This window comes from Myxocyprinus asiaticus, chromosome 16 (genome assembly GCF_019703515.2).
Source record: "Myxocyprinus asiaticus isolate MX2 ecotype Aquarium Trade chromosome 16, UBuf_Myxa_2, whole genome shotgun sequence".
NCBI classification, from domain to species: Eukaryota; Metazoa; Chordata; class Actinopteri; order Cypriniformes; family Catostomidae; genus Myxocyprinus; species Myxocyprinus asiaticus.
Window position 1 is genome coordinate 26,597,454 of NC_059359.1, and position 273,347 is coordinate 26,870,800.

The 273,347-nt window shown below is 38.3% G+C and overlaps 12 protein-coding genes across 18 annotated transcripts; 9 read left to right on the forward strand and 3 right to left on the reverse strand.

Annotated features, from left to right (window-relative positions):
• The first annotated feature begins 6,150 nt into the window (after window positions 1-6,150).
• On the forward strand, window positions 6,151-28,457 carry LOC127453835 (pre-B-cell leukemia transcription factor-interacting protein 1-like). Of its 3 annotated transcripts, none has more exons than XM_051720549.1 (10): window positions 6,151-6,232; window positions 16,638-16,717; window positions 19,193-19,414; window positions 20,747-21,047; window positions 21,934-22,173; window positions 22,692-22,715; window positions 24,186-24,229; window positions 24,340-24,456; window positions 25,042-25,309; window positions 26,033-28,457. In XM_051720549.1, the coding sequence occupies exons 2-10, from the start codon at window positions 16,661-16,663 to the stop codon at window positions 27,502-27,504; spliced, it is 2,745 nt and encodes a 914-aa protein (XP_051576509.1). In that variant the 5' UTR covers window positions 6,151-6,232; window positions 16,638-16,660; the 3' UTR covers window positions 27,505-28,457. The 3 variants fall into 3 exon arrangements, with proteins under 3 accessions (XP_051576509.1, XP_051576511.1, XP_051576510.1); XM_051720550.1 differs by lacking the exon at window positions 6,151-6,232 and adding an exon at window positions 8,251-8,321; XM_051720551.1 differs by lacking the exon at window positions 22,692-22,715.
• Window positions 28,458-30,869: 2,412 nt separating this feature from the next.
• Window positions 30,870-35,239, forward strand: LOC127453862 (toll-like receptor 13). Its single transcript, XM_051720602.1, has 4 exons — window positions 30,870-30,990; window positions 34,418-34,626; window positions 34,731-34,839; window positions 35,045-35,239. The coding sequence occupies exons 1-4, from the start codon at window positions 30,937-30,939 to the stop codon at window positions 35,054-35,056; spliced, it is 384 nt and encodes a 127-aa protein (XP_051576562.1). The 5' UTR covers window positions 30,870-30,936; the 3' UTR covers window positions 35,057-35,239.
• A 4,512-nt stretch (window positions 35,240-39,751) lies between these two features.
• LOC127453863 (protein S100-A16-like) lies at window positions 39,752-53,160 on the forward strand. Its single transcript, XM_051720603.1, has 3 exons — window positions 39,752-39,898; window positions 48,160-48,287; window positions 51,928-53,160. The coding sequence occupies exons 2-3, from the start codon at window positions 48,168-48,170 to the stop codon at window positions 52,102-52,104; spliced, it is 297 nt and encodes a 98-aa protein (XP_051576563.1). The 5' UTR covers window positions 39,752-39,898; window positions 48,160-48,167; the 3' UTR covers window positions 52,105-53,160.
• An 841-nt stretch (window positions 53,161-54,001) lies between these two features.
• LOC127453861 (protein S100-A1-like) lies at window positions 54,002-57,067 on the forward strand. Its single transcript, XM_051720600.1, has 3 exons — window positions 54,002-54,996; window positions 55,946-56,108; window positions 56,529-57,067. The coding sequence occupies exons 1-3, from the start codon at window positions 54,917-54,919 to the stop codon at window positions 56,703-56,705; spliced, it is 420 nt and encodes a 139-aa protein (XP_051576560.1). The 5' UTR covers window positions 54,002-54,916; the 3' UTR covers window positions 56,706-57,067.
• Window positions 57,068-62,158: 5,091 nt separating this feature from the next.
• Window positions 62,159-100,844, reverse strand: LOC127453841 (neuronal acetylcholine receptor subunit beta-2-like). Of its 2 annotated transcripts, XM_051720566.1 has the most exons (6): window positions 100,582-100,844; window positions 79,132-79,277; window positions 77,756-77,800; window positions 76,486-76,595; window positions 74,058-75,192; window positions 62,159-62,358 (listed from the first exon to the last, which is right to left on the reverse strand). In XM_051720566.1, exons 1-6 carry the CDS (start codon window positions 100,625-100,627, stop codon window positions 62,206-62,208), a joined length of 1,635 nt encoding a protein of 544 aa, XP_051576526.1. In that variant the 5' UTR covers window positions 100,628-100,844; the 3' UTR covers window positions 62,159-62,205. The 2 variants fall into 2 exon arrangements, with proteins under 2 accessions (XP_051576526.1, XP_051576527.1); XM_051720567.1 differs by lacking the exon at window positions 77,756-77,800.
• A 4,244-nt stretch (window positions 100,845-105,088) lies between these two features.
• LOC127453846 (SH2 domain-containing adapter protein E-like) lies at window positions 105,089-119,513 on the reverse strand. The gene is made up of 6 exons (XM_051720579.1): window positions 118,495-119,513; window positions 112,461-112,584; window positions 108,899-109,117; window positions 108,490-108,685; window positions 106,732-106,851; window positions 105,089-106,601 (listed from the first exon to the last, which is right to left on the reverse strand). Exons 1-6 carry the CDS (start codon window positions 118,954-118,956, stop codon window positions 106,418-106,420), a joined length of 1,305 nt encoding a protein of 434 aa, XP_051576539.1. The 5' UTR covers window positions 118,957-119,513; the 3' UTR covers window positions 105,089-106,417.
• Window positions 119,514-124,200: 4,687 nt separating this feature from the next.
• On the forward strand, window positions 124,201-174,626 carry LOC127453832 (cingulin-like). The gene is made up of 21 exons (XM_051720545.1): window positions 124,201-124,334; window positions 145,530-145,796; window positions 146,120-146,771; window positions 148,613-148,713; window positions 149,561-149,630; window positions 153,925-154,049; window positions 156,428-156,560; window positions 156,805-157,017; window positions 157,650-157,798; window positions 158,605-158,725; window positions 158,843-159,055; window positions 159,141-159,362; window positions 160,079-160,327; window positions 161,600-161,770; window positions 161,908-162,069; window positions 163,904-163,993; window positions 164,361-164,444; window positions 164,624-164,742; window positions 165,294-165,402; window positions 168,883-169,046; window positions 172,695-174,626. Exons 2-21 carry the CDS (start codon window positions 145,531-145,533, stop codon window positions 172,837-172,839), a joined length of 3,558 nt encoding a protein of 1,185 aa, XP_051576505.1. The 5' UTR covers window positions 124,201-124,334; window position 145,530; the 3' UTR covers window positions 172,840-174,626.
• A 5,394-nt stretch (window positions 174,627-180,020) lies between these two features.
• Window positions 180,021-191,101, forward strand: LOC127453855 (uncharacterized). The gene is made up of 11 exons (XM_051720593.1): window positions 180,021-180,053; window positions 180,154-180,212; window positions 180,660-180,727; window positions 184,797-184,896; window positions 185,644-185,970; window positions 186,187-186,498; window positions 188,363-188,425; window positions 188,535-188,717; window positions 189,240-189,287; window positions 189,371-189,430; window positions 190,233-191,101. Exons 4-11 carry the CDS (start codon window positions 184,833-184,835, stop codon window positions 190,292-190,294), a joined length of 1,119 nt encoding a protein of 372 aa, XP_051576553.1. The 5' UTR covers window positions 180,021-180,053; window positions 180,154-180,212; window positions 180,660-180,727; window positions 184,797-184,832; the 3' UTR covers window positions 190,295-191,101.
• A 3,548-nt stretch (window positions 191,102-194,649) lies between these two features.
• LOC127453847 (tuftelin-like) lies at window positions 194,650-210,379 on the forward strand. Of its 2 annotated transcripts, none has more exons than XM_051720581.1 (12): window positions 194,650-194,864; window positions 202,046-202,111; window positions 203,658-203,759; window positions 204,181-204,267; window positions 204,377-204,442; window positions 204,545-204,616; window positions 205,918-206,028; window positions 206,914-207,137; window positions 207,235-207,340; window positions 208,230-208,313; window positions 208,405-208,499; window positions 208,629-210,379. In XM_051720581.1, the coding sequence occupies exons 1-12, from the start codon at window positions 194,808-194,810 to the stop codon at window positions 208,699-208,701; spliced, it is 1,143 nt and encodes a 380-aa protein (XP_051576541.1). In that variant the 5' UTR covers window positions 194,650-194,807; the 3' UTR covers window positions 208,702-210,379. The 2 variants fall into 2 exon arrangements, with proteins under 2 accessions (XP_051576541.1, XP_051576542.1); XM_051720582.1 differs by lacking the exon at window positions 194,650-194,864 and adding an exon at window positions 197,662-197,746.
• Window positions 210,380-212,383: 2,004 nt separating this feature from the next.
• LOC127453854 (protein C1orf43 homolog) lies at window positions 212,384-218,442 on the reverse strand. Its single transcript, XM_051720592.1, has 7 exons — window positions 218,221-218,442; window positions 217,710-217,811; window positions 216,020-216,128; window positions 215,874-215,927; window positions 215,364-215,530; window positions 215,166-215,224; window positions 212,384-214,822 (listed from the first exon to the last, which is right to left on the reverse strand). The coding sequence occupies exons 1-7, from the start codon at window positions 218,278-218,280 to the stop codon at window positions 214,615-214,617; spliced, it is 759 nt and encodes a 252-aa protein (XP_051576552.1). The 5' UTR covers window positions 218,281-218,442; the 3' UTR covers window positions 212,384-214,614.
• A 9,350-nt stretch (window positions 218,443-227,792) lies between these two features.
• Window positions 227,793-258,428, forward strand: LOC127453830 (uncharacterized). 3 transcript variants are annotated; one of them, XM_051720540.1, is made up of 8 exons: window positions 227,793-227,877; window positions 228,233-228,284; window positions 240,242-243,499; window positions 243,659-243,863; window positions 244,446-244,544; window positions 249,360-249,591; window positions 257,313-257,429; window positions 257,798-258,426. In XM_051720540.1, exons 3-8 carry the CDS (start codon window positions 240,657-240,659, stop codon window positions 257,953-257,955), a joined length of 3,654 nt encoding a protein of 1,217 aa, XP_051576500.1. In that variant the 5' UTR covers window positions 227,793-227,877; window positions 228,233-228,284; window positions 240,242-240,656; the 3' UTR covers window positions 257,956-258,426. The 3 variants fall into 3 exon arrangements, with proteins under 3 accessions (XP_051576500.1, XP_051576499.1, XP_051576501.1); XM_051720539.1 differs by having other exon boundaries at window positions 227,848-227,877; window positions 240,643-243,499; window positions 257,798-258,428; XM_051720541.1 differs by lacking the exons at window positions 227,793-227,877; window positions 228,233-228,284 and adding an exon at window positions 236,935-236,991.
• A 1,743-nt stretch (window positions 258,429-260,171) lies between these two features.
• On the forward strand, window positions 260,172-264,809 carry aqp10a (aquaporin 10a). The gene is made up of 6 exons (XM_051720585.1): window positions 260,172-260,420; window positions 261,308-261,434; window positions 261,752-261,889; window positions 262,010-262,128; window positions 262,939-263,156; window positions 263,550-264,809. The coding sequence occupies exons 1-6, from the start codon at window positions 260,325-260,327 to the stop codon at window positions 263,761-263,763; spliced, it is 912 nt and encodes a 303-aa protein (XP_051576545.1). The 5' UTR covers window positions 260,172-260,324; the 3' UTR covers window positions 263,764-264,809.
• The last annotated feature ends 8,538 nt before the right edge of the window (window positions 264,810-273,347 follow it).

A 273,347-nucleotide genomic window follows, 5' to 3' on the forward strand; every position in this document is an offset into this window, starting at 1 on the left:
AGATATATGAGAGATGGTGTTTGGCAGTGTAATGGCCATTGTGCAATAGGATGTAAACAGCTGGTATTTTACAGAGCTGAATAAATCCCATTTTACACTAGAGTGGGTAGAGGGGGCACTGGGGTCATGTATCCATGCATCACCTGCCGTGAGCAGGCAGAGCACAGAGGGAGAACCCAAGTGAGTCAGTTTCAGCCAGACGCTCCAGGTTTGTTCCACACTATTCATTTGAAGAGAGGTTACACTTGAACAAGAAAAAGTGGAGTCTCACAACGCACAGCAGAAAAATTGGTCCTAGCCTGCTCTTCTCCAATTCCTCTCCTCCATTATCGCTCACGCTCTCCAGTCGACTGTGGAGCGTTGGAGTGAGATGCACCCACTACCCCAGGTCATGCCCTCTTCACTGGGCCAAAACTTGAGAGATGCAGCCCTGAGAATGGGCTATGGCAAGAACCTACTGGGACGAAATGTGTCCTATGGAGTTGTCCAGTCTCTTAAAGAGTGCCTCTACTTCCTGCTCTGCTGCTAGTGCATCAAAGAGATCCTGGACTAAGAGAAAGAAAGGTAAACAAAGATATGATATTAGGAGTAAGATGAAAAATGTGTTGTCATTTTCACCCAAACATTACATCTCATGTCGTCAGACTCTAATTACTTTCTTCTGTGAAACACAAAAAGAGATATTAGGCAGAATGTAGGGGGCTGACTGCCTCAGTCACTATTCACTTTCATTGCATCTTTTTTTCCTTACAGTGACAGTGAATGATGACTAAAGATGTCAATCATCATGGGTGAACTAACCCTGTTTTTCTTTTTTCTTTTGGTTTTTTTTAATTTATTTTATTTTATTTTTTTAATTAAAACCTATTCCTTGAATCTTGATTTCTGGAATAAAACAGTTTGACTGCTTTTGGAAGTAAAAATCTAAAGTTATAGCTGAAGCTTTGCACCCTTTTGTATGTTACATATCTGCACTTGCTGATGATACTGCAGGCTACAAAGACTATTTTGACAGTTAAACATGTTCCATTCCACACTGTTGCACAGGGTTTGAAGAAATGAGATGGCATACACAGGAATATGACTTCAAACATATTTACCAAAGTGGCATCTGGCAAAAATGTTAGCTAACTTTGCAGAGTATTTTGGAAACCTTTACCACCACCATCATATTTAAAGTTACTAAATGATATTAACAAATGATTGTAGAATAGTGCATAAGTGTTCATTTATTTCGATTAAGAACCTGAAAATAAAGACCTAAACGTTTATTGTAACAAAACAAGGCACTTAAAATCATTTAGCCTTGACCTTGTTTTATTTGTCTGCAGTATACTGATGTTACCACTAGATGGAGCGCCAGGTATTAAAAACAGTTCTAGTGACTGTATAGTCCTGAGGAAAGAATACATTTCATTTCATTAAACTAGTGGATAAATTTGTAAAATCGTAGTGACATTTGTGTTGTCTCCCTTTTTTCAGAGTCTGCGCCTGTGGAGAACAATGGATCATCCCCGAAAGGTTGATGCTTTACTTGACCAACCCTCTGAGACACACATCAGCCCTCAAATTAGATTTTCACACATGCATACACATACACTATATGGCCAAAATGTGGACACCATATGTGCTTGATGAACATTTGATTTCAAAACCTTAGGCATCAATTTCCCCCTTTGCTGTAATAACAGCTTCCACTCTTTTGGGATGGCTTTCCACTATACTGTATGTAGTAACATGGCTGCAGGGATTTGCTCTCATTCAGACACAAGGCTATCAGTGAGGTCAGGAACTGATGTTGGTCGATGGGGCCTGACTTACAGTTGCTTTCAGGGCTGGGCTTTGTGCAGGCCAGTCAATTTCTTCCACGCCAGACACAGTAAACCATTTCTTTATGGACCTCACTTTGTTCACAGGGGCATTGTCATGCTGGAACAGAAAAGGGCTATCCACAAACAGTTGACATAAATTTGGAAGCACACAAAGCCCAAGCCATTACATAAAGAAACATTAAGATTTTTCTTTACTGGATTTAATGGTGTAACCAAATTTGTTAATTAGAAGGGGGTGTCCGCAAACTTTTGGCCATATAGTGTATGTCTCACAACCATTAAGACATGATACACAGAAGTTTTCAGACGCTTTCAAAGCAGTGCATCACAGACTCCGTAAATTACACACAGTCAGATCACATCTTGGGCAACACAATGGTGGTGCAAAATGTTTTAATAGACACTGTTTGAGAAAACTGTGTAATAAATTGTGATGCTGTCAAAGAAACCAGTTTGGAACCATTCTTTCTTACTTAAGGTAGGTAGATTGCAGATGTTAAAATTCCCAAGGCCTCTTAAATGTTTGAGCATTCAAAGGTCAAACAACTGTGACAGTATAATGTCACACATGGCTCGAGTTTCCTTGTCTCTCAAAATCAGGCCAGATAATACGCCATAAATATGCTGAGGGCATGCATACATTTTACACACAATTGTAGTTTTGAAGAACCTATATTTGCCTTTCAAGAGTGTAGGTTTGGTTTAAAAGTTGGTAGGGACATATTGAAAGGAGGATGATATTCAAAATGTTGGTATAAATTTATTTTTTTTATTTTATTTTTTTTGGGAGAAAATGCTATAAACTTGTTGGATATTGCAACTGCCATATGCGATGCAATAAACCTAAGATTAATGGGTCAAATTTAATCATTTTAAAACAGATCTTCATCGAGAAAATGATATCCAAGGGACATGAAGTGATATTCTGTAAAATGTATTATCCAGTATTAAATAAATGGAAACCTAAACAAAGGGTGGGCTAAATTAATGAGTGGCCTGTGCAAAATGACATCTGAAGGATAAACTAATTATTTAGAAAATGGAGCACTGACAACCCATTTTCCACAATTTCTGCTTTTAAACTACCACATAATCTTTTCTCATATTGCTTTTTTACTATATTGTTACATTTTAATCTAAAAAAAAAACTAGGCTTTTGGTTTACAGCTACTGACTATTTTGATCAAGGCCTAAATTTATTGTAAAACATGCTTTTTATATGTACTCTGATGTTCTTCTCCATTGAGCAAAAAAAATAAATATATAGTGCAGCCCATCTGACCACCACTAATACAGCTGAAGTCAGAAGTTTACATACACTTAGGTTGAAATCATTAAAACTCATTTAACCACTCCACAGATGTCATATTAGCAACGTATAGTTTTGGCAAGTCGTTTAGGACATCTACTTTGTGCATGACATGAGTAATTTTTCCAACAATTGTTTACAGACAGATTGTTTCACTTTTAATTGAGGATATCACAATCCCAGTGGGTCAGAAGTTTACATACACTTAGTTAACTGTGCCTTTAAGCAGCTTGGAAAATTCCAGAAAATGATGTCAAGTCTAATTTAGCTTCTGATAGGCTAATTGGAGGTGTACCTGTGGATGTATTTTAAGACCTACCTTCAAACTCATTGCCTCTTTGCTTGACATCATGGGAAAATCAAAGGAAATCAACCAAGACCTCAGAAAAAATATTGTGGACCTCCACAAGTCTGGTTCATCCTTGGGAGTAATTTCCAAATGCCTGAAGGTACCACGTTCATCTTTACAAACAATAGTAAGCAAGTATAAACACAATGGGACCACGCAGCCTTCATATTGCTCAGGAAGGAGATGCATTCTGTCTCCTAGAGATGAACGTATTTTGGTGCGAAAAGTGCAAATCAATCCCAGAAAAACAGCAAAGGACCTTGTGAAGATGCTGGAGGAAACGTGTAGACAAGTATCTATATCCACAGTAAAACTAGTCCATATTGACAACCTGAAAGTCTGCTCAGCAAGGAAGAAGCCACTGCTATAAAAAAGCCAGACTTCAGTTTGCAAGTGCACATGGGGTCAAAGATCTTACTTTTTGGAGAAAAGTCCTCTGGTCTAATGAAACAAAAATTGAACTGTTTGGCCATAATGACCATCGTTATGTTATGAGGAAAAAGGGTGAGGCTTGCAAGCCGAAGAACACCATCCCAACCGTGAAGCAAGGGGGTGGCAGCATCATGTTGTGGGGGTAATTTGCTGCAGGAGGGACTGGTGCAATTCATAAAATAGATGGCATCATGAGGAAGGAAAATTATGTGAATATATTGAAGCAACATCTCAAGACATCAGCCAGGGAGTTAAAGCTCGGTTGCAAATGGGTCTTCCAAATGGACAATGACCCCAAGCATACCTCCAAAGTTGTGGAAAAATGGCTTAAGGACAACAAAGCCAAGGTATTGGAGTGGCCATCACAAAGCCCTGACCTCAATCCGATAGAAAATTTGTGGGCAGAACTAAAAAGTGTGTTCGAGCAAGGAGGCCTATAAACCTGACTCAGTTACACCAGTTCTGTCTGGAGGAATGGGCCAAAATTCCAGCAACTTATTGTGAGAAGCTTGTGGAAGGCTACCCAAAACCTTTGACCCAAGTTAAACAATTTAAAGACAATGCTACCAAATACTAACAAATTGTATGTAAACTTCTGACCCACTGGGAATGTGATGAAAGAAATAAAAGCTGAAATAAATCATTCTCTCTACTATTATTCTGACATTTCACATTCTTAAAATAAAGTCATTATCCTGACTGACCTAAGACAGGGAATGTTTTCTACGATTAAATGTCAGGAATTGTGAAACATTTTAAATGTAGTTTAAATGTATTTGCTAAGGTGTATGTAAACTTCTGACTTCAACTGTATTCAACTGGCAGTTGGTCGTCTTTCTCCCATTTTCTCCCCAATTTGGAATGCCCAATTCCCTATGTGGTCTAAGTCCTCATGGTGACACAGTGACTCGCATCAATCTGGGTGGCGGAGGATGAATCTCAGTTGCCTCAATCTGAGATTCAGACCATCAATCTGCACATCTTATCATGTGGCTTGTTGAGCGCATTACCACGGAGACATAGCTCATGAGGAGGCTTCACGCCATTCTCTGCAGCATCCATGCACAACTCACCACGCGCCCCACTGAGAGCGAGAAACACATTATAGTGACCACAAGGAGGTTACCCCATGTGACTCTACCCTCCCTAGCAACCGGGCCAATTTGGTTGCTTAGGAGACCTGGCTAGAGTCACTCAGCATGCCCTGGATTCGAACTCGCGACTCCAGGGGTGGTAGTAAGTGTCTTTGCTCACTGAGCTACCCAGGCCCCCACATTATTATTTATTACATTATACTAGCATCTTAAAATCCTGCACCTCTAATCCACACCCTTATCTGACAGTCGGTCATATTAAAAGGTGTTTTCCTCAAGAAGGCACTTACTGGCCAAAGCAGAATCCTCCATTAATTGGGCTGTATGCAAAACCAAGGACGTTTATTATTATTATTATTATTATTATTATTATTATTATTATTATTATTTAGATTGGAAACATTTGTACATGAAGAATATGCTTGTTTAAATCTATTAATTTAATAATTTCCGATTTTATTTTATGATAGGAACATGTCCCTACCATCACTACCTAAATCTACGCCTTAGCTTCCCTGTTCTGTTCTCTCCTATGTGCTGATGGCACACATTTAATGTGTTCTAATACATGCTGCAACGCATTAGCATTTCCAGTGTGAAGGTGGTTGCTAATGTGTCATTGTTGGTTTAAGAGCGTTGCTACGCAGTTGCTAGGGTCGTTTTGAGTGGTTGCCCAAGAAAGAAAAAAAAAAAAAGTCTGACCTGGTCCCTGGATTAAAGATGGCTCAGGTCCTTCTTTCAGTGTAAATGTATGGAATTATGTGGGATTTTATCGTCCTTAAATCCCAAATCTTCTTTTAAAGAAAAGTACTAGGTTCATCATTCAATTACGTAGCACAAACGGTGCGGGACATAACGCGCAAAAGTTTAATACTTCGGCTAAGAGGTTTGTTCAGATAAGCACCTGTAATATTCTTAAGGTAAAGAAAACATTTAAAAACGCAAAGTAGTACAACACATGCAGCTAATCTTCATGTCACCTGTGCGTGTCAGTCATAACAAAAGTGTTACTTATGAAGGGACGATGGAAAATACTGTTGTTGATGGGAAACACAGAATATGGGCGGGATATAGATAAATGTCAAGTGGTGATTGGTGGAGAACTTCAGGCACCAGAGAGGCGTGACAACAGAACTGCTCACACTTAAGTTTGCAAGTTTGCACGAGACAAGATACAGCGGCTTTACAGGCGGAAAAGGGTTTGCAGAGTTGTCAGGTATGGTTCTGTTTGCAGCTGTACTTTTACTTTGGTTCGTATTTCATAAAACTTCCATTGCCTGTACGTGAAACTTGTGCGCTTGTTTGTTTGTGTTTCCGGCATGTGCCTTTATGTAAATTGCGACTTCGACATTATTTGCCTGCGGTTTTTGAACCGAACACTCCCCTTTTGTCAATTGTATCTGGTCGAAATGTACACAGAATTCATACAATATCATTAACATACAAACACAAGTAGATCATATGACTGCATACAGCACAGTTTTCTTGTCGCATGGAAACTATCTTTGTGCCCATGTTCTCATGACGGGAAAAGTGTTTCCTTCTTTGGGCATTTTATTTCTTCGGAGATGATGAGAGATAAGAGTGAGAATCGAACGAATGGAACTTTCCCATTACATTTCAAAACAAACTGGCTATCATCATTATTATTATTCTTAATCATAACTATGCATTTTTAAATCTGTTTTACTATTTTACTTTTATCCTAAATTATTACAGGATCTCCTTCAAACTTTGTTAGAAAACTTTCAGAGTACATTCTTATTGTTTTCTTTTTTTTCTTCTTTTTTTACAGTGCTGACGAATATCAAGTTGCCACTGTTTTATTGTAGTAGTAATGATAACTGTAGTAGCTAGTCTTTTTGCAGTATTGGTAAAATCTTTCCGTGGCAGGGAGAGCTCTCATTCGACCTGTCACCGCCACAGGCAGCTCTCACTAGAGGTCTGCAACCCGACCCGGGCCTGACGGGACCCGAGAACCCGACGGGTTTCGTGCCGGGTTCGGGTCAGTTTTTTAAGTATGACTTCGGGTCGGGTTCGGGTCTGTATGAATGAAAAAATAAACAAGTTTACCGAACTTGTTTCGCGCACGCGCTCTCACTCACAGACACACGCGAACGGACGAGTTAGGGGCCGTTCACACCGAACGTGTTTTTGCGCACCTCTGTTCTGTTTTCCCATTATTTTCCTATGTAAACACATGCTGGACGAATATCTTTGACATTTACACCGCGTCTCGCTTTTTCTTCAGAGTCTCGCGCAGGACCGGCACATTTTAAACACAATGTCAAGTTAAAAAGAACTTCAAATTGTCAAAAACGCAAGTTGAGACACCTGCGCTTTGTGTCATTTTTTGCGCTGCGTCTAGATTGTTTTCTGCGCAGTTGTCACAAAGATTCAACAATCTGAATAAGTTCAGGCTGCATAGAGGGGACAGTTGCAGTGTTTCATATTATTCCACATTGTTCTGTACCAGGTGAAGTTTCAGCGCATAAACAGTAAGTCAGTGCTTTTTTCCTCTTCTGCTAGAGTGTATAGTGTAAGGGGCTGCTGTGCCTTGTGAAAACTGTATGTTTACTGTTTCAATAGTGTTACGAATGTTGCCTATATGCTTACATAAAATACAGCATACTACAACAGTACTTAACAGGAGAAGAAATTCGATTTGTAGTGTTCGGGTTTCATTTTAAGGATCGTGCAGACCTCTAGCTCTCACTCGTAGGGCCAGCTGCGCACAGGTGACCGCATGTGGTCCTGATGTGTCTGACGAGACCCCACAAATACTTACAAGGTATATGAACAAGACACAGAATTGAAAAACATTTATGAGTAATTTCGAAACTCTCCATAATCCAATGGTTTCCAAAGCCCTTTAACGCTAGATAACATGCAACACGCGTGGTACTGATCATTTAACATACAAATCACAATAACGGTGAAAACTAAAACCATCATATTACGTATAAAATATTACAATTTTTTACGTAATATTACATATTATGTATCTGAATAATAACAAAAAGACAAATAATTGAAAGTGACAAATAAAATAACAGCAGTGTATCTAAAATAGGCAAGAAGTAAAGCTAAGCACTACACACTAATCTGCATAATTTATTCATGATGCAAATCATTGAACTAGAGCGCGGCTTCTTTTCGCAGTATTATTAGACAGGAAGCAATTCAGACACTGCCGATATAAAGACTCAAAAAAAGAAAAAAACTCACATAGAGTGAAAATATGAGCAATTAATCTGGAAAATAACCAAACCAACCTACATGCAAAGATGTCAGCTCTCTAAGAGGTATGTGCTTTTTCTTTACATTTGTTTATAAATATATATTTATAAATATATGGTGGCTCAGCGGTTAAGGCTAACTTTTATTAACTTTTGCACATATTCTGACCAACTTTTTGTTTTCATTGATTTTGTTTCTCTAAATAAACATTTCAAGCATTGTCAGCAGTGTCCTATACAATTAAAACTATTTTAAACAGCATTTTCTTATTTAATGTAACTTTAGTGGGTAACACTTATGGTTGTATTTGTTAACATTAGTTAACATGAACTAACAATGAACAATACTTAATCGTATTTAATGTTAATTTCTACATACTAGTCCATTTTTAACATTAGTTAATACAATATGAACTAACATGAACAAACAATAAACAACTGTATTTTTATAAATTGACATTAGCCAAGATTAATAAATGCTGGAAAATTGTATTATACATTGTTAATGATACCTATTGCAAACCTTATTGTCAAATGTTACCCAGTAATTATCATACTTGCAGTTTCCATGACCTCATTTAAATTGAGTTTATTTGTATGTAAGGGGGTTCTAGGGAAAGGAGGAGGCGAGAACCGGCTTGAAAATATAAATAATAGTTTAATGAACAACTTAACCAAAAACACTCAAACATAACCACACACAGGGCAGCTGCCTGTAATTCATTCATTCATTCATTCATTCATTCATCTCTCTCTCTCTCTCTCTCTCTCTCTCTCTCTCTCTCTCTCTCTCTCTCTCTCGAACTGTCATCCCCGGCCGCCTTTATCCCTCGCGCGCCCCATCAGGCTGATTGGGGCCCGGGCGTGCGTCATTCCAGCCTGGCCCCGCCCTCCTCGGCTCTACGCTGTACTTCTAGAAAAAAAGTTGAAAGGTTATCTGAATAAGGCGATAAAATGGTGACTTGTCAAAGCACCTAAAATACACATATTCCTTTATGCATGCCTGTACATTTTAACCTAACATATTCATGTTGGGGAAAAAAGCTATTTCTACTGAAAAAAAAAAAAAAGCTATTTTATATCTACTGAGCTATATACCATATAGTGCTTCTTTTTTAGTGGTTTCTATTAAAAAATAAAAACAAATCTGCTCATCACGTTTGCAGTGGTTCTATGGATGCTTTAAAATTATGACAATTTTCACACGGGGGGGCCCATTTTCATATTTTTGCCTAGGGCCCCACAAACCCACGGGCCGGCCCTGATCACTCGACCTGTCACCACCTGTGACACACGCATTCACAGTCATAAGCATCTCCCTCGTGATCCGTGTCCGTTATTTGCATCTCTCTCGCGATCTGTCACCGTTAATATATATATATACACACACACACACACACACACACACACACACACACACACACACACACACACACACACACACACACACACACACACACACACACAGTTGTGCTAAAATGTTTTCATACTCTGGCAGAAATTGTGAAATTGTGGCATTGATTTTGAAAATATTACAGATCATGCAAAAAAAACTGTCTTTTATTTAAGGATAGTGATCATATGAAGCCATTTATTATCACATAGTTGTTTGGCTCCTTTTTAAATCATAATGGTAACAGAAATCACCCAAATGGCCCTGATGAAAAGTTTACATACCCTTGAATGTTTGGCCTTGTTACAGACACACAAGGTGACACAAACAGGTTTAAATGGCAATTAAAGGTTAATTTCCCACATCTGTGGCTTTTTAAATTGCAATTAGTGTCTGTGTATAAATAGACAGAGTTTGTTAGCTCTCACGTAGATGCACTGAGCAGGCTAGATACTGAGCCATAGGGAGCAGAAAAGAAATGTCAAAAGACCTGCTTAACAAGGTAATGGAACTTTATAAAGATGGAAAAGGATATAAAAAGATATCCAAAGCCTTGAAAATGCCAGTCAGTACTGTTCAATCACTTATTAAGAAGTGGAAAATTTGGGGATCTCTTGATACCAAGCCAAGGTCAGGTAGACAAAGAAAGATTTCAGCCACAACTGCTAGAAGAATTGTTCGGGATACAAAGAAAAACCCACTGGTAACCTCAGGAGAAATACAGGCTGCTCTGGAAAAAGACAGTGTGGTTGTTTCAAGGAATATATATACCTTATATATACACACAGTACTGTGCAAAAGTTTTAGGCACTTGTGAAACATGTTGCGTAGTGAGTCTTCAAAAATAATGCCATAAATAGTTTTCATTTATCAATTAAGGTCATATATAGTCCAGTAAACATAAAAAAGCACAGTTTTTCTTGGTTGTTTGCAGACAGGATGTTCAAAGCTTCTTGGAGAATTCACCACAGTTCTACTATCTATTTTGGCTGTCTTAATTGCTTCTGTCTCTTCATTTAATCCCAGACTGACTCGATGTTCAGTGAGGGGGTCTGTGGGAGCCATGACATCTGTTGCAGGGCTCCCTGTTCTTCTATTCTATTCTGTTTGCAAATGGAACGTTTGGAATTCTAAAATTTATATTTCCTATTGACACACTAAAGCTGAAGATATAAAAAACCATCTTAAGACAAATGTTTTTGTGAAGTATCTGATGTGCCTAAGACTTTTGCAAAGTACTGTGTATGTATGTATATGTGTGTTATATATATATATATATATATATATATATATATATATATATATATATATATATATATATATATATATATAAAACATGCACTTCTCTTGCCTCTACAATCCATATGTATTCTGCCTGTTTTTTGCACAAGAGAAACCTTTTGCTGCAACCTCACAATGTAAAGCCTGCATCACTGCAATATTTGTAGATGTGCAACTTGCACAACAGTACTACTAAGAGTAAGATGTGGGTACCACTTTCCCATATGTCTGTAAATGTTCTGTATTTATTGATTGTATTTATTGTTTTTCTGTGAAGAGTTCTATTGTTATTTGTACTAATACATGGGTCTACTAGTCATGTATGTCATCTCTGCCAAGTGTTGGTTTTGTAATATGTGTCATATGTTTGTTACTTTTGGTTCAGGAGACACTGTGTTATGTTTCATTCCCTGCCATACAGGAGAGAAATAACCAGCCCCTCCAGGTTTTTGTGATCGCAAGAATTCTTGCAAATTCAACTAATCTCCACATTATTTGCGGCAGCTTCCAGTTTTTTATAATTTCCACAAATGTTCTGCAAACAATGTAAATCTGAGGGAATCCCATCACTTTCCTTCATGTTTGACAGCGGCAAAATAAATGCTTGAAAAGCCTGAAGCAGTCGCAACATATCCAGATGCACAGCTGCCATTGTATCATCTCATAGTAACAGTAAGTGTCTCCACCTCATCTCCTCCACGTTTTGGGTTCACTCAAAATCCTTGTCTAAACTTTAGCGGGACTGCAGACAGCGCACATAGGCTACATTACAGCTAGCATTTTATCTTCACCCTGCATATTGCGAACACTAACTGTGACACATTGAGAGGGAGACGCAAAGAACGGTGATGCATCGAGAGGGAGACGCAACTAAGTCTACGTTCACACTGCAGGCCTTAGTGTTCAATTCGGATTTATTGCTCAGATCTGATTTTTTTTGTTTGGCTGTTCACATAATTTTTTAAATGTGGCCAATATCAGATTCCAGTGTGAACTGACCCGCATGTGCAAAAGAACAATAACAAAGACATTACATGCAGCACGCTGTCATACGGAAGAAAGCATGGAGGCCACTGAAGTCAGCGTTTACACGTTCATTTATAAGGTGAGGTGCAGCGGAAGCCAGCGAATTCGTGAGCAGGCGATGAGGATGAGGAGAAAGAGAGCAAAATTTTCGCTATGCTCTCAAATGCAGACAGGTACGACTAGTTGAAGTCATTAAACCTCATACGACCCCTGAAGTTTTGCTTGTATAGAGCTGTCACCTCAAATACTTATGAGTTCTAAAACCTCATTGTCCCTCCACTGGCTACCTTCGCAGCTGTCTTCCATATTCACAGAGTTACCAAAGAACTACCGGTATGTAAAATCTTTAGAGTGACTTCCTTCAGCGCAGCATTGTGACGAATGTCGAGAGTGACGTGAAAGTCGCATGTTCAGACTGAGGTTGCATATCAAAAAATCAGACCTGTATCTGATTTAGGGCCATATATTGAAGTGGCCCAAATCAGAATCAAAAAGATCAGATTCCATGTGGTTTGTGCTGTTCACACTGTTATGAAAAAAGCAGATCTGAGTCACATATGAGCAAAAAAAATCTGATTTGGGCCACTTTTGCCTGCAGTCTGAACGTAGCCTATGACGCACCGCGAGGGAGACTCCACTAACGGTGACGCACGGAGAGGGAGACTCCACTAACGGTGTCGCACGGAGAGGGAGACTCCACTAACGGTGTCGCACGGAGAGGGAGACTCCACTAACGGTGACTCACGGAGAGGGAGACTCCACTAACGGTGACGCACGGAGAGGGAGACTCCACTAACGGTGACGCACGGAGAGGGAGACTCCACTAACGGTGACGCACGGAGAGGGAGACGCAACTAACGGTGACGCACGGAGAGGGAGACGCTGACGCATGGAGAGGGAGATGCAACTAACGGTGTCGCACGGAGAGGGAGACGCAACTAACGGTGATTCACAGAGAGGGAGAGGGAGACGCAACTAACGGTGACGCACGGAGAGGGAGACGCAACTAACGGTGACGCACGGAGAGGGAGACGCAACTAACGGTGTCGCACGGAGAGGGAGACGGTGACGCATGGAGAGGGAGACGCAACTAACGGTGACGCACGGAGAGGGAGACGCAACTAACGGTGACGCACGGAGAGGAGACGCAACTAACGGTGACGCACGGAGAGGAGACGCAACTAACGGTGACGCACGGAGAGGGAGACGCAACTAACGGTGACGCACAGAGAGGGAGACGCAACTAACTGTGTCGCACGGAGAGGGAGACGGTGTCGCACGGAGAGGGAGACGGTGTCGCACGGAGAGGGAGACGCAACTAATGGTGACGCACGGAGAGGGAGACGCAACTAACGGTGACGCACAGAGAGGGAGAGGGAGACGCAACTAACGGTGTCGCACGGAGAGGGAGACGGTGACGCATGGAGAGGGAGACGCAACTAACGGTGACGCACGGAGAGGGAGACGCAACTAACGGTGACGCACGGAGAGGAGACGCAACTAACGGTGACGCACGGAGAGGGAGACGCAACTAACGGTGACGCACGGAGAGGGAGACGCAACTAACGGTGACGCACGGAGAGGGAGACGCAACTAACTGTGTCGCACGGAGAGGGAGACGGTGTCGCACGGAGAGGGAGACGGTGTCGCACGGAGAGGGAGACGCAACTAATGGTGACGCACGGAGAGGGAGACGCAACTAACGGTGACGCACAGAGAGGGAGAGGGAGACGCAACTAGCGGTGACGCACGGAGAGGGAGACGGTGTCGCACGGAGAGGGAGACGCTGACGCACGGAGAGGGAGACGTAACTAACGGTGACGCACGGAGAGGGAGACGCAACTAACGGTGACGCACGGAGAGGGAGATGCAAAGAATGGTGACGCACCGAGAGGGAGACGCAAAGAACTGTGTTGAGTCGAGTGAGAGCTGCCTGTGGCAGTGACAGATCGAATAAGAGCTGCTTGTGGCAGGTGGAAAGATTTTCCACTTTTTGTGGAAACTACATGGGTAAATGTTTGTAAGGGATGCACTTGCAATGTTGTTCATTGAAGACAATATTTTAAGAAGCTTGTGGAAAGTTAAGCTCTTTTCTGTGAACGTAAAACCTGGTACCAGTGTTTTTTAAAGATCTGCATGACAAATTCATATGTAAGATGATAACTGCCTTTGCTAACTGCAAATTTATATTGCAATTCAGTATTTTCTTAATATCGGACTTCTCTCAAATAATATCAGTTCAATTAGGTGCACTTTGTGCTTCTTTCTGTGTTATTTTTAGCTATTATCTTTTTTTAGCCATTCCTCTATGTCCTCATCAACTCTCACAGCTCTTGGCTACATTAAAAAATCTCTCATGGGAGTCACATTATTAGCAGACCCAAATTACAGGGATAGGAAAAAAGATCCTTATTAAAGATTGAAGTGTGTCACAAAGTGTTACATCGTTGTTAAGGCTTCTTTGATTTGAAAAATATGCCCAAACATTTACTGTTTACATCAGATCTATTGAATATTCAGAAGTAGTAAGAATGTTTTTCCATGAATGGAAAGCGTTTAAATAATTTGCTGTAAATAATTGAGATGGCAGAAAGACTTTGACCCAGTTGGAAAAGTAGCCCACATCTGTCTTAGTTTTCTCACTGGTATTCTAGTAGTAAGCAGTTGGTCCATTGCTTTGTTTTTTCAGTGCTGTCCCCATGAATATAACTCCACCATTCTTCTCTTCCTTTTATGCCTTTAAACCTTTTTCTTTTGTGTGACTGACATCCTTAGTAACCCAGTTCTTTGCCAAATCATTTAACACTCAGGGAACAGATGGTGCAACCAATGAAACAACATGAAGATAATACTAATGAGGTGAAAACTCTTTCATCGCTCCTCTAGCTTTTGCTGGGACTTTTCCCAATCTCCAACTTCAGCTTCTTGCTTCTTTCACACATAGGGGCCTATATTAAAGTCACCCTCTTTACTGAACTCACTCATTACCCTATCCACCTTATTTTGCAACGCGGAAGTTAGCAAGTGGCTGCGTTTCCGGCAGGTGTGAGAAAGTTCTGTAATAGCCGCAATGTAAACAACCAGGAGATAATATCAATTTAGTGATGTGGGTTTCAGTAGCAGCTCGTGACCACAGATATAGGTGAGGCAGATCTTTTTTTTTTTTTTTTTTTTTAATTATTCAACTTGTTTAACTTATGCAAACATAAACGCGCTGACACAATATGAGGTGTCCTTGCATTGTTCCACCACACGGTGGCACTCTTAGAACATAATATTGATTCTAATATTCTAAATAAGAACGGTTTATCTTAAAATGTTGACATGTTGTAAATCTAAATTAAGTGTTGTTGAAAAACCCCAGGGAGGAGAGGGAGAGGAACAGAACTATGCCATTTACACCATTCCACAGTACAAAAAAAAAAAAGTTTTTTAAATCACAGTAAATTTAAAACAAAGTTTCAAGAGCCAAGGCTTTTTGACATACAATTTGTCATCATACAAAACATACAATATCTTATCACCTACACTTATCTTTTGATTGTCAAACCATTTTTTATTTCTGGCTTGTCAGGACCAAGTTGTTTGAAGGCCAATTTGTCTTGAATTGGCAGTAGAAATGAGACACTGTTACACACACATTCGATAGTGCTCACCATGTTCACAATCTGTTACACTGATGGTCTAATACTAAATTTACCTTTGGTTTGGCACTATGTTTATGGGCAGACTAATTTCTGCCCCAATGGGTCTCAATGAGGGCTTGTTGCATTACCATATTTGACCACAGATTTCCATTGGTAAAACTGAGGGGCGCTGTGGAGTTCAGGAGGGCAGCAGACTCTCTGCCCCACAAGCTTGTATATCTATAGTTGAAGTAAGAAGTTTACATACACTTATGTTGAAGTCATTAAACCTCATTTTTTTAACCACTCCACAGATTTCATATTAGCAAACTGTAGTTTTGGCAATTCGTTTAGGACATACTACTTTGTGCATGACACGAGTACGTTTTCCAACAATTGTTTAAAGACACTTTTTCATGCAGGCCCAGTTGGTATTGGATAACTTTTTTGTTTCAATAAATAGCATTATCATTTTAAAACTGTATTTTGTGTTTACTCAGATTGCCTTTTGTTTTATGTTAGATTTTGTTTGAATTTTAGAATGAGATGTAAAAAAAAAAAAAAAAAAACAGAAGAAATCAGGATGGGGCAAATACTTTTTCACAGCACTGTAAGGTATTTGAAGTGCCCACAATAACAATATTGTGCATGTTAATTACCATGATATACTGTATTACCGAATGCCATCACATGCCTACTCTGAACCAGTGTGTTTATGAAAATAATAATTAGTAAATATGATAACATATTGCCAGTCTGAACACTAACATGTTTCCCAACAGCTCCTTTTTTCTTTAATGGAAGAAAAAAGTCTGTACAGTTTCAGAACAACATTAGGGTGATCAAATGAAGACAGAATTTTCATTTTGAGTGAACTATTCCTTTTAACATTTGTGACTTGAGATCATGGTTTTCATTCAACCAAACTCATTTCAAAATTCAGATTACCCATATATACACTTGTATTTGTCTTTTGATGTAGCTGAATGTAAACAGAGTTGATGATCCTTTTTCTGAGGGCTTTGGTTAATTACTAACCCTAACTGTGTTTTTCAGTTGCTGGACAGAGCCACCAGGCGATGGCTGATAACAGCAACAGTGCCAGTGGCAACAGCTGGACTCTTCTTACCCCACAGGTAAAGGTGTTTCATTGTCATAGTATTTGTGGTAGTGTTGGGTTCAAATCCACCTTAGTCGAGTCAGAGTCCAAAAGGGGCCAAGTCGGACTCAAGACCGAGTCCATAACAGGCTAGTTGAAAACGCATTTTTGCATTATTTTGGGCATTTGCGCAGACTGACAGGACGACATCGAGTGCATGACGTCATTGCCATGGTAACCAGACACATTTCAGCTGATTTGCTGCGCTGACTGACAGGACGATATAGGGTGACCATATTGTGGTTTTCCAAAAAGAGGACACCTTTTTTTTTTTCCACCGGGGGGGTGTTAAATAATAGGGTTCAAAACAATGTTACTATGAATGCAACTTTAATACAGTGAAAAAGAAACTCTATTAGCATAACATAAATATTTATAAATAAATAAAAATTTCCAACATTCTTTTGAATGTCCATGTACTAAAATAAAATATTTGATGCCATGAGTGTATCTTCATTCACTATTACTATTATTTTGAATGGCCATGGAAAATGAAGCAATATGATAACAATTTTACCTGGTCGCAAAAAGTAGTCCGTTAATTTACCTGATGAACTTTCACCTTTTGCTGACCCTTTATGCTTCTTCTAATGTGTGCTTCTAAATCACTTGCACCTTTACTAGCAACTGACACATAAGTGCCAGATTTACATGTCATACATTCTGCTTCCCACGGATCCCGACCTGGACGCAAGCATGGGAATTTTTTGATCAGATCTTCTGTAAATTTACACTTTCGTTTGGGCATTGTTTCCACTCAGCTGTCATTTGCTGCTACTGTCAAACAACTGTTTGATGCCGAACACAACAGTGCTTCGGTGTTCACGGAGAGATTGACAGGCAGGAATTTGGCCAATAGTTGCTGCAATCCTTTTATAATTGACCAATTGGTGTGCGAGAAGGCGGGACTTACAAAGAGGGGTTAAAGCAATGCAAATATGCGCGCACACACAATTAAGTATTAGATGCATATCATAATGCAACTAAAGCCGAATCCTGGACATTTTTGCAAATGTAGAAATCCCGGCTGGATGCTTTTTTAAAGGTCCGATAAAGGAAAAAGAGGACATATGGTCACCCTAGGACGAAATAGTGCGTGACGGCATTGCCATGGTAACCAGACACATTTCAGCTGATTTGCTGAAGATTAGAATTAATGTATTGCCAAATCAATATGCGACACAACAAAATGTGTTTTCTTTTCTGCATACCATACCAGAGACAATAGCGAGAAGGACAATGAGGAGATTTAATTTAAGAAGAAAAAAATCAGTGACCTTACCATAAACCGGGACTGTCCTATGTAATAAACCGGGACGTGTGGTCACCCAATCTATAATTAAATTATAAAAAAAAAAAAAAAAAAAAAAACTTTTCGCTGTTGTATTAAACTTTGCTTAAATTCATTTTTCATTGTGCATTTTATTGTGGAAAACTGTAAAAGAACATATTTTAAGCAGCTTCATCAATGCTTTTAAAATAGAAAAACAATAAATAGGTGCTGTTTATCTGTTTTTCAGAGTTGCAGTCTGCTTTAGCAATAAAACATTTTTTCATCAAGGATCAGTTTAAGTTGACAACACTGCGTAGACCACAAGAGACTACAGAGACTACATGTGAGGATACATTACGTCTAAAAAGACTTAATAGCCCAATATTAATATTTTTCTGAATTTTTATTTTTATATGTTGTTTTAGTAAACTGTGAGAGACGTGATGTGGGTAACTTGACTCAATGAAGTTCTTAACCACGATGAAACCGTGATGCGAGCACCGTCTTGGCTGCACAAACGCTGTGTGCAATTTTACCAGTTGTCAGGTCCCGTGTCGTGCGAAACTGCCTTGTAGTTTCTAGTACATTGGCTACATACCTGTCTTTATGTGTTCGTCGTGCCAGCCACCTTGGTAATCGATGTTATACAGCAGTCTCCGTAGTAACATTCAAGCGTATTGGTTGACTGAGCGTGCCGCTCTGCAGGTGTGTTTGCTTAACACAGTGAAACAAACTCTGGCTACTTCTACGACATCAGGGGGTGCACCAACTGCTTGCAGACAGAGTGTCCATTTATTTCCATTTCGTTATTTTTATTTATTTATTTTGTTCATTGCATCACAAATCAAATGTCATGGACTCGGCTGGAAAAAAACCAGAGTCCCAAAGGCTCGAGTCCGAGTCAAGTCCGAGTAAAAATGCATCCAAGTCCGTGACAAGTCCAAGTCCATTAAAACTGGACTCATGACTCGGACTCGAATCCAAGTCCGAACTCGAGTACCCCAACTCTACTTTGTGGTTTGAAATTTATGATATATTGATATTATAGAACTAACTGATAATCCCTTTGTAATTAGTATGCAGTATGTCATAGATATCCTGATAAAAGGATGGAGGAGCTTAGATTTGAGAGCTTGACTGAGTTCAGTTAATAAAGCCATGATATATTTCCATGTGCAGGAGTCTAGAGTTGAGAATGTGGGTCCAGTAGCTGAAGGAGAGCCATCCTCTTCAACAGTACCTGAGCCCTTAACAAAGTGCCATAGTGACCTGGTGCAGCATTCCTCTGATGCAGCTGAGCTCCAGCCTCAGACAGAGCCATCAACCCAGGAGCAATCTGATCTAGCTCACACCCATGCGTCAGAGCATGCAAAGGGAACTCAGCCTCCAGAGTCACCTCAGGTGTCTTTGCTCTTTCATTTTCTGTCTCCACTCAGTCTCACTTATACCCTGGGTCAGTTCCAAAACCTAGTGAGCTGCCTCTGGAGGCGGCATTTTAAGGCATCTTTATGCGAAAGCTGTTCCAAAAGATAGGTATCTTAATTATGCTGCTCCTAAGATATCTAGTTTTGGCCAAATTCTAAGGTACCATCGTATGTACTGTATCCTTCCCCGGGTAGGTGACCCAGAATGCACCGTGATTATCTCAGTGGAAAAATAAATCTAAAACAGTGGACAAAGCGAGTGAAATTTTGATTATAAATATACTTATAATCGATTTAATACTGTAAAGTAACAAATAGTTTAAAATGATAGAAAACTGACTGTTTTGCCCAAAATGTGATTGTGCTTTTTACATTTATGCTCCTATTTGTGCTTACAGTATTGGGTCTCACATAAAATTTGATCTGAGAAAAGATTACATAAATGGTCTTATATCCCCTTCAAATGATCTATTGATATTGAAATTATATTTTTCCATAGAGTGTAAGCATGTTGTTTCCAGAGGCTGTCGAGTTCCAAAAAGGCCAAAAAAAAAAAAAAGTACCATTAAAATAGTAATTACAACTTGTGTGTCATATTGTGTAGCTGTGCACTACTGTGTGTTTGTGCGCTGTGTATTTTCCCCCTCGTGGCTTGTCGTAGGTAAGTTGCTTCATGCGCATCAGCTGCACTCATTGTCAGTGTTTAAGTTTTGTCAGCGATCTGCGTCAAATAAATGAAGAAAAAAGTCCTACAACGTGCATCCGTTCCTTTATTTGGTGTTAATGCGTGACGCGAGCCCTATGCAGAAACTTTTCACATTTTACCTGTGTTGACTTAGCGCTGTTTGGGCAGAGCAAAGTTTACATATGTAGCTTGAACAGCATTTACACTTGACCAAGTTTCAATGGAATGAGTCTCAAACCACCTACGGAGGTGTTCACATTTATATCCATCTCGAATCTGATTACACTTGGTCTTTTCATGATTGGATAAAAATCCGTAAAAACGCACGACCAAGTGTAAATACCCCCCAAAATTCAAATGTAAACAAATCAACAAAAGAACTTTTGATCTGTTTTAAGTTGCGCTCTCTCTCTCTCTCTCTCTCTCTCTCTCTCTCTCAATCTATCTGATGGTTAATCTGACTGATATATGTGACAGTCTTTGACTATCTATCTAGCAAGTTGTATGTCTGTATAACCATCAAACTTTAAAACTAGTTTAAACTTTTAGACAAGCTAACATAAAAATTTGTCTTGAAAAATTCTTCATATCTAGTTACATTTTGATCTGCCAAATGATCTCCAGGTAGCGCCTCCAGAAACCAGTGATGATCGAGCCCAACTAAATGTCAATGAGGACTCCACATCTGTCAGCGGTACTGTTGAGGACCTCAGCTCCTGGACCCCTGACCATAAGGAACAAAGTGCCCTTACAGGTTACTCAAAGAGCCCAGTTTCTCCCAGCGGTGATGGCGATTTGTTCTCTGACTCGTACACGCACATAAGTCCTAACTCTGGATCAAACACACTTCCTGCCTCAGTTTGTCAGGGAGGAGAGGAATTTAAAATAGAGGAGGAGTCTTATCTTAGAAAGACCATAACAGAAGGTGAGAAGTATAAAAAAAAATCATACAAAAGTGTTGCATAATTTAGTGTATCTAGTTCTGTTTACTTTTTTTTCCCCATTTGATTTAAAAGAGTTAAAATATGTTTAATACTTTGATTTTTTATGTCTTTCAATGTTTTGCATATGTACTGTATATATTTTTAAAGCATTGTTGGTGGTCAAAATGGAGACTAACTGCAGTTGACAGGTCTGATATGGAATGAGGATGGACTTGCATGATGATTGGTGGCAGCTTGACAGCTTGATTTCTGTTTAATATTGTATTTTAGATACAGCGAGTCGGTTCTGATTACATTTTGGCCGCATCATTCTCTAAGCTGATTGTTCCCTGCTTCAGTAAACATTTGCTTGTTCCTGCATCCTCAGGACATTGTAGACTTGTGGTTTTTGTGCTCATTCTGTCTATATTTCTACTCTCTTTATTATATCTCTTTAAACAGTAAATGTACACTCGCAATGATGAGTCACCTCACAAACACATGTATGTACAACACAATTTAAACAAGTAAATGTTATTTGATGAACCTTTTTTTTGGTCCTGGAACTACATTCCTATCAGCCAATCATGGCCCTAACTCTTCCCCTACAATTAAAGGAAATAAGAATTGTTCCAGGACTAACAATGGATGTTCATCCAGGAACATGTCGCTACTATACCACACACATGAAGCATCGACGGCTCCAAAAGGCCCTCCTAAACTTACACAAAGAGTGATATAGCTGCTGTACTAACCAGCTGTAGCTAGCTAGCTTATGTTTTAGTTGATATGAAATGGGATTTGTTTGGATTACACACTTGTGTTCAAATCATGTTATGAATAACTAAAGAATATGCCTGAATAATCATCTGCCCTGTTTCCTACTAGAGTACAAGCCAGATGTAGAAGTGTTGGAAACAAAAGGGACGGAGGGAGGTGGTTTACGAAAGAGACCAATATCCCAAATGGGCCCTTTGGACCAGGGCAAGACTGAGGAAGAGGATGATGAAGAGGGGGATGAGGAAGAGTTTCAGCCCCCTCAAAAAGTGGAAGAAACAGTCTTTTCTTTGAACAAGTGCATCCTTGCAGCGGTCATTCTTCTTGGTCTAGGAACCATTTTCTTTTCTGGTGAGTATGAGGCATAAGCCCCCTTTTTTTTCATTTTTTTCAAACATTTGAGGCTTTTGTCCTGTAGACTGCTGTGCTTATATTCTAGACATAGCATATTCAGTCAGACTTTTTAGACTTTTAGCGTGAGTACGCTTTTAACGGTACACGTCTGCACAATAGATTTGCATTAATCAGTAATCTGTGATTGGGTTATTCTATGTTTCATACACTTATATATAGGATCATATAGTATTATAAAGATGATGCTCTTAGGCCACCATTATTAAGCTTTCAGTCTCTAGAGACTTCTACATGAACTACATATGCCGAATCTAATTTGGGAAAAATAGGTGTGTTAGACTTCACCACACATTTATAAGCCAATTTTTTTACATCTCTAAATGCTCCTGAACAAACTGGCATTGTATATTGTAAGTCTCAAAGTGTCATATGACCAAAGGTTCATTTGGAATAGCCCATATCAGAGAGTGTATTTGAATATGTTCCTGTGTCTGAGACTGAGGTGTATTCTACAGGTTTGCTTATGGACCCGGATGATGGTAGGTAAAGAGAGAGAGAGAATGTGTGTTTGGTGTTGCAAGAGTTTAGAAATGAGATGCTTTGAATACATGCATGTGCTCTTGCTTGCCTGACCATGTGCTGGAAATAAACTTCTATAATTGTGTCTTTTGGTGCTGTACTCAAAATATTTAATTAAAACAATAATCCACAAGGGGCTGTGCATTACAGTAATTTCTCCACAGATAAGGGCTGTTCTTGGGCACTGCTCCCACCTTATTGCTTTTATGAAATGGCTGCAACAGCAATATTATATTTAAAAAAAACTCCAGTGTTCAATAAAAAGTTATCTTTTATTATTAATAATAATCTGAAAAAACAATTCTTCCACTAAGTAATATAGTTAGTCATCTTAAATGCAGGCTGTTAATGGTTGCCATGCTATGTACTATAGCAAATCACAATAAGAACTATTAGTTTTATTTAAAAAGATTTTTTAATACCAACTAAATATTTACAAAACATTTGATCTTTACTTTTTTATAAAATAATTACAAGTCACAATATACTTTTAATAAGATAACATTTTCAATACCTTAAAATTTTCAGTCCTGAAACCTTAAACTTGCAGGGCCCTATTTTAAGAGCACTAGTGCTAAGTGCAGTGCTATGCAAGAACATATCAAAGTCAATGGGCATGGCCCTGAAGTTTTGGTATTTTGTGTAAGTATGCGATAAGTCTGCATTCAAGTGGGTTTGGCGAAATTAGGTGCGCAAAGCGCTAATGGGCTGGGTCAAGTAAGTACAATTTAATTCTGAGGTTCTTCTCCGGTTATTGCACTGTCTGCATCCTATTATATAGTCCAATCTCTGTCAAGCATCAGCAATATAAACAAAGACTGCACATTCATAAGACGTTGGTAGGGTAAATGGACTTGCGTTCTTTTGTGCATTAATTGTGTCCTTGTTGAATGTCGGGCGTATTTCTGTGACAGTGCAAGCTCCTTTTATTTGCATGGAAAATGTGGTTCTTGTCAGAATTGGATATGAACATTGCTCATTAAATTTAATTTCCAAACCATTGGTTTACATTTTTTATCCTTTGCACACTGTCTGTATTGAATGCTATATGTGCTATATGTCATCACATTAGCAAATTATTATTTTTTTTTAAATGGAAAAAAAATATTTACTCACCCTAGTGTATTACTTTCTTTCTCTGGGAGGAATACAAAAAGAGATGTCAAGCAGAATTTTAGCCTCCGTCACCATTCACTTTCATTGCACAAAAAAATTAATGGGGACTAACATAATAAATAATTAATGGAATGGAGTCTAACATTCCGCCTAACAACTCTTTTTTGTGTTTTACGGAAGAAATAGTGATATGGATTTGGAACAACATGAGGATAAGTAAATGATGGGAGAATTATAATTATTATTTTTTGGGGTGACTTTTCTCATTAATGATGTATGATTGAGTTGCTTTGTCTCCTGTTTCATCCTCTCAGAAGGGGACATTGATGTTAGGGAACTGAAAGATCCAACAAATCAGGTCAGATAATTTTCTCTCATTGGCAGTCTCCTTTTTATCTGCAATTTAAAGACCTAAAACACACACTGTATTCACATAGTCAGATGAATTAATGTATTTGTGTGTGATAGGAGTGGCTGAACCCTGAGGTCTCCAGAGATACACCTATAGGTTTTGAGCCTCCTGATATTTTAAGCAAACAGGCAAAGGAAGATCAACGAATATTAGTACTACAGGCACAGCTTCAGGTACTGCACAAGAATGTGCAAACCACCTTTAAACTGTTTAAAAAGTTTGAGTTTTTCATTTTAATGGGCCATATTCTACAGTTTTATAGCATTTATATATTATACAAGTCAGTTATGTTCCTAAAGGTTGTACATGACTATATTCCACCCTGAGGCCCTTAGAATTAACAGGTTGTTTTTGAGATTGTATCTTTAAAATGTATATGTAAATTACCTCTTATGGTTGACTAACCTCTTTGCATGTGAAATGATTAACAAAGTTCCTGCCAAGGTGCTAAATAGCCATTGATATGTAAACATGGTCATGTGTTATTAAACAGATAGTGACATGAACATAATGACAATTTCTTATTGAGCAGTTTTTTTCAGACTATGTGTTGTGAACGTTAGAGTATACATACATAATTACACGTACATTACGTTTAAATAAGTTAATTTAGCCGACAATTTTATACAAAGCAGCATACAAAAGAGAATAATACAAGCAGAAATCATTAATACAAGGGAGAAAACTATAATTTTTCTGTTATCATTTCTATTATATTTCTATAGTAATGTTCTTTATTTGTCTTGTTGTAAACTCAGCAACATTTAAGTGAACTAAAAGCAGCACAACTTCTGGCAGAGGAGGGAGAGAAAGAGCGTGTGAAGAGAGAAGAGCTGGAGAAAGAGTACCAGAGGATAAAAGGAGAACTAGACCGACTACCTGCTATTCAGAAAGAGCTGGAACAAGAGAACGTGAGAATGAAAGAAGAAATAGAGCGAGCTAAGAGAGATCTGGATGCCCTGCCATCACTGCACAGAGAACTGGAGCATCTAAAAGAGACCCTTTCACAGCTCACACAGAGTACAGGTGCAGTACACATTTACATGTATTGCACAGCTGTCTGGAGTACTTGATGCTGATTGGTTGGTAGCTGCATTCTGTGGCCAAAGATTTTTGTATAATGATAGCTAAATTGTGTAATTGACTGTTGTCCCTGGCAACCAATATCCAACACTGTTAGCTTTATATCTCTCGTAGCACTCCATGGTCTCTTTCTTTTCACATAATAGAGGTTTCAACATAAATCATTATTTCATGTACATTAATATATATTTTTAGAATTTATCAATTCAAATAGTGTCTCTTGTAGCACTTTTTTTCCCCCACGCATAATAAAAGATTCAACATAAATCATTATTTTATCGGTTTTATTAACTATATTTTTATCATATTTTATCAGTAAAAATACAGACACTGTTTTGATTTGATATTTTACAAAAATGCTCCGCTAGTGTCAGGGCCCCGATGACCTTCTCAGGGTTTATTATGAGATTATAACCAGCTGACTGGACATTATTCCATTATTAATCCTATTTAATAAGACGCATGAAGTCTCAGCAAAACTGTTTTACCCCTCTTTAGTCTGTATTCCCCTCTGTATGCTTTTTCTTTGGAAGAAAAATAATATCCTCACTGTCACAAAAAATGCAATACAAGCTTTAGACACACATGCACTTACCCAATTTTGCACACAAACATTAATTACAAAAGGAAACCTAATTATAAATGGTCATCTTTGCTCTGTTCCAGGACAAGCAGAACCTGTGCATCCCATTGCAGCCTCTGAGATGCCCTCTACTGGTGACATAAGAGACGTACCACCCATCGAAAGACAAGAAATGAAGATCAAGAAGCATTGGGATAAAAAGAGTAGGGAGAAAGAACAAATCAGGGGAGAAAAAGAAGAAAAAAAGAGAAAAGGTGGAAAAAAAGAAGACAAACATATGAAGAATCCGAAAGATTGGAAAAAAGATAAAAGCAACCAAGAGCAAGGCAAAGCATGGAAGAGCAAAGATGAGAGAAAAGAGTGGCAAGATGAAAAAGAGTTGAAGAAGGACAAAAAACAGGAGGATAGTAAAACAGTAAAAGAAAATGGAAAAAAGAAAGCTTTGAAAGAGTGGGAGGAGAAAAAAAATTGGAAAGAAGATAAAAAGAGGATAAAAGACAAACATGGAGGACAGAATGAAAGGAGAGTAGAGAAGAAGGAATGGAAAGAGGCTGGGTACAAGAAAGTGAAAGAGGTAAAAGAATGGAAACAAAGAGGGGAGCGAAAAAATGAGAAAGAAGAGAAAGAATGGAAGCCGAGAGGGGAGCAAAAAGATTGGAAAGAGGACAAAGAATGGAAAAACGATAAAGAGAGTGGCCGCAATGACCAAAAAGAAAGGAAAGAATGGAAAGAGAAAGATGAATGGAAAGGTGAAAAGGAGTGGGGAAAAGGAAAGGGTGAGGGAAAAGTCAATGAGAAAACAAAGAAAAAATGGAAATTAGATGGAGAATTTCCCAAAATGTATGCAGGAAAGGAAACACAGAAAAAGCATTCGGAAAAGAGAGGGAAAGAGAAGGAGTGGTCCAAAGATGGTGCGTGGAAAAGAGAGGGAATAAAAGAAGAGAAAAAGAGCAAGGCATGCTACCACAAAAATGAGGGGAAGAATTGTCACAATGAAAAGGAGGAACCACACAAGGATGAAAAGGAATTGAGCAATACGGAGAGACACAGGCATGGACCAACAGATGAGACTTCCAACCATTACCATAATGACCGTGAGATCTACTGGGGAGAACAGAGGAGGAGAATACAGCACTATCATGGGCAGAGGGAGACATGCAGTGGTGTAGCAGACTGCGCTCGAGCGGAAGGGCTTGCTCCAGTCAGCCTTCGTGACTTTGAGATGCTTCTCCAGAACTACCTGGCCAAGCTCCCAGATCCAGAGGACCAAATGTCCAAGAAAGAAGAGCTTAGTAAATTTGTGAAGGAGTTCTTTACGGATGGTGTGTTTGCTCATGATCAGATGCCATTCAGTGAGTTTGTGGAAGATGTGGGAGACATTTTGGAGGACATGGCTGAAGGAGAGGAGAGCGAGTTAGAGGACAGTGAGGAAGACAACGATGAGATGGAGGAATTTGAAAGGGACGCGATGGAGAAATTTGCACTACCAAAGGTAGTGGGGAAGGTCGAGAAGAAGGGAGAGAGGAAGAAAGAGAGTGGAAGAGTGAAAAATTGAAGGTTCCTGAGTTATTGAAACAACACCTAGACACATTATGTCCTGACATTTGGCTTTGTAACATAACAGAGCATGTTGCATATACATATTGATCATGTGTTTAATACACCAATAAGGCTGTGTTTTTGTTTTAAACAAAGCACTACTAATATAACCAATGGCTTCATAAATATTGTCCTTTCTCAAAACATAGCAGCTGTTCATGCTCTCATTTCCTTGCTTTTATTTGAAAATGTTACTTAACCTGTTAATTTGACCATTAATAAAGATGATGCATTGAGAGTCAGCTATTTTCAGTCATCTACAGATCAGAAACAGATACTCACAGAGTGAATGGAGTCAGGGGCAATATCAAATCGTTTTCTTGGAACTGATCTGCCTATGTCAACTTCGGTAGTTTTACATGCTTTGTTATGTTTAAAATGTCACCCACAAATGTAATATGTACTTGTCAGGTGTTATTTATCTGAAGAATGTTGTTCAATGTTGAGATTGAAAGTTCCAGTACAAACTTTTATGATCCAGGCTAATATGTATTGGTACTCTCATTTCTCTAATCCTAAAAATAGTCACGTAACGGTGACATGTAGAGTCTCCAGAATTAATATGGTTTAATCTTATACTTGGCTTAAACTTTGTGGACAATACTGAACAGAGTTGTTTTGAGAGACTGTGTTAAAGTTTTTATTAATGTTCATAATCTTATTGTGATAATAATCCTAAATTATTTTGTTCCTTGTCAGGGTTAGGACTCCCTGCCTAAATTGTTTGATTTTTGAGGTTCACTATTATTTGTATTTAATGGAGGATATCTTTAGTAAATAACATATATTGTTTTGACCTTTTTAATTGCTAAAAAGTGTTGCTTTAGCCAACAAAATATTCTTTAAAAATGCATTTCATCTTATTTTACATGTAATTCATTAAATTGAGTAAAGAGTATTTTAATTGTATTTTTAACGTTGTGAGTAATTGATCTTTATTCTCTTTATAAATTACGATTTTAAAAGTCTGTATATTGCACTTGACAAACTATTTTCTGTCAAGCTAAACTGCTTGTACCTCTGTAATGTAACTTCACAGCTTCTGTGCAGGGTTAAAAAGGAACTGTTAAGCATACAAATTCAAGTATTTTAATCAGTCAATCTAATATGAACTACTGACTGAAGGCAGCATGTAGAGGTTTGTCACAAACTACTTAATTGTAATTGCCATAGTTGAAAAAGTGCAACACTGATTAATGTAATAAAAGTAATTTGACTTTTATGTTAGCTGGTTAATCCCTGACAGTTGACAGTGCAACTGGAGTTCAAATGTTTGTGGATATGCTAGTTACAAAGGTTTTTTTTTTTTTTTTTTGCCATGAAACTTTTACAGAAAACAAATGTAAACAGTTATGTATGATGTATTTCTTTGTACACTAAGAGAGATCTAAGAGTTTAGATATTTCCTGACTGGAACACATGTCACTGTCAGGATTGTGATGAGGGAAGGACCCAAACGCTGGAGGCAATTCAATAAAATAAAATACAAAAACTCTCATGATGGAGAGAAAACCAAAAAAAAAAAACTAAATTTAATAACAAAACGTAACTACCTTGAAAACAGTAATAAGAACTCACAAATGGAGATAAATGAATCAAACAGAAAAAACTGGCAGCAAACAACGATGACTGACCGAATCAGGAACCAGAGTTTGACAGACCGAATGGCAAGGACCAACACACAAAACAATCTGGCACAGAACACGAGAAGAACTTAAATAGGAGAAAACGAGGAGGGGGGTAGGTGAAACAAACTAATAATCAGACAGATAAGGCAAGCGAGAGGGCGGGGTTATCACTGAAGATACACACGAATGCACAAGGGAATGAGAAAACACATACCCAAGTGCATTCACACAGCACGAGACAAAACAAGTTCCTGGACTCAGCCACAGTGTGAATAAACCAAACCAACCAAAGTGGCTGAATCCAGACACAAAACAGACAAAGAAAATGTACATGTCAGGGCTCTGCCACAAAGGGGAAAAACCCACAACTAAGGGCAGAACCCTGACAGTACCCCCTCTCAAGGGGACAAATGAGGGTACAGGTCAGGGATGAGTTCCAGCAGGGGCTCCGGGATAGGAGCAGGGTCGGACCGGACGGTGGCCGCTGGGGGAAGCATGGAGACATTAGCAGCCAAACACACAGGAGGGCGGTAGCCAGGCAAGAGATTGTAACCTCAACTGACATGTCAGCAGCGGGAATGGCCGCCACTTCCTGGCGGTAAGCCGTGAACTTCCTCCTACGTGAAGCCCGAGAAGTGCCCAAGGGGAAACAGGCGACGGGCTGAGGTGGGTTATTGGCTCTGGCGTTCCATCTCTGCAGCAGGTTTTCAACATCTGCAATTCGGAAGTCATGGTCCACCAGATCCCAAAAGGGTAAAACAAAAATCTCGCTTGACACCTCCGTGCTAAGCGGATTGTCCAAGCCCGAAAGGAAGAGCTGTTTAAACTGTGTCTCGTCAAAGCACCACCTGTAAGGCTCACTGACCAGCTTCATAGTGTGGACGCCAAAACCACGACTGTTCTGGGAGCTGGCCATGGAGGGGTTGAGCTGGGAGGTACTTTGAGAGACCGGTTCCTTTCAGGCCAGAGCAGGATAAAAAATAAAAATGCCCATTGCCTCTGCTGGGTCCATTTTGGCCAGATTGTTATGTCAGGATTGTGATGAGGGAAGGACCCAAACACAGGAGGCAATTCAATGGGCTTTGTTATAAAAAACAAAACAGAACACAAAACTCAAAATGGAGAGAAAAATCTGTTGCTGCCTTTGTGTTTTTTGGAGCTTCAAAATTTAGGTACTCATTCACTTGCATTGTATGAACCAATAAAACTGAGAAATTCTTCTAAAAATCTTCATTTTTGTTCAGTAGAAGAAAGAAAGTCATACACATCTGGGATGGCATGATGGTGAGCAAATGACGAAAGAATTTTTTTTGGGTGAACTATCCTTTAAAATAACGTCTTTTTTCAGAATCATCAAAATAAAGAGGCAAGATTTGAGTTTAGGGTTTTCAGCTCTATTAACTTTCTAAAAGGAAACCTGTGTTTTTTCAGAGTGAAAGAAGTAAGGGACAGAATAAATAAGCAAGAGGTTATAGCTGCATAGATGAAATATTTCTGCAGAGCAAAAGCATGTAAACAGATCTGAAGGACGCAAGAAGGTTTTTTGGTGTAAGAAGCACATATTTGGATCTTTTTATGCATCTTGAGTCCCTCCAAAATGGGTATGTGTATGTGTCCGACTCAACTTGTTTTTCCTTCTGGTGGAGATTTGCACTGTTTGAAAATCTGCAATGTCATCTTTGCTCTTGTAACAAAACACTGTATTACTTTGGAGGAACATCTTCTCAGGGACATGTCCAGGACTCCACACTGTCACAAGTATGGGTCTGTATGCAGACTGCAATGTTTCAGACCTGCTTTCAAATCTGTCAGAGGTAGGCCTGGAGGTTAGATCGCTTTGTATTATCGGTGATAATACAGGCATTCCTGCAAATGCCTTTTCACACTTGCATCTTTGGAGGTTCTTCAAATAGATGGCAGAAGTCTGGTGAGGGTTCATTCTGTTGCCTTTTCAGGACTCTCTAATCTAAACTATTTGTGGATGCTTTTCAGTGATGTAGATTGTAGGTCTGTTACCATGGAAGGTCATGCATTTGCTGGTTTGACTAATTTGGAGTAGTTGACACTCGCAGGTCTGGGGTTGGCTAATGTATCATGCAGCATATCTGATCAGTTGATTAAGGTAAGTCGACTAGACATTACCAAGACTTGTGAACAGGACCTTAGTAGCATTTTTTGTTATCTTATGGTTGGAATGTCCTGTCATAAGGACCTAAATGTTATTGACAGTGGAAATTCAACCATTGAGAACATTGGATGTCCAGAGCGGTCAAAGACCTGGCCTACGACTGTCCTTGTAGGGATTCAGAATCTTAATCTAATGGGGAACCATATCCAAGTTTTTCAAGCACACTCACTGACTGTGTTCCAGAACCTCTCCAGTCTTTTTCTAGAGTTCTGGGGTTGGAAAAATGAATGAGCTGAGTTTGACAGGGAATAACTTGGTCATGTACTCCACAAATTTCAGAGACTTGTGTCAGCTTGTCTCTCGTCTTCATATGCAATCACTCAGCCTCAATTTCATAGCAACAGTCAGATTGACTGCAGAGGATTTCAAGAATTGTGGGGCAGATTTGAGAAGGTTAGCCATCAGCAGATCAAAGGTAGAGCATATAGACTTTAGCTTCTGGACAGAAAAAACAGGGATACAGGCACTGCAAATGTTCCATATGATGTTGATTGAAGCTCCATTCAGTGTTGATGTTAATGGAACGGTGTCCCATAACAGCACAGAAAGCTTAATTACAGATCTCAAAGGAGACCAGTTTGCTTGTATGCCTCTTCTTGAGCAGCTCTTTCTAAGCAATAATGCCATACAAAAACTGATGCCTCATGCATTTCGTGGTTTGCCTCACTTGAAAACCTTCAATCTTGACTCAAACAAGATCTCACATCTTGGTGCAAAATATTTCAAATCACTCCAATCTTTGGAGGTCCTGCTTATAAATGATAACATTATTGAAACTATCGAGGATGGAACATTTAAGGACCAGGTTGAGCTTCGAGAACTGACATTGGGCAAATTGGAATATGTTTATGAGTTACATATAAATAGGATTTTTTATGGATTTCCACAAAATATGCAGCGGTTTAGCATTGATGCACATTATGGAACTACTCTTTACATGGGCAGCACAGCACGGCCCAAAGGAACATTTGTTCTGGAGCTAAATGGAGACCGATTGGTTTGTTCAGACTGTAATAATCCCATTTTTAAAGCTGTTCGAGAGCTGAAAGTAAAATGCATATTTTTCATATGTAAATCTGACTTCATGGCACCGTACTTCCCCAACCTAGAATCCTTTGAGTTCTCAGGAGACTCTGAAAGAGTGGCTATCAGTTACACTAAAATTAACATTCTGCACAATCTAAAGCGTCTCAAGCTCATCAACCTCAACTTCTTAAACCATACAGATGTAGGAAGAATCTTCTGGAACCTAACGCAACTCCAAACCCCTGTAGTGGTAAACTGCCATCTCAGCTTCCTGACAGAAAGTATGTTTAAAGACCTGAAGTCTCTGCAGCAGTTGCGTCTTTACAGTGACAGCCCTTTAGTCTTGACTGATGGATAAAGTGGACTTCCAGTGTGATTGTAAGAATGGCTGGATTTTTGGTTGGGCAGAAAGCACCACAAAAGTGCAGGTAATCTACATTCAGAAGCAGCAATGTGTCTGGCACTACCACAAACGCAACCTTTTGGAAACCATGGAAAAGTTGTGTCAGACTGACACACAGTTCTTGTGCTATCTAGGCACAGCTGTCAGCATTTCTCAGTGGCAATTCGATATCGCTTTTTTCGCTGGCCTTCCGTGGTCCTATTCTTCTGCCTGAGAGGATGGTTAGAGAGGAGGTTTGGTCGGCAATGGCACAGGAGGAGAAGAAGAGTTGAGGGGGTGGATGGAGAGACGGAGGAAGTTCTCAGTAGCGGTTCTAGCTTGTATGGCACCCTGGGCGAAACCCGCTTCAACGCCCCCAAAGTTATTGACCTGGGGGAGGTCTGTGTGGGTGCCTCGTGCCGCCCCCCCGCAAGATGCCGCCCTGGGCAACTGCCCATGTCGCCCATGCATAAATCCACCACTGCAAGTTCTCACAGTGCAGTAGTTGAAGCGGAACATTCAGGTTTAATGTCATATTTAGAAACATTTATCAGCTGAGAGCGCTATTTTGCTACAGTTGTGAGACAACTGTGAGAAGATGCAGTGCTGATCTACTGTTCTGTGAAGATCTCATCACTATCTTTCGAGGGCAGTGTTTTGGAAAGAGGGGCATGTCTAATTCAACTGCTCAGTCTCGTGGAAGTTCCAGCACAGCTAAAATAGCTTACAGCACCTTAGGCCACATCCACACTAATATGTTTGAAAACATACCTTTTTTCTACGTTTTGGCCTTCCATCCACACTGAGATGGTGTTTTTGAAAGTGAAACCTGAGCTTTTAGAAAATGCTCTCCCCAGTTGATAAATTTGAAAACACTGTCTTCGCATTGTAGTGTGGACAGGGCAAACGGAGATATCTGAAAATGATTATGTATTTGTTGTCATGTGAAGCAGTCAACCCAAAACAACCAAGATGGTGGCCCATGTTGTAGTGGTGTTGTTGTGCTTGCTATTCACTTTGAGAGCATTGCTGAAGATAAATGTTACTTAGTGCAAATTTTACATTGCATTCCTTCAAAGGCGAGGGGAAGTTTACTCGGAATTGCTGTCCAGCGACGGGACGAGGACAATTGCATTTCAGACCGTACATGGAACAGACATTTTTTGCATGTGCAGTAAGGGGATTTAAGAGTTTTCATACATTTTAGTGTGGACGAGCAACTTTTGGAAAACACTTGAAAAAGGCAGTGTGGATGGAGAGCATTTAGAAAAAAATCAAAAATGCTGTTAATGTGGACGTAGCTTTAAAAGGTCTAGTGTGGGGTTGTTTACATTACAAATTTTTGACAGATGGAGTTTAAATTCATGAACATTCTGTTGCCTTGTTTGAAGATTCTGTCAATATAAGTTTATAGAATTTTCCATATTTTTGACCAAATGCTGTGCAAAAACCATATGTCAGATCAGTTAGAAAATCCATAGCACACTATTCCAGAACAGTCTGAAGGTCTGTACCTGGTTTGATGGATGTATCTCGAAAACTCTAGGTGAAGTTAGTGTTAGAAATTTTGATCTCAGTTTTGGGATTTTGAAAAAAGGTTTTGTAGAACAGCCAATATTATAATTTGTTGTAAAACATCTTGTAGGTGGGGAAAGGTATAGTGGATAACATTGCAGAGAGCATCTACAGCAGCCAGTGCAGAGTTTGTTTGATAAGTCGCTGGTATCTACATAGTGACTGGTGCAGTCTGGAGATGCGATTAGCCACCCACTGGCTGCTGGAAGAGCAGACACACCGTCTCATCCTCATCTTCCTTGAACACATCTCTCCCTTTGAGCTCTCTGCTTTCCATTGGTAATTAAACCTTTTTACATATTATAGGCCTTTTTTTTTTTTAAATAAAATATATTAATTAGTTTCATAAATTGCATTTATATTTGTATCACTATTTTCTATAGTTTGGCCAGACTGGTGAGATCCCATACATATCTGGACTGGCCAGAGGACAAAGGGGACAGAGTGCACTTCTGGGATCATCTAAGAAGGAACATTGCAGAGGAAGACGAGGTGAGAAAAAGCGAGGGGGTAGGGCATTGGCAAGACTCTGAATAACACGGATATTGCATGAAATACAAACACTTAACTGAGGTTGGCACAATGCAAATTATGAATATGATATCTTTAATATGACAAGTATCTGATGCTTCAAAAAAAGAACTATGCTACAGGCATTAAACTACATTTGAAATAATGTCACTGAATTGTTTTTCAGGATGCTTCTTGAGACTACAGAGTTAAACTAAAGTGCCTACCTGCCACAACCTCTTGAATGAATAAGGACGACATCATGTTGTCAGGGTGCAGTGATAACACAAATCCATTATACATTTATAAAATGTGTATTGATACTGTACATTAACCTGTTCATTTAAAACTTATTAACTATAAGCTAATCATTTCTGTATGATTGTCATCTTCACTTAATTGTTAAATTGCTAAGATGAATAAAATATGTTATTGCTCACATCAATATCTTTTTCATCAATGATCCTGCACATCTTTTGTGCAACAGAAAACAGCTTTTTTATTTTTTATGACAGATGATTTTAACCAGAAGTTGTTTTCCTAAAGATTCTGGGCCTTGAATGTTTAGGACAAAAGACTGTCAGAAAATGGAGGGAATGAGATACTGTAGAAAGAGAAGGAGAGGTGTAGAGAGGGAGGGATAAACATTTCTGTATGTTTGACTTAAACACCCAACTGTTAAACCACATGCCTCACTTTTGGTGCTAAAATTAAATGCAGAATAAAAAGCATGTTTTCAGTTCCCATTATGAAACTGTTTGTTGTTGTGTTCTTTCAAGGGAGCAGAAAGCGATTATGTTAAAGAAACAGTGAAATATTTATTTTCACATATTCCATCTTAGATATTTGTACTTTTTTATGGTAATAACTCAGCAAGAGCCTCTCTCTGTCTTCTTCTCAGACACAGACATCTGATTAATAATAATAATAATAATAATAATAATAATAATAATAAAAATAATAACAATAGACTTTTTATTTTCTTTATAAACTCCTCCTGGACCCTTTACTCTGTCTTTGTAATGCAACATTGTGGCACTATTCCCTCTCTCTCTCTCTCTCTCTCTCTCTCTCTCTCTCTCTCTCTCTCTCTCTCTCTCTTTAGATGTAGAGGATAAAATGTAATTCTGGCAATGGCCTCTGTTAAACACTGGAGGGCAATATTAAACAGAGAGGCTTCTTTTTCCTTGCTCTGTCATAGACAGGACATGTTTTTACAGGTTAATTAAAAAGGTAGTAGGATACATCTTGATCGATTTTTCTGGGAAGATGTGCTATCCATGAAATATTTAACATAGCTCATCCTTCAAATGAAACAGATAAGCATGACAGCTTAAAGGGTTAGTTCACCCAAAAATGAAAATTCTCAAAACATTAACTCATGCCATCCCAAATGTGTATGACCTTCTTTTTTCTGCTAAACACAAACATTTTTAGAAGAATATCTCAGCTCTGAAGGTCCATACAATGCAAGTAAATTATCATAATTCAAGCTTGATTACACGTCCTATGGTGCCATCTAGCGCACTGTGGCTGTCTCTCGTTAGGAAGGCAGCGTCCTCCGGAGGTCGCATTTCTCGGCCGCATACGTCATCGAGGCGGTGTAGTTTCAGAAAAGCGAGTAGGACACTTCGAATGCAGCCTTTGAATGCGACCTTCTTTCACGGGAATTCGGAGGATGCATGAGGTGTATCCTTCGTGGGCACTCACAACCCACAATTCTTTGCTTCAACTGAAATGTCTAAAAGGAATTACGCCAATTTTCCCGTAAATGTGATGTTCAAACACAAGGAATGTTAATTCCCAAGTTGAAGTACCTCAGTAGATGGGTGCAGAGTATATAATATGTATAATTATATTAATATATCATTAAAATAAAGTATTAGACTAAAAGTACACCTGTAAAATCTATTTTCTTTTATCTTTACATAATTATAACTCTCCTAAAATGTACCTCATACATTCCCTTCTAAAGGGACTTTGTTCTCTTCACACTCAAAGCGCTCGTGCTTGTTAAAGAGTGGTGTGCTGTCAAAGCAACCATGTTATGTTCCGTTTGTCCTACGAAGGCCGTCTCGTTTAAACGAGGCTTGTTTAATGGAGGACACTCGGTATACTGCAGCCTTCAAAGGGCGCGTCCTACCTAGCATGCAGCCTTTCAAATGAGACACAGCCTGTGCATGCATCAAGCACTAGGAAGTGTAATTGAGCTTGAAATCATGATCGTGCCTCGAGACTGCAATGACAAGATGTACAGTGAAAAAGGAGTTACATTTTGGTCTGTTTTGACCCAAAACCAACTGGATTACTTCATAAGACATTGAGTAAACCACTGGAGTCTTATGGATTACTTTTATGTTGACTTTATCTCCTTTTTGGAGCTTCAAAGCCTGATCACCATTCACTATGGACCTACAGAGCTGAGATATTCTTCTAAAAATCTTTGGTTGTATTCTGCAGAAAAAAGAAAGTAACACTCACACACATCTTAGATGGCGTAATGGTGAGTAAATGATGAGAGAATTTTCATTTTTGGGTTAACTATCCCTTTAAACTACTGGCGGATCATTCTGAGCAAGTAGGTCAGAGATTTTTATAGCCAGCAAAGGGCCAACAAAATATTAACATTAAAATGATAATAGCAACCACTGGAAACTTAGCTTATAAATTTTTTATAAACATTTTTTGACCAATTTAATGTAAAAAATAAATAAATAAATAAAAATGACTGATGAAGTTGCTTTTACAACCATCTAACACATACTGTTCACATTCACTTCCTTATTATTACAATTTAATGACACTCACTGCCAGAACTATTAATACTGATAGCAAACTTTGCTTTTTCAAGGTAAACAAAACTTAATCTTGCATAGTGCCTTCCAAAACACAGATACTGTCAACTTAGTTAAGACGGTGAAGGAGAATCACTGGACTGTGAGTGTTTTGTCTTGGTAATTGGAAAGCACATGTTCCCGATAATTGTGTTTTGGTATGCTGCTGTCCACCTCTAAGCAACCGTTTCCTGTTTCACACATACATTCTTTCTCTCTCTCTCTCTCCCTCTCTTGCATATACAAAGCTATATTTTCATACAGCACAATAGGGTAAAAATGTCTTCTTAACCCCTTAAGCTTGCTGGCAGGTCCGCTGAGAAAAAAAGAATTATCAAAAAATGAATAACTACAGTCTTCACCAACACAAAATAGGTATCGTTTTAAAGCTTAGAAGCTCTCCTTTACAATGCATGTAGGCATTATGACCAAAACTGAACTGAAATTTGCAGACAAACCGTGTTCAGTTTTGATAATTTATTGATAATTTTGCAATGTGCATATTATTGTAATTGGTAAAACATCACACTAATCAAATAGACGTGTCATATGTCGTTGGAAAGCTCTCAAAGAGTAGAATACAACCAGCCTATTTGTTTTACTCAGACAAAAATATAGCGAGTAATAGCTAAGTACATGTTTTTGACAAACATGTTGCATGTAAACAGGTGTTGTTTATAAGTACCGTTTTTGCTTTTTTGAAAAAAAAAAAAAAAACAGACACAATATCACATTACATAGAGGAGGGGATTCCCGTTAAAACGAGCCCACATACAATGTAATCAGATGCGAAGACAATCAGATAATCCTCACGAAACACAATGTGCACAGAGCACATAATGCAATAGCTGGCTAAAAACACATTAGCCTGGATCAGATGACTTCATCTGAAATGATATAGTACATTGTCCAGCGTCATGGAACGCTAAACCAATCTTAATAGGATTCAGATCACTGCAACCAGTGGTGGAAGTTATCCAAGTATGGGCAGAGAGGATCGTTCACTCTAATTATATATAGCCACCAGGAGATGGCGCCAAGAACATGACACAGACTCAACAATGGCTCAAATGACACAGAATGGAACTGAATGAGATCTTGTTACTCATGCCTGCATGCTTTGGAGAGACAGCATACCTTTAGTTATTGTTGTATTTGCATGTGTAATTAGTTCTTATGTTCAATTATAGTTTTATTTTTTTCTGAGATGCTTTTGGATAAATTATTTTTGTAATGCTATAACTTTTGATTGCTTTGACACAAAATGTTGCTCAGTTACAGGTGACATGATTAGGAACAAAACAAAAGGTTTTTCAAAGGTACCTTAATTACACCCTGAGATATATAATTTCAAATCAGAAAAAAAGCAAAAAAGTACAATTTTGAATCATTTTTTTTTTTTTTTTTTTTTTTTTTTGCAGATTCTGCTGAGAGTCTCATAATTTATCATAATCTATATAATTAAAAAAATAGTAAAGTTTTCTTTAAAATGATATCAAACACTTGACCCTCTTTGTTTCTTTTCTTTCTTTTTTTTTTTTTTTTTTAGGGTTCCAAGCCTCTAACTGTGGGCATGCCACTGAAACAGGTAATCTAAAAATAATAATAATAATAAAAACACCTCCAGAGCTTAAAGGGTTAAACTTCTTTTGCTAAAAATTGCAAAGCATGTTGGCCTAATTTATCTAAATTGTATCTGGCTAAACTCTCAAGGTGTGGCTGGATGATGATCTCACTTTGTCAGTGTCTCACTAAGCCTTTTGTGCAACAACCAACTACATGCTCCTACTTGTGACAGGCACACATTTACTCAGAGGCTGTTAAGGCATGGACCATGAAGTTGACACAGAAACCCATAAATCAGAGCAATACAACATACATCAGTAAATGTTTTAGATGGTTATAGGATAATGAGCAAAGTGGTAAATATTATTTACTTTCTAAAAACTCAAAACTAACTACACAAATTTTCATGGGAGTAATGTCCACCAAACATCTCTGTTGAGTAATATCTCCTGTTTTCCCCACCCAAAAAGTTCTGGGCATACGCCCAGCGATTTGATGAAAAAAAAAAGAAGAAAAGAAAAAAAAAAAAAGGCAACTTGGGAAGATAGGAATTCACGGATGAGGCATTGTAGAGGCATTCTACTGACTTAACTTGGAAGAGGCAAGAACAAGCAGAAGAAAAGTTTGGGTCACAAAATTTGGTAAGCATTCTCGTTTGAGGCTAAGAGGTGTGTGTGGAATTTAATAGGCTATTATTATTTTGTTATTTGGTCGATTTACTCTGGAATTAGATGACTTTACGGGTATTCTAACGCAATTTTGACTATATCTGTGTTTGGGACACGCCTCATTTAACTTGTTCTATGTTCTATTGTTATGAACAAAGAACTTGGGTAGGCTATCAAGTTCCATAAAGAAACTTTCATGTCCAATGAAAATGGGTCACTTTCCGTTTTTATCAATCCTTACGAGCGACCGCAGGCTAACTTTAGACCGGGGACTACAAGCCTATCCAATTCTATGTAGATGTAATGTAGCCTAACTTAAGATGTCTATCTTTACACTGAAAGGAGAAATCAGAAACCTGCTGCTTATTAATTCAGTGCGTTTTCTCAGAGCGCAAGAGAGCGGCTTCTACGGCAAATCCTCTGGATTAGATCAGTAGAATTGTTTGTGCTCGGTAAACACTGCGGTCGACCTTAGTGGACCGTACGGGGGAAATGTGCTCGATTTTCAGTCGGACGAAGCACGACCTCAATGTGTCAGCGCCGACACGGCCAACACAATGCCGTTCATTATGAATACAGAGATAAGGCAGTGATGGTGGGAGCCATCCGATAACCGGGTGCGGCTCAGGGCAACTGGTCTATAGTTGCCTTCAAGTGGTGACAGTTCGCTGCATGCTCGGGAAATCACACCTTACGGAGAGAGAGAGAGAGAGAGAGAGAGAGAGAGAGAGAGAGAGAGAGAGAGAGAGAGAGAGAGAGACCCCATCTTGTTCAGCGTTTACAAACACTGGGAAAAAACCAACACATATAAATTCACACGAAATAACTGTTTTACATAAATATTTTCTTGACGCCGTGTCAAGTTAAAACAATAGTTCACCCCAAAATGGGTGTTTCCCAACCCTTTTTGCCGTACGTACCCCCACAGCACCACCACCAGTAAGGCTGAAGTACCCCTTCATCGACACAAAACTAAAGAAGCGTATCAAAGACTATATCATTTAACATTATCATTCATATTGATTATTATTACTGATATTAATCAATTATATTTCAGCTTTATTTTAGTAATAAAAAAAAGGTATCTTAGCTAATGCTGTTAATTACGGTACATTACGAAATATAAAATCTAAAAATGTTATTTTGTCATTAGTTTGTCATAATTTTGGTCAGATTTTACCTTTTTTTTTTTAAGTACAAATTCCATGTATTTCATCAATAAATATGATGTCTTGAAATTGTATATATTATATTGCATACATATATTTTATAACATATTTATTGTTTACATGCATAGTTTGTGCTATTTACAAGTATCTACATTGATATGTTGAACAAGAGCTAAATGGTACTGTCTCTTTAAGCCTACCGGCAGTTCGGTCAGTGAGCGCATATTAAAGAGAGTGCGCACAGTTTCTTTATCGAGTCACAGCAAAGTTTGAAGAGAATTAATGTCTCTTTTTTGTTGTTTTTGACCAAAAAACTGTAAAGAACAGAAAGGATATTAAAAGAGACAATACTGAATGACAAATGGATTGCGTGGATCACATCTTTGGACAGACATTACACCTCATGTCCTTTCAGACTCGTTTGAATTTCCTCTGTGGAAAACACTTTTTTTTTTTTTTTTTTTGGAATGATGTATAAGGTTTTTCTGTCCATACAATGTAAGTCAATGGGGTCCAAAACTTTTAAGCTCCCAAAAGTACTTAAAGGCAGCATAAAAGTAATCCATACAACTCGATTGGTGTAATCCATGTCTTCTGAAGTGAATCGCTTTTGGTGAGAATTTTAATTTACCAAAAAGCTTCACTTCCACCCAGCTCTCCTATGCACTTTCATGAGAGAAGCTTGTGCACGCCTCCCAGGCTTGACACATACACGCTTGTATGTTCACGCAAAAACGGATAGGTGCGCAATACACCTGTATGCATCAAGCGTGAGGATGGGTGAACAAGCTTCTATCATGAAGCGCATGTGAGACATGGGCAGAAGAGAAGATTTTTGGTAAATGAGGACTGAATTTGTTTATTTTTTTATTTTTTCAAAAAATCTTTGTTTGTGTTCTGCAGAAGAAAGAAAGTCATAGAGTATGATTTGAGACACCATTAGAGTGAGTAAATGATTAAAGAATTAATATTTTGGCGTGAAATCCTATAATAAAAAAAATGCTTTGGAGACACCTGCGTTCTGTGCGCAAGAACGTCTTGGTCTGAACGCCCCTCAGTCAAGTTGGGACAAGGAGCTCTGCAGATTGGAAAACTGTAACTGAATATGTGGGAACAACTTGAAGTGATTAGAACCACGCCCTGCCTGCACAAGTACAACAGCCATCCCATGAGAATTGTAAAACAATGCCTTATTGATTCAGTCAATCACGTTCTCATCCCATTCTTTACATATTCACCTAGTGACATAATCAACAGTTGGCCATTTTCAGTCAACACCAACACAGACCCACAAATGGCCTGGAGTGACATCTAGAGGACCAAGGGTGGAATGCAATTAAATAACCTTCAAAAGGTTTTTGTATACAGGGTGATAGAAACATTGGAGAATCATTGAGTTAGTGGGCCAAATTTCTGTGAAAATTATTGAATTGGGGATCCATGCAAATTCTTAGGTCATATGACTTTGTACAAAAACTTGGCCATTAGCTCGCAATCTTTATCGAAAAAGTAACATGGCAGCATTTTTTAAGAAGCCAGCTGACCTAAGATTAAATGTTTCTATCTTTTTTCAATGTTATTTTATGCTGTAAAATTTAACATAAAAGTGATATTTTGAATAAAAACACGAAAGTGTGTTATTTAGGCCATAATGTGTTAGAATATATATATATATCTGAGGTATCTTTATGTTCTTGCCGTTTTAAGAGATAAAAAGAACTTGTACAGTGTGAGAAAATCAATTACGATCATTTATTTTGCCACTGTTAGGTCTTTATTTACCCAATGAGCATAAAAACCTGTGTATCATGATTGTGGCACTACCACAAGTCTGTCAGAACAAGTCTGTCCCAGCACTTTTCAGCTCACCATTTGGCAGCTAGTATATGAATAATATTGTGTGGCCTTGGTTAATGTCTGAATTTCACAGCACCTCATTACATGATCGTTTGTTTGGGTCCTTTGGGACTAATCACTCGCAGCACCTATCAGTCATCGTGTCTGATGGTTCTGCTGTTGTCTGACCTAGTCTGAGCTTCAGTATCACACAGTATGAATCAATGACAACACTTAGGTTAAGACTTAGGTTATTTCTCTATAGCAAAGCATACACAATATTCTCTTGTTCTCTCTCTCTCTCTCTCTCTCTCTCTCTCTCTCTCTTCCTTCCTGTCTCCCTCCCTGTCTCTTTCTAATTAGGTTAATAGTGGTGCATCAGTAATTGGCAGGATGGCATTGGTGTAGTGTACTAATGTTAGTGGTGTAGTGTAAGTATTCAGGTGTGACGTCTATCAGATGGAAGATTTACCTGTTTGGCCTATAGGATTACCTCTGTGTCACACCCACATCAAAAACACACATATTTGGTGTATGTGAGTGTGTCAGCTGTGCTAGGAATTGTAAAATACTGTGTTATTATTTTATTTAAACATACTGTATGTCCAATAACTTAGGGCTTTTACATATTTTTGAATTTGCATCATTATTTTCTCATGCCATGTTAGCTATTGTGTCTGTCTCTTGTATATGTGTACAACCCCAATTCCAAAAAAGTTGGGACAGTATGAAAAATGCTAATAAAAACAAAAAGGAGTGAAATGTAAATTATATTCACCCTTTGCTATATTGAAAGCACTACAACTACACATTATATGATGTTTTACCTTGTGAATTTCATTTATTTTTAATTTTTATGTACAGTAATTTAAAATCAGATGATTGCAACATGCTCAAAAAAAGTTGAGACAGGAGCAATTTAAGACTAATAACAATTTGACGAGTTAAAATAACAAGGCAATGTGAAACAGGAGTTGTTAAACAGGTGAGGCAATCGTGTCATAGTATATAAGGAGCCATCAAAAACAGTCTAGTCCTTCAAGAGCAAGGATCATTCGTTAAGACTTTACTACGCAAAGCAGAAGCCCTACATCAACACTGAAGCGCTGCCGACTTCTCTGGGCTCGGTCTCATCTTAGATGGAAAGTAGAACAGTGGAACAGTGTTTTTTTGGTCCGATGAGTCCACATTTCAAATAGTTTCTGAAAAACACAGCCGTCATGTTCTCTGGGCCAAAGAGGAAAAGGACCATCCAAGCTGTTATCAGCATCAGGTCCAAAAGCCAGTGTCTGTATGGGCCAGGGGTGCCCATGGCATGGGTAACTCGCACATCTGTGAGGGCACCATTAATGCAGACACATTTTGGAGCAGCATATACTGCCATCCAGCACCCTCTTTTCCAGGGATGTCCAGGAATATTTTATGTTTTATGTACAGTAATTTCAAATTAGATGACAAGTGTTTAGTGTTTACCACTGTGAAACATCACCATTTCTTCTAATAACACTTAAGCATTTGGGCATTGAAGACACAAGTTTGTTAAGTTTAGAAAGTGGAATTTTCCCCCATTCATCCATTATGCTGGTCTTCAGCTGCACAGTTGTACGGGGTCTTTGTTGCCATCTAATGCGCTTCATAATGTACCACGCATTCTCAATTAGAAATTGTCAGGACTGCAGGCAGGCCAATCTAGCACCCACATTCTCTGCTTACACAGCCATGCACTTGAAATCCGGGCAGTATGTGGTTTGAAGTTGTCCTGCTGGAAAATGCAGGGATGTCCCTGGAAAAGACGGTGCTGGATGGCAGTATATGTTGCGCCAAAATTTGTACATATCTGTCTGCATTCATGGTGTTCTCACAGATGTGCGAGTTACCCATGCCATAGGCACTGACACACCCATACAGACATTGGTTTTTGGACCTGATGCTAATAACAGCTTTTCCTCTTTGGCCCGGCTAACACGACGGCTGTGTTTTTCAAAAACTATTTGAAATGTGGACTCTTCAGACCAAAAAATACAGTTCCACTGTTCTACTTTCCATCTAAGATGAGACAGAGCCAGGAGAATTCGGCAGCGCTTCTGGACAGTGTTGATGTATGGCTTCTGCTTTGCATAGTAAAGTCTTAACTTGTATCTGTGAATGCAGCAGCGAATGGTGTTGACTAACAAAGGTTACTAAAGTTATCCCAAGCCCATGTTCATGATATCCATTACAGATGAATGATGATTTTTAAGAGTTTTGAGATCACGCACATTCAGAAGTGGTTTTCGTCTTGCCCTTTATGCACCGAGATTTGACCAGATTCCTTGAAACTTTTAACTATATTGTGCACTGTAGAGGGTGAAATGTCCAATTTCCTTCCAAATTGTCTTTGAGGAACATTGTTCTCAAAGTGCTGGATTATTTGCTGAAGCGTCTATTGGCAAATTGACAAGTCTCGAATGATCCTTGCTCTTGAAGGACTAGGCTGTTTTTGGAGGCCCCCATATACTATACTATATACTATACTATAACATCTCCTGTTTCACTTTGCCTTGTTATTTCACCTCGTCAAATTGTTATTAGTCTTAAATTGCCCCTGTCTCAACTTTTTTGGAGCGTGTTGCAATCATCTGATTTGAAATGACTATGCATTTTCAAAAAACAATGAAATTCACAAGGTAAAACATCATATAATGTTTAGTTGTGGTGCTTTCAATATAGCAAAGGATGAATATAATTTACAAATAATTCCTTTTTGTTTTTATCAGCATTTTTCATACTGTCCCAACATTTTCGGGAATCGGGGTTGTAGTTCATATGAAATATTTTAATAAATCGACATGTCCCGTAGGGTGACATACTATATTCTATACTATTATATATTTTGCTAATACTTTTATTATTATTATGCATGCAGCTTTACTAACCTCATATTACAGTAATTGTAAAATTATATGGTATATTTGTATGGAAACTTGAACAAAATCCCTTTCAATTGTTCCAGAGTGAAAACTTTATTTTTAAATGTTGGTAACTGGTTAATAAATGGTTAATTTCGTTCTGGTAATTTTTTTTCAAGAAACAAAAGTCTAAATGGTTTATTACAGTACATTTTCGAAATTACACTTCCTGTTGCCTAAAATTATTATTATTATTATTATTATTATTATTATTATTATTATTATTATTATTATTATTATTATTTTGAACATGATAAGCTTGTGCTTTGATTCTGAAGGAAACTGCTGCAACACACATTTCTTTGCTTTACTGCACGTTGTGGATATAGCCTTCCGTGACATGCTGGAGACCTTTTAGACAACTATATGTAATTAATACATATACAGAACATGCACGGTTAATCCAGATACAAGGAAAATATTGAGCTGAAAAGTACAGTTCACAATTATTTTCAAGCCTTAACTGAATTATTGTTAGATATGATTCATTGATGCCGGGTTTTGACTGAGAAGCAGATCTGTAATTACAACAAGTAATTAAAATAAAATAATTTGGCCCACATAATAGTCTAAACACACCTAAGTGTGCATGCATGCATTAGAGAGAGATTTTGGATATTACTGTAAATGATTTTAGATGGCCAGATGTATTTTTTAAATATTTGAAATATTTTTAGGGATATATTTAACATTAAGAATATATTTATTGAAAATATGTTATTTTTATATAGGCTACTGTACTATGCTTGTCATGATTTCTATGCTGATAATAGATATTTTCTCCACATGGGGTAAAACATTTCATTGCTTATTATCACTTATTTTGAGCGTGTTTTTGCAGACCAGATCCATTTTTTTCTTGAGAGATCTGGTAATGCTGCAACTGGTACATTACCCACCCTTAGCACAGAATACTGTCATAAAAAAACAAACAAAAAAAAAACAAAATTTTTTTCTTTAATTCATTATAAACCGTTCTTTAATTTTGTTCTAACTGTTTACGAATTGGAGAGGCAGCAGAATGCTGGAACTGGAACAAAAAAATACAGTTTCTGCTCAAAACAAACTGAAATGAAAAACATTTTGTTTTTAGTCCCTGTTTAAAAGTTTTTTTTTTGTTGTTTTTTTTTTTTTTTTTACACGGGACTATATACAATTAACTAGCAAAGGCAAAAAGGTAATTAAAAATGGTAAACTTAAGAGTAACTAGTCGCAGTGCATTCATATTAAAAAATGTCAATGGCCAAGTTATGCGTAAACTAATAATTTGTTTTATATGCATTTTTATTTTAGAATCCTTCCAGTCATTTTTTATTTACTGTACATTTTTACTGTACCTTGTTAAGAATCCTTTCTGTGTCTTGCATGGATTAGCTTGTTAAATGTCACTGGAAGGAAACCCAAATTAGATCATGCATTATTTGACAGGGACTACAAGAATATGAAATACAGTAGGCTACACTTCATTGCTTTGTTTTGTGTGTTGGAAGGCAGGTAAAGAGGGGTATTCATCCAAGGGGAAAGGCCTGTGTGTGTGTGTGGGTGTGTGTGTGTGTGTTGGGGGGCTTTTTGGGGTGGGGGGGTTACAAACTGGTAATTACAAGGGTATTATGCTATAAATGCAGTTTATGAGGGCATTTCTAGTGTCCCCATAATTCAAATCGCTTAAAAAACATACTAAATGATGTTTTTTTGAAAATGTAAAAATGCAGAAAGTTTTTTGTGAGGGTTAGATTTAGGGGTAGGGTTAGGGTATAGAATCTATAGTTCGTACAATATAAAAATCATTATGTCTATGGAGAGTCCTCATAATGATAGCTGCACCAACGTGTGTGTGTGTGTGTGTGTGTGTGCAAGCTTCCAAGAATGTGTATGCTTGTTGTCAGAAGAGAGAGAGAGAGAGAGAGAGAGAGAGTAACAGACAGGTAACCCCAAAAGTAACATGAGTCTGTGGCCTGAGTAGATCGCATGTCTGTTAAAGATCATAGGTTCCATTGTCTTGTGGTATACACTCTGCAGCTCAACATGCTCCTGCTCTGCCTCTCTCTCTCTCTCTCTCTCTCTCTCTCTCTCTCTCTCGCCTCCCTTCTTCATGCTCTTTAATTATTCTAACATCATACCACTCCTTAGGTCACACATTTTCCAGTGCCTGCCTTTTCTTTATTCCAGTTCCTAAAATGTAATTTACCAACATTTAGACTCTGTCCTTAAAATACCTTCTTGTCACAAGAATCAGACTGTATATTTTATGTTCTCTTCTCCTCTCCTCTTCTCTGTACAGTTACAGACATGGAGAGTGCCATTAAGACGGTTGTTATGCAGTACCTGTCTTCAGCACGGGGGAAAGAGAGCCTGAGTGGGAAGAGTTTCCAAAAGTTAGTCCAGGGCCAGCTGAGCAACATTCTGGCAGTAAGCAGCTTATGTACAATTTCCTATGTACAGCTGGGTTCAACAGTCCATATTGAAAATCTGGTATTCTTATTTTAACCTAGAAGTAAACAGAAAGATTTATTTGGGAACAATGTAAACAAAGAAACACTATGTCATAAAATGAAAGAGAAATACTTCCAGCTGAAGTGTGTCAGCCTATGAATGATAGTAGAAATTATTTTCACACAAACATTTGACACAGTTCGGCTTTAAGGGATAGTTCACCCAAAATTATAATTCTGCCATTACTCACCCTATGTTGCTCCAAACCTGTATGACTTTCTTCTGTGGAACACAAAAGGATAAAATGTAAAAACCTTCACACTGCTCATATAATTATATAAAAAGTGAATAGTAACCACGTTTATATGCACACCAATACGCTGAATACTCCCAAAAATGAGCTTATTTAAAAATATCTGACAGCAAGAAAACCATGTTTACATAAGATTTGAAATAATCAATACATAAGATTTGAAGTAAATCAATTATTGTTAATTCACACATTTAATTCCGTTATTCATTTTATCTGACTCCAATTTTATATTAATCTGACTCCAATTTTAAGTTGACCTCTAATTTATATTTAAACTCTAATTAATTTCTGATCATTCTTTTAATTTAACAATTTTTGGTTATTGATTACTCTAAATCCTCTTCTATTCATTGTCCTTTTGATCTTTGGAGACTTACGCCGGCCGTTATTAAATTACGTAAACCTCCCGAAAATGGATAGCCAGTTCCGTTCTTAGTCAGCGGTTGTAGGGTTAACTAATATCGTCTGGTTTGGCTTATAACCAGACGATATTGCCGCTTAGTCACGTACATACAACTTGCTAAGAGCAGTGACAGAGTCTTTAAATGGCTTTCTCCTACCCGGTTGTCCTGAGTGGTTTCTCCTATATTAAAGCTCCAGTATGGTCTACCCTGGTCTATTGAAATTCAAATCCTACCCGGCTGTCCAAGGTGGTTGTCCTACCTGGTTGTCCTGAGTGGTTTAAATTCAAACTGAGAGTCTTTAAATGGCTTCCTCCTATATTAAAGCTCCAGTAATGATTTCAGAGGAATTCAGAATAAATCAAATAATAACAATTTATTTGTCAGGTAGGATATAAAACATTGTTGCAGAAATTCAAATCAAAGCCAATTTCACATGATCAGAATAAACAAACATTACTAAAAATAAAAGACAAGTCAAAGAAACATACCTGACAAAACTACATGCAGCGGTACAGCATGGGAGATCTGTATACAGATTTCCAGAACTTCATGCCAACTTTCCTTAAATATCCAGACAGAATAAATATTGTGTACCAAATGGTATTATCCTTTGGACAATGAGGATTTGGCGGTGAATGGGTTCTTGACTACCTGGGGTTTAACCTTGTTAACATACAGGAGATAATTTCAATTGTAGGTCAAGGAGGGGGAGACACCTCCAGAATTATGCAGTATTTGGCAAAGATGTTATAACTTTGTTACCATTAGTTTTATCAACATGGGAAAGAGACCATTATACCAGTCGCACAGAGACCTCTTAAATGATATCAAACACATACAGTTGCATTCTTTGTTTTCATGGTATTTGTTATATTTTTACATATAAATATTGTGTCTTTTGTGTTGGTCCAGAGCTGATGAAGGGGAGAAGGGGAGAGAGAAGGGGGGGCAGCAAGGTGATTTGCAATTTATCACACTGTGGTGATATTCAGGTGTAGATTTCAGCAAAAGGTGATTTGCACTTTATCACACATGGTGATATTCAGGTGTAGATTTCAGCTTTTGTGAGAGAGTTCTATGACGTTGATTCTCGCAGAGTTCTTTGACTTTTACCGGAAATGGCGCCTTTTGGTTGTAGACATTCTGGTGCCAGCCTTACACCGGTGAGAAAAGTGGTAAAGGTGTTTACATGCCACAGGAAATCGGCATAATGGGCAAAAACCTACCCGTGTCAACCGGTTTATTCTTACGCTGTTTATGACCTTTCAGCGATAAAGGAACGCTGTTTTTTGCATTTACATGACCACACGTGTTGTCGTACTGTACTGTGGTTTTTCTGTGTTTTTGTCCCTTTTGGACCTTGAAAGACTGGAGTCATTATTCAATTTCATTATATGGCAAAAAGCAGTGTGAATATTTGTCAGATTTTTCAAAAGATTTTTTTTTTAAGTATGGAAGTCATATGGGTTTGGAGCGATATTAGGGTAAGTAATAATTACATTTCCCAGCCTGATCTCATTAAAATTACGTGACTGTGGCAACAGTTTTGCAAAATGAAATTTACGTATCGAAATTTTGAGGTGAAATGTCCACTGAGGGGCACTAAAAGTTAATTAAATGTTCTCCCAAAAAGATAATGTTCTTAAGGTAAATGATCTATGGAGTTTTAAATGAAGAAAATATACCTAACCTAAACCTGTGGCGTAACTTGGATCTTATGGGCCCCAGTACAAAGAACCTGTCAGGCCCCCTCCTTGGGGGGCCTCGGCCATTTATCATCGCCCCCCTCTCACCTAGGCCCTATAGGGCAGCTGCCCACCCTGTCCTCCCTGTAGTTATGCCCCTGCCTTTAACCGAAACCTAACAAATAGTGTTTTTAAAGCAAATGTGATATGATAGAGCATTAACCTCATCTTTTTTTTTAGTCGCACAAATCTGACATCCCACTCCCACTCCCTACCCTAAATCCTACATTTTAACCTAACCGATTGTGTCGTAAAAGCAAATGTGAGATGAAAAAAGCAATAGCTGAAGCATCTACATCATTTCGTGGCACTTTTATGCCACGTGTCGACTTTTAAATAGTTGGCTATGTGATGCATACATCTTTTAAATCATGTGTTATAGTAAAAGTGTTTTGATGTCATAATATAGTATTGTGTGGGGAACAGAGCAAAAAAAAAAAAGTGTTTAATCTACTGTTTTATTCGTTATTTGTGTGAAGATAAAAAAAATAAAAATAAAAAAAACGTTGTTGTTGCGTGTTTATTTTACCAGAAAACTGCAGCGATACGTGGAACGAGGCATGTTAAACTCATTTAGCAAAAATGTAGTTATAGTAACATGATTCTATGAGACCAGGTTGAAATTTTCGGTTTTAGGTGAACTATCCTTTTACAGTAAGATTCTGCACTATTTCTAGGTCACAAAATCAAATAAGCAAATTTGTGCATTGATCATGTTAACTTCTTTGTACGCAAGGCCATATTTCCTAACGTCCATTGAAGCACACAAGATGATCTTATGGGCCATTTGTAAAGTCATGCCTTGCTAACATGGATCATCAGGTTTGGCACAAACTTGTGGAGTCCATTCCAGCTCGAGTGCATGCTGTCATTGAAATTCAAGTGAATTTTTCAATTCAACTTTTCAAATCAATCAAATTGCAAATTCAAAACATTTCTTCAAATGCAAAATAGAAGTGGATAGACTTTTGAACCACACTGTATGAACAGATGATTATTCATTCTACTGTAGTTATACAGTTCATTTTATATTCATTCAACTAATGTCTAAATGTCAAGACTAGGCCACATAATCTGTCTCCATTCCTGGTTGGACCAAATTAGTAAGCAATGCTAAATTGTTGAGGATGCCACATTCTGTCTATCTCTCTCAGGACACGGACAGTGCTTCAGCAGTGAAGGACATGATGAAAGGACTGGATGACAACCACGATGGCAAGGTCAGTTTCGAGGAGTATATGAGGCTGATGGGCTACGTGGCTAACTCACTGAGTGAACAGAGAGCACAGAACAACACGAGTGGACAACAGGCCGAAGCAAAAAAGCACTGATGACATTTGAGTTAATGACACACTGACACTACATTTGTAATGCTGGAGTCTTACACAAACATTCATGGTAAATATGCAATATAACATTTGCAATTAAACTACCCATAAACTGATCTCAAACAGTTTTAAAGTCTGATATTATGTTGACATTACAATATTGTTTACATATATTCAGCTATCATGAAATGCCTCACGTGTGGCCATGTATACGTGCTAAATCAAATTATTATTTTTTTTGTTCCACAAGTTGTTGCTAATTGTTTGCTTTTGTCTGATTTCCATGTAACATGCAGGGCTCATTTGTGCATATGATTTAGTTGATTCAAATGTTTCATGGTAAATGTTATACACATTTTGTCCAGATTTATCCATTTGTAATAGGGATGTTCCAGGTTCAATGCAAGTTAAGCTTAATCAACAGCATTTGTGGCATAATGCTGATTAAGACAAAACTCTCGACTCGCCCCTTATTTATAAAAATAAAATAAAAAATAAAAAAGAAGAAGCTAAAAAAGTGGTTTAATTAAGGCACTTACAATGAAAGTGAATGGAGCCAGTTCATAAACATTAAAATACTCACTGTACCAAAAGTATATTCATAAGACGTAAACATTACAGGCGTTAACATGATATTAGTCTGATTAAATTGCTTACTAATCTTATCTGTGTCAAATTATATCCAATATTACAACTTTGTTGTCATGACAGCGAAAACCCCCGAATCCTGGTAATCGCTTACAAACCTTATCTATGTAAAGTTATACCACACGAAAATCAGTCTAACACGTATAACGTTTACGTTTTGTGGTTGTACTTAAAACGACTTGTATTTTAGCTTTGTATTTTATTTTTGCTTTTTTTAAATGAAGGGATGAGTTGAAATACTTTTTTGTGGTAATCAACATTATACCTAAAAATGACGTTGATTGAGCTTAACTTGTATTGAACCCGGAACATTTCTTCAAATTAGAAGAAGATGTATACACTACATTTATGGAAAATGTTTTTGGTATAACCTTTCAATAAAAAACATGGCAAAAATGACAAAATCCTAAATTTAGTTGTCAAGAATCTTTTTTAAAAGAACATTTTGTAACCTGTTCTACAGAAACATATAGGCTATAGTATAAATAACAGTTAATAATGTACAAAAAGCATAATGCTTTATCACATTAGCAATGATTCTTACATGTTAAACTGTCTGACATGTAATATGGTGATGATGGTAAACACCATGATGCTCTAGGTACAACCTGTTCCCTTACATGAATACATTTGCTTTTATGTGCACACATGTTGTGTGTTTTTGTTTGTGTTTCTCGAATTTGGCCATTTGTGTGTATGCATGTGTGTCTTTCTATGTGTATGTGTTAACTGGCAGATGTGTATGGACACTGTTTGCTTAATGATGAATTAACACCTGTGCAGCAGTATCAGGTGTGACAGGACCACTTAGTCAGATGTTCACTCAACACGCATGCGCACACACACGCTCACACACACACACACCCACACACACACACACGCTCACACACACACACACACACACACACACACACACACACACACACACACACACACACACACACACCTGATAGTGAATCAGCAGCTCTAAAGACCCTCAGGCTGTAAATAACAACATTTGTGCCAAATAACCTTAGTTGGCCCGTAACATAATCAGTCTTCAGGCACCTGAGCCCATTTCATCTTATGGCATATGTGCCATCATGTTAATAACTCTAGATAGGACATCAAGGCACTTACATATGTAAATAAAGGATAAATATACTGTATATTCATATATAATAATAATAATAATAAAAGAAATATGGGCAAAGAAATATATATATATATATATATATATATATATATATATATATATATATAGTGTTATAGGGTAACTATCAACTACCAAGGATAAAGCTAAAGCTCATTTAAAAGTTGTTTGGAAAATCTAAAGATCATTTAGAATGTTGACGACAGTATTACATTTAAACAGTCCAAACTGTTATTTTGTAGCTCACATAATTAAACCATATTTTACTGTAATAATGCTAAAACTGCAGTAGTTCTGGAGCTCGATTACAGTAATTGTATGCACCCTGATGTTTGCGACTAAGTCATCAATTACAGTAAATAAATCATTTAGAACAAGGTGCTGAACTGTTCTCTCACATCTCTAAAACTTTAATGTGACATACACCAGTACATATAACTAACCTTTAGGAACAAACATATCTATTTACCAGGGGCGGGCCAGAAGGGTGTCACAGGGTGGCAGCTGCCACCCTAAAAATAAGTTTTGCCACCCCAACTCGGACCCCGCTCGCATACTGGAGACAGTGAGCAACGACTTAACCCGTTTGAGTCGCACATGGTTCCTCTCAACGTGGTTCCGGTTGCACCCCTTTTTCTATTTTCTAACATTCAATGACACAAGTGTCATACCTGTGTATTTTGCACATATATATATATATATATATTTTCACTCACACAACATGTGTATGCATTAACACACACATAAGCCAAGTTAATCAAATGATGACAATTAATAAAAACAAAACACAGCGTTTGTTTTTTAGGTTATTCAGGTTACGCTCTAAAGCAGTAAACATTCTTTTAATTCTGAGACTCAGTATCAACAAGATATTTCCTCTAATTGTATATAACACAGGTTTTGTAATAACATTGTGAATGTGTGAACATAGGGACAGGAGTAGAAATGAAAATGGAAATGGGCAGGAAAGGATGGATGGACTGAGGGAGGAGGAGTGTAAGGTATGATGGGAGGAGGACCAAGGAGGTATATAAGATGCTGCCTATCGCCTGCTCTCCTTACCAGCATTCATCCCTCCTCGAGGAACAGAAGAGCAGCAATTACCCAATAGCAAGGTAAGGAAAAGGAGTCCATCCTTGCATCTGTCCACAGATGGATGGATGGATGCAAGGATGGACTTTGGGGGAGACAGAGGGGGAAAAGGGTGGATAGATGGAGCAGAGTTGTTTCATTCTTTTTCAGACTGAGTTAAAGTAGCAAATAGTGCATTACACCAGACTGCTAAACAAAGGCCATCTTAGGACAAAGAATATAAAAATAACATGCTGTGATAAATAAACGTTTGATATAAAAATATAATAATGAAATGATATTAATACCCTGAAGATTTCCACCCTAATTTTGAGTGACTTGAAGTGTAGCTTTATAAACCTGTATATACAATATTTGTCTTAATAGAGTATCAGAGTTTGAGTTTTCATCTCCTCTGGTTACTTTTGCCATTTATACAAACACTAGTCCATGTAGATATTGCATATCTTTCAGTAAATGGACTTGGACTAAATCCAAAATGTTTATCAGTGCATCCATCGAGGCAAGGCACAGATCAAGCCAAGGGCAGTGTTTGTTCAAATGTGTGTGTGTGTGTGTATGTGTGTGTGTGTGGTGGAGTTGTGGGCACTGAGATTAGCTCAGTTTACACTTGGCTGGGTAACTTCCTCCCCAGGTACTCTGTGTTTTCTCCAGTTTAGGATTTCACCCTTATCAGGCGATTCACATTTCCACTCTGTAGTTAAGTCCTTTATAGAATGATTTGGAAGGGTGAAGTAGTGCATCTGCATGTTATGCACAGAAATATTACCCCTTCTGTTTTCATTCTCATCCTTTGCAATGATTACTTTTGTGGTCTTAAGAAAACAAGCCTGCCGTGTGCCTTTAAATATTTAACATGAGCCAGAAATACACCCCCTTAAGAAAACCTATTATGCATCCTTGAGTGCATAAAAAAAATATAAATCTAAATACAGTCATCCTCTGCATTCACCAATAACTCTTGCCTTCCAGAATGTCCGCTCTCAACTCAGAGAATGCCTCCACTTTGGAGAACGCAATGCAGCTCATGATCCAGACATTCCACAAGTATTCTGGGAATGAAGGAGACAAATACACTCTGAGTAAGGCGGAACTCAAAGAGATGCTCACGCAGGAACTAGGCAGCTACCTTGGGGTGAGGAGAAAAGACTATTTTCTCTCTCTTATTGTGAAAATCTGCAAATGCTGCTGAATAAATTTAAAAGGGTAGTTTACCCTATAATGAAAATTCTGTCATCATTTACTGTCATCTGTCAACCTCGTATGACTTTCTTCCATGGAACACAAAAGGTGATGTTAGGCAGAATGTTAGCCTCAGTCACCATTCACTTTCATTTAATGGGGGTGCTTTAGAAATCATTTTTCTAAAAACAAAATCCAATAAAAAGTGAATGGAGATTGAGACTAACATGCTGCTTAACATCTCTGTCTGTGTTCCATGAAAGAAAGAAAGTAATTTAGGTTTGGAACAACATGAGGGTGAGAAAATGGTTACAGAATGTGAATGTGAAAATGTTTGTCCCTTTAATCTGCATCCTTTCCCTTGCCCTCATAGAATGCACAGGATAGGGATGCAGTAGATAAAGTTATGGGAGACCTGGATTCGAACAATGATGGTGAGGTGGACTTCACAGAGTTCATCATCCTGGTGGGTGCCCTCACTGTCGCCTGCAATGACTTCTTCCTTGAGTATCATCAAAATGATGAAAAGAAGGGTGAAAAGAAAGAGTAGAGCTGCATTTCTTTGAACAAAAGCCAACACATGACCAGTGAATGCTGCTGGGGGAAATTAGGGGAGATTAGGGGAGAAGGGGAATATGTGTGTATATTAACCCTGCTTACTAATGTTCGCCTGCTGAAAACAGTTCATTTCTATATCCAGAGTGTGTCTTTGGGTTCACAAAATGTGCAACAACATGTTTTCAACCCCTGCATTAGAAATGAAAGTATATGGAATGAGATTTAATTCAATGATGGTCTTTGCTGAATTTGTGAATAATGTTTCTTTTCTTTCTTTTGTGTGTTTTTTCTTTCTTTCTTTTTTACAATTTGGAGTTTGTTCTTTTGAAAACAATCTCTCCTTATTACAATAAACTGCACATAAAAACAGTCATGGGGCTAGTGTGCTTTTTCCCTGCATTCATTTGTGTAATCGTGACTGTTGTAATAATGTCCTCCAATTATTTATGGACCCTTTCCATGTTTGGAACGCGGAAGTAAACTATAGCAGGGTAAACCTCTATAGTGGTAAATGGAAGACCACAGCAAATATTTTTACGTTCCCATTTGCTTCACCCGCAAAAGAAACACTAAGCCATTATGTTTCCACAACTGCCAAAAACTGCCAAAAAGAGGGAAAAAAATATAAAGAGCTGTGGATTATGGCACTCGGAAGAGAGAAAGTTGTCAAATTTACTGTGACTCCCTCAGCAGCTGTGTGAGAAACCCCATTGCAGCAGTGTTTACTATTTTTTTCTATGCCTGGGTTATAGTCCTATAACACAAAATATAAATTAACAATATATTTTAAGTAATTCAATAATTCGGAAATGCGTCATCACAGTGTGAAAATGGTCCATTGTGAGTTCAGTTTGTCCATTAGGGGGCAGTATTAAAATACAAAGCTGAGCCATGAAGTTAGAAAGGGTCTTGGGCAGGTATTTTCTCAGAATGGCAACCAAATTATTTGCGGTATGTTTGCAGACTGTAGCTTACTTATATATGACAGACAGCATGTTAATGCTTATTTATTTTATATCTTCTTGCAATCTACATGAAGCATTCACTATTTTTGTCACCGGGGATGTAGGGACACACAAAAGCAAGGTGTTGTTTCATGTGGCATAAACTAAAGTTCACATTAATATAATATGTGGATGTGCGTTTTCTTGTTGGCTTGAAAGGCTTTAATAAAGGAGGTTGCACAGCCAACTTGAAATAAGACATGCATTTATTATGTTTTCTGGATGTGAGTTTGGATATCTGTGAACCTGCACTCAAGGACAATACAAAAAACACATGCCAACATGAAAATGTCCTCTCTACCATACTGTTCACTATAAGGATAGAAAATACATTAGAACTTAAAAAGACATTGCATTCAGTAGTAAACACGTAGACTTGACCCTCAAAGAGATTCACAGATAATTTGTGATGTTTGTGAAAACACGCTCATATACTCAAAAACCAAGACCATGAATTGTCAAACACAGGGATGTTATTTTTATTTACCGTTACGAGGTTAGCCAAGGGAAAGGAGGCGGGACAGTGTCAGTATAAATAAGATGGTGCACTCTAATTGGCCAAGCTTCCACACTTGACAAAGAATAACTGTTGTCACAATTCTGTATTATTGCAATACAGACCCTGTTGTAAAGACCAGCATTTCTTGTTACCAAGCATATGTTGTGTTTCGGAAAGTTCATGCTAGTTGTCCAGCCTTTTTTCTTTTTTGCCACCATCTAAACCTGCATCAAACCAGCATGAAGCAGTCTGGAGCAGCATTTAAATTCATGCTCGCCTTTTCATCAGGGAAATGTGTTGACTTGATTGTGACAAGGCATTACATATATAGGGAGATTAAGTTCTCCTTTCCTCCATTGTTGTTTCCTCCTTCCTCCATTCCAGTTTTCCTTTGATGAATTAGAGAGACTTAAGTATTTATGAATATAAAAGCTGATTTGCTTCCTCTCTTTCATGGACAGGAGGTTTAAATAAATAGAGACACAGCCCTGTTTAGCGAATACTGCCTTACGTGCTGTTGCTGATGTCAGTGAGTGAACACAAGGGCACAGTGAGTAACTGGAGACCTTCTGCAATTGGAGCCCAAACAATACAAAATTAATTTTGTGCACTGCAAAAATAATTTTCTCAGTATTTTTGTCTTGTTTTCTGGTAAAAATATGTAGAAATCCTGAAATCAAGAAAAATTTACTTAAGGAAAATTGCATTTTAATTGCACATTAATTGTTTATAAAGTATACATATTAAATTAAGTATATTTTTCGTATCCCACTGACATTTTTTTTAATCCCAAATCTATATTTATGAGAAAATTTTTTTTTTAGTTATACTGTAGATTATGCTTATTTATGCTTAAAAGCCTGTTTTAAGCATAATGAGGTTTACACTTAAAACAAGAAAACTTTTTTAATGAGGTAAGAAAAGTTAGCTTTCAATATACATATATTCGCTGAAAAGAATCCTATTACATAATGTTGCTTTTCAAGTTAATGTATCTTGTTATAAGGAAGTTTAGATGTTTTTACTTGAAATCAAGACAATAATACTGATTTAGAATACACACACACACACACACATATATATATATATATATATATATATATATATATATATATATATATATATATATATATATATATTGCAGTGTAGCATGACTCACCCTTATACTGTTATATCTTAAAAAGCTAACAGTCAGGATATTGTAATGCACTAGGGAAGCTGTGCTATGCAGCTTTGCGGTTTATAATAGGGCTTGTTTATAATAGGGCTTTCAGATGCATCAGTGCTGGTGTGGAATTTGAGAAGATGTATGAGAAGATTGATATAACCTGAGCAAGATGACTTGGGAAGACTCAAGAAGTTGCCAACAAAGCACAACTAATGTACGAGCTAGGTCATTTATAACGCTCAGAAAAAATATTCCAGAAAATAATTTTAATCCATGGGTGAACATGTTTGTATAATCTGCTCTCTGAGACATGAGTTTTGGAAATTGCTTACTTAAAGGGATAGTACTGTCATCATTTACTCAGCCTCATGTTATTCCAAACCTTTAAGACTTTCTTCCATGGAACAAATAAGGAGATGTTTGGCAGAATGTCAGCCTCAGTCAGCATTCACTTTCACTGAATGGAAAAAAGTAAGAAAGGGAGTGTGTAGTGACTGAGACTAACATCTTGCCTATTCTGTTTCACAAAAGAAATTCATACAGGTTTGAAATAACATTGACTACATTTACATGGACACCAGAATGTGGCCTATTGCGAGAAAGTGGCATGTTAAAGAAAGTAGTGTTCCAGTTTACATGCACTGTATAAGCGGTGTACTCTTTACTCCCCCAGATATTCCAGAGTTGTTGCTGTGTTGGTAACCTTAACATTCTATCGCGACCTGCAGCAGTTGCGCTTCAATATTGGGGTTTCCCTCTAATGTAAAACTCTGGGATTCCCCCAGTGTATGAGCACATATACGCGAAAGTGAGGGACCATCAATATTTTACATTGGTGTGTATATATGGGTATAGATTATAGTGAATATGGTTTTCCCACTGTACTCACAGAAATGTTGAATTCTCTCCAATTTGTTGACTTGTGGGGCTTCATCCTAAGATGTTTGTTATCCGGTCTATTCACGCACTACACAAAAACCTGTAAGAATGCTGCTTTTGTGTTTACATGACCACATTAAGCCACATTCTCCAGGAGAAACCTGGGTGTGTTAAACCTTCTTCTTAATCCCTTAAACGGCATAAGGAAATAGGAGTTCATGATTACATGACGTTTCAGAATGCCGCTTACTGCAAAAACCCTGGAATAAACCGTTTTCTACAGTGCATGTAAATGTGGTCATCGTCATTATTTTGCAATAAAAAAAGACAATTACTTAATTTAACACACTTAATTTTACACACTTATCGTTCACAACGCAGTGCTATTTCAGCACATATGGTTCCAAATTAAACTGGATTGAGGGTGATTAGCAAATAAGACCCTGAAATATAATGTGCAAAAGTGTCACAACTGTTCAATACAGTCATCTCTCTGTGTTCATAAGTTATTTCCATTATAAAATCATGGAATCTCCAAAGTCAATGACCAAGGCAATGCCTTTACATTTTCAAAAGAAGCTATTATGTATTTCTGAGGAGGTAGTGCTGTGGTGTGAATGACCCAGGAGTGGTTTCAGAATAAAGCAAGTGGTGAATAGAGTGAAGAAAGAGTTAAGGAGAGAGTTTGATACAAATGTGGTTTAGTGTGGAAAAGCCAACTAGAATCATGAATATAGTCCTAATGCTGTATACTGTGTGCACTCACAATTACATGTGGCAACACACACAACTGCACAAAGCACATATGCATGTTTTAATGTGAGAGAGGGATGATAGAAAGAGGAGAGGTAGAAAAGGACAGAAAAGAAGAGGAGAGAAGTGAAGTGCATCAAATGAGGAAAGCAAGATTAACTTTATAGGAGGCTTAACACCAATTCAGGACTGCTCAGATTCAATTAGCTTCCTCAAAGCTTTAATAGATATACAACTGCAGACTTGCATACATTTCATCCTGACATGTCACATTCATGTCAGTTTGGCCTTTCAGTGTCTTATTTGCCAGGAGGAATTCTCTGATTGACTCTTCTGTCAATGTATTAGCTAGTCTTTCTTACCACTGCTGGACCCTGTAATATCTTCATGGGGCTAAAAGGACTCTAAAAGGCCCAATGAGTTGTCTATACCACCTTAGTGGGCCATTCCTCATCACAGGTCCCGAGACATTGTTCCTATTCTCTGCAAACCCCTCAGTCAGTTGGTAAATTGGCTTTGTCTTTTAACAAGCTCACTTTGTTTATCTCTTACCAGGCATCCTTCCTTAATGTGTGCTGTAGTAATAGAATTCACACATTGATTATATTAATAATACAATACTGCATCAAAGCCCAGTTTCAGACATTCATGTGTTCACACAAAAATTAGAATGTTGTTGCTGTATTTGTAACACATGGATTATGACAGGCTTCTAGACCATGAAAAATAAATTAGACAAATTTAGCTATGAAAGTCCACTGGAAATGAAAAAGAACAGGCATTTTAGTTTGTCCATGTCTGACATGCAGTTAACAAACAGCAGAAAGATAATTGTGGAGCTTGTGGGTGGTGGATGGCTTTCTATTTGCAGAAAAGAGTGCTGATTGGCTGCAGAGCAAAGGAAACAGGTGTCCTTTCTCCCGATTGGCTTGTGTGGTTTTTCACGTAAAAGCAGGGGAAGGTGGATTGGACGAGAGCTCTGAACGAGAATCCTGGACTCAATCCCCACTTCCATGTTTTTGTTGTGATAATCCATAAAAGGTTTGTATAAACCTAGCGTTAGTCCAGAGTAACATGTTGACAAGTTACAATTCCCCTACCCTTGGGCAGTGCCCCCCCACCCCTCCCTCCCTCCCATCGCATCTGATGTTGGGTAACGTCCATTGGTGTGGCGGGGTTTGGTGATAAGTCAGCCAGGTGTGTTGGTGATAGTTTTGACTGTGTAGTTTTGGAATAGCGGTTGAAGAAACATTCCGATTGTGCCGAAAACACACACAAAAACAAAGATCCAAAGGAAAAGGCGATCGATCACCATGGCAACATACTTCCAGTCCTCACTCACCTGTAAGACAAAGACAACAGCAGATGAATATAAGAGTGGGAAGATGGATGTGACGTGCTGTAGAACAGAGGGCAGAGAGAAAGAGAACAGCGCAAGAGGAGAGAATGAAGGGTTGAGAGGTACAACCCCAATTCCAAAAAAGTTGGGACAGTATGAAAATTAAAAACAAAATGGAGTGATTTGTAAATTATATTCATCCTTTGCTATATTGAAAGCACTACAACTACACATTATATGATGTTTTACCTTGTGAATTTCATTTATTTTTAATTTTTATGTACAGTAATTTAAAATCAGATGATTGCAACATGCTCAAAAAAAGTTGAGACAGGGGCAATTTAAGACTAATAACAATTTGACGAGTTAAAATAACAAGGCAATGTGAAACAGGAGTTGTTAAACAGGTGAGGCAATCGTGTCATAGTATATAAGGAGCCATCAAAAACAGTCTAGTCCTTCAAGAGCAAGGATCATTCGTTAAGACTTTACTACGCAAAGCAGAAGCCCTACATCAACACTGAAGCGCTGCCGACTTCTCTGGGCTCGGTCTCATCTTAGATGGAAAGTAGAACAGTGGAACAGTGTTTTTTTGGTCCGATGAGTCCACATTTCAAATAGTTTCTGAAAAACACAGCCATCATGTTCTCTGGGCCAAAGAGGAAAAGGACCATCCAAGCTGTTATCAGCATCAGGTCCAAAAGCCAGTGTCTGTATGGGCCAGGGGTGCCCATGGCATGGGTAACTCGCACATCTGTGAGGGCACCATTAATGCAGACACATTTTGGAGCAGCATATACTGCCATCCAGCACCCTCTTTTCCAGGGATGTCCAGGAATCCAATTGAGAATGTGTGGTGCATTATGAAACACACAATACGGTAAGGAAGACCCCGCACAATTGTGCAGCTGAAGAGCTGCATAATGGATGAATGGGGGAAAATTCCACTTTTTAAACTTCAGTGCTTAAATGCTTAAAAAGAGTTATTATAAGAAATGGTGATGTTTCACAGTGGTAAACACTTGACTGTCCCAACTTTTTGGGAGTGTATTGCAATCATCTGATTTGAAATTACTGTACATTAAAAAAAAAAATGTAATTCACAAGGTAAAACATCATATATTGTTTATTTGTAGTGCTTTCAATATAGCAAAGGGTGAATATAATTTACAAATCACTCCTTTTTGTTTTTATTAGCATTTTACATACTGTCCCAACATATGTGTATGCACTATATTGTTTTGACTTGTCCCAGGGTATTCACTGCTAGATTTAACATTGGTTGTCCAGTGTGTGTAAAACTATTGTGGTTTTTAGTGTCTATAAATAGTGCTTCACTTGTTTTAGAGTATTATTTATTGCTAAAGTGCAGCATAATTTATTTGCGGTGTACGGAAGTCGCGTTCGTTCCCGCGCTTGTCACCTCGCGCGACCCTTAGTTTCGGTTGACCACGTGACTAGCTTTGTTGTGCTAAGTAGCATTAAGGCGTGTCCTGCTTTTTTTCATTTAACATCTCGCTATCATCGTGTATATATTTGACTTGAATGCTGATGCGGAAGTGGCAGCGGAAGTGGTAGCCCTCGTGTAAAGCCCTCCTCATGTGAAGATCTACTTGGGTAAAGACCAGCGAGTCTACCTGTGCGAGTCCACCGAGCACGGACACCGACAAGGCGCCACTCACCATAGCACTTAAGTATCTTGTTATTGTATCTCTTTTCTTATTTTTCTTCTATATACTAACATGTCTACTTCACGAATATTATATGCCTTCAAGCACATCCCTGTTATCTGTTACAGACCATTTACATGATATCTATGCAAGTCCAAACGCAACCCACACAACCTACGGCCACTTTGCACTTCAGCACCTGCTCTGCTCTCTTTCTCAGTGGGACTCTGGAACTGCCAGTCAGCTGTGAATAAAGCTGACTTCATTCCAGCCTTTGCCATGCAGTCCACCCTCAGCATCCTGGCACTGACAGAAACATGGATATGTCCAGATGATACAGCAACACCTGCTGCTCTCTCCAACAACTTCTCCTTCTCTCACACCCCTCGACACACCGGTAGGGGTGGGAGAACAAGTTGGGACTTTTTCACCACACTCTTCACTATGTAACAATACTACTTTTGAATTCCATGCTATTACTACAATGCAACCCACAAAAATACATGTTGTTGTCATCTATCTCCCTCCAGGTCAGCTGACAAACTTTCTTGAGGAGTTGGATGTCCTGCTGTCCTCCTTGCCAGAGGATGGTAAGGCACTTGTGGTTCTTGGTGATTTCAACATACACCAAGACAAGCCCCAGGCCACTGAACTGAATACTCTCCTGGCCTAATTTGACTTGGAAAGACTACACACCACAGCAACTCACAGATCGGGCAACGAGCTGGACCTCATTTTTACACGTAACTGTACCAACTCTAATATTCTTGTTACTCCTTTACATGTCTCTGATCACTACTTTGTTCAATTCAACATGACCCTCCCATCTACATTAAAACAGTCTCCACCTTTGGTTTCCTTTTGCCGTAACCTCCGTTCTCTTTCACCCTCACGCCTTTCCACTGCTGTCTCTACCTCTCTTCCCACACTAAATGTATTTACCATGCTTAATGTAAACACTGCCACAGACACACTAAGCTCTACTTTAACAACCTGTCTAGACAACATCTGTCCTATCTCCTCTAGGCCAGCACGTGCCACACCACCCAGCCCCTGGATGTCTGACATCCTTCGTGAACATCGGACTGACCTCAGGGCAGCTGAGAGAAGATGGTGGAAATCTAAAGATCCAGCAGATCTAGGTAAATATCAGTCTCTGCTTGCAACTTTTTCAGATAACGTTAAATCTGCAAAAACCTCCTATTACCAGAACAAGATCAACTGCACCATAGAAACTCGCAGCTTGTTTAGAACATTCAACACACTTCTCTGCCCTCCCCCTCCACCACCTGACACATCACTGACAGCAGATGTCTTCACCACTCAAGTAACCCTGCTGCTGAAGAAACCCACACTTATCCCCACACAAATAGAACACTACAGACCAGTCTCTCTCATCCCATTCATGGCAAAAACACTTGAAAGGGCAGTTTTCAATCAAATATCTGCCTATCTCTCACAGAACAATCTGCTGGATGACAATCAGTCAGGCTTCAAAAGTGGACACTCCACCGAGACTGCCCTGCTGTCTGTCACTGAGTCGCTGAGACAGGCGAAATCTAAATCCAGATCATCCATCCTGATTCTGCTGGACCTTACTGCAGCCTTTGACACAGTCAACCATCAGATCTTACTCTCTACCCTCTCCTCGCTGGGCATCACAGGAACTGTGCTTGACTGGTTTAACTCCTATCTCTCAGGTAGGTCCTTCAAGGTAGCCTGGAGAGGTGAGGTATCCAAGCCACATCAGCTACTTACTGGGGTACCTCAGGGATCAGTGCTTGGGCCACTTCTCTTCTCTATATACACAACATCACTGGACCCATCATTCAGGCACATGGTTTCTCTTACCATAATAAGACACGTCTTTCCAGCCCAACGACACCACAGTGACTGCTCGAATTTCTGCCTGCCTGGGAGACATCTCGGTCTGGATGAAGAAGCACCACCTGCAACTCAACCCAGCCAAGACTGAACTCCTTGTCTTTCCAGTCATCCCTGTTGTTGAACACAACATCACCGTGCAGCTGGATGCAACTACAGTAACGGCTTCCAAATCGGTCAGAAATCTAGGGGTAACCATCGACAACAGACTACATTTCACAGACCACATCTCAAAGACCATAAGATCATGTAGATTTACACTCTAAAATATCAGGAAGATAAGACCCTTCCTCTATGAACATGTCACAAAACTGCTTGTCCAGTCACTTGTCATAACTAGACTGGACTACTGTAACGCCCTCATTGCAGGCCTCCCTGCATGTGCAATTAGACCCATGCAAATGATCCAGAATGCAGCAGCACGTCTGGTCTTTAATGAACCAAAGAGAGCACATGTTACACCACTCCTTGTCTCTCTCCACTGGCTGCCGGTTGATGCACGTAACAAATTCAAGGTTCTGATGCTGGCATACAGAACAGTCACTGGGTATGCTCCAGCATACCTAAAATAATTTATGCAGAGCTATGCGCCCACTAGAAGCCTGCGGTCAGCTAAGGAACGTCGCCTTGTTGTACCAACACAAAGAGGCACCAAAACACTTTCCCGGACTTCAGCTTCATCATACCATGTTGGTGGAACGACCTTCCCTACTCCATCCGTGAAGCTGACTCATTCTCTGTCTTCAAAAAATGACAAAAAACACATCTTTTCCATGAGCACTTAACCAGTCATTAAAAAAAAATAAAAAAAAAATAAAATAAAAAAATTCCTGTTGCACTTTATTCTGTTTTGAATACTATTCTGATGCTAGTGAAACTTTGTAATATGGCACTTTTCATACCACTGTCTCCTTAAGATGATTCGCTGATGTTTTCCTCTTTTGTAAGTTGCTTTGGATAAAAGCATCTGCCAAATGAATAAATGTAAATGTATTCGGAACTGGGGTTGGATATTTACTCGGTCAATGTTTGGGACTTACAGGTGTGACTCTCGTATAGTCCTGTTCATATAACATCTTACAGGAGTAGCTCAAATATAGTCTGTATAAACGAATAACCAAAGTCACACCAAAGTTTTTCAAGCAAGTCAGTCCACTGGTGGCCATTTTTGAAATGCTCCCGGGAAACTATTTCTAGCCATGAAAGTGCAGCTCCTATCTACTTGAATGGGGAAAGACCAAAATCTCCAAAATGGTTGGTCCAGATTATGATCAAAGAACATATTTTAAATCAGCAGTCAAATCGGCCAACACTGGTATCATAAATTGTGCTTCTTTACCTTTTTCTTTACCTCAGATTACACTAAAAACACAATTTCCCAGCTTACATGGCTAATGCGCATACCCGTTCTCGAGTTTATTGACAGGCAATGTCTGTATCTAAATCATTTAAGGCTCTTTTACCTGTAAGGTGACTTCCTTTCTACATCTACAGTCATTCCAATTTCTCCCATTCATTTTACTAGAAGTGACCTGTCTCTGCTAAATAATCTCTGGTCACGGCAATTTTCTACTCTTGCTATTGCTGTGAATTGAGCCTGATCTTATGAAAATTACACGACTGTGGTGGCATTTTTGCAAAATCAAGGCAGTTCTGAGGTGAAATGACCACTGAATGGCGCTAATAGTGAGTTACATTTTCTCCCAAACAGATGAGGTTTTTAAGGTTAATGCTTTATCAAGTTTTAAATCAATAAAACCAACCTCCCTTCTCTAAAGCTTAAACCTGAACCTAACCAATGGTGTCATAAAAAGCAAATGCGACATAAAAAACGCTTTTGCCTCACGTCAACTCGCATGCATTTCAGGACTCGTTCCCCAGTCCTTTACATCGCAAGTGCAAGTTGAGCTACCGTGCAATTTTATAGCACTTGAACAAGCATGTAAATGTAGTTGGTTATGTAATGCAAAGGTTCAAATGTACCACCTTAAAAAGTGTTTTAATGTCACAAAATAGCATTGTGTGAGGAACAGGGAAAAAAGTATGTTTTTTTAAACTGATAATTTGCCCTTTTAATCATGATTTGTGTGAAAGGAAATAAAAGTCATTGTTTTAGCACCTCAAGTGTTCATTTCACCAGGAAAATTCCGGGATATATACAAGCAGCGTTAAAATAATTTTGCATATGTCCATGAAGTCTCTATGAGATTGAGTGAATAACAAAACCTATAACATTAATAATGACTGTGAAAAAGTAAATATAAAAAATGCCAACTTCCATAACCCTGAAAAGTCTTATTGCAATGGACACAACTTTATTTATGTAATAAACTAGTCCAATCTAGGTGAGAGTTAATCTGTCAAATCTTAATTAACCGACCACAGCTTTGAAATCTTTTTATTTTTGACTGAGTGTCAATGAGTCAGTGAGTAAAATCATTAAATTTGGGCCACTGTTAGGGCACTTGACGATTGTGCAATGCAGAGTGGCTATGACACTACATGAGGAAGTAGACATAGTTGTCAAGTGCAGTTCTGTTCACACAGCACAAGTTTACCAAACTAACTCACCCTTAAAATATGGACATGACTCCTGAAAATGTAAGGGAGTCGATTACAAATGCAGTTGTCACTCTTGTTCATAACCAAACTGCATGGGATCGTAACCGGATTTAGAACTCTAAAACAGGACTGACAACCATATTTTGCTACTGTATGAATGTAGCCAAAGTTTAACCCTTGTGCGAACTTTGGGACATTTTTTCTTTTTCTTTTTCTTTTTTGTTTTTTCGATCATTTTGGCTGTGTTAATGCCAACGGCATACATTTTGCCAAAGGTGTGTATTTTTGGGGGAATTTTGATATTTCAACCTCAGTTCCTAAAATACCTCTATAATACACTGTGTACACAAAATAGCTACACTCATGACCTTCAGGCCAAATATGTCTACATTGAAACCCATTAAAACTGCAATATTTGATCCCAGTGTCATTAAAGCATAAAATCATTAATTCTATGATATTATGCTTTCATTCCAGAACAAATACATGCTTTTTTCCTATTTTCTGTATTATAGAGCACTGCAGGCCAATTGAATAAATGATGCAGCTAAAATTGTGTGGGTGTGTTGGTATTGATGTCAGAGCGTGTTTTGTATGTGTGTATTGAGAAATGTGTGTGTAAAAAAACAACAGTGGCATTATGTAAACAAACTGGCATTTAAAGGGTTAAAATCCTGAAAATGAATGAATATTTGGTAGTTATGATCAGGACTGATGTTGGTTAAAAAAGTCAGTGAAGTGGAAAATAATATTAATATATAATATTTTTATGGCAGTTTTTTGATGTGGACATTTTTGTCCTACATTTTTGTCCTTTAAGGTCCCGAGTGTGAGGGTTTTTTTTTTTTATGTGACAGCACAAAAAATAATAATGCATCAAAATCAGTGTTGTTGCTAATCATTGACATATCCCTGACTGTGATAATTCCCCTCAAAAAATTCCCTTTAGCATTTAGTATATGGAAAATAATTCATTTTTATGTTTGTTTGTTTTGTTTTTTTTTCATAAAAAACAACAGCAGCATTATATAAACAAACTGGCATTTAAAGGGTTAAAATCCTGAAAATAAATGAATATTTGGTAGTTATGATTAGGACTGATGTTGGTTAAAAACATTAACTCATTGAAAGTGGAAAATAATATTAATATATAATATTATTATGGCAGTTTTTTTTAATGTGGACATTTATGTCCTTGAAGGACCTCTGAGTAACTTTTTTTTTATTGATACAAAAGAGTTAAAAGGGGGAATTGTTAAAAAGAGAGGAAAATGTTAGAGGAAGAGGGAGACAGATGAGTCAGATCTGAAATGTTAGGGAGAGGTAAAACAGAGTGATTGGGAGATGGAAGATGGGAAATTGGGAGTGAAAGTGTGGGTGTGAGTGAGGGAGAGAGAGAGAAGGGAGAAGAGAACAGGGTGAGGGAAAAGGTTAATGTGAACAGAGACTTCATTCCACCACACTGCTCTGATGAGGTGAGACACGGGGGACTTGAACAGTAACCATGGCAAAGGCTGCAAGGGAGTTGGCATGGAGACGCCTTGTTACTAAGGGGATGAAATTATGTGCAGGTCGAGATGATTGACAGAATTACCGAACGCTGTTAATTGTATCCCATGCTGTCTGTATTCCTGCTCTTGAGAAGTAACCAATTGCTCAAGCCCACTTAAAATCTGCTTATAAAATATATGGTTGACTGTTCTTATGAAACAACATTATAATAATAATAATAATAATAATAGTAAAAAAAAGTCTGCTTTCTGTATGTTTAATTGGTAGTGAAAATAACTCACTCCTTAGGAATCTATGACTATATCTACTTTTTTATCATCAGTTTCATACTACAAAAATGGCCCATTTCAAAGATAAAATGTGCAAGATACATACAGATTGTATGAAGTAAATATAAAAATTATGCTTTCCTTGTGTATTTATAGGAAACAACAACATATTCACAGTGCCGGTCCTCCCTATACGCAAACTATGCAAGTTGAGTATGGCCCCCGATCTGCCAGGGGGCCCCCATGCTGTCAAAGAGGTTTAAAGTAGCCCAGGTAATGATACATAACGTAGAAGTAGACATGGCTATGGTTTTGAAGTAGCTTCAAATGCTTTTGACTTAACATTTGAGAATATGGACAGACTAAAACTTTTTATTTATTTATTTTATGCACATTAGTTGAAAATGAAATGCTTTTTTTTTAACAGCCTGAATAGAAATGTTCTATGCAATACTATAACGGTGCTGAATGGTTTATGTATTTATGGCATCCTCTTGTCTTTAAAATTTGAATATTAGTTCATATATATTAATATTTATATATTTATTTAATTTAAAAAAGTACAATATTTTTTCATGGTTCAGTCAGTAATGTTTTGTAATACAGTTCAGCACTATTTACTTTGAGTATTATTTTTTCATTCGGTATCAATTTTAAAAACTACCGGTTAATTAATCGGTTATCGGCAGGTACTGCCCAACTTAGTTATCGGTATTGGTAAAATCCACTATCAGTCGACCTCTATTTTGAAGCGAAGCTACCCATCTGTCAGGAGCAGAAAAAAGGAGAAAAACATGCCAGAAATGTGAAACGAGAGAGCATGAAGGTGTGTTCTATTATTAAAGCAATTTTATTTTATTTTTTTACCTTTTTCACCCAATTTGGAATGCCCAATTCCCAGTGCGCTTTTTAAGTCCTCGTGGTCGTGTAGTGATTCGCCTCAATCCGGGTGGCAGAAGATGAATCTCAGTTGCCTCCGCGTCTGAGACCATCAACCCGCGCATCTTATTACGTGGCTTGTTGAGTGCATTGCCACGGAGTTATAGCGCGTGTGGAGGCTTCACGCCATCCACTGCGGCATCTGCGCTCAAGTCACTATGCGCCCCACCGAGAACGAACCACATTATAGCGACCACAAGGAGGTTACCCCATGTGACTCTACCCTCCCTAGCAACTGGGCCAATTTGGTTGCTTAGGAGACCTGGCTTGAGTCACTCAACACGCCCTGGGATTCGAACTAGCGAACTCCAGGGGTGGTAGCCAGCGTATTTTACCACTGAGCTACCCAGGCCCCCTTATTAAAGCAATTTTAATAATTTTTAAGGCATGATTTTCAATGACATTTTTCCAGTGAATTTGCTCAATGAGTACTTTAAGACATTACAGACATCAGAGCATAATTTTCTGTAAAACTGCTTTGAAACGATGTGTAGCCTATTGTAAGCACTTTACAAATAAAAATGACCTGCCTACTATTTATCATATTTAAAATTCGTATTTAATCTTTACATTATCATTGCAAAGCTCATACCGAAAGTGATTTCTTAATTTGTACAGAGTACACATCAAAGCATGCAAAATCAAAACATAACATATTTGTTTTAGAATGTAAAGATGCACATACCTGTTTAATCATGCACGCTCTGCTAAATGTCATGTCAATGCTTCAATAAACAATATCTATTAGAACTTTAAGTCCAAAGTCTGCACATTTCGAGAAATATTGATAGTTTACTCGATATTTCTTGATTTTTTTTATTTTTTTTTATTATTTTTTTTTATAAATATATAAAACATGATCAACTATCTAGAAATAGATCACTCGGCTCCTAAAACACATATCCTTCTATAAAAATCACCTCTAGGATCACCCAGCACAACATACGTGAGTAATGCTGAGACTCAGACAGAGTTTGACAGAATGGGACTGTAAGCCATTTAAATGCCAACAGTGAATGTTGTGCTGATGGGTAGCTGTACTTTGGCTAAAGACCATATCTCTTTTTTTAATGCTTTAGAACTGCCTGTCAAAGCCTCCACATCAGAGATTTTCAAGTGTATAGCTGCATATTGAGCTGAAATTGAGCTCACAATGAATGTGAGGCTGGAGTCAGGGTTGTATAATCTAAGGCTCACTGTTACTGTTTTATTGTAATTTTTAGCTTTCTGCTTTCTTTTAGCTATAGTTTACAGTAAAACAACAAAGAGTGTGTGAGTGTGTGTGTGGGGGGGGGCATTCTCATTCTAGAGAGCATTTGATTAGTCAAAAATCTGTGTGGTGCAAGAAAAGTTATGGATATATTTTGTCAGTTTTCCCGGAAGAAAAGACTGTACATTTTAAAGGGTTAGTTCACCCAAAAATGAAAATTCTCTTATCATTTACTCACCCTAATGCCATCCAAGGTGTGTATGACTTTCGTTCTTCAGCAGAACACATTTTAAGAAAAATAGCACTGTAGGTCCTTAAAATGAAGTGAATGGTGATCAGACCTTTGAAGCTCCAAAAATCACGGACATTCAGCATAAACGTCTTCCATATGACCCCAGCAGTTAAATCAATGTCTTCTAAAGCAAAATGATCGCTTTTGGTGCGAAAAAGATCAATATTTAAGTACTTTTTAACTATAGACCATCTCTTCCAGTCAGCAGCAGTATGCATGCATGACATAATCTCGTTGGTATGTTCATGTGAGAACTGACGCACGTGTGATACACCTGGAAGAGCAGCGCTGTTTACAACGGAGTAGGAGGAATGCTGTACAGAAGCTTAGTTGGTTTAATTTAGATCTGTATTTGTATCTGTTTATTTACTCACAATGGTGCATTTGTTTGCTTATCCTGGATGTCTCATTTGAGAGAAAAACATGAGATTACATCTGTAACATGCCAACGCGAATACGTCACAAGAGAAGCCACGTGAACTCACCCCTCTCGTGACGGTAACGCGCATACTGCTGCAAACCTGAATTGGATGGAGCCTCATCAATGTTAATAAAGACATTGAGCGTGTTTCTTCTCGGGGATTTGGCATCTATTTCCTTGTGTGCACACACTGACGTCCTCACAGATCCAGGAGCAGAGTGAGGAGGGTCCAGCTGAGTTAGATGCATGCCGGACCCACACCCCCAGGACCGCATGTAAAGCGGCCGACAGGCATTGATGCCGGGCTGCCTTCCCACAATGGTGTCCTCGTAGATCCAGGAGCAGAGCAGGGAGATTTCGGCAGTATTAGATGTGCACCGGGGGATTTTGAGCACGTTTAGCAGCCGACGGGCAAGGATGCTGGGCCACCTTCCCCTCACACCTGCCGCAGTTCCAGGTAAGACAGGCCGCCAAAGGAGCCGCCATCCCTCGCGCCACGTACTATGGATTTTTATGCTGACTTTCTGTGAATTTCTTCAAAGATTCAAAGGTCTGATCACCATCCACTTGCATTTTAGGGCCCTAGTGAGCTGAGATATTTTTTTTCTGTTTTTATTCAAATGTTCTGCTGAAGAAAGAAAGTCATATACACCTGATAGCATGAGGGCAAGCAAATGATGAAATAATTAAAATTTTTGGGTGAACTATCCCTTTCCCTTACCTATTACACATTAATTTATTCAGCTTCTAGGGATACACTAGCATATAGATGGTTTCAGAGCTAATAGTGGACTAAAAGTCACAAAACAAACCTTATACAAATTATTACTGCTATCAATGATAGCATGCTAAATGTATATCTTTGCCATTGTTACTAACGTGAATACACTACTATGCACATTCAGTATGTGTAGATATGACATTATGAATGAGAATGACTCACACTACAGTCATCGTCCTCACTCTTCATGTGGTTTGCAATGAAGCGGACTCCGTCTACAGCCTCCTCAAACCCTGGGCAGGCCTGGGCCAGCAGTGCCTGGGTGAGGACAGTAGGGGGCTGCTGCTTCCCACGAGGCAGAGCAGAACTCTGCAATGGATTGGAACCTCCTTCCCTGGCCTCTCTCCCCCCTTCCCTTAACCCGTTTAGTCCATCAGTTGACCCCCCTCCTCCCCCTCCACCTCCACAAAACTCTGCCCCAAATTGTTTCACTGAGGCTCGGTTCACATAGCAAGTGCACGCCTCATTGATCTCTTTACTCCCAGACATGGAGTCTCTCAGTCCCAGCCCTGCCATAAGCCCAGCAGCCAGGCCCCCTCGCCCACCTTCCTGCTGTTCGTTAGCTCGCCGACGCTGGCGCAGTCGTTGCCGTTCGCTGCTGTTGCGTGGCTGTCGCATGAAGAGCAAAGCAGGGAGCTTGTTGAGGAACACAAGCTTCACCCATGGAGGCATGGTGTGTGTGGTGGGTGACCGATGATGCACGTTCAGCACGCAAACACTCGTCACAATGGAGAACGTCACCAGCACCATGGTGAACATCAGATACTTCCCAACCAGAGGAACGTCTAGAGATGTGGGTGGCACAATCTTGGAGATCAGCAGCAGGAACACAGTGAGGGCCAGAAGGACAGAGATACACAGAGTCATCTTCTCCCCACAGTCCGAAGGCAGGTAGAACACCAGGATGGCCAGTGAGGTGATGAGGACACAAGGAATGATGAGATTGATGGTGTAGAAGAGGGGTTTGCGACGGATGATGAAGTCGTAGGTGATGTCTACGTAGGTTGGGTCGGAGGGGTTCTCGTTCCGACGGCCAGGCAGAGCGATGATGTCCCACTCTCCACTCGGTGTGAAGTCATCCATGCTGGCCACATCCGCACGCAGAACCAGGTCTACTTCTGTGCGGTCGTATGTCCATGAGCGGAAGCTTAGCGTACAGTTCTGCTGGTCGAATGGGAAGTGCTTCACCTCGATTTTACAGGCACTCTTATAGATCGCTGGTGGCAACCAGAAGACGCTGCCATCATAAGAGACAACAGCGTTGGAGTAGAAGGATACCTCGTACATGCCATCAGCACTGATGAGGAAGAAGAATAAGGGGTTATGAACAGATTTTTACTTTAATGTACTTAAAGCAGTGTTTCCCAACCCTGTTTCTGGAGGCACACCAACAGTACATATTTTGAATGTCTCCTTGATCTGACGCATTCATTTTAGGTCTTGGAGTATCTTCCAATGAGTTAATGAGTTGAATCAGGTGTGTTAGATTAAGAAGACATCAAAAACATCATTGGTGTGCCTCCAGGAACAGGGTTGGGAAGCACTGACTTAAAGGGATAGTTCACCCAAAATGAAAATTCTGTCAAAATTTACTTACTGTGTTGTTCTAAACTTGTATGATTTTCTTTCTTCCATGGAACACAAACGGAGATGTTAGTCAGAATGAAAGCCTCAGTCACAATTCACTTTTATTGCATCTTTTTCCATTCAATGCAAGTGAATGTTGAGCAAGGCTGTCAGTCTCTAACATTCTGCATTACTTCTTTTGTATTCCATGAAAGAAACAAGTCATATAAGAAGAAATAATTAAACAATTTCCATCTTTTGGTGAACTAACCCTTTAATATATAGAAAATGTATGGTTGTGATGCTGGCTTTTAATAGTTCAGGCTTATGACACAAACACATTATTTCCAATTAATCGGCCAATAGTTTTTAAAATCAATATATTATGAAAACCTTGGATGCACAATATGTTTTAATGTTTCTTTATTTTATTAACACAATTTATTGCAAAGCAACACAATTGTGATATGAACAACCAGCCAGTATTTAGACTGACTGAAGTTGTTTAAATGCACTAAACATGATAACAGTTATTGGTTCATTTTGAGTCAGAGACAAATGACGGTTGTGTGTCAGATGATTTGCAGTTCAGTAAGTGAGTCAGATATTAATTCAGTAACTGCTCTGATGGATTCAGTGAATGATAACATTCTTAGAACATTTTCATAACCTGATTAAGGCCTGTTTGTGTGCATGTGGGTATGTCTATGCCTGGGGTTTATCAATGGTAAATAAAGACAAACACATGAGGGAGGGTGGTGTTAATTAGATTGAAGTTAGAACTTCTTCCATCCAGTGACATGACAGTGAGAGAGGTGGAACATGCTCTATTTAGAGTGAGGTCAGGTAATGTGACACAGGAACAGCGCTAATGAGACAAAGACAGATAAGCAGGGATGTTATCTACTCTCCGATGACAGGGAGAGTGGACAAGAGACGGAAAGAAACGGATTAGATATGAAATGTAGAACAGAATATCTGATCGACTGAGAAGATTAAAAGTAGGATGTTCTTTAAGACTTACTTGTTGTAAAGGACAACATCAGGTAACCAAATATGTTTGGAGGGAAGGCGGACCTTCTTCATGCCATCAAACTCATCCGGGTTCCATGTTAGCCGGTAGTCCTGCCACTCCTGAGGACAACCAATCAGAATAAAGACAGATGATAAAGGCAGTGTAACCAATCATCACATGGTGTAAAGATCATGTTCATCCGTCACACACACAACTGCTCTTAGTGTATGATTTAATGGTCTGTCACATTTCATTACTAACTGAAATGTCTTAATAAACCAGATTAGAAAATCAGAAATAATTACTTGAGCCCATAAATGCTGACTGATTAAACTGCAAATGAGAGCTGTCAAAAGTCAAAGCCTAACTAATGCTGTTCATCTTACAGTAATACATACAAAAAGAGTAATGCATTTCTAATGATGGTCATTTAACACACTTCCAGTTGGGTTTTGACTAGACAGTAACCACTAATGTAATTACACTGTACTTCTTTACTCTGACACACAAACCGCATACTGTACACACACACTCGCACACGTGTTAGATTCATAGTGGGGATTAGCTTTAACCCTTTGACTTGTTTTTATACTGAACTCATATTTTCAGTTCCCTACACCTACACCTTACTGCATTCTTATATTTGTATAAAGACATTATTTAATACTGTATATTTATTACTGTTAGCCATTTTCCTTGTGGGTACTGCTGGCTGGTTCAAAAATGTGGCCATTACACACTGATAGCAGCAATAACTCCAGCCAACTGACATTTATGGTTATAGTGACCATGAGCACATGATTCAGAGAGAGAGAGAGAGAGATGGAGAAGGACAGAAAAAAAGAAAGATATGTGCGTGAGAGAGAACTGTATCTGTACTTTGAGCTTTTGATGATAAGCAGCTTGTGGCAATCCATATAGAATCTGTATGAATACCATATTGTGCATATCCTTTCATTCACACACAGGTGCTTACACATGCTGGAGTAAAACGGGCCTGTCGATCATGCATGATTTAACTCAACACCACCTGGTGTCAGATAGGCCAAGCCACCATTCTCATACCCAAACACAAAGCTCTAAAATGACTTAAAGGGACTAAATAATGTCTTAATTAAAATAAAAAATAAAAAACAAATAAAAATTAAGAGTAAGATTTTGGGGTAGGGTTAGGGTAAATATAATTAGCTCAATATAAAAACTACACTAATATAAAATAGAGTGTTTGTGTATACAAACAGGAGTGGAGTAAGGTAAAGTAACGCAAGTATAGACTGACCTGCGTAAGCCAGACGTTAGTGGTCATGATCTGTTCTCGCTCATGCTGTGCACAAAATCAGAGAGAGAAACTACATATTCAACCCAAATGCATATTAAATGAAATTCAAAGGATTTAAGATTAATATCGCAACAAATTGTAATGTTCACAATATAACAGGATGCCGACAGTACATACTAATATATATATATATATATATATATATATATATATATATATATATATAATATATATATATATATAAAATCAATACATCTGTAACACTTTTCAGTAGGGTTCTATTTTTTTAACATTAATAAATACATTATGTATCATGATGTACTAATACAAAAAATGTATTAGTATATGTTAAAAGTAACATTTACCAATATTTATAACAAGTGCTGAAAAAGTATTGTTCATTGTTAGTGTTAACATGTTAACTAATGTAGTTTACTAATGTTAACTAATACTACCTTTTTGTAAAATGTTACCAATACATCATTATAATATAATAAAATATAGTATCATTGTTCTCTATTTAATTGTTTGAAATCTCTTGTTATAGCATAATGGTTATTTTTCTTTATTTTATGGATCAAGGATGTTAAAAAGCAGGGCGGGCCAGCCCTTCCAGAGATGAATAACACAGAAATTATGCTGCTTTTCTCAGGCTTTCAACCTGATTTACAGTGCATTACAGGCATAAAGCAAGCATGTAATTGGTTGACAGCTGAGGTGTGAGCAAAGAATGATGATTGGTCAGTAACCATGGGAAATTATCTGCACCTGTGGAAATAGAGATGGCTATTTCCTGTTGTCCATACTTGCTTCCCAGAGTGTACTGACAAACACTTTCTCTACAGTGGCAAGTGCACAAAAACATGCTAATGCAGAGGCTGAGAAATTGCCCCTGAGCCTAACTTCATCATGTCACAGCACCATTTTAAGGTTAAGTAGAATTACTCAGCAAAGATGCACAATACAACATTGAAGACTAGCCGAATTGGAAGATATTTTGAATAGACAAGAGGTTGTCATTAAATGCTTCGGCTCATCCACTGCTGACATATTTGTTTAGGCTACTCTAAAGGCTGCATGAGCAAACAGTGTCATGATGAGGTAAATTTGTGTGGGGGCTACAGTATATACTGTACTATAAGAAACATAGTAAGAGCTATGCATTAAGCTAAGTTAATGCATTATAAGATAACATGAATTACTCTTACAATGTACAATAGTATATTTAAAAATTAACTTTAACCAAGATTAATAAATACTGTAAAAAATATTGTTCATTTAGTTAATAATTCTTAATGCATGAACTAATGTTAAAACAAAGTGTTACCATTACAAACATTGTGAGCATTGTATACAGTAAGTGAATGTCCACTTACCACACTGATGAGCTGGGCCAGCGAGACCATCAGTTGTACTGTCACTAGTTCAGACCCATTGGTGGCTGGTCGGATCAGTTTATTGTAGTGAGCTGGATTAAGAAGATGCTCCACCAGTCTCTCTTCTGTATCAGCCCCATGACTGCCTGTAAGAGTGTAGATCAATATACATACCCCACACACATTTAAAAAAGATTCAAATTTTTGATGTGGTATCTGCTTAGCAGTTTAGTTCAAACCTAAGGCACTGCTACGAAACACAGAAAAACTAAAAAAAAAAGCAGAATAGTGATGGAAGACTGCTGCCTCTCTGGAGAACAGATTGCATTTATATTACAGAAAATTCAGCTTTATTATAAAACAAAATTGAGGAAGATGGGCTTCACATGGAATCCACAGAAATAAACAAACACAAAAAAACATCAAATTACTATCAAAACATTGAATGAGATGTACGTAGGTACTTCTTTTTAAATTAGGAAACATATATTTTTTTAATCTACACATATTTATATAATAAAGCTTTTAATGTCAAATGAAAAACTAATGCCAAGTGCGCTCTACAAGACTGAAGCTCATTCCTCTGTGCACACCTTTTCTGTCATGTTTTTGCACAATGTTCATGGTGTCGCACAACCCAGTCTCATGACAATAATTTCTGATAATAATTAATAATAAAATAATAATAAATAATAAGTAAATTTGATGCCTGTACATTATGTGTAATAGTGTATAATGTGAATATATGTAAACAAGTGGCATTGTGTATTGCGTATATTGTACTGCGAGTTCGTTATTTTGTCTATATTGTCTATATTACAAACTGATTACGCACCCAAGACTTTCACTCACTGTTACACTCGTGTGTATGGTAAATGACAATATACAGAGACTATTTAGCAGAGATGGGCCACTTCTATTAAAATGAATGGGATAAAATGGAATGGTTAAATGGATGTAGAAAGGAAGTCCCGCCTTACAGGTAAAAGAGACAATCATCTTTTGGATACAGACATTGCCTGTCAATCAACTCGTGAACACGCATACGCATTAGCTATACGTAATCTGAGGTAAAGAAGCACAGTTTATGATACCAGTGTTGTCAGAATTTACTGCTGATTTGAAATATGTTCTTTGATTGTAATCTTGAATAACAGTTTTGGAGATTTCGGTATTTCCCCATTCAAGTAGATAGGAGCTGCACTTTCATGACTGGAAATAGCTGCCCTTGAGTGATCCAAAGATGGCCGCCAGTGGACTGACTTGCTAGAAAGACTTTGGAATATATTATGACATATTACGGTTTTACAAATTTCCCAAGAATTACTTTGAACGTGTATACATTTGTATGGTGTTTGTGATGTTACTTATCTTTAATACAAAAGTATACTTTTATTTGGTTAAATGTTTTTACTTGTTTAAAACAAGGTGTATTTATTCATATAAAGAACCCTATTAAGCTCTTAAATATATTGAAGAATAATGGAAAAATGCTGCCAAAAGTAGTACCTTAACTGAACTTGAATCTCAAAGGATATTTTCTTAGCTGCTTTGTACCCATTACCATAGAATCAACCACCTACCACTGTAATCACATAATATCAACAACAAATGAGTGTAGTTTAGGTCCTGCAGTTTTGTAAACATAACAGCAGCTTTCAGCCTTTGGCAGGAAAGCATAAAAAACTCAAATCTACTTTATATTTGAGAGTGATAGGCGAACACTTATCAGTTCATGCTTATAAAACCCTTGTTGCATGCTTACTGCAATTAACTAATAGCACCTACCAATTAATCCAGTGGGATGGCTTTATTCATCAAATAAAGTAAAAGCTGCTTTAATTTCTACTTCAGTCTATTAGTTATAAAATGACACAAGACCTCATGTATTTGCATTACTATCTTCACTACTACCTATTAGAAGAGTGGTGGGCAACTATTTTGGTAAAGGGGCCACATCGGGCTTTAAGTGCATAGGGGGCCACATTGTATTCCTTTTGAGATATAATGTTCCACATTGATTTGGTTTTTGTATCTTTTAAGCCCAGAAATATTTGTGTACTCAATTCTCTGAAGTGTATATGTGACTAATGGGACTATTCTGCAATTGCCTAAGTACTGTATTGCTCTACAAAGGTAGATACATTTCTATCAGGCATTAAAAAACTGAATAAAGGCTGAACTTATTATAAATTATGTATTTTACCATCTCTACTTCCCTGGTAATTTATTATTAAATTTAACACTCTCTACATCAGGGGTCTGTTTTAATTTTAAAAATATATATTTTACTTTTAATGTTTGTCGCAAAGCGAGTTTACTTATTTTATTCTTAAAACATAACCCGTTTTACATACTAAAAGGGTAATGATGCAGGTTACAGAGTGGCCGTATAACACTTTTCTATATTGCACTAGAGATCGCTAAGTTTGTTCAAAGGGGAAATCGAGAGCTAGAAAAAGCGCACTTGCGTGTATGGTTACCAGATTGCTCAAAATAAGTATAACAGGTGAAATATTTCCAATTTCCGCAAGTATAAATGTCAAATTGGGGGTGTTGCGTCTCTTATCTGGCAACCCTGAGCATGTTAAATGCTTGTGGAGGCGTGTTAGGTCCCAATGCAAGATATCTGAAATATCCAATAAAAAAATAAAATATAAACAAATTTTTTAGGATAAATGAGCCGCAGGCCACATTAAACTATGTGGAGGGTCAGATCCAGCCAGATCCGGGCCGTAAGTTGCCCAGGTCTGTATTAGAATGAACATAACATTTGTGAACACACAAAAGTGACATATTGTAGCATTGGCTACATACATACAATGCAGTCACGTTATGGCTCTTACTTATAGCTCATAGCAAACATATATAATGTATATTAAAATATTATCATAATTTCCATTTGCAAGACCCCACACTGATTGTCCTCTGCGCTGACAGGGAATTTAACATACTGAGATTGTCTTGTTGATTTCTCCTTTCTCAGTGTCAGCATAATACATTCCGTCTGTCTTCCTCACTAACTACTCATCCATCCCTTTCTCTTATTGGCTTGTCCTTGCTGCTCTTGTTGTGTTCAGTGGGCAGGAATGATGGCTTCACAGAGCAGATCAATGAAGACTCTAATCACACACCATAAACTCTAGCTCCCTCTTTCTTACTCTCCTTTTTGCTCATCCTCACCTGCACACCCCTATAAATCTCTCTGTCTCTATCTAAATGCAGCATCCCTTTCTGCTCACTTTGCTTTCTTTTATTGCTCCTGTCTTACAAAAAGGCCATGAGAGAGTGTGTTGTTACATGCATTGTCTTTCTTCATTAAGTCACATTAGTAAATATGATATATTAGGTGTATTACGTACAGTGGGGTCCAAAAGTCAGAGCCCACATTGCGAATCTGGGATTTAAAATCAAACTGAAACCTGGAAATAAGGTTTTTAAAAAATGTAAAACAAAGATACATATGACATAAAATTAATGGAAAATACTTAAGATTATGCACTATTTCTAGGTCACTAATCAAATAAACAAATGTGTGACGTTGACCATATTAACTCCTTTGTACAACAGGTCAGATTTCTTGCTTCCATTGAAGAACACAAGACGCTCTTTGGAACATTGTCATCTCATGCTGAGATAACATGGATCATTCTGATTATATCATTTTCTAATAATGTTTTTATTAAATAAATATAGAAAAACTGGTAAGACTTTTGGACCCCACTGTATATGTGTGTACTTCTGGAAAACAAACATCAGAACTAACAGAGATGACCTCTCAGACCGCACTTATAGCTCAGTATAGGAAACAGATAGAAGTGCTGTAATGACTATCTGTCTTTCCATAGCCACAACTTTAACATTCATCTTTCCTCTCCATTCTCTTCTCTCTCATTCAGTCTATCTATCAATTTCCTCTCTCTCTCTCTCTCTCTCTCTCTCCTCTTTAAGACAATGTTGTGTGGGGATGTTTTCAGGCAGAGGGTATTTTAATAAATTAGCATGTTTTCTCTTTCTTGTCCACTTTTCCTATTTGCATGCAGTGGGATGGTGTCTTCCTCAGCTCTCTATAAGTGCTTATTATGCTTCCTTGCATTTTTTGCCTGCAAATTTCAAACTTAATACAACTTGTATCAGTATTTCAGTACTGGACTCTTTAATACCAGTCTTATCAAATCACAAACATACAGTACACTGCAAAAAGTGGTAATTGTTATCATGAGGAACTATTTCTACCTGATCTAACCCATACAAGTAGTTTGTTGGTCTAACCTAATGTATTCAGGTTGATTCAGTGTTAAATAATGCTAAATAATATTTTTGTCTTCACCCAAACAACGCAATCCATTGCAATATTTAAGAAAGACTGAAAACTCACCTCTTCCGGGAGCACTTGACTAAACAACAAACTTTTTTGCACTTAAAAGATAAAGAAAATAAACTGGCACTTACATTTATTCTTTGGCATCGTATTACTCTAGCACAGGGGTTGGCAACTTATGGCACGTGGGCCAGCATTGGCACACAGAGGGGTAATCACTGGCACGCCAGCAACGGCGAGAGAGGAGTAGACTATTTTATTTATATAAATTCCACACCTGCATTCCAATCTACATCTCGATGTAATCCTCATCAAGCAGCATGTTTTCATGAGCTGAATGGGAGGCTAAACAAAAAGTAAAAATGTGAAGAAACTGCAGTAGACCCAACAGATGTGCAAACCATTCGTGTATCATGAGACAGCAGCGCTTCACTTTCGGTTAACTGCGCGAGTAAACTAAAATAGTTGATCAGCTTGTGATGCGTGAATGGCTTGCACGTGCAGCACGGGTCTCGTCACACTTTAGTGTTTAGCCTCCCATTCAGCTGATGAAAACACGCTGCGTGATCATGAAGGATTACATCATGATATAGATTGAAATGCAGGTGCGAAAAACTTAAAATAAAATAGCCTGCCCCTCTCTCGCTGTTGCTTGCGTGCTAGTGATTACCCCTCTGCGTTTAATTTGAAAAACTACATAATATAAGAAATATTTAAGATTCCACACAATTTTGTGATTGTAACATTGGTGTCTAGGAGTGGAAGAGGACACGCAGGAGTAGAATCTTTAAATCCTTTAATTATAAACGCTGGAGTACAACAAACAAATGGAGCTAACATCACAAGATAACAAAACAAATGGAGCTAACATCACAAGATAACAAAACAAAGAAACACTTTAGCAATACACTCCATTAACTGAACACAACACTCCAAGGCCTGACAAATCAATGAACAAAACTAGAGGGTATTTATACACAAAGAACTAAATGAGGGAATGGAAGGCAGGTGTGGATGATGATGAACAGATGGAAGTGATTAGGGCAGTGAACTATGGGAGATGTAGTCCAATGGAAAACATCAAAATAAGAGTCCTTGAAGACATGAGGGAGACAGACTGTGACAGTGATCAGTAAACAAATAAGCATCGGCACATCCATTGACCAGGAAAATAAAAAATGCCACTCCATGTCAAAAAGGTTGCCAACCCCTGCTCTAGTACTTCTGGAAATTTATACTGTGTACTCTCTTGGATTAATCACTTCTGCTTGTATTATTCTCATTTGTAAGTTGCTTTGGATAAAAGCATAACAGATTTTTGGTCTGTTAAATGAATACATGTAAATGCACAAGCATAGACCATATTCACATTTACTCATGCATATCTAGACTGATGGTATTTCAGTAAATGATATAAAAATTAAATATATTAGAATCGAACAACGGAAGACGTCAAAAGATAACATTCTAAGAAATTATATCTCATGCAAAAAAGCTCATATGCACGAGGTGTGCAAAAGCACACAGTCACATACTGTACATTCACTGAGTCTAGCTATGAATAGCTGATAATTTAGGGATAAACTCCGCAGCACAAAATAATTCTCTCCATGATGGGTATTACATGATGTGCTATATTTATTCATTGCATGTCTACAGTACATGCCGTTTGAGAGAGAAGAAAGAAAGAAACAAAAAAAGAAAAAGAAGGAAAGAAAGAAAAGAGAAAAGAAAAAACAAAAGATAGAAAAAGAAAGTCAATTGATGAAGAATAGGAAAATGTGTATTACTGTATATACAAATGCTTCAAGTTGACTGTATTGATCTGAGCATCTAAAGTACACTCATAATGGTAAAAGCTTCCAAAACAAATTGCAGGTCATAGAGAGCTACTGTATTACTGCACATTGCAGTGCATCACACATACTGCATTTGTTCAACAAGGACATGAGGGGAGTCTGCCTCATAAGCTTATTTGGCTGACACTGTCTTCTTTTTAAGATAATCCTAGCTGACAATATGTCCCGGAATTCTACCTCTCAAAATATGTTTTTTCATTTTGGTGTCACTTTAATTTTTACCAGGCAGTGTTAAACTGCTGATCTGAATTAAACATTTACCCTTTTTTCTTATTTGTTTTCTGAAATATAATAGTGCCATAAACACAATTATATCTTTGGTGTATTTTTTGTTTTATCCAGTTGCAAAAAGACTGCAAAAAGACAGTCATGTATGGAATTTTGATACCTGTAATGATGTAATTACAGCATTTGTGCTTAAAGGGACAGTTCACTCAAAAATGAAAAATATTTCATCATTTACTCAACCTCATGTTGTTCAAAACCTAAATGACTTTCTTTCTTTGTTAAACACAAAAGGAGATGTTAGGCAGAAAGTTTGTCTCAATCAGCATTCACTTTCATGCCTTTTTTTCTGTGCCACTAGCACCACCAAAAGGAATTGCAAAAATAAACTTTTTTACTTGGCTTTCTGAATATGCCCCATCTGCCGTTGGTCAAACAAAGAGATAGTCCTGCCCCAACTCATGCCATTGGTTGAGTAACGTTGTTGGGGTGGGTCTAAACGGATCGCTCCAAACAAACAGAGCAAATTTCATAGCGCAACAGAAACACAGTGCTTACAGTTTTCAAGAAAATTTACCTATGGATGGCTTGCTAATAGTTGTCTCTGCATATTAAGGGGGATAGAAGAAAGTATTTTAACAGAAAAAGTTACATACTTCAGCTTTAACATCTAGTTTTGTGTTCCACAGAAGAAAGTAAGTCATACAGGTTTGAAACAAGTGTGAATAAATGATGACAGAATTTTCATTTTTGGATGAACTATCCCTTTAAAAATGTGTGTGCTAAATAAGTTAATGCCACTGGATTCTGAAGGCCAAACAGTCTTGGAGGTAAAGATCAGTTTACAGCACATGCCACTCTTATTCTCCCTTGAAATGCACAGTGCCCTTGATAAATGTGCTTTAGTATGATCGATAGCACTCTGAACCCACTTTATTTTTATGCTTCCCTTTATACACACCTTGTCTGTTATTTTGGGTTTGTCTGCAATCTGTACCATCACTATGCTCCTTAGAAATAACAATTAAACATTTTGTTTGAAAATTGAGTGTTTACAATTAGTCTATCTTGTGTTGGCAGGCTTTATGTTTGGCTGATTTGGAATGGCTTGTTTGGGCTTGTTTGCACCCATCTAAGAGGAGCATTGGCTTGGCAAGACTTGGACACATCTGGATTTTTACAAAAAGGCAGCTCATTGGAAATACTGTAAATAAACCTGCCCATTAAATATTCCCAGTTAAAAGAGGATTTTGTTAGGCATTCTTTTGAAAATGAACAAAGTGATTATTTTACGGTGTGGTTGACCACCACAAAATGATATATTTATTTTGGTAATGTTGTTGGTGTTGGTACAGTTGTGCTATGTACAATGGCCAGGCTCATTCATGTGAGCATTTTGATTGAATATCACATAGTGGTGCCACCAATTTGCATTTTAGCTATATTTTCAGTTAAATTAAGACTGATATATATATATATATATATATATATATATATATATATATATATATATATATATATATATATATATTTACATTTTATTCAATTAGTATTTCTAAAGGCATAAAAACTTGAGATTTGAAAATGCACATTCTTTAACATTTCTCCCACATTCACTTGTTTGCTTAATGCCACATTTCATTTCAAATCCTCTATAAGTATATTTTGTGTTGGAAAAAGGCACAGATGGCTATACAGTTATTAACAATTAGCTTTTTCTGCATCTATGCCTCTTTGTCTCTCTACTTTGTACGCCTTTTGCTCAGTCTTTTTTGCTTGCTGTCATTCCTTAATGACATCTCAGTTGTGGGTAAACTGCTTGTTGTGTTTTTAATTTATAAATCATTATGATGTTATTAAAATCACCATACTGTAAAGTCACCCGCTATTTTCAAAGCTTATTTTGGAGAGGCAGATAAAACAAAAAAGATTTTGACTAGTAACACTTTCCTTGGCAATCTTTTCCTACACAGAAACTAGTGTATTCCACTACAGTTACAATATAAATAGATGATAATCAGAATAAAATTACATTCAAAAGTATTTTGATTACTGAAGAGATTACTTTTCCTTTTATTGTAATTTGTTTAATTTAATATTTAGACTGTTCAGTTGCAAAACATGTATCCATATAAATGATGCGATCCGAGGAGCTTTTGAACAGCGGTGAAACACTTTCTTATGACGAGCGCTTCTTTCACACTGTTGTGAGTGAAAAGGTGACTATGACGTCATTGAGGAACTTTCTCTTGGAAGCTTAGAGCAGCTACATCATGTTTATACACCTTAACAAAAAACAGTTCAAAACGCTTTGACAGATGAAACTTGTCAATGTTTTTTATGCAGTTAGGTTAACAAGAAATGCTAACAAATGTAGCATTTAACATCATATATAAAGCTACAAATAATATATTTTCTGCCTCATTCTATGAATAGAATTCACATACGATCAGAAAAAGATGTCATTGTGTACGCTCTGTGGGGTTTTGAAGTTTGGAGCAGAAAAAATAGTTAACCTTTTGTAAATTGTCATTATGCTATGCTAAATGCTATTTCTTGCTTTTACATGCATCTTTTACCAGGCGTGATTCTATTTTATTCATTTTATTCTTAATGAGAATTTAAATATTTTCTTGAAATATTTCCTGAAAAAATATAAAAACAAATCTTTAAAACAAGATACATTTACTTGAGTAGCAAAACTGCATAAGATTTTTAGGCTTTTTTTCAGAGAATGTATTTTACAGTGAAGTGTATTTTCTTACTTTATTTAACTGTTTATAGTCAAAACGAGTGAAAAAATCTTCCAGTGCTGAAGAAGTAATCCAAAGTACTTAGATTACATTCCTGACCTTGAGTAATCTAATGGAATACATTACAAATTACATTTTACAGCCTCCTCTACAAATAATCTGAGCATGCCTTTTAGCTCAGCTATTATAAGTACAAAAGCAGAGAGATGAGATGTACACAGAGTGAATAAAGAAAAGTGATAAATAATCATAAGGTTCTTTGCTGAGTCATGGCTCTATGCTCTTTTTACCTCACTTAGCACATATGGCTATTAAGGTTTTCTTTCCAAATCACCCCATTCCACACACTGCCAGCACTTCCTAAAAATATGCATATAAGCACATTCACACACATACAGAGAAAGGTGCTGACAAAAACAGATGCCTTTGAACATGTTGGCCAATATAATCTGACATTTTTAACAGCATTACATTTGTAAATGCATCTAAATTAGTAATGTAGCAACTCAACATTAACAAAAAAACAAGAGTCTCTAAGATTTTTATGATAGATCTGCCAGTTGATGTAAAAGATTAGCATGCGAGGCAAACAGGTTGGATATTTGTGTGGAATTGGAAAGCCACACTGACTATGTTTACATGGACACCAGAAAGTGGCTTATTGCGAGAAAGCAGGGTTCCCGTTTACATGCACTGTTTAAGCGGTGTACTCTTTACTCCCGTATACATGCAGCTTGGTCAATAAACAGCTTTCTCCACAGCAACATAATTTCCCCACAACGCTTGTGTAAATAACAAACATGGTATCCGAGGAAGACTTCACTATTTTATTCTCTGTTGCTTCAATTTATTTCCAGATATTCCAGAGTTGTTGCTGTTTGTTTCCTTAACCTTCTATCGCAACCTGCAGCGGAACTGCACTTCAATAGTTGGGTTTCCCTCTTATGTAAAACTAAGGGATTCCCTCATTTTAGGAACCCATATAAGAGCATGAGGGACCGTCAATATTTTACAGTGGTGTTTATGAATGGTATAGTTTATAGTGTATGTGCTTTTCCCACTATACACCCAGAAATGTTTTGTTGACTTGTTGTTGGGCTCCATCCTATGACATTTGTTATTCGGTCTGTTCCACACACATGCGCACTTCTCAGAAACCTGTTAGAACGCCGCTTATGTGTTTACATGGCCACATAAGCAGCTTTCACCAGGAGAATCCTGTATGTGTTAAACCGCTTTCTCTTCCCTTAATCCCTTAAACAGCATAAGGAAATCTATGTTCTCGTTTCCATGATGTTTAAAAATGCTGCCTTCTGCGAAAACCCTGGAATAAACAGTTTTCTTAAGTGCATGTAAATGTGGTCACTGACACACCCAGGTTTCTCCCGGAGAAATAAGAACAGACCGAATAACAAACATCATTGAATGAAGACCAACAAAAAGTCAACAAAACATTTCTGGGAGTACAGTGGGAAAAGCACATACACTATCAACTATACTCATTTATAAACACCACTGTAAAATATCAATGGTCCCTCATGTTTGCGTAAATGTACAAATGTACTCTACACTGAGGGAATCCAGGAGTTTTACGTAAAGGGAAACTCCACTATTAAAGAAAATTCTGCTGTAGGTTGCGATAGAAAGGTAAGGAAACAAACACAGCAACAACTCTGGAATATCTGGAAATAAATCGAAGCAATAGAGAATAAAATAGTGGAGTCTTCCTTGGATACTATGTTTGTTGTTTACACAAGCGTTGTGGGGAAATTATGTTGCTGTGGAGAAAGCTGCTTACTGACTGAGCCTCATGTATACGGGACTAAGGAGTACGCCGATTATACCGTGCATGTAAACCAGAACACTGCTTTCTCACAATAACCCGCTTTACGGTGTCTTTGTAAACAAAGTCACTGTTCAATTTGATGGCTGCTGAAATGGTCTGTGGATAAGAGATATCCACAGATCTGCTCCTTAACTAGATCGGCTAAGTGTTGACCAAGCATGTAGATCAGAGGAACACAACTCAGCTGGATGCTGATCTGCACATATAAACCACAATCTACACAAAACACCAAACAGAAATATAGAAAAGGGTGTTCAACATAGATATATCAAAGATGTCCATTAGACAGAAATGTTTAAGGGACACCGCTCTATCACTCAGAGGAGTGGTGGGGATTGAGATAAGTAGATGTGTGTTTAACCGAAAGTAAGGGAGAGTCACATATACTCTTTGAGGAGGCATTTGTGTGTGCACTGAGGTGTGAATAAACAATGCTAAAAATAGACCAGGAGGTGAACCTCACATCCGCACCTACACTAGCTAAGTGTTCTTTACTGACCTCTCAAAATGCGCATCTCTTTATGTGTGTGCAAATGGAAAAGACAGTGATGCACGCATGGACAAGTTTGCGAACATGTAATTTCATTAGTATACACGCCTGCAGGTTTGAGATCTGTCTCTGTTTTGAAGCAACACAAACAAACATACTCCACTGTGATTCTTGCTCAACTCTTCTGAGGCACAGTCTGCCAGCTGTTCCACCATACGAATGCATCCATTCATTTCCAGCATCTCTGTCTCTCTGATTTTTCCCTTTCTCAACAAGGCAGTGTGCTGTGTTTGAAAACATCTTTTATCCATCTCATCTTTGGATTATGTAGCGGTATGCTGTAGCATTCTGATAACAGGGTGTGAGTGAACAGCAGAGCTCTAATGCAGGAGGATGAGAGGGCTTGACCCACCGTGTCTCCACCATTGATAAGCCGGTGGATAAAGGTGGGCCATAATTCACTCCACAACAGAATTTGTCTCTTTGTCACAGTTTTACTGCTTCTTCGAGACAGAGGCTGTATTTCGTCCAAATTTGGGCTGCAACTAACGATTATTTTGATAATGGATTCATCTTTGATTATTTCTTCGATTAATTGGATAAAAAAAAAAAATAATTATTTTGTATTTTATTAAAATATTATTTTTTTTTTAAAACAGAAATGATAATGACATAAGGATTTGGTTCGAATTACAGTACTGAATTCACGATTCTATACTCTCACAAAAATATTTGTTAATTAATATTGCAGGTCTTAAAATAAATGATTAAATTTTTCTAAACTATTCTTTTAAAAAATATATGTGTATGTTTATCCAGTAAAATAATGTTTGCCATTGTATAAATTTACTGGTGGAATCAGACATTACATTTGGCATTAACAGGATGATGAAATATCAGGACACTTAGCATTATTATACATTATATTTAGCATTATATACAGTTTAATACAGTACAGTCATATGTAAACACAGTGCAGATTTACTCTTACGCTGAAAATACACATCCCCGTGCTCACTGTATTACAAGCGCTTATGCAAATAATCTAAAACACTTTAAACCACACACTTTGACCTCTGTGACCAGGGGAGGTTCTAGAGTGGGTGGGTGGTGGGTGCCCGCCCCCTCCCCCCCACCCCACACACACACACACACACACACACACACACACATAGAAGCCTGGCCCCCCCATGTGCCCCCCCACTCACAAAAAACCTATAAAAACACAGTATGCCCACCTCTTCAGTCACTACTACACCACTAGTTGCAGCCCTAGTCCAAGTCACTGCCAAATCTGCTCGTCCTTAATAAACAGAAGGCGAACAGCAGGACTCTTAGCTCAGCAATGCCAGGACAGAGTTGCAGACACTAATTACTGTTAATGCGTCAGTAGAATGGACGGGGTGAGAGGAACTGAATATTGATTGACCATATATTTGGGCTGTGTGCGTGCCTAAACAAATACAGTGCCTTCTTGTCTTATTACGTATGTGCCCCTCATCTTTACTGCTCTTTCATCTTAATAATGAAACAGAAAATAAAAGTACACTGTAAAAAGTGGTCATCGGCAATTGTTACTTTAAGGATGTACTTCTACCTAACCTGTTCTTTAAAATTAGTTCTGTTGATGTAACATAATGTATTCAGATTGATGTAAATGGTGAAAATATATTTTTGACTTGAGTAAAACCATGTTTAAATGTTACCACAAGAAGCAAATTTTTTAGGTTAATATTTTTTCTATGTACCTAACCTAACCCTTAAAATGTACCTAACCCTTTTTTTTTTTTTTTTTTGGCATAACCATTAAAAAATATTTTTGACATGAATCAAATAAGATAATTTATGTTAGCATATGAACCACATATTAGACATTTTTCCCTATAAATTTGGTTCAATACAAGTTAAGCTCAATCGACAGTATTTGTGGCATAATATTGATTACCACAAAAATACATTTTGACTTTCCCCTCCTTTTCTTTAAAAAAGCAAAAATCTGGGTTATAGTGAAGCACTTACAATGGAAGTGAATGGGGCCAATCCGTAAACATTCAAATACTTACTGTTTCAAAAGTATCCACAAGACATAATATGCGTGTTAACATGATTTGAGTGTAATAAAATTGCTTACTAACATTTTCTATGTAAAGTTATTGCCAATTTTACAACTTCATTGCCATGATGATGTAATTTAAACAAACCCTAAAATGACTGTAAAAATTATGATTTAAACAACTTTATCGCTCCAATAATACATGAGTTTTAACAGAATAATTAATGTAAGTACTTTTATAAAATTATAAGCTTCACATTTCTGCCTTTAAACACTCAAAAAATGGCCACAATCACTTCTATTCTAAGTGCATCACTGTAACCTCGATTTTTGCTTTTTTTGAAGAAAAGGAGGGACGAGTCAAAATTATTTTTATTTTTACATGCCATAAATGCTGTCGATAGAGCTTAACTTGTAATGAATCCAGAATATTCCTTTAGGGAGCTATTTGTACCTGATCTAACCCTTAAAATGGGCTTTGTTGGTGTAATCTAGTGCATTATTGTTGATTCAGTGATGTTAAATAATATTTTCTACTTGAATAAAACCAGATGATTTTAATTTAGGTTAACATTTTTTTTAGTGTAGAAGGTGAAGCAAAGAATGGTGGGCTTTTATCTAAAAAGAGTTAGTTACCAACTAGAATACCAGAAGAGATGTAATTTTTTAATCAATAGCATATTATGTCATATTTGTCAGGTGCTTTTATTCAAAGTGATAGTCCATTTGAAGTAGGGTACAACAGGGCTAATGGCACACCTTAAGGAAAATGAACTTTTTTCTGGTCATAAAGTGTATCAAGATTGAAAAATACATTTCTTTTTATTGAATATGTCACGGTTCAGGCATTTGTGCCGGCTCATACTGTTGTTTGTTTTTCTCTCTCCCTCGTGTCTCACAGGTGGAGCCGGCACGCGTGATCAGCCTTTCCTTGGGAACGCTGATCGTTCCCGGGGAGGTGCTGATCATGGCAATGATTTACTCGCCCGTTCCACCTGCTTCTCAATGACTGCACTCCCTACTTATTCCTTGTGTTTTCCCTCTTTCTTTGCCAGTTTATTGTTTGTTGTCAAGTGTTAAACATGCTCTCTTGTTTATTTGGAGATTGCTTGTGTGTCTGTCTGTCTCTAGAGGTGTGGTTACCTTTCTGTTGACACCTTCGCCTGTATTGTCGCCCAGTTCCCTTGGAGGAGGATTCCTCGGTCTCTGCCGCATGTCAGTGGAGAAACTCGCCTGGGCTTTGCTTCACACCAGACCAGCTTCAACAGACTCTCTTTGGATTGCTCCCAACTTCCACAACGCATGCACTCATCATACTAACACACTCATTCCTTAGCCCGCTGAGTGGCTATAGCTTTTGACTCTGCTCATCACTGCAGCCGGTGCCGGGTGCACCTGTCCATGTTTACAAACGTTGTTGTTAATAAACTCATTGACTGTTTCCCTCTGCGTTTTGGTCCCTTTGTCTCCTCTTAATCTCTAACAGAATAAACTGGCCACCATGGACCCAGCGGAGGAGACTACTCTTCGCTCCACCCTTTCACAACAAGGAGCTCTGCTTGGACGACACCAAGATCAAATCTCTGCCTATAACCCACTCTGAAAATGATGGCTTGCGGAACTCACCGTGGTGGTCCAGCAGCTCCGCCATCCTCTCTCAGTCCCATGCAGGACACACCCCCTTCTCCTTCGGCATCTTCCCATGCCCCATGGCGCCCAGTGGCGTGCATCCTCCCTCCAGCTTCTTTGGTGAGGGATCTGTTAGAGCTTCTCGCAATGCTCACTGTTTTTCTCCTTGCAGCCCTCCATGTTTTCCTCAGACACGATGAAGATTGCGTGTGTAATCACACTCCTCTCCAGAAGGGCTGGAGAATGGGGAACGGCAGTGTGGGATAACCAACATCATCCCTGCTCCACCTATGAAGCTTTCTCCTTGGAACTTCACAGAGTGCAGCTCAAGGTCGGGAGGCTGGGAGGATTTTATAAGGACTGTCCCAGGGTAATCGATCAGTAGCTGACTATGTGATAAAGTTTCGTACCCCAGCCGCTTCCAGCGACTGGAACGATCATGCTATGTGGGACCTGTTCTTGCGGGGACTTTCTGATACTATCCAGGACAAGATTTATCCTTTGGATCTTCCCCCTCAATTCGACAATTTGGTGGACCTGGCCATCCGAATCGATCAACGCCTGACTCGGATCATCATCAATCGGCAACTTTTATTGGAGGTTTATAAGAAATTAGAGTTAACTCGCCGTGCCCCTGATGGATCTCACCTCCACGAGCATTGACTTTTGTTGGTCTCCGCGGGCTGAAGCCGCATTTTCTAAACTTAAAGAGCGGTTTTCCACCGCACCTATTTTAATTACCCCCGAAACTGCTAGTCAGTTCGTGGTGGAGGTGGATGCGTCCTAGGTTGGTGTTGGAGCGTTCCTCTCACAGCACTCAGATGGAAAGATGCATCTGTGTGCGTCCTTTCCACACCGCTTAACGTAGAACAGAATTACGACGTCGGTAACTGGGAATTACTGGCTGTCCGGTTGGCCTTGGGTGAGTGGTGTCATTGGTCAGAGGGTTCGGGGATACCTTTCGTGGTTTGGACTGATCACAAAAACCTGGAGTACATCCATAGCGCTAAACGTCTTAACTCTAGGCAGGCTCGCTGGGCGTTGCATTTCACACGTTTTAATTTCACCATCCAAAACATCAAGCCCGATTCCTTATCTCGATGTTTCGAAATCGAGACCTCCACCACCCCAGTGGATACCATCTTCCCCGCCCCTCAAGTGGTGGACATGATATCCTGGGAGGTGGAGGCTAAAGTCCGCACTGCGCTACGTAACACCGCGGGTAAGCTGTTTGTTTCACGATCAGTTTGAACGCACATCCTTCAGTGGGGTCGCTTGTATAACGTCGCCCGCCACCCAGAGCTACTTGTACCCAGACGCTCATTAGACAGTGTTTCTGGATGTCATCGCTTGTGCAGGACGTTCGCCAGTTTGTTGCTGCTTGTCCAGTTTGTGCGACTAATAAGACTGCCTGTAACCCCCCAGCCAGGCTCTTCCAAACGCTGTCAGTCCCTTCGAGACCCTGGTCACACATAGCCAAGGACTTTGTAACAGGTCTCCCCCTGCCATGGCAACACAGTCATTTTGACTGTAGTGGACCGGTTCTCGAAGGCGGCTCGTTTCATTCCCCTCCCCAAATTACCCTCAGCGAGGGAAACAGCGGTAGTGGTCATTAATCACATCTTCCGAATCCATGGCCTCCTGGTCATCGTGGTTTCTGACAGAGGCCCTCAGTTTGTGTCACGTTTTTGGGCAGAGTTCTGTCGACAGCTGGGGGGCTACAGTGAGTTTGAGATAAATGGGCAAGTGGAGCGAGCTAACCAAGCACCAAGAGCCAAGTATGGCCTCCCATAACCCTTCTTCTTGGAGTGAAAGTTTAGTTTGGGTCAAGTATGCCCATAACTCATTGCCGTCATCAACAGGGTTGTCACCTTTCCAGTGTAGCCTCAGCTACCAGCCCCCTCTGTTTCCAGCCCAAGAGCCTGATGCTCAGGTCCCGTCCGTTCACACGTTTTCACAGAGGTGCCGATGCACCTGGAAAGCCGCCAGAGAAGTCCTCTTATGGACTAGCACTCGTGTTAAGAGGTCAGTGGACCAGCACTGGTCTAAGCCACCAACTTATGTGTGCAGGCAGAAGGTTTGGTTGTCCTCCAAGGACATTCCACTCCGTCTCCCCTCACGTAAGCTGGGTCCCAAGTTTATTGGACCGTTTCTCATCGGCAAGGTCATTAGTCCAGTGGAGGTCCGCTGATTACCTCCTCACCTCTGTCCCGTCTGGTTGAGGGCTCACCGGCGTATTCGGTCAGGAGACTGATCGACACTAGGCGGAGGGGCAGAAGGTACCAGTATCTGGTTGACTGGGAGGGTTATGGACCTGAGGAGAGGTGTTGGGTCCCGATCTCGATCGCTTCCATCGTCAGCAAGGTAACTTTGCTGGGGGTGCTATGAGGCGTAATGTGTGTGAAAATAAATAATAACAGAACGTTGTTTAGATTCAAATTAATTGGCAAGGGAGCCTTTTCCCCTACACTTGTAAACAGTACCTATACTGTAAAAATGTTTTGTCAGGTTACCTAAAAAATTTATCTGGTAACATCTAAATAAACTGGTTTTATTCAAGTCAAAAACAATATTTAATTTGACTAAACCTGACAAATTATATCTATTTTTTTTTTTTATATTTTTAATATATTGTAATATTTATGGGTCACATTAAGTAGAGAAAGATCCTTGAGGCAACATTTGCAGGTTACCAATTTTTTCAGAGTATATATTTTATTCCACTGAAAAAAAAAAAAAGAACGAAAAAAGAAAACCACACATTTTAATCGAATAAGAATGTGCTTAATGGTAACATCTAAATTAACTGTTTTGATTCAAGTCAAAATTATTTAATATCACTGCATCACCCTGAATACAATAGGATACATGGACAAAATTAATTTTAAGGGTTAGAGCTATTTAAGGTAACAACTGCAGGTTACCACTTTTCACAGTGATTGTGTGCTCCCCGGGATTCAAACCCAGGGAGCCTTAGTGTTGCTAATAGCACCACGCTCATCAAGTTGTGCTACAGGGACATAATACAATATAATAACAGAATTACAGTGTGCTGTATGCTGAAAAAGCTAAACACATAACACAGGTCAGTGCTTTTGACTTAATGGCACTTAATGAGAGTTCAGTCCACAGATCTCTGCTATGCTCCTTATGTGTGTATTATATAACCATAATCATTCACAACCTGTAAGCATGTCCGTCCATCACGATAACAACCTTTTCAGTCCACTCAGTTAATGAATATCTAATCTGAATGCAGGGTTACTGCATTAAGTGCCTAGTGAATATAGTGCACTATGTTAATGTACTATATCTTTACATTGGGCATTAAAGAGCACCTATTATGGTTTTTAAATGTGCCTAATTTTGTTTTAAATGTCTCATACAATAGATTTACATGCATCCAAGGTCAAAAAACACTTTAATTTTCCCCAGTGTCAAAAACGACTCATTCAATGATCCGTTCTAAAGGATTCATTCTAAACTCCTCCTTTCAGAGAGCCTACTCTGCTCTGATTGGTCAGATGTCCCAGTCTGTTGTGATTGGTCTACTGCTTAGTGTATTGTTTGAGGGTGGGTCAAAGCTGTTCGCGAGCAGCCAGTGAAGACCAGAGGCGGGTTTTTTGTTACCAAATTACATAGGTTAGTACAGGAAGTAAGTCTGGAATTACTAACGACTCTTTTCAGGCGTTCAGAATCGGTTCTTTCTTTTGGGAGTCAATAACTCCATTTGTCCTGCACTTTGATTTTTGAAACTTTGCAGACTTTTTTACAGTCACAAACAGCTACATAACACACTTCATGAAAGGTAATATTTGAAAAACCATAATAGGTGCTCTTTAAGATAATCTTAACATGCTCATTCAGTGAAAGGGAAAGAGTGTTGTGGGCATAATAGATGTGGGATGGTTGAGCCTTGACCCTCCTCTTTCCTGACCCTAACAAACCTCTTCACCACACATCCGACGGTCACTCGTTCTTGAACTCCATTGCTTGTAATCAGAGTTAATGAACTGAATTAGCCTTCTGGGGTCTGACACTAAGAAAGGAGGACCTATAAGCTGATTTTCACCAGTCCACATTTTATCTGTGTGTGTGTGTGTGTGTGTGTGTGTGTGTGTGTGTGTGTGTGTGTGTGTGAGTGTATGTTAATAATTATTTTAATGTCTTGTCCAATGCCATAATTATAGCTCTGACCGGGTCACATTAAACATAAAAAATGTAGACCTACATTCCTATACCTGTCTCCTCAATTTGTGGGTAATAATAATTAATTTTAAAGCCTTAAATGCCCCTGGTCTACAAACATATCAATTTAACTTTGCAACTATGTAGGATACAGCGGGGCTAAAGGCACTTTTGATTTTATTTTCTCCCAAAACACTAAACAGCAACAAAAACTACCACAGTACTTTTCTTAAAAACTGTTTGTCACTATACACTGATAATACTCCTGATCCATGAGAGTATTGTGTGTAAATATGAATTGGAGGTAATTTTATGTAATATTTAATAATTTTTTAAATGTTGCAAATTTATTAAGCTAATGAGAATCCCTGAAATTATCACATTTATTTTGAGACAAAATACTTATTTGTAATTTTCAGTTTTATTCAAGGTGATTAAATAAAAAATAATAATAAAAACAGTCCAATAAGTGAAAAGCCCCCTCATAAAACACATTGTTTTTCTTTAGTGGTGGGAATAGATTTGATATGAAGAATGTTCAAAGTGGGCTCACTTTGACTGACCCAATCACAATAGAGATCCATTTGTTTATAGAATACTTGAGATGTTTTCACATGCCAGATGTGATTAAATTAATTAACCCTTTTCTGAAGTGGTTATTTAAAAAAAAAAAAAAAAAAAACATGATCTTAATTTGTTACTCAAAAAAGCATACTGCTGTCTCAAAAGTATTTGCCAAATGAAAGTTTTGCCCTTTGACTATTGTCCCTATATTTACACGATATCACTAAAACACCCCTGTGGGTCTTTTACCCCAAATGTGGGTTAAAATGCTCCCTTGCCACATATTTTTTAATGAATTTGAATCAAAACAATCTGTCGTTATTATTATTTCTTTTCACACAAATTATGTTGCTCCACCAATATTTTTTTTTTTTTCAATCTGTATACACTTTGTGACCTGTATACACTTTGCGTGCTTTTAGCCCTGTTGTACTCTAATCTATTCCTGTTAGGCAATGTTTAAGTAATACATAAAATCTAAGTAAATACCCCAGAGAGTCTGTAAAAATCACATCTCTGCAGTGCTGGTGGTTACAGCACATAAAAAGATGCGGCTCGTTGCAAAAATTATGCGTAGCCATTCACATTTATGGTGCCATAAACGCTGCTCAGCACTTCTTCGCACAATAAGAAACAGCCCAACATGCCAACGTCGTTATTCCATATTAATGTGTTAGCTAAATTGCTATATACAACTCGCGCTGTGGGCAAAATAACTTAATATATGAACAATGCATCCTTCAACACTCAAGTGACGTGCCGTTTTCACGAATGAAATATTATGGCAATAATCCCATCAACAGGGCCATTGTATAGATTCGTGGTCCACCGTAGCAGAGCGCGCAGAGGCCGTTCACACCGAACGTGTCCTCGTGCTGCAAAAAAAGCTAGACGCAGCGACTAGAACAAAACGCAGGTATCTCGAGACGGTTTTTTAGTACTGAAAAACGTAGCGCTCCTGCGTGAGACGCGGCGCAACGGTGAAAGACGTCCGTCTTGCGTATGTGTATGCGTATTCTAAATATATAAAACAGTGGTTATTAGATAATCAAACATGTTGTCATAACCTGGAGTAGTGGCTGAGCTATTGCTTTAATAATTGTGTTTATGTGCTTTTGAGTTTGCTTATGTGTTTTTGTCTGTGCTTGTATGTATGTGTCTTTGTATGTTTCTTTAATGTTTTATATGCCACATAGTTATGTTATTGTTTTATTATTTGTATGTGCTTATGCGCTTTCGTCTATGCTTATGAGCTGATGTGCTTTGTATGTTTTCTATGCCATCAACCTGCCAGGGACTGCGGATGAAAATGAGCCTGTATGACTAAATCTTGCACATTTACATGATGGACTTAGTGATCATGTTAATTAATGTGCACTGTCCCTTTATTTATTTATTTATTTTAATAAAATAAACATAAAACATAAACATTACGTTCGACAAGTTGCTCAGTCAGCTAGGCGCGGGAAAACACACACAAAACACACAAACGCGTTTCTCTTCCATAGACAAGATAACTTACTTTTCACAATGGCGAGGATGCAGAACAGCGTCCACAGAGCCATCATCTCAACGAGGACAGGGAAGCATCTGACGCGCGTGAAATGCTCTCCTGTTTGCGCGCGCGTAGGCTCGTGAGGTAGACGCGCGGGAATTTTCTCTCTTCTCGACGTTATTCGGTACCTGGCATGGTTACGTCAGCGGCTCTCGGTTGTTGAAGTGGGCACGGTTTTATGAGGAGCCAGGTAGATGAAGGACTAGTCGCGGTGCACAAGAGGAGCTTAAGCGACGTGATGACAGAAAGAGCAAAAGAGATGGGCGGGGGTGGGAGGCATACCTCAGATTTGCCTACATCCGGTTATCACAGAATGTGTGTTCTTTTTTTTCATAGGGCATTTACCATTTCCTTTACAAGGTCATTTGGCCCACCTGAACACACTTGCAATGCGTTATTCAATTCAGAGAGGACTTTAATCCCATTGTGGCTACATCATATTCTAGGCTATATATGTATTGAAAAAACATTCTTCTGTCCAGGAACTATTGATTTTCAAATATCCACTGGCATTTTTCTCACCAACATACAGCTGTTTGACAGCAGCAGTCCAAGAGAAGAAAGTACTGTATAAGCATTTGCTTTCTATGAAGACCCACACTTCATTTGTTTCGCCCCTGGGGAGCGGGTCATTGGGTGCAAGTTTAGAGGAGAAGGGTATTGTCTCTCCACCAGTCAGCATCGCTAACATCACAGTATGACTTAGTACTGTCCTCATATCCCAACTGCCCTTGTCTGCGTGCCACTCAATTCTAGCCTTTCAACCAGTGGTTCTGCAGTTACAGTGTGTCAAGAAATAACCATTGCTTCTGGGGAGATGATGGGGTCTCAGTCTCCCAAGCTCTCCTCATCTCCTAACTCTCTCTCATGCACTCTTTCTCATGCACTATGGCTCTTTCTTTCTCTCTTTCTTCCATTACACATTTACTTACACCCTTTAGTCAAAATGTCTATTTCTGTGTGTTCCCTTGGGGTCTCCCTATAGACGACCTCTGCTTTACATCCTTAAAGTCACTAGAAGGAGGAGGGAAAGATGTGGAAACATTAATAAAGGAGAAGAAAGAATGGATTAATTGAGACATATAAAGGAAAGAGTGATCAGGGAGGTGGAATTAATGTGCAGGAAGGCAAAAGCTTGGTCACTGGTGACTCACTAGTTGACTGTTATGTAGGTATTCATGTCCTATTCACACCATAGTGTACAGCTATGCGCTTTCTCAGCAATGAGTCATACAGAGCTGAGGATGCCTCAACATTTCAGGAATATAATGCATACCGTATTCTGACTTACAATGCAAGAACATCAGTTAGTCCTGAAGAGCAGGAGGAAGAATAGATAAGTACACTGAAAACGGATAGATGGCAGGAAGAAAATATGAAAATGTTTGGTTGTTCTTTTGAAGTTTTTGAGATAACATTTTAGATGTTTAGAGATTGTATTTACTCACCCTCTTGTCGTTCCAAACCTGTATGACTTTTTTCTTCCATGGAACACATACAGAGCTAATACAGAGTAATCTGTGATCATTTACTCATGCACATGTTGTTCCAGAAGCACAAAAACCATACATGCAATGTATGCAGCGCATAGGGGCGCCATATTAAGGGGGTGCCGGCTGTACACCAAAGGGGTGCAAATGGGACACTCGCCCCCCATACCTACATTAGGAACATCAATATATGTTTCACATACATCCTCGAAAATGGGTAGTTGTGCCCCTGTGTTGTTCCAAACCTGTATGAAATTATAATTTTTCATGGAACACAAAAGAAGATTTTAGGCAGAATTTTAGCCTCAGTCACCATTCACTTCATTACATGGAAAAAATATGCAATGAAAGTAAACTGTGACTGAGGCTAACATTCTACATAATATCTCCTTTTGTGTTCCTTGGAAGAAAGAAAGTCATGGGTTTGGAACAAATTGAGGGTGAGTAAATAATGACAGACTTTTCATTTTTGGTTGAACTATTCCTTTAAATTTCAGTCTGTTATTATTGCAGTTATTATATGACTTCAGAAGACTTGGAATATGCTGTTTTGTCATTTTTGTAGCTTGACAGCACCTGGACATGGTCTGCTTTCATTGTATGGAAAAGAGCAGTGTGAACATTCTTCAAAATATTAGGTCATATGGGTTAGGAATGACATGAGGATGAGTAAATGCTGACAGAATGTTTGTTAATTGGTGAACTATTCCTTTAAAACTACAAAGTCATAGTCTTCTGTTTTGAACAACCTTTATTCTTTTTGAAACTGCTTTATATTTTCTGGTCACCACCACCTTGTTCATCACCTCCATCTATAATGTTTTCTGCTTATATTTTTGTTGTTTTTTTGAACTTCCGCCACTCCTCCACGTCTTCCTTCAGTTTCCTTCAAAGCCTTCCCTCCGTTGTTTTCTGTCTTTTCTTCTGATGTCATATTCTGTGTGTGCCTTTGCGCTCTCTCTCTCTTTCTCTCACTCCACAGAGTTGAGTTGACAGGGAAACTTCAGTACTCCAAGTGCTCGGAGTCTCTTTCTGAATAATTAACAGGCTGGGACCCCCACAAGTGCTTATCTCACCCCTCCCACCCCTCCTATCCTTCCGTCTCTGTCTCCTGCCATTTGCTGCTGGTATTTCCTCCCTGCTCTCTCGAATGTACATTGTTTTGACACACTGACTGACTTCAGCTATCATGAAGAATGCTATTTTGTCTCTGATTTGACTGACTTACATTTGAGTGGTAATTTTCCTAACATACTTTGTGTCTAGCTATCGATGACCTATCAGGGAATAACTATGGGGAATTCTTAGTCAAATTCTTGATTGGCTATTAGGACAGATAAAAAAGAAGAGACAGATATTCCCTTTGGGGAAGGTGTGAAAACATTCATTCATGAGATCACATTTTCATATAATAATTGAGTGGGATAAAGGCTAACATATTTGGCTTGCCTGTCAAGCATCGTGACTCGAGCTCTGAATTGCCTCCGGAACTACTTAATTAATGAACACTAAAATGTTTAATACATAATAGAAGTGAATAGAAATAGAGGTGGAGCTGGGGTAGTAGTGGGATGGCTTAAGAATTGTCACCGGAGAGAGATAAGTGGCAGTTAATATTCCCTTGCAGATGAGATGGATACGCTCCTCCTGAACATTCATTAAGAGCACCATTAAGCTTACAAACACACATACACACAAAGTAATATATATAGCCATATCAGTATCCCAGTCTCTAGCTCATTTTGACCCAGTTAGAGTTATAAATATGGAGCTTAAAAGAACATGAAAAAGAAGGAAAATAAAAGATTATGAGTACCTTTTGAAGCAGACGAGTGATTTTTCTTACATTAAAAAGTGATTTTGTTTTGTGCTTGGGGTCAAAAGATCAAGTTAATGACTATTTTGGTCTGCCATCTAAAAGCCATGTGCTTGAGAGCAGGCAGATATTTGTGTCTCAGTTTCATTCATGAGTTACAAGATGAGAAGGTGATTTGTTTTCTTGACCTTTCTCTAACCTGTTGAGAAGAGAGTAGACCACCCTGCTTACAAATGCTAATCACCATGACAACACCATAATCTACACTCACTGAGCACTTTATTAGGAACACCTGTACACCTGCTTATTAATGCAATTATCTAATCAGCCAATCATGTGGCAGCAGTGCAGTGTATAAAATCATACAGATATGGGTTAGGAGCTTCAATTAATGTTCACATCAACCATCAGAATGGGGAAAAAATGTGATCTCAGTGATTTCGACCATGGCATGATTGTTAGTGCCAGGTTGCTGGTGGCTGGTTTTAGTATTTCTGTAACTGCTGATCTCCTGGAATTTTCACACACAACAATCTCAAGAGTTTACTCAGAATGGCCAAAAACAAAAAACATCCAGTGAGCAGCAGTTCTGCTGATTGAAACACCTTGTTGATGAGAGAGGTCAACGGAGAATGGCCAGACTGGTTTGAACTGACAGAAAGGCTACGGTAACTCATATAACCACTCTGTACAATTGTACTAGTGAGCAGAATAGCATCTCAGGATGCACAACACGTCAAACCTTGAGGCGCATGGGCTACAACAGCAGAAGATCACGTCGGTCACTTTATTAGGACCATAGTGTTCCTAATAAAGTCCTCAGTGAGTGTATAGTCTACAAGGAAAATTATGACATGCAAATTGTGGCGCATGACAGGCTGTTTGGCATGACAACTTATTGAGATACATACACTCATGTATGCATCCTAACACACACACACACACACACACACACATAACCAGACAGAGTTTGAAAGGTGGACAGAGTGAGAGAGTTTGAATAAATTAACAGAACAGGACTACTTTAGATGAATTAATTTTACACTCTGGTCAGTGGCTTTAGAGCCCTTTATCAGGTTGGTTCACAGATTGTTGTGACTTTAGCACAATCAATTTGATGTGGTTTTGCATTCTGATATGTTGCTTTTTTGCAGGACATGTTTCTGTGTTGTGTGACAGTGAGAAACTTTTTTTTTAAATTGTTAAAATCATCTGCTTTATTTCAGGCTTTGCACATTACATTGTCTCACATTGTACAAAGGCAAAATCTTCAGTGAACATGGTCTTTCACCATAATTAAATGGAAACTGTTCCTTTTAAACAAACATAAATTTAAATATAATCACTGCAGTGATTCAGTGCCACGTTAATTACACCATGAATCCAAGTATTACAGCATGGACAGTAAAGCCATTTAACGTTCCCTTTTTACCAAACTTAAACCAATCAATGGTAAGTTTTATCACGGACAGACAAGAACATTAGCTAATCAACGTCAGTAACTCACTTTTCTGATGAACAAGCCAGATTAATTTGCTGTAGTGTTTTGTTCTGAAGGTTGTTTTTTATTCTACAACAATATGATAATTAAACTACAATTCTAAACTAATTCTATACTACGGACCTTAGAAATTAAAACAGGAGCTGTGCAACAGAGATTTTGTCCACTTAAATGAACAATTGTTGTTGCAGACAGTTAAATCCATGTCCCTTGACGACAACTAAGGCAAGTCAATAGGAAAAGTAACAAATTGACATCAATTGCCTAAGTGATACAGTTGCAGTTTGGCACTGCTGCCAGAAAGGGGCGATGATGAGCGAGTCTTATGAGGCTAGTGCAATCATAGGCACTAAGAGAAACAGATTTTTTTTTTTCCTTTTTAAATTAATAAAAAAAAGTCAACAACAGATAAACATTATGTAAATTTATGTTTTGTATTGGTGAAATATATTTTCTACCTTTATCTCTCTGGTGTCATCATGTGTGAAATGCGATTTAAAATTTTTGGTTTCACTTTGGTTTAAAATAAGGAAAATCCCACGCACATTCCCATGCACACACATACATACATACATACAGTAGGAAAAAATGAAATAAGGCATAGTTCAGCCAAAAATGAAAATTCTGTCAATAATTACTCACCTTCATGTTGTTCAAACACATATGACCACGAAAGAAGGCAGCTTGTTAGTCTCAGTCACCCATTCACTTTGATAACATCTTTTTCCATATAATGAAAGCGAAAGGTGACGGAGGCTGTCACTCTGCCTAACATCTCCTTTTGTGCTCCACAGAAGAAAGAAAGTCATACTGGTTTGGAACTACATGAGTGTGAATAAATGATTACAGAATTTAAATTTTTAAGTGAACTATCCCTTTTAATATTTAAACTGTGGTTTGCTGGCAGTGGCAGGCACCAGGGCAAAACCATGTCTTTGCACCAGACAACCGCAAACACTGTATGTGTGTAAGTTCAGCATGTATGTGTGCATATGTTTAGTTTGTGCATGGTACAGGGTGCTGTAGGGTCATGTGTTCTGCCCCAGTGAAGGGTAATCGCTGTGTACAGTAGTGGTGAACCACTTCTGGAATGCTTGGGAACACACAGCTGCTCTTTTCCAGTGTGTAACCACACTCCTTAGTCTGTGCGACGATGATGTGCACACATCCTTGACTCGTCCTAGCGAGAGGGGGCGAAAGAGTGAAAGGTTAAAACTATTATATATCATCTATCTCAGCTTTTCAAGCAAGACTGCTAACTCATTTTATTTCTCTTGATATCAAACACATATACAAGCACACATGCTTACTTGAGTGCAATGGAGTATTTGCTGGTAGCCGATTCGCTGTCTCGCACCAGAAAGCTGGCCTCCCTACAGTGCTGCAGCTGAGCCTCTGCCTCCTGACGACTCACACTGCCATGATACCAGCTGCAGAGAGAGAGAGAGGAGAAAAGAGGAGGAGGTTCTCATTTCAACATTGTAATGATTATGTAATGAGAGCAGAATATGGAAGATAGATTAGATGAGGTATAGAATGTATAAGAGGATTAGCTATTCACTCATAAATAGCTCTTTGTCTGAAATTGATTCAATCGTGGACAGTGGTTCCACGTGTTTGAACTGAGTTTTCTTAACTTAAAATTACTATGTTATCTCAACACAAACACTTTGGGTAGAAAGAACCTAGTTGAATTGGGTAAAACCAACAAAATTAGACATGACAATGTAACTCAAATAAATCTATTTTTACTTCTTTATGTACTAACTAGTGAGAGTGAATGTTAGCACGCCAGGTACAACTACAGAGTGTAGTTTAGTAAATATGCTACCATTAGCATAGCACTTGCTCATCAAAGAAAGCAATCAAATTCATGTGTTACACCTGTCCTCATCATTAGATCAAGCTCCACTCTTCACAATAATGCTAACCCCCAAAACTCCAACATTACAGAAGCTCTTCTAAATCACAACATAACAAAACATTAAACATTAACAAGTATCCCCCTTTATATTCATCTTTGCACAAAAACACATAAAATAATTAACGTTAACTTAATTTTAACATTTACTCTCCCTATTAAGTCCCATGCAAAGCATGCAGGGAAATGGAAATCCCCAGCCCAGTTTCATCAATGCTACATTAACACCACCAAAAGTATTCAAGTAGTCCCAACTCAAACTTCCATTTTACACATTTAAATGAATAGAATGCAATGAAATCAAGTTCTGACAAAATGTTCTAGAATTGTGTTGCTTTCCTTCATTTTAATAAAGTAAATTGAACTAGCAGCAGTTTTTTTTGTTTTGTTTTTTTTCAGTGCTGAGGGGAAGTTGACGCATAAAATGTCCATGGACTTTTATTTATCAACATCAAAATGTTTAGGTTAAAATGTGTATAAATGTATATGGGAAAGTGTATATCCTAGATCCTGTTAAAGATTTGTACCAGTTTTGATCACCTACACTAGTTCTGAAGTGAAATTAATTTTTTAAAAGTTTAATGTAGTCTCTTAATTAATTTGATTTGATAAAAGCAGCATACATAATAATTATAAAAGAATGAACAAAATGCTGTTTAAGATAGTAGTTATAATAATAAATTTAGATGGAGAATAGCATGTCACCGGAAAGTATTTAATGTCAGAAAAGTATTTTCTCAGAAAACTATTCATTTCAGCTACCCACAAAGAGACATGTATGTAAATGTATGTAAAAAACGTATGCATGTATACAATCTGTCAAATTATAAATAAGAGTGTTACTGTAAAATTTTCAAATGAAAATCCAAAATATACAATTTCACTGTAAAAAGTGTTATTCTGCATTTGTTTCCTTAAGGAGCTATTTCGATCTTATCTAAACCATAAAATCACTTTTGATGGTGTAACATACTGTATTAAGGTTGATTCTAAGTTGTTAAATGATAGTTTTGACTTGAATCAAACCAGTTAATTTAGATGTTACCACATAAAGCACATTTTTAGATTAACATTTTTTCAGTGCATTACAATTTCATTGTAGGCTTGCTTTCATTGACTTTTTTAAAACATATTTTAGAACACACACCTTTGTTGTTCCAAGGGCAGAGTGGGGTCGACTATCGGGGTCTCACTGTCTGGGGTGGTGCAGGGCAATGATGGGGAAGTTGGGGAGGGGGGATTCAGAGATTTGGGGGTCCAGCTCTTATGTCTCAGGGTCTGCTGTTTCACATTAGGAAGACCAGACTCTTCCTTAGACATACGATCAACTCTATCAAACTGAGCTATACACAGAAAGAAACATTACAATTACCACATACAATGTGGTAATGTTGACTTCACTATTTATATAGACATGAAGGAGATACTGCTTCACCATAACCATAGAAATATCACATCCAACTCAGAGGTCATAAAATGACTTTAAATAGTCTTAGTATTGCTGTCACTGTTTCATGGTACTTTGATGACATTAATATCAAAGTGAGGAAAGTTACCTGACAGTGCTTTAACAATCTGCTCCTTCTTCCACTCCCAAGGCAGTTCATGCTCTGCAGGTGGTCTGGAATCGGATTCATGCCGGGTCAATGGAATGCCTTCCAGAACCTCCTCATATGGGACATCATAGATCTGTGGGGGTCCAGACCCCTCGCCTTCTCCTCTGTTTAACACTATGCACACTTTCAGCAAGTCCTTCGATCCTCGCCTGCGAATCCCTGTGTAAGAGCACACATATTGACATCATATAAATTAGCGTCTAATCAACAAAGGCTTATCATACACATTCTTGGACACCAATGTACCTTTAAAAGTGCTCTTTGTATATAAAAAAGAGAGTTATTAGTGAAGTTAAACAAGTTATTTCCAACCATAATAAGTCTCATAATCAAATTTTCAAAACAATACCAAATATTTCTCAAAAATATTTGAAATAGTAACTATTTGAGACATTGAATGTATGGTAAAACAATTTGTGCATCAGACTGCTGGCCACTTTTCCAAATTTAGCTTAAAGAAGCAGTAAGAAAAGATTCTACACTTAGGCTGAATGAGTTGCTCTCAGCTTTATTGAAAGTGGATAAAGGAAGGCTTTTTTCTGTCCCTAGAAATGAGACAATGTGACAACACTATCTAATCTGCATATCAAGATGCTTCATTTACAAGTATACAGCCCGTGTGCCACAAATGTGATTTCACTAAAGAAGCCAAACAAGCTGTCAACATAGATGGGGTTTCTCTAACTCTCTCGCTCCCGTTTTAACAGTTTAACCTTTAAATGCATGGGAATTTCACCAAACACTCTTGCATATTTGGGTCTTTAGAGACCCGGCACTTATATCTAACACAAATGTATCTACAAAAAGCCCAGGTAGTGTCAAATTTTCAAACTATTTTCAAGACAATAAGAAAATAATAGAATAAAATATGTTTTTATACATTTTAATGTTTTATTTTTCATATATCAAAGAGATAATGCAACAATTCAGGACAAATCTAGAACAGGATTTATTACTTTCACACTGAAATTTCATGAGACGCAACTGGCTGTCAAACACATATTGAGCAACACATAACACATAAGATACACATAAGTTACACATATTTTTTTGGGCACTTATTGAGTCTAAATAGATGCACATCTTATATAATTTCAGTAGTACACCCAAATGACAATAGTCATATCATACTGTTCTTGTGTTGTACTTGCTATAGTTTACTTCCATGCTGTTTCTTTATCAAATAGCAATGTCAAATGTAAATCAAGTCAATCACTGACACATCAGCACCACCCTGAGTAAGAAATAACATGTATGTGTACATGCATACAGTTGTGCTCAAAAGTTTGCTTACCCTGGCAGAAATTGTGAAATTTTGGCATTGATTTAGAAAATATGACTGATCATGCAAAAAAAAAAAAAAAAAAAAAAAAAAAAAAAAAAAAACGCCTTTTATTTAAGGATAGTGATCATATGAAGCCATTTATTACAAGGTAATGGAACTTTATAAAGGAAATATATTAAAATATATCCAAAGCCTTGAAAATGCCAGTCAGTACTGTTCAGTCACTTATTAAGAAGTGGAAAATTCAGGGATCTCTTGATACCAAGCCAAGGTCAGGTAGACCAAGAAATATTTCAGCCACAACTGCCAGAAGAATTGTTCAGGATACAAAGAAAAACCCACAGGTAACCTCAGGAGAAATACAGGCTGCTCTGGAAAAAGATGGTGTGGTTGTATCAAGGAGCACAATACGACGATACTTGAACAAAAATGAGCTGCATAGTCGAGTTCCCAGAAAGAAGCCGTTACTGCGCCAATGCCACAAAAAAAGCCTGGTTACAATATGCCCGACAACACCTTGACACGCCTCACAGCTTCTGGCACACTGTAATTTGGAGTGATGAGACCAAAATAGAGCTTTATGGTCACAACCATAAGCGCTATGTTTGGAGAGGGGTCAACAAGTATTGTGCTCCTTTTTTTGCATGATCAGTCATATTTTCAAAATCAATGCCAAAATTTCACAATTTCTGCCAGGGTATGCAAACTTTTGAGCACAACTGTATGTACTGATAAATCACATTGTTTATAATTCATTGTTGCACAGAAAATCAACGTGATATAGTATTTATTTGTATGAATATAGTACACTTACATACCAACAACAGGGTCTCTAATGACCCTATACACTTTTGGTACTTAAACCATTTTATATATATATATATATATATTTTTTTTTTTTTTTTACACTATTACACTATTACACTATTTTTAAGAGAGAGATTGAGGAATACTAAAGAGGTGTGGGCACAGCTCCAACAAATGGATGAGGTACAGGGGGTGGAATGAGGTCCCAGGTCACTAAAGACTAAAGTTAATTGAATATGACTTTAATTTATTTCAAACAATGTGCTTTTGCAAACAGTTCTTACAGATTTCTGCAGCAAACAGTGATTGTGAAAGTGATTACATTGAGTTTTTTTGTCATCATTTGCTTTTATATGTAAACTTACTATTTTTTTTTTAATGTACATTTAGATTTAGACTGAATATTTAAATAAGCATTTAACATTAAGTTCATAATATAAATATTTTATTATTACTTTGTCCTAAAGTTACATTTTAAAACTGCATCTGAAAATTTAGTCCTTGTTTGAGCTCAGTTGCAGCTAAAGGTATTATACATTTGTTGCCCCATATTTCAGAGAAACTTTTATTCACATTTGCTTAGTGTTTTCAAATCAGTAAAAAAAAAAAAAAAAAGAAACATTCTTACACATAAAATAGGAATTTGTAAAAGAAAGAAAAGTATAGTACCTTATAACACAACACAAAACATGCCCTATACATGTTAAACTCTATATCCTCTTTATAAATAGTAAAGAAAAGTAAAAGGGATAAAACATAATTTTTCTATATTTTTTATCTTTTCTATTTTGTCTAGCTTTTCACCTCAAAACTCTAGTGTTGTGGAATCCCAGCAGAGAGACTTGTGCACCTATTTGTGCTAAAATGTAAATTTCAGTACCAACATAGTTATGCCTGGAGCTCCATCTATCTTCCCTCACTCGCTGTTTCTTTTCTGTCACTTTGTGTCTGGCCTATTGTGTGAGAAAACAATGGTCATACCAGGGGAAAATCAGAACAAGTCTGTGATTGGCTGGCTCACCAGACCACTTCCTGAGTTCTGGGGAGTGATTGGGGGAGAGGGGAGTGTAGGGGGGGTTTTCTCAAACAGCCAGGCATACTGGGGGGACAGCAGGGGTCAGCTTCCTGTCCATGGAATTGGGTAAAGGAAACACAGACAGGGAACAGGAAGCAGAAAGAGGAAACTGCACCCATTGTCCCAGCACAACACTGTCACCGTGCAAACCACCAAAGAGGGGAGAGAGAGGGAGCAGTGATTTTTCATACCCTTTAAATCCCTGAAAATCTGCTTGGTTTTTTCAGTTCTCTTTATGAACAACACATTATACTGACAAATGGTGTGAATTAAAAAGTTTTTAGAAAGAAGGATAGACAAAAGAAATGAAGAAGAGCACAGGGGATGTGGTGTACCTGTTATAATGAGCTGGGCATCATAGGGCTCCATGTAGCCATCATTTTCTCCTTCCCTTTCAGCCTCTCTCTGTTCCCTCGTTTTCTCTGCATCAAAAGGGTCAGCATAATCCTCCAAAATAATCTATTAAGAGGGAGAGATACAGATAAAAAGAGATGTGATAAAAGTCTTTTAGAGACACCACCATAGAGATTCAAAAGAGTTATCTAATGGAGCTTCTGTGAGGTTTGCATCTAGTTCAGAAATAGTACAGACCCAGCTAGCAAGAAGGCATTTAGTCAAAACCTGGTGTAAAAGTACACCTTATATGGATGAATGGGGTGGAATTATTTGTCCAATCAGTAGTGACGCTGTTTCCTGTTCCTGTTGCTGCTAGCGCTCATGTTTGTAGCCTGCTAGCCTGCTTAGCTTGCTTATCTTTCTATTTTCAGCATTTAATCTTTAATCATTCCCATTTTATCACGAGCATTGTTTTTTTCACTTTTACACTTTTTAACGCAATACAACTACGTGCATTTTACTGCACATACCTGCCTTTCCACTTTTATTACAATTAAATTGTGTGCTTTACTGCATGCATTTTTTACACAGATCATTGCATCAATCTCAAACCACTGGTGATCAGGAACTGCCTCAACGACAACAATTATGTGAGGGATTCACACCGATCTCAAACCCCAGCTGATCAAAAACAACCACCACCACAACAACAAACAATTGTGGTAAGTCATGGCATCCGCTCATATTATCACTTCGTGCATTGCATGCCACATGTTTACTATATCTTTTTCCATCAGCAGTGAGGGATTCACATGTGATAAATGTAAGGAATTAGTCAGGCTGACGGAGAAGGTTAATGAGTTAGAGACTCAGTGAGGTCAGTGAGAAAGAGAAGCCGGTAGATACTGTTTCGGATGCGAGTAGAACAGCGAGCAACACACACACTTTGGTTCCAGCTGTAGAGCCCCTGCAGCAGGGCATTTGGGTGATATCTCGGCAGCATACTTGTAGGGCAAAACTCTCCTGTTCCTGTTAGGATTTCCAATCGATTCTCCCCACTCAGTGATGCACCCACTGAGAATCATGTTGAAAGCGCCCTTGTTATTGGTGACTCTGTTGTAAGGAACATGGAAATAGAGACTCCAGCCACTATTTTTAATGCATTTCCGGTGCCAGAGCAATAACTTCATGAATTTCTTTACTAATAAAATTGAAATCATCAGAAACAACATTGAAATTACGCATCCGTCTGCCATAGCACCCCAGAAGACTAAAATTATTCCCTACGAGCAACTTCAATCCTTTGCTGATATAGGTCAGGAAGAGTTAACAAAAATGATCAAAACATCAAAATCAACAACATGTATGTTAGATCCAATACTGACTAAACTCCTAAAAGAGGTGTTTCCTGTAATCTCAGAACCTCTTCTTAATATTATTAACTCCTCAATATCCTTAGGGCATGTCCCAAGAAACTTTAAATTGGCAGTTATCAAACCGCTTATTAAGAAACCACAGCTTGATCCAGGAGAAACGGCTAATTATAGACCGATTTCAAATCTCCCATTTATGTCGAAATTACTAGAAAATTTAGTATCCTCCCAACTACTGTACATTTTTACAGAGAAATGGTATATATTAAGAATTTCATTCAGGATTGAGGCCCCATCATAGTACAGAGACTGCACTTATCAGAGTTACAAATGACTTGCTCTTATCATCTGATCGCAGCTGCATTTCTCTTCTAGTGCTTTTAGATCTTAGTGCTGCCTTCGACACCATAGATCATGACATTCTCTTGGATAGGCTTGAGAATTATGTTGGCATTTGTGGACAGGCATTAGCTTGGTTTAGGTCCTATCTCTCTGACCACTACCACTTGTCTGTGTAAATGAGGAACTGTCAGATCAAATTAAAGTTTAATATGGAGTGCCACAGGGATCAGGGCCTTTAGGGCCTCTGCTTTTCTTCCAATATATGTTCCCTCAGGGCGACATTATCAGGAACCATTGAATTATTTTTCACTGTTATGCCGATGATACACTACTTTATATTTCTTCGAAACCCGACAAAATTTCACAATTTTCCAAATTAACAGAGTGTATAAATTATATCAAATAGTGGATGGCTAGAAATATCCTTCCTCTCAATTCCGATAAAACAAAAGTACTAATTATTGGAACAAAAACCTCAAAAAATAAGACGCTAAAATATAATCTGACTCTTGATGAATGTACTATAACATCAACTTCTACAGCAAAAATGTAGGTGTTATATTTGATAGCAATCTAACCTTTGAAAAACAAATTTCCAATATTTGTAGAACTGTATTCTTCCACCTCAGAAATATTGCCAAGTTACGACACATGCTATCTGTTTCTGATGCCTAAAAACTAATTCATGCATTCATGACCTCAAGACTAGATTATTGTAATGCATTACTTGGTGGATATCCTGCAGGTTTAATAAATAATCTTCAGCTGGTTCAAAATGCAGCAGCAAGTGTGCTAACTAGAACCAAGAAATACGATCATATCAGCCCCATTTTATCGGCGTTACATTGGCTACCTGTTAAGTTTTGTATTAATTTTAAAACTCTGTTAATTACTTAAAAAGCTTTGAATGGTCTAGCTCCAAAGTACTTAATGGAATAGTTCACCCAAAAATGAAAATTTGCTGATAATTTACTCACCCTCAGGCTATCCAAGACATTGAGGAGGAGTCAGGAAGCGTGTCATTGTTTACAAGAGAAACTTGTGCCATTCACAAACCAAAGCAGTCCAAAACAATTTAAAAACAATATATATAACAAAAATTATAATCATTTCCAAATACTAATAAAAAAACAATGTAAATGATGACGTGCTTCCTGACTCCTCCTCCACGTGATGCGTGACCTTACTAACGAGCTTACGTCATCCCTCTCATGAGCGCACGTCACAGAGATCTACAGAAGTGAACATTTGTAGTTAAAAAGTATACACGTATTGTTTTGTTTCTAAAAATAATCAAACGTTTGGGTTCAGAAGAACTTTATTTGTCGACTGGAGTCGTGTGGAGTATTTTGATGCACTCTAAATATGCATTTTGGACTGTCAAAAAATGGAGGACATTCACTTGCATTGTTTAGAGGAGGAGGCCTGAAATGAAATCCTAAAAGTATTAAATTCTCTTTTGATGAAGAAAAACACTCAGATACATCTTGGATGGCCTGAGGGTGAGTAAATTATCAGCAAATTTTCATTTTTGGGTGAACTATTCCTTTAAGTGACCTTCTGTTACGCTATAAACCATTTCGCTCATTACGATTGCAAAACTCTGTCCTGTTAACAATACCGAGAATATCAAAATCCACAAAAGGAGGGAGATCATTTTCATATTTGGCTCCTAAAATATAGAATAGTCTTCCAAGCAGGGTTCGGAACTCATACACACTCTCTTAGTTTAAGTCTAGACTAAAGACTTATCTATTCAGCCAGGCATACACCTAATTTATCCCTCAATTCATAGCTATGCTGCTTTAGTTACACTGTAAAATTACAATAATCGGGCATTCCCAGAATTCCCTGCATGACCCAGTTAATTTTATTACATTTTATGGGAATAGTTATGTTTCTTCTTATTTTTAATATCAGTTATGTACTTTGGGGTGTTCTGTGTTATATTTAATGTAGTTTAGTTAATGTTTATTGCATAATTTTAATTTCACATGTGTTACCCTGATGGTGTTTAGTGTTTGTGTGAGTGACACTGAGCACTGCCTATACATGTTTATTGGTCATTGCTCCAGGAAGGGCCACTATTGATGAACTTCATGTCATCATGTGCCCTTTTTTAATTACTATGGTAATTAATAATACATTATAAAGTGAAAAGCAGATTTTTACAGTTTCAGAAGGTTAATATATCAAGTTTATTATTTAATAATATAAATGACAGTAATGCACCGTAAAATATACAGGTATCAAAATTACATCCCGTAAAGCCTGAAACGTGGTTACCGTATTTATTACGGTGAATTTCTGGCAAGCACAGCTGCCAGGTTTTACCGTAAATTTAACAGGATTTTTTTTTTACAGTGTAGGTCTGCCGGAACTGAAAACACTTCTCTTATTCTTTAACCCTGCTTTAAATTGAATGGCATCTATGCTAATTTGATTCTATTTCTTTCCCTGTCTAAACCTTGGGATTATATGATGTCTGATTCCCACTGTGTCGCAGAATGATGATGACCAACTGCAGCATGTGCCAGCCAGACTTCACTACAGTCTACTAAAACAGACTTCACAGAGGATGAATTGATGCAAACTCAAAGACATGGGATTCTTCATGAGCCACTGCCTGAACCATGGGCTCAGGATGGAGTTCACCAAAATTACCTGGCATAAGCTTCCAGCCAGACTGTGATGCTCCTCTTTGAATGATGCCTATATCAACTTGGACAAAGGAGGGACAACACCCTCTTAAACTACACAGAAAATGAATTAACCACTGACGAAAGCCTTCATTGGCCAAAATCAAAGGACAATGCATCTACTTGTCTTTCCTCAGTTAATTCGGGATGACTTTAAGGACTTTAACGCTAGAACTTATAGTTAATATAAAATCATTTTGTTTAATCATTGACCCATAACTCTTACTTAGTATACTAATTTGAATCACTAATAGTTCTAAACATAAATAACTAATATTGGCATTATATATATTCATTTTCTGTTATAGCATAATTTCATGTACAGCTGCTTTGAAACAATGCCTGTTGTGAAAAGCGCTATACAAATAAATTTGACTTGACTTGACTAGTTTTCAGTATTCAGTATGCTCGTGCTTGTCCTCCAGCCCATCTTTCTCTCACTCTCCCTCTGGATGTATTTTTGTGTGACTTCATGAGATTCTGATTTCTGTGCTATTATGTTCCAAGTGTAGCCTAAAGGGATGTCCATGAATGAGAGAGGATACAGCCTGTATTTTAGGTGACATAATTCTACAAACACTGCCTTCACTAGGGACTGGACGAAAGGAACAATGTCATTGTGTTATGCATGTATTGTATTCTTTGCGTATTTGTGAACATGGGTGTGTGAGTGTGTGAGTGTGTACGCACAAATGTGTGTTTCCCAGAATGATAGAGTTAAGAGAGAAATGTATGTGTGTGTGTACATGTGTGTATGACTAGGAAAAGAGACAGGAAGAGAGGCAGGGAAAGGGTTCTCATTGTGTTGTTGCTTTTCAGCTCCACTCTGTCTGGTTATAATACAGCAGCTCATAGAAAAGGGAATAGGGAAAGAAGAGAGCCATGGGGAGGGAGAAAGAGTTGGAAAGAAAGAGAGTAGAGGGGCCAAGGGTGGGGAGAAGAAGATATTGCTTAAACAAAGAACTGGAAGAGAGATATTGATCTCAATTTTCAAAACAAAGACATTTCTTTGGTTCTCACAGTCAACAGGGTTACTGGGAAAACTGGAGTATGCCATGTAGGCTAAAAATTACTCCTGAAAGACACATCACTCCCTGATGCCCGTTTTTCTCTCAAATGAGGGCTGTTCTTTTTAGCCTTGTCTTCACTGCGTTTACAGGACACATACATTGTGAATATTAAAAGATTATTGAGGCACCATTTGGGGTTTCTCAGATGCCACACTTGCAGAACCCTCTGGAAATCACTAGCAAACTTTTCTTTTTTTTTTTTTTTCAAAAAAAGTTATTTGATTTACTCTAGATTTACTCAGTCAAGGTTTCCTTAGTAACACATTAGGGAAAGGTTTCTGGGCACTTGAAATCTATAAAGTATTGTGGCTCCTTGAGTACATAAATAGGATTTTTCAGAATCTTTAAAAGATACCTAGAGGTTCACCAAACTGTTCCACCACTGTGGCATCTGTGGAACCTCAAGTATCTTCTTAATATTAATGTGATAAACAAAGTTATGTTGTCTACCTGTAAATCTGTCAGGAAAAGAAACATATAATTATTTAAGACTATTAAAAATAATTATTGTTGCTATTTTTCATTTTGTTGCCCCACTCTCAAACTCACCGTTTCTGTTTTGATTGATGACTTTACCCGCTCACTGTCTGGAGATGATCCTCCTGTAATTGATTTTGGATCATTAACTTTGATCATTCTGCTCATGTATGCGTCAGCCAGGCTGGTTGTCCGCAGAGTGCGATGGTCTTCAAATCCCTCCATTTTAGTATTCTTCTTACTTTTTCCAGGGATCAGAATTTCCCAAATCTTCCCGTCTTTCATCGAACCGGTGCTTGAATGGTTCCGTCCAAGCTCGATGGCCGAATTTTTGCGATTTCTTCTGTGGAGCAGAGAGCCCACGCCACCGCCACCGTTGTCCGCTCCAGAATTTTTACGCAGACTCCCCTTCGAACCAGTACCGACTGTCAGAACAGGTTTGGGACGGGACTGAGTTCCCGATTCAGAAGCTGAACGGATCCTGTCGGATCCTGTCTTCAGACTAGTTGGGAAATCTTTAAACCACTTGGCCATGTCCGCCTCTGGTATACAACAACAAATACGCACAGGTGTCTACGCCACTCTCCATACACACTCGCAACGCCTTCAGAAAACTATTGAACTTCCAAAATATCACTCACTGTGGCCCTTATAAATATTGATATAAATATAGATTTTTTTGTCCTCTGAACTTTTTTTTATAACCTAATTAACAACACTTTATCGTGCGTTCCATTGGTCCAATCCTTTTACGCAGGATTGGAAGTTTTTTCAAACAATTCTTTTTGAATTAATTGACTAAATTGAATCTGCCAAATTTAGCCAGGGTAAGGTTCCGAATATTAAAATGGTTTTAATCAATGACTTGTTTACCAAATTTATCCCATTCGTAATTCTTTTCAGGAAGCTGTTTACACTCGCAACTTTACTACAATTCTTCACATTGGTTTCCTATAATATTCGCTATTTTCTCACGATTATTCCCGCAAGATAAAGAGAAGTCTCTGGAGGGCATAAACACGGAAAAATTGAAAGTTTTTCTTAGTTCTCGCTGAAGATCCCATTCCCGGTATATTCACTCCAAGCGACAATCTAAATGAAGTGAAAGGGATGTAGGTGCACTCGTGCTGCAGCTTTGGGTGGGGGTGGTTTCAATGCCTCAGCAGATTTTTCGCATTTCTGGGCGCATCTATAGGCTATCTGTAGATAGCTACAGTATACAATAGGCCTACTCAGAGGCTGAATTGGGATTTTTGAGGAGAGGTAACCATAATATAACATAACATAACATAGTAACTAAAATTATAACATTTCAAGGTGATTAAATCAAAAGGTTTTTTATTTTTTATTTTTATTTTTATTTATTTTTTTAATAAGTGAAAGAATAATATTTGGGGTAAAAAAGGTGCCCTGTTGCAGGAGCTAAAGGCCCCCATAAAACACAGTTTTTCTTTAGTGGGGCAAATAGATTTGTTATTAAAAAAAAATTCAAAGTGGGCTCACATTGACTGATCCAATCACAATGGAGATTAATTTGTTAAAAAAATTCTTGAGATGTTTTGAAATGCCAAATGTGATTGAAGTGGCTATTTTAAAAAGCATCATCTTCATTTGTTACTCAAAAAACCATCTTACTGTCTCAAAAGTATTTGCCTACTGTAAGCTGACACATTTCGCCCTATAACTATTGTCCCTATATTTACATAATATCACTATAGCCCCCTTGTGTGCCTTTTACCCCAAATGTGGGGGCCAATTGTGGGGTAAAAGGTACTCCCACCACTTTTTTTTTAAATTTTTTTTATTTTTTTTTTTAAGGATTTTAACAATACAACATTTTGTTATTATTTCTTTTCACACAAATTATGTAGCTCCATCATATTGAATAAAAAGAAATGTATTTTATCAATCTTGATAGACTTTGTGACCAGAAAATAGCACATTTTGCTAAAGGTGTACCTTTAGCCCCATTGTACCGTACTATGTAAGCAAATATTTAATATTAATTAAACCAATTCAAGTTTTATAAGCACCAGACAGGGCCGGCCCCTGTGAAAACTGTCATGACTTTAAAACATCCATAGAACCACTGCAAACGGGATGAGCAGAATTTTATTTTATTTTTATTTTTTTATTTTTTTTAATAGAAACCACTAAAAAAGAAGCACTATATTGTATATAGCTCGGTAGATAACAAATAACGTGTTCCAATAGCTTTTTTTTTTTTTTTCCCAACATGAATATGTTAGGTTAAAATGTACAGGCATGCATAAAGGAATATGTGTATTTTAGGTGCTTTGACAAGTCACCATTTTATCGCCTTATTCGGATAACCTTTCAACTTTTTTTTTTTAGAAGTACAAATAAACTAGTGTCTCAATTTAAATGAGGTCATGGAAACTGCAAGTATGATAATTATTGGGTAACATTTGACAATAAGGTTTGCAATAGGTATCATTAACAATGTATAATACAATTTTCCAGCATTTATTAATCTTGGCTAATGTCAATTTATAAAAATACAGTTGTTTATTGTTTGTTCATGTTAGTTCATATTGTATTAACTAATGTTAAAAATGGACTAGTATGTAGAAATTAACATTAAATACGATTAAGTATTGTTCATTGTTAGTTCATGTTAACTAATGTTAACAAATACAACCATAAGTGTTACCCACTAAAGTTACATTAAATAAGAAAATGCTGTTTAAAATAGTTTTAACTGTGTAGGACACTGCTGACAATGCTTGAAATGTTTATTTAGAGAAACAAAATCAATGAAAACAAAAAGTTGGTCAGAATGTGGGCAAAAGTTAATAAAAGTTAAAACATCAGGGAAAATAAGGTAACTACAGCAATGTATAATTATTTATAAATAAAATTACATATTTTAAATAGGGCCTATTAATACAACACCTCGAAATATATATTTGTAAACAAATGTAAAGAAAAAGCACATAGGTTGGTTTGGTTATTTTCCAGATTAATTGCTCATATTTTCACTCTATGTGAGTTTTTTTCTTTTTTTGAGTCTTTATATCGGCAGTGTCTGAATTGCTTCCTGTCTAATAATACTGTGAAAAGAAGCCGCGCTCTAGTTCAATGATTTGCATCATGAATAAATTATGCAGATTAGCGAGTAGTGCTTAGCTTTACTTCTTGCCTATTTTAGATACACTGCTGTTATTTTATTTGTTGTTTTTTGTCATTTTCAGGTATTTGTCTTTTTGTGATTATTCAGAGCTCATTTTATACTTAATATGTTTTTAGTGTTCACCGTCATTGTGATTTATAAGTTAAATGATCAGTTGCACGCGCGTTGTAAGAAATTAGATATTGAAACGCTTTGGAAACTGTTAATCTGGGGAGAGAATGAAACTTAAACACATAAATGTATTAATTTATATGACCCGTTCACATGCAGTATGTGTGGCCGAGGGGCCTCTTCAAACACGTCGGGGACCAAGACGGTCTCCTGTATTTCCTGTAAGATGGACTGGCCCTGAGGCCAGATCAGGTAGAAATAGCATCTTCAACAGCTGCACATTTTCCGAAGAACTGTAAGCAGCTGGAGTTCTTCATAAACATTAACGATTAACAACTGTATGTACAAGACAGTATCACAGAGGGGCAGCAGCTCACACTGGATAACAGGTAAACTGCAAACCAAGGGCAAGAGACACATGCCAAGTCGTTTATCCTGCCTCCATCTAGTGGCTGATAAATAAAAATCATATCTCAATCATAACTCATGAACAAACACAACAGACCCGTAAAATGCATCTGATTAATCTGAGAGCGGCAACGAAACACGTTAAATAAGTTAGTGTTACTGAGCACTTTTATACAAATAGATCATGCAATGCAATGTTTTTTATTTTTTATTTTATTTTAAAATATATTTAATGACTTGGTAGACGTTAAAATGCTTCAGACGTAAATGATACATAGACATTTATTTTAAATTAAAATTTCTGCAATTGTCTTGACTATTAAAATGTTATTAATGTTTTACTGACACTATTTATCCAGTTTTTATCCTACCCTGTTGAAAAAAGCTGGTCATCTAGCCTCAGTTGGCTGGTTTTAGAGGGATTTAGGACACTTTTTAGCTAGTTCGGCCTGGAGACCGCTTGCCTCCCAGTTAAACCAGTTAAGCTTGAGCAGGCTGGGAGACCATCTTAACCCAGCTAAGACCAACCAAACACCTGGTTTTGGCTGTTTTTTCCAAAAGGGTAGTGCTTATAGCCTACCAGTTTATTTAATTTGTCAGTTCTACATAGTTGTCCTTCTATGTCGTTTGAATAGTAAAGGCGTCTGCCAAAACATGGAAAGTATCTGCCAAAAAATGAATGCACATTTGAAGGGATAGTTCACTCAAAAATAAATGTTCTCTCATAATTTACTCACCCTCATGCCATCCCAGATGTGTATGACTTTCTTTCTTTAAGAATAATATTTCAGCTCTATCCATACAGTGCAAGTGAATGGTGACCATACATTTCAAGCTCCAAAAATCACAGAAAGGCAGCATAAAAATAATCCACATGCATCCAGTGGTTAAATCCATATCTTCAGAAGGGATGAGAAGTGTGGTGAGAGACAGATCAATATTTAAGTCATTTTTTTTTATTTTTATTTGTATTTTTTTTTTTTTCTTTTGTTTTGTTTTTTTTTTTTTTTACCACAAATCTCCGCTTTCACTCTCACATTCTTTCACATTTTGAAATCGAAAGTGGAGATTTATGGTAAAAATAAATAAATAAATAAATAAAAATACAAAGAAAAAAAGGACTTAAATATTGATCTGTTTCTCAACCAGACTTATCATATTACTTCTGAAGATATGGATTTAACCACTGGAGTCTTATGGATTACTTTTGTGTGGCCTTTATGTGATTTTTGGAGTTTCAAATGTCTGGACACCATTCAGTTGCATTGTAAGGACCAAACGAGCTGAGATATTCTTCAAAAAATCTTTGTTTGTGTTCTGCAGAAGAAAGAAAGTCATACACATCTGGGATGGAATGAGGGTGAGTAAATGATGAGAGAATTTTCATTTTTTTGGGTGAACTATTCCTTTAAATGCTAGAAGTTGTGCTACAGTCACAGAAAGCTGTCTCCTCCTCCCGCCGTGCCAGCCAACCCATGTCTGTATGTAACCACAGCTGCTAAGGGTGATATATTTATGAATATACTCAGTAATTTCATTCAAACTATTGTGGAATGTCTTGTAGGATTTATTCAGGAGTACATGGGCCTGTTTTTCAGTTACTGAAAATAATATCCAGATGCTCCTGAACATACGACAGTAGGCTGCACAATAGCAAAGTTTAGCTTCTCTCTTTCAGGGACCCTATAGCATATTAACCATTTATGTTCGATATGTTGTTGTTTTGCACCTGAATTGCCCATCAGGGACTAATAAAATATGATTTTATTTATACTATGTTTTTACATCTACTGTGCCTCAACATATCGAATCATGCAACACATGAATTGCAACTGGGCACTTCGGAATTAGCCAATTTGAGTCTCGAAGGCATACCGATGCCAACATATTACAATCTCTCTGCCCTATTTAAATTTCCACTGACAAACAAGTTCCAGATTTAATTGAGATTGACGTACAACCTGACCAATAATCGAAACAGAAGTAGTACCATACGTTCCACCCACAACGCCACTATCAGCCAATGAGATTATTTCTCACAGACAGGCTGGGTGGGGCATGTGGTATCGGTCTGAAAGGTAACAGGTTGTCTTTAGCAAGTGTTTCCTTTGAGGCGCAATAGTTAGACCTGTCATTTTAAGAAGCGTCCATTACTTTATAATATCAGTTCTCACGAAGAAAAGCCAACGGACAGAGGACACGTGAGCAGAGTGAAATATACACTTTGCCGTAATATCAGGTTGGTAAAATGTTATTTATGTTCGCTATCGTCCCTAAGCCTGTTAGCCTGTGTGTAGAAATTGATGCTGCAAAGTTAAGTTATAAGTCGCGCGCAATGGCTTTAATTCATCCGCGCGCTTCAACTCATTCTCGAGCTGAAGCTCATTCCATTGAGAGTAACACTTTTCTCACATTGTTGTGTTATTTTCCTATTTTATGTTCTTCTTAAGTGGTCATTTCTGAAGATGGAGTAATGTCTGTCTATAGGATTATTGTTCTGGCAACATAATGTTAATATGTGTCAATTAGTTTCCTTGCCAAGCAGTTTGTCTCAAGAGACATTAACCCACCGAGTTTCGTACGCAGCGCAGGTGCAACGGCAGGTGAACACCTGCTTTCCTCGCTTTGTAGAGAAGGCTTGACGTGGCAAACAATGCTGCTTTAACAGTGTTGTGATTGTTTACCTCACCGCAGCCAACAAGTCCGCTAAACGCTCAAAGCTTTGTGTTTGAATAGCTTAATTTTCATTCAAATGAATAACGAGTCATGAACTGTCAGGTTACTGTATCTGATAAACTGATAACATGCAGTTCAGAAGTACATTTTAGTTTATTATAGCGTTCATGTTCGATTCTTGGCGGAATGTGCAATTCTATGGACATGTTAACCTACAGTATAGTGATATGAAACCAGAAACACCGCCGAAGAATTTCATTGGCCTTCCTGTGCAGCACCTCAGCTCAAACTATTTACAATGCTACTGCAGTCATTTAATTGACTTTTGTTTACTGAACACTGTATAACAGACTGTGGGAATAATTTAAATCATTGTAGACAGTGAAACAGAAACATATTGTTCTGGCATCCCCCATATCACTCTGGCATCTTGGTTATTGACCTCTGACTTCTTTGTGCTGTGCCATAGACAAACATAACATTAGTACACATAATATTTGTGTTAACTCTGTCAATGCTGATAATGACAATGACTTTAATCCACTAGAATAATTCACGACCCAGAGGCATAACTGTACCTGCTTAATTTTTTCTTCTTCTGTGCTTCAGTTATCAGCTCATGCTGATATTAGATTAGATTTCAGTACAGTATATGTTGTGTGCACAGTGTACAAATGTGGGCTTCTGAAAGTGCATGGTTGTGTGCTCTAGTATTTGGCAAGACTGTAGCCAGTATCATGCCAGTGATTTACACTAGAAGGAGAGAAGAAGAAATTCTTGTTTGTCTGAGCCTGAAAGGGGGAGAGAGACTGAAGGGATGGGGCAAGAGAGGATTATTGAAAAAGAAGAGAGGGACTGAGAGGGAGTTTGGCAGGACATAAAGAATGCAAAGGGGAGTCAAGCACTAATGGAATACAGTGGAGGGATTACAGACTCTTGAAAACCTGATGAAAGTTTATGAATAGGGGAAAAAAAAAAGTTTAGGGCAGTGGTAGCTCAGCGGTTAAGGCTCTGGGTTACTGATCAGAAGGTCGGGGGTTCAAGCCCCAGCACCGCCAAGATGCCACTGTTGGGCCCTTGAGCAAGGCCCTTAACCCTATCTGCTCCAGGGGCGCCGTATCATGGCTGACCCTGCACTCTGACCCCAGCCTAACTGGGATATGTGAAAAAGAAGAATTTCACCGTATATGTGCAAAATGTATAATGTGTGATAAATAAAGAAAATTATTATAATTAATTATTATGAATGGCAACACACTCAAGCACAAAGGCTGAACTAGCAATGCTTTTTCACTGCAACCCGACTCCTTAATTTGTAGAGGAATCTAGCTTAGTTCTGTATCTCTCCTCTGTCAGGTAAATCACTCCAAAACCAATACTAGGGATCTGGTCATCCCTCTCAGATTAAAAGGATCAGAGTTTGAGCCTTTGGGTTGCTTTTCCTCAGCAATGTGATTGTAATAATACACACAAGCAGTTCATCTAAAAAATGCTGCTGATTTTCACACTAAATAAGATCATTTCAAGTCACATTCCAGCTATTGTGGATATACAGAGATGAGAGAGGAGATTGGGTGTGATGCATGTCCGAGCAAAATTATAGACATTCGGCGAAACTCACTCTAGAAGTTTTGACTTGGTTTGATGAAATAGTCAGCATATAATAAAAGCCATAGTGACTGGACTGAAGTCTTCGGAGTCATACTGCTACAGTTCCTTCCTAAATCTATTAAACATTCGATTGCAGATCGAAAAATTCAACTGAATTTAGGGATGCATGATATATCGTCGGCCGATATATTATTGCCCGATAACCGGGAAAATCTAAATAGTATTGTGCCGATACTGGAATTACCGCCGATATTTTCGCTGATAATTTGTTATGGTTTACTTGCTTGAGGCTGAGAATCTCTGACTGCCTGTGGCTTCTTTCCTTCAGGCAGGGACTCGGGCAGCCTCAAGTGACTGTGCGCGTGCTCATACACAACGTGTCTGTGTGAGAGAGAGCCAAGCTCGTGCCGGATTATTTCAACATCTCTGCACCTTGTTTCGTTGTTTTGGGGCTGGTTTTAGCCATCTGCTGTAAGTAACGACGTGCCATTTCCCATATTCTGTTTGTTTCATGAGGCAATAAACAAAACGCAACAAAAACATGTATATATGTTACTTGGGGCAATAAATTTCGCTTATTACAAGTTTAAGTAAGCAGAACTCTCTGATTTTGTACTACTCGTGCGTGTTGATTTCTCTTAAATTGAAATATTGAGAAAGCTAACTCATACATTTTAGTGGCTGAACATAAAATATCAAGTAATCAGCTTAAATATTTCAAGTAGTGGAAACCTAGCTAATATTAGCTAGTACAGTGAACACAAAATGCATGTTAAGGTGTAAAAATTTGCTTTGATTAGCATACCAATTGCTCAATGAGTAAAGCAATATAGAATATTCTTAAATTCTACCTGTCCTCAATCTAAACTCAAGCTCCACTATTCACCGTAATGGTAACCCCCAAAACTCTGATATAACATAAACTCTTCTAAATAACACAACAAAACATTACACGCTAACAAGTCTCTCCCTTTACATTCATCTTGCACAAAGACACATTATATAACACTTAATTTTAACATTTACCCTCCCTGTCGATTGCCATGCAAACCATGCTGGGAAATAGTAATCTCCTGCCCAGTTTAAATTTAAGTTCCTGTAAATTTAAAGAGACAAGTACATTAAACTCAAAACAATGAAACAATTCAAGTTACTTAAAAGGTGTCCGCTTATTGAACTCAAAAAAAAAAAAAAAAAGTTCTAAAAACCTATTATGGTTAATTTATTTGGATTATTTAATTCTCCTTACTCAAAACAGTTAATTATTTTGAGCATTAGGGTTTACAGTTCCCAAGAACCAACTGGATTGCTTCAAAAGACATGGATTAAACCACTGGAGCCTTATAAATAACTTTTATGGTGCCTTTATTTGCTTTTTGGAGCTTCAAAGTTTTGGTCACTATTCACTTGCATTGTATGAACCTACAGAGCTGAAATATTCTTCTAAAAATCTTAATTTGTGTTCTGCAGAAGAAAGAAAGTCATACACATCTGGGATGGCATGAGGGTGAGTGAATGATGAGAGAATTTTATTTTTTGGGTGAACTATTCTTTTAATCAGCTGGCAACAGAAATCGGAAGCGCATAAAGTGAAAGAGAGAGTGGCCAACTCTGTGCGACTTATAACAAAATTTAGTCACACCAGTGGAAAAAATGGCCGCAAAATGTGATAATTTAGTTGTAGTCTTAAACCCTGTATTTAAATATGAAAAAATAAATAAAAAATGGTTAAACTGGGTAAAATGTGTTTGAATTTAGGAGCATGGAAATATGTAGAACTATTTGAACAAGCCATGTTTGAATTGTGTGAAAATATTATGCTATCTAAATAATTCTGCAGATACTGGTCTGGTCATCATGCTTAAATCCAGCTGTGATGAATCTAGTTTCCTAGAACATGCACCTAAAGTCATCTTAAGATCAGCCTATAGATGGAAGAAGTAAATAAATGAGTACAGGGGGCATATGGGGCACAGGGTAGGACAGCAGCTGGGAGTAACAGACAGAGAGCGAAAGACCAAACATAATCATTTGAAGAGACTAGTGGTCGACCGATATGGGTTTTTTTTAATTGCCGATATCCAGAGAGCAGGGTGGCTGATAGGCCGATACAATGCTGATATATCACACAATTTAATATAGTAAATAACAAACATAAAATTGCAAAAAAAACAACAACAACAAAAATATATTTAGCACTATATTTACTCAATTTCTCACAAAACTTAAAATACAATATTATTTTTTAATGATAGATAATAGGGATGGGCACGAGTACTCGGGTACTCAGATGTGGCAGCAATGATCGATCATGAAAACGATGATCAATGGTGATCATGCATGATGTGACTTCACTTAATTCGAAATTAAGTGACAATTACCTGACAACTAAACACAAAAGTGTCTGTGGCGAGCAGGGTGTGGCCGTGCGAAGATGGTGCGGAGCGAGGCCGGGATGGACTCCTGGAGCGAATTATCCCTCACAGCTGTGGACGATTACAGAGTTAGCAGGTGAAGGATAAAGATGCAGCCAGAGCCACAGAGGGGAGCTACACAGAGAGAGAGACTCACGCAGCCGAGTTGACGTGTGCATTCCGTGTTAGGCTGAAAAGTCAACTGTGAGAGAGACACATGGAACCCAGCTGACAAGCTGTCCGTGTGTTGGCCATTGCCGTTTCAATTATATAGTACTTTGATTTATTTGTGTGTGACCTTATTCGTTGTTGCTATTAAACAAATGTGTTTTGTTTAAATAAAAAAGACTTTCCTGTGTTGGAAACCCCGTCTCCCGCTTCCTAATTCCCTGGAGCTAAGGATCTTGTTACAGTGTCAAAGAGGGAGCTTATTTTTAATTTTGAGATTGATTACATTGTGATTTTGAGGGGTACATTGATTGTCAGAGACGTCTCCTAGAAACCAAACTGATATATGAAGCTGCAATGCTATCGTTACAATAATCAAAAGAGTGTAATTAACCATGTTTTGAACACCTGTCTCTGCAAAATGTTTGCTAAATATGTTTTATTATCATTTAATGTAAGAACTTTGACTCATTAATGAATATTATTTAATAAAAGTGAATTTTTGTCACTGACTGTAAACCTCCCTGCCCTGGGTGACGTAACACACACCTGCATCTCGACGAAATGGGAGTTGAAGATTTCTGCACGAGTTTCCAAGTTAGAAGTCTGACATAGTGTTATTCCGTTGCACTTTCCCCAGCTGAATGGTGGAAATTCCGTCTCTCCGAGTTGAATGGAACGCTTCATGAATCATCACAGCAACAACAATAGGGAGCATTGCGGCTTTCCTCACAGGAGCGAACATTTGTCCAGTGCCACACTCCAGGTGTGTGGCACTGGACTCAATGTGCTGCGAGTGTTTCAAACAGCTAGACAGAGCACAGCTAAATGGAACAGAATGCAGCGTCTTCAAAACAGAACTTCAACTTAACATGCATATTAAAAATGCAATGGTTATGGTGTCTCCTGTTAACATAGACGCGCGTTGTGCACTTCTTTCATTGAGTTGGACAGCGAATCTTCACATAATGACAAAATATGATGCATTATATTTTGATTATGCAATCTTTTGTAAATTTTATAACCGATTATTTTATAACAGTCTATAATAATGAATAGATGATACACTGGAACAACAAGATGCAATGCAGCAGCCAATGACATTTGTCAGACATGCTATTATATATATATATATATATATATATATATACATATAGTTATGTACATGTCATTGCCCCTCAAGTACTCGATGAATACTCAGGTAATTAGTCTGAGTACTCAAATAGACAAAATTACCAAAATTACCTAGCAGAGGTCTGCAACCCTACCCAGGCCCGACAGGACCCGAGGACCCGACGGGTTTAGTGCCGGGTTCGGGTCAGTTTTTCCAAGTATGACTTCGGTTCGGGTTTGTATGTATGAAAAATTAAACAAGCTTATCAAACTTGTTTCACGCACGCACTCTCACTCACAGACACGTGCGAATGGACGTGTTTTTGCGCACGTATGTTCTGTTTTCCCATTATTTTCATATGTAAACACATGCTGGACGAATATCTTTTGACATTTACACCACGTCTAACTTTTTCTTCAGCATCTCACACATGACCAGCACATTTTAAACACCATGTCAAGTTAAAAATAACTTTTTGCGCAGTTGTCACAAAGATTCAGCATTCTGAACAAGTTCAGGTTGCATAGAGGGGACTGTTGCAGTGTTTCATATTATTCCAGATTGTTCTGCACCAAGTGAAGAAATAAACAGTAAGTCAGTGCTTTTTTCCTCTTCTGCTAGAGTGTATAGTGTAAGGGGCTGCCATGCCTTGTTAAAACTGTGTATGTTTACTGTTTCAGTACTGTTACAAATGTTGCCTATATGCTTACATAAAATACAGCCTATTGCAACAGTACTTGCTAGGAGAAGAAATTAGATAGTAAGCGAGTTCGGGTTCAGGTCGGGTTCAGGCTTAAAATCTGATGGTATTGTTTGGGCCAGGTAGGGTAAGAACACGGTCTCGGGTACGAGTCGGGTTCGGGTTTCATTTTAAGGCCTGTGCAGACCTCTAATCTCTTGTAGATAGCAGTGTCATCAGATTTTAGTAATTCATTTGCTCATGAAGAAATTGTTAATATATTAAGAAGGAAATAATAGTACACACAGTTGTCCAGCAACCATGGATGGCATGTCCACGTTAGCAATCACATTTACTCAAAAAATACCGAATCAAACCAATTGTACACACAGTGCATAGTGAATAAAACATTTACTTATGGCATACGTGAAGCGCTTTTACCTTGGGCTGTATCAGAAAATGTAGGCAGCTGACTTTTGCTACCTTGCTGCCTCACTAGTTAATGGCTTAACTGACATCTGTTTTGAATGATTGGAATTCTTAAGGAAACTAGTCTCCGAACAGTTTGAAAAGCACCTTATTTTCATTGTACCTCCGTATACAGCCTCCGGAGGCAGCATTTTCCTGGTTTCGTATTCAGCCTTGTAGTTGCACTCACGTGCTCGTGCGGATCCAGCTCGAGCAACAATCTCCTGACAGTTTAAACGGCCTGGATCGCCTGCTTTGATTGTCATCATGATTTGTGAATCAGAGAAACTTTTGATCCTGATACTGAAGTTTTTGATTCTGGCTGATAGAATATATGCATATATATGCATATTTGCAGACTGTATATAATAGAAGTTTTATTGATATTTGCATTTTATCATTAGAAGTTATGGGGAACTGTTGAGGAGAGACTGTTAGACAGGACGCTGGATCTGCTGAAGTTGTGTGAGGTTGGTTTATTACATATGTTTAAACGAGATATGCGCATATTTGCAGACAGTATATGATATTTTTTTTTATTTATATTTGCCTTTTTATCATTAGACAAGACCGTTACAAGTTACAGGGAATTGTTGAGGAGAGAGAATAAAACAGGTGAGCACTTTAACATTATGAGCTCAAACGCATCTGCCGTGGTTCTGATATGTGGACCGTTTAAAAGAGACTGTGTTGCACACCGGTCTATTATTATAGGAACACGATGGCACGTAACAACAAAACTAACCGTGACTGATTATTTACATGCCTCGCTGATATATTGGTCAACCACTAGAAGAGACATTAACAGAATAGATGCAGTAAAAGAGCTTTGTTATAAGGAAGTAAAAGGAAATGGGTAGATGCACTGTGTAGAAAACAATTTGACCTAGACTGGTTGAATCAAGTGTATTTGCCATAAATGTAAAAGCCTGCATACCTTAGGCTATTGCCTATCAAGGGAACAGTTACATCTCTGGTTTGGATGAGTGTATGAGAGCAAGAGAGAGAAGGAGAGAAAGAGTCCAGTGTTCTCTGCATAGCTGCCCTTGTTTTCTGCACCACTTCACTGTAATAATAGGAAGAGGGTCCTTTTACTCCCCTCCCTCCCATTCACAGGCTCCCTCCATTAACCCTATCAGATTATGCAGTGCAGAGAGGCTAAATGGTGCCTCTGTTTCCCTGGCCAGTGACACACTGACACACAGAGTAAATGGATCAGTGTAGACCATAACCGAATTTTGGCTGTTTGTTTGACCAGATGACAGTTGATCATTGATTTATTGAACACAATAAATAATCTGGTAACTCTGACCTACACCATGTGGATAATTCAGGAATGATTGAGCACATCCCTGAGTGGAATCATCCCATGACAGGTTGGAGTGGTGGTGGTGTAGTGGACTAAAGCACTGAACTGGTAAGCAAAAGTTTGTTGGTTCAATCCCCACAGCCACCACCATTGTGTCCTTGAGCAAGGCACTTAACTCCAGGTTGCTCCAGGGGGATTGTCCCTGTAATAAGGGCACTGTAAGTCGCTTTGGATAAAAGCGTCTGCCAAATGCATAAAATGTAAATGTTAAAAAAAATGGATGACAATGACAGATACTGCAGGCACATGGTGCATCCCTTTGATTTAGAGAAAATAATTTGAACTGAAGTCCTTTTCTGTTACTTTTAGGCCATTGCTTTGTCATCTTTAAAGAGGTGTGATGGACCACCTATAAAATAGTGTAATATAGTCTGGCGTTAATCAAATTTGTGAATTATACTGTATATGGAATTTATATTACGACCTAAACAAGGAAATATGCTTTTTTTTAATATGTTTTTTCTCTTTAAATAACAAATAAATTAAAGTAAACAAGCTTTTTTGTTTACTAGAAACCACTCAAGAAATTCAGAAGACCATGCATAATTCCAGGGTTAGCTGTGAGAAAGAGAACATACATTTTGTCTGAAAAATGAGTAACATTATACTATACATTATAAACATGCTATAATTTGGACACCTTTGTGGTGTACCAGTAGCTATTTGTTTGTCCAAAAAGAACAGATATCTCTGAAGGACACCATAACATCAAAATTATGTACAAAATCTAAAGCATAGCCTTCAGTGCATTCAGAAATTATTCTTTTTTTTTTTCACATCTTTTTGTTTTGTTGCAGCCTTATGCTAAAATGCTTTAAAGTATTATTTTTTTCACATTAGTCTACACTCCATACCCCATAATGACAAAGCAAAAACCAGATTTTTGATAAATTTGCAAATTAATTAAAAAGAAAAAACTGAAATATCAAATGACATTAGTATTCAGACCCTTTGGTATGACACTTGAAATTTAGCTCAGGTACATCCCATTTCTCTGGATCATCTTTGAGATGTTTCTACACTTTGATTTGAGTCCACCTGTGGCAAATTCAATTGATTGGGCATGATTTGGAAAGAAACACACCTGTCTATATAAGGTCTCACAGCTGAAAATTTATAACAGAGCAAAAACCAAGCCATGAGGTCAAAGGAACTGCCCGCAGAGCTCAGAGACAGGATTGTGTTGAGGCACAGATCTGGGGAAAGATACAAAAAAGTTCGGTGCATTGAAGGTTCCCAAGAGCACAGTGGCCTCCATAATTCTTAAATGGAAGAAGTTTGGAACAACCAGGACTCTTCCTAGAGCTGGCCGCCTGGCCAAACTGAGCAATTGGGGGAGAAGGGCCTTGGTAAGAGAGGTGACCAAGAACCAGATGGTCACTCTGGTTGAGCTCCAGAGATCATGTGTGGATGGGAGAAACTTGCAGAAAGGCAGCCATCACTGCAACACTCCACTGATCTGGGCTTTATGGTAGAGTGGCCAGACGGAAGCCTCTCCTCAGTGTAAGAAACATAAAAAAGCACCTAAAGGATTCCCAGACTGTGAGAAACAAGATTCGCTGGTCTGATGAAATGAAGATTGAACTGTTTGGCCTCAATTCCAAGCATCATGTCTGGAGGAAACCAGGTACTGCTCAACACCTGCGCAATACCATCCCAGCAGTGAAGCATGGTGGTGGTAGCATCATGTTGTGAGGGTGTTTTTCAGCGGCAGGGACTGGGAGACTGGTCAGGGTTGAAGGAAAGCTGAACTCAGCAAATACAGAGATATCCTTAATGAAAACCTGGTCCAGAGCGCTCAGGACCTCTGACTGGGCCGAAGATTCAACTTCCAACAGGACAGTGACCCTAAGCACACAGCCAAGACAATGCAAGAGTGGCTTAGGGACAACTCTGTGAATGTCCTTGAGTGGCCCAGCCAGAGCCCAGACTTGAACCCAATCAAACATCTCTGGAGAGACCTGAAAATGGCTGTCCACTGACAGTCCCTGTCCAGCCTGACAGAGCTTGAGAGGATCTGCAGAGAAGAATGGCAGAAAATCCATAAATTCAGGTGTTAAAAGCATGTCACATCATACCCAAAAAGACTTGAGGCTGTAATCGCTGCCAAAGGTGCTTCAACTAAGTACTGAGTTAAGGGTCTGGATACTTACGTCAGTGAGAGATTTCAGTTTTTTCTTTTTAATTAATTTGCAAAGTTATCAAAAATCTGGTTTTTGCTTTGTCATTATGGGAATTGATGTGAAAAGTTTTTTTTTTTTTAGAGCATTTTAGCATAAGGCTGCAACATAAAAAGAAAACAAAAAAATTAAGGGAATACTTTCTGAATGCACTGTATATAAATAAAAGCATATAAAAAGTGAGACAGTATTTTGCTGTAATCTTTATATTATAGCAAAGAATTTCACGAGCAAACCCGCTCCCCTTCACAAATTGGTCATAGCAGTCTCCAGGATATAACTTTTCATAAGATTAAGCTGCACTATGGGATATTCTTTGGTCAAAAATTAACAAAGTGACATTATTGACTGAGTACATAAAAAAAAATCAGTTTTCAAAACAATGTCCTTGTCTTAAGCCGATTCACTTGGGTAAGCCTACAAAAATGATTTATCTTTTATCGACTGAGGCTGTACAATATAATATAAAAATACTAAAGGGGTCATGACATGAGGAATCAAATTTTCCTTGATCTTTTGACATATAAGATAATTAATAATTTTCTTTATTTATCACATTATACATATACAGTGAAATTCTTCTTTTTCACATATCCCAGCTAGGCTGGGGTCAGAGTGCAGGGTCAGCCATGATACAGTGCCCCTGGAGCAGACAGGGTCAAGGGCTTTTGCTCAAGGGCCCAACAGTGGCATCTTGGCAGTGCTGGGGCTTGAACCCCCAACCTTCTGATCAGTAACCCAAAGCCTTAACCGCTGAGCTACCACTGCCCCATGTAAGAGGTCATTGTACTATAAAAACATACTGTAAGTTTCAGAACTGAAAACTTCCTCCCTAATAGAAAAAGAGCATTTATTTAAACCAAGCTGCAAAAACGGCTCATTTGGAATTCGTGGAACTTGTGTCGTCATAATGACCATCTGCATATGCAACGCCTATTTTTCCGTCATTGCACCCTTGACCCCGCTCACTGGTGCTCAGTAAGTCACACAGGTGAAGAGCAGGGAGATGGGGCCTGTCATAGGAGATTCAACCTAAATGGACTTTCACAGGACACCTTCATGTGCCTGTCTAGATTTAAATGTTTTTCTACATAAACATGCACAGACAGACATCTTTGACCATTTGATACATATCTCTAGCCACATTTAAAAGACGTGGTGTCAAGTTACAACTCTGAAGAGGAAAAGTTCTCTGTCATTCAGCTGAGCACAAATGCACCATGGATGTGTTTTTTCGCTCATCTGCACTATTAGTATTAGTATTAGTTGTTGGTGTATGACAACATGAAGGAATAACACTGGAAACAGGATGTGGATGTGTCTTCAGTGTATTTTAGAGTGGATTGTATGTTCGGCTCGTACCAGTCAATTCAAGCTTTGCAAAGGAACTGTTATTGAAGGATAGGGTAGTTAAAAACACCTGGATACAATTGTAAAAATCGTGAGTAAATAGTTTAATTCATGAATATTTCATGTCATGACTGTGTGATAGCGTATGGTGCTGACGTCCTGTTTCACTGGGAGCGTCAGTTGACGCAACGTGACACAATGGCTTGAGGCTGTTTACACCGGGTGCATAGACACTTTCTAAACCATTTATTTGTGCTGTTGGCAGTAGTAGCGCCACTGTGTGTCGCGCAAAATGGAACGGGACCAGTTTACTGTATGCGCAACTCGACACACTGCAACGGATGCTTCCATGGTAGACAGACGGCATCATTGATTATAGTGGGTTCTATTGCTTTTGATGTGACGCGACTCTCGTGTCCGGTGTAGACAGGATGTGAGTGTTAACAGTGCTTGAGATGAACAGTTTAATATATTCGGATGCAATGTGTTGGATGTACATTTATGTGTAAACCCTGACATTTAGTTTTATAATGTTGTTGAGCTAGTTCATTCTCTCCCAATTGAGTTTCAAAAATGGCTGTATTCAAGGGGCTGCACGATGATAGCCAATCATAACAGCAGGCATTTACGTTGGTGGAAATGATCATTTACTACTAAATTATGACTGTTTTAATGCAAAAAATACTTTACTAACATTATCAGTGGACCTCAGGGAAGATATTAAACTATAAAAAAAAAAAGATTATTTCATGACCCCTTTAAAGATTTCCATTGAACTTGTTTCAGGCATATCAACTCTTGTTTCAGCCATATCACCTCAGAGTTTCACCTCTTAAATTGATAAGTTAAGTACAATACAAACATTAATAGAAGATAAAACACTTGAATGATCATATTAAAATATACTGGTAACTAGGGATGTCATAAAATATTGATATATCGATTATTGATCGGCTCGTTATTTTATCGATATATTTGAGAGGAATCGATAAATAAAAATTGAGAAATTTAAATTAGAAGCCTAATTTGCGTGCTTTCCAATTCAATCAGTTGACCTTTGTTTAACAGTCTGGCGTAATAGCGTTGGGAGACCACAAGGGGCTGATATAACATTTACTGAAGCCAGTTGTAGTCAGGAAAGGCACATGTATCAAACACACAGGACGAGCTGATGCAGTGCATCAGATGGCAGTCCAAAGTTACGAAGGTTTTTGTATTTCTTCAAGAATAAACAGTGACGAGGTTAATGAGTTTGCAGGTTAGTGTATGAAACTGGTGTAACTGTGCAAACTGAACAGTTAGAAATGGTGACATTTATTATGCAATTTCTCTGTATGTAGCCTTGAATAGGTCTTTCATTCAAGCTGTCAAACCACAAAACAACATACTTGTAACTGAAAAAACATTGTGTAGGCTATATGAAAGATACATATACAAAATATATCACCCAGTGAAGGCTAGAGTAAATAATGTTTGTCCTTTTGTTAATGATTTGGTTCGATTTTAATGGAAAACTATGCGAGTTGCGTTCCGTGGCCCGTCAGAATTTTGACACTGGACGTTGGCAGTGTGCGCATACATTCCTAGTTTCAAATTTATAACGCGCCATATCAAAATATGCAAATACGAATGTTGTTTATCTTCATCAAAACAAGTAACATTTTGATTTTAAATGTTTAATTGAAAAACATAATATCAACATGAAAATAGCACATTATGACTCTGAATATCTCATATTGATCACAGGCGATGTTCAGATAACCTCAAATCATGAGATTAATCGGTGCAGAAGACCAGTGTCGAAACTCAACTCGTGTAAAATGTTCCTGCACGAGTTTCTTGCAATTTTAATTGTCAAACACAGAAATTTGAAAAAGAGCACGAAATTCCGTAGCGCAACTTCAAAGATAACTGTGCCCCCTGCTATCTATAAAGAAGCCAGTGCTTCCTTATAGTTCTTTTATAGAGTCCAAAGTCTGTTGTTTTGTTTGGGATTTAAACTTCACCTGTCACTGTGTAAGAGCTATAGAATTAAATGATTGGCGCTTTAAAAATAACATTAATTCTACCTAAACCACAAAAAACATGTATGATGAATGAGTCAGTTTGAAAGAAGAAAAAGAAAAATGCATATCAGTGAAGGGTTGCTGCTGCATTCTCTCTCCACCTGTATAAACTGCCACCTGTTTATCTGTCAGCACAAGATTACTTCACATGTCTGGGAGATCAACTCCTTGAACACGTCACCCTTCTCAAAAAGCTTCTTGATGTCAAAACACAAAATGAACCCTTCATTGCATCTCCATTGTAATAGTAGTCATGAAGGCTCCAGTATTTGTCACACAGTAAATACATTCTTTACCACTCTCTTTATTCATTGCAGTGCAGGTTACAATGTTAGTTTAATGGGAGCTTGTTTTAATTGGACCTTTGGCCACTTTAATAATACAAGGAAAGGCTGTAGCTTTATTGTGAATCTGAGTTGCACAATCAAGCTTTTCTCATGGACTAATCTGGTCATATGAGAGTTGCCTGATTTATCAGGCATTTTATTACCCTGAATTCCTGATATCTCGCTGTCTCAGACACATGTGACAGGGATGGACTTTACAGAGAAGCAGGACTGATTACACTGCAACATGTTTATGGGTACACTTTAAGGGTGTTTTTACAATTGGGTCCTCTTTAAAAGAACTCAGATGCCTTTAAGTGGACCAAGAAGTGAACTGAGTGAAAAAGGACCCAGTTCTCTTTGCATTCACACTAATTTTTAACCTCTAAAATGGGCTTAGATCTCTTTTTGGTCCACTTGACCCATTACGGGGTCTCAGTCCATTTTGCATTCATACTGTTGTTTTTGTGGAACCCAGGCCACTTTTTAAAATATAAAATTGATGATAATTATTATTTGATGATGATGATGATGATGATGATGATGATTATTATTATTATATAAACATATTTAATACCCTTAAAATTAATAATTAGCAATAGTACAGGTGTCTTTGTTCAATAAAACATATTTTATTGATCTGCTGCATCAAATCATTGTATTACATAGTGTAAATACTGTATATAGCATCTTGTTTTTTATAAATTAAGAGGGAAAAGCAGTGCATTAAACTAAATGCATTGTATTTTTATAGTAACAATACTGTATTTAGAGGCAAAATTCAAGAAATTAAATCATGGATTATGGTAGATTAGCCGTATTGCCAACAAAAAATGCGATTGATCATTGTTTTATCTATTGACAGTGTAGGGCAACATCCATTCATTGAAAACAATAGTAAAATATTTGTTTGATAATCTCTTATCTGTTACGTGCCATTCCAATGTGGTCCAGTTAAACCCTCGACTCTTCATTTTCACAGAACATTGAAGAAAGATTTTTGAGTTTATTTTATGAGGAGTTTAAATATCCGACTATATTGTCAACCCCCCTGCCGAGGGTCGGTGATTATTTTTGCTTTATTGATTTTGCTTTAAAAATTAAATTAATTTATTGAAACACGAAAAACTTAAAAGATGTTTATAAATTTAAATTGCACTTTAAACGAAAAAAGCAATTAAAATAATGAAGTGATCAAAAAATCTTATATAACCACCTTCCCAAATCCAAACATTTACCGTCTCCAACAGCCCCATTTGCCATCATGCAAGTATTCGTCTATGACAGCAGGTGGGAAATTACTAATAGCCTAAAAATTATGAAATAAAGAAGATGATAATAATAATAATAATAATAATAATAATAATAATCATAGTTAAAAATAAACCATTACCTATAGAAAGTTCAACACAACCCACATAATTTCTACTTTCAAAATGGCTAAAACAGTTTGTTACTTAGTCTGTACTTAAACGAATAGAAAACACCTGTTTTATATTAGGTGTAAGCCTAATAAATTTCCTTGTGTTACCAAAATAATGCTGCCAAATGTGTTATCGAATTTGTGTTTGTATTGCGTTTCGTTAATCCAGTTAATACTGCCTAAAGAGAATAAAATGGAACTCAATTTTAAGTTCAAGGTAAACGTGATCTTGTATTATTCTATGATTTAATCACTTTTTTCTTTGTTTCTTTGATACAAAGATATATTTGAGCGAACCTGCAGAGTTTCTTTCACAGTGGATGTTAAGTGCAAAATGATCCATGGAACTAAAGTGAACTAAACTTCGAGCACCTCCTGAGATGGTCTTAGGTCATTTGCAGCATTCTCATACATGGCACTATTCTTGCAAACAGTATTCAGACAACTGAAACAGAGAAGAAAGAGTGATAACTCTTTACATGCATGTCCAGGAGATGTTCCCGCTGCACGCCTTTAAAAAAACAGCGCATCAGTACGGGCAGTGGTCGTGTTTGTGTTTTGTGTCTTTTTGTTTAAGTTTTCATTAAAATATTACTTTGATGCTTAGTCTGGTTCCCGCCTCCTCCTTGCCCATCCTTTATATTGTTACAGGTGCATTCCAAACAGCATAAATGTCTTCACAGAGCGTTTAGAAGAGAAAAACATAATGATGGTTACTAGGGTTGTCATGATATCATAATCACATCTTATGATCTTATACCAGCTAAAGTATCACAATAGAAAGTAGTATCACGATACCACAGTTTGTTATGGTAAAGGTGGTTCTTTGAAACTAGCCATTCACTTGTTGCTAAGGAAGTGGTGAAAATAACTGATGGATAAATTGGGAGAAAGGTCAAATGGACTAACTTGTTACCTAAAACATTCTTATTTTGACGTAAAAAAAAGAAAATAGAAAATAATCTTCACCGCATCAAAATGGCCAGTTCAAACGGGAACAGCTTTTTCACAGACTGCGATAACGTGTTTCCTTCTTATTTAGCAGCCTAAATCTAGCAAACATTTTTATATGATAATTTTTTTTAAATATTGAGTGTAAGTTTATAAGATTATTCTTTGTGTTATATTACCCTGGAATTAGTTTTAAAAAATGAATTGCCAGAGCTGTGAGTGGGTTTCGATTACAGCTGCTGAGAGAGTGACAGTAAATTTGGCATCTTCTCCCATCTGACTGTCTTAATCCACTGCTCTCAATTATTTTTTTTCTTCTGGAAAGTCATTAAAATGTATTTGCTCTTGGAGCAAATGGGTAAGTGAAAATAATATTTGCTGTTATCTCCCAATCACTCCCATTCACCGCTGTCGAAGTTTATCCTGCAAACGTTTACTTCCGTGTTCCAAAACCCAGAGTGTGAAAAAGATCGATAACAATCGCTTCAGCCCCTCTCTCCTGGTAAACAGCAGCACGAGTGCAGATTACAGACACACACACACACACACCTGTTTGATTGCACTGCTCAGGGATGTGATCTAATCATAAGTGTGAACTTTGTGAAGTTACCGCATTTGTACTTCAAAAATATATATATATTTTTTTAATTAGTGCAATGTTTTTAAGAGAAATGGTAAATCTGTAAATGTTAAGAGAGCATTTAGGTTAGATTAAGTGGCATTAACCCCTGTGTATTCTGCAGTATCAGTTGTTTGTGTCCTAAGGTGTTTAATAAGGTTGCTGGTGTTTCCCCCTTTGGCTTTAACTTTTGGGGTTGCAGTATGAAGAATGTTCATGTTTCCATTAATCATGGTATATATATTGGAGGGGTTGTACTTGCTTGTTTTGATTATTGGGGGGGGGGGTTATCCCCCCTGGAATCTACGCCTCTGCCTTTGACAAATACTTAAAAGGGTAGTTAAAAGAATAGTTCACTCAAAAAATTTAATTACCCAACCTCATGTTGTTCCAACCCCATAGATAATAGAATTTCAAATGGAACACAAAAGGAGATGTTAGGCAGAATGTTAGTCCCTGTCACTGTTTACTTTCATTTTCATTTACTTTTGATATTTTAAATATTTATATTATAAAAAATAAAAAATAAATAATTTATCCCCATTTCTCCCAATTTGGAATGCCCAATTCCCACTACATAGTAGGTCCTAATCTGGGTGGCGGAGGACAAGTCTCAGTTGCCTCTGCTTCCGAGACCGCCAATCCGCACATTTTATCACGTGGCTCGTTGTGCATGACACCGCGGAGACTCACAGCATGTGGAGGCTCATGCTATTCTCCGCGATCCATGCACAACTTACCACGCGCCCCATTGAGAGTGAGAATCACTAATCATGACCACGAGGAGGTTACCCCATGTGACTCTACCCTCCCTAGCAACCGGGCCAATTTGGTTGCTTAGGAGACCTGGCTTGAGTTACTCAACACACTCTGGAATTCGAACTCATGACTCCAGGGGTGGTAGTCAGCATCAATACTCGCTGAGCTACTCAGGCCCCATAATATATATATTATTAATATATTATTTATATTATGTAAATCGATACATAGGCCTATTTATATTATTAAAATGAACTGATTCAGTCAGAGAAAATACCTGTATACATCAGATGGAGCATCTGTATGGTTTAGTTTACAAATTCTCAACTAATGTACGTTAACGCGAATAAATGTGTGTGGGAATTCCACGCGTTATGAACGTGGAACTTGCTTGAATTATTAAAAATGTGCACAATACCCACAATCCCCCACCAAATTTCATGCCCTGTGTCATATATATGTTACAGTCAAAGCAATGCCAACCTCTTTTATAATAACACAGACATTTGCTTTACCCACCCAAAGAGATTCGTTAAAACTTACTAGATTCCAAAGATTTTTGCTGAGGGTGTCACACTTACCGACTGTTTTTCAGAGATCTCACACTCTTCAGTCGAAGACACACTTAAATATTCAGAATGGTGGAGGGGTGACCGATATACCAACTATTTCTCTCGGATTCCCTGTCATGTGGAGCTCGCCGAAATAACAGGAGTACCGCGTGAACATAAACAATTGTAAAAGAGTGATTTAGGATGTGATTCATGGAGTAACTTTACCTGGTGATGTGTGTAATTCTGTATTTATTAGGGATGTGCACGAGTAACTGAATAATCAAGTTTTCGCTCTGCACCCGCTAGTCGACTATCAAAAACACTACTCGAATATTGCAAATAGTTTTTCTTTGCGCATTTGCCTGCCTTGGGCAATGCTGAATTATACTGTCCTTTCCCTATGAATCTAACCAAATCTCGCAGTTACAATTAAGTCCACTTGGTGGTCATTCTGGTACCATACTACAGTATGTGGTTATTTAATAGGTTGTGTGTTTTTTTTTGTTGTTTTTTTTTTTTAAATCCATGACAAATAAAAAAAAAAAATTCAAATCTCAAAATGGCCAAGTGTGATCATTAAACAGCAAAAGGATTTAATTAAATTAAATGATATACAGTCTGCATGAGCTACAAGCTCTGTCATATACTTTGCGCACGTACACACACACACACGCACACACACACACACAGAGATCAAGTTAGATGCTCATTATGTGTGTGTTTAGTGTATGAGCGGCTGTGAACACTCACATAAACTCCTCTGATGCAGGTCTGAGATTTCGGCTTTCACTCGAATATTTCAGCGTCTCCCCTCCAGAGATGGGGTGGGGGGGGGATTTAGTCGCGGGAGGGTTGTGAGGAGGAGGAGGGCATGGCCTTGCCATGAGGCTGCACGGCCGGCACTGAATCAGCTGATGAGCAGGAGAGCGAGATAAAGGGGAGCTGGAGACGCCAGTTCGAGAGAGAGAGACGCATGTGGCCACGTTGCATGTGTGTCTGTGTTTGTTTATGTTTGTTTTAAGTTAAGTTTGACATGAAACTTTGTTTACTGTTCAGCCAGTTCCCGTCTCCTCCTTGCCCATCCTTGAACTGTTACAGGCATGTTTCAAGTGACATTATTTTTGTTAGTATTCTCTCCCAAAAATTGATGAGCCTATTTATATATATGACCTATTAAATTTAATATCCTGTTAATTTTCTTATATCAAACATCATTCAAACAGAACATATATTACACATGATCAAAAATGTTTCCATAATTTGTCCATAAGTCCAGACTTTAAAGCCTTTCATGTACTTGCCCTCATATTTACACTGTAATGCCATACTGTATAAGCACAGGTAAGACCATGGATGACTTCTCATTACTGTAGTTAGGTCAATATAATTAGTTTTTCTAAAAATATATATATTTGTATATTATTTATGAAAAAAGCCTAACTGCATTTAGAAAATTTAACTACAACTGCCACAGTTGTTATAAAAATTCTGTTCAATAGAGTCTACCTAATAGATTAACTATAACACTTTTGTCAAAATACAAATTTTTTTTAAATATTTTTTTTTTTTAAATTGTGATTAATTTTAGAAGGGTGATCATGTGTTATTTGAAAAACCTTTATTTTGGCTAATTGTTATCTCTCTTCCTTGTCGGTGCTGTTTATAATGTTAGGCCTGTCTAGCTGTTTGAGAGGTTTGACTTCCTCCATAGTGCCTTAAACTACAAAATTCTCACAAGAATTAAAATGGGTCACATCTGTGTTGTGGTCTGCACCGCTATATTAAGGAAAGCCCGGTTGACATGCATGCACTCATGAGATACAGTACGTTAGAGTAGAGAAAAATCATTTGAGTGGTTCTGTGATGGCCTGCACACTCGCATGAAAACAAGGCTTCAATCGTACCGCGTTTACAGATGAGAAGCCTTTTTAGTGCGTATAAAGCACCGACTACAAGATGAGTATCATTAAATTTGCCTTGGCGGCCCAAAATTTCACTTGGACCTCAAAAAACATTTAAATGGATGAAGAACCCTGGCATTGTTCTTTCCCTGCTATCGCAACTCACCAGTTAAGAAACACTGTTGTACATAGACCAACAATTAAATAGTGAAAACATACCCCATCAAGTGCTTGGCTGATTTATACTATATGTCGAGGAATTATGCAGAATAGACAAAATGCCCATCTCTAGTGCTGAACAGCCTGTATTCAGTGTAGTGCTTGTGCATTTTTGGCTGTAAGGTCTAAAACTTTAGTGCATATGTCTGTGTTCTACATTGTTATGACTCAGGTTAATGAATAATGAAGGCCATTGGGTCTTCTGTGCCAAGTGTCAGAGGTGACGGGCAACGTGGAGTAGTATCTGTCATTTAATCTTGCCTGGTCTGTCTCCTTGTCAGCCTTTTCCATTATAGACACTGTGTTGTTGGTTCTGTCAGGGCCATAAAAGAAATTCAGGGATGGTTTTTTTTTTTTTTTTTTTTTTTTTTTTGATGGGCTAGTGAGTGAAAGCTAGCAATGTATTGTTGGAAAACATTAAATAGCTACCCAGCTATTTAACGAAGGAGTCTTTTATCTGTTTGAGACTGAGGTCAACGACTAATCACACTGAACACACAAGAGGCACATGACATAAGTTTTGTCTTCATGCTTGTCTCTCACTTCCTACTCTTCTGCTCTTTCTTCTTATTCCCTCTCGTCTCCAGTATGTCTGCTCCTGTCTCAGGTAGGAAGACCCCAGTGGACTATGGCGTTCAGATTCGCTTTATAAATGACCTGCATGACACTGGTGGGGGAGTGAGTGGGCAGTCTCGGAAAGAAGGCTCCAAAAAGACCTCTTCTCGCTATGGAGTAGCAGTGAGGGTACAGGGCATCGGGGGACAGCCATATGTTGTACTGAAGGAGGGCGAGAAAGGAGACTCATATGGAGTACAGCTGAGAACACAACCACCTGCGTACAACAGCCTGCCCAGGTAATTTTTAGGCTCTTTTTTTTTTGCAGGCCTAACACTATAGATATATTTTAAAAATGACAAAATTATCGCTTAAGATAGTCCCACCCTAAACTCAAGCCAACGGGCTGAACGGGTCTCTCAAAACAAACCAAGCCATTTTTATAGCACCATAAGAGACAATGTTTACAGTGTTTGAGGAAATCAACCTACAAATGGCTTACTTGCTTATCGTTGCCTCTAATAATAAGCTGATAGAAAATATTTTAACATTGAAAAAGTTTTAAATCTTAAAAGTTTAGCTTTTAAATCTATATACCTATGTTTCTATTTGCCTGTCTAAGGAGGAGAGAGGATGGGGTAATCCAGGGTCCGTATTTCTCGTCTGGAGATAACAGCCCCCTTCGTAGAGCTCATTCTCATGGCTCCCTTTTGGAGAGAGACAGCAGCAGCGATGACTTCACTGACCAACTCAGTCGTCCGCTTGGAGATGGACAGTCTGGTAGCTATGGCAAGCTGGATGGAGGTGTCGGAGTGGGAGCGGAGCGACCAAGAGGAAGGATGGAGAGAAATCAGTGGGGTGGTTCCTACCAGGCAGGGCTGAATGGATCTCTTGGAAGAGGGAGAAATGGAAGCAGTCACTACACCTCATCGGAATCTGTCGAAATATCTCCACAAGGCGAGCACACACACAGCCAATCAGCTCCCAGCTCCAGACGACACACTCCTGTTCACAGACTCGTCGATAGGTTTGATGGGAGCTCTGCTGTACAGTCAAGTAACACAGGGGCCTCCGCTAGGGGGCACTATCCTGGCCTGAATGCAGGAGACAGACCTGCGTCTGTCTCACCATCACTTTCATCTGTTCAAAACACATACTCCTCATCTCTCTCTTCCACACCTGCCTCTGCCTACAGCTGCTTGGGGCAGGGCTCAACTTCTGTTGCCAAGGTTAAAGCTGTCACTTCATCTGTGCCCTCATCAGTTGAGTCACAAGTGAGTGATGAGTAAAATAATCAGTGTTTTATTGAGATTTGCTGTGTTGACTAATCCTTTGACCTCTATACCACCTGATTCTTACGTCAAATCAAAATACTATTATGTTCAAATGTTTATCATTGCCATTATCATCAAGGTCTGTTCTTATAGAAACATTTTCTGTTTTGAATTTCTCTGCTTTCAGCTAGTTCTGCATTTCAAAAGTGCCCATGATTTGACTTAATAGTCAGCCTGAGTAAGATAGTGTTCACTATTATGGAGGACAGAATGTGACAATATAAAAAAATAAAAATAAACATATTTGCAAAAATATTTAAAAAAAAAAAGTGTACTTAGAAATAAATAAATGTTTAAATCAGACATAAATTAATATTTATACATTTATTTCCTTATGCTATATTGTATTTTTTTATTTCCACGTGTATTTATAAAAAAAATTTATGCAAATTTTTTTTTATTTCCACATTTATTTATTTCCATATTTTACACACACACACACACACACACACACACACACAAAATCTATCATATATCCTCTGTCATGTACATGCCATTATAATGGATGCTACACCCCTGGATGTTGCCCAAGTACTTATGAAATGAAAACAAAAATGAAGGCTAAAGATAGACCTTGACAGAAACTTTACAACTTGGTAAAAAAAAAAGTGGCAAAGATTTTTTTCTAGTACAGCCTCTGCAACCTCTAAGTCATTCATTCAATAGAGATCGTTCATTCATTATTTAACCTATGTGACTCAACCAAAAGATGTGGCCTCCAAACTTCACTCTGGAGCACTATGAGCTTGATTGCTATGCCTGAAGTAGAAAACATGCCCCCTCATTACCATGTAGACAAAAAAATATAGAAATACATTAATGTGGAAATTAATAAATGTAGAAATAAACAAATGTTTAAATAAATATAGAAATAAAAACGTGTGTGTATGTATGTATAAATAAGGAAATAAATGTATAAATACTCATTTATATCTGATTTAAACATTTGTTTCTTTATTTCTAAGTAAAAAAAAAAAAAAAAATTTTTATTTGCAAATATACAGTATGTGTGTGTGATATATATATATATATATATATATATATATATTTATATTGTCACATTCGGTCCTCCATACACTATTACTCTATTCCCAAACCTAGTGAGTTAAAGGTGGACTGCACAGCTGGCCATAGCTTTAGAAAATCTGATCACAGATCAAATGTACTGCCAGTAAAACTAATCATTCTAATTTGACAAGGAATCATTTATCTTGCCTCTTTAATCAAGTTAATTACATCATATGCTGATTAATTAATAAAATAAATAGCAATTAATCACATATATTAATATTGGCTGAAAAAGACCCCAAATAAAGACAATTATTTGATTATTATATATTATAAACAATTCAAAAACACATTAATTTGTCACTTCAAAATGTGATTTTAGAAGTCAATTTATTGTTTGTTTTATTTCCATAAATAATTACGCTGCCTACCTTTTGTAACAGGCTTTGTGTGCCATGATGGCTTAAAATGCTGTCTAGTTAGGCAGCTCACTAGCTTTTGGAAAAGATCTACTACTGTATGTGCATTAGGTGAAATTGGAGTAGGTTACAGTAAGGCAAATCCTCAACCCAATATGCTGTTCTCTCCTGCATTGAATGTCATTTGGCTTGATTTAGCATGCTGGTGTCAGCTGACAAGGTGTATACTATTCAGAGGGATCAGTTGTAACTCTCTCCTCCAGATTATGAAATGTTATTTGTAAGTTTTACTCTTCTCTGTGGGTTGTGCTTGAAGTTTAATGAACTTTGCTTGTTATCATCTTCTGCTTTTAGGTAACCCCTGACCTTTTGATGGACCAGGGCAAAAGTTCAGGGTCAGAGTTCTCTGCAGAGGATCAAATACAGCAGATAATCTATGATGTTCTACGACAGGGGTAAACCAATATAACAGATAATGCATATCCATATGAAGGATTATTTTCGGAATAATAGCTAATTAAGAGTGATGCAGTTCTGCTTTAAGATTGCTTATTCATTCACCATTGTCCTTATGACTGTAAGATACCATGTTGTTTGGTGGTGCTTAAGCATTTAAGTCTTATCTCACTGTCCCTACCAATAAATGGCAACAAGGCCAAAAATAAAAAAAAAACTATTTTCTGTTCTTTTTTCTTTTAAGAAAAAGGCTGCTACCAATACAATATCTAGAGAGCAGGGTGGCATATGACCAATATAATACTGATGTATAAAATTCACTTTAATGATAGCTAGTGAGGCATACATACACACACAAATAAATTTCACCCAAAAATGTATATGACTTTCTTTCCTCTGTGGAACACAAAAAGAGATGTTAGACTGTATGTTAGTTTGAGATACCATTCACTTTCATTGCATTTTTTCTCCCATACATTAAAAGTGAATGGTCACTTAACATCTCTTTCTGTATTCCATGGAAGAAAGAAGGTCATGCAGGATTGGACCAACATAAGGGTGAGTAAAAGATGACAGAATTTTTATTTTTGAGTGAACTATCCCTTTAACTTAAAATTTACAAAACACTTTGAAAATGGAAAATTTGCAATATTCTTTGACAAAAATGTTGAAACTGAATCTAGGGAGTAGTAAGACTTTTGTTTATCTGTCAAGTGGGCATGATTATTGGCATATATTTCGATCTAAACATTGATGTTTAATGACAGATGATATTAAATATTTAAGCACAAGCCAATAAAGAGGCTAAACTTTGTAATATTGATGATACTTTTTCTCATATGTCAGGAGTACAGAGGGAGATGCTGTCATTAAGCGCAGGGTTCGAATAATCTGTGACAATATTCAAGGACTGAAGGTACAGTGCATGCTATTTAACATCATACTTCAAGAAGACATTGGTATTACTCTCTCAGATTTTCCCAGCACTGAAGAGGCTTGCAACATGTCAACATGCAACCATGGAACTAAGCTTGTAATTCACGTCACATCATGTACAATAACTTCACATCATGTAACCCTAAATTTAAACCTGATTTCTCACATCTATTTTTGGTTACCTGCTTCCACATATAGTATAACTCTCACCCAGTTATGTACCAAAACACCTCATCAGCTCATCAGGTTGAGTCACAGCTCCCTAAACATTTTCAGGTGAACTGAACTATAGTCAGTGACACTTTATGATTATGCAAAGGGGAAACAAAAAAAGACACTGTGTTCTATACAGGTGCCAATGTTTACATAATGTCTACACTGGAAGAGACCAATGAGGCATTGCAATTGCTTGAGTCTGTCTATACTAAAAGCGCAGAAGCAGCATGTCACTTAGAATATTCACTAACAAGGACCAATCAGCTGTAAACTTGATGTGAGTTTTGTGTAGACATGATGTAAGAAATAATGTATATAATCTTGGGCAATTCAGGTGTACTAAACCCCGCTGTAAATAAATCTGTAATTTTAAAAAGCTGTCATGAACACATTAAAAATGAGAGATGATTTACTATAGTGATTTAAAAGAAAACTCTGTCTGGCTATGGAGGTATGCTCAGTTGGCACAATTTTTGGGTATCACTGAAATTAGCATTACATTAATGGCTTTTTAGGTGTTGGCAACTCTTGCTGTGCTGTAATGAATTGGCAACAGATCCAGTCTCACCTACAACAGCTGAGCCCAATTTAAGAGTGATGGAGGATGGTACATTTGAAGTCAGAAATGTACATACACCTTTGCCAATACATATAAACTCAGTTTTCCCAATTCCTGACATTTAATCATAAAAAAAAATAAAATAAAAAAAAAATTCCCTGTCTTAGGTTAGTTAGGATCACTATTTTAAGAATGTGAAATGTCAGAATAATAGTAAAGATAATTATTAATTTCAGCACATTCCCAGTGGGTCAGAAGTTTACATACACTTTGTTAGTATTTGGTAGCATTGCCTTTAAATAGTTTAACTTGGGACAAATGTTTTGGGTAGCCTTCCACAAGTTTCTCACAATAAGTTGCTGGAATTTTGGCCCATTCCTCCAGACAGAACTGGTGTAACTGAGTCAGGTTTGTAGGCCTCCTTGCTCACACACGCTTTTTCAGTTCTGCCCACAAATTTTCTGTTGGATTGAGGTCAGGGCTTTGTGATGGTCACTCCAATACCTTGACTTTGTTGTCCTTAAGTCATTTTGCCACAAATTTGGAGGTATGCTTGGGGTCATTGTCTATTTGGAAGACCCATTTGTGACCGAGCTTTAACTTCCTGGTTGATGTCTTGAGATGTTGCTTCAATATATCCTCATAATTTTCCTTCCTCATGATCCCACCTATTTTGTGAAGTGCACCAGTCCCTCCTGCAGCAAAGCATCCCCACAACATGATACTGTCACCCCCATGCTTCACGGTTGGGATGGTGTTCTTTGTCTTGCAAGTCTCACCCTTTTTCCTCCAAACATAACGATGGTCATTATGGCCAAACAGTTCAATTTTTGTTTCATCAGACCAGAGGACATTTCTCCAGAACGTAAGATCTTTGTCCCTATGTGCACTTGCAAACTGTAGTCTGGCTTTTTTGTAGTATGGCGGTTTTGGAGCAGTGGCTTCTTCCTTGCTGAGCAGCCTTTCAGTTTATGTCAATATAGGACTAGTTTTACTGTGGATATAGATACTTGTCTACACGTTTCCTCCAGCATCTTCACAAGGTTCCTTTGCTGTTGTTCTGGGATTGATTTGCACTTTTCGCACCAAACTACGTTCATCTCTAGGTGACAGAATGCGTCTCCTTCCTGAGCGGTATGATAGCTGCGTGGTCCCATGGTGTTTATACTTGCGTACTGTTGTTTGCACAGATGAACATGGTTCCTTCAGGCATTTGGAAATTGCTCCCAAGGATGAACCAGACTTGTTGGGGGCCACAATTTTTTTTCTGAAGCTTTTTTTTATTTTCCCATGATGTCAAGCAAAGAGGCACTGAGTTTGAAGGTAGGCCTTAAAATACATCCACAGGTACACCTCCAATTAACTCCAATTAGCCAATCAGCCTATCAGAAGCAAATTGGCTAGTTGCCTAAAGGATTGACAGAATTTTCTGGAATTTTCCAAGCTGCTTAAAGGCACAGTTAACTTAGTGTATGTAAACTTCTGACCCACTGGAATTGTGATATAGTCAATTAAAAGTGAAACAGTCTGTCTGTAAACAATTGTTGGAAAACTTACTTATGTCATGCGCAAAGTAGATGTCCTAAATGACTTGCCAAAACTATAGTTTGCTAATATGACATCTGTGGAATGGTTAAAAAATTAGTTTTAATGACTTCAACCTAAGTGTATGTAAACTTCTAACTTCACCTGTATATATTTCCTCCATCGTTAGCTATTACAGTGCATTCAGAAATTATTCAGACCCCTTCATTTTTTTTTTTCACATTTTGTTTTGTTGCAGCCTCATGTTAAAATGCTTTTAAATTATTAATTTTTTTCACATCAATCTACACTTCTTCAGATCATTTACTCGCCCTCATGCCATTCCAGATAAGTATGACCTTAACGGAGATTTTTAGAAGAATATCTCCGCTCTAGGTCCATACAATGCAAGTAAATGAGTACCAAAATTTTGAAGCTCCAAAAGCACATTAAGGCAGCATAAAAGTAATCTATACGACTTCAGTGGTCAAATCCGTATCTTCTAAAGCGATGTGTCAAGTGTGGGTGAGAAACAGATCAATATTTGAGTACTTTGTTACTATATTCTCCACTTTTACCTTCACATTCTTCTTCTTTAGTTTTTGGTGATTCGTATTCATCGTACATATCGCCACCTGCTGGGCAGGGAGAATAATATATAGTAAAAAAGGTCTTAAATATTGATCTGTTTCTCACCCACACCTATCATATCACTTCTGAAGATATGGATTTAACCAATGGAGTCTTATGGATTACTTTTATGCTGTCTTTATGTGCTTTTTGTAGCTTAAAAATGTTGATACCTATTCACTTATACTGCATTGTAAGGACCTACAGAGCTGAAATATTCTTCAAAATTTTTTTGTTTGTGTTCAGTAGAAGAAAGAAAGTCATTCACATCTGGGATGGAATGAGGGTGAGTAAATGATGAATTTTCATTTTTGGATGAACTATCCCTTTAAACTATATGTTGACATTAGCATGAGGTGCAAGATTTTTTCTGTCACTTGCAAGCAGTGGGCCATTTAGCCTTAGTACAATAACCAGAGATAGAGACAGTAGCTGTATGCCTTATGGATGGGTCTGGGATCTGCTTCCAGGAACAATCTATAACTTTTTAATTAACAACATGGATGAGTTTCTGAACACCCTGCCTCAAGATAATTATGAAAATTTTAAAACTGGCACAGCAAGTCAAACAAAGCTTTAAGTTTTACTCTTATTGCTGTTAAAAGTTTTTGGTGGCAACTTTTAATCCTGTGTACTGTGCTGTATGTTGACAACAATATTCATATTTTTAAGGTACAGAATAATAGTAATTATGTCATGATAGTATAATATTATTATTACAATGTTTTATTTTTTTATTTTTTTTACAAAGCGATTTCAGCCATTTTGCTAACATTTTGCCACAAGCCCTCTCTCCAAAAACCTGCCCTCCAAAGTCATGTTAGTAAACCAGAATGTGCAAAATTATGCACAGGCAAAGAGCTTTTCAGATTGGCTTGTTTTCTGATTGGCTAAAAATTACATTTACTGTGAGTCAATGTTTTCCTTTAAAAATAATGTTTCCTTGTTTAGTCTAAAAGCAAAGGACTGTAGTAATTTTTATTTCTCTCTATCTTTTCTACTTGGAATTGTAATCTTTAAACAGGAATAAATCCCTTAAGCCTATTATGTTTCAATAGGGGTAGAAAACCACTAATGACTACTCTTTCACCTTGATACTATCATAGAGGTGGACTTGAATTATAGTGTTTTGGGGTAATTAAAGCATAGCCTTGTTTACATGAAAAACAGTTTTTTGCACACATGGAGTTCATGGTTGTTTTAGCCACTGACAGACTATGCAAAACAGTGAAACACTTGATGTCAGTTTACTATTAAGATACAGTTTTCAAAATAGCAGAAGTTTGATTGTCTGGATTACTTTATGACTCTGTTGATTGGGCTTTAAATTACCTTTTTCCACTAGGGATCTCAGGTGAGCAGATCTGATGACTCCTTGAAAGAGGAGCTTGAGAAATCTCTGGATGAAAATATACAGCTGCAGGAACAGCTGGGAAGGAAGAACACAGAGCTTCACCAAATACATTCAGAGTAAGACAGACTCAATTACTGCTTTCTTCACTGCCATGTGCTTACCAAAATTGACATTTGCTCACCAGGGGCCGGTTGCACCGGCTATACATACGTTGCAACTTGTAACCTAGTTGTGGCGTAAATGAGCACTAAGTCACAATTTACGCATTGCTAAATATTTGAGCATTGCACCATTAAACTTGGATAGGATGTAACCTACGTATAAACTAAATAAAAAAACAAAACAACAACTTCTTAGAGGCTCTTCAGCATGAAACCAATCTAACAGTGCTCTTATATACAGGTGCATCTCAATAAATTAGAATGTCGTGGAAAAGTTCATTTATTTCAGTAATTCAACTCAAATTGTGAAACTCGTGTATTAAATAAATTCAATGCATACAGACTGAAGTAGTTTAAGTCTTTGGTTCTTTTAATTGAGATGATTTTGGCTCACATTTAACAAAAACCCACCAATTCACTATCTCAAAAAATTAGAATACATCATAAGACCAATAAAAAAAAACATTTTTAGTGAATTGTTGGCCTTCTGGAAAGTATGTTCATTTACTGTATATGTACTCAATACTTGGTAGGGGCTCCTTTTGCTTTAATTACTGCCTCAATTCGGCGTGGCATGGAGGTGATCAGTTTGTGGCACTGCTGAGGTGGTATGGAAGCCCAGGTTTCTTTGACAGTGGCCTTCAGCTCATCTGCATTTTTTGGTCTCTTGTTTCTCATTTTCCTCTTGACAATACCCCATAGATTCTCTATGGGGTTCAGGTCTGATGAGTTTGCTGGCCAGTCAAGCACACCAACACCATGGTCATTTAACCAACTTTTGGTGCTTTTGGCCGTGTGGGCAGGTGCCAAATCCTGCTGGAAAATGAAATCAGCATCTTTAAAAAGCTGGTCAGCAGAAGGAAGCCTGAAGTGCTCCAAAATTTCTTGGTAAACAGGTGCAGTGACTTTGGTTTTCAAAAAACACAATGGACCAACACCAGCAGATGACATTGCACCCCAAATCATCACAGACTGTGGAAACTTAACACTGGACTTCAAGCAACTTGGGCTATGAGCTTCTCCACCCTTCCTCCAGACTCTAGGACCTTGGTTTCCAAATGAAATACAAAACTTGCTCTCATCTGAAAAGAGGACTTTGGAACACTGGGCAACAGTCCAGTTCTTCTTCTCCTTAGCCCAGGTAAGACGCCTCTGACGTTGTCTGTGGTTCAGGAGTGGCTTGACAAGAGGAATACGACAACTGTAGCCAAATTCCTTGACATGTCTGTGTGTGGTGGCTCTTGATGCCTTGACCCCAGCCTCAGGCCATTCCTTGTGAAGTTCACCCAAATTCTTGAATCGATTTTGCTTGACAATCATAAGGCTGCGGTTCTCTCGGTTGGTTGTGCATCTTTTTCTTCCACACTTTTTCCTTCCACTCAACTTTCTGTTAACATGCTTGGATACAGCACTCTGTGAACAGCCAGCTTCTTTGGCAATGAATGTTTGTGGCTTACCCTCCTTGTGAAGGGTGTCAATGATTGTCTTCTGGACAACTGTCAGATCAGCAGTCTTCCCCATGATTGTGTAGCCTAGTGAACCAAACTGAGAGACCATTTTGAAGGCTCAGGAAACCTTTGCAGGTGTTTTGAGTTGATTAGCTGACTGGCATGTCACCATATTCTAATTTTTTGAGATAGTGAATTGGTGGGTTTTTGTTAAATGTGAGCCAAAATCATCACAATTAAAAGAACCAAAGACTTAAACTACTTCAGTCTGTGTGCATTGAATTTATTTAATACACGAGTTTCACAATTTGAGTTGAATTACTGAAATAAATGAACTTTTCCACAACATTCTAATTTATTGAGATGCACCTGTATATTTAAATACATTTAAATATTTCCAGCATGTTGTATTAGTATTTATTTTATTTTTTACGTTTCGTATTTCAATGTGAATGTCATTTATTATAGCTGACAGTTATGTGAGCAAACAAGATTTGAACATTAACAGTAACAAAATAAAACTGAAATGCATGGCTTTTTAACACTTCTGTGTTCAATTTGAAGGCTGCTTATTGGATCAATACTGTAAACGTCATATTATGCGACTACGCATTACTTTACAGAGAGTTTACGACCTGCTAGCTAAGTCTTTCCTTAAGAACAGGTGGTGCAGCTTAATTAAGCACTGACTTAGTTACAAACTAACTAGTAGTTACTAAGCCCTTAGTGTGAACTTTACGTCCCGATTTAAGTGAGACCTTACGCACAGCTGGTGTAACCCTACCCTGCAGTTTTATTGCACTGAGAATAAAAAGAAACAGTATACCATGAAGTAGACTTTACAGGTGCTCAGTACTGTGTAAGTGTTCTATATTTCTCTCTCAGGCTAACTCAGTTGCGAATGGACAGAGAGAGCGCAGAGTCTTATGTGAGAGAACTGGAGGATCAGCTGGCAGAACTACAGGATGAGCTGAGGAGAGAGACACACAATAGGGCTCAGGCCGACACAATGCACATGGTGAGCACCAACATGCATTGCACATGATTCTCTGTCAGATGTTGCATGCAGTCATCGAATTAAACATTTGTAATTTGCAGTTTCCACAAGTTGATCTTGTTTCTAATATGGAACTATCTGTTTGTCCAACCAATGAAAGATGGGAAGAGTATTAGGGAAACCTTTTTGAAAACAATCATTATTTTTGCAATTCTGTAAGCTTGAAAGTTATTAACAAAAGGTCTGATGTTGTATGTGTGTCCAGGAGTTGATGGCTCTTAGAGCTGAGTTGGCTGAGGCAGCAGGGCTCCGTCAAAAGCAGGAGGACTCTCTGAGGCAGAGAGAGAGAGAACTAACTGCTCTGAAGGGAGCACTGAAAGAGGAGGTGTCCACACATGACAAAGAGATTGAGACTCTCAGAGAGCAGTACAGCCAAGACATGGAGCGATTACGAGCGAGCATGGAGCAGGTTTCACAGGTAAACACCCAATACTAAGGGTCCTGCAACATGTATAGGGAATTGAAGGGGAGCCAAAATGGAACTTGGCACTTTTCAAAAAACAGGGTACAAAATAGAGTCTGAAACTCTTAAAAAAATATATATATAGTCATTTGTTTTTCAGCAAATGATCAGTGAAAGGACGTGCTTAAACTTCAGAAAATGTTCATTGTCAAGCTCAATAGTTTAAAACTGTAGTTTGTGTGATTTTCATTTGATTTCTAGCAATAAGCATTAAATGAACAGCAAAATAAAATGATCAAAATAAAAAAAATAAACTGTTGGAGAATGGGTAACAGGGTTGCTGATTTAGCAACCCATAGGAGTTTGTTTTGGGACCAATTGTTGGTTTATAGTCCATAATAAATGGAATAGGTATTAGTGAGGCAAGCAGGTGCTCAACCCAACGGGGACGCTATACTATATAAAGGCACTGTCTTTCGAATGGGATGTTAAACCGAGGTCCTGACTCTCTGTGGTACAATGTTCATTAAAAGTGCCACCTATTACCAACTGTGTATTATAGGGAGTAATTTTAAAGCTTGAAGTACTTGATGTAGTAAGCATGTTACAGGTATGTACAGCGACCATTTTCTCTCTCTGTGCCTTAGTCTCAGGCAACTATAGAAGCGGAGCGTCACCGTGTGAACTCCACAGTAAGGTCTCTTCAGCAGCAATTGGAGGAGAGCAATGACGAGGGAAACCACTGGAGAGAGCAGTTCCAGTCCAGCAGAGAAGAGCTACGCAACACCAAACAAGAGTGAGTCACGCTTACAATGATTAAATATATACTACTCGTTAGCTTTGCTTTCAAGGTTTACATTACACTTGTGCTCTGTTGTATGTCTATCATAACGCGTCTTCTGTTAATGCATGTGTCTCTCCTTTTTTCATTGTATGCATTTTGTCAGTGCAGAGGACAGCTGGTTCAACCTAAAGCAGAGTGAGAGACACTCTCAGAATAGCTGAGAGGAAATTGTAGTTTTGTAGAGATGTGATTATACCTCACATTAGTAATTGTACTGTAGGTGTGATTTGTTGTGTCCATATGATTATATATGATATCATTTTAAACAAATGATTTGAATTTTTTTTTTTAAATGTATGTCAAATAATTAAATGTAATTTTAAAACTTTAAATCCTTTCTAAAGTCATAAGAACGTGATTTTTAGCATAACAAAACTTCACAGAATATCGTAATGCCTGCTTTATCACGGAAATTTGATTATTGTGATGAGCGTTGCCCTGTGTTACATGAGATCTACAGAAATCGCAGAGTAGCAAACATAAGAGTGTATTTTCCATACATCAAACACCACAGCTAATTTCTCCATCTTTGACTGCCTTACATATAACAGCTAGACACTGCCATCAATTGAGAGCTCTAATCTTACAGATCAAGTACACATAATGAACATTAGTCTTCAAATTTTTCATCAGATAATGTTGGATCTTGACACTCAATCAATAGTTGGCCCATGAAGATTAACATCATAAGCAAATCTAAGCTTTACTGTAGAATTCTCTCTCATCATGAGAATTTCTTGTGTATGCGTGTGTATTAGGTTACTGCAGGCTCGTCTGGAGAAAGAGGAGTTTGAGGAGGAGCTTAAAGAGCTGCAGGAGAAAGTGAACACCATGAAACATAAGATACCAGATCACAAACAGACAAAAACAATCAGCCAGGTACACATACACACACACACAAACACATTAAATGTTTGTCTTGATACTATCATAGAATTCTAAAATACTTTTTTCAAAATTATCCTACCAATGACTGGTACCAATGGCTTTTCATAGGAACTTGAGCATTGTCGTGCTGACCTACAGAAGGCTCAAGCAGAGCTTGATAAATTAAAAATAGAACATGACAAGAAGACAATGGAAATTGTCTTATTAAAGAAGAGCAAACAGGAGCTTGAAGCAGAGCAGAAATATGAGATTGACAGGTTGAAGGACCAATCACGAAAAGATAAAGAAGAGCTGACAAAAGTGCATGAGAGGGCCAAACAGGTATGTGTTTATGCTTGAAATGAAATCTTCTATTTATTTATACATTAAATACTGTGTCAAATGTATTCTTGTAAATCCCCGACAGCTAGCTGAACCCTCATTAGTGGAGGCCCTGCGTGGGGAGTTGAACGACACGCGAGAGGAGGTGGAGCGACTGCGCAGTCAGCTGCTCTCAGCTGAAGAAGAGCTGCAGGCTGAGAAAGACAAACTTGGCTATTTTCAAACCCAAGCAAACACTCTGACACATGAGTGCAAGGAACTCGAGGAAACTAACAAGCGTATGAAGGAGCGAATTACACGCCTGGAGGTAAAGACACAGACTTAACATGGGCTAATTTCACACAACAGCAAAATATTGTTGTCAGTCCTGTTTTAGAGCACTAAATGCAGTTACATTCACACACAATTTGCAGCTCTTTTTTTTTTTTTTTTTTTTTTTTTTTTTTTTCCTTCTACCAGAGCTGCTTGCTTAAATTTTGTGGTCTGGATGCAACCCAAATACTCTGTCATCAGTTGAAAATAAAAAAAAAAGCGTTTGGAGCCGCTCTCAATCAATAAAGATGGCATGAACTCACACTTAAATTGGATGTATTCAATAAAGTCAATTCAAATTCAAAAGTCCACTTATAAAAGTCTGTACAGTGTTATGGAAGTAACCATCATGGATATGAATTTTTGTCACTCTCAGTATGATTGCAGGTGTTACTGCAATCATACTGATTGTACAATGTTTTTGTGAGAATGGAATATCGGCATGATTTTGGTTACACATTCATTCAGACAGTTTTCGAGCTGCCCTTGTAAGCTGTTATATGAACAGGACAATTTGAGAGTCACGACTGTCAATCCCAAACACTGACTCTATGAATATAGCCATAGTTATGTGATGGTACTCCTCCTTTTCTCTCTCTTGCACACTACAAAAATCTGTTGTTGGCAGTTAATGGCATACATTAACATATTACCCATTCTGCGGTTTATTTGCTTACTGTACTCTCTTTGTCTGACTCTCTGTCTGTGTAGACTCAGCTGCAAGAGCGCATGTCTCAGAGTGTTGAGGCCGAGCAGGAGCAGCAGGAGGAGACAAGGAGACTGAGGCAGCAGCTGGATGAGTCCAGGCATGAGAGCTCCAGATTGGGCCTAGAGAGGGACGAACTGGCTCGTAATCTTGAAGAGAGAGAGAGAGACAGAGACGCTCTCCGCAAGGAGAACACACAGCTCAATGACCAGAGAAGACAGCAAGATAGAGCACTAGACAAACTCAATAAAGAGGTGTGTGTGCTCATGATGGCCAGACACAAGTGTGACAAGAAACAACAGATATAAAGGTGTCCAGGCTTGTGGAAACCTGAAATTACCAGGGAATTTCTAAATTCTAGGCTAAAATATTGCTCTTGTGGAGAGTAAAACTTGCTTGCAAAATGACTGTCGCCATCATGAAATAATTGTCTGATTGTGATTATTTAAGATAACCCCAATTATTTTGCACTTCAAATTCCAATTACATTTTGCTATCCAAATAAATGAAGTGAATCTAGAAATGCCACGAACGGCATGCTTTGTGTGTCATTTTCCGGTGTTATTGCATTACGTGGGCACTCCAAATAAACTCCGTACAGCTGACCGCACTCAGAGCAGCTCCTGAAGAGCGTGTGAAGATTAACCACTTCTGAAGCACTGTGATGTACTGCGTCTGCGACAAACTCCCATGAAAATATAAGCGAGGATTTCACATTCATTTAACTTTTGCATAATCGCAAATGTTCTTTGAACGAAGAAAGATATTTTCAAATACACTCATCTCAAAAGTCTTCCTTCACTTGAAAAAGGGCTCATGGGTTTAATCAGAGAACATTAATGTGTAAAAGTGAAGAATTTAGGACAAAAATCTTTTACTATTGCATAATATAATAGTATATAATCTAATCTATTCAGGCTGGCATATTATAAGTATTTGAAATTTGATTTTATATTTTAAACATAATTTTCTTGTCATTCTAACCCTATGCAATATTTCACAAGTTTTTAAAGTTTAAAGGAAATCATATATCCCTATTTTATTATATGATTCCAAGTTAAATCTGAATAAAGGACTCCTTAAGATAAATTAATCACTCATACTCATTAAGAAGTATTGCAATTTGTAAGACAATTAATAATTATTATCGCAATTATTTTTTTGACAATTAATTAATTGTCAGATTTTTTTTTTTTTTTTTTTTCAAACTGAGTCAAACTGGTCCACAGATTGGTCTGAATGATTCATTATTGAATTTAGAATATTTAAAAAATCCTTATCCAACAAACAACTGGAAAGATCATTAAAGTTCATTGGTCAAAAAGTGTGGGAACCCTGAGACATGTAGTGATGCATTGAGCAGTGATGCTCATATTGCAGACGCAAGTTTGAGTCTATTATTTCCTAATAAAAAGGTAAAAAAATAATAATAATTTCTTTCCTCCTCCTCATATTCTCAATCTCTTTTTCTGTTTGTTCATTCTTATGTCCCTTCTTCTCTCTATCCCTCTCTTTCTCTCTTTCAGATGGAGCGCTTGTCTGCAGCGTCCCGTGAGGAGTTGCGGCTCCTGCAGGCTCAGCTGGATGAGCAGAGAGAAAAGTGGAGGAAAGAGCAGCAGGACTCTCAGAAGGACACTAAAGAGAAGCTCAGTGAGCTGGAGAGAGCTCAAAGCACCATCCACTCCCTGCAGGAGGAGGTGACAACATGCTTCATACAAAGATTCATAGTTTTTGAGTATTAATACAAGTATTAATGTTCATATTTTTGTTTGAATTTAGCCAAGCAAATTGGCAGTTTGTGGTCACACAATTTTTTTTGTGTGAATGTTTTTAGATGGCTCGTCAAAAGAAGGAGCTGTTCTCATGTTTTGAGGAGCGAGACAATGCTATATTAGATAAAGAGCTCCTCATCAACCGCCTCAAACATCTGGAGGGTGAAATGGAGGCACACCGCACCACACAAAATGACCGCTCACGAGACATCCGCAGCATGGAGGTGTGTGTTCCATCTTATCATCTAATGTATTATATTTTTATGTTAAAATATGGATATACAGTTGCAGGAAAAAGCATGTGCATATGGATTTGCTTGGATTTCTGTATACATTTTTCATAAAATATGATCTGATCTTCAGCTTGGTCACAAAAAGACAAAAACAGTCTGCTCTGCTTAACCCTTATATTGTGTACCGGTCAAAACTGACCGATCTACTACTTTTTTTTTTTTTTTTTCTGAAAACTGTAGTTTATTTCATCCAGTTGGAATGAAATCCCATGACTTTGTTCACACAGGTCATCTAAACAAAACACACAAATTTTTTTTTTTAGATAATTTTCATTAAATTTTATTGGTTTTATTTCACTTTGTTACACCTGTGGTGTTCACAGTCTAAAGTGACCGGCCATCGGAAATTAATGGATTAGACTACAAAATACAGAAATATTAAGAGTTCAGGAGCATCTTAATTCTTTAGATGAGCACATATGTGGATGTGTGCACACACAAATGTGCACACGCACATACACACAACACACAGCGCTCTTTTGTGCATCGTCTTTCCATGTATACTCTTTGAGGAATATTTCAAGATCTACTTCTAGTCTTCAAGATTTTCTATCATGTTGTGTTTGGGCTCGTTTGAATCCGAATAGTCTGCTGTAAGTTACGATATGTCATTATCTATGTTATATGAATGTTTCAGGAAGTAAAAAGTAAAAACGTGGAAGACACTCTTGTTTATTATTTATGTGTGTAAGTGGGAATTTCATACACTAATACTCACTGCAGTTTGGCCTCTGAGTGAAAACAATTCGCTCATTACATTTTACTAATTGAGACTTTCCAACAATATGTAATGCATGGCTCATCTCATCTTTTTTTTTTATGTTTTACCAGCTCTAAATACAATTGTTGTGATAACAAATTTGCCAATTATGAGAACAAAACCGTTCTAATTTGTCAGCAAATTAAAAAGCATTATTTAAGAATAGGTAAGATCAGCTATATGCATCGCAAAGTCCAGATACTAAGCTTTAAAATGACATCTATTTTGTTTAGATCAAGCAAATGGTCATTAATTTTATTACATAATTATTATTAAAAAATTTTCAGCAGGTAGTGCCCCCACTAGCCCGGTATAAGCTCAGTTCAATGAATCCTTCTATTAATAAATGTTTATATGCGTGTGTGTGTGTGTGTGAATGTGTGTGTGTGTATATATATATATATATATATATATATATATATATATATATATATATATATATATATATATATATGTATGTATATATATAGATATGTTCAAAAAAGAAGTAAATAATAACATGTCATAATTACTAAAAAAAAGTAGTTAACAAAAAGATATAATGCAATTTCTTCGGATGATATATGTAGGGAACACAAAATGTGTAAGCACAAACTAACACAACACAAGGGTTAAAAAACACAAATTGTATGCTTTCATGTCTTTATTAAACGCAAACGCAAAATTTCAGCTCAATGTTGGGACAAGGTCAGTGTAGTTTTGGACCTGGAGTTGTAAGATTTCGGTAGACACTTTTAATAAAGTCAGGCCTGAATCTGTTTGAGTTTTTAGCAAAAATAGATCTTAACCGTATATAGCTTTTTAATCACAGTAACTTTTATTGTATTTTAACTTGTTTTTCACCATGAAAATAGCCACTGAAGCTGGCATGGTGTTAAATCATTAACAAGAAAGCAAACAAACAAACAAACCCAGATCTGGTGTCAAGAATATTGGTAGATTGTGATGCAAGGGGTTAATGCTCTCTTTGACCTCATTGTATGTTACATACGTCTCCATCTGCAGGACAAAATCAAGCATCTGGAGCTTGAATTGGATGAGGAGAAGAGCAGTTCAGAGATGCTCACAGAAAGAATCAGCAGGAGCAGAGATCAGGTATACGTACTCTGTTCTCTCCACACATACAGCAATATACCGCTTATCATATAATGGATAAATCACTTTTCAATTGCAGATTCAGCTGTCAAAATGCAGGGTTGCACGTTCATGAAAAACCTGGAAATATTAGGACATTTTTAATTGTTCTATCTAGGCCTGTGATATTAATTCAATCTTTAAAAAAGAAATGGAAATTTCTGTAGTAGATATAATTTTTTTCTAGTTGCTAAGCTCTAAAATATTTAATTGTGTAGAAATTGCGCTGTGTAAGTATCTTGTTTAAAGCATATTTTGAATGTCACTCTGGATAATAGTGTGTGCTAAATACCTTGAATTAAAGATGATAATTCAGCTCTTTCTGTAGATTGAACAGCTGCGTACAGAGCTCATGCAAGAGAGATCCTCCAAACAAGACCTGGAGCTGGACAAAAATGCTCTGGAGAGACAGGTACACTGCATGACCACTGAACAGCTTGGTGGTCTTATCTTTGATATGCTGTATTATCTTTGAATTTCTGTGGTAAAAAGAGTGATAGTTTCTCTGTTTATTAAACTGCACATTGCATTCATTCAGATAGTCCATGTGATTTTATATAATCTTCTCTCTCTTATTTGCATTTTTTTCAGATAAAGGAGTATAAATCCCGTATATCTGAGATGGAGGGCCAGTCACGTTCCTCTACTGGTGTGTCTCAGCTGGAGAGCAAAATCCAAGAATTTGAGGAGCGATTGCGCACAGAGGAAAGGTAAAACAAAGGATCTGCTACCATGTTCTGTGAAATGGCACAAACAGTGACATTACTCGCAGTGCACAGCAGGAAGGTTTGAAAAGCACTCTTAGATAATTGAAAACACAATACATTGCTCAAAGAAACAGACTACAGACACTGCAGTGCATTTTAAGTGAACACAAAAATTAGAAGTTCTACTTTGTTAGATTTGATCATTTTTTAAATTTTTATATTGGGAGAGAATTAAGAAATTTTTCAGTGATACCTTTGAACACTTTTCTTCGCTCACCCCACACATACTGGATTCAAAGTTGGTTTTATACCTAAGCTTTGTTTATTAAAGTAAAAACTATATATAATTCTTCTGAAACACAAGAATTGCATCCTCACAGAATCTGTTTCAACCATGATATGATTTGTACAAAACACTAAACAATTCTAAGAGTTGTATACCGGTATGCAAAATGTTATTAAAACACATTAGAAAACAGGTAACAACATCACCTGAAGAATCTTTGAAAGTTTGGAAACTCCTTAGGTGCTAGCACATCCTTGTGTTTTTGCAGAGAGAAGAACTCAGTTCTGTCTTCTCAGCGACGCCTGGAGAGGAAACTAAAGGAGCTGAACATCACCCTGGATGAGGAGAGACAGCAGCATACAGAACAGAGAGACCAGGTGACAAATGCACACATTACACATAAAGAGTGTATCTCTTGTCAATTCCTAATGAACACGGGAAAGGTTTTGTATATGGAACTACAAGTACCGACGTTACTAACTTACAGGTATCTACAATATTTCAGTATTATGACCCTAGTTCAGCTTCAAAATACTGCAGCTCTTCGACTAACAAGCTACTTTTCCAACAAATAGAGGTGTAGCATGACAAAATGATGCAACGCTGTTTTTAATGTCACATTGTTATGAATTCAAAATCAGATGCGTATTTCGCAATCTGTTTGTTTTACCACATGCGAGTCTCCGTTGAACTCTAATGAGCAAGCAAGCACGCACATCCATGTCAATCAAACCGATCGCAATGGAGAAGGGGAGCGCAATCACTTTGATTAAACTCGTGCAATAACATACTCTGCGTTCAGTTTCAATTTAATCAGTTGTGCAGCTTTCATTGTTTTAGATTGTTTCACATCATGTGAACGCATGTAAAATATTGAGGGATGAGACTTTTCAGTGTAAGAGTGAATCTGCACTGTGTTTACAGATGACTGTACTGTATTAAACTGTATATAATGCTGAATATAATGTATTATAGTGCTAAGGGTCATTATCAGTCCTCCTGATAATGCCAAATGTAATGTAAATGTAATGATTTCACCAGTAAATTTATACCATGGAAAACATTATTTTACTGTATAAACATACACATATTTTTGAAAAGAATAGTTTAGAAAAATGAAATCAGCGACAATATTATATAAAAAATGTCAATATTAATTTAAAATACTTAAAATGTATTTAATCAGTGACAGTGTACAAACATATGTATCTAACATAACTATGAATTTTTTAGCTGGGCAGAATTATTAATATTTCTATTCTGGTGTCACCATTGCCCTCTGCTGGGCTGATTTTTTTTTGTCCCACTCCATCCTGATGGATCATTTTATTCTTTAATGAACAGTACTTTTTGTTCTACAAAGTTTTACAAGTAATGAAAGGAACTGAAAGTACTGAAGTAACAATAATACTAATAATAATACATTCAAACTTTTCATGATTCAGGCTTTGTTCAAAGTTTTGTGAGAGTATAGAATTATTAATTCAGTAATGTAAATCGAACCAAATCCTTATGCCCGTTATCATTTTTTTTTTTTTTAATCATATTTTACTAAAATACAGGAAATACAAATTATTTTTATCTGATTAATCAATTCATCGAAGAAATAATCAGAGATTAATCGATTCTCAAAATAATCGTTAGTTGCAGCCCTAATAGAAATGGAACTATAGGAATTGTGTTGTGACTAAACAAATCCAAAATAAATCAAAAATATTTTATATTTTAGCATCTTCCAAGTAGCCACCCTTTGCATAGAGCTTTCAGAAATGTACTCTTGACGTTTTCTCAACCAGCTTCTTGAGGTATTACCCTGGGATGCTTTTTAAACAGTATTGAAGGAGTTCCCATCAATACTGGGCACTTATTATCTGCTTTTCTTTATTATTCGGTCCAAGTCATCCATTTCAAAAACTTTTTTGTTTTAAACAAAATTGTATTTTTGTAATAAAATAAATTAATATGTTGGCACAATTATATTTTTGTCTACAAAACTAATTTCAAACATTTAAGCGTACACCTTCAAATCAAAAGGTTTTTAAGATCATGAGAAACATTTCAGTCAAGTGACCCCAAACTTTTGAATGGTAGTGTATATAAAAGGATATTGCCACCTTAAGTTTCTTCAAATAGTTACGAAGTAGCTTCGTCAACACTAGTGTATTGTTCTGCATGCAAAGGTCTATGTACAGTTGAAGTCAGAAGTTTACACTTAGGTTGAAGTCATTAAAACTCATTTTTAACCACTCCACAGATTTCATATTAGCAAACTATAGTATTGGCAAGTTGTTTAGGACATCTGCTTTGTGCATGACACGAGTAGTTTTTCCAGCAGTTGTTTACAGACAGATTGGTTTACTTTTAATTGATTATATCACAATTCTAGAGGGTCAGAAGTTTACTAAGTTAACTGTGCCTTTAAGCAGCTTGGAAAATTCCAGAAAATGATGTCAAGCCTTTAGGCAATTAGCCAATTAGCTTCTGATAGGCTAATTGGAGGTGTACCTGTGGATGTATTTTAAGACCTACCTTCAAACTCAGTGCCTCTTTGCTTGACATCATGGGACAATCAGCCAAGACCTCAGAAAAAAAAATTGTGGCCCTCCACAAGTCTGGTTCATCCTTGGGAGCATTTTCCAAATGCCTGAAGGTACCACGTTCATCTGTACAAACAAAAGTACACAAGTATAAACACCATGGGACCACACAGCCATCATACTGCTCAGGAAGGAGATGCATTCGGTCTCCTAGAGATGAACGTAATTTGGTGCGAAAAGTGCAGATCAATCCCAGAACAACAGCAAAGGACCTTGTGAAGATGCTGGAGGAAACGGGTAGACAAGTATCTATATCCACAGTAAAACTAGTCCTATATCGACATAAACTGAAAGACTGCTCAGCAAGGAAGAAGCCACTGCTCCAAAACTGCCATAAAAAAGCCAGACTACAGTTTGCAAGTGCACATGGGGACAAGGATCTTACTTTTTGGAGAAATGTCCTCTGGTCTGATGAAAGAATAATTGAACTGTTTGGCCATAATGACCATCGTTATGTTTGAAGGAAAAAGGGTGAGGCTTGCAAGCCGAAGAACACCATCCCAACCGTGAAGCATGGGGGTGGCACCATCATATTGTGGGGGTGCTTTGCTGCAGGAGGGACTGGTGCACTTCACAAAATAGATGGCATCATGAGAAAGGAAAATTATGAGGATATATTGAAGCAACATCTCAAGACATCAGCCAGGAAGTTAAAGCTTGGTCGCAAATGGGTCTTCCAAATAGACAATAACTCCAAGCATACCTTCAAAGTTGTGGCAAAATGGCTTAAGGACAACAAAGTCAAGGTATTGGAGTGACCATCACAAAGCCCTGACATCAGTCCGATATAAATTTTGTGGGCAGAACTGAAAAAGCATGTGCGAGCAAGGAGGCCTACAAACCTGACTCAGTTACACCAGTTCTGTCTGGAGGAATGGGCCAACATTCCAGCAATTTATTGTGAGAAGCTTGTGGAAGGCTACCCAAAACGTTTGACCTAAGTTAAACAATTTAAAGGCAATGCTACCAAATACTAACAAAGTGTATGTAAACATGTGACCCACTGGGAATGTGATGAAAGAAATAAAAGCTGAAATAAATCATTCTCTCTACTATTATTCTGACATTTCACATTCTTAAAATAAAGTAGTGATCCTAACTGACTTAAGATAGGGAACGTTTTCTACGATTAAATGTCAGGAATTGTGAAAAACTGAGTTTAAATGTATTTGGCTTGGGTGTATGTAAACTTCTGACTTCAGCTGTAGTTGGGTTAGAGCTCTGTGAAGTATTACTGTGTTGTGTATATTTTTTCTGCAGCTGGCTCTGCGTGTGAAGGCTCTGAAAAGGCAGGTGGATGAGGGAGAGGCGGAGGCAGAGCGGCTGGATGGATTGAGGAGAAAAGCCGTCAGAGACATGGAGGAGCAGCTGGAACAGAAGGAGGTGCTGCAGTCCAGAGTTACAGCACTAGAGAATGAACTCAAGTAAGTGTGTGTGTTTGTTTAGGATTGAGAGAAGCTAATAGTGGTGTGTTTAAAGATTTGTCATGCTGTCAGTTTTGTCATTTGAAAGTTCATGTGAAAAAGTAGGCTTAGAATACAGAATTATTTGTTTTAACACTACAATTAGGTTCTTTACGTTAACATTTGTTAATGAATTAGGGTTCATGAACTGACAATGAACAATTTTTACAGTATTAATCTGTTTAATTATTACTATACATTATTGGTCATTATTAGTTCATAATGCTAAAATTAGCATATACCACTTTTCATGTTAAAATGTATTAGTATGTTTGAAATTTACATTAACCAAGATTTCAAAATGCTGTTAAAATATTGTTTGTCATTAGTTCATTTTAGCTATTTTATTAACTGATGTTAACATACAGTTGTGGCCAAAAATATTGGCACCCTTGGTAAATATGATCAAAGAAGGCTGTGAAAAATACATCTTTATCTTTTTGATCTTTCATTCAAAATATTCACAAAAATCTATCCTGTAATGGATATCAAACAATTGCAAACACAACACAAGTTTTATAAATATATATATGTCAAATATATTTGTGGCACAATTATTGGCACCCTTTTATTCAATACTTTTGCAACCTCCCTTTGCCAAGATAAAAGCTCTGAGTCTTCTCCTATAATGACTAATGAGGTTGGAGAACACTTGGCAAGGGATCAGAGACCATTCCTCCATACAGAATTTCTCCAGATCCTTCAGATTCCCAGGGACATGCTGGTGGACTCACCTTTTCAGTTCACCCCACAGGTTTTCTATGGGGTTCAGGTCAGGGGACTGGGATGGCCATGGCAGAACCTTGATTTTGTGGTCAGTGAACCATTTTTGTGTTTATTGTGATGCGTGTTATGATCATTGTCCTGCTGAAAGATCCAACCACGGCCCATTTTAAGCTTTCTGGCAGAGGCAGTCAGGTTTTGATTTTTTTTATCAGTTGGTATTTGATACATGATGCCATATATCCAAACAAGATGTCCAGGACCTCTGGCATAAAAACATCCCCACAACGTTAAAAATCCACCACCATATTTAACTGTGGGCATGATGCAATATTCCATATAGAACTAATTCACGCATTTTGGATTATTAATGGGAATGACAACAAGGATGTGAAGGATAGACTTACCATCTCTTCAATTGCACGCACGGTACAAAGCTGTAAAAAGCTCCTAGATCCCATCTGATTTTCCACAACTCATGTTGTCTGTAGTTTTTTGTCTACTGAATGTTCTTGGAAAGAAGTTTTTTCAATGTTTTGTCCGCAGAACAATCCAAAAACACTTTAAACTGCAGTACAGACCATTGAAGAGACTGTACATCTATCCCTCACAGCAACATCTATCCCTTGTTGGCATTCCCGTCATAAATCAAAGATGGCGCTGCTGTGAATAAGGTCTGTGGCTACCTCTCTGTGTGCGCCAAACCCATCTCTGGTGTTTACTGCCAAAAAAGCTCTATTTTTGTTTTATCTGACCATATAACCCGGTCCTATTTGACGTTCCAGTAGTGTGTGGCAAACTGAAGATGCTTGAGTTTGTTGTTGGATGAGAGCAGAGGCTTTTGTTATTGAAAGCCCCCCCAAACAACTTGTTGTGATGTAGGTGGCATCTGATTGAATTTTGGAGACTTTCTGACCCCAAGATACAACTAATTTCTGCAGTTATCCAGCTGTAATCCTTGGAGAACTTTTGGCCACTCGAACATCATCCTCACTATGCATTGAGACAATATAGACACGTCCTCTTCCAGGCCGATTTGTAACATCTCCAGTTGATTGGAACTTCTTAAAGGTATAGTTCACCTAAAAATGAAAATTTGCTGTTAATTTGCTCACCCTCAGGCTATCCAAGATATATCTGAGTTTTTCTTCATCAAAACAGAATTTAAGATTTTTAGGATTTCATTTCAGGCCTCCTCCTCTAAACAATGCAAGTGAATGTACTCCATTTTTTAACGGTCCAAAATGCATATTAAGGGTGCATCAAAATAATCCACACAACTACAGTCGACAAATAAAGTTCTTCTGAACCCAAACGATTGATTATTTTTAGAAACAAAACAATACTTAAAGGGGGCCTGAGTAGCACAGTGGTAAAAGACGCTGGCTACCACCCCTGGAGTTCACTAGTTCGAATCCCAGGGCGTGCTGAGTGACTCCAGTCAGGTCTCCTAAGGAACCAAATTGGCCCGGTTGCTAGGGAGGGTAGAGTCACATGGGGTAACCTGCTCGTGGTCGCTATAATGTGGTTCGTTCTCGGTGGGGCACATGGTGAGTTGAGCGCAGATGCCGCGGTGGATGACATGAAGCCTCCACATGCGCTATGTCTCCATGGCAATGCGCTCAACAAGCCACGTGATAAGATGCATGGGTTGATGGTCTCAGACGCAGAGGCAACTGGGATTCATCCTCCGCCGCCTGGATTGAGGCAAATCACTACGCGACCACAAGGACTTAAAAAGCATTCCAAATTGGGTGAAAAACAATACTTATATACTTTTTAACTACAAATGTTCGCTTCTGTACATCTCTGTGACGCACTTTCATGAGAGGGATGACGTAAGCTCGTTGGGAAGGTCACGCGTCACGTGGACGAGGAGGCAGGAAGCGCGTCCTTTCACTCTCTGTGAAAGAGTGGTTCAGGGAGCATGAGGAATCATTTTCACACATGAATTGGCCACCACAGAGTCCTGACCTTAACCCCATTGAAAGTCTTTGGGATGTGCTGGAGAAGACTTTACGGAGTGGTTTGACTCTCCCGTCATCAAAACAAGATCTTGGCCAAAAATTAATGCAACTCTGGACTGAAATAAATGTTGTGACAGTGCATAAAGTTGTTGGAACAATGCCGCAACGAATGCGTGCTTTAATCAAAACTAAAGGCAGTCCAACAAAATAGAGTATGCAATTTTCTTTTTTTTTTTTTGGCGAGGCAGTGTATGATTTGTCTGTAACCACATGTTTACAGTAATGTTTATAATAAAAAGAAATGCGTGGTAGCATGTTAGAAATTGTGTGCATTCTGAGTGGGTTTAATTTATGCATTGATGGAGCGTTTATCTTGTTTATGATATGATGCATTGAGCACTGCTGCAGTTTATATGAAAACACTATTCTGCAGAATGTTGATTTTTAGAGGCAAGAGAACTAATTCCTTGTCAAATTAAAATGATATTTTAGTTTTACCGGCAGGACATCTCATCTCTGATTAACGTTATTAGTGGACTGCACAACTGGCCATAGCTTTTGAAATTCTAGAGCGACAGCAGTAGGAAAGCCACTAGTGACATGAAGTACAAGGACAACAAGTGACAATGTCGCTGGCAGTGTGAGCAGGGCATTGCTCTATACAGTAATACTCACTTTGGCCTCAGAGGGCAGTGTGTCACTAAAAAATAATAGTGCAGTGTCCAGACTGCGCTCAATGAACTTCTTTCCATCAAGATTTTAGGTTAAAAGTTTTAACATTTTAAATGGTTTTAGATTAAGTACAGTATTAGTATGTTACACCGTAGGACACTGCTGTCATGGCCTGACTTTTCATTTCAACCACCCACGTATTGTGTTGTCCATTTTCATCCCAATTCATCCTGCTTTTTTGCCTCAGGAGAAAGATCCAGCAGGCCAGACAGTCAGCTCTGGAGTCTTCAGTTCTTAGCTCTGAGGATGATGACGATGATGTTGGACTGTATGATCATTCCAGCATTACCTCCATCCTCACTGAGAGCAACCTGCAGACCAGCTCCTGCTGAAGAGAGAGAGGATATTACAATGGATATGAGGTGGTAAAACTTCAGTCTATAGTGTTCAGGTTACCAGCACCACCTCATATTAATCAGTAATTTAAACAAATTGTAAAATCTGGTTGCAATTTGGGGTTAAACTCTCTTCTTTCTAAAAAAAATTGTGAACTGAGCAGCAGTTGAAAAACACTGTCAGTTTTGTCAGCTTTTCCCACACTTTGAGACACCTGTCATTTTCACGGTCAGCCAGAAATACTTCTAAGTAGATACCAGACATGACTTTATTTGTTTAGACCTCAATTTAGCCATAGAGACCCTTTTAGTGAGAGCCTTAAAGATTCATTTAGATTAAGGGTAATTTTGTAAATGGGAAAAATCTGAAACCTCTTTAGAGGAGGAATTACATCAGGTTAAAAACATTTAGAAAACAAATTGAGAATATAATGAGAATAGAACTTAATATAACCGATATTTATCCTTTGTGTAGCGTGCATATAGAAGTATAGAGGTTATTAGTGAAGTTATGTGCATATAAGAAATCAGTCATATATATATATAAAGGGGACAGAATGGTGGTTGATATGGAATACTGGATTCATATTAGTTGAATATGCTGTGAATGCAACATTTTTATCTTCATGAAGGGTGGTAAAAATTATAATTTTAAGAGCCCAGTGAATTAGAACTCATCATGAGCACAAGTGTATTTTTTTTATGATGAGAGGGAGATATGAGAGATCAAGGTATTAGTAGTGGGGAGGTGACCACACAGTAATAGTCCAAAGCATGCTTCCTAAAGAATACTTGTGTTCCAGTTTTACAGTTTTAAGTGCAGTAGATTAGAAAGAGGGAAATAAAGGTTTTGGTATAAAGAAAGGGATTGTTTCATTTTCTGCTACTCAGAATACACTTTGTTATTTTTTTTATTTTTTTTATTTACAGAGCTTATTAAAGAAGGCAATAAGTGAATCAACATTAAATATATGCACTAATGATGCTAAAACAATTCATAGCAAAAATGAGATGACAAAACAACATAATCAAACAATCAACAATATAAAATACACTTCATTTAATAAAATTATGAACAAAGTATGAGCTTCAAGTTCAGCGCTGGATTACTTATAGCAAATCTTATTTAGTATTCTAAAAATAGCAGAGGCATTCTAAATTATCTATATATATATGTATATGTGTTTTTTTGTTTTTGTTTTTTTTTTTGGTAAAAACATCCATTTTTCTGTTCTCACCAAAAGTAATTAATTAACAGGCTAAAAGTACAACAGATCAAGGTATTATTTCACTAGTGTCCAGACATGCCTGGTGGAATGTTATGTTTGAAAAATAATAAATTATGTAATTCTGTTGCTTGTTTACCATGAATACTCTGACCCACTGTTATTTACTCAAGGTAGAATATTTAAGCAAAGTTATTTAAATAAACTGAAATCAGCTGATTTTTCTACTGTGCGTAGTTTTCATATGAATACTGTATCAGGCTCACATTTGAGTCTGGTATTTTCATGATACCAAGCTGCCTTTTTCACATCTATATTTACAGTACTTTATCTATGTACACCATTTTGATTCATTTGTATTTTGCAACACCACTACGATGCCTTGTAAGTGTATTGATTTTTTTTTTCGTTTTTTTTTTTATTGTTGTTTCAAAGTTAATCAGCTTGATTTATGTATTCATGTATATTGTATTTATGTGTTTGTATTAGAATTTGCATTAAGCAATGATCAAATCAAAGCTTTGTATTTTTCTGTGAGCAAAACTTTTTCTGTCAAAAATAAATGTGATACTTTAAAAGTTCCTCTCATTTGCATTTTTATGGTATGTTTATCTTTCATTTGTACACTACAGTTGTATTATAATTTATTATATATATATATATATATATATATATATATATATATATATATATATTTATATATACCTGTATATACAGAACACACACCTTCTAGACAAAGAAACAGAAATGGTATAATTGAATGTAGAATATTTATTAATGGTTGAGTGTGCAAAACCCCCTATATGAGAAAATCTCTGATTTCAGGCAGGCTCTGAAGTACCCACAAGCATGTAATTGAAGTTTAACATTGTGAAAACAATATGCAAAATCTCAGTCTTTCAAGGTATCCAATGCATCTGTTAATTTAGAGAAAGTTAAAAATGTTATGTTGTTTTTTTATTATTATTTATAAGGAATAATTGATGACGTACCATTGAATTAATGAAAAATAACGCACACCCCGAGGTGGTAGTGCAGCCATGGCGCAAAGCGGAGCTTGGGTGTACATTATTTTTCAATAATTCAACAGGCTGGAGTCAATTATGTAGTGCACTTAGTTTTGTGTGTTCTTAATGACAAGTAATCAAGTATGACATTTTTGTTTACTGGCAATGAAAGGGACCATGCCGGGAAATGCTGTCAGAGTTGTTTACCAGTTTGTAAATAAATGCACTTTTATCTATTCACTTGCTTTTCCCATTGCCTCATGTAATGTTTAAACATGGAGATGTATAGTTTAATTTTGGTAGAACCAGTATATAAAAATGAAATCCTGTTTGTTAAACATGCCTCACATATATTTTTTTTACATTTCCTTGTAGCTCAGACCCAGAGACCCTGCAAACAGGCTCAGTTGAATTTAAACAAGGTTCAGGGTGACAATGTGTCTATATTATGTCTAACCACCACTCACCAGCTGGAGTGCCTTAGAGTAAAGCTGTATAAAGCCAACCCAGATAAAGGCATCCTGAAGTATCCAGACAGCTCTCCAACTTCAGCACATCAGAGATGGTCTGTCATGATTGCTGCAGGAAAAGTGATGCTTGATCTGAAAGATATCAGTTTCTCAGATGCTGGCCAGTATGTATGTGAGGTCTACAAGGATTGGGACTGCCTTACAGTTACTAGAATTCATGTCAAAGGTGAGATACTGACTAGTGCCCGACCGAAATATCTGTTAGCCAGCTATAGTTTGTCAGTGCAGTAAGTAATGTAGCAGATTGAAAGGTAAACTTCAGAGCATCTTTTTGCAGCTCAGCAGACAACGGCGGTGGTGGATTGTGTCTGTTGAGTGTTGATTTCATGCTACGCTGTTACCTAGTTGGTGAGATGCAATGCTGGTCCACCTTTTACTCTCTGTGACAACGAGCTTATAGCTAACTAGCTAACCACGTAGCTACTTTTATTGCTTGTCAGCTGAGTGGAAGCTAATGTGTAAACGTATTCATCAAACATTTTTTTTCAGGATTCACAGTTTGGTACCCCCTTCAACCGAACAATTCCAGTCGCTGCATTTACAAAATGTAATATTTAAAAGTCTGGTTTTCCACTGTAGAAAGTTTCCCCTGAACTTGTATAGCAGAATACAGTGTAACACCGCTGCCGCTGTTTTTCTCTTGTCTCGGCAGGTGTAAATGCTTCTTGTTTTACAACCTGCCAATAATTGACAGGCAGTATTAAAATAGTCAGCATTTGACTGATACTAAACAGTACTGATGTTTCTTTAGCTAGTTATTTTATTTGAATTTAGTCTTTGTTTTATTGGTCAGCAAATGACTGATACTAAACATACTGTACTGATGTTTATTTAGATATTTATTTTATTTGAATTTATTCTTTATTTAAATGGTCAGCAACTGACTGATACTGAACATACAGTACTGAAGTTTTTAAGCTATTTATTGTATTTGTATTTATTCTTTATTTTCTCAGTGTTCATTTCTAGAATTTGTTGACAATGTATAATAATAATGTCAATTATTCTTTGATAAAAATATTTGTTTAAGAAAGCAGCCTTCTGAGTACCTTTGCAAAGTCATATTGGTGCAAAATCAGTGCACAATCCATATAGAAAAGGTCTGTTTTCATTCCAGCTCAAAAATTAACTATATCGGCCACCATATCGGTAATCGGTGAATTTTCCCCCTCTAAAATCTGTATCGGTCTCAAAAATCCCATACTGGTCAGGCTCTAATACTGACACATTTTTTGCTCCCTGCTTAGAGAGTATGAATCCTCGTTATAAGATGATATAAGGAATTATCTGCTAGATACTTTTTGACACATGCTGAATGAACTATAAATGTAACTGTAAAAGAAATATTGTAAAGCTATTAATATTTATCTCTGTGTAATTATGACATGTACTGTGTTTCTCTGTTTTAAGAGTGTAAAGTCCTGAATTTTATCTGTGCAAGACCAAACTCTTCAGTGTGGCTACCATGCTATGAACATCCTCAACAGCCAGGAGCTGAACAGGTCACTTGGGAAGTCATTCATGGTGTTCAGTCAACAGATATAACACAATATTCATGCAAGCACTCAGACAGAGCAGAGGGAGCACTGAAGCCCATGTGTGAGAGAATGAGAATTCATTCTATAATGGATCTCTTTTTATAAATCCTGTGGTAACCACTGATGATCTGTGGTATTGGTGCAGAGTGAATGCACAAACCTGCTATGACGTGAAGCTACTGGTGAAAGGTGTGTTTTCATTTTGTATATTAGACCCTAGCATCTCAATTACGAAATATAGCTGCAAGCAGCGATGACGAGCCCAAGCACCATGGGTCCATTTCCACCCAGTGGTTTTCGGAAAAAAATGCATGGTAGACACATGCACTTGGCATTTGACATTATTCTAAACAATTTTGAAGCAATTTGAGTAAATATAAGAGGACTATTTTAAAGTCTGTTATAAGAGCCACACTTCCTGCTGCCATGTGATTAGCCCCCACGATTAAACATACATCTCAGTTTTGATCTAAATCAAACATTGCACATAGAAGATATGACACTTCCTGTTTCCCATTTTCACCATAAATGTATTGCTTTGCCATGGCAATACCGTTCAAAATATCAAAAATCTGTTCGCAATTTAGCATCTACAATGTCTAGGCATGATGTTGCACAAATTTGGTGCCAGTCACATTAATCCCCTAGGAAGAGTATTTAAAAGTTCAGAGCCTGTAATTATCAGAAAATCCAAACTGGCTGACTTCCTGTTGGGCAGAGCTTATAACTGTGAGTATGAAAGTTGTTTGGCTTGATGAGAACTATATATGTACCAATTTTGGTGACTGTAGGTGAAAATGGGGCTGCTACAGATACCCCCTTATATGCCCATTTTCAAGGGGGTGCTATAGAGCCCCCCCACATGCAACTTTGCCCAGCCCTAATGGGTGACGACTCTGATGTGTGTGCAAAATTTCAAGAGTTTTCACGTATGTTAAGTACCCCAAAATTACAGAAAACCTTGATAATAATCCTTAGTAGAACAATAGGGCCTCCGCACTTTCAGTGCTTGGGTCCTAATTAATGCATTGCCATGGCAACAGTATTTAAGAAATCAAATATCCCTTTACAAATTTACATCAGCAGTGTCTTGACATTATTCTACAGAATTTTGATACAATTCATGTAAACATAAGAGGGCTATTTTAAAGTCTGTTAAAAGTGCCATACTTCCTGCTGCCAGTTAGTGGCGCTATGAACGTGACCCATAATAGCTGCATAAATGTGATCAGCCCACATTGCCAAACATACAGCTGAATTTTCATCAAAATCACACAATGCACATAGAAGATATAAGGCACTTCCTGTTTCCCATTTTTCGCCATAAATTTATTGCTTTGCCATGACACTGTTCAAAATATCAAAAATCCGCTCGCAATTTAGAATCAAAAATGTTTTGGCATGATGTTGCACAAATTTAGTGCCAGTCACATAAATCCCCGAGGAGGAGTATTTAAAAGTTCAGAGCCTGCAATTTTCAGAAAATCCAAAATGGCCGACTTCCTGTTGCGCAAGCTAATGACTGTAAGCATGAAAGTTGTTCGGCTTGATGAGAACAATATATGTACCAAGATTGGTGACTCTAGGTGAAAATTGGGGTGCTACAGAGCCCCCCTTACATGCCCGTTTTCAAGGTGGCACTACAGAGCCCCCCCTGCATGCCCCCCACCTGCAACTTTGCCCAGCCCTAATGGCCGATGACTTTGATACATGTGCAAAATTTCATGACATTTTAAGCATGCTAAGTGCCTCAAAAACACCCAAATATAGGAAGATAATAACAATTAATGTGTTGCCATGGCAAAAGTATTTAAGATATCAAATATTCCTTTACAAGTTTACATCAGCAGTGTCGTGGCATTATTCTAAAAAAATTTGAAGCAATTCATGTAAACACAAGAGGGCAGTTTCAAAGTCTGTTAAAAGTGCCATACTTCCTGCTATGAATCCCCTAGGAGGAGTATTTAAAAGTTCAGTGCCTGCGATTTTCAGAAAATCCAAAATGTCAGCTTCCTGTTGGGCGGAGCTAATGACTGTGAGTATGAAAAATTTTCATATTGGTGAGAATATGTATGTACATATTTTGGTGACTGTAGGTGAAAATGGGGGTGCTACAGAGCCCCCCTTACATGCCCATTTTCAAGTTGGCGCTACAGAGCTTTCCACAACATCATTAGCCACAAGGAAGAAACATGTCTGAATAGGTGCATGAGTGGTTTATTAAAAATGACCTAGTTAAATAGAGTGATGTTTCTTTGAGTTTATTCTCTCCTGTTGTGATCACAGATGTTCCAACTTCAGCTCTCAGTACTCCTGGTCAGGGTGCAGCTGTGACAACTAAAGTAATAGTAGAAGCGATTGTTTCATTAGTAACTGTGTTTGTCCTCATATACCTGATGATGTGTGTGATTGTTCATTTCAGAAAAGGAAGAAGCACCAACACCAGTCAAAGTTGGTACTCAACTGAAGCCCTGTAAAAGCTCTTTCCTTTGCAAAGTATAACACTATGGCATAAAGAAAAGCAAAGCCTAATTAAAAGTTAAAAAAAATTAAATTGAAAAGTTTGGCATAGCATTTTTATCATTATGAAAATGCACTGAAACAATTTTATTTAAAAATATTAATATATAGTATATATATTTAAATGTCTGCCAGATCATGTCAGGTTGTGGAACCAACATGTAGAAAGGCATTTTATTGTCAGTAAAAATGATTTTAGACTCTCACGACTGAGTATAAAGGTCAATAATTAAAATATTCGATTATTTAAAAAAACAAAATCATTATATTTATGAAATAAAAATTATTTTTGTAAAAAAACGTACAAATATATGTATAATATATATTTTCTGTTTCTTGCAGCTGAATTTGACTGCCAGTCTGCAGTATATTATTCCCAGGTTTCAGGAGGTAAGTTGAGTACATGATAATTTCTGAAAATAAAAAATAGATAAGTGCAAAAAGTGTAACTGATGAAAGTCTTTTAGACACTTCTGTTTTTGTTTGATAGGTTTTTGGATGTCCCCTTGTTTTCTTTAGTTGAAGATGATCTAAGGACGAAGACCATTTGTAAGTTACTGCAATTAATTTGTCCTATTATTTGTCATATTCATGCTCTGTTGGCTTGGGTCATTTTAACAAGCAAATACAATCTACCATTTTTAAGTCTAGGCCTATTACTATCTACTGTCATTGCTAAACTGCAAACTAATATAAGGATAGAACTGCCACTAAATTTGAGCATGTAGAATGCTATTTAATGTTTGCAACAATTTGAAGTGGGAAAGAAAGAACAGCGTAAATACATTCAGTGGCCAAAGTCCAAACTATCCAAAGTCCAAACATGGTCACATATACTGTACATGATGTGTATATTTAAAATATACAGTATTATGTATTATATATTAAATGATACATTTGAATTTGCATCCATCCTTTGAACAGTACATTAACTTATTTTTCTGCAATGATAAAAATTGTTCTTGAACCTAATTTTTGAACCTCATCTCCCAACAGTTGGTGCTGAACACACAGAAGCTACTGCATTTACTGTAGAGATATCAACCAGTCTAGAGCATGACAATGTGAGCATGTTTTAAAAGGAATCAATTTTTTCTGTTGTTATTTTTTGTGAATCTTTGACATTTAAGTTTCACCTTTCTCTAACTCTAATCCTAACATTGTAATGGCATTTATACTACTTCTATAGCAACAATAAGTGGAATTGGTCAAATGATTGAAAGTCAAATATATAAATGTATCTACTAGGAAAACCTAGTACAGTTTCCTAGTGTAAAAAATTGTGACTAGAGCTGAGTGGTTAGGGAAAATAACTGCCAAGCTGGGTTTGTATTTTGGGTATATAGGGGTTTCTTTCAAAATATGAAAGGTGAAAAGCTAAAGTGAACTAAGTTTGTAAGTTGCTTTAAAGGTGCTTCATGTATGTACAATGATATCTTTGCAAATCCAGGAAGGTAGCGGAAAGGAAATCGTCATGGTTACTTGCGTAACCTCCATTCCCTGATGGAGGGAACGAGATGTTGTGTCGATGTAGTGACACTAGGGGTCACTCTTGGGAGCCCGAGACACCTCTGGTCTTTGATAAAAGGCCAATGAAATTGGTGAGTGGTATTTGCATGCCACTCCCCCGGACATATGGGTATAAAAGGAGCTGGTATGCAACCACTCATTCAGGTTTTATGCTGAGGAGCCGAGACAGGGTCCAGCCATTTCAACGGGTAGTTCAGCGTTGTGGCAGGAGGGACACAACATCTCGTTCCCTCCATCGGGGAATGGAGGTTACGCAAGTAACCATGACGTTCCCTATCTGTCACTCACTCGACGTTGTGTCGATGTAGTGACACTAGGGGTCCCTATAAGAAACGCCACAACTGGCTGAACTGTGTTACGTGAACTGGCGGTGTGTGACGGGCAGACCACTGTGTGCCTCGTAGCCAGCACACCAGGTCGACACGTAACCTCCCCCAACATAGTTATGAGTGTCGAACGGCCCTTTGGGGACAAGTCGACTACCCAAAAGACAGAGACAGGCTAACCCAGTCGTGGCCTCTTTTCCCCTTCTTTTTTTCCACTCCCTAAAAAAGAAGGGGGATTATCCGACTGGACCGCCAGGTCTAGTCATGGGGTGTCCCTCCCAAGGGGAGGACACCGTGGAGACAACGCCTCACCCAAAGAGAGGGGGGGATATTTAAGTGGAATAATACATCACATGGTCTTGCCGACCATGTGGAGAGTCGTCAAGGTAGATCCTGCCCAACGGGGGAGGAGTTACTACAAACATGGAGACCGGGGAAGAGGGGCTCTGCCCAAGGAAGATGCAGTTTGCCAACAGGGAAATTAATTAGCGGAAGATATACATTGCATGGGATTAGCCTTACAGGGAACTGCCACATGCAGAGCACCTACCCCAGAACAGGGCTCTTAGTTAGCACGTGTGATGAGTCTCTCCGAAATCTCGACTGCCACAGGGCTCGGAGGAAGTCAACCAGGGAACATAGTTTGTGAACACTACTGGGAATTAATGGCGCACGTCTTCAGCTCAAAAGAGGTGGAAGGCGCTATGTGCAAGCGATACACCCGGCCGGCTATCCTGGGCTTATCCACTTGTATTGCGTGCCACTACCTGGGATGAAACTGGTTCCACCCGGAGGTTGTAGAACCTTGCAAAGGTGTTGGGTGTTGCCCAGCCCGCTGCTCTGCAAATGTCTGTTAGAGAGGCACCCCTGGCCAGGGCCCAGGAGGCCGCTACACCCCTGGTAGAATGGGCTCATAGCCTTACCGGGGGCGGCATATCCTGGGTATGATATGCCATAGCTATGGCGTCAATGAGCCAGTGGGTGATCCTCTGCTTGGAAGCAGTGCTTCCATTCCGCTGTGCACCAAAGCAGACAAAGAGCTGCTCAGAGATTCTAAAGCTCTGCGTGCAATCCAAATAGATGCGTAAAGCGCGCACCAGACACAGCAACGATAGGGCTGGGTCTGCCTCCTCCTGGGGCAGCGCTCGCAGGTTCACCACCTGATCCCTAAAAGGGGTCATGGGAACCTTGGGCACATAGCCCGGTCGGGGTCTCAGGATCACGTGAATGTAGCCCGGACTGAACTCCAGGCACATTTCACTGACAGAGAACGCTTGCAGGTCTCCTACCCTCTTGATGGAAGTGAGCGCAGTGAGGAGGGCAGTCTTCAAGGAGAGTGCCTTAAGCTCAGCCGACTGCAAAGGCTCAAAGGGGGCTCTCTGTAGACCCTGAAGAACTACAGAGAGGTCCCATGAGGGAACGAGGCGCAGTCTGGAGGGATTCAGCCTCCTGGCACCTCTCAGGAACCTGATGATCAGGTAGTGCTTCCCTAAGGACTTACCGTTGACTGACTTCGTGGTGTGCTGCTATGGCGGCAACGAACACCTTCAAGGTGGAAGGGGACAGCCGCCCTTCCAACCTCTCCTGCTGGAAGGAAAGCACTGATCCAACTGCGCATCTCTGGGTGTCTTCCCATCGGGAAGAACACCACTTAGCGAACAGACGCCACTTAAAGGCATACAGGCGCCTTGTAGAGGGGGCCCTAGCCTGAGTGATCGTGTCTACCACTGCGGGTGGTAGACCGCTTGGGTCTTCCGTGTCCCATCCAGGAGCCAGACATGGAGATTCCAGAGGTCTGGTCGCGGGTGCCAGATGGTGCCCCGTCTCTGAGAAAGAAGGTCCTTTCTCAGGGGAATTCGCCATGGGGGGGCTGTCGCGAGGAGCGTGAGGTCCGAGAACCATGTCTGGGTGGGCCAGTAGGGTGCTACCAGGACGACCTGCTCCTCATCCTCCCTGACCTTGTACAGGGTCTGTGCAAGTAGGCTCGCTGGGGGAAACGCATATTTGCGCAGGCCATGGGGCCAGCTGTGTGCCAGCGCGTCAATGCCGAGAGGGGCCTCGATCAGGGCGTACCAGAGCGGGCAGTGGGAGGATTCTTGGGATGCAAACAGGTGCACCTGTGCCTGTCCAAATCGACTCCAAATCAGCTGGACCACCTGAGGGTGGAGTCTCCACTCTCCCCTGAGGGTAACCTGCCGTGACAGCGTGTCCGCTGTAGTGTTGAGGTTGCCCGGGATGTGGGTGGCTTGCAGCGACTTGAAGTGCTGCTGACTCCAGAGGAGGAGACGGCGGGCGAGTTGTGACATACAACAAGAGTGCAGACCGCCTTGGCGGTTGACATATGCTACCGTTGCCATGTTGTCTATCCGAACTAACACGTGCTTGCCCTGGATCAACGGCTGAAACCTCCGCAGGGCGAGCAGAATTGCCAACAACTCGAGGCAATTGATGTGCCAATGCAGTCGCGGGCCTGTCCACAAGCCGACGGCTGCGTGCCCGTTGCAAACAGCACCCCAGCCCATTTTGGAGGCGTCCGTCATGACCACAACGCGCCTGGAGATCAGTTCTAGGGGAACACCTGCCCGTAGAAACGAGAGGTTGGAGCAAGGGCTGAAAAGACAGTGACAGACCGGCGTGATGACCACGCGATGTGTCCCGCGGCACCATGCCCATCTCAGGACTCGAGTCTGAAGCCAGTGTTGAAGCGGTCTCATATGCATCAACCCGAGCGGGGTGGCCACCGCTGAGGATGCCATAGCCAGGAGCCTCTGAAAGATGCTTGATTGTAGCCAAGCTGTAGGGTTGTTCCAAACAGAATTTCCAATAAAATGACCAAATGACCACTATTTTTGGCTAAAAGAAAATTGGCCCAGGGCACTTGCTATTCATAATCCATCCCTGTCTAGCAAAAATGTGTTTTGTTTTTACTAAGCAATAATGTGTGTTGTATTGTCTTTATTTAAATGCAATCAAGTGATGAATAATTTGTATACATGTGTAGATGTTATACTGTATATAGATATCAAATGATACACTTGCAGGGAGTGTGAAGAAAACTGGATGGATGTTTGCAGAAGTGGTAGCGGCGAGTTCATGCTTCCCAAAACCAGCCAAAGTCAGTCTTGTTTTTAATTTGAGTGACAATGACTTGTGTGACAGATGTTTGACATTTCGCCCTGATCACATTTCCTAGTTTTGCAGGAAATCTACAGAAACTAAAAGCAGCTTATTGTGTAAAAGTGAAAAATCTTTCAGCCTTTGCTTATATACTGTTCAGTTTTTCTGCAGTGAGCTTCTGTATTTTGTCATTGTGATGGGGTTCTTTCATCCTTCATATCTTCAACTTCTAAATCTTCTGTTTGCAGCTTTATTGAAAGGTAAGTTTCATTAGAGATAAAATTCACTGAACCAAAACACATAGTAATGTGAGACTAAGCATATTATCATTACACTATAGACATGGCATGCATGGGTGTGACATGCATATGATCAGTGTTGCCATTCATAGGTTACATAATATACTTATTTGGAAATTCCTTTTAACCTTACTTTTTGTTGTTGTGCTGAAGAACTATTCTTGCTAGTAAATAACTGATTTTCTAAAGCACAGAGGTATGTTATAGGGCAGATGCTCCATATACTGTATGATGGACAGTCTTTTTTATTCAATAAACTTAATTTGATGTGCATAGACTATGCTTTATTTTCCAAACACCTTGAAAAAGTGCTTCTTAATACAATGTAAATACAGACTGGCATTTATTCAAAAGCCTGATTTAAGATGCAAAAATTCTATAAGACATACATTATGTGTCAAGGAATACATGTTTACAAAAACTCAAACACATTTTACACATTTATTTTCATACATATAGCTTACAAATAGGCCATGTTTGATTATTACCACCAGCAACATTTATAATTGAAACTTATTGTGAAGTGTTACCATAATGTACTAATTATTATATTTAAGAATGTATGACCTGATCTTGGCAGAACCTGCTGTTTGAAATGAAATCCTGTGTATTACAGTAAATGCAGTATTTGTGTCCTTTCTTTGCATCCTGTTTCTCTGATTGTTTCATTTTTCAAATTTCACACTTCTCTTTTTCATTTCCTTTAAGCTCAGGCCCAGAGATCCTGCAAAGAGGATCTGTTGTACTTTAGCCAGGTTCAAGGTGATAAAGTGTCTATTTCTTGCCTAACCACTACTCACCAGATCGAGTCCCTTAGAGTAAAACTACTCCAAACCAACCTAAATAAAGATATTTTAAGGTATCCAAACAGCTCTTCACCAGCAGAACATCAGAAATGGTCTGTGAAGATGGATGCTGGGAAAGTGATACTTGATCTGAAAGACATTCATTTATCAGATGAAGGCCATTATGTTTGTGAGGTCTACAAGGATTGGGACTGCCTTACAGTTACTAAAATTAATCTGCGGGTCAAAGGTGAGATACTGACACATTATTAGCTCCCTGCTCAGAGAATTTGAATATCTCAATAAAGCAAATAATCCTCATAATAAGATGATATAGGAAATTATCTGCTAGATACTTTTTGACACATGCTGAATAAACTATAAATGTAGCTTTAAAAAATATTGTAAAGCTGTTAATATTTATCTCTGTGTAATTATGACATGTACTGTGTTTCTCTGTTTTCAGAGTGTAAGGTCCTGAACTTGATGCGTGTAAGGTCAAACTCTTCAGTGCGGCTACCATGCTATGAACATCTTCAACAGCCCAGAGCTGAACAAGTCACTTGGGAAGTCATTCATGATGTCCAGTCAACAGATGTAATACAATATTTATGCAAGCAATCAAACATCATAGAGAGAGCCCCCAGGCACCTGTGTGAGAGAGTGAGAATAGAGAATGGATCTCTAGTTATAAATCCTGTGGTAAAAACTGATGATAGGTGGTATCGGTGCAGGGTGAATGAACAAACCTGCTATGAGGTGAAGCTGGAGGTGAAAGGTAGGATTTCACTTTGTATTTCTTTAGCTAAAATTGTAATGGCTAACAAACCTCTGATCTACAAGAAATTGATTAGATTAATACATTTTAAGTTACGTTATACTGTAGTAAAAAAGTAGGTTATATTAATGGGTTAGGCAAGATGATGATAATTATACCATTTCTTCTTCCCTGAAGTAATAACAATACAATTAAGCACTTCTTTGGGGATTTTCTGCTTTTTTTATTTACATGTAAATTCCTAAATGTTACCATTATTTTTGCATATTCATTAAGCAAATTGATGAAACTACTGTAAAAACCTACACTTATATATGTTGAAACATGAAGAAAATATGAGAATGTGACACATATTTGAGGCAGATTGCATCTGGTGAACAAAATATAAATAACATGATCAGAAGAAATACATCTTGGAGTGCTACTTGCAAGAGGGGCTTCGTGAAATAATCCCAGAAGGTGTTCTTTCGTTGGGTTTCAATCATAAATAACAAAAAAAAAAAAGTCACTTCAAGTACAAAAGTTAAAAAGCCTTTATTGTTTTTGGCTGGTCACATTAGGACATTAACATTTTTAAACAACAGTAACTGCATTTAAGATGCATTTCGGCAAACAGTCTTCTTCAAAGTGTCAGACTGAACATTTTTATAAATTACATGACTTGAAAATCATGACAATAATATCCAGTAGATGGCTGCAGTGCTCTATGCAGCCACCTACTATGCAGTCTGTTTGCTTGTTGTAACCTAATTTTTTATTTTATCACAAGTCATGCATTTGAATATACATTATATTAAGATATTACCAAACTATTATTTGTCAAAGTCTAACATTTTAAAGTTGATTTGAAGTGTCAGTTTTTGCTTTTAACAGAAATGAACTGCAAAATTGTGAAAATTCAATTACAATATAAATATAAGAAAACATTTTGCAATTTCATACTTTCTATAGTAACAGTTTATTTTGCAAACATTTTCAAGTCAGTGAGGTGAACAGTAATAATGAACAACAATACATGCATAAAAAAGAACAGCAAGAACAGTAAAGAATGATGCAGTGTCTTTTTATTTATTTTTATTTGTTTTACAGATAAATCTTTTGCATTTTTTTGCACACCTTTATCTCTCTCTCTCTCTCTCTGTCTGTCTCTGTGTTTGTGTGTGTGTGTCTGTGTTTAGCATTTTGGATGATTTATTGGTTTTATTTGACAAATTAAAAAAAATGCTCTGTGTTATAGTCTCACCAGTTCATTTTTGTGTGTAAGAATGTATGTGGGTGTGTATGTTTTGCACACTGGATGTTTTATAGTCTCACCCTTTAATTGTGTGTGGTTTTTTCTGCATTATGTTTGATTTATTAATTGTATTTGACAGATAAAAAAGCAACAACAAAAAATGGTTATGGTCTTTCCCATTCATTTTTAATGGTCAGTTAATTTTGACCGTGAAGACCAAAGGTGTCGCTTTTTGTTTTTACAATCACTTAGACTTATCGATTCATGCCCTTTTTTCAGTTTCTAAGTTCAGATGGCAAGTGGAGAAAAAAGAAACCAAGCCTTGTACCACTCAGATAAAGGAAACCATTTATATAAAATCAGTAAAAGTGATTCCGGTCAAAAATAACCGAATACCAAAGGAGGGTTAAACAAGCATGTTGAAAGTAAATGTGTTTATGTGAGCTGGATAAAGTGGCCTAAATACTATATGTTCTGAAAATGTAGTTACAGTGTTAAAATACTTTAAATACTCAGTGCCTAAATTTAAATAAAATTAGGTTGCTGTGTTTAAATAGTTTTTCAAATACCATAACTCTAACTTAGTAATACATATATAATTCTGTAAAATTGTTTGTACTTTAATTATAGATTATGAGACATTTAGTTCCACCACAATATTGGACATACTATCCAAAACATCTTTAACCACAGGTAAGATATGTGTCTGAGTGTGTATGCATGTGTGTGAATAAAAGAATAACATAATAAAATGTACTGATGAAGCCTATATTTAAGTTGATCTTCTCCCTTGTGATCACAGATGTTCCAGCCTCAGCTGTCAGTACTCTTACCCAGAGTGAAGGCAACAGTAGCAAGAGTGCAGCCATGACAACTAATATGATAGTAGTGATTGTTTCATTAGTGTCTGTGTGTGTCCTCATATCCCTGATGGGGTGTGTGGCTCTTTATATCAAAAAGCGAAGGCGCAAGAACACAAGCCAAAGTAAGTCACAACTGAAGCCCTGGAAAGAATAATACTGCTGAGTTGCATATTTCAAATGACTGTCAAAATGATTGCCATAGAGAGAAACAGTGATGATTGTTTTTACTATTGGAACATACTCTGTGTTGGTACAGAATACTGTAAATCCTGTTGTATGCTTATCCCTGATGTGAACTGAACACTGTTCATACATACAATCCCTGTACAGAAGATCTAGACATGGTGCTGGGGTGGAGGTGGGTTTGAGTGAGGAAATTCTAGTAGTGCACTGCAGTGAGACTGTCTACCTGCAAACTGCCATTGTATTATTGACAGATTACATGTCAAAGGACCTATCAGATTGGGCCATAAAGTATGCAAGTCAACTGGCTAACAGATTTCAAGACATCAGCTTGCGCGGTGTCTTTTATCCACACTGAAACCAAAATCAGCTTCAGTGCCTTTTACATTCTCTTGTTAAAGGATGTAAATGTCCTTTGAAGTTGATCTGATGGTAAAGTACCTCTTTTTTGTTTCTTGTAGCTGAATTTAATTGCCGGTATTCAGTTTATTATTCCCAGGTTTCAGAAGGTAAGTGATATTAATGTTAATCCTTTAAAAAAAAAAGTGCAGTTGATGAAATTATTCTGAGACAACTTTGTTTTTCTGTACAGCAGGGCTGGATGTCCCAGTGTATTCTTTAGTTGAAAATAATCCAGGACCAATGACCACCTGTAAGTTAATGCAAAACATGATTTATCTCATCAATCAGTTGTATGCTACATAAAAATATGAACGAAGAACAGTTATGCTAGGTTAAGTCACATTAAATTAGGTTGGACTAATTTGCATGCTTCACTCCTGAAAATAAATCCGTCACCAGCTCATTATTTCCCTCACAACAAATGTAAAAGATGCCATTTGTAAAAGAGAGCTGCATATCCTCTATAAATAATGACTGGCTTAAATTTGCAAACTAAAGACATGCTGAATGAGCTTGTATTGCCGGCAGTATTTAATTATGACCATTGCAAGGGGTTTGTAACAAGAATTGATAGGCCTGTTATAAAGTAGTGCCATTAAGCACTTAACTAAATAAGATGCTGAGCCACCAACCCTGAGCCACCACTGCCCCTGCAAAGCTCAGCGGTTAAGGCTTTGGGTTGGGGATTCAAGCCCCAGCACTGCCAAGATGCCACTGTTGGGCCCTTGAGCAAGGCCCTTGACCCTATCTGCTCCAGGGGTGCCGTATCATGGCTGACCCTGCGCTCTGACCCCTGTTTAGCTGGGATAATCAAAAAAAAAAAAAAAAAAAAAAGAATTTCACATATTTTCACATATGCAAAAATGTATAATGTGTTACAAAATAAAGGCTTCTTCGTTAATGAAAAAAAAGACCCTCCCCCTAAATTAAAGCATGCAGCATACACACTTTTGCAAATGTAGCCGATAGATCTAAAAAATGAATTCATTTTTTTTTTCTGCATTAATGACAGGTGTTGTTAAAATACATTTGTGAACCTTATCTCCCAACAGTTGCTGGTAAACAAACAGAAGCTACTGAATGGAATGGTGTCAAGCAGTCTATAAAAATATAAACATATTGTGCAATGAATCCTTAAGTTTTCAATGTTTTAATTTCTTGTTAAAAGTATGCTATGGTTTTCCATGTTAACAATCAAAGTTTATTGATGTTTATTTATGTATATTATTATGTTTATTAATGTTATTGCTTGGTCTTTTTTAACTCTTTTCATGAGAAATCAAGACAGGTTTCATTTTAAGTCAGATCATTGCCTCTATATAATTGTTCTTATCACAAAGGATTCTACTGAAACTAACGAAGAAATGTTTAGGGAACGGTATTTGGTATATTGCCAAAAACGAATGATAATACTTTCCAGGCACTATACATAAACACTGAACCTTTTGTAAATTACAAAAAGAAGTCAAAATCCACACCGGAATCACACACACACACACACACACACAGCCTACTGTATCACTGATACATCCCATTCGATGGAAAATTATTATTGCTTATTGGCAGCTGTCAATTGCCGAAACACATAGCTGAAACTACCTTTAAAAGGAAAGTATATGGTTTGCCTTATTCTAGTGGTGAATATTTCTGATTTACTTTGTTACTGTTTCTATGAATATGCTTTTTTGATTGTCAAGCTCTGGTCAAATAACAATAACTTTGTTATTTGAACAAATAACTTTGTTAGAGTTAGAGTGCAAACAATAACTTTGCACTCTGACCCCAGCTTAGCTGGGATATGTGAAAAAAAAGAATTTCACTGTATATGTGCAAATGTATAATGTGTGATAAATAAATAAAAAAATTAATTAAATTAATTAAAAATAATATTGGCCTCAAGGACTTGGAACACTAAGTAAAAAAGAAATTATGTTTAAACTAAACATTTTGCACTGCTTAATTTGTTCATGAGGCACACCAGTACCCATGCAGTACTGTTAAAGATAATTTGCATTAAAGGTCTATATAGTCCATGTACAACTTTTGTTGAAGTTCCAGTTTAATATAGAATTTTAAGAACTCTTACACTGCAATGTTTTTCATCATCCACTTCAGTTAATTTTACTGTAAAACCATAGACGGACACACCTAGAAGCCCATGCAGTATTGAGACTGCTATAAACAAACATTGCTCTGTGTCTTTTTCTGTTAGTGCAGCTGTAGTATGTATTACTGGGAGAGTATTTCCTTGTTCATTCCAGCCAGAATGTTTACACACATTCTGTTAAATGTTTCCGCTGTGAATGTCCTTGAACACTACAGTGTCTTATCAAACACCAGACTCTTCTAGTTTAATACCAGTTGTGTCTGGCCTGGGCTGCAGTGATGTAAGCATGTTCGATCTCTAGATTCAGTGTGTATTCAATAATTAGACTGTGACACAGCAAATTATATAGGACTCTTGAGAGGGGCTTGAGGTGACTGTTGCCAAATACTCACATACGTGTCTGATTAACTCACATGAGTTTTTGTGTGATTGCCTCCGTGTATGTTAGTGTGCTTATTAACTTATTAACAAACCAAAATAATTATAAAGTAAATTAAAGTATATTAAAGTAAATTTTAAATATCATCATATTGTGGTAAACAAGCAAACATAATCAAACCACAGTGGCACATGTTATGGCTAGAGTTAACTATTATGAAACCAAATGATTTTTACCAAAAGGTTTAAATGTGTTGTTAGGTCAAAAAGGTATGATTCATACCCTTTATTGCATTTATTTGGACAATTTATAAATTACGATTATTTTGTGTGTTAGGCCTACCTTTTCTATTATTGTTTCATGAATTGTTTGTGCTTCAGATTTAGCTGAAAAGTCAATAATGGGCTGTTTAATGCATGCATAGATTGAAAGAGAGGTGTTGATTTTGTTTAGTAGAAAATGTTCAATAGCTTTTTTTTTTTTTTTTTTTATGTAGAAACTGACTTTAAAGTGTGATAAATTGCCCCGGTCTCTACAAATATATATCTCTCTTTATACACTCACTGAGCACATTATTAGGTACACCTCTACACCTACTTATTCATGCGATTATCTAACCAGCCAACTGTGTGGAGGCAGTGCAATGCATAAAATCATGCAGAAACGGGTCAGGAGCTTCAGTTAATGTTCACATCAACCATCAGAATGGGGAAACATTTTATCTCAGTGATTGTTGGTGCTAGACGGGCTGGTTTGAGTATTTCTGTAACTGCTGATCTCCTGTGATTTTCACTCACAACAGTCTTTACAGTTTACTCAGAATGGAGCCAAAACCATAAAAAAAAACTTCCAGTGAGTGGCAGTTCCTCGGATGGAAATGCCTTGTTGATGAGAGAGATCAACGGAGAATGGCCAGACTGGTTCGAGCTGACAGAAGGGCTACAGTAACTCAGATAACCACTCTGTACAATTGAACTAGTGAGCAGAATAGCATCTCAGAATGCACAACACGTCAAACCTTGAGGCGGACGGGCAACAACAGCAGAAGAGCACTTTATTAGGACCATAGTGTTTCTAATAAAGTTCTCAGTGAGTGTGTGTGTGTGTATATATATATATATATATATATATATACACACAGTTCTGGAAAAAAATAAAGAGACCACTGCAAAATTATCAGTTTCTCTGGATTTACTATTTATAGGTATATGTTTGAGTAAAATTTAAATTTTTGTTTTATTCTATAAAGTACTGACAACATTTCTCCCAAATTCCAAATAAAAATATTGTCAGTTGGAGCATTTATTTGCAGAAAATGACAACAGGTCAAATAATGCAAAAGAAAACAAGTTCATATACATTTTTTTAACTACACAATATTAATGTTTTAACTTAGGAAGAGTTCAGAAATCAGTATTTGGTGGAATAACCCTGATTTTCAATCACAGCTTTCATGCGTCTTGGCATGCTCTCTACCAGTCTTTCACATTGCTGTTGGGTGAATGTATGCCATTCCTGGTGCAAACATTCAAGCAGCTTTACTTTGTTTGATGGCTTGTGGCCATCCATCTTCCTCTTGATCACATTCCAGAGGTTCTCATTGAGATCTGGAGACTGGGCTGGCCATGACAGGGTCTTGTTCCGGTGGTCCACCATTCACACCTTGATTGACTTGGCTGTGTGGCATAAATAGCACCCCCAGATCATCACCGATCCTCCACCTGGTCATGTCTCTGTGAAATTTGGTGGAGGATCGGTGATGATCTGGGGTGCTTCAGCAAGGCTGGAATCGGCAGATTTGTCTTTGTGAAGGATACATGAATCAAGCCGCGAACAAGGAAGAAAGAACTTGCTTCCTTCTGCGCTGACAATGTTCCCCAACTCTGAGGATTGGTTATTCCAGCAGGACAATGCTCCATGCCACACAACCAGGTCAATCAATGTGTGGATGGAGGACCACTGGATCAAGACCCTGTCATGGCCAGCCCAATCTCCAGACCTGAACAACATTGAAAACCTCTGGAATGTGATCAAGAGGAAGATGGATGGCCACAAGCCATCAAACAAAGTCGAGCTGCTTGAATGTTTGCACCAGGAGTGGCATAAATTCACCCAACAGCAATGTGAAAGACTGGTAGAGAGCATGCCAAGACGCATGAAAGCTGTGATTGAAAATCAGGGTTATTCCACCAGATATTGATTTCTGAACTCTTCCTAAGTTAAAACATTAGTATTGTGTTGTTTAAAAATGAATATGAACTTGATTTCTTTGCATTATTCGAGGTCTGAAAACACTGCATCCTTTTTGTTATTTTGATCAGTTGTCATTTTCTGCAAAGAAATGCTCTTAAATGACAATATCTTTATTTGGAATTTGGGAGAAATGTTGTCAGTACTTTATAGAATAAAACAAAAATGTTCATTTTACTCAAACACATACAAATAGTAAATCCAGAGAAAGTGATAATTTTGCAGTGGTGAATGGTCTCTTAATTCTTTCCAGAGCTATATATTATATACACACACATACATACCTACATACATATATGGCATTCATAAGAGACTTGCTTCACAGCCTATAGTCTACACTCAAAACACTTCTGTTTATCCTCTTACTTTATAGAACAGGTGTGTTGCAAGGAATTTTTAAATACAAATTGCTCTATAACTCTGAAGAACTCTTTAGATATATTCTGTTTTATCCGATTGCTTAATTTTCTGTAACCTCAGGATAATGGAATGAGATCATCTTTTCAATCCATCAGCTCAGGTGAAACACACGAACATGTGACGCTTTTCCCCGCGGGGTGAGCCGAAAGACACAGAGAGAGCTGCCGAAGTAGTTTGTTCACACCAAAGATTTCGGTGTGACACGTAATATAGAATAAGAAACCTGTGAAGAGGAGGAGTGTCTGACAATTCCGTTTCACGCCCGGTGAGACCTGTACTGAGGCTATTTATAATTCACGCTATCAGTCGAGATCATAGTACAACTTCACAGAAGAACGACGAGTGCTCGCGCGTACGAAGAGCGTGTTGAAGGATATTTAACTTCATCAACAACAACAGCAACAACAACAAAATATTTATATTTATTTATTGACGTACTCTGTCGTTTTTATTAAACGCTATTTCGTTAAAATGAGTCGAATGGGGAGTATGTGCACATTTGATGAAATCAGAGTGGATGACAGAGTGGTATGTATCATTTTTGTCACGTTGTTACTATTTTATTTCTAGAAAATGTTAAACTATTAAAAAAAGATAGTATTTTTTTTTTTATCTTATATATAATCTTTTGTAATACTTAAATGCATAGGATTAGTTTCGCATAATCTAAAATAGAGAATATGGAATACGATTTGTAGTCTATGTTCATGTGCATGTTTGTTATAGATGCGCAATGTTGTTATTTCGAATGAATATTAGAAAGTATACATTCTAATAATAGAGTTAACTGTCCATTTTGGAAGAAGGTTTACATGAAAGTAATGGTTGGTCTCTAGGTCATCTTTTTGTCAACAGACTCATAAAATAACTTTGATCTACTGTAAACGCTGTTCATTTCTTCCTGGTAAAATATGAAATGCACTAAGTGTTCATGCTTGTGGACCTCACACTCACTTATAGGTTTACAAATGAACGTTTACCCATAATTTACACAAATGCTTCATTAATTTACTCCAGTGGTCCAGAATTAGCTTCAGTTTGTAAAATCAAAAGCCCCTGTGATCTAAAAAGCCTTACTGAGTAGGCCACTCTGCAGAGGGTGTTATTCCAGTCTCAGAAATAAGACTGGTTGTAAGATTATCTTAATCTAAATGTGGACCTTTATTGATCAAATGTATTTATTCTGGAAAGGTGCAATGAACAGAAACCTCCCTTGCCCACGCTTGTCTTTTACTGTGTGCACAACAGGTGCTTAATCAGGTTTAGTACCAATTACTTGATACTTGGTTTTTCACTAATAACCCGTGAGGTGTACTTCTGCCAGAACTCAGGGTAGTATTAACCCAGATACCAAATACCAGCTGTCTGCATCTGCTCCAATTTCTATAACTGGCACAGACATAGAGAGTTCTTGTAGCTCTGTAACATTAAGACAGTCCTGTCTAGAGTTAGATGATTATTAACTTGATCTTTCCATCCAGGTTCTCATTTTACTGTGTGTTGCTGGGCAGCGTTGTGCCATTACTAGTTGTATGGCCTTGTGTTGTCTCGCAGAATCTGCATGTGGACTAGAGCTATAAAAACCGGTATTTTATGACAATAAACTCAGTGCCAAAATGGGAAGATTATAAAGCTGTTTGCTTTGCATATCTTGCATGTAAACTGGGCCAGAGGTTTTACAAATTCAAATAAGGCTTATCAAGTGTTTGGTTACAGCTGTGTCTGTGCTATTTACTCACTCTCTCTCTCTCTCTCTCTTGTCCACTTTCCCATTCATTTCCTTCATTTACCACTCCCTTAATCAATACCTCTTTTGGGTGAGGAGTCGAACAGCAAATATTTGTTTTCAGTATTTATTCACTCTGCTTGTGGCATCTGTTCAATTTCTTTTTTTTTTTAAATTTGCATAATCAATATAAAATCCAATGAAGCAGTTTTGTTAAGTTTGAATGTTCTGTTATAAATATACAGTAGCAACAGAAACAGTATGTACACTGTAAAAGGCTGACCTGTTTGTTTATGTTGCCCTGAGGTGAGAGAGTTCTACAGAAAACTATGGTGAAATTGTCTTTTGATTGATGACAATACTGGAAGCACTGATTATGTGCAATGCTGATTATTAATATGTACTTACGTAAAGATGTTTATTGTGAAATTCATCAGATTTACTGTTTTTTTATTTTTTTTTAAATGTTGTTTGTCTTGTTTTTTGGATCCTTATGCTTAAAACAGTAGTACTCAAGAGCTGCTTAGAATTATCACTCATTTATTCTGAATATTTCTTAAATTAACATTGAGGTTAATGGTCCGATTATTGATGTTGCAATTCATTCAGATTCAGTGTCTGTTTAAGGCCATCATTGTCTGTATACAGTCTCAGGTTTCAGGGAGCTATTCAGTTTTCTCACGTGATCTTACCAAGGAAAAGTGTGATTAGGTCTTTTGTCTGTCTCTCTGTGAGAGCCCCAGAGGCCTGTATCCAATGACACATTCCACTCATGGATCTCAAACAAATTTAGCCTGTTTGCGTATTTTTTTCAACCTGCCCTTTTATATTTCCAGGTCATCTTTTGAATCACCCCTCTCTCTCTCTTTCTTTCTCTCATTTCTTGCTTTCCATCTCTCCCTTGCTCTCCACTTTTTTTCTGTGTGCCTCACACCTGTGCTCAGGTTTCACTCTGACCTGATTTGATTTACAGTGGAAAAACAAATGTCATAGTTTTGCACTCAGTCTAATTCCATTTCTCTTCTGTATTATTCTTCAATGTTTACTTATCACATACATGCCAACGCCTTCTATTTCCTTAGTACTACACACAATATGCAGCTCTCACAGAGCTGTTATGTAATATGTGAACAATGATTCTCCTGTAACTGTAGTTATTTAATCAGTCCTTGCTCTTCTAGTTGAAGAAATATAAGAGTAGAACATTTACACTGACTTCACAAACAAAGGAAGTGGTGGTCAAATAAGGATTCTGATTAGGGTTAGCATTGTGTATATGTATGCATGTGTGTGTGTCTGTTAAAATTAAAGAGAGTTCGTGTTGTTGAGGGGTTTCTGTATATTATACTCTTTTGTGATAAATAGCCTGCTGTTCTGATGCCCTAAGCAGAATCCTCACAAACTTGTCTCCTGATAGATGTTTTAATCCTCTCCCATTACAGGCATGTTAATTGTTTTCTGCTGAGTGCGTATCAACTTTCAGGTGTGTGTTTTTGTGTGTATGTAATCTGCCTTTGTTGCTCTCAAGTTGAGGTGTGGTGTTAAACTTGGCTGTCCTCGATTCTAAACACTGCTTTGCCTTCTATGGAAACACCCGACTCAGAGTCACACAGTCACTGCAAGAGTGCTAGTCAATGTAATGCTCACAGAGCAGAGAACCAAGAAGACCTGTAGATTTACTCAGGTAAATATAGAAGGACATTTCACATTCTCTTCAATTCTAAATAAATGTTTAGCTTACTATTACAACTCAAAGTTTTGTAGTATAGGTTCCTAGAGGTTTTGTTGATACAGATTGTTCGGTCTAGACTGTCCGTCATCCTGGTAGTGTTGTTGTGGTTGTTTTGTCTTGTGGATGGGATTACGATAAATATTTTGTTTGTAACAGGTGAGTCGAGGTGTGGCTGTGTTTTGCCTCATAGAGATTTAGTAATGGGTACAATATTTTTGGAAATATTGGAATATTTTTCACTCGTACAGCTTGCGTTTGCAAACTTGCATCATAGACTAATGCTGTAATCCTTTTTGATGACATAATGTATAACACAGCTGTGCTTTACATGGAATGCTTTTGTCGTCTGGACCAAACAGAGATTACAGAGGGTACCATGGTAGTTTTAATGAAAGTTAGCTAGTTTTATAACCTGTCTGATGGCATATGGTCCTATACTGAAAACCTTTACTCATCTGATTGAGTAAACTCGTTCCCTCAATTGAATTGAGTTATGGCATCTCCAAAACGTATGTAATTAAATTCAATTAACTTGGTGTTCATATAGAATGAACTTAACTATTTAGGTTAAGTTAACTAGATAGACTTAACTCAGATTTGCTATTTAAATATTGTTGTTTCTACTGTTGTTGATCATTTTAATTGAACTGATTCAATTTTAGATCAAACAATAGCACAGCTTAAATAAAGATTGTAACTGATTCTAGGTCAGCCATTAAATAAACTTAATTCTCCAAAGAAATGCATATATACCTGCACTTTAACTGCACACGCACAAAGACAATTAGTCAACAGGGTCCAACTTGACCAAATGGAACACTGATCACCCTAATTTTGACATCACACGAGACAGTGTGCAACAAATCAATATAAATAATACTACAGAAGAGCTAAAACCTCTATACATTCTTAATTACAACTATTTAAATGTCCCCATAATTTCCAAGGAAACAATTAAATAATTCAAGCCCAGATGGATATTCCCTATAGCCTCATTTTTGTACTCAAAAGTTTTAGTTATTAACACTTAAAATCTTAAGTCTATGGATTTTTAAGATAAATAAGTTCAATGAACTTACAGTGCATTCAGAAATTATTCAGACCCCTTAATCTTTTATCACATTTTGTTATGTTGCAGCCTTATGCTAAAATGCTTTAAATTATTATTTTTTTCACATCAGTTTACACTCCATACCCCATAATGACAAAGCAAAAACCAGATTTTTGATAACTTTACAAATTTATTAAAAAGAAAAAACTGAAATTTCACATTGACATAAATATTCAGACCCTTAACTCAGTACTTAGTTGAAGCACTTTTGGCAGCGATTACAGCCTCAAGTCTTTTTGGGTATGATGCAACAAGCTTTGCACACCTGGATTTGGGGATTTTCTGCCGTTCTTCTCTGCAGATCCTCTCAAGCTCTGTCAGGTTGGATGGGGACCATCGGTGGACAGCCATTTTCAGGTCTTCCCAGAGATGTTCGATTGGGTTCAAGTCCGGGCTCTTGCTGGGCCACTCATGGACATTCACAGAGTTGTCCCTAAACATTCTTGCATTGTCTTGGCTGTGTGCTTAGGGTCATTGTCCTGTTGGAAGGTGAACCTCTGGCCCAGTCTGAGGTCCTGAGCGCTCTGGACCAGGTTTTCATTAAGGAAATCTCTGTATTTTGCTGTGTTCAGCTTTTCTTCAACCCTGACCCGTCCCCCAGTCCCTGCCACTGAAAAACACCCCCACAGCATGATGCTACCACCACCATGCTTCATCGTTGGGATGGTATTGCGCAGGTGATGAGCGGTACATGGTTTCCTACAGACATGACACTTGGAATTGAGGCCAAACAGTTCAATCTTCATTTCATCAGACCAGAGAATCTTGTTTCTCACAGTCTGAGAGTCCTTTACAAGTCCTTGCAAAGAGGAGAGGCTTCCATCTGGCCACTCTGCCATAAAGCCCAGATCGGTGGAGTGTTGCAGTGATAATTGTCCTTCTACAAGTTTCTCCCATCTCCACACATGATCTCTGGAGCTCAACAAGAGTGATCATCGGGTTCTTGGTCACCTCTCTTACCAAGGCCCTTGTCCCCCGATTGCTCAGTTTGGCTGGGCAGCCAGCTCTAGGAAGAGTCCTGGTTGTTACAAAATTCTTCCATTTAAGAATTATGGAGGCCTCTATGCTCTTGGGAACCTTCAATGCAGCTGAAATGTTTTGTAGCCTTCCACAGATTTGTGCCTCAACACAATCCTGTCTCAGAGCTCTGCAGGCAGTTCCATTAACCTCATGGCTTGGTTTTTGCTCTGATATGCATTTTCAGCTGTGAGACCTTATATAGACAGGTGTGTGCTTTTCCAAATCATGTCCAATCAATTGAATTGGCCACCGGTGGACTCCAAACAAAGTGTAGAAACATCTCAAAGATGATTCAGAGAAATGGGATGCACCTGAGCTAAATTTCAAGTGTCATAGCAAAGGGTCTGAATACTTATGTCATTATGATATTTCAGTTTTTCCTTTTTAATAAATTTGAAAAGTTATCAAAAATCTGTTTTTTGCTTTGTCATTATGGGGTATGGAGTGTAGTTTAATTTAAAACATTTTAGCATAAGTTTACAACAAAACAAAATGTGAAAAAATGAAGGGGTCTGAATACTTTCTGAATGCACTGTAAATATTTATTATTTTTTTATATTAGTTTTAGTTATGAGACCAAAACCTGACATTTCAAGTAATACATAATTAAGACAACTTGATATTTCTAGTAAAGGGTTTACAGTGTATATAGAGTGTGTTGTCCCACTGTGATAAATCATGGAATGTCACACGTAATATAGTACATATGTGCATTTGTGCTTGTTTTTGCTTATGCACCTGTTTCATGTAACATCTGGCATGTAAGTCACAGAAAGAACATGCCATATATACACACACATCTCCATATGGTCTAGTGGATGACTATATGAAAGCAAATCCCTTGTTTTGCACATGCCATATCTGCTGTGTGTTGTTTTTTCTTCAGGTCAAAGGGGGCCTGAGTGTTGAGTATGACTGGAATGTGTCTTATTTGAATGTGTAATGCCCTCTGTCTAATTTTATTTTGTATTTTTTTATTTTTTTCATCTTCTTATAAAAAGTGGCCTATAAAAGTATTTGGACACTTAAGTCACAGTTTTATTGCATTAAATATAAAAATACAAAACCAAGTGGGATCTGCAAACAAATGATGCTGTATCTTTTCTCAGAACAAACTTTCCTTTTCCTTTTAACCATCTGGTCCCAAAGTGATTTTAGTGGATGCATGAAGTTCCCCTCAAGTTAGTTCACACAGGTGTCCTAGCAGAGTAACCACAATCTCATTCCCCAGTCTCACTCGATGTCTGTCCATCTGGCACACACAGTTTTTCAGGACCTCCCATTCCTCAACATGACTCATACTAGCTACTTTTAGTTTCAGCAGACTGTTCTGGAATCATGTGTAAATTCACACAAATCTACACACTCACATTTATCAAGCCTTTTGTGGCTGGCTTGAATGGTTTCTTCTTCTCCTTATTGTTATATACAGTATGTTTGATTAGATAATACTTGCTCTTGGATACCATATACAGTTGTTCTGTTTCCATCAGACTCTAAGCTTCTCTAATATGACAAATTAGTTGCAATATCTCTTAATTTGGTCATGTTATCTGAATGTTGTGTAAGAGTGTTTCCTATGAGTTGTTTGTGTATTTGCCAAAGTTTTAGGTCCCGTGATTTGTCTCTTCCTCTGTCCAGCAGACACAGTTTATGTTGTTGATGGTTGGCTTGGTTGTCATGGCAATATTCCGTTCTTCACTGGAAAGCATTGTTCCGTTTAGATTTGTGGCAGACCACCTCCCTCTTTTATTTAAATTTACATTCAAATTTAACGTTTTGGCAAGCCTGTGACACTCAGGAATTTTCCAGAAACTAGGCGAACAAATCAAATCAAACTTTGTATATCCTAGAGACTAGACTGTAAATGCCTTTCGCTTTCTTTTATTTTTTTCTTTCACATTGAGTAACCACAGACCTTCATGCCAAACTCTAATGGTCCATTGGCCTCCAGTCAGTCTCTCTCTCTCTATCTCTCTCTCTCGTTGTCACTCAGAGGGCATTACTCAGTTTCTCCTCCCCACATTCCCCTCATCCACACAGCTCCCACCCTTTCGCTTTCTATAACGGTTTCTTTGTTGCATCCCTCTCTCACATTTATTTTATTCCTCATTCTTCAGAACGGGTGCAGAAGACTCAGACTCACTCTACACGACCAGAACCAACAGCAGCCCAGCACAGAAAAGGTAAATGTCACTCTTTCTCTCTCACACACCCACACATATGAACACACATGTATCTAATAATATAAGAAAACCTTCAAGATAGATCAGAGCTAGATGAACTGGATTAGTGGCATTTGCAGATCAAAAGCTCCAGATGCAGGGTGACTAACGTTGTTGTTTTTTTTTTTAATAATGAACATTTTTGGGAAAAAGTATTTTTCAAAATGTAAACATAATTTTGAAATTTGACTTCAGCAAGTCAGCATCCCTGACTCAAGAAAGTTCAAGACTAAATGAACGTGCCAGGTTGAAAACCAAGTTTACAAGTGTTTAAATTACACCATAATGTTTTGACGTAATAGCAAGTGTATTCATTAGTAATGTATTATTGAGCCTTACAACTCGCTGTCTGTTTAGTTATTTTTAAGCATGACTGATATAATCTTGCATGTTTTCATGCTTTGCAGATGTGTATTGCATGCCTATGCTAGATTATCAGATGGTTTGATAGCCAATGTGGGTCCTTTGAAATCAGTTCAGTTCTTGTGGAATTGCCATCCTTTCTTGGACCATTTCTCTCTCTCTCTCTCTCTCTCTCTCTCCCTCTCTCTCTTTCTCTGCCAACACTCTGTAAACATAAGGAACAGCCATGTGGCCTTGTTCCAGGGGAAAGGGTTTCCTACACAAGATGTTCTTGCAGAACCAGAGGCTCATTGTTTCAGGCTCCAGAAATTGCTTAACTCTCCATCTCCCATTTCCCCATGTCTACGTCTTTTCCTGCTCTTTGGGGGTTTCCTGCTACCCTTTGTGTGTCAGAAATATTTATACTCAGTATTTAGAAAGGGGCCCTTGTTTTCTGCAAAGAATTGCAAATGTAAAGGTTGATTTTGAGAAAGTCAGACCGATAAATTATCCTTTAAGTGCATTAAAATAGTCTTTTCAAGGCACTGGTCGTCATTGTGTACAAAACGTACACATTACATTAGTTTTCTCGTTATACATTTATATAATTATATTGCTATTATAAGAGCAATAACAATAGTAATGTGTTCTTTCTAAAGAAGTACATAACAAGTATTTAATGTAATTTGTATTACTCAGTAGTCAAGAGTGTAGATATATTATGACATGGAACCTTCTAAACTAATGGATTAATGACTACGGAAATACTAAAGAATTAAGACATGACCAAGACTCTGAGTCTGTCTGGACACGTATACTTGCATGATATGTTTATGTAATACATGGCAAAGCAGCTGTGCAGTGATGTCATTCACAATTACAGTCTAGTCTCTAGGATATAAAAAAAAGTTTGCTTTCATTTGTTCCCTAGACTTATCAGTCATATTAGCAGCAGTAGTAGCAGTAGTCTCTTTATTTATCTCCAGCATGGGAAAACTGACTTTAAGTCGGATTTTGCATTGGGATTCTTACACAATAATCAAATAGAATAGACAACATGAAACACCAAACATCTCGAAAAATACAACATGAAACACTGTAGTGATGTTTGTTTCATGTCTGGTTTCCTTCAAATACGTAACTCAACAACATGGTGTCATTCCAGCCAATCGGCAGAGCTTTTGCATTGGTGCAGCCAACCAGTGAAAGGCAGCCACTGAAGATAGAGTTGACCAAGCCATCTGAGGAGCCCCTTGAGGTCATTAAGGTGGGTTATTTTACTGACAGTAATAATCGTTGCACATTTAAGGCAGGAAATATGAGCCTGTAATGTAAAATGATAATCAAAAATGATTTTAGAAACCCCCAGTTAAAATTCTCAGATTGTAGTACAATTAGTAGCACAGCCCTTACACACAGGGTTCCCCAGTGAAACCTGGAAATATTAGGTAATTTTAAAAATCATAATTTCTAGATTCTCAAAAATCATAGGAATGTTTAAAACTGTATAAAGTCATGGAAAGTTCATACAAATTTCTTGAGTGAGTATAAATTATACATAAATGTGCTCAATGTTAACAGTATTCATTGCTTAGATATTGTTTTTTTTTTTTTTTTTTTTTTTTTGCTTATAGTTGTTTATAATCTATTTCTCTCTCTCTCTCTTCTATGTGTGTTTTATTGTTTAGGTATATTTGGATGAACGTAAACAGGCACAAGCCAGACACCAACAAAGTCTAAAGATGCTCTCAGAGGAAGTTTCACAAATACAGGAGGTCAGAGCAAAAGATTCTTGTCCTCTCTCACTTATTTTCCCATTTCTCTTTCTCTGTTTTGACGTGTTTTCAGAATATGTGCATTAAAATATTGCTCTACTGTGTGCAGGTAAGATATTGTCTAAAGAACCTCAGGGAGCAGATGGCAGCTAATGGTCACAGAACAGAACACAAGGTATGTCAAAAAACACATTTATCTGCAGATGGGTTTGTATATTCTGTTAAGTTATATTAACCATTAAAATGTTAACCTCCTTTCTCTTTTTCTCACTTTCAGCTGGTGTTAGCTGGTACTGATCACAGAAAAGTAAACGGTACTCGTTCAGTACTCAACGGTTTAGAGAAACAGGTAAGAGCATATTAATCACTGCAGTAATGATCCAATCATAGGCTCTTAATGATCTGTTTATTTAAATCCAAACGGCAACTTTTTTTTGGCCAGGCAGTGAAGCTCACTAGGTTTTGGAACTGATAGAATATCTCTTTGTCTATATGAAATTACCAGAATGTTTAAGTATATTCATGTTACAGTATGTAATGTGATTAGGAAATCTGTGTCCTTTAGGTCATAATTGGAGATTTTATATAATTTAGTTAATTGTTCTTTGACACCCACATAAACAAATCTTCACATTCTGTTAGTACAAAGCACATCAACAAACCCAAAATATTTAACACCCATGTTTCGTGTTATTCAGGACCTTATTAGGAAATAATTACCCTGGAAACAACACAAAACGTGCAGCTTCAATTAAACTTGGGAAACATGTCCAGCCGCCTGCAATACATATTCTTGGTTCATTGTAATCGATGGTATTTGCTGAACTGGTTTTAACGTTTATCACATTTTTCAAATTCTTTTCTTTTGTTGTTTGATGAAACTAAATCCGGAGGACAGCACATTCTTTTAAGGATTATCACAGAACAACATGAATAATGTGGATTAGACTCCCAACTGGATGTGTGTGTCTGGGCTGTTAAAGCAGGAATACGGGTGGGAAAAGCTGCGCTATGACTTCATATGTCAGTATTTCATTGTTAGAACACACACCCTATTGACGCACGTACAGAGAAGGTCCCGCCCTCTTTCACTCTCACTTACATTTACCTCTCCGGCTTACACAAGTCTATAAATAACTGCTGCTGGGGGAGCTGTGGTTGTGTTTCAATGGAAATAAGTTATTCGGACATATTTTGTTTGTGACTGTGGGATAGCTTGTTTAGCTTATACTGAGTATTATATATTATGAGCTTATAACTGTTATGTAACTAAGCAAGACACATGTAACAAGTCCACCATCAACAAATGACAACTGGGTCCAAAAGTCTGAGACCACAAGTGTAAATGCTTCTATTTTGCATTTTTAATGATTGGTTAACATGCTCAGTCTTACAAACTTGATTATTTGATTAGTGACCTAGAAATACTGCAGAATCTTAAATATTTCTCAATCCACTTTTTCTTTGTTTGAATTGTTTAAAAAGGCAGCCACTGAAAAACATTCTGTTTATTTACAAAAGAAAAACAATATTAAAAAAATAAAATACAAATAGATTTTCAATGTGGTCTCAGACTTGATTTCAGAAGTGTTTGTATTTAACATTAGTGGCTGTTAAAGTTGTTCACTATAATCTCTGTCTTTTTCTCAGGAGAGTGTGGATGAGCATGAGAGAGAGAAGATGAGGGAGGCCAGTAAGCGTCTGTATGCTCAGCTGCAGGAGTCAGAGAAGAGGCACCAGGAAGAGAGAGAAAAACTGTTGGTAAGTCACGTACAGCCCATTTCTTCCTTTTTTTCAAAACATACCAACCCACCTCACCCATCCCCAAATGTGTGTGTCTCCCTCTCTCCCAGCATAAATACATTTTCCAGTCAAAGGTCCAAAAAATACTTCCCAGGAAAGTAATGTTAAAGAGCCTTTATTACAGTAGATATGAGTAGTCTGTAGAGAAGGTGGCAAGTTATTGTAAAACAGTGGCAGTGTTTCTGGCTGGCCAGCTGGGTCAGTTCCAGCTTAGGAAAGAACAGTGTGTGCAGGGGTGAGATCGCACATTCTTTCATGATTACATGCTGTTTCTGAATTGGCCCCTACTTGCATCTTACACGTCAAATAAAGGACGTCAGCATTAAGCAAACAGCTCATCAAAATGATGTTACAAAAAAATTATACTGCTTAAAACTGGAGGTTCAGTTAATTTTTTATTTTATTGATCATTTTTACACGGTGTCTTGTCACCTTTAAATATGGTCATTACAACAACATAATAAATGCGATGTAAAAACTTGGAACTTTCTGCAAATACAATATTTGCATGTTATACTGTATTATTGTACTCTGTTATTATACTATGTTATTATTAAACTATTGTGATAGTTTGTTACCAGAAATGCTTATTTATATGTTAGTATTACAATATATTATTTTAATAGTTCTAATATGTTATTATACTAAAACTATAATACTGTACACTGATAATAGGCCCTTATTATAGGCCCTATGTTATCAAACTATTTGTAATTATTTTATTATAGTAATATAATAGTAATTAAATGAAAGATGCATATAATATTAATACTTACAGTACAATGGGGAACAAACAACATCTGGCATTTATGTCAATATTTTTTTACTACATTTTCTCTCTAGGAGGAGGCTAACCAGTACAAGCAGCAGTTATCTGAGCAGAATGACTATCTTAAGAGGGTTCAGCAGAGCAAAGAGCAGCAGGATCAGCAGATCCAAGACCTCCAACGTCTCATGAGCGGGATGGAGCAAGAGAGCACCACCCTCAGAGACCATCTCATGACCAAAGAAGCTGAACTCCTGCAGATGCGGGAACTGAACGAGGAGGGGCAAGCAGGGAGGCAGAGGTAAGGGGCCAGAGATATCTTACTGGTTTTGAGACATTGTGTAGTTTTTTTAGCTTTAAGCGTTGTTTTTTAAAACTATTTATTAATCAAATAACAGATCGGAAGAGCTGGAAAAGGAAAATGCTATTTTGAGAGAGAAGATTCATCACTTGGATGACATGCTCAAGAGTCAACAGAGAAAACTACGGCAAATGATTGAACAGGTAAACATGCATGCACACTCTTAGACTACACTACACTACAAAAAAAATAAAATAATAATTATTATCCTGTTTTTCCAGTAAAAATATCTAAAAATCCTTAAAACAATATCAATTTAATTGAGAAAATTTTGTAAGATAAAAAGACCTGTTTTCAGAGAATATATCTGGAATTAAAAGGAATAGTTCTCTCATCATTTACTCACCCGCATGCCATTCCAGATGTGTATGACTTTCTTCTGCTGAAAACAAGTTAAGATTTTTAGAAGAATATTTTAGCTCTGTAGGTCCTCACAATGCAAGTCAATGGGTACCGACATTTTTAAGCTCCAAAATGCATATAAAGACAGCATAAAAGTAATCCATATGACTCCAGTGGTTAAATCTTCAGATGCGATATGATAGGTGTGGGTGAGAAACTTTTTCTATAAATTCTCCTCCCTGCCCAGCAGGTGGCGAAATGCATAAAGAATGTTAATCGCCAAAAACAAAAGAAAAAGAAAGTGAAAGTGGAGACTTAAATATTGATCTGTTTCTCACCCACACTTATCATATCGCTTTCATTTTTGGGTGAACTATTCCTTTTTTATTTTTCTTACCCCATTGGCAAATAGTTTTTTTCTTGCTTTAAAATGTACACCTCAATACATTTGGTTAATTTATGCTTGAAACAAGATAAAACTATTGCCAATAGGATAAGGATATATTATTTCTGAAAACACGCCTTCATTTTCCTATGTCATTTTTCTTCTCAAATAAATTGATTTATATTTCTTCTTAAAAAACAACAAAAATGCTGATTAGGAAAATGATGTATGCAGTGTAACTTTTGACATATGCCTGTTAATCTCACTTGCTTATTCAAGATTTCCATCCTTGTTTTTTTATCTAGCTTCAAAACTCACGCATGGTGATTCAGGAGAGAGATCGAGTGATCAGAGAGCTGGAGGAGAAGGTGGCCATGCTGGAAGCAGAGGTTGGTGCACAGACATAGAACCAAACATCTAATATCTGATGACACTAAAGTTTTCTGATAACTGACCTTTCTGAATATACTGTGCTTACAGAACAAACAAATGCATGATCAGATGGATTACTACCTGGGGAGTCAAAGATCAAATTCATACTTGCCATCAGATGGCAATGCGCAGATTGTCTACAGGTAGGACATGCAAATTATTTTGATACCTAATGTATATGCAAATTAGTTTTAGGCAAATGCTCACACTATGCGACCAATGCTTGCATTACACATTCTTACTGTGCATTTCTGATGGTGTCTGCTTCACAGCAAGCCTCTGAGGCCATCCAACCATACCCACAAGAGTCTGCCCTTCATCAAGGTCATTGAGATTAAATCGTGAATGTTATCACAGCAACATTACAGCACTGCAATGACAACAGCACCATCCTGCAATACACAGTGCACCACTGCGCCATCGTAAAGCAACATAAATGACCACACACCATCACAGACCTTCACCAAAGGACATTCTGATTGCTTGAACATCAGTTGTATTGTCTAAAGACCTGTTTTTCCAAGAGTACTTTAAACAGTGCAGCGTGACATTGCAGTAAAATGTACAGTTCTGTTACCTTACATTATTATTAATACTGTTACTATTACATTTACCGCAACATTGAAGTACCAGTTTAGGTTTGGCAGAACAAGGGCTGAAAATATCCATAAATATGAAGATACGTAAAGAAAATAAAAATGAACACATATTCTCATTATTCAGAGGAGTACTTCTGTATTTATTTGAGGCTGGCAAGACGATGCCCCTTACTTAACATAAATGGACAGACAGATTGTGTTGCTAAACACCCTCATTGAAGCTCTTTATCTGTCTTAATCTGCCTCAGCATTAACTTGGCTTAATAACTTAAATGGATTAAGAGGCTCTTATACTGAATTAGAAATCACAGGTGCAAATTGGAGACTGTAAAGGGATGAGAAAAGAGGATGGGAAGCGTTTTCTGTCCTTGCTTTAATGAAGGACTGTAAAGAAATGAAGAAAGAGGGGGAAGGTCTTTCCCAGGTGTTCATGTTATGATGAAGGATTTTAAAATTGTATCTAAAATAAGGCAGGAAAATGTGTTCTATGATACTGTTGTGGGTATTTGGCACTTCTGCAAACAAATCTGAGATTACTAAGCAGTCTAAGGAAGTACAAGTAAAAGTTCAGGGGTCAGGTGCAGGATGATGCTGGCCAAGCCCCCATTTCTCAAGCATTTAACAAGGCCTGTTGTCAGTCAAGAAAGCAGTCTCGGAAAAAGAGAACAAAAACAAGAGCACTAGCTACTTGTTTATGTATTTGTGTTGCTAGGATAGTTGACAGTGCTAAAAGAACCCAGTTATTAGAATCCCGATCACCCTGAAGTTTTAACCATAATTACAGTTTACTCACTCCCCATCTTCAATCCTCTTTTTACTGAAAAACATAATTGTACTTGGTCTACATACTTTTCTCAACCAAAGAAACACTGTTTTCAGCAGAGAGATTCCAGTGACTTGCCTTTTATTAAAAACAAAGAAGACTTGTGTTACACAAGTTTTAAGGAATGTAACACATACCCTCCACTGAGTCATTAGGCCAGTAGGGTACTGAATCTGTTATGCATTCCACGCTGCGGTACAATGTACAGTTACTCAGTCAGTTCAATATTAATGAAACTGATTTAAGTGTGTTAATCAAGAACTGATGCACCTGGCTAGAGCACCTGCCCTCCTCGGACCAAAATAAATAAAATAACAAAATTGCAAGAGATTATTTATACTTCAGCCAATTAATTTAATTCTGGTGAAATATGCATTTCATTACTGTTTATCCACTTTATTATATGTAAATACTTTTTTTTTCTTTGCGTGAACTTTAACCTTGTATTGATTCTTCAGAAAGGGTTCAAATTAGCACATAACACACGCCTTTTTTTTTGTAAGTAAATAATATTTTTGTAGTAAAAACTTTAGAGTGATTTTCAATGCTTGCATTAATGGCAATGCATATTGTGTACTGTGTTTAAAAATAAAAACTTTCCTGAGTGATGATGTTTTCTTTCTTAAACAAAGGAATATGGTTGTTTCAATTAGATTTTTGACATTTTAAAGCCAATGATATCAATATCTGGTCAAATTTTATGATGTTCCATGGAATTCAAAGAGGTGGAATACCGGGGGCCTGGGTAGCTGACTACCACCCCTGGAGTCAAGAGTTCAAATGCTGAGTGACTCCAGCCAGGTCTCCTAAGCAACCAAATTGGCCCGGTTGCTAGGGATGGTAGAGTCACATGTGGTAACCTCCTCATGGTAATGTGTGTTTCTTGCTCTTTGTGTGGCGCGTGGCGAGTTGTGCATGGATGCCATGGAGAATAGTGTGACGCCTCCACACGCGCTACATCTCCGTGGTAACGCGCTCAACAAGCCATGTGATAAGATGCGCAGATTGACGGTTTCAGATGCAGAGGCAACTGAAATTAGTGATGTCCAATTCGTGAACGAATCGTTCTTTTGAAACAGTTCTTTTTAATGAACGAGTTGAACTAGTTCACCAAATGGGACTGAATCCACAAGTTACTCTATCTTAATCTGTCTCTCAGATATGTTGAACACTCCGAATCGAAATGAGCCGAAAACCGGGAGTAATATGATCTTAGAACTGGTGATATCTGCTTTTGCCAACTCTTCTTTGCAATTAACCGCTCCAACTAGTTCACAAATCGGACTGAATGCTCGAGTCGCAACAGTTTTCGAGTCAACAGTGCAATGAGTTGCTCATAACAGTTCTCAAGTCAACAGTACACTGAACTGAGAATCGGCTCTTTCGGAGGTGTCCGACATACTGAGAACCGATGAGCTGCTGACATTTAGCATGTGTGTGATTAAGGGGCGAAATGCATGTTTCAGGTGTATTTTGCTGAACAACAGAAAATGTAACAAATAAAACATACTAGAAATATGTTTGACTTGATTGTATTACAGTTTTATCAACGTTTGAAAATGATCCAGTCTACAGCTCTCGAGTCAACAGTACATTGAGTCGTTCGCAGCAGTTCTCGATTCAACAGTACACTGATCCAAGGACAGCAGCTCTCGAGTCAACAGTACACTGATCTGAGGACAGCAGCTTTCGAGTCAACAGTACATTGAGTTGTTCGCAGCAGTTCTTAAGTCAACAGTACATTGAGTCGATCACAGCAGTTTGAGTCACCAGTACACTGAAGTGAGGATCGCCTTTTTCGGATATAATACTGAGAACTGCTGATCAGTGAGCAGCTGATGAGCATGCGTGAATGGAGGAATTAAATGATGGGGCGAAACTTTTCAGTCGAGAGATGTAAACATATTTTACTATTGAGTATTGTGCATGCATATTATATCTGAAGTTGTGATGAGCTGGATCATGGTTTCTGTAAAAAAGGGGGAATTGATTTAAGACTAGTTTAATCACTTTTTATGCTTTAAATTTGTGTAGAACATCCATGTTTGTATATCAGTGTCAGCATTGGGTGCTTTAGGTGCAAAACTTTAATGTAGGATGTATTATTATAACGTAATTAAATAATATGTTATAATCAGCTTATATGCCCTTACATATGGCTTTATTGCATGTGTTTGTGCGCGTATTCGTTAGCCTTATATTTAGTGACGTCATTACGTGATGATGTAAATGAACTGGTGAATCGGGTTTTTGAACCAGTTCATTGAAACGAACCGTCCGAAAGAACCGGTTCGCGGAAAAGAATCGGACTTACCATCACTAGCTGTGTCTCGTTTCAAAGGCTGCGTGCTAGGTAGGACGTGTCCTTTGAAGGCTGCAGTATACCGAGTGTCCTCCTTTAAACAAGCCACGTTTAAACTAGACGGCCTTCTAGGACAAACGGAAACGGAACGTAACATGGTTGCTATGACAGCACGCCACTCTTTAACAAGCGCGAGCGCTTTGAGTGAGAAGAGAACAAAGTTCCTTTAGAAGGGAATGTATGAGGTACATTTTAGGAGAGTTATAATGATGTAAAGAGAAAAGAAAATAGATTTTACAGGTGTACTTTTAGTCTAATACTTTATTTTAATGATATATTAATATAATTATACATATTACATACTCTGCACCCATCTACTGAGGTACTTCAACTTTGGAATTAACATTCCTTGCGTTTGAACATATTTAAGGGCAAATCGGTGTCATTTTTTTTTTCTACACCCCATGCATCCTCCGAATTCCCGTGAAAGAAGGTCGCATTCAAAGTGTCCTACTCGCTTTTCTGAAACGACACCGCCTCGATGACGTGTGCCGCCGACAAATGCGACCTCCGGAGGACGCTGCCTTCCAAACGAGCCACAGCCACTAACTGAGATCCGTCCTCCGCCACCCGGACTGAGGTGAGTCACTACGCCACCACGAGGACTTAGAGTGCATTGGAAATTGGGCATTCCAAATTGGGGAGAAAAAAAGAGGTGGAATGCTGTAAATCCCTTTGATCACTGTCATAAATGGACCAGGGTGTTTTATTTTCAAATGGAAATACATTTAAGCCTCACAAATAAAGTAATTATTTTCTATTTTTCTTCTGAGGGTGACTTCTCTATAGCCTAGAGCTTGTAATACACCATTGCATGCAGAAGTTATTTCAATAACTTCAATTTAGTGTGTGTGGAATTGACAAAAGTCAGTGCCCACTAACATTGATGAAAAGGAAGAATAATTTGATTCAGATATGTAACCAGTGGCATTCTGTTAGTGGTAATTCCTACAGACATGGCAGTGCAGTTGATCAGTCTGAGGTACAGAAGACAAAGACACTTTATAATACAGTGAAAGTCAATGCATACAGCCTCTACTAGCTCATCAAGCTATAGTACCATCACAACTTTATCAGTTCCTGACTCAAATTGCATTCCTCCCATATACACATTTACATGAACTAATAAAAGATTAAAATTGCACTTAAAGGAAATGTGGACAATCAACAGCACATAATACTCTCGCCTGATTATGTCTGGGCTGCACAACTCTTCTCAGGGAAGTGGCCCAGAGCCTTAACCGGCATGTAAAGAAACCTCAAGTTGAAGTGCTATCAGTATATTCTGCTGTAACAGTACATGTCTATACAGTCGTTTATAATTCCAGTGCTTGTATCAGAAGAATTAAGTTATTCCAGCCAGAATTTTTTTCATCCAAGTTAAAGGGACTGGTTCTTGTTGCTCTTTGGACTAAAAGGATATGAACTTTCCTCTTCCAGTTCGTATTAAAAGGCCATTCTGATAAAGGACTATTAGGAATCTGTGGCTATGACTTTTAAAGGGACAGTCCACTTAAATATGAAAATTCTGTCATAATTTGCTCACCCTCATGTTGTTTCAAACCCGTATGACTATCTTCCACGGAATGAGAAAAAAAAAAAAAAAGAGATACTTGGAAGAATGTTCAGCAGAACGTAAGCCTCAATCACCATTCTATGGAAGCCCATTTCCACCACAGAAAAACAAAAATCGAGCTTTGGTACATACAAATTATGAGATACAAAGTCATAATTTTGAGATAAAAAGTCATAATTATGAGATTTCAAAATTCATAATTATGAGATGCTAAGTCACATTTATGAGATAGTATGTCATAATTGAGATAAAAAGTCAAAATTATGAAATGACATTTTATCTCAAAATATCGACTTTGTTTCTCATAATTTGACTTGCCACTTTTTTCTTTATTTTTTATGTGGCAGAAATGGGCTTCCATACCATTCACTTTCATTGTATAAAAAAATAAATACAAAATAAATAAAAAAGAGATGCAATAAAAGTGAATAGTAACTGGTAACTATTAAACATTATGCCTAACATCTCTTATTGTATTCCATGGAAGCAAGTAAGTCTAACAACATTAGGGTTAGTATATTGTGACAGATTTTTCAATTTTGGGTGGACTGTCCCTATAACATAAACAAAACAAAAAAAGCATTCTTATGACATCTCTGCTAGGAACACATTAATACTACAAATGGAACACTTAGTAATGCATTGCTCTCCTCAAAGCAGTGGGACTTTATGTCATAAATTATTTCATAATTTCAGTAATCCTCAGCTCCACTCTGTGCTTTGGAGCAGTCTCGTTACACCCTGGTTTACTGTAAACCTTTAAAAGCACAGTCTTTGTCAAAAGCATTATAGCTCAGCCACTGCATCTCCCACCTGTGTTCAATTCTACATGAAGGAGCTTTTGATTCACAATCTCTGCACTAAATTTACACAGTAGTTAAACAAAAGGTTTAGTCCCTTAAAGTGTGCTCTCCAGAGTGTTGTAATTGTCTTTAAAGTTTTTGAGCTCCAAGAAGTGTTTGGGTCTCTTGCTGCGCTGGCTGGTGGAGGGCAGGTATGTGACCTGAATGGTAGAAGCAGATGAGGGGCCAGGAGAGCTGGTCAGATCTTTAGCCGCCAGCTGGTGCTGCTGGTTTAGACCGGTGCTGCTGGAGTAGGTCTTTGCACTGTCAAAAAAAGGGGGCAGGACAGAGTGAGAAGAGTGATGAGCAGGCTCAGACTGAATCGGCAGATTGGTTTTGCATTTTCTGCACAGAATTTATGGACAAATCTGTGAATTCTATGGATTAAGATGTGTTTAACAGAGTTGAGAGTAGAACACTTTTATTGGTAGCTGAAAGCAGAATCAAATTGGTGAGAATATTCAATAAACAAACATGCAAGGCGCAGGGGATGTGAACAATGTGAACTATTTTGTGGAGAACTGTAGAGCTTTCACAAAGATTCTGTGTGGGCCTGGTGATGAGAAATTGAGAAATACAATAGCAAAGGGAGGAAAGGAGAACTTACACAGCAGCCAGTTCAGCTAGGTCTTCTTTATACTTTACAAACTCTGCCTCACCAAACACCTACATGAAAGAAAAGATAAGTCTGTAACCTTTTCAATACACAAACACAGGTACTGCAGTGTGTCCAACAGCACCCACTTCTGCATGCAACCACTCAACACCACCTTGCACACACACAAACACAGTCTTTCAGGCTGACCCCAGTTCCATGGCGAGCGTTGTCATAGCCCTCCAGCAAGCGATCTATGAGTGCACTATGGCTTGTCTTGTACGGAGAGTGAGAGTTGCGCAGATCCAGAAGCCAGTTCCTGTAGCGGCGTCCAGTCAGAGCACTGGCACTGCGACACATTACGTGAAATGGGATATCTATGTGTGGAACAGAAGCAGATCTGAATGCTCAGTTTGCATTACACAGTGTTAGAAGTACACAACACATTTCACCAAGAGACACACTACAAATTTAATCAATTCTGGGTAATATTTTCTTCCAGGGGTTCCCTTTTTGTCAATGTTATTAAATAAAGTCCTTATTAAGTGTTACTACATTTTGTTTCATACATTTCTGGAATATGGGGTCATTGAATAAAATTAAGAGGAAAATTGCAAGCCCTTTGAATTAAAGCAAACTCTTTTAAAAAACAAAATCCAATAAAAAGTGGGCTTGACCTGCTAAAATCGTGTGCTGTACACAGCCAGAGGAAGGGGTTACCTGAGTCTCTGGTGGCATCTAATGCTTGCATTCTGAACAGATAATTATAACAGCCTGCACAAATACAAACAACACATATATAAATGTTTACATCTGTAATAGTGCTGCAAAGAGAAGTGCTGGGGGCTTCTATGTTTATCTCTCACCATTCTGGCTCTGATGATTTAGTCGATCATCATCCTGAGAGAGCAGATGTGGCTCATAGCGAATATCATTTACTTTTGACAAATGGGAGTCAATCTCTTCTTTCAGATCCTGTGAAAGAAGCATGTTTGCTTTAGTGCATTACAAACTAGTATGACAGTCAGCATCAGAAAAGTATAAACATAAGAAAAAGCTGATACAAAAGGAAAGTTACATTGTTTAGAGAAGAGTGGCCAGTTATATGGTTAATTCAGTACAAATCAGACTCTCACACGATGGTATTACATTTTGTGTATATTTCACTTGAGCATATACTGCCATCTAGTGTAAGTTTGAAAAATGTTATGCCATGACAATAATCATGTAGATTAAACACAAATAAAACATAACACAAGATGCTGGAAAAGTTAAAGCACTGATTTTAATTTTATTACAACTCAGAAGACTTCTCACTCTTAGAAGGACATTGTATATTATTTATTTATTTATTACTGTATAGTAGTAACTATGGTATTTTACCACAAACTGTAGTTGCCATTGTACATTTTTGTTGGGGAAGGAAATATATTTCCCAGACTAGAAACATATGACATTTTTATTTATTTATTTTTATATAAATGTTTAGGTTCTGGGCTAATGTCCTCTGTAACACTTATATAATAAAATGTAAAAAAAACATGGTAAAAGACTATTATATAAGATCATATAATAACTTGACAAAGTTTCATAGGAATGGCATTAATGTTTTTTAACCTTTTCACCTGCAGTGTCTCAGCTGGTGCACTATAATTTTGAGTCACTTTGTCCCAGCAACATATTTTTATGCACTGTAGTAAGTAGGTAAGTCTAAGCTTTCTAACTCTATAATTATTATGGAGTAACTATTTTCACTAAGTGTTAATAGCACCTGCCACACAGTGTGGCAATTTGCACAGCAAAAGTCTGGTGGAAACAGAAACTGAAGACAAACTACACCACCAAGTTTTGCTGTGATTGTGTAGTATAAGACGGTGTGGCTGTGCTTTTTTTTTAAATGCAGACAACTCAGGTTTGATTCCTCCTTTTGACCCATTTTTTTCCAATCCTGTTTCCACTCTTTATATTTAATACTACTTTTAATAATAAATAAGAATTGTGATTTGGTCACATTGAAGGTCGGTGAGTTAAGAGAAATATTTGATCTGGTTAAAATTACTATAGTAAAATTGTAGCAACCATGTTTTTTTGGCAGAAACCGTAGTTTTAATGCAATTAACCATGGTGTTAATATAGTAACCATGTTTAATTTTGTGGTTACTATGATTTTTACTAAGAAATACCATGGTGATACTATAGTTACTGTAGTAAAAACCATGGTCATTTTTGTAAGGGAAGAACACAATGCAGTGATACTGTATTTTAGTATTTAATTAGGAGGTTATATAGTATCTGCCACTTTTTGCACTAAGTACAAAAAAGATGCTTTTTGTTACTATTTACACTTAGCGCATAAATCTTCTGCCTAATTATTATGTTTCCAAGTCAAACCACGACATAAAACTGTGGCATGTATTGTGCTTTGTCGCGATAGAATAATAGAAAATATATAGTCAGTAACTTTTATACAGTTACTACCCAACACGGGTTTCAGTGAAACTCACTAAAACACAAATGAATGGCTAAATCCCAGGAGGCTTAAACAATTGTTTATACCTTAGGGGCGTTATGACCCAGTGGCACGTGCGGTCCTCTGCGAGACTTCATAGCGAAGCGCATAATCTGCCGTTTCACAAAGATGAACAGCAGCACAAACACCTACAGAATGTGAGAAGGTTTTAATCAACACATTTTTACATGAACAGACACTAGCAATAACTGTTCTAGTTTATTATGAGCTGTTATTCTTGTAGACAGTAGAAGGCTGTGTCTCTAAACCTAGTGAGATGCCTTCCTATACAGCATTTTTGGCCATCATAGGCCCAATATACTATGATATCATTATGTCCAAAAATGCTGTCTAGGAAGCCGCTCGCAAGATTTTTAGAGACACTTACTGTCCAAGCGAAAATATTCCCCATTATTCCAATTTATAAATCCACACCTGGCTTTAGAGATTGTGAAAAGTACAAATGGATAATCAGTGTTGCTTTTTAACTAAATCTATACAGTTTACGCGTTTTTTGTATTCAAATGTTGGACAAAAACTAGCTAGTTTGATACTTACCAGGCTGCCGTAGGCCATAACAAGCACAACATTTACACCCGAAAGTGTGTTCTCTGCCATTGTGAGATATCAGTCCCTCATTGGATGCTCTTGAAATGAAGATATAATGGTCAATAGTAAAATTCAGCTCGTTATTATTCAGATTGACATCAACTCTATCTGGCAGTGTTAGTCAGTTTTTGTTGACATGTCTCGTGAGCACTTCGTCGCATGTTTTAGATGTTAATTCTTCTATCTAGTTGTCTTTGTCGCCGCCTTGTGGTTTGGCATGCATAACGCACTTACAAAGTTTTTTTGTTTGTTTATTTTGGTCCTTATTAACACTTTTCCCAAATGAATGCACATATAACTAACTAACTAACTAACAATAAAGCATTACTTTTAAAAGGAAAACAAAGAATACTGACCGGAAAGGTGTAGACTGAAGCTTTAGCTTATTATGCCTACTCTTTTTACATAACATATCCTAATAGGCATCCCTTTCACCACTGTATTTAGACTATACTAAGACAAAACAAAACAGTAGCAAAACAAAAGTTCCAAATATTTCATACACAATAATTACCATACCTCAGTTATATATTTGTTTACCACCTTAAATTTTGTTTTAATTATTTGCAAAGTGAACTACACATTCTTAATTCCTTGTCGCAGCTATTCCACAAGTTTACCCCTTTGACAGTTATACATCTATTTTTTTTTAAATATTTTTCCTTACCCTTGATTTTTTTAAAATACATATTCCCCTAAGTTCATACTGGCTCGCTCTTATTTCAAACAACCTCTGAATACACATAGGAAGTAAATTATTTTGTGCTTTTTGCAATATCTGTGCAGTTTTAAGATCAACTAGATCACAAAATCTTAAAGCATGTAATTTAATAAATAGTGCGTTGGTTGGTGTTTTCCCATACTTCCACACAGTAAGTAATGTATGGAACTATGAGAGAGCAATACAATATATATAGTGGCATCTGATTCAAGATATCTTTAGTTTTATATAAAACTGCAATGGTTTTAGGCATTTTTGTTTTTACATTATTTATTTGTGGTTTCCTACATAAATTATGATCAATTATCGCCCAGAAATTTATTTTCATACACTCTTTCTATTTCAACATCATTTATCCTAATTTTAACTTACTGATTTGCCGATTACCAAATATTATAAACTTTGTTTTACTTAGATTCAATGATAACTTGTTAATATCAAACAATTTCTTTAAGACTTCTAAACCCTTTTTACTGTATTCAGAAGCTGTATCAAACATTTCTTGGAGCAATATAAATTAGTGTCATCAGCAAATACAACAAATTTTAGGAATTTTGACATTTTACATACTGTATATCATTTATACGTAGTATAAACAGTTTGGGGCCTAGCACTGAACCTTGTGGAACCCCACAAGTAACTTTCATTAAATCAGATTCAACATTATTTATTCATACATATTGATATCTGTTATCAAGGTAACTTTTCAGCCATGAATAAGCAGTCCCTCTAATACCTTCTCTCCAGCTTCTTCACTAATAAGCCGTGATCAGTATTATCGAATGCTTTTTCACTTTGGTCAAATTCTCAACTCATTCTCAAGATTTCTCACACATGTCTTAAATGCAAAGGTCAATGTGCTTTTTCTGCTGCTGCTCCGAGTCTGTGGAATGGCCTACCGTTTTCAGTGAGGTCTTCGACCTCGGTCAAGATGTTTAAATCTCCTCTTAAAACTCATTTGTACTTGTTAGCTTATCCAATGCAATGAGTTATTTATAATACATTCTTTTTTAGTATTGTATGTAGATTTGATTTTATGGGTGTATGATTTGCCTTTTATTATCTTGATTGTACAGCACATTGGTATACGTCACAGTTTTTAAAGTGCTCTGTAAATACATTTTTTGACTGATTGATATTTTTTTGTAAGTCTATAAACACCCACACAGTATATTCCTTGTTGTCCATTGCAGTAGAAATGTCCTCTACCAGTTCCATCACTGCCATTGAAGTGGACCTATTTGCTCTGAAGCCATACTGATGTTCACTCAATAAATTGTGTTTTTTTATGAAATTATCAAGCCTTTGCACAAATAGATTTCCTAAAATTTTTGAGAACTGGGAAAGAAGAGAAATTGGTCTATAATTGGAGAATAGATGTCTATCACTACTTTAATAAAAAGGAATGACTTTTGCTATTTTCATTTTGCTGGGAAATATACCTGTTCTGAAGAATTAATTGCAGATATGTGTTAATGGTTTTACTATACATTCTATAATATGTTTTACTAATGACATATCAATATCAGTCCAATCAGTGGAATTTGTATTCATACAATTATTAACAATGTCAAGTATTTCCTTTTCATCAACTCCCCTAATAAAAATGAGTTGGAGTTTCTATAAACAATATCTTCTTCTACACCCTCATTATTTCTTGGCTGCACAATCTCATTTGCTAAGTTATATCCAACATTTACCAAGTACTCATTAAATTAATTGGCAATGTATTTTGTTTTATTTATAATTGTATTGTTATCTTTTACAAAGCAATTTGGATTGTTTGCTTTTCCAGTACCCTTTTTAATGATGTTGTTAAGCACTTTCCAGGTTCCTTGAGTATTACTCCTATTCTGCTCCAATAGTTTGTGATAATCCTCCTTCTTATTAGATCTCATAATACTTATTAATTTATTTTTATATATCTTATATTTAATTTCTACTTTTTTTATTCTCTGTTTTAAAAATTTCCTATATATTATTATTTTATTTTTTTACATGTATTCTCTATCCCCTTGGTAATCCATGGCTTGTTCACATAATTGTGCTTCCATATACAGTAATTGTTTTTCACTGACAGTTTTTTTTTCTTTTTCTTTTTTCATATTGCACAGTTAATGTGGACAAAAAAAGCCTCATGAAGGTGGTCACTTATGTCATTTGTAAGTAATCCACATACTATTCTGCCTTCAATTTTATTTGTGAATATGTTGTCTATAAATGTAGCTGTGTCTGTTGTTATTCTACTTGGTGTTATAATCACAGGGAATAGGCTGTTGCTGTACATTGTATTAATAAACTCTGTTGTCCTTTTGTGTCCATTTGGGTTTTAACAAGTCGATATTAAAATCACATCATACAATTTGCACCTTTTTGTCATTCAATTTGTCAAACATACCAGCTAATTTATTTGTAAATGTATCAAGGCAGGTTCCTGGTGTTCTGTATACACAGCTAATAAGATAGAGGCTTCTTCTGTTGAAGTGTATTATTGATAAAGCCCCTTCCATTTTCACATTCCTGTTGAATTGTTCATCTGTGTAGTACTCACAATTGTTGATGATGTTATTGTAAATCAGGTCATGGAGCATTCAAATGGAATCAACTGTGTTCGTTAGATTATTGAAACAGACATCGAAAATGTGCATTTAGGCCTAGCAGCACAATTGAGAAACACAGAGTGGATTTAAATTAAAACCAATTAATTTAAAGGTGATATGTTTGTCAGACCAACACAAGACAGTGTTCATGAATCTTATTTAAAAAAAATAATAATAATAATAATTTCAATTACATTTAGTGGCACTAGTGGCACAGAAACTCTGCACTTCAACTCTGGAGCACTGTATAGCAACTTGTACCAGCCCCACTGTATCTGTATGCTCCGCGCCACACTGCCTTCTTGTCATCTTCTCCTCTGTGTGAGATTATACAGTAGTTATCTATTGTCCCTAGGAGCTCACAAGGCATACACATGTAGATGCATACAAACATGTTCTAGGCTTGTTACTGAGAAAATTAACTGAGCTGTCTCAGAAAATTTGACTGAGCTGACGGTTGGCCTTTATCTGATCAACAGACTGAACAATGACACCAATTCTTTCAGAGGGAACAGAGGTGGGTGGCATATGGATGAAATAACAGGAATTATATTGTTTCCACCATCAGAACAGAAACTCTATCAATCAAAATGTTTAATGAAATAAAAATCTAGTTAAAGATAATTAATGCATGTGCAAAACCTACCACCCAGTAACATTTTGGATTATTTATTCATATTATTACCCAACAATTATTTATTGTTGTCCAGTTTGTCATTATAATATGATACAGAATTTTTATTAATACTTGAGGATTTGTTGTATACAATAGTAATACATTCCTGTCTTATTTACTTTACTTCCGCATGGAGCTTATATTTTGACGCTACAGTGTATTGTTCAACATGCTGCAAAAGGCTGTATTTTATGTAAGCATCATAGGCAACATTCTTAACAGTACTGTAACAGTAAACAAGGCACGGCGGCCCCTCAGCACACTAGAGAAGAGCTAAGAAAAAAAAACTTTGCTTGGTGCAGAACAATCTGGAATAATGTTAAACATTTTAACAGTCACCTCTTTGAAACCTGAACTTGTTCAGAAAGTTAAATCTTTGTGACAACTGCACTGAAAACAATCTAGACGCAGCACAACAAATGAAACAGAATGCAGATGTCTCAACATGCATTTTTGAAACCTGAAGTTCTTATTAACTTGACACAGTGTCTAAAAATGTGCCGGTCCTGTGTGAGACACTGAAGAAACTGTGAGACGCGGTGCAGCAGACAAGGATGTTCGTCCAGTGCGTTTAGATAGGAAAACAATGAAAAAACATAGCATACTTTTTCCAGCCTTTAACTGTCCAGTTCCCTATCTGTCACTCACTCGACGTTGTGTCGATGTAGTGACACTAGGGGTCACACTTGGGAGCCCGAGACACCTCTGGTCTTTGATAAAAGGTCAATGAAAATTGGCGAGTGGTATTTGCATGCCACTCCCCCGGACATACGGGTATAAAAAGGAGCTGGTATGCAACCACTCATTCAGATTTTCTCTTCGGAGCCGAATGGTCATGCTCACTGAGCTGAATTCCCACGACTGTTCATTCACCTCTGCTGGATCTGACGGCACATTTCAGTGGCTTCTCCCTCCTCTGCACTGGTACACTGCAGATAATGCCCCTGGGCGCTTCGGCAGAAATAAGAGTTTATTTCTCTAAAAGAGTATATTTCTCTAAAAGAGCGGCACACACAGAATGTCTTTTTAAAGACGCGTCTTTTTAAAGATGCCTTTCCGATTGTGTATTACTCCTGGTTGCGCTCGTTATCTCTCACCTTCTGACGGTCACGATCACTGTCTTTCGTGTCTGGGCACTGCTCACGCGGAGACAGCATTCATGGATGGTCATGTTCTCATTTCGAGGACATGTCCATGGCAACAATGCGGTCACGGCTCGCCTTCGTAAGAAAGCAAGCCACCCCAGAGGCTCCCCACCTCAGTCCTTTTACCCATGGGTATGAGGCCAGCGCGGCTAGCACTGGGGGCGATTTGGGGACCCCAATGGGACCGCCTCTGCTGGGTATCCCCCCGTGGATCTCCCATTCCCCAGCACGCTCGTCTGCCCCGAACGGGCTTCCGGATGAGTCCGCTGGCTCGTCTCACGGCGAGTTCAACCTCTTATTCGGAGCCCACGAAAGTGATGAGCTCTCGAGCGCAGCATCGGAGAGCGGGCTCGTCCAGTCGGACACGGAAGCCTCAGCTGGGCTCCTCCCTTCGGGGACAATTGCCCAGTCACAGGCTGAAGCGGAGATGACGACATGCTTTCCCGGGCAGCCGTGAGCGTCGGCTAGAGTGGAACCCTCCGCTCTTCCCTGAACCCTCGCGGCTCGATGATTGGTTCCTGGGCTCGCGGCACCGCTCAAAGCCACGCCCCGCCCCTCCCCCGTTACTTTCTTCCCGGAAGTGCATGAAGAGTTGACAAGGTCATGGGAGGCACTTTTTACTGCCTGGTCCCGATCTTTTCAGCTTCCCCGCCCTCACTACCCTTGATGGTGGGGCAGCCAAGGGCTATTCGGCAATCCCCCGGTGGATAAAGGCGCTCGCGGTGCACCTATGCCCGCAGAGCGCCACCACCTGGCACGGGTGCCCAAAGCCCCCGTCCAAGGCCTATAGGTTTACGTCGTCTCTGACGGCCAAGGCCTACGGTGCCACTGGACAAGCCGCCTCCGCCCTGCACGCCATGGCTCTCCTGCAAGTCCGCCAAGGCGCTAAAGAACTGCATGAGGGTAGTTCCGCCCCGGGATTGATGCAGGCACTGCGCTCGGTGACCGACCTCGCTCTCCGAGCGACGGAGATCACGGCACGGTCTCTCGGGTGGACGATGTCCATATTAGTAGTTCAGGAGCGCCACCTTTGGCTCAACCAGGTCGAGATGGGTGAGGCCGACAGGACACGATTCCTTGCTGCCCCCATCTCCCAGGCTGGCCTATTCGGCGACACCGTCAAGGACTTTGCCCAGCAGTTCTGGATGGTGGAGCAGTAGACACAACCTGTGGTGGTAGACACAATTACTCAGGCTGGGGCCCCCTCTACGAGGCACCTGTATGCCTTTAAGTGGTGTCTGTTCACTAAGTGGTGTTCTTCCCGACGGGAAGACCCCCAGAGATGCGCAGTCAGATCAGTGCTTTCCTTCCTGCAGGAGAGGTTGGAAGGGAGGCTGTCCCCTTCCACCTTGAAGTTGTAGGTTGCCACCATAGCAGCACACCACGACGCAGTCGACGGTAAGTCTTTAGGGAAGCACGACCTGATCATCAGGTTCCTAAGAGGCACCAGGAGGCTGAATTCCCCCAGACCACGCCTCGTTCCCTCATCGGACCTCTCTGTAGTTCTTCAGGGTCTACAGAGAGCCCCCTTTGAGCCTTTGCAGTCAGCCGAGCTTAAGGCACTCTCCTTGAAGACTGCCCTCCTGACTGCGCTCACTTCCATCAAGAGGGTAGGAGACCTGCAAGCGTTCTCTGTCAGCGAAACGTGCCTGGAGTTCGGTCCGGGCTACTCTCACGTGATCCTGAGACCCCGACCGGGCTATGTGCCCAAGGTTCCCACGACCCCTTTTAGGGACCAGGTGGTGAACCTGCAAGCGCTGCCCCAGGAGGAGTGCGCACTTTATGCATCTATTTGGATCGCACACAGAGCTTTAGGATCTCTGAGCAGCTCTTTGTCTGCTTTGGTGCACAGCGGAAAGGAAGCGCTGTCTCCAAGCAGAGGATCACCCACTGGCTCATTGACGCCATAACTATGGCATATCACGCCCAAGACATGCCACCCCCGGTAGGGCTACGAGCCCATTCTACCAGGGGTGTAGCGGCCTCCTGGGCACTGGCCAGGGGTGCCTCTCTAACAGACATTTGCAGAGCAGCAGGCTGGGCAACACCTGACACCTTTGCAAGGTTCTACAACCTCCGGGTGGAACCAGTTTCGTCCCAGGTAGTAGCATGCAATACAAGTGGATAAGCCCGGGATAGCAGGCCGGGTGTGTCGCTTGCACATAGCGCCTTCCACCTCCTTTTGAGCTGAAGACGTGCGCCATTAATTCCCAGTAGTGTTCACAAACTTTGTTCCCCGGTTGACTTCCTCCGAGCCCTGTGGCAGTCGAGATTTCGGAGAGACTCGCTGCTGGCCCAGTACATGTGCTAACTAAGAGTCCTGTTCTGGGGTAGGTGCTCCGCATGTGGCGGTTCCCTGTAAGGCTAACCCCATGCGATATATATCTTCAGCTAATTCGTTTCCCTGTTGGCAAACTGCGTCTTCCTTGGGCAGAGCCCCTCTGCCCCAGTCTCCATGTTTGTAGTAACTCCTCCCCCGCTGGGTAGCATCTACCTTGAAGACTCTCCACATGGTTGGAAAGACCATGTGATGTATTTTTCCACTTAAATATCCCCTCTCTCTCTTTGGGCGAGGTGTGGTCTCCGCGGTGTCTTCCCCTCGGGAGGGACACCCCCCGACTAGACCTGGCGGCCCAGTCGGATAATCCCCCTTCTTTTTTAGGGAGTGGAAAAAAAGAAGGGGAAAAGAGGCCATGACTGGGTTAGCCTGTCTCTATCTTTTGGGTAGTCGACTTGTCCCCAAAGGGCCGTTCGACACTCATAACTATGTTGGGGGAGGTTACGTGTCGACCTGGTGTGCTGGCTATGAGGCACACAGTAGTCTGCCCACCACACACCGCCAGTTCACGTAACACAGTTCAGCCGATTGTGGCGTTTCGTATAGGGACCCCTAGTGTCACTACATCGACACAACGTCGAGTGAGTGACAGATAGGGAACGTCATGGTTACTTGTGTAACCTCCGTTCCCTGATGGAGGGAACGAGACGTTGTGTCCCTCCTGCCACAACGCTGAACTACCCACTGAAATGGCCGGACCTTATATCGGCTCCTCAGCATAAAACCTGAAGAGTGGTTGCATACTAGCTCCTTTTATACCCATATGTCCGGGGAAGTGGCATGCAAATACCACTCGCCAATTTTCATTGGCCTTTTATCAAAGACCAGAGGTGTCTCGGGCTCCCAAGAGTGACCCCTAGTGTCACTACATTGACACAATGTCTCGTTCCCTCCATCAAGGAACGGAGGTTACACAAGTAACCATAACGTTTTGTTGAGCCTGTGCCCACTGCAGCCTCAGTTTTCTGTTCTTGGCTGCTGAAGTGGAACCCGATGTGGTCTTCTACTGTAGCCCATCCGCCTCAAGGTTTGACGTGTTGTGCATTCTGAGATGCTATTCTGCTCACTAGTACAATTGTACAGAGTGGTTATCTGAGTTACTGTAGCCTTTCTGTCAGCTTAAACCAGTCTGGCCATTCTCCATTGACCTCTCTCATCAACAAGGCATTTCCATCCACAGAACTGCCGCTCACCGGATGTTTTCTTTTTTTTTTTTTGGCACAACTCTGAGTAAACTCTAGAGACTGTTGTGCGTGAAAATCCCAGGAGATCAGCAGTTACAGAAATACTCAAACCAGCCCATCTGGCACCAACAGTCATGCCACGGTCGAAACATTTTTCGAAACATTCTGATGGTTGATGTGAACATTAATTGAATCTCCTGACCTGTATCTGCATGGTTTTAGGCATTGCACTGCTGCCACATGATTGGCTGATTAGATAATTGTATGAATAAGTAGGTATACAGGTGTACCTAATACCTACATAAAGTGGTTGATGAGTGTATAATCAAGTTCAGTTTAAAGGTTGGCTCTGATAAAAAGGAAGGGAATAAACTAGAAATTAAAGCTCTATATAGTACAGGAAAAAAGGAATGAAACAGAGTGTGGACAAGTGGCATAGTTTCCAACCTGTTTAAAATAAACCACACTAATCATTTGCATGCTTCATTTGTCAGATTTTTACAACAACCAGTGCTGAGATATGTATTGATTTCAGACAGCTCTTTCTAGATAGAGGGAGGATTCAAAGCTGTTCAGCATCTGAGAAGTTCAATTTCTGACAAACATCTCTAGCAAAGAGAAGTTGTTTTGGCTAAACAGGTCATCAAAAGACCAACGATGCTAAAACATCTAATTATACCCTGTGTCCACAAGCAGCTGAACAATGTGGCTTATTTTGTTTTCTTTATCATTCCATTCTTGTTTGAAGTCACTGTGTTGCTCGCATTCACTTGCAATTATAAGCTAGTCAAAAGAAACAGTTGCTGTAACATATTTGTCTCTGAAACCACAAACCAACTAGCTTCCTCTGTCGTTGCCCTCAGCATTGTGCAGTGCAGTGTGTCTGTGATGCAAAACAGACCGTTGAGTGAAAGTTACTGCACATACATGACTGTTTTTAAGGTAAAACATGCTTTGTTCTATATTTATTTATTTATTGAGGTTTTGCCTGGTATACAGAATGCTTTTGAATGCTGTGCTGTGAACATTTAAATGTTACATTGTATTGTATTGTGTTATATACATACCTACATGATATTTATACTGTATAATGCACATCCAATATACAGTATATAGATACATACACTTTCAGCATCATGAAAAAGGGTTTGTTTTGTATCAGTTCTCTTTTCATTCATATTTTTAGAATCTGTCAAAGGTCTAATTGTCAAGCGTTGGTTGGCAAGCATAACTCCCGCCCATTTCTGTCTCTCTGGCATTGTGCAGCTCTTACTAACTGTTCATGTGCTCTTTGCAGCTGCAGGAAGTTGAGCATCTCAGACTAAAGTGTGCCACAGAAATACAACCAGGTAATACAATTTTCCTTTTAAAATGCATATACTATTATTATGATATTTAATTTCAGTGTTTCAGTTTTAATGAGTTACACCTTTTTCTATGTGTTTTAAGGTTAATAATATGTTCATTGTTGTTGTGCATATAGGGATGTTGATCTTGAATGCATGTAAATTCATTCAAGATGCTTGGTAGCAAGTTAAAAGTGCTCATGCAGTGGCTGTTTGGCATTTCTTGGTCATGGTTTGTAAGATTTCACAATTATGCAGTCTCAGTCTGACAGTCGGTGCTTCTGGTTTTAGTTAGAGCATTGGTCAATGCCAGTGTTTTCAATCTGTTTTTGTCTGACCCTTGTCAAACACGTTCATTATCTTGTTTTGTATAGTCTTTATTTAAAAAAAAGGCTCATCAAAGTATAATCTTGGTTGCCTTTCCTTGCAATTTTAAAAGGATAAACACCTAGTTTACTGTAAGCACCAGGTTTAGTTCCTCTATATTTAAGTACTAAATATCAACACAGCTGTGATTTGGCCATAGGCACAAGGGCGCAGGCCAAGTGCTGAAGGTAATCACAGCCATGCTGATATTCAGTAAAACAGTATGATTGTAATCTCAATAAACCCTTGAGTAACAACATATTTAATCAAAATATGGCCACTTGTCTATTGTTGATCTGCTAACAAAAATAGTTCCAAACAAAGGCAAAGTAGGACCAACTGTTCTGTGTAGCTGAGCAATGCACAGACTGACAGCCTGTCAAGAACATCGTATACACAGACAAACAGAGGGATACAAACAGTAAAGCGACCCAGTGCTGCTATACTAAGGACTTTTTTTCACATTGTTACAGGTATATCATTATAACCGCTATATCGATGTACAGTTGAAGTCAGAAGTTTACATACACCGTAGCCAAATATATTTAAACTCAGTTTTTCACAATTCCTGACATTTAATCGTAGAAAACATTCCCTGTCTTAGGTCAGTTAGGATCATTACTTTATTTTAAGAATGTGAAATGTCAGAATAATAGTAGAGAGAATTATATATTTCAGCTTTTATTTCTTTCATCACATTCCCAGTGGGTCACAAGTTTACATACACTTTGTTAGAATTTGGTAGCATTACCTTTAAATTGTTTAACTTGGGTCAAATGTTTTGGGTAGCCTTCCACAAGCTTCTTACAATAAGTTGCTGGAATTTTGGCCCATTCCTCCAGACAGAACTGGTGTAACTGAGTCAGGTTTGTAGGCCTCCTTGCTCGCACACAATTTTTCAGTTCTTCCTACAAATTTTCTATCGGACTGAGGTCTAGGTTTTGTGGTGGCAACTCCAATACCTTGACTTTGTTGTCCTTAAGCCATTTTACCACAACTTTGAAGGTATGCTTGGGGTCATTGTCCATTTGGAAGGCCCATTTGCGACAGAGCTTTAACTTCCTGGCTGATGTCTTGAGATGTTGCTTCAATATATACACATATTTTCCTTCCTCATGATGCCATCTATTTTGTGAAGTGCACCAGTCCCTCCTGCAGCAAAGTACCCCCACATCATGATGCTTCCACCCCCATGCTTCATGGTTGGGATGGTGTTCTTCGGCTTGCAAGCCTCACCCTTTTTCCTCCAAACATAACAATGTTCATTATGGCCAAACAGTTACATTTTTGTTTCATCAGACCAGAGGACATTTCTCCAAAAAGTAAGATCTTTGTCCCCATGTGCACTTGCAAACTGTAGTCTGGCTTGTTTATGGCGGTTTTGGAACAGTGGCATCTTCCTTGCCTTTCAGGTTATGTCGATATAGGGTTCGTTTTACTGTGGATATACAGTGGTGTGAAAAAGTGTTTGCCCCCTTCCTGATTTCTTATTTTTTTGCATGTTTGTCACACTTAAATATTTCAGATCATCAAACAAGTTTAAATATTAGTCAAAGATAACACAAGTAAACACAAAATGCACTTTTTAAATGAAGGTTGTTATTATTAAGGGAAAACAAAATACAAACCTACATGGCCCTGTGTGAAAAAGTGATTGCCCCCTAAACCTAATAACTGGTTGGGCCACCCTTAGCAGCAACAACTGCAATCAAGCATTTGCGATAACTTGCAGTGAGTCTTTTACAGCGCTGTGGAGGAATTGTGGCTCACTCATCTTTGCAGAATTGTTGTAATTCAGCCACACTGGAGGGTTTTCGAGCATGAACTGCCTTTTTAAGGTCATGCCACAGCATCTCAATAGGATTCAGGTCAGGACTTTGACTAGGCCACTCCAAAGTCTTCATTTTGTTTTTCTTCAGCCATTCAGAGGTGGACTTGCTGGTGTGTTTTGGATCATTGTCCTGCTGCAGAACCCAAGTTCGCTTCAGCTTGAGGTCACGAACAGATGGCCGGACATTCTCCTTCAGGATTTTTGGTAGACAGCAGAATTCATGGTTCCATTTATCACAGCAAGTCTTCCAGGTCCTGAAGCAGCAAAACAGCCCCAGACCATCACACTACCACCACCATATTTTACTGTTGGTATGATGTTCTTTTTCTGAAATGCGGTGTTACTTTTACGCCAGATGTAATGGGACACACACCTTCCAAAAAGTTAAACTTTTGTCTCGTCAGTCCACAGAGTATTTTCCCAAAAGTCTTGGGGATCATCAAGATTTTTCTGGCAAAAATGAGACGAGCCTTAATGTTCTTTTTTGCTCAGCCGTGGTTTTCGTCTTGGAACTCTGCCATGCAGGCCATTTTTGCCCAGTCTCTTTCTTATGGTGGAGTCATGAACACTGACCTTAACTGAGGCAAGTGAGGCCTGCAGTTCTTTGGATGTTGTTGTGGGGTCTTTTGTGACCTCTTGGATGAGTCGTCGCTGCGCTCTTGGGGTAATTTTGGTCGGCCAGCCACTCCTGGGAAGGTTCACCACTGTTCCATGTTTTCGCCATTTGTGGATAATGGCTCTCACTGTGGTTCTCTGGAGTCCCAAAGCTTTAGAAATGGCTTTATAACCTTTTCCAGACTGACAGATCTCAATTACTTTCTTTCTCATTTGTTCCTGAATTTCTTTGGATCTCGGCATGATGTCTAGCTTTTGAAGATCTTTTGGTCTACTTCACTTTGTCAGGCAGGTCCTATTTAAGTGATTTCTTGATTGAGAACAGGTGTGGCAGTAATCAGGCCTGGGTGTGGCTAGAGAAATTGAACTCAGGTGTGATAAACCACAGTTAAGTTATGTTTTAACAGGTGGGGCAAACACTTTTTCACACAGGGCCATGCAGGTTTGGATTTTGTTTTCTCTTAATAATAACAACCTTCATTTAAAAAGTGCATTTTGTGTTTACTTGTGTTATCTTTGACTAATATTTAAACTTGTTTGATGATCTGAAACATTTAAGTGTGACAAACATGCAAAAAAATAAGAAATCAGGAAGAGGGCAAACACTTTTTCACACCACTGTAGATACTTGTCTACCTCTTTCCTCCAGCATCTTCACAAAGTCCTTTGCTGTTGTTCTGGGATTGATTTGCACTTTTCGCACAAAACTATGTTCATCTCTAGGAGGCAGAATGCGTCTCCTTCCTGAGCGGTATGATGGCTTGCATAATATTGTTTGTACAGATGAATGTGGTACCTTCAGGTGTTTGGAAATTGCTCCCAAGGATGAACCAGACTTTTTTTTATTTTTTCTGAGGTCTTGGCTGATTTCTTTTGATTTTCCCATTAGGTCAAGCAAAGAGGCAAAGAGTTTGAAGGCAGGCCTTAAAATACATCCACAGGTACACCTCCAATTCAGTACACCTCCTATCATAAGCTAATTGTCTAAAGGCTTGACATAATTTTCTGGAATTTTACAAGCTGCTTAAAGGCACAGTTAACTTAGTGTATGTAAACCTCTGACCCACTGGGACTGTGATATAGTTAATTAAAAGTGAAACAATCTGTCTGTAAACAATTGTTGGAAGAATTACTTGTGTCATGCACAAAGTAGATGTCCTAAATGACTTTCCAAAACTATAGTTTGCTAATATTAAATCTGTGGAGTGGTTAAAAAAAAAAAGAAGAGTTTTAATTACGTAAACTTCTGACTTCAACTGTATGAGCTAAATCCCAGAACAGCATACAAACATCCTGACCAAAAAGTGGATAGTTTGCTTACATATGACTTTTATTAATTGTAGTTGATTTATGTATTAATTGAGTAAACTGAGTAGATGTTGGTGGGCAAAGATATAAACTAAAGGATATTGACTGATCTGTAAGATTAATGATGAAGTGTCTTGAAAGTCCATCCCAAATTGACTGTAGAAGTGTACGTAGACGCAGTGTCCTTTTTTATTTGGCTGATGAAGGCTTTAGTTGGCATTCATTTATTGTCTATGCATTCCATTTTAAAATCGTGTTGTGCATTCCATGACCAAGATGATGCAGAGGTCACTGAGCTGTGCCCTATCAAATATAAGAATTCTTGCCTTCATTGTTCAGATGCTACAGTTAAGTCAAGTCATTTTTATTTGTATAGTGCTTTTCACAACACACATCGTTTCAAAGCAGCAAAATCTTTACAGAAAATCATGCAATAACATAAAATTAAAACTAATATCTGTAAAGTCTTAGAGTCATCATTGTGTAGTTTGATTAAATATGATTGTAAATTGTGTATAAAAATAAATAATTAAATAATTAAATAATAATTGTATTTAGAACCCCGGTGAGCAAGCCGAAGGTGACAGTGGCAAGGAACACAAAACTCCAATAGATGTTGGTTAATGGAGAAATATAACCTTGGGAGAAACCAGGCTCTCTGTGGGGGCCAGTTACCCTCTGGCTAACCAGCATGAATATAATGCCAATATTAGTTATTTATGCGCAGTGCAGGTCATGGTTTAAAATTAGTAAACTAAGTAAGCGTTAAGGGCCGGTGTTTATACAAAGTTTTTTTATGAACTGTAAAATTAATGACTAATGTCTTTGAAGTTCAGCCTGGATTAACTGCAAAGTTCACATGGATGCATTGTCCTTTGTTAATCGGCCAATGAAGGCTTTTGTTGGCAAATAATTTAAAGTCTATGTATTCCATTTTAAGAGTGTAGTCCATCATTAGACCAAGGTGATGCAGGCAGAGTTCAGTGAGGTGCTTCGCAGTTCAACCAGCAGGTTGTTTCAGTGAGGTCTATCCTAAGTCCAAGGTTCAGGCAGGGGCATATAAAGTATCCCATGTCTTATGGTTGGAGTTGGCATCAGTTCATCCTCTGAAGTCCATTGTAATAGACTGAAGAGATGTCTGGCTAGCACCGGCTGCGTTTAGTCGTCATCCCTCAGAGACAGTGTTGGGTGTAATGCATTACTAAGTAATTAATTACTGAAATTAAATAACTTTTTCCTTGAAAAAGTAAAGTAAGGGATTACTCTTCATTTTTCAGTAATTAAATTATTGTTACTTCTGATGTAATTGCATTAAATACTGTATAGACTACAGAACAATTCTATATAAAACAATAGTGAATTTAAAATCAAAATTTACCTTCTGATGTTAAAATTTATGATTTTTTAATTTAACGCTACCCCCTTAAATTGTTCAAGAATTATTTATGTGATTTAATATGATTTATTTGAAAGAACTAAAAGAACAGTTTTATGTTTATCCTTGTATTATTCATCTGGTCGAGGTTGATATGGGTTTTAAAAAGTAATTAGCAATAAGTAATGCAATTACTTTTCAGACAGAGTAATTAGTACAATAATCTAATTACACTGTAGAATATGTAATTAGTAGTTAGTAATTACTTTTTTAGAGTAACTTACCCAACACTGCTCAGAGACACATAGCAGTGGAGTCCAACACCAAGCAGGAACAGAGGTGGATATGGTCGGCTCTGGTAACCTCAGGATATGAATCCCAAGGTTGAGACAAGGAAACAAATAGAAAAATATTAGCATAGATGCCATTCAATTTTTTTTATAGAGCATGATAAATGTTTCTGGTTCCGGCAGATCTAACTAAAGCAGCATAATTATGAGTTGATGGATAAATTAGGAGTATGCCTGGCTAAATAGATAAGTCTTTAGTCTAGACTTAAACTGAGTGAGTGTGTCTGCGTCCCGAACAGTGTTTGGGAGACTATTCCATAGTTTAGGAGCCAAATAGGAAAATTATCTACCTCCTTTTGTGAATTTTGATATTCTAGGAACTAGTAACAGGCCAGAATTTTGCAATCGTAATGAACGTGATGGAATATAGCATGATAGAAGGTCACTTAAGTACTGTGGAGCTAGACCATTCAAAGCTTTTTACATAGTTAACAACATTTTAAAATGTATATGAAATTTAACAGGTAACCAATGTAACGATGATAAAATGGGGCTAATATGATCATATTTCTTTGTTCTAGTCAGCACTCTAGCTGCTGCATTTTAAACCATTTGTAGTTTATTTATTGAACTTGCAGGACATCCCCCCAGTAATGCATTACAATAATGTAGTCTTGAGGTCATGAACGCATTAATTCGTTTTTCAGCATCAGCAACAGAGAACATGTGTCGCAACTTAGCAATATTTCTGAGGTGGAATAATGCTGTTCTACAAACATTGGAAATTTGATTTTCAAAGGACATCTGGTGTCAAATATAATGCCTAAGTTCTTCGCTGTAGAAGACGATGTAACAGTACATCCATCGAGAGTCAAATTATATTTTAGCAGCTTATTTTTAGAGGTTTTTGGTCCAATCATTAGTACCTCTGTTTTGTCAGAATTGAGTAGAAGGATATTTCTGGCCATCCAAGCTTTGATTTCATTGATACACTCTGCTGTTTGGAGAATTGTGAAATTTTGTTGGGTTTGGAAGAAATATAAAGTTGGGTCTCATTGGCATAACAGTGGAAACATATTCCACGATTCCTTTAATATCTCGAAGGGGAAGCATATATAATGAGAAAAGCAGAGGCCCTAAAACTGATCCCTGTGGCACTTCATACTTAACTTTTCTTTGATTTGACAATTCCTCGTTTACACAGACAAAGTGGTAGCGGTCTGCTAAATAAGACCTAAACCATGCTAATGCAAGTCCACAAATGCCAACATAATTCTCAAGCCTATTCAAGAGAATGTCGTGATCTATGGTGTCAAAGGCAGCACTAAGATCTAAAAGAACTAGAAGAGAAATGCAGCCGCGATCAGATGATAAGAGCAAGTAATTTGTAACTCTGATAAGTGCAGTCTCTGTACTCTGATGGGGCCTAAATCCTGACTGAAATTGTTCATATATACTATTTCTCTGTAGAAATGAACATAGTTGGGAGGACACTACCTTTTCTAGTATTTACTACATAAATGGGAGATTTGAAATCTGTCTATATTTATTCATTTTTCCAGGATCAAGCTGTGGCTTCTTAATAAGCAATTTGATAACTGCTATTTTAAAGTTTCTTGGGACATGTCCTAAGGATAGCGAGGAGTTTATAATATTAAGAAGAGGTTCTGAGATTACAGTGATATCTCTTTTAAGAGCTTAGCTGGTATTGGATCTAACATACATGTTGTGGCTTTTGATGTTTCGATAAGATTTGTTAGCTCTTCCTTACCTATGACTGTGAAGGATTTAAGTGCTTGTGAGAAAAATTATGAGATAATGTTTTCTGTGGTAGTGTGACAGACGATTGCATAATTCCAATTTTATTTCTGATTATTTCAGTTACATATTAGCTATTAGTTAAAAATGCTGTTATTTATGCATTTGGTAAAACCCAATTCAGTATTTTTACACATCTTAAAAGGATAGTTCACCCAAAAATTTAATTCTGTCATCATTTACTCACCCTCATATTGTTCATTATATTGTCACATTGACTTTTATGTTGACACCTATTACTTTTTTCTGTGAAATTAGGAGAAATTAGGCAGAATGACAGCCTCAGTCACCATTCAATTTCATTGTATGGAGAAAAAGATGCAATCAAATTAAATGGTGACTGAGGCTAACATTCTGCATAACATGTCTTTTAGTGTTGCATGGATGAAAGTAAAATGGGTTTGGAACAACATGAGAATGAGTAAATGATGGCAAAACTTTCATTTATGGGTGAACTTTGTATTTAAGACATATGTTGTCTGTTTAAAGTCCCTAGATTCATTCATTGTCTCTGGGTATGTTCTGAATTTAACAAATGTCTGCATATTCAGAGTGCGACGTTACGAGTGTCATTGTATTTACCTACTCTACCTACTTTAACACCTACTGAGTCACTAAGAAACCACAGACTAGGAATGTTCTCATTAGCTGTGAGGGTGTGCATGTTAACAGGTGTGTATGTGTGTGTATTGTCTTGCTCTTTTTAAGAGCAAGACAAAGAAAGCGAGACAGAAATAGATAGGACAGAAAGAGAGGCAGACAGAAAGAGATGTGGGAGGAGAGAAAGAGGCAGGGAAATGAGAGGAAGGCATAGCAATCAAAAGGGGTGGAAAAGAGTGAGCATAACAAACCAGTCAGGCAAGTTCTTATTACAGTGGAAAAGCATCATAGAAAAATGACAGACTGCAGGTGTGTGTGTGTGTGTGTGTGTGTGTGTGTGAGTGAGAGAGAGAGAGAGAGAGAGAGAGAGAGAGAGAGAGAGAGAGAGAGAGAGAGAGAGAGAGAGAGAGAGAGAGCGCGTAGGAGTTCATGAGAGAGAAAAGGAGGAAGGCAGGATGGGGTGCACCTGTTCTCTCAAACGTCTGAGGGAAACAGCACTCCTCTGAGGTACGTTATTTCGGTTTAAATCAGAGCTGAACTCAACATAAGTTTTGTTAGCTGATGTGGGAGATTACTGCATGTCCATTGTTGTTCAAGTGTGTGCGTGCCTTGATAGAACAGGTGTTTCTGTAAACTGACCTGTCGTCCATGGAAATTCTGTATCGTTGCAGTGAAATGGGACTGGTAATCTTGTTTTGTATCTCAATCTGTAGCTTAATTTGTTGGTATGAACAACCTTATGTGCAAATCTTCAAATAACAGGTATTCACTGTGTCCATGTTTTTATTATTATTATTATTATTATTATTTTATTTTCAATCAGTTCAGGTTTGTTTTTCAGGACTTGATATGTTGGCTCACCTGGAAGGTGTATGGCACACACCCTCCTCCTCTCACTATATCTCTACTTACTGTTCTTATATTTTAAACATAATTAAGAAATACTTCACCTATATACAGCTGAAGTCAGAAGTTTACATACACCTTAGCCAAATACATTTAAACTTAAGTTTTTCACAATTCCTGACATTTAATCGTAAGAAACATTCCCTGTCTGAGGTCAGTTAGGATCACTACTTTATTTTAAGAATGTTAAATGTTATAAAGAATAATAATAGAGAGAATGATTTAAACTTTTATTTCTGTCATCACATTCCCAGTGGGTCATAAGTTTGCATACAATTTGTTAATAATTGGTAGCATTGCCTTTAAATTGTTTAACTTGGTTCAAACATTTTGGGTAGCCTTCCACAAGCTTCTCACAATAAGTTGCTGGAATTTTGGCCCATTCCACCAGTCAGAACTGGTGTAACTGAGTCAGGTTTATAGGCCTCCTTGCTCGCACATGCTTTTTCAGTTCTGCCCACATATTTTCTATCGGATTGAGGTCAGGGCTTTGTGATGGCCACTCCAATACCTTGACTTTGTTGTCCTTAAGCCATTTTACCACAACTCTGGAGGTATGCTTGGGGTCATTGTCCATTTGGAAGACCCATTTTTGACCAAGCTTTAACTTTATGGCTGATGTCTTGATATGTTGCTTCAACATATCCAAATAAATTTCCTTCCTCGTGATGCCATCTGTTTTGTGAAGTGTACCAGTCCCTCCTGCAGCAAAGCACCCCCACAACATGATGCTTCCACCCCCATGCTTAACGGTTTGGATAGTGTTCTTCGGCTTGCAAGCCTCACCCTTTTTCCTTCAAATATAACAATGGTCATTATGTCCAAACAGTTACATTTTTGTTTCATCAGACCAGAGGAAATTTCTCCAAAAAATAAGATCTTTGTCCCCATGTGCACTTGCAAAATGTAGTCTGGCTTTTTATGGCAGTTTTAGAGCATTGGCTTCTTCCTTGCTGAGTAGCCTTTCTGGTTATGTTGATATAGGACTCATTTTTACTGTGGATATAGATACTTGTTTACCTGTTTCCTTCAGCATCTTCACAAGGTCCTTTGCTGTTGTTCTGGGATTGATTTGCACTTTTTGCACCAAACTAATTTCATCTCTAGGAGACAGAATGCATCTTCTTCCTGAGCGGTATGATGGCTGCGTGGTCCCATGGTGTTTAAACTTGCATACTATTGTTTGTACAGATGAACGTGGTACCTTCAGGCATTTGAAAATTGCTTCCAAGGATGAACCAGACTTGTGGAGGTCCACATTTTTTTTCTGAGGTCTTGGCTGATTTCTTTTGATTTTCCCGTGATGTCAAGCAAACAGACACTGAGTTTGAATGTAGGCCTTAAAAAACATCCACAGGTACACCTCCAATTCAGTACACCTCCTATCAGAAGCTAATTGGCTAATTGCCTAAAGTCTTGACATCATTTTCTGGAATTTTCCAAGCTGCTTAAAGGTACAGTTAACTTAGTGAATGTAAACTTCTGACCCACTGGAATTATGATATAGTCAATTAATAGTGAAACAATTTGTCTGTAAACAATTGTTGGAAAAATTATTTGTGTCATGCACAAAGTAGATGTCCTAAACGACTTGCCAAAACTATAGTTTGCTAATAAGAAATCTGTGGAGTGGTTAAAAAAATTAGTTTTAATGACTTCAACCTAAGTGTATGTAAACATCTTACATCAATTGTATACTCAGTCATAGTCAGCCCTTAAACAAAAATAGCATAAGGTGGGGCAAACAAATTTGCATTAGAGTGAAACCCTTGTACACTCTTATGATTTGAGAAGTCAACATTTTGCCTGTTGATTCAATATTCTTTGGGGATGGTTTGGATGTAAAAGTGTGAACTGTGCATCTGTACCTGTTTGATTGCATGCAACTCTTATCAGATGCTTTTAGTGTTTGAATGAATTTTAATGTGCTACTTTGCATGAACGTTGGTGTGTAAGAGGAGGCAGAGCTCAGATTTACTTCCAGGCTATTAGACATTATTGAAAGTTTTGCCGTATGACATCATTGATAAACTATGTTTTGGGGATGAGCATGCATGTTCTATAATGCTGTACCTTTAACCATGTCTGCATTCTGAGTGTGTAACACATATGGTGTCAAACAAGATTTTAGTTTGGTGTGTTTGACTTGTTATCTGACTGCTTATCAGGTTTTGTAATAAAGCTGAAGAGTGTGACGGGGAACATAAAGAATGCTGTCAGAGTAAACATACAATGAAACGTATACACACACACACACACACACACACACACACACTGTGACATGCACAGAGAGAGAGAGAGAGAGACACTCAAAAAACAGGTCTTCAAATTTTTGTTTCTTTTAGTCCTGGGTGAGATTTACACCAGAGTTTCAAGATGTTTTCATAATGAGGGTATGGATACAGTTTGCCTGGTTGAGATTTATTGACTCTCATTGTAATAAAAACACAGTTTCATATGCTGAAATCCTTAGGTACTAGAATGAACTCGGGTAGTTGACTTGAATGTGCATTTTATAAATGTATACATTGGTTGGGTGGAGGTGGTATAGCTTAATGATTAAAGGGACAGATTGTAGGCGGTATGTACAGTAGTAGGAGGCAATCAATGAACTATCACTATCAAGACATGCAACATAAACATTTTACTCATTAAAATCCACTTTCTTTTTGCCTTAATGACCATATTAATTTCTTATTAGCTTTCTGTCTCAGAGTTCAGATACTAGTTCTTGAACAGTTTACTTTTTAAATATAGCATAATTACAGCTAACATTTACATGTGGTTATTGTGTACATTCAAACCAAGAATTTGTACAATGCGATAATGAGTGTGTAATACGTTCATGCAGGATTTGTTGGAAGCTTTGACAACCGGAAAGAACCAAATAAGGAGCAGAGGGAAACGAACCCATATACTACTGTAGCTCTCTTTGGATCCAGAGACCACAATACAACTATCAGAAGAGCAACAGAGCGAATCTGAAATTTGCTGTTCTCCTCCGCCACCCTGGATTACAGACACATTTATTCCTGCTTATTTTATCTTTTAATTAAAGTATAACAATGGTGGAAAAATACAACCCTTGATTACTTGACAAATGCTGCCATTGAGAGAAGAAAAGTTCCTATTATTTTGAAATCCATGCAAACTAGAATACGGACGTTTATGAACAATGTTTCAAGCTGCTGAAAATGCGTTAGAAACCAGCATTTCATTCACACTGTAATGATTAAACTTTGTGTCATTCAGAGACGTTTAAAAGGATGAGTTTGCATACTGGATCGACTTTTGTACAATTTCCTGAATCAAATGCAGCTGGGAGCATATCTAAAGATACAGAGTCATCTAATGGAATGCCAGCACAAGGACAAAGTCAGTCTGTGAAGCCCATTGGCTCTGCAGCGGCTAGATTTCAAATTCGCTCTGCTAAAGTACTTCAGCACATGTCTGAGCCCACTACTAAGAATCTCTCGACAATTACAAATCTTTTTGAGGGTGGGAGAGCTGAGAACACATGCAAAAAAAAAATTCCAAGTAAAGATGAGCTCCACAAAGTTTGTACTTCTTCCACTAGTAGTAAACACACTGACACTGGTTACAAAGAGACACATAAGACTGTAGGTATTCAAGAGGATGAGATTCAAACTGCAAGTGAAAGGAGCAGTGAAGAGCGGAGGAGATTTTATCAGTCAAACAAAAGCCAAAGCTTAGACTGGAGAGGAGCGGGTAGTAAAGCAGGACTTGGAAAAAGAACTGGGATAACTAGTGGGAGCAGAGATCATAAGTATATTATGTATTCAGATAGTTTAGAGGCACAGGGAGCAAACAACAAGATAACTTCACAAACAGAAGAGTATCAACCTAACAGTATTTTATGGAGGATTAAAGCTTACAATTCAGCCAGTCAAGGTGATCAGAGCAGTGACGAAAAAGTTTACCCAATCTCTGGACATACACCTGTGAGAATGAGTCGGGAAACAATTGCTCTGGAACGGGCAAGCAATGGCCAGTCACTCCCTGCCAGACTGAAACCTAGACTTAGCCAAGGTTGTATTGGAGAAGGCAGCAATCCCTGGGCACACCTGCAACAAGGTGAATCCAGTCTTGATCAGACAGGCAAGAGAAAGGGATCCTGGGCCAGAGAGCAAGGACTTACCAATGCTGAGGAGGTAACAGGAAACCAAACGATAATTGAAAGAATTGAGAAATTGTTTGGGGCAAGTTTAACAGATGCCAAGTCTGATGTAAACCCAAAGGATTCAATCAGGGTAAAATGCAACAGTACTCCAAATTCGGATAAATCATTTCCCTTCTCTGACGCTATGGATTCCACCCCAAATTGCAGGAAGTCCACCACTGAATCCAAGTCTGGAACTCCATCTCCTTCTTTTGATGTCCAACAAAGGAGACTTTCTTACAGTGTAGACAAAGCTGGAACATTCCCAAGACAGTTTTCAAAAAATGAAAGGACATTCTTTGGTCAGATGCAAGAACCATCTACCACCTTAGAGAACGAAAATGAGAAAAGAGAGGCTTCTCCTGGATTAAGTGTTCTAGCATCATCAAAGCCTAACTGGAATTTGGAAAGATTATTTGAGAAACAAAATCTATCACGTCTACCTGCAGACCATGAAGAGGCAAGCAGCATGTGGTTTAAAGGGTCTCCAGAGTTCTATAGCCTGTCCTTAGAAAGGACCAGAAGTAGTCTCTCTGCCAATGCTCAATCCAGAGCTCCCAATATACACTCCACATCTTATGAAGGTAGTCCCACAAGTCCCTCAAGTCAAGGTGTCAAATATTTGGCAATCACTTCAGAAGAAAAACAATCAGAAAAGGAGACTACAAAAGCAAGCCTAAAAAGATTACACATAAGTGAAAGAAAGTGTCTAAATGGTTTGCAGGATACGAGTTATTCTGACAAAGGTGGGATCACCCAACCCAAGTCCCCACTAGCCTCAAAAGGAGCAGTACACAGCGAAATACAGGAAGAGGAAGAGGACGTTTTTACTGTTAAGACTGAAGGAAGGAAAATAGAAGGTGTGCTAGAAAACTTCTGTGTACCTACCTTAAAATCTGTGAAGAATACAATCCACATGTTTGAAGCCTTTGCTCAACAAAGCAAAAGTACTCCCCAAACATTACGTGCCAGGAGGGCCTTATCTGTACCAGTTCAGCACAATCCAGTGGCTCTTTTAAAAAAGAGTGATTCAGATAAAAATCTACATTTTAGAAGAGTTGTAGGGAACACAGAAGGCCTAAGAACAAATCTCTTTAGTAAAAGTGATGCCAGTGAGGAGACAGAAGATCTAAGTAGAACTCCTCAGTCAATTTCCACTATGAAAGTAAAATCAGCATTAGAACAAAGCAGAGAGACAAAAGAGAGTGTTGAGTATCCTCCGACATTGAAACATCTAAATTTACCAAAGACTGAACAAGATATCAGCACATCGGATAAAAATGAAAGGAGGAATGTGCATAACAAACACATAGATGAAGCAGATTTTGCCACCCCTACACACTTAGGGCTCAGAAACATGGAGGCAATGGAAGTAAAAGGAAGGAATCCCACTTCTCAATTTACAATCACTCAAAAGTCAAATGCCAACTGTTCATTAATAAAACAACAAAGAATTAATGTAGAAATGGATGATGATGATGACGAGGAAACACCTACTAACTCTCCTGATAGAGCCCCTCTCACAGTTAGCATTCAGAGGCAGAGTAACTCCGCGACACCAGCTCAGTGTGAAGAACGTCAAACCTCAGGATGTTCAGATGGAGGTGTTTCCACTATAGTTAAAACAGCAGACTTACCAGTAAATGGTACCAATGGGAAAGTGCTGTCCAGTGTTTCTCACAGTTCTATTTCTACTATTCCCATCCAGACAATCTCACTCAATAATTCTAATAATAATAACTATAAAACAACAACGAAGGATTCAAACATATTAAGTGCTAGCGTGGCTATATGGAGCTCCGATGAGGAAGATGATGAGGAGGAGGATGAAGAGGCAACGGAGATAGAAGATGACTCTGACTCAGGAGAATCATCTGTGACCATCACAAGCAACATGAGCCAATCAGATCGCAGAAGTTTCTCTGTAAGGTAATTAATGTGGTTGGACAATCAAAATCTTTGAAGGCATTTTCTCAGTTTCAATTTTAGACCAGAGTAGACTCATAGGTTATAATAAAGATATTCAAAGTAAGTATTTCCCACTTCAACACTCCTCTCTTTCTACACCCTTACCTCTCTTATTTATAGTCTTGTGGATCTATGTAATTGTGGTGGGGTGGACTATAAATCACCAGATGGCAATGTGTCAGAGGATGGAGAAGATTGTCTGTCCACACGCTCTGCTTCCCTAAGCTCAGATGTCTCAGCCTTCTCTTGTGTGACTCTGCTGAGCACTGATGAACTGGACCGCTTACTGGACGATGTCAGAAGTTTGGGAGATGACACCCTGCAGGTAAAGCAAGTGACATTACTTTGTATGCAATAATTTATGTAACAATCTATAATTCAACAATGAAATTGACTTAAACTTAAACTTGTTCATGTACATTTCAATATTTGAACACTTAGGTTACACTTAAAGGTGCACTCAGTATTTTTTTTATTTATGTCATCTGGGACTTACACAAACACATATGTGCATGGATGCAGCATCATTCAAAAACAGTAGTTTTTAGTTACCGATGCCATTGCAGAAATTCAATATTTACTTTTATAAGGTTACTGATATGAGTCTTCATCTCATTAAGCCGTTATGATTTTATACATATGTTTAAAAATAAACATTTATTTATTTAGGTGTAAGTATCTGTTTTAAATAAGGAAAAAATTACTGATTGTTTTTTTTTTCTTTTTTTGTTTTTAACAAAATATTTATTTTTTCTTTTGAAATTTAAATGTTGTTATATAATGCAAAGTCATTCATACTTAAATGTTTTGAAGGCACTGTATATGCTTGTGCTTATGAAAGCCATTGTTTGGAAAAATGAGACCATTTCCTTTTGTTATCATAACCTTTGTCTCTGACTTATGACAGAAGTATGAAGATGTGCAGGTGGTTGTATTACACAAGGAGGTGGGGAGTGGTTTAGGATTTACCTTGGCAGGAGGAGTGGATCAGAACAAACCAGTCACGGTGAGTGTCTCTGAACGCTGTAATACAGAAATGAGAAAAATCAGAAATCTATTATTTACAGATAAAATTGTTTGTCTGCTGCATGAAACATTGTCATTAAAGGAATTTGTTCAGTTATGAATTATGAATTTTATTGAAATATCGTTTCCCTTTCTTTATAAAGTGGATAATGTAATCTTTTCAATTATATCCAACAAAGCTTATGTACTTTGACCACAGCATATTATACAGTATGACTTTTTGTGATTTTAGAAAAGTAGCCTTTCATTGTATCCTCCATTTTCCTGAACAGTATTCCACAATTCATAATGGAAGCCTCTTTTCAGTTTCTGTTCTCCAGTATTTTCACTTGCATCGCCATATGGAATTAATTAACAGAGGTTCAGGAGGAGCATGTTAATTCTAATCTGACAAATCACAGCCCACGAGCAGGAGTATATAAGCCGCTGCTTACCTACTTCCTGTGACAACTCTCCTGACATGAGAGACTTTCCGGCATTCAGCCCCACCCATTTCCCCACGAACAGCCCCAAGCAGACGGATCATCAGATGCAACTTCGCTGCAAAGCAGTTTATAGCGCGAAGTTGCTGCCGCAAACTGGCTGCTCCTGCACTTTATATATAAAATAAATAAATTGAAACTCTCTACGACTGCTCATATGTTCTCTAATCTAAACTTTCCACCTGGAAAGCAGTGCCAGCTGCCTCCGCAAACGGGCGCCCTTCCGGCTTTATGCCATTAGATTTCAATTTTATTTGAAAGCGAAAGAAACGAAGATTAACTATTCAATCCAACCACCATTTCAACCCCCAGCATTTTTAATCAGGTTCTGCCGCACAGGTGATGCCTGTCAGCCTCATTATCTCACCACAGCTTGTTTATGGGACGTGTTTTATTAGTGATTGTTCCTCATCTTCTAACATGAATATCACGATTGTTTCTCCCTCCAAAGTGCCCTTTGGAGCGTGATTTATTTCATTCTGAACACAGGGGCATCATGCAACACCGAACTCCCTTCAATCGACCGATAATCTAATGACAAATTATTTTCAGACCAACGCAGACATTTTAACGCAAACTCGCTGCCGTGCAGCACTGGCTCTGACCATTCCACAGCTGTATTCTTCAGTAATGATTGCAAGTCCATTTCTCCTACATATCTGCATGCAGTACAGAGCCAAAGATCTTATTTCTCAGTTCATTTTATGCTGTTTTTCACATTGTTTATTAAGATGTACTGTATTTCCCAGCACATATCGCATGCATTTCTGTAGGCAGTGCAGAGCTGTAACTCAATGCATTCCTAGATAATTGACACCTATTGCTATGCGATGTATATTGTACTACAGGTGACAGTTATACTCCTAAAGAGCGAATGGCCTAAAGTGAATCCTTTAATGATGATTGCAAGTCCATGCATATCTGTATGCAGTACAGAGCCAAAGCTCTTATTTCTCAGATCATTTTATGCTATTTTTTCACATTGTTTATGAAGATGTACTGTCTTCCCTAGCACATTTTTTTATAAAGTTTCACCTAAATATGATTATTTTGTCTTTTCTATAGCAACGCCTGAAATTGTGCCTTCCGCAGGGTCTCACCAATATTACTTCCAGCTGGTCTCTGCGAGAGCCTATTTAAATTCCTGTCACTGGATTGTACACAGGTTTACCTCTCACTTTATCTAGGTGTTTTTCCAAGACTTCACCATTACCTACCGAGGAGCCAAATATGGCAACCATTTTAGTTAAGAAAGCACAACTGCGGTGCTTCTGCCTTCAGCTAAAAACATCTCAAATGTGCTGTCCAAGTGCCACAACTGTGGCATCTTTTGGGTCATGCAACAAACCCCCACGACACCACAAAGCAGCACAAACGTGCTGTACAGGTGCCGCAACTGCGGTGTCCTTCGGACCATGCGACAAACTCCCACCACACCACAAAGCAGCGCAAATGTGCTGTACAGGTGCTGCAACTGCGGTGTCCTTCGGACCATGCAACAAACATCCACCACACCGCAAAGCAGCGCAAATGTGTTTTTTCCAGGTGCCGCATCTACGGAACCTTTCAGGCCATGCCACTAAATCTCCCACAACACCGCAATCATGTTTCCTGTTTCTGCTTATGTTTCCTCTTTAAGACTCGAGGGGCACAGCTCATAAATGTATACCCATCAAACCGCTATTCAGCAAGGTTCTTTACTCTGTCCCACCCACCATTCGAATGCAGTGTGTGCTCTCCCGTTCGAACGCTATGCAGGCTTTCCCATCGAATTGCAGTGTGGGCTCTCCCGTTCGAATGCAGTTTGAACCTCAGCGCATTGGTCACAGGCTCTCCCGTTCAAATCACAGGGTGGGTTCTCCCGTCCAAAACGCTGAATGAGCTCTCCTGTTCGAGTGTAGTGGTGGTGCAGTAGTCTTAAGAGCATTTTAGCTTTTCTCGATAACTGTGGCATTGGCATTTCCTTTGCTCATGGTCTAAATGAACCTGACACACAATAAGGTGTGCCTAAATTTGATAAACTATGTGTGCCCTATTTGATACTGCAGCCACAGTGCCCCACCAAATAATGTGCTGCAGCGCCCACCCACGCTCGATACTGCCAGAGCATTGCCCGCATACTCTCAATTATGCCTCAGCATCACCCCTTTTCGCATTTTGATACTGCCGCATCATCTTGCCATGACAAACGTAATAAAGTTGTATTCTTAACTAACTTTTCACTTCCCTCAAAGCTGCATATAAACGTAATTGACACGTTTTCCATAACTAACCTTCTGCTTCCCTTACAGACGTATATAAAGGTACATATTCCTAACTAATATTTGCTCCCCCTACAGGTAAGTACAAACTAACCTTTGCTTCCCTTACAGGTGTTGATGATTCTAATGAAGTCTTGTGCCCTACTTAATACCGCAGCAACAGTGCCCCGCCATGACAAATGTAATAAAGTTGTATTCTTAACTACATTTTTGCTTTCCTCGAAGCTGGATATGAACGTAATTGACATGTTTTCCATAACTAAACTTTTGCTTCCCTTACAGATGTATATAAAGGTAATAAATTTATGTATTCCTAACTAACAATTTGCTCCACTACAGGTAAGTACAAACTAACCTTTGCTTCCATTACAGGTGTTAATAAATCTAATGAAGTCTTTTGTGCCCTACTCGATACCACAGCAACAGTGCCCCACCCATACCAATTGCGTGTACACAGTTGTTAATATTTTCTCCACAAGAGCTTTCAATGTCTAAGTTCCATACTTTCATAGAAGTGCATCTACAGCAATGGAAACACAGCAGCGCTCCCACAGGAGCTCCTTCACTATGCCCCCAAATACTCAATCCACTGCCGCCACAGTGCTTTAAACTCTGCTCCCACAGAAGGCCCACTTTACTCTACTGCCACAGCAGCTTTTTTACCATGCTTCCACCGAAGCCTTTTTCTTCGCTTCTCAGCCGCTGCAGCTAGCATTACAGGAGATTGCGGTCACCACCTCAAAGCACCATATTTCCCTATCTATGGGTAGTCTATTGAGTGAGGCTACCCCCGCAAACAAGCCCCGTTCCTCTCGTTCTCATTTTCCCCGTTCGACTGCTTGCTGGGCTTACCCGTTTGAATGCCGTGAGCGCTCTCACTCTATGGAGCAGTCTCCCGTTCGAATCACAGTGTGAGCCCTCCCTTTCGAACACAACACTAGCCAACTCTCGTTCTCATTCTTCCCGTTCGACTGCTTGCTGGGCTTACCCGTTCGAATGCCGTGAGCGCTCTTACTCTATGGGCAGTCTCCCATTCGAATCGCAGTGTGAGCCCTCTCTTTCGAACACAGCGCAAGCCTTCTCCCCGTTCGAAGGCCGTGAGTGCTTTCTTTATAGAGCAGTCTCCCGTTCGAATCGCAGTGTGAGCCCTCCCTTTCGAACGCAGCGCAAACCAACTCTCATTCTCAAACTCCCCGTTTGACTGCTTGCTGGGCTTACCTGTTCAAACGCCATGTGCTAAACCTCTCTCTCTCTTGGAACAGTCTCCTGTTTGAATCGCAGTGTGAGCCCTCCCTTTCGAACGCAGCACGAGCCAACTCTCATTTTCACCTTCCCTGTTCGCATACCGTGAGCCCACCCACTTCTACAGCAAGTGGTGGTCTCTCGTTCGAATGGCAGCGTAGCCTTCTCGACCAGCAATCGTACAAGTACGCACCTTCAAACAAATGCTTAAAGCACTCCCTCTGTACAAATGTTTTGGGGGAAAACAATTCAAAAGCATCCACCAAGCCAATTTACCAAATAGAATTGTTGCTGGCTTGCTGTCCTAAATACTTCCTGCCATAGTCATGGTACTGTTATTTCATCTTAACGCCTTTTTTGGGGGTAATTGGGACTCGAGCTCCGAGCCCTCCAGTATATGGACGGCAAGCCAAATACGTTTACTGTTTCAACACAAGATTACATTAACATATGAACTACTGAAATGTTCTTAGTGGATAATGTAATGTTTAGCATACTAAAATTGTCAAAGCATGTGGCTCCACAGTGACAGTACTTTAGAGAGTCGCAAAGACCATTTTTGACAGTGCCTCACTCAATGAAGCCTGAGGCTAGTTACGTTGATATCATTAATTGCATCAAGTTGTTACAACAGCCAACAACTGCACAAATTGAGCCTGAACTAATTTTTACACCTAACACTTACAATGGTTTTTGTTCTCTGTCTGGGACACACCTATTGGAGTATCAATAAACAGTCCAGCAGCAATTAATCCTCATAGTGGTTTTTGTTTGAGTTTGATGTAAATTAAATGCAATCTTGTCTCTTAGGTGCACAGAGTAATCCCAGGTGGAGTGGTAGCACAGGAAGGCTCTATCTGCGAGGGTGACCAGGTGCTTTCGATCAATGGCACTGCCTTGAAGAACTCAGCCCATTTGGAGGCTCTGCGTACGTTGAGAAAAGCAAGGGGGCAGGGCATGGCAGTCGTGGTTCTTAAGAGAGGTGACCTCAGTGAGACACAACACAGCAGAAAAGAGGCCAGGCACAGACCAGGAAACACAGGTGGGTGATGGACATATGACAAAGAGGTGGTGAAGAAAAGCATTTTATAATCGTTATCGGATTTGCACTAGATGTAAATAGTACCTGCCATACAGCATGGCTATTTGCACTCCAATAGTCTGGTGGAAACGGAGAAATTAAAGACAAACTGAGCCAATAAGTGTCGCTGAAAGGGCATAATGTGTTAGCACATTGAAGATAGTTTTGTTTTTATGCGGATGATCCGGGTTAGATTCCCCCTTTCCCCCAATTAACCATGGTATTACTACATTAATATGGTGCTAATATTGTAACCATGTTTAATTTTGTGGTTGGTATGATTTTACTACAAAATACCACAATGATACTATGGTTAAGTAAAACCATGGTTAATTTTTGTAAGGTAAGGTTAGGGGTAGGTGTAGGCAGTAGCAGTTTTAACCACCATGCAATTGTGTGGGAACTCGGACATCGGGGGGCCCCCCACCCCAGTAGGAAAGCTCCGCAAAAAACACTTGTGGGGTGGCATATCACATGTTGTTCTGTTGTCAGCGCTCTCAGAGCTGTTCATGTTAGAGGTCCACCGGACTGGGTCAGTTTTTCAAGTAGGACTTTTAGTTCGGGTTTGTAATTTATGAAAAAAATATACAGGCCTTCCGAACTTGTTTCGCCCACGCGCTCTCACTCACAGATACGTGCGAATGAATGAGTGAAGGGCCGTTCATACCAAACGTGTTTTTTGCCCGTATCTGCTCTGTTTTTCCATTGTTTCCTATGTAAACACGAGCTGGACGAATGTCCATGCCTGCTGCACTGTGTCTTGCTGTTTCTTCAGTGTCTCACAGGACCGGCACGTTTTTAGACACAGTGTCATAAGTTAAAAAGAACTTCAAGTCTCAAAAACGTTCTGTTTCAGTTGGTGCATTCTGTCTAGATTGGTGTAAGGGGGTTTAGAGGAAAGGAGGAGGCGAGAACCGGCTTGACAACTTAAATAATAATTTATTAACCAAAAACCCCAACCAAAAACACACAACTAAAAACACAGCACAGCTGTCTGTAATTCTCTCTCTCTCTCTCGAACTGTCGTCCCCAGCCGCCTTTATCCCTCGCGCGCCCCATCAGGCTGATTGGGGACCGGGTGTGTCTCATTCCAGCCCGGCCCCGCCCTCCTCAGCTCTACACTCCTCCCGGCGTTGCCTCAGGCCGGGGAGCCCCCGGCATGACGTACATCCCCCCCCACCCTTCCTCTCCGGGTGGGGGGGCGTGCCTTATGCCCCGACTGCCGGCGGGTCCTCCCCGCCTTCCTCGACCTGGGAGGAGAAAAAACAACACAAAATGGCGAGGGAAAGGCCAACACGGAGCGGCAGAGAGAGAGAGAGGAGAGAGAGAAAAAGAAACTCACCGGTTCTCTGATGCGCCGTCGCGTGGTCCTCGATCACTACTCCACCCTCTCAGGCGGACTGCAGCCGCTCCTCCCCGGGCGGACCGGAGTCAGACCTCCGACCCCCAGCGGACAGAACGCCCCTCCGCGTTCCCGGCGTCCCGTGGAGACTCTCCTCCGCCCCTGGCAGCGGCCCTACCACTCCAGGCGGTCGGGGAGTCACTTCCCTCCTCCCCCGCGGATGGCGGTCTTCTCTCGACCCCTCCGCGTTCCCGGGGGACGGCAGGGCACTCCTCCGCCCCCGGCAGCGGCTCCCTCGCTCCAGGCGGTCGTGGAGTCCCGTCCCCACTCGCCTCGCGGACGGCGGCCGTTCCCCGCGTCCGGGTAGTCGGGCTACTCCGTCCCCCGTCGGACGGCAGCGGCGCTCCCCTGGGTGGACGGCAGTGTCGAGGACTCTGCGACGGGAATCCCTCCTCCTTCCCGGGTTTCGGCACCAGTGTAAGGGGGTTTAGAGGAAAGGAGGAGGCGAGAACCGGCTTGACAACTTAAATAATAATTTATTAACCAAAAACCCCAACCAAAAACACACAACTAAAAACACAGCACAGCTGTCTGTAATTCTCTCTCTCTCTCTCGAACTGTCGTCCCCAGCCGCCTTTATCCCTCGCGCGCCCCATCAGGCTGATTGGGGACCGGGTGTGTCTCATTCCAGCCCGGCCCCGCCCTCCTCAGCTCTACAATTGGTGTTGTGTTTTTTTTTTTTTTTTTTTTTCCGCAGGTGTCACAAAGATTTAACGTTCTGAACAAGTTCAGGTTGCAAAGAGGTGACTTAAAATGTTTAACATTATTCCAGATTGTTCTGCACCAAGCAAAGTTTCAGCGCTTTCAGCAATGTTTTTTCTTTCTTCTGCTCTAGTGTGCTGAGGGGCCACCGTGCCTTGTATGTGCACTGTTACAATACTGTTACGAATGTTGACAACGATGCTAACATAAAATACAGCCTTTTGCAACATGGTGAACAGTACACTGCAGCATCAGAATATAAGCTCCACGTGAAAGTAAATTAAATAAGATGAAATATATTACTATCAAATCAAATCAAATCACTTTTAGTGTCACACAGCCATATACACAAGTGCAATGGTGTGTGAAATTGTTGGGTGCAGTTCCGATCAACATAGCAGTCATGACAGTGATGAGACATATACCAATTTACAATAACATCAAAAATAAAAAATAAAAAAAGTATATATAGTAGTATATATAGAATGTACAGTAGGTTGTATTGTACTGTATTGACACTCAGGCTGTCGGTTGATAGTTAAGAGAGAATATAATATAATAATAATAATAATATAATTTATGACAGTCCGGTGTGAGATATAAGAGTAAGAGTAATAAAGTGCAGTGCTGATGTATTTTGATCGTGGGAGATCAAGAGTTCAAAAGTCTGATTGCTTGGGGGAAGAAGCTATCATGGAGTCGGCTGGTGCGGGTCCTGATGCTGTGATACCGCCTGCCTGATGGTAGCAGAGAGAACAGCCCATGGCTCGGGTGGCTGGAGTCTCTGATGATCCTCCGAGCTTTTTTCACACACCGCCTGGTGTATATATGTCCTGGAGGGAGGGAAGCTCACCTCCAATGATGTGTCTGGCAGTTCGCACCACCCTTTGCAGTGCTTTTCGGTTGTGGGCGGTGCTATTGCTGTACCAGGCGGAGATGCAGCCAGTCAGGATGCTCTCTACAGTGCAGGTGTAGAACCGTGTGAGGATGTGGCGGTTCATTCCAAACTTCCTCAGCCGTCTCAGGAAGAAGAGGCGCTGATGAGCCTTCTTCACAACGACTTCAGTGTGGATGGACCATGTGAGTTCCTCAGTGATGTGGACACCCAGGAACTTGAAGCTGCTGACTCTCTCCACTGGTGCTCCATTGATGGTGATGGGACTGTGTTCTCTGTCTTTTCTTCTGAAGTACACCACAAGCTCTTTTGTCTTACTGACATTGAGGGAGAGGTTGTGCTCCTGACACCAGTGTGTCAGAGTGTGCACCTCCTCTCTGTAGGCTGTTTCATCATTGTCAGTGATCAGACCTACCACCGTCGTGTCATCAGCAAGCTTAATGATGGCATTGGCGCTATGTGTTGCCACACAGTCATGTGTGTACAAGGAATTCAAGAGTGGGCTGAGAACACAGCCCTGTGGGGCTCCAGTGTTGAGGGTCAGTGATGAGGAGATGTTGCTGCCTATTCTAACCACCTGGCATCTGCTTGACAGGAAGTCCAGGATCCAGCTGCACAGCGAGCTGTTTAAGCCCAGAGCCTGGAGTTTCTCATCTAGCTTGGAGGGCACTATGGTGTTGAATGCTGAGCTGTAGTCTACAAACAGCATTCACATAAGTGTTCTTTTTTTCCAGGTGGGATAGAGCAGGGTGTATTGCAGATGCAATGGCATCATCAGTGGAGTGGTTGTTGCGGTAAGCAAACTGCAATGGGTCAAGAGAGAGAGGCAGCACAGAGCAGATGTAATCTCTGATTAGTCTCTCAAAGCATTTGCTGATGATGAGGGTCAGAGCAACAGGACGCCAGTCATTTAAGCAAGTTATTTTTGATTGCTTTGGAACAGGCACAGTGGTGGATGTTTTAAAGCATGTGGGGACTACAGACAAAGAGAGGGAAAGGTTGAAAATGTCTGTAAAAACACCAGCCAGCTGGTTCGCGTACGTTCTGATGACGTGGCCCGGAATGCCATCTGGGCCCGTGGCTTTGCGGATATTCACCCGTCGGAAGGATCGGGTTACATCCGCTACAGAGACGGAGAGTGAACTAACTTCTGTAGCTTCGGCCGTGAGAGCTCTCTCCGCAAGGGCAGTGTTATTTCCCTCAAAACGAGCATAAAAAGTATTTAGCTCATCCGGGAGAGAGGCAGCAGTGTTCATTGCGGAGTTTTTCTTCCCTTTAAAGTCCGTGATGATGTTAATTCCCTGCCACATGCTTCTAGAGTTGGTGGTGTTAAACTGTCCTTCAATCTTGCTCCTGTACTGGCGTTTTGCTGTTCTGGGCATAAATGGCTTGTTTATGCTCCTCCACGTTCCCGGAATTGAAAGCGGAGGTCCGCACATTAAGTGCCGCGCGAACATCGTTATTTATCCATGGTTTCTGGTTCGGATAGATCCGTATTGTTCTGGTCGGAACGACATACTCCACATACTTTTTGATGAAATACATTTACGCTATCAGCGTAAAGCTCGATGTCGTCATCAGAGGCGGACCGGAACATCTCCCAGTCCGTGTGATCAAAACAGTCCTGTAGCATAGATTCTGACTGGTCCGACCAGCACTGGATCGTTCTGAGGGTGGGTGCTTCCTGTTTCTACCTGTAAGCGGGCAGAAGCAGAATGGAAGAGTGGTCCGATTTGCCAAATGGTGGGCGGGGGAGGGATTTGTAGCCATCCCGGAAGGGAGAGTAGCAATGTTCCAAAACCCGGTCCCCTCGTGTGTTGAAACTAATGTGCTGGTGGTATTTTGATGCGACTGATTTGAAACTGGCTTTATTAAAGTCCCCGGTCACAATGAACACGGCCTCAGGATGTGCGGTTTCCTGCTCACTTATAAACCCATACATTTCCTTGAGTGCCCGGTCTGTGTCGGCTTGTGGGGGGATGTACACAGCTGTGATAATGACCGCTGTGAATTCCCTCGGTAGCCAGAATGGTCGACACAGAAGCATAAGAAATTCCAGATCAGGAGAGCAGAAAGACTTGATAGAATGAACGTTCCTCTGATCACACCTGGATTTGTTGATCATAAAACATACACCACCACCTCTGCTTTTACCTGAGAGGTCGGTGCACGGAGAACCCCACGGGTTCAATGGCTGAGTCTGGAATCTCCGCAGACATCCAAGTTTCCTTAAGGCAGATAATGCAGCAGTCCCTCGTCTCTCATTGGAAAGAGATCCGCGCTTTCAGCTCGCAGAGCTTGTTATCCAGAGACTGAACATTTGCCAGTAGAATACTGGGTAGCTGGGGTCCATTTGCGCGGTGTCTTACTCTGATGAGAACGCCGGCTCTGTTTCCCCTTTACCTTTTGCGTTTCCGAGTCCGGACTGCCCAGACAAAGGGCTCCGCTTGCGTGTTTGTAAACAGCGGGTCGGCATTGAGGAATTTGAAGGTTTACGGTGTGAAATTGCTGAACCAATGTCCAAAAGTGTTTGTCTGTCATAGACAATAAGGCAGACAACATCCAAGACAAATAACATAAGAATTGTGAACAAAACACTACCATGTTGTGTCGGAGCTCGCAACGCAGCAGACATACTCAGCGCCATCTTGAACTTAGAGGTATTGTATACAACAAAATTTCTAAGTATTAATAATAATAATAATACTGTATCAAATTGACAAAGTGAACAAATTGTTGGCTAATAATAATAATAATAATAATAATAAATAAAAACTGAATTCTAAAATGTTAGCGAGTGTAGTAGTACACACCCTGTTCATAAGTGTTTTGTAAAAATATATGTAGGTAAAAAATTTTTTTTAGCACTGTATTGTGGAAAATATGCATTAACTTTTTAACTTTTATGTTTCAGTAAACATTTTGAATGTACTTTGCTACAACAGCTGATAGGATGAATTTAAAATCATGATTTAAAATCAATTTTATGTTAAGCAAACATTTTCGAAATGGGGCCGCAGGTTGATTGGTTGCTTGGGACCTCAGAAATTGTAAATCTGCCCCTGGGTGTAGGGTGTCTGTGGGTTAGGATTAGGCTTTAGTACTTTCTTGTAAAATGTCAAAATTATCTTGCATTACTATGCTCATCATGAATTGAAATACAGAAACATATTAAAATGAATAATGTAGATTTCTAAATGGACAATGTTTTTAAGAACCTTTAATTTTTTTTGCTAATCAGAGCCCCAAGTAGCAACAAAGAAGACATTTTCAAGGTTGCAAGTTAAATTGAGGGAGAGTATTACCTCTTAGTATGTGGGTATACTTCCATGTTCATTAATAGTGTCTTGTGTTATGACACCTTCACGTACGAGAGAGAGATTTTCAGCATAAGCATAAAATAAGTTAAAGCTTTATTTGTGATTGCTAGTATTGCAAAATAGCATACCTGAATATCTTGAAATGTCCTGCAGAGTGACAGCCTGTGGAGAGTCCTGCAGTGTGACGTGGAACTCCCCCTAAAACTGTTTCAAATATTTTTCTAATAGTATATTTTCTAATGTGTGTTTATTATATTGAATTACAGTTTTTCTTGATTGATTTTACACGTTTCTCCAAACTTAAGTCACTGCTTTCAAAACAATTAACACTGCCATCTGAATACTTTGTAATTGTCCTAAACTGATTGTAAATTTTTCTTGATTTTCATAATTTTCTTGATACTACACACAAATTACTCCCAAGGTTCATGCTTTCAAAACCGTTAACATAGACAACTAAATTAGTCACATTCTCAAATGCACATCAGGTTGTCAAATTCCTTCATATTGGTATCTACTGTGTTAAAAAGACACAGAAGAGGCTAAAATGATCTGAAAGTCACTAATTGATCATGTTCTCTCTGAGACACAAAGCGTTTGGCCTAATGTGAACAGATCTACAGTGAGTCAAAAAGAGGAAGGAATGGTGTTGGTCTGCATTCCACAATCAATGTCCACAATTACTGTACTATCTGTGCTTCTAGTGCTGTCTTACGTAGGTCCATACACTATAGAAAGGCTGCTATTTTTCACAGTAAACTTCCTCATCCTCTTTCCAATGGAAGAGCAGGAACAACTAGAAATTTAGAGACATTTTTCAAAAACACATGGAAAAGGTTTTTACCCTGCTGAAAAGACCATCTTAACCAGCATGCAATTGCCATGCTGGTCTAGGCTGTTTAGTGCTGGTTTGGTGCCGGTCTAGCTGGTGGACAACAGCACACCAGCATTCCATGCTGGGGAACCAGCACCCAAAACACAACATAAGCTGGTGACCAACAATGTTGGTCTTTTCATCAGGGTATATTGTGGATTTTTTGGATAAATGTGTTATTTCAATAGTTGAGTTGTGTGTCTATAGCTGAAACTGCTATGAATTCAATAAAGATCACATCTATAGATTTGATGTTATTTAGTTTAAATAAATACATTATATAAGAAAATAATACATTTGTTCATTATGCAGTGAAATTGAATTGAACCTGCAAAATTTAGAATTGTTTTGAAAGCATTGATTATAGTTTGGAGAAATGTATAAAACTGAGAAACTTTTATCATTGCATGCCGTTTTCATGACTTCATATTAACAAAGTATTTTGCTATCTGATTTAGATGCTTTATATTGTGTGTATGCCCCCTATAGGCAAAAGAGTACATGTGACTCTGAACAAGTCCAGCTCTGATCTGGGCTTTAGTCTAGAAGGAGGAGTGGACTCCAGGATGGGAGACAAACCCCTTGCTGTAAAAAAAATCTTCCAAGGTGAGAGCACTTTTCTCTGTTTAAATCAATACTACTCAACATTTATTCACAGCACCAATCTCAACAAACAGCTGCTTACCTTTTAGCAATTCTTCTGGCATCCCTCCTATCAGTGCCCATTGTCTTCGTCATGTCAGTAGGGGAGCTTTGAGCCTGGGTTGAGTCTCATGCTCAAGCTCCTCAATAACAAACAAACTAAATATTTTTACCATTTTCCACATCCCTCATATACATACAGCACATGTACACTCATAAATCTGCTTTTGTCTCCAATCAAAATGTTTGAAAAGTCTGGAAGCTTTTGTTATGAAACAGAAAGCTACATCCACTGGAATAATATATTTACTATCAAGTGTACTTGTTCCTAGGTGGACCAGTCAGTGAGGTGTTTCCTGGGGATGAGTTGTTGGAGATACAGGGTCAGAGTTTGTTGGGTATGAGGCGTCTTGAAGCTTGGAACCTGATAAAGAAGCTGCCCCCTGGTCCTGTGGAGATCTTACTAAATCGGCCTCACCAGCCACATTGAAGAACTTTACTTTCCATATTACACATCACTTTTAAAAGCACTTTGCAATTCAGTCATAATTTAAATACTTATAGGGAAAATATCCTATATAAAATATATAAGGATTTTTGCAGATTTTCAGTTCTGTAATTAGGAAGTACAATCATTAGTGTAATTTCACTGAAGTTAGATAACTGTGGATTAATACTGCCAAAATTCAGGTCATGAAATGTCATTTGTTTGAATATGTCTAAACTGTATTATTTAAAATATTATATATGCTATAGATAATTTCAGGATAATGTTGTTTTTTTTTGTTTTTCTTTGCTACCAAGTATGTATATATGTATTGTCTGTACAGCACTGATCCGTCTCCATTTAAAACTATTTTAAACATAAAAGCCAAAGTTGGCAACTTCTATGTTGACTTTTATATAAAAATAAAAATAAAAAAAACACTGCCCAATGTTACCATTAAAATATGGTAATGTTGAGCAACAGGCATCTTTTAAGAATTTTTAATTACTTGTCAATTATCAGATGCATCTTTTACGAACAATAAAAAGAACAGCCAAGGCTTTGCTCAAAGGTGACAGTGTTCCAACATAGCTCCAACTCACTATTCCCCTCCCAAGAATTAAACTTGTGGACTCTGCTTTATCAGTCCAGAACATTGTTATAACCCACTTTTTAAAGGGGTCATGACATATTCTTTTTTTAAATAATTGTATTATCTTCCCTGAGGTCCACTGATCATGTTAATTTTTTATTTATTTTTTTGCGCCAAATCAGTAATAATTTAGTAATATATTATCATTTTCCACCCTGTCTCTGGCCCTCTGTCTGAAACGTTTGATTTTGGCCCAAGGGCCTCCTTAAAACTTCAATGTAAATGCCCAACGTTATGATTGGCTGACATCATGCAGCCCCTCAAATAAAGCCATATTTGAAACTCAATCGGAAGAGAATGAACAAGCTCCACAACATTATAAAACTACATTTCAGGGTTTACACATATCACACATCCAACACATTGCATCTGTATATATTAAACTGTTCACTCAAGCAAAACTGTTAACACTCACCTCCATAAACTACCAAACAGTCATGACATTTTAAATATTCATGAATGGAGCTGTTTACCTACGATTTTGCAGTCGTGTCCAATGGTGTTTTTAACTGCACAATCCTTCAATAACAGTTCCTTTGCAAAGCTTGAATAACATAATGACTGGTTCACAAACAATCCAAGCTGATATGAGCCAAAAAAACACACAGCGCGATGATCTAGATGCACACACATAGTATCATCCTGCACTGAAGCGCGCATCGCCAGGAAACGCATCAAACCGGTCAAAGACATCCATCTAGTCCATTTTTACATAAACCAACAATTAAAAATAGCGTAGATAGGTTCAAGAAGACTTACAGTATGTGTTTGTGCTCAAAACAGCAGGAGGCACAGCAGCTGAAGAAACCGAATGTCTGTCCTGCTCTCTCTCTGTTTACAAATGGAGTGGCAGTGGGTGGGGCCAAGGATGCAACGGTGTAATGTAGGCGTTGATGTTGTTGCTGTACAGGTGGTCATATATTAATCGGCCCCCTAGTGGCGTAGGGAAGTCGCGGAAGTAGAGAACAAAGCATTTTTGCAGCTTGGTTTCAATAAATGCTTTTATTACATTAAGGATTAAGTTTTGAGTTTTGAAATGTACAGTATTTATTTATTTATTTTTAACAGTAGAATGACCTCTTATATGTCAAGGAAAATTTTATTTCTCATGACATAACCCCTTTAAGAGTACACTTATTCACACTGAGCAGAGAAAGTTTGGACAAACAAAGGCAAAGGAAATTCAAGCACAGCCTCTAATCATTCTTTAAGAAGATATTGCAAGAGCCTCATTGCTTGGTTGAAACAGCAATATTATGACAAATGGTAACATTAAATGTGATTTCACACAAGGATGCTGTTCTCTGAACAAATCCTGGCTTTGATAAATAATTTCTGGTATAGATATTTGAGATAGATAATTGCATGATTACCTAATTTATGTGTCATATAACCTTCCAATGTCAAGACAATTGCATTAGGTTATTTGGATTGACCAAACTGCATGTTAAGTGTTTTACAGCAGAGGATCATAGATCACTAATTACCTCTCTCTCTCTCCTCTCTATCTCTTTGCTCTACGTGATTATTAATGATTTATAAAGGAGTCGTGGTCTAATAGTCCAGATCAGACCAGCTATGATGTTGATGCTGACTGTTGTGTATGTTTAAGATAGGGTTTAAAGGTGAGCTGAGCTAATAGACAGTGCGAGGTCACAAGGCATCTCTGAACACCGGGAAAGCACCAGGTTAAGCATAAAACCTGCAAGAAAACATTAAAATGAGCTGGGTAAAAAAGATGATTATGAGGATGAAGGTGAAGAATGAACTGGCACGTCAGCTTTTGGGGGAGTTCATAGGCACTTTTGTCCTTCTGGTAAGTTTTTGCACAGTTTGCACTTTAAACAAATTTTGAGCATAGTTATTGATTTATAGAGGGTTTTTTTTTTTTTTTTTTTTTTTTTTGTAGTTGTGCCATATGTTTTTTATTTACATTCTTTTTCAGTAGTTTTTTTAAACTCCTGTATTTTTACAACTCAAGTTGAAATCAACTAAAATAAAAAGTTTTTTTCTTAAAAGATCAACTGGTTCTAAAAAGCTGGCTCATGAAAATATAATATTAAAATGACACTTGTTTTAAGATATTTGTATTCATACTTGGAATAGACTGGTATATTTCCTTATATATTTTGATCTTTTATATATACTGTACTGCTTTTGCAACATTTTCTTTGATTCTCTGAACTTTCATCAATGATGTATTATAAATAGACCGTATAAAATCTAATGACAGAATTTATGCCTCTATATTCTTGCAACAGTACAGGTTTTTATAGAACATATATGTTCATGATCAAGAATACAAGTGTGACTAAGAGGAGACGTGTTATATGTGAATTAATGTGTTATCATATGTGTTACACCATAAAATTGTGTAACTTTTACAGAGGTCTGATGTAAGATTCTGTTTGCCACCATGGAATGCGAGCATGTGCTTCTGGCTATATATGCTTTTCATGTGTTTGTCCATGCAATTTAGCAGAAGCTTTTATCTACAGTAAAGTACAGTCCATAATTAGTAAGTAAAATTACAGTGACGAAACAATTACCTAGAGTGCCAAAATAGAATCATACTGCATTATATTATACAACTGGTAACACTTTACAATAAGGTTCCATTTGTTAACATTAGTAAAAAAAAACATTAGTATATACGGTACAAGTATTTAATTTAATATGTAATGTGTTTTTCCCCTGATGTAGCTGTTTGGTTGTGCTGCAGCAGCTCAGGTGAAAACCAGCAGAGAAACTAAGGGACAGTTTCTGTCAGTTAACATGACCTTCTCTGTAGGTGTCATGTCTGCCATGTACCTCTGCAGGGGAGTATCAGGTAAATTTTTTATATATCGGGCTACTTTGAGGCAGTTAAAGGGATAGTTCACCCAGTAAAATTCTGTCTTCATTTACTCGCCTTCATGTTGTTCTGACCATGTGAGGTGTTATATCCTCTGTGGAACACAAAAATAGATGTTAGGCATCATGAAAGTGAATGGTCACTGAGGCTAACAGGAAAGAAAGACATATAGGTTTGAAAACAGTATTGACAGAATTGCCCTTTTTGAGTGAGGACAAATCCTCTGTAATATTACTCTTTTCATGACCCTCATACATTGATTTCTTCCTCTATTATCATTGTTTCTCTGTTAGGTGCTCATTTAAACCCGGCTGTGTCTATGAGTTTCTGTGTGTTGGGTGATCTACCCTGGAAAAGGCTGCTACCCTACTCTCTGGCTCAAATTTTGGGAGCTTACCTTGCCTCTGGGCTTGTCTATCTCATCTACCATGGTAAGAAGAGGGAGTGAAAGAAATACTTGTTTCACAACCAGAAACAAACTAAATGACCTATCTCAACAATAATTTCAAGCCACTCTCTATGGTCTGCTCTCTAAAACTCTTCTCCGCTAGATGCAATCATGGAGTTCAGTGGGGGAGTTCTGACTGTATTTGGTCCTAATGAAACGGCCAGCATCTTTGCCACTTACCCTACTGATGTGGTGTCAGTGCAGACCAACTTCCTGGATCAGGTCAGAGAAAGGTCTACTTAAGATTAGATAAGAGATCTGTTCATGCAAGCACAGTATAAATATTATATAATAAATCAATGTACTATTTTGTAATCTAATCTGATTTAAAATACTGTAATGTAATATAGTACCGTATTATGCAACATAATATTACACAATATATATACAGTACTGTGCAAAAGTTTTAGGCACTTGTGAAAAATGTTGCATGTGAGCATGTCTTCGAAAATAATGAAATAAATTGTTTTCATTTATCACTTAATGTCATATAAAGTCCAGTAAACATAAAAAAGCTAAATCAATATTTGATGTGACCACCTTTGCCTTTAAAACAACACCAATTCTCCTAGGTACACCTGGACACAGTTTTTTTTGGTTGTTGGCAGATAGGATGTTCCAAGCTTCTTGGAGAATTCGCCACAGTTCTTCTATCTATTTAGGCTATCTCAATTGCTTCTGTCTCTATATGTAATCTCAGACGATGTTCAGTGGAGGGCTTTGTGGGGGCCATGACATCTGTTGCAGGGCTCCCTGTTCTTCTGTTCTAATCTTTTCTATTTGCAAAAGTAATGTTTGGGAGTCTAACATTTATATTTCTTATTGACACACTAAAGTTGAAGATATAATAACCATCTTAAGACAAATGCTTTTGTGAAACATCTTATGTGCCTAAGACTTTTGCACAGCACTGTATATGTATGTATATAGAGAGTTTCTACCATTAATTAATTTCCAAATGATTCAGACAGAAATGCATGTTTGGTTGTTTATTTCCTTGTCTCTTCATTGTATGTCTGTGTTAATGTTTAGGTGGTTGGTACAGCCATGCTGATGTTATGCATTCTACCTCTGAATGATAAGAAAAACGCTCCTGCTCCTGAAGCGTTGCTACCTCCCATTGTAGCAACTGTTGTCTTAGGCATTTCCATGTCAATGTCAGCTAACTGTGGAGCAGCTATAAACCCTGCTCGTGACCTTGGTCCACGACTATTCACCTTCACTGCAGGCTGGGGCACTGAAGTCTTTACGTAAGTAGTCAGATTTGCCAACTACATCTATTTCCTCCAAATTAAGGGCTCCATTATGTCTTGTTCATAGACCTCCTATTGCTCAACTTATCTGTTCCCATATAAAACAAATCACTGTGTTTTTCACTTTACTTAGCTCAACAGTTCTTTCAAAATGACCTCAATACAATGGCCAGCTGCCACATGGTTTCAGGGTCTATTAGTGGCTTTTTATTTCATTATGAGCACTGGGCATTATTGTAACAATCTCTCAGCTCCTTTTCATCACTGAAGTGTGTGTGTACAGTATGACCACTCTCTGCTATTTATGTCACTATTCTTATTTAATCTGTTAAATTTCTCAACATGACCATTTATAATACCTCTCTCTCTTTTCTTCTGTGACCCACACAGATGCTATGACTACTTCTTCTGGATTCCAATAGTGGCTCCTATGGTAGGGGGCGTGCTGGGGACCATCATGTATCTGGTCTTCATTCAGTGGCATCTACCTGAGCCACAGTCTGAATCTGAGGAGGATAAAGATCAGACAAAGGTTGTAGAACATAATGACCAGCAACATGTGGACAAAAAGGCCGAATTATACCTTAAACTGTCTTCCCTTTAAAAACCTGGGGAGAGTTGGGGCAGAGACTTTATTGTTAGTGCGCATGTTGCAGTAAATTGAGAAATGGTGCTCGTGCTATGTGAGTTAGAATCTAGCTCACAGCATTTCTTGATCCCATTCCCCTTCTTGCCTCTATCATTTCCAGTCTGTTCTATAAATGGTTTAAAAGGCCACAAAATAAAAACTGGGGAAAATTTACTCAGGATGAACTCAAATGTTTCACAACAGAGCTGCAGATTTGATACATCGCTTATTATTTTAAACCCTTTCCCCAACAGAATATTAAATTGCATGGGACTGCTTTCACTATTTTATGAAGTTATTTGTATAACATGTAGTATGTTAGCTATTTTTAAACATACCTTATTTTTATTTAATCTGATCTGTTTCTCGACTAGTGGCAACAGATGGAATATTTGTGGCTTAATATAAACACAAATTCAATTTGTGCCCCAATATTTTGAAGGCTGGCTGAGCAAACTGGAATTTTTTTTTAAAGCATTCATAATGCTTTAATAGAGGCTACTGCAACTACTGTTTGTATTAAACGACTGTGTTATTTATATCGTTACTAATTATATGAAATTAACGTAAAAAAACAACAGGTTTTCTGTCAAAGCCATTGATGTTTATGCCATGAAATGTGAATCAATGGATCATTTATGTATATAGGGTGAATTAAGGTGATCTGGGACATTTGTTGCTTTCTATTTCACTTTCAGCTTCCACAGTTTACTGTGATTGCCACCCTGACACTTCAGACCAACAAATGAGAGTTTATCACATATCAAGCCTGCTCAAATATGGTTATGTTAATATAGATTTGCTTGTGATAGAGCAAGAAATGTACACAACAGATCTAAGATGCCCATATTACCCAATGACTTAGATTGCCCTAATGCACCCTACCCTTACTCTATATACTGTTTACTGTATGAGTGTTATTAATTTTTTCTCTCTATTAATAAGTATACCAATATTTATAGTCCACTTTGTTTAGAGATTTCATATAACCACATTAAAACCTATAATATATTTGCAGGTTATATACTAGTTGCTCTCTCACATGTAAATGAAGCAATACCTTGCACATCAAAAGTCTGCCTATTACATCATAGGACTACAGGGGGAGCAGTTTGTGTACGTTTGCGGATGTCTCTTATGGTGCCTATTAACAAATTTGCAAACAAAGAGTTTAGAGAATATATCATGTTGAAGCCCCTTTTGAGCAAATGCTTATATGTACTCAGAAAGCCAATCTCTACTTTCCTATTATTTCTCAGAATATCGTCTTTGGGGAAAATATTTTACTTTGCATTAAATGTAAGATCTATTCAAATATAGTGCCAATAACAACTGCAACCATATAACAGAAGGAATTACCCAAGAATTGCAAATACAGCAACAGTCTTATCTTCTATTATATGAAGGTTTGGTGATAACAATTATACTGATCAATATAAGGCTGTTTTATTTGGTCTCCGCAGGGACACTAAGCAGCGTCTGTCCCTAAACTTTGCTTTTGTGTTTGGGCTGAAATTTTCTTTCAAATGCAACAGATTTTCAGGTTACATTTTGCCAAAGTGAAAGCTACCTATTTCACAGACAAATATGAGTCTGATTAAACTCTATGAGCTCAAATGAACCCAGGTTTGTCCTTCAAGAGTGCACTAGCCTGAAACCTGATTGGATTTGGATATTTTTGACCCACACAACTCAGCAACCATAGACTATAAAAGCAGTGCCATGTTTTCAGTCATCACACCCAGTCATGATATGAATAATGACTTCTTCTGAATAGAAAGGTCCTTACATCATTAAAAAATTACTTGATAGGCTCTACTGGTATTGCTGGTACAAGTATGTATCCTGGCCCTATTTTTCTGGCCTTATATTCTGTGTTCAATTCAAGTTAAGCTCAGTCGACAGCATTTGTGGCATAATGTTGATTACCACAAAAATTACTTTGACTTGTTCCTCCTCTACTTTCAAAAAAGCAGAAATATGGGTTACTTACAATGGAAGTGAATGGGGCCAATCTGTAAACAGGTTAACAATACTCAACTGTTTTAAAAGAATAGTCACAAGACGTAAACAATATGCATGTTAACAAGATTTTAGTGTGATAAAATCGCTAACTAACCTGATCTATGTACTTTTCTATGTATACTTAATTAATATCCAATTTTACAATCCTGTAAACCCTAAAACGACCTTAAAAAATATGATTTAAATAACTTTACAGCTCAAATATTACAAAGATTTTAACATTAGAATTAATGTAATTGCTTTTTCACATTGTTAGGGCCTCATTGTAACCTTGATTTATTATTTATTTTTATAAAAAAGAGGGATGAGTCAAAATATGTATCATGTAATCAACACTATACCACTAATGCTGTTGATTGAGCTTAACTTTTATTGAACCCGAATTATTCCACAGGAACTGCACTGCACTTCAGCTAAGCTTTAGCACATTTGTCAGCGTAATAAATAATGTATCATATTTTGTCAGGCCAAACTAAGGAGTTTAAGCCTAAACATACCAGACTACTAGTACAGGGTCTTTAGAAATTAAGTTTACTTTGTCGAGTCTAGAAAGGAACTGTGGGGTTGGGAAAGTTTCACGACTCAAGGTTAGGGTTGGGTTTAGGTGTAATTGTAGGTTTTCTGTGAGAAAAGAAGGGGCAAGTCGAATGTTTTTTAGTAGTAATCAACATTAAACCAGACATGCAGTCAATTGAGCTGTCATTTTTAAGGTCATTTTAGGGTTTACAGCATCGTAAAATTTAATAAAACTGTACACAGAAAAGGTTATTAGCGATTTTATCACACTTTATCTCGCGAGACTTTCCTCAGCCTTTCATCCATCGCAACGACCTGTTTTCTGCAAAGGCGAAAACCTATGCAAACCCATTGCGCATGCGCACAGGTAGGTCAGTATCAGTCTGGGTGCATTCCATTAAAGGTGCAGTATGTAAGACTCAGAAACCCTTGTTATTATGACACCTGTGGCCATTAAGTGAACTGCAGCCAGCTACCTGTTGCTCGTGCTCTCGCTCGTGCATACAATCCGACCAAAACAATGACATAACGTACAAAGAGACAACGTGATTCATCGGCATCATGCTGACAGATGAGGTAGCATAATTAAAATTACACAGTTATGATAACTCTGAGACTGTATATTATATTTGACTCTCCAGTGCTGGAACAAGGCTAAAACAAAGTGTGGATATAGGTCTGACTATGTGAGACTGTAGTTTGAAGTAATCACTTTTCTTTGCATGATACATTAACTGCATTTATACAATAGCCTATGTCGGCGTTAGCTAGCTAGCCAACTTTATCAAAAGCTGTTAGCTAAATTTGGTGGATGATGACAGTAGCTGTTTATAAAATAGACTGTACATTATATATATGTTGACACAATTCAGTATTGATGTGATTCCATCACAACTGTCATTTTGATATATCGATGCACTATTGTTTAATAATAATAGAATGTATATATTTTCTGTATAACCAAGTTATGTTACACTAATGAATGGAGCTTTTTGCATTATCTTGAACATTGTCTAGCATTCATTTGATGTGTTATTGTAGTTTACCTTGCTGAATAATTACAGATTAACATTGATTATGACAGTTACTGTTCAAGCAAGATCAAGTAAGCTAAAATTACACAGATCAATCCTTAAGGCACTATATTTCACATGCTTTGCAGCTATGTAAGCTTACCTGTCCAGTAAGAAGAATGCCAATTCAGGGTTGGTTTTGATCCCCAAAACCAAATGAAGGTCCTTCCAGGAATCAAATGCCCCGCTGATGTTCACTCTAGTTTTCGCTCGACCACAATCACGTTCCCGCTTAGCCAGATGGGATTCAGTATATAAATGTATTTTATATATATACAGGTGCATCTCAATAAATTAAAATATCGTGGAAAAGTTCATTTATTTCAGTAATTCAACTCAAATTGTGAAACTCGTGTATTAAATAAATTCAGTGCACACAGACTGAAGTAGTTTAAGTCTTTGGTTCTTTTAATTGTGATGATTTTGGCTCACATTTAACAAAAACCCACCAATTCACTATCTCAAAAAATTAGAATACATCATAAGACCAATAAAAAAATCATTTTTAGTGAATTGTTGGCCTTCTGGAAAGTATGTTCATTTACTGTATATGTACTCAATACTTGGTAGGGGCTCCTTTTGCTTTAAATACTGCCTCAATTCGGCGTGGCATGGAGGTGATCAGTTTGTGGCACTGCTGAGGTGGTATGGAAGCCCAGGTTTCTTTGACAGTGGCCTTCAGCTCATCTGCATTTTTTGGTCTCTTGTTTCTCATTTTCCTCTTGACAATACCCCATAGATTCTCTATGGGGTTCAGGTCTGGTGAGTTTGCTGGCCAGTCAAGCACACCAACACCATGGTCATTTAACCAACTTTTGGTGCTTTTGGCAGTGTGGGCAGGTGCCAAATCCTGCTGGAAAATGAAATCAGCATCTTTAAAAAGCTGGTCAGCAGAAGGAAGCATGAAGTGCTCCAAAATTTCTTGGTAAACGGGTGCAGTGACTTTGGTTTTCAAAAAACACAATGGACCTACACCAGCAGATGACATTGCACCCCAAATCATCACAGACTGTGGAAACTTAACACTGGACTTCAAGCAACTTGGGCTATGAGCTTCTCCACCCTTCCTCCAGACTCCAGGACCTTGGTTTCCAAATGAAATACAAAACTTGCTCTCATCTGAAAAAGAGGACTTTGGACCACTGGGCAACAGTCCAGTTCTTCTTCTCCTTAGCCAGGTAAGACGCCTTTGACATTGTCTGTGGTTCAGGAGTGGCTTAACAAGAGGAATACGACAACTGTAGCCAAATTCCTTGACATGTCTGTGTGTGGTGGCTCTTGATGCCTTGACCCCAGCCTCAGTCCATTCCTTGTGAAGTTCACCCAAATTCTTGAATCGATTTTGCTTGACAATCATAAGGCTGCGGTTCTCTCGGTTGGTTGTGCATCTTTTTCTTCCACACTTTTTCCTTCCACTCAACTTTCTGTTAACATGCTTGGATACAGCACTCTGTGAACAGCCAGCTTCTTTGGCAATGAATGTTTGTGGCTTACCCTCCTTGTGAAGGGTGTCAATGATTGTCTTCTGGACAACTGTCAGATCAGCAGTCTTCCCCATGATTGTGTAGCCTAGTGAACCAAACTGAGAGACCATTTTGAAGGCTCAGGAAACCTTTGCAGGTGTTTTGAGTTGATTAGCTGATTGGCATGTCACCATATTCTAATTTTTTGAGATAGTGAATTGGTGGGTTTTTGTTAAATGTGAGCTAAAATCATCACAATTAAAAGAACCAAAGACTTAAACTACTTCAGTCTGTGTGCATTGAATTTATTTAATACACGAGTTTCACAATTTGAGTTGAATTACTGAAATAAATGAACTTTTCCACGACATTCTAATTTATTGAGATGCACCTGTATATATATATATATATATATATATATATATATATATATATATATATATATATATATATATATATATTTTTTTTTTTTTTTTGGCTTGTGTAGGAGTTGGTGTTGTGCTGGGAGCCGGAGGTTTGCTGGATTCCATCTCTAAGATAACGTTGCCTAGTGTTGCAGTTTGTTGTCGCTGTTGAATAGCGGAAGAGAAGCTATTACTGTCAGAGGCAAGGCTCTCGGGAGCACGCATAAAGGTCACATGCAAAAGCGACCTGCTCCCTTCACATGAAAATCAATCTACAGGCTTTAATAAGCAACCTAGGAAGTCCGGGAAGGGCTCATTTTTTAAGTTGCTTTACAAGCTGTTCACACATTGGCAAAAAAAAAATTCAGTTACATATTGCACCTTTAAGATAACATTAAAAAGTTATCCTCCCTAAGCCGTATTCCCTTCGTAAACTTTACCATCTACTGTGAGAGCTTTGGAGTGCTGAAAAGAGTGGGGCTCAAAAATAAAGGCCATTTGGAACTCACCTTCAAAGTTTTTTTTTTTTTAGACATTCTGTTTGGAACGACCTTACAGCATAATGATTGTTCTCCCTTCCAAGTGCTGTGTGCAGGCATCATTTAAACCGTTTGGAGCTATGAGACGCAGGCGAGGGAGACAAGCAGGCACGCTGGTCAAACTCCGTCGGCGTGGCTTTCGAACAGTGCTGCCGTGTATTCATCTAGCGAATCTCCACTCTCTCCCTAACAAAACGGATGAACTACATCTCCTCACCCGCACAAACATGGACTTTTCAAACTCTGCTGCCTTGAGCTTCACAGAAACCTGGCTGAGTGAAGCCATTCCAGACAACGCATTACATCTGCCAGGCTTTCAGCTGTTCAGAGCGGATCGCATCGCGGAGATAACGGGGAAAACGAGAGGCGGTGGAACATGCTTTTACATATATGAAAGTTGGTATACAGATGTAACAACGTTAAAGAAGATGTGCTGTCCTAATTTGGAAGCGCTCTTTATTAACTGTAAGCCTTTCTACTCGCTGTGTGAGTTTTCCTCGTTTATTCTGGTGAGTGTGTATATCGCGCCAAACGTGTGTTTGAACACAGCGCTGCAACAGCTGGCTGATCAAATCACAGACATGGAACAACAATACCCAGACTCAGTTATTATTATTATTGGGGATTTTAACAAAGCAAATCTCACACGTGAACTGCCCAAATACAAACAGCACATCACATGCCCCACCAGAGACAGAAATATACTGGATCACTGCAATACAACAATAAAGGACGCATATCGCTCTGTTCCTAGAGCAGCTTTGGGACTATCTGATCACTGTCTGGTGCATCTTCTTCCAACCTACAGACAGAAATTAAAATCTGCTAAGCCTGTATTAAGGACTGTATAGCGATGGACCAACGAAGCAGAGCTGGAACTACAAGCCTGCTTTGACTGCACTGATTGGAGTGTTTTTGAGGCTGCAGACACCAATCTGGACGAGCTCACAGATACTGTTACATCATATATCAGTTTTTGTGAAGATATGTGCATTCCTACTAGGACTTATTTAACATTTAACAACGACAAACCATGGTTTACAGCGGAATTCAGGCAGCTTCGTCAGGCCAAAGAGGATGCTTACAGAGTTGGGGATAAAGTCTTGTACAATCAGGCCAGGAACACACTGAATAAGGGAATCAGAGTGGCTAAAAGATGATACTCTGAGAAGTTGAAAAACAAGTTTTCAGCTAATGACCCTGCATCAGTGTGGAGTGTCATGAAACAACTTATGAATTACAGGACTCCTGCCCCCCCAACCCTGTGGTGGACCAACAACTGGCTGATGACCTGAATGTGTTCTACTGTAGATTTGAAAGGCCCAATCTCACACCCCACACCCATTCTGACCTTCACTTCACACAAAAACCAACACCTCCTGCAACCCCCCTCCTCCCCCCTCCTGCTACTCAACCTGCACTTAAGATCTGTGAATATGATGTGAGCCGTGTCTTTCGACAACAAAGGATAAGGAAAGCACAGGGCCCAGATGGTGTTTCACCTGCATGTCTTAGATCCTGTGCTAACCAGCTGGCCCCCATCTTCACACAGATCTTCAATAGATCACTGGAGCAGTGTGAAGTCCCATGCTACTTCAAACATTCCACTATCATCCCCATCCCAAAGAAACCAAAAATCACAGGACTTAATGACTACCCTGACATCTGTGGTCATGAAATCATTTGAGAGACTGGTGTTGGCCCACCTGAAGAACATCACTGGACCCTTTCTAGATCCCCATCAATTTGCTTATCGAGCAAACAGGTCTGTGGATGATGCAATCAACATGGGATTGCATCATATCCTGCAACATCTGGACAGACCAGGGACATATGCAAGGATCCTTTTTGTGGACTTCAGTTTGGCTTTCAACACCATCATCCCAGCTATACTCCAGAATAAATTACACCAACTCTCTGTTCCCATGTCTATCTGTCAGTGGATTACCAGCTTCCTGACGGACAGGCAGCAGCTTGTGAGACAGGGGAAACTCACTTCCAACACCTGTACAATCAGCACTGGTGCCCCCCAGGGATGTGTGCTCTCCCCACTACTCTTCTCCCTCTACACCAATGACTGCATCGCCAAGGACCCCTCTGTCAAGCTCCTGAAGTTTGCAGATGACACCACTGTCATCGGCCTCATCCGAGATGATGATGAGTCTGCATACAGAAGGGAGGTTAAACAGCTGGATGTCTGGTGCAGTCAAAACAACCTTGAGCTGAACACACTCAAAACGGTGGAGATGATTGTGGACTTTAGGAGGAACACCCCAACACTGACCCCCCTCACCATTCTAAACAGCACTGTGGCAGCAGTGGAGTCATTCAGGTTCCTGGGCACTACCATCACACAGGACCTGAAGTGGGAGACCCACATTGACTCCATTGTGAAAAAGGCCTAGCAGAGGTTGTACTTCCTTCGCCAGCTGAGGAAATTCAACCTGCCACAGGCGCTGCTGATACAGTTCTACTCAGCAGTCATTGAGTCTGTCCTCTGCACTTCAATAACTGTCTGGTTTGGTTCAGCTACGAAATCAAACATCAGAAGACTACAAAGGACAGTTAGGACTGCTGAGAGGATTATTGGTTGCCCCCCATCACATGAACAGTTAAATTGCCCCCCCTTCAAGAACTATACACTTCCAGAGTGAGGAAAAAGGCTGGAAAAATCACTCTGGACCCCACTCATCCTGCCCACTGCCTTTTTGAACTGTTGCCTTCTGGCCGACGCTTCAGAGCTCTGAGCACCAGAACCGTCAGGCACAGGAACAGTTTTTTCCCTCAGGCTATCCATCTCATGAACAGTTAAATTGCCCCATTGAGCAATAACTATGTGCAATACACAGTTTAGTCTTTCTTATATTTATCCAACACATCCAACCTCTTCTACCATTTCATTCCTCTGAGAAAAAAACAAAAAACAAAAAAACATTTGCACTGTACATAACAGATTTGTATTTACACTGTACATAACAGATTGCATTAGTTTTGCACTACCCATGTGTATGTGTGTATGTATGTGTGTGTCTGTACGTATGTGTATAATAATTTTTTATTTTTTATTATTATCTATGTCTTGCTGCTGTTTTTGTATTGTTGTGCACTGGAAGCTCCTGTCACCAAGACAAATTCCTTGTATGTGTAAGCATACTTGGCAATAAAACTCATTCTGATTCTGATTCTGAAAAAAAAAAAGGTGCCTGGCGTTGTTCCTGCCATGCTACTCATTTGGTTAGGATTAGGCACTGGAGCGGGGTTAGGGCAGTCATCTGCTGCCTGCCTATAAAAATCAAGGCACCTTTGAACAACGGGCTCGCGAACTAAATGAACAATCGATACTATGATCAGAAGAGGGCGCACACGACAAACCAAAACAATGAGCACATGGCGGTAGTTGGTTACTGCTTCAATGCTTCATAGTGAGCAAAGTTACAGAATATTACACCAATCTTCTACACATCACCAATCTGCTGTATTCAAATGACATGGTCATCGTTCTTTCAAACCACACCAAGTAACACAGTGTGCAGTTGTCAG

What these genes read in the sequence shown, in the direction of transcription:
- LOC127453835 (XM_051720549.1), top strand. Translation starts at nt 16,661, where the DNA reads ATGGCTGATAACAGCAACAGTGCCAGTGGCAACAGCTGGACTCTTCTT. An exon ending in GGACTCTTCTTACCCCACAG is followed by an intron (nt 16,718 to 19,192) that starts GTAAAGGTGTTT and finishes TTCCATGTGCAG; the next exon opens with GAGTCTAGAGTTGAGAATGT. An exon ending in ACAGCTCACACAGAGTACAG is followed by an intron (nt 25,310 to 26,032) that starts GTGCAGTACACA and finishes GCTCTGTTCCAG; the next exon opens with GACAAGCAGAACCTGTGCAT.
- LOC127453862 (XM_051720602.1), top strand. Translation starts at nt 30,937, where the DNA reads ATGGGTCTGTATGCAGACTGCAATGTTTCAGACCTGCTTTCAAATCTG. An exon ending in TGCTTTCAAATCTGTCAGAG is followed by an intron (nt 30,991 to 34,417) that starts GTAGGCCTGGAG and finishes AACATCTTGTAG; the next exon opens with GTGGGGAAAGGTATAGTGGA. An exon ending in GAGCTCTCTGCTTTCCATTG is followed by an intron (nt 34,627 to 34,730) that starts GTAATTAAACCT and finishes TATTTTCTATAG; the next exon opens with TTTGGCCAGACTGGTGAGAT.
- LOC127453863 (XM_051720603.1), top strand. Translation starts at nt 48,168, where the DNA reads ATGGAGAGTGCCATTAAGACGGTTGTTATGCAGTACCTGTCTTCAGCA. An exon ending in AGCTGAGCAACATTCTGGCA is followed by an intron (nt 48,288 to 51,927) that starts GTAAGCAGCTTA and finishes TATCTCTCTCAG; the next exon opens with GACACGGACAGTGCTTCAGC.
- LOC127453861 (XM_051720600.1), top strand. Translation starts at nt 54,917, where the DNA reads ATGCTGCCTATCGCCTGCTCTCCTTACCAGCATTCATCCCTCCTCGAG. An exon ending in AGCAATTACCCAATAGCAAG is followed by an intron (nt 54,997 to 55,945) that starts GTAAGGAAAAGG and finishes CTTGCCTTCCAG; the next exon opens with AATGTCCGCTCTCAACTCAG. An exon ending in AACTAGGCAGCTACCTTGGG is followed by an intron (nt 56,109 to 56,528) that starts GTGAGGAGAAAA and finishes TTGCCCTCATAG; the next exon opens with AATGCACAGGATAGGGATGC.
- LOC127453841 (XM_051720566.1), bottom strand. Translation starts at nt 100,627, where the DNA reads ATGATGGCTCTGTGGACGCTGTTCTGCATCCTCGCCATTGTGAAAA. An exon ending in TGGCCCAGCTCATCAGTGTG is followed by an intron (nt 77,801 to 79,131) that starts GTAAGTGGACAT and finishes TTTTGTGCACAG; the next exon opens with CATGAGCGAGAACAGATCAT. An exon ending in GTGAGGACGATGACTGTAGT is followed by an intron (nt 62,359 to 74,057) that starts GTGAGTCATTCT and finishes TTTGTCTTACAG; the next exon opens with GTGAGTGAGGACTGGAAGTA.
- LOC127453846 (XM_051720579.1), bottom strand. Translation starts at nt 118,956, where the DNA reads ATGGCCAAGTGGTTTAAAGATTTCCCAACTAGTCTGAAGACAGGATCC. An exon ending in TGCCCAGCTCATTATAACAG is followed by an intron (nt 109,118 to 112,460) that starts GTACACCACATC and finishes GCTCTTACACAG; the next exon opens with GGATTCGCAGGCGAGGATCG. An exon ending in GATTGTTAAAGCACTGTCAG is followed by an intron (nt 108,686 to 108,898) that starts GTAACTTTCCTC and finishes TTCTGTGTATAG; the next exon opens with CTCAGTTTGATAGAGTTGAT.
- LOC127453832 (XM_051720545.1), top strand. Translation starts at nt 145,531, where the DNA reads ATGTCTGCTCCTGTCTCAGGTAGGAAGACCCCAGTGGACTATGGCGTT. An exon ending in CTACGCAACACCAAACAAGA is followed by an intron (nt 157,799 to 158,604) that starts GTGAGTCACGCT and finishes CGTGTGTATTAG; the next exon opens with GTTACTGCAGGCTCGTCTGG. An exon ending in TGCATGAGAGGGCCAAACAG is followed by an intron (nt 159,056 to 159,140) that starts GTATGTGTTTAT and finishes AATCCCCGACAG; the next exon opens with CTAGCTGAACCCTCATTAGT.
- LOC127453855 (XM_051720593.1), top strand. Translation starts at nt 184,833, where the DNA reads ATGGGGTTCTTTCATCCTTCATATCTTCAACTTCTAAATCTTCTGTTT. An exon ending in TTATTCCCAGGTTTCAGAAG is followed by an intron (nt 189,288 to 189,370) that starts GTAAGTGATATT and finishes TTTTCTGTACAG; the next exon opens with CAGGGCTGGATGTCCCAGTG. An exon ending in TCCAGGACCAATGACCACCT is followed by an intron (nt 189,431 to 190,232) that starts GTAAGTTAATGC and finishes ATCTCCCAACAG; the next exon opens with TTGCTGGTAAACAAACAGAA.
- LOC127453847 (XM_051720581.1), top strand. Translation starts at nt 194,808, where the DNA reads ATGAGTCGAATGGGGAGTATGTGCACATTTGATGAAATCAGAGTGGAT. An exon ending in AGCAGCCCAGCACAGAAAAG is followed by an intron (nt 202,112 to 203,657) that starts GTAAATGTCACT and finishes GTGTCATTCCAG; the next exon opens with CCAATCGGCAGAGCTTTTGC. An exon ending in AAGAGAGAGAAAAACTGTTG is followed by an intron (nt 206,029 to 206,913) that starts GTAAGTCACGTA and finishes TTTTCTCTCTAG; the next exon opens with GAGGAGGCTAACCAGTACAA.
- LOC127453854 (XM_051720592.1), bottom strand. Translation starts at nt 218,280, where the DNA reads ATGGCAGAGAACACACTTTCGGGTGTAAATGTTGTGCTTGTTATGGCC. An exon ending in AAATCATCAGAGCCAGAATG is followed by an intron (nt 215,928 to 216,019) that starts GTGAGAGATAAA and finishes GTATTTGTGCAG; the next exon opens with GCTGTTATAATTATCTGTTC. An exon ending in AGATGCCACCAGAGACTCAG is followed by an intron (nt 215,531 to 215,873) that starts GTAACCCCTTCC and finishes TTCCACACATAG; the next exon opens with ATATCCCATTTCACGTAATG.
- LOC127453830 (XM_051720539.1), top strand. An exon ending in CGCAGAAGTTTCTCTGTAAG is followed by an intron (nt 243,500 to 243,658) that starts GTAATTAATGTG and finishes TCTTATTTATAG; the next exon opens with TCTTGTGGATCTATGTAATT. An exon ending in TGGGAGATGACACCCTGCAG is followed by an intron (nt 243,864 to 244,445) that starts GTAAAGCAAGTG and finishes GACTTATGACAG; the next exon opens with AAGTATGAAGATGTGCAGGT.
- aqp10a (XM_051720585.1), top strand. Translation starts at nt 260,325, where the DNA reads ATGAGCTGGGTAAAAAAGATGATTATGAGGATGAAGGTGAAGAATGAA. An exon ending in TAGGCACTTTTGTCCTTCTG is followed by an intron (nt 260,421 to 261,307) that starts GTAAGTTTTTGC and finishes CCCCTGATGTAG; the next exon opens with CTGTTTGGTTGTGCTGCAGC. An exon ending in TGGGGCACTGAAGTCTTTAC is followed by an intron (nt 263,157 to 263,549) that starts GTAAGTAGTCAG and finishes TGACCCACACAG; the next exon opens with ATGCTATGACTACTTCTTCT.